Source organism: Schistocerca piceifrons, chromosome X (assembly GCF_021461385.2).
Source record: "Schistocerca piceifrons isolate TAMUIC-IGC-003096 chromosome X, iqSchPice1.1, whole genome shotgun sequence".
NCBI classification, from domain to species: Eukaryota; Metazoa; Arthropoda; class Insecta; order Orthoptera; family Acrididae; genus Schistocerca; species Schistocerca piceifrons.
In genome coordinates this window covers 532,907,377-533,195,734 of record NC_060149.1, presented here as the reverse complement: position 1 = coordinate 533,195,734, position 288,358 = coordinate 532,907,377, and the positions used below count along the sequence as shown (strand labels likewise).

Here is a 288,358-nt window from a genome sequence, read left to right as displayed (position 1 = left end):
CTTTTGAACAAGGGGCAAAGCAGGTAATCCAGTACTGCAACAGGGTTGCTCACTGCTACTCATCTCTAGGTGTCAATTCTGGTGGTCTAATGGTAAAGTGCGCACCTGGAAACCGAGAGGTCGCAGGATCGAATCCCAGTTGGACCACTGAAATCTTCAGTCTGTCTTTAATGTAGCCTTCACCTCTGAATGACATGAAGAGTCACCAGGAACGACACGTGAGTTGGATTCTACATTAAACTGTAGATCCTCTTTCCCCAGTTGGATAACTGGTATGTATTAAGAGCGCGAAAGTAGCCCAAGTGGCGTCAGATTGAGCGACTTGCACTCGGCCATTAAGCCACATCCAAATATCTCGGTGTGCTCACCAGTCCTTGCACACACTCCTCAGTGGGATGTGGTCGGCAATTTGTACTGTAGTAACCGCTTACCAGTTTGGATTAACTTGTCACATAGAGCAGTGTCAAAAGAAATGCGCCACAGTGGAAGTTCAGTAAGACTAACCCCGTTTATCCTGCTGGTGTCTTTGAACAGTGTGACACTGTCCACTATGACATTGCGCCTCAAACCGCGCGGCCACTGCGCGCGGCCCAATAATTGGAAATTTAAAGTCAGTTGAATCCCAGATCCCGGTATTTTTAAAAGCTTCAAGGGTTTTCCGTCGGTATGGAGAAATAAAGCACCTTCCAAATTAATTTCTCGAGCACAATCTTATTCTCGTTTCCATTGGCTCCTTGGATACATGAATTAGCATCTGTTCCTTTTCTTACTAATATAACTTCCTGTTTCATATGAATTTGAATCCTCCTCATCTCCTTGAAGTATCCCATAAGCGTTTCGGAGTTATATATGCACTGAGTCATTTGTACTTTTTTGCTGGTGATGATTTATCTCTAAATCATCCCGTATTTTCTTAATCGTTCAATTCCAATTTTGACCCTGAAATGTATGTTTTTAAGGTTGATGTGATACCTACATTTCTACTTAGGTCAGTTTCTGTACCACTCAGCTCATAACTTATTCCCTGAAACAAGAATGCGAATGCATTACGTGTAAGATGAGATGCTATTGTGGGAGTCTGATCCTTTTTCACGAAGTATCTTCCAAGTATAAGAAGGTCCTGCCTGAAATGGTCAAAGTATCCTGGTGTAGGATCACCTTGCGAATCTCATGATTGTTCTCGAGTGTTCATGATGCAAAAGGTTTGTGTAACGAGTATTCTTGACGAATGATTCATTCATCATACTCGAATGGAGCAGCTATGTTGAGTGATCACATTGTTCTTGCGTGGTTCCAAGCCTAGCGATTTAAGGCATTGACAGTTCTTTGGTGTTAACACATTGTGTTTCAGTTGTAAAGTGAAGTGCTGCCGGTTGTATATGTTGGTTTTATATCATACACCCACGCTGTTTCAAACGAAGACATATCACGACCTCTTCAACACAAAAATCAGCGAGACGGCCGCTCTTGTACACAGTCCCCAACTCAAGACAGTCTATTGTCGCCAAAATTTTATATTCTTCACCTACTGTAGAGAAGAAACCATAGATGTTATGAATCAGTGTGTCATTGAGAAATGAATTCATAGCAATATTGCATTGAACTGTAATTGTGTTAACCAGTAGTATATCCACTGAATGACTTGACTCATAAATTTCTTTCGGATCTTTTTGCAGAATTTGATCCTTTGACAAACCTGCTAACGATCCTACTGAATTTTCCTTTGTAAAGTCTATTATCTGCTTGGACATTCTTATTTCAGTTTTAATTGGGTTGATGTTCACGCGTAATTTGAAACCTGGTACTGCAAAACTTCACCACTTCCCAGATGCAGCTTATGGTTTGATGCAGTGATATTTGGAATTGTGTTGTACGTTCCTAAGCCTATCAGCGCAGTGCTCCAACCCTCTTTGCCCAGTTCAGTTTTTGGGCAGTGATTCACACTTAGTACTGACAATCGGCCATTTAAAGTCAAGCTGTACGACGTCACTCTTCAAGCTCATCTGACGAACTGTGAGATTGTCGTTTTTATATTTCGCTTGTAGTGGCCAGGATGAACATGAGACATAGGTGTCCACAAAGATATGTACTGAATATTTGGTAGTGTTCAGAATTGTAAAATAAATGGTTACTGGTGTAACGGAGTAATTTTTTTAAGGAAACTGCAAATCGGCAAATGAGTCAAAGTAATAAATACTGTTTTGGGTTCTTCTTGTAACATGCACCACCAAGTTTGTTCCAAGTCCTCCCGCAGTGACTAAATTTAGAATTCCAAGTTCATTAGACTTCCTCATACTCTTGGATTAGAGAGCTTTTTGACGAACTTACGCACATCTATATTTGTAAGTGGTCTGTCGGGTAGTATAGTTAATAGTCTTTTTTTAATGAATTATCCAAGCCCCTTGCTGTGATGTTTTAAATCTAGCCCTTTCTCAATAGCCACAGAGTCCATGAATCCATTATGCTTTTTGGTCTCGTCAAGTTACTATTGTGCGTTTTTTACTGTTATGGTGATAATGCTGCACTTTCGGCCTGGGAGCCAACCGCTGAAACCCTGCCAAGGCTGAAATTAAGGATGGAAATAGCCCACCTGATCTGCTTGGAGTGATAGGACTCTATATGTTTCAAACAGTTTTCCTTTTGAGGATATTTTAGCTGCAGCCAATGATAACTGAATACATTTTTAAGCACCCTGACGTACCTTTCTGGTTCTACTTCTTATTCATGTTATTATTAAGTGGACGCCGAGTGGCATTCATAACTCAACTGAAATCTAACCCTATATCCAATTATTTTTTGCATGCATTGCTTTATCTCCTAGGAGTGTGGCGATATGCTTACCAATACCGATATCCGTTCCTGAATGTGTTTCCTTGGCTCATGCGACTAATATTCTATCTCTGTGAGATCCTAGCTATCGTGCATTTCGCTACAGATGCTATTCTTTAAGGTGTAGGTTGTAAGGTTCGTGCATTTCATTTTGGAAAGTGAAAATATTTCCACTGACGAGTTTGGGTGGTATGATTTCTCAAATGCTGTCTTGTGTTTGAAATACATGCAAAATCACCTATAATGAATTTCTGTTTACGTGGACTACCACTTTAATTCGACTGTAACCAGTGTTTAGAAGGTCACTGTCATGTATTTCAACTGGACATATTTTTATCGTCCTACGTAAAGAGCGGTTGTACATGTCGATGATTTGTGGGAGTATATCAGTCCATTTAAAAGAACCAAAAGATCCAAATTTTCCCTTTTATTGTCTGGTTAGACCTGAGAGAAAGTTGAATAGTGATGTATCCCATACCATTCCATTACCACCTTGAAATATCTATTATTGAGCTCATCATCATGATCTGTTTGTAGATCGTGTGGGCTGTGATTGGTTTCTGTCTGTAGCAGTTGCTCAAACACACACGCAAAGGCTTTCCCATCTTTCTTTTCACAGAGAGAGCCCACTCAAATTTCGAGTATGTGTCAATGATCTCTAAAATGTAGTTGAAACCTTAACTCTCCCATAAATATCGTCTATTATATATAAGATCCACCTGCCATAAGCCATCGAAACCTTGCGTTATAACCTCCTACATGGGAAAGTCTTGTGTGCTGGTTTATGGAGTTCTTGAACAACAGTCTCCATTATTATTCGATGATATCTCTTTCTCTAAGCTCAGAAATTATAGACATGATTTCATTAAAATGTACCATATTCCAGCTACAGACAGTGCTGTGAGCAACTGTAATCATGCAACTATTTCTTTGGGATCGTCATAATACATGTATTGGGATGTTCCGTTGTTAATTTTCTTGTTCTTAATGCCACTGCCAAGTACGTCTGCCAACACATGCCTAAAAATGTTTTTGTATTTTGAGCTGTTGGTACATGTCGCTCCTATTCCACTGACTCCCTAATATACCTCCGACACACGTAATATCTTACCTTATATTTCAAAATCTTTCAGTGCATAGCTGTCTAGTTTTGCAGTTTTTAATAATATTAGGTTCAACAAACTTGGTGTTCTTTCGAATTCACTGTCTCTGAGCTGCATTGCATTTTTGGTTAAAGTTATAGAGTGAGTACCCAGCATACATGGTTTATCCTTGACTACTCTGTAAGATCTGTCTGTCTGACTGTTGCTATAAAATTTGATGAACTTACCAATGTCATATGCTTCATCCTCTTTTTTAGCCCTTGAGAGTCATTCGAGAGATTTTGTGACAGGTGTAAACGTGTCTCTGGGTGATTGGTCTGTTTCTAAATGTTCTAGCTTACAGTTCCTCTCAGACAGCCTTGCATCCCTCAGCGACTTTATGTTTTGTCAACATGTTGATGTGTATACTAAGCAGATTTTGGAGTGGTATACAACTCATATCCTATTTCATTTACCTTATTTTCAGTTACATCAAGCTGCGCAGCTAACTCGCTTGTCTTCTTTTCATTTAGATCAACCCTTGCGGTTAATTCGTTGATTAACCTCAGAATGGTATGTGAATAAGTATTTCATTCCTTGACACTTTTATTGAGTGCTTTAAGTCTAGTGATATGATGTTTAATGCTATCGCTGAGCGTCTGAATTTTCACGTCAACGTACAGACGAATGTTCTGCCTCCCCCTCTGAGACTGATTATGGCCGGATGACCTCACGAGCTTGTCCATAAGGTGAAGAATAATGAGGTAAATACCCTGCTGTTTCACTACATATACAGGATAAAGAAAAATGCCATATTCGGTGACCAGCATAGATTCCTCATCCCAATTGAAGACAAAAGCGTATCTAGCAAAAACTAGTCCCACCAGTAAGTTTAATAGGAATATGACTTAAAAAATGAGGCTCTGTAAAAAATGAGGCTCTGGCAATGATGTAACTGCGTGCATCATGGCCAATAACAGGTAGCATGAACTCTGCACTATGCCAGAGCCGTTCCATTACCTCAGAGCGAAGAAGCAATACAGTGGGAAACGAGCATGCAGACTCCCCGATGTTCAAGTTGCGGTTTTTTTTTTTTTTTTTTTTTTTTTTTGAAGCATGAAATTGCTTCCAGATTACACCTTCACAATATGCTATCTTGTGTAATTCTTTCTATTACCGTTACCTTTATTGAAACATTAAGACAGAACATGAACTTGTTATGTACATAAACCATCACTTTGTTCCGTCCTTGTCACAAATGAAGCCAATAGAAAATAATAGTGATACAGTAACATCTTCTGTCTCAAATTAGGTACAAAAGACACAAAAGGTAAGCTACACTAGATTGTACATTACGCTCTGGATAATCATTCTATTCTGTACATTTGTCAACCAAGCTTATATTCGTGCAACCACATACGAGCAACGTTTACTTTATAGAAGATGTTCAAAGAAACCACCTTGCATTTGCAGACAGTCTGCAACTCGTTAAATCATACGTTGCTGGACACTAAGAAACGCACCTGCATCCATCATTGCCAAACTGACATACACACGAAATACTAATTCCTTTAAGTGTCACCACAAATAAAAATCTAGTGAATTAAGGTCCGAGGAATGTGGATACCAGAACACCAGACCCCTACGACCAATCCACTTCTCTGAAAAGGTTTCATGTAAATAGATACAGACATTCATTCCAAAGTTGGGCGGTGAACAAGCATGCTGAAACCACAGTTGTCGCTGAACATCAAGTAGGAACTTTTTCGAATGTGCCAGCAAAGTGTTACAAAGGAACGTACGATATGGGGGTATATCATCTTGTCCAACAATAAGTAATGGCCCAAACATTTCCGAGATTCGTCGTCTATGTTGGCAGAGTACGCCTAGTCCTTCGACGACCTCTGTCATTTACTTGTGGACAGAGATAACCCGTTCCCCAAAAGCATTGCTCCAGGTGACGAATAACATTCTTATGCCAATGATGCCTTTGAGGTTACCGTGCAGCATATGTATGAGCAGCAGCAGCAGCAGCAGCTTGGTTATCGGATGAACCCAACACCAAAAGCATATTTATGTATTCATTGTTTGTGTACTCCACTGGGAAGCCATCCCACATGAACTTGACTGAACCATTTATAATTGTGCACCGTATGTTTAATATGCAATACTAACCCTACCACTTATCTTAGAAGAAAGGTTAAGGAAAGGCAAACCTGCGTTTCTAGCATTTGTAGACTTAGAGAAAGCTTTTGACAATGTTGATTGGAATACTCTGTTTCAAATTCTGAAGGTGGCAGATGTAGAATACAGGGAGCGAAAGGCTATTTACAATTTGTACAGAAAGCAGACGGCAGTCATACGAGTCGAGGGGTATGAAAGGGAAGCAGTGGTTGGGAAGGGAGTGAGACAGGACTGTAGCTTATCCCCGATGTTATTCAATCTGTATATTGAGCAAGCAATAAAGCAAACAAAAGAAAAGTTCGGAGTAGGTATTAAAATCCATGGAGAAGAAATAAAAACTTTGAGGTTCGCCGATGACACTGTAATTCTGTCAGAGACAGCAAAGGACTTGGAAGAGCAGTTGAACGGAATGGACAGTGTCTTGAAAGGAGGGTATAAGATGAACATCAACAAAAGCAAAATGAGGATAATGGAATGTAGTCGAATGAAGTCGGGTGATGCTGAGGGAGTTAGATTAGAAAATGAGACACTTAAAGTAGTAAAGGAGTTTTGCTATTTGGGGAGCAAAATAACTGATGATGGTCGAAGTAGAGAGGATATAAAATGTAGACTGGCAACGGCAAGCAACGCGTTTCCGAAGAAGAGAAATTTGTTAACATCGGCTATAGATTTAAGTGTCAGGAAGTCGTTTCTGAAAGTATTTGTATGGAGTGTAGCCATGTATGGAAGTGAAACATGGACAATAAATAGTTTAAGCAAGAAGAGAATAGAAGCTTTCGAAATGTGGTGCTACCGAAGAATGCTGAAGATTAGATGCGTAGATCACATAACTAATGAGGAGGTATTGAATAGAAATGGGGAGAAGAGGAGCTTGTGGCACAACTTGACTAGAAGAAGGGATCGGTTGGTAGGACATGTTTTGAGACATCTAAGGATCACCAATTTAGTATTGGAGGGCAGCGTTGAGGGTAAAAATCGTAGAGGGAGACCAAGAGATGAATACACTAAGCAGATTCAGAAGGATGTAGGCTGCAGTAGGTACTGGGACACGAAGAAACTTGCCCAGGATAGAGTAGCATGGAGAGCTGCATCAAACCAGTCTCAGGACTGAAGACCACAACAACAACATGTTAATAGCGCCATGCATGCAGTTTAATGGATCCCACTGTCATGTGATAGGCTATTATCGTGTAACAAAATGATATCTTGCTTAGAAACGACGAGAACTGCGATGTCTAAAAAATAAAAAACTAACATGGTGAGTATTCGAACCATAGCTTCATTGGGGATGCATGTTTGAGGTTCCAGCAGTCTACTCAATCAGCAACGGCGTGTATTCCAGCTGATAAGCGTTCCTCTCTACATTGTCATACACACACACACACACACACACACACACACACACACACACACACACACACACACCAGTCATCATCTTTCAAAAATAAAAACATCCCAGTAGTTCTGGCAGTATCGGCCTTCATTCAACTGTTTGATTTCATCAATACCTACAAAGTTACACTGTGAGCAATCCTAAAAATCTCTATATAAAGTAGTATATTCGTCAAATGTCATGTCAGTTCCTACACCTGCCTGGTAAATGCGTTTTAAATTTATATTATCCTGTTAGAAGCAAGAGTAGTGGTTACTTTACCTCTTATCAGTTGTTTTGAGATCCTTTAATATGTCTGGCTCAGATAAAAGATATCAAAACCTCTATGATGTCTGAAACATAAATATTTGCATATTTGATCCTGATTTTCCACTATGATGTCATCCAATATGAACTCTGTATTACGTTTAACTCCTTCAGGAACATAGATCTCATGCACATGATTCATTTATTTCTACAGGTAGCTGGGAAATGTATGCACACAAATAAGAGGGCAATTCCATGCCTACATAAAATATTGTAAACTCATACACAGATCTGCATATTGACATGCAGCACACTTTGAAATATTGGCTTCATCTTCTTCCATGGGATTCTGAGTTTGCCGCAAAAATTCATGTAATTTGGTCCACAATGGTTGGTAGGAATTATAAACGTAAGGTTACCAGCTCAGTTTCTGGCCACGTGAATGTTGTATGCCAAAACTGCTGTACATTAAATTACTGAAGGTCTGTTCCTGCATGTGAGTCGATTCCATTTCGTTAAAAATTTTTATTGTTTGTGGGAAGTTACCAGCATTGATCTTGTGATCATTTAGTATCGCTATAGGTGTTGAATGAGTATTTTGAGTAAACAAGCCTGTAGTAGCTATTACTATTACCTCCATAACGCAATAACATGGATTTTCAAAAATCAAGCTGACTTGAATTCATGATCAGAGAATATGCCAAGGTTAACACATTTACATTCACTTAGACTTTGGGTGAAGGACATGTTGAAAACGGATATATACTCCCATTGAGACAAAACTGAAATGAAATGAGTGTATGCCATCGTTGGCTGGGAGGCCCCATTCGGTGAAGTTCGTCCGCCGTGTGCAAGTCAATGCCACATTGAGCGACTTGCCTGCTGGTGATGAGTATGAAATAATTATGAGGACAACACGAACACCCAGTCCATAAGCGGAGAAAATCTCAAAGCCAGCTGGTAATCGAATCCAGGCAAGCACATTACCACCCACTAAGCAGGTGAACTGCTGTGCTGACATTTCTTTAAGGAGGTACTCCACCACAGCATCTGGAAATATGAAAATAAAATGAGTTAAATCGCTGAACCACAGCATACTATATATATATATATATATATGCAACAATGTTGATAATACTTTCACGATGTTGATTCCTTAGGTGTGGCCTAGTACCCCATGATGTTGACATTACTTCACTGTTCACATATAGCAAAATAAACTCATTACTTGATGACAGAACGTATACTTATTTTGCAAAGCAATGTTGGTAACTTCACGAAAAAAATGTGTATGATCGATGTATTACAGCTGTATTGGAGGGGGAAACGTAGGACTAGGATAGAAGACTGTGTGTGTTGAATAAAGGTGTTACCATAACTCTATGTTGAATCTACATCTAAATCAGTTGTGCTACAGCAATCATACAACTTAAATAACTTTTTAGGTGGGTGATGGTCGAACAGCAATCCTGTTAATGTTAATGTTATCATCTTCAAGCTTCTTTATTCTCTGATTAAGTTCTACCAGCTTTGAATCAATGTAATCTTTTAGTATCGAATCTGAATCTTCTGTTATTGGTAGATGTAGTTTGTATGTTCTTGCGCAGAATACAAGAAAATGAAAAAAATTAATGAAATTTCAAGTGAATATTATAGAATTTAAGTAAAATTATGACAAATGACAAGTATAAATAGGGAGCAGTAAAGTAATAACAGTGTCTTTCGTGTCAGAGCTCTAATGGATGCTGGTGCTGTGCTACATGGATGGCCACATGAAGCTTCCAATGAAGGATCACAGTTCCAGCCTGTGGTGGGCCACATTTTGACCCTCTGATTTTGCAAGGGACTTGGATCCAGACAGCCGTGGGCCACACCATGCCTTCCAGCAGCATGACCGGACCCTGTCCAGGGGCAAGGGGATCACATCCTAGCTGCTGCAGAGTACATCCAACCACCAGCATCTGCCTTCCATCCTAAGAGGGAGAGAGTCTTTGTGGTGTGCGTGCCATTTGATGCCAGCAGCCATCAGCAAACAGTTCACTGCTGGCATAGCATGCCTCTTCCTGGCTGCCATAACTGGGCCACTGGCAACTGGGCTGCATCCTCAGCAAAGCAGAGTGACGAAATTGCTAAGCGAGTGGAATTCGACTTGGGTGGTATGATGGATACCTGTACTGCCTGAGTCAAATGAAAACAAAATGTTTACAGCTGCCTCTTGCCCCACTTCACAGCCCCCACTCCAGCATCCTTGTGCCTCTGGTGACTTTGATAATATGTATGCATTATTGATTCAAAAACATCTGTATTTAGAAAACCAAATGAGTGAGCAATTTTATGTACTAATACTTTAAATGGATTTATTTGAGTTTTTGGTAGATGAATATTAGTCTCCAAGTGCCATATTTGATCTTGGTACAACATATTTCTATTGGATTATTATTAATATCTGAAAAAATGTATGAGCTAACACAATACCTTTTCCATCTAATTGTCTTGGACATTTAAAATTATTATCAGTTTCATATTTATGTAGACTTCTTTTATTCGTAAATAAAATGTCAGATTTACTGATCATGTAACTGAACTGAAAATCAAAGTCCTTTTGCTATAAATTAAATGCTGCCTATGTTACTTGTAATACTACTTCATATGTTCCTCTGTAATGCCATTTTAAAAATATTTTACTTCATTTATATATATATATATATATATATATATATATGTGTGTGTGTGTGTGTGTGTGTGTGATAGCTCTCAAATGAATCTTTTACAATACATCAAGGCATATAGATAAAATTTAAAGTATCTTCACGTAATTCACCAATTATTTTAAGGTTTAGTGTTCACTGAAGTAAAATTAATACCTCTCAGAATCCATTATAACTCACTTGACTGTTTAAATTATGTGAGATATTGAAGTAAAAATTATTCAGATATTTTATTGCTTTACTCTTATCATCTGCACACATTATTTTTACCACCAACAACAGTGAAAGTATCTTTATTAAGGTACATTAAAAATATAATATTGATTGCATTAAAAATTTGTGAAAGAGAAGTGATAGATCAAGACATTTAGATGAAAATTATTTTACAAAATTTGAACCCATATAATATGGAGGTATTTAAAGGAAGTGAAAAATCTTCTATATATTTATAAATGAATGTTGTTTTCATAGTTCATTTTATCATTAAAAAATAATTTCAAAAATCAAGACATTAAAAGAAAAATGTTTTCTAACAAAAAATTATATGTAAATGGAGTCATTATTAGACAACATCAACAACAACAACAACTTAAATATCATGATAATCAAGTGTTAATGATTATTGATGAAAAATAGTCCCTGATTTAAAACTAAATATTTTACTCAAGAATTATAATATAGTCAAACTCATAAAGTGTATAAAAATTGGTGAAGATGACTGAAATGTGTTAGAAGATTTAAACCAATTTAATTTGTGCACATTGAATGGAAATGAAAAACTCTCTATATTTATTAATGCATGAGGTTGATAGAGTTTAATATTATCATCTGAAAAAGACAAAGCTAAAAAATTTTAAAAATGGGTAATAGAAGCTATTTTCCCATCTATAAGAAAATATGATGAATATAAATTACAAAGAGCTAAAAGAACAACTTACAATCGAATCACAAAATAAACCAAAAGCGAAAGAAGAGCTAAAACAACAACTCACTACAGAATCAGAAGAAAAAAAATTGAAGTCTAATAATTAAAAATGATAAACTGCAAAAATCCAAAATAGAACTGAACGATATAATCTAATTCTTACTTCAAAACTATAGTTTCTGTAAAGTTGGTGGAACAACCAAAAGATTAGCTGAATCGAGATTATCTGCTTGTAATGCTGGTGGACATCCAGATAATAAATTTGATTATGTGCATACCTGAGAATCATCAATTATAAAGTCACAGAAGAAAAATTTAATCTTTTTAAAATGTTACCATAAAATAAGACAAAAAGTTGTAAAACATAAAATTTGATGACATTCAACATTATTTAGATTGCTTTGTCAATGACGAAAATTATTAAATGCTAAAGAATTATGAACAAAATAGAGTCGAAACAAAAAATAAGTTATAGAGCATATTCCGACATAGCAAAATATGTACAACCAATTATGATCACTCAAGACCTTACAAGTAAAGTTAATGGCAAGATAATTGGTAAAATTGTGTTAGATAGTCTCAGTAAGGGAGAAATAAAACAAACAATAAAAGAATGGTACTCAGTAATCCTAACAAAGACAAAATAATCAGAAAAGATTTTGAACATCTTTTATATGGTAATAGTTATAAAATAAAACAGAAGAGGCAATAAAAGTAAATACTATACTAGTCTCTCACTTCTGATGTTTATAAGCATCATCGCCATGTAGATGAAATAAATAACTGACACAATTATTAGTCATTTAATTTATGAACATACTTACATCACCATCAGGATAACGAACACACAACACAAGCGAGAGGGCAAAATTATTTGTTGTGAGTCTACCCATTTATATGTAAAATATTTACAAAGTAATTTTATAATTATTTAACCAATTATTACGTGAATTATCAAATCCTAACCACTTAAGATTAACTTTTTGGCCTTCCTTTCTTAACTTTTTCTAAAAGGTATTCATACAAAAATTTATTTGTTTGCAGTTCTTACTCATTAAATGTCCTTCTGCGTATTAAAATGTGTGTGTAACAGGATCTCAAAACATAACATCTTCAAGTTAAAAAATTTCTCTTGACCAATCTGCAGTACAACTTTTTCAATAATTCCTTTCAATTTGTTTACTCTCACTTAAATTTTGCTTAATAATTATCAAAGTGAAATGTAGTAACATAAAAATTAAATTTATCTATATCTTAAGGTTTCATTTTTATTGCTGAATGTTTTGTATCATTACACTCGTCACCCAACTTTTTAACTAAATCAATCCACTTGTAATTACCTTGAAGACAAATTTTTCCGATTATTTTTCTTCAATGTTAGTAAAACAACAAAACAATGGATCTTTTTAACAAAAGATCGATTTAATTCTGAGAAAGATGAGAAATGCTTAATGAAAAATTTCTTCATATTTTCTCGAAAATCTTTGTCATAAAATTGTTTTCCATTATCTTTTTTAAGATTTTTTTTCAAAAGCTGCTGAAACATCTTACCTGTTTAGTCTTTAACTGGAATAGCCTACAAATTTAAAATATGTCAATTACAGTAAATAAATAGTTGTATTCTTCATTAATTTTTGGAAATTCTTTCCAGAATCCATCTCCTCTATTTCTACCTCTCTGTATCTTCTATATCTAAATCAAATGAAATACCATTTCTGCCTTGAAAAACTCGTCTTTTTGGCTTTAATTCACTAAAAAATTTTTCATGAACATTTACAAATATTTTAACAACTTTCGTCTTTTTGTTCTAAATATGATCGTCCTTAAGGACTGAGAATGAAGGCCATTTTTCCATTTATACACACCAAAATAAATTATATTTTTTCTATAGGTTCAGTTTTACTGTATATTTTAATCTTACAGTTAGAAAATCTGATTTATGAACTATTGTTGATTTATTATTACTATTTACTTGAAATATATCATAAGATATCGTTAATGCATTATCAGATTTATTAAATGTTAAATCTCTGTTAATATTTTCACTATTAACAATAATTTTGCCAGTGTAAAATGATACTAAAACTATACATCTGTTTCCCCTTTCCCTCTCAAAAATGAAAATTCGGTTATTACTTTCTTGCATATCTATCTTTCTTGTACATTAACAAATCTTTTGCACAGACTTCTAATTCTCTGTTTAAATTATTAATAGATTTATTACACTATGTATAGTGATACAATTATGATTATGAAGGTGATTAAGTTTTTGATGAAGATGTGTTTTAGTGACAAAATTATTTAATTGTGTTAAAATAGTTGTGTATTCAGCTTTTATAACTAGACTGATTAATTCATATACTCAGTATCTTTCGTTAACTATATCTTTTAACAGTTAGATCATTAACATCTAGTAATCTTCTGTCATTAAAATCAATATATCTCTCAGTTACTCAAAAAATATTACTGAGTTCACAATGAAACTGTGTACCAAATTTTTTTTATTTTTGGATCAAATACTTTTTAAATGCATTGTTGATTTTTTTTAATTCTCCTAGTTTTACCTTTATAGTGGTTTGCATGTTTATTTAATTGCCAAAACTGTCCATCTTTTACATAGGAAATGTCATTAAACTCATCATTATATTGCAGTAGCTTTAGCACAAAGAAAAACAGACGTCCACATGTAACTACATCATAATCTTTTGCTCTTTGAATAATGTAACATAATTCATATTAACTTAAATATTTTAAGCTGTTCTCATATATTGCCACCAGACTAATAAATGGCCATCATTGTACTTGATGTTTGATAGTAACAAATCCAATTTGTACCCATATGCATTAAAGTATATAAATTAACTATTTCAGATTCAAAATTATTTGTATTATTTGGTAGTTAACTGCTTATCAAAACACCATGGAAAAGCTTAATTTTAAATTAGTTAACTAGATTTTCTACTTTTACATTTAATAATGCTCTATTGTATTTCATAATAATTTCTTCGAATTTTTTTTATTCCTTTACCTTTCGTTTCTATTGTTAAGTCTTGTCTTTTTTGTCATTCAAATTCAGCATCAATTTTTGCTCTTCATGAACTGATTTAGTGATAGCTCCTGTTCAGCCAGGTAATGAACCAGTAGTTCTTAATGCTGCTAATAAAATCGCTAAAAAACCTGCCGCAAATTAGATCAGATTAAATTAGATTAATACTTGTTCCATAGATCATGAATACGACACTTCGCAATGATGTGGACCGTGTCAGGTTAATAAAAGATGTCTGTACAGGATATTACATTACACAAAATATTGCATGACACTAATGTTTAAGTTGGTTTTTTTTCCTAATTTATATCTAAAAATTCAGCCAATGAGTAGAAGGAGTTGTCATCTAGAAATTCTTTTAATTTATTTTTAAATGTTAGTTGGCTATCTGTCAGGCTTTTGAAGCTGTTTGGTAGGTGACCAAAGCCTTGTCTGGCAGCATAATTTACCTATTTCTGTGCCAAAGTCAGATTTAACCCTGCATAGTGAACATCATCCCTTCTCCTGGTGCTACAGCTACACATACTGCTATTACTTTTGAACTGGGTTGGATTATTAACAACAAATTTCATAAGTGAATATATATACTCTGAGGTTACTGTGAGGATCCCTAGATCCTTAAATAGATGTCTGCAGGATGACTGTGGGTGGTCTCCAACAATTATTCTGATTACACGTTTTTGAGCAATGAATACTTATCTACTCAACGATGATTTACCCCAGAATATGATGCCATACGAAAGCAGTGAATGAAAGTAGGCATAGTAAGCTAATTTACTGAGATTCTTATCACCAAAATTTGCAGTAACCCTAATAACATACGTAGCTGAACTCAGACGTTTCAGCAGACCATCAATATGTTGCTTCCAGTTTAACCTCTCATCAATGGACACAAGCTAAAAATTTTGAAAATCCTACCTTAGCTACAGACTTCTGTTCAAAGTCTATATTTATTACTGGAGCTGTGCCGTTTACTGTACAGAACTGTATATACTGTGTTTTATCAAAATTTAAAGAGAGTCCGTTTGCTGAGAACCACTTAATAATTTTGTGAAAAACATCATTTACAATTACATCACTTAGTTCTTGGTTTTTGGATGTTATTACTATACTTGTATCATCAGCAAAAAAACTAGCTTTGTATCTTCATCAATGTGGAATGGTAAGTCATTAATGTATATCAAGAACAGTAAAGGACCTAAGACCGAACACTGTGGGACCCTGCACTTGATAGCCCTCCAGTTTGAGGAATCAGCTGTTGTTTTAACATTACATGAACCACTTATTTCAACTTTCTGCATTCTTCCAGTTAAGTATGAATTAAACCATTTGTGCACTGCCCCACTCAAGCCATAAAGATTTAGCTTATCTAAAAGAATTCCATGATTTACACAATCAAATGCCTTTGAGAGATCACAAAAAATACCGATGGGTGATGTCCAGTTATTCAGAGCATGTTTTGTTAACCCTATTCCTTCTATCTCTTTTCTTAATTATTCAATTAGCTTTCTTAGAAATTGAACCTAATGTTATAAACAGATTTCCACCAATTTTTTTACTTATTTCTCCTTCTATTTTGAGCATTAATTCAGAAATTACGAATGCCATACAACTGCTCATTACTGAGTTTAATTTGAATTGATTTAGCTTTAGCTTTTCCACTTGGTAATATGGAATAATAAATGATGAAATTATACATTTATGTACATTAAAATAATAAAATAATTTATAATCTGCAACCATTGTCATCAGTTTCTAATCATAATCCTAATCTTCTTTTTCCATACATTATTTGTCTAACTACTCTTGCAGCTAATATTTCTACAAATGATGCATCATCAATATACTGTGTTTCTTTTGCGATTTTTGAAGCAGCTTATCAGCTTCATGTCTAGATTCCGAATCTTTATGATCTCTGTATCAAATATTATATTCTTTCATACTTTGTCTAACTTATTTATACCTTTATTTTGTCTCCCTAATCATGGACCGCAACAATTAATGCTGGGAAAAAGTATTTCAAATGGCGATTTGTTAATTAATGTCCTCATTAATACTTCTCCATATTATTCGTTTTTCCTAAATGTAGAAAACGAATTGTTCAAGAATCTAATCAAATAAGGTGTAGCTTACGGATTATTAACGATAAAATCATTGAATTTGCTAGTTAAAATTTTTGCTAAACCTACATTTCATTGTGATAGTTACTATTTTCAGCTAATTCTTCGCCATTAATTACAGCTAATCTGTTGATTGAATCTCTAAAATCATTCATTGAAGATATTCAAAAGGTTCTTCTGTAAATTTTTTGATCATTCACACGTTTTTTCACTTTCTGAGTAATCTCTACTTGATTGTCTTAATTTTGGAAGATGTACTTCAACAATTCTTTTTTCATGTTATTGGATTTAATAAATAAATGTATAGATGAAATTTGGTATTTATATAATTTACAGTAATATTTTTGCTAGCTAAAATATTCATTAATCCATTTTAACCTTCACATTCACTGTAACCAATAATTATTTTAACTCTATCATGCTTTATGGAAAGCTACAAATATATTTTCCACATATCAATAGGTGTTTACTGAAAAAATTTTTTGTCTTAATATATTTCAATGTCTTTCACTTATATTTATTTTTTAACATTTTGTTGTTTCAGAGTTTTAGTCTCTTCTCCATATTTATTTAATATGGCTTGTATTTCTGATTCACTAAATGTGTAATAAAATTCTTTAATTCGTGGTTAATATTCAAATTTTTCTAAATATTGGTGAGCATGAACTTAGTTTTAATAAGGAACAATTTTGTTTTTAATGTGTCTGTTTTCTGTATTATCATCTACACTTATTAACATCTAAACTCTCGATTCCTTATTCATTTCTTTCATTTGGATCAATAAATGGTTGAACTTTTTTACATTTCTCGTATTCTGTGCTCAGTAGTTTCTTCTGTTTTTAAATTCTTCTTTTAATATTTCAACTCTTTTTACCTTTTTACCTTGTTTAATAACTTTTGGATCAATTGAGATAAATTTATATCTCACTTTGCCAACATTTAATTATGATAAGAAACATTAGTAATATATTTTTTAACATTTCTGTTTATGTTTAACATGTTTAGCATTTATGTTTATATTTCGTATTTATATTCATGTTTAATATTTATGTTTATATTTAATGACTGAATATTTTATGAATATGATTGATTTAAATCATTTTGCGTGTTTTTACAAAAATTAGTAAGATAAAGAGTTTTACATTTACATTTATTAAATGAAATATCAACTGCATGTATCTTACACTGAGTTAGCGTCGTTATTAGGCCATGAACAACTTATATAATGTCGATACACTTTTTCTAATTTTTCATACTGTTCTAAATAATCAAAGACCTCTCTAAATTTTTTTATGTTCGTGGAAAATACAATAAGCATAGATTTTAATATCTTTTTTAATTCCATTTAGTTATGATTTGTATTGTTAAAAAATTCTGAATCTTATTTCATTATTCCCCTTCATTAATTTTTCTTATCATATCTGTTACAAAAAATCCTAACTGATCCTCATTTCAACAGTTATTACATTTTTCTTTAAAATCATCTTCACCAACAAGCTCATCTAAAACATGATTTAAATTTATGTTGCCTTGTCCAGATATGTTTAAAAATTTTGAGCTTAATTCTAACAAATTGTTGTTTCAGTAACCTAAATATTTCTGAGATAAATAAACCAATCTATTCCTTTATGACGACTTCTAGTAACATATTCTGTAACTATATCCCAATTTCCAAGAATGAAATAATAAATAAAAAAAGATAATTATCTTCATATTCATCCAGTGGTCTAATTTCTTCAATCATTTCCATAAAAGTTCAAATTCTCTCCCCATTTTACACATTTTAAAAAATTCTTGGTATTTTAGTTCTTCTAATCGTTTATAATAAAAATATAAATAATTGATTTTGTCCCAATTAAACCATCCTAGAGGTAAAATATAATAATTGATCGTTACTGTTGTTTTCCCATTTCTGCCGGATCCAATTACCAAACACAGAATTGAATTAGGTGAAGGTATTTCATGTTCATTTCTTTATTCCTTCTCTCAGATTCTTATTTTTGGATGCCATATGTCTTCATTTAATCAGTGATAATTTATTAGTAATAAATGAGTTGAATATTTACATCTAGCAGTAGTTAATCAGTTCTCAAGAAATTATTTACTGTACTTATAAGAAATACATACAAAAATATTAGACTAGTTGGTGTGTGTACAAAATTGTTACTTTCAAATTTTATGCCAATAAACAATAAACCATATTGTGATGGAGAAACAATAGAAATTACTGTTGTTTAATATACTTTAGAAAGTGTAGAAAAATTTATTCATGCAGAGAAACCAAATACGCACATTAAAGCATATGAGAATTTAAATAGAGTCATTACTGAAAGTGATGTTAAATTGTATAGGGACATAAAGGATGGTAATGGGAGAGTGTTAGGATTTAACAATGAAATCACTGCAGCTAATGAAAAACTGTTGCTAAGAACATTCGAAATACTATACCATTTGAGTTAGTTAAGGTAAATTTTATTTTAGATGATGGAAAATTTGTAAAAAATTATGATTACTTTCAATGTGATACTAATATTACTGCTTCGTTTGATCATAAAGTCGAATTTGGGACACCAATAATTTATGAACCAAATTTTTCTTTAATTTTTCCAATTCATAATAAAATTCAGGATTTATAAATAAATATTACGAATATTTTCATTTACTTCAATGGTGCTACAGTAACAGTTACTTAAGAATTGAATTATTAAAATTTAACCGTCACAAATGATCAAGATTGGGAGCTACCAGTTTTATTCTTTTCCTGTCGTTCAGGAAAGTGAAAATAATCTAAATATTCCTGGTAAAGGTGTGAAACTAATGTTCATATTGGTGATGACCCACTACATTAAAATCATGCTCAGTTGTGTATGAGTTTTAAAAATAATTACAGCTGTTGGAACAGATTATAAAACATTTGATGGAAAATCTAATGAAAAATTAATTGATAACTATGTAGCTACGCTACTGATTCTCTCACCATTATCAAAAGAAATAATGTTAAATCTCGAATTAAGCTTCTGTTTGTTTTTTCATCCATTTCATTACATTTAACTTTACCTCTTGCTGATAAAATACACATGGAAGGGCATATATTTAATAATGGTAAATTAAGAACAAAAATGTGAAGTACTATAGCCACTGTAAATTTTTTAAAGATTTTTTAAAGATTATATAGATGTTATATGGGAAGGAGATGTTACTGTAGTTTTTACTACATGTGCGAGTTCAAATGATGTTTTTTCGATGGCCCAGTTATTATGTCTCCAGAGTAATATAAAAGACACAGTACCATAAGAAGTTAAAATTATAGTTCAATATATGTAAATTTGCTTCCCAATTGTTTTACATGAACCTCATTATGACCTTGAACAACAAGAAATTATACTGGATGTATTTTTATGTATATGAGTAAGGTATAACATAATATTAAAACATGTTTGTTGTGTTTCAAAATAATTGTAAAAATTATGACCTGACTGATTCATAATTATATGATCATGATAAACCAAATATGTTATATCTGAAAAATGGAATAAATTTAATATTTCTGCCAGAAATGTAGAACTTAAAACCATCAGATAATTATCTCAAAGCATATAAGACATTTCATGGTTTTAAATGAGCTACACAATTAAAATGAGATGTCGATATAAATCCAAATAGTTTTATAACAAATTTCCCTGTGTATGTAGTAAACAATGCATGTAAAAAAAATATTGATGGAAAACTCCACAATGAAATTATGTACTTGTTGTAATGATAATATACCATCTGAAACACTTATGTACATAATTATTCATGGAAAAACAATTTAACATATGATCTTCAACATAGAATACTTAGTAAGAATTTTTAAACCAACAGAAAAATTTTATCTTTCAGGCAATTTGGTTATTGACTGAAAAACTTTTATAAATGACAGATAAATGCATATAAAAATTTTATATGATTTTGGAAAATTATTTATTGGTAAATTATTTATTGGTATATGATAATGACAATATTATATTTCTTAGTCTTAAAAAAGAGAGAATTTGATTTTCCAATTACTTCTCAAAAGTCTATAATATTTTCATTGTAACCAAAAAATTCAAATTTATATACATTATCTCCATAAGTACCTTTATCATAACAATAGTATTATTATGTTCTATACTTCTCAAACATTCTATAATTCAAGATGGTTTAAAATAAGGTTTGCAAATATTACATTGAACTTGTTTCCCTTTTCATTTATTATTTCTCTCAACAAAAGTATTTTTATAAAATTAAAATTCATTTCATGAATGAGTCATATCTGATTTGATTTGACATCTTAGAAAGACTCCTAATTTAATGGAAAAATTTTAACAATAAAAAATTAATTTATATTGTTGTATTTAACATTTTTCGGTATGTCCATAATGCATAAATTTAACTTTCCCTAATTAATAATTTTTTCTTGATAAATAGAGTCTCTATTTAAAAAGCTGAACAGTATGAAGTATACAAAATTGTTAAACAGAAATAATGAGCTAGAAGCGCACATTTTATATAACATTACTTGTTGTGATTACCTTAATACAAAATATAGCGAAAAAATCTGAATGGAGCTCAATAATGTATTTAAATTTATTTTTCCAAACAGATATTTGAAACTATTAAGTGGAAGGGATTTTCAACTTTTGAAAATGAAAGAATCAAACTGGGTTACAAAGGAAGAAGAAAAACATGATTGTAATGAATACCATGATATTGAGCTTGTAGCTTGAAAATTATTTTCTTGAAATACTTTGAAGTTTTTGTTTTGAAATTTATATTTGCAGTAGATGTAGTGTCCATGTTCTGATACAATTTCAAAGAAAATCAAAATCATGAAATTTCTAGTATTTATTGTGGAAACTGTTTGAAAATTTGAAGAAATGATAGGGAAATGATTAGTCATTAGCAAACAATTTCGAAAAAACTTGTGGAAAGTCTTGAAGGACAGTCAAAGTAGTCGAAAAAATTGTGGAAACATCCCCCCCCCCCTGACACACTTCTAGTGTGTGGCCAGCGGCATCCTGGCATTCGTCCTGGTTCAGTGCCACTGGCTGCAGAATACCGCTACCAGCTGGTAGAGCTCGCAGTGGAGGAGGGCCCCCAGCGTTGGCGCAGTGGGGCACTCCCACTCTGCTCTTCCCATTCAGTGATATGCAGGTGTTGCATGGCGGAAGGCAGTTGGGCGGGCTGCGCTGCCTTCTCAGCCACTTTCCAGTGCCAATTCTTGTACAAACAATGCCTTGCTGGCACCTGAGCTGATTCCTTCTTCCTTGCTCCAACACATGTGCATCTTACAACAGTTACAAACAGAGAGAATTGGTATAACATCTAGGCAAGAGTTCCTTTTTTTTCTTACTAGATCCTCGGGTTGACTTATGAATGAAGAAAAATCACTTAGACGGTCTTCACTTTTGCTCATTTTTCATTGTGTCATACATATATCCCTAACATGATATTCGCTAAAGAGTGTATAATATTCTTTACATTAAATGACTGCAGTAATAAGTAGTTTGCTCCAGTTGATCTTTAGCAACTTGACAGTTGGACATTTAAAAGCAACTACCATCAACACGTTTACTAAAATTAAGGCGAACACTATTTACAAATCATAAATTCAGTGACTCCATGTTTGCTTTTACATTAAGGAGTCATATTTACAACCGTTACATTAAAACCAACAGATTAACCTACTAAAACATCTAAACACCCTCCAATTATCACACCCTGACAACATAGAAGATACATAACCCTTCTTTGTGTATTTTCTGTCTAATTACCTATCGATTGAGAACAAATGGGACATACACAAAAGAAAATTTAGGAGCTTTTTTTACCTCCAATTTCATTAACACATAATTCTACCAGTTGCAGAGAAATGACGCACAACACGTTGGAGAAGGGAAAAACATGTTGTTGACATCCTCCCATGGATTATATCATGCATTAGGTACAGGTAAAGGTAAAATTTAGGATTGGTTCCTTATCGAGAAGCAAACCCCCTTTAACTAACTGTCACCACATCTCGTCTTTACAGGCCATTAGACCTTCTCTCTTCACATGGACTAATTGCCCCATACCAGGTTATATTAGAACAATTATAATTCCAAGCACTAGACCCTTCAAAGACTGATTACTCCCTCCTTCCTAGGACTTACAGTTACACTGATTTAAACACTTACAAACGCATCTTTCGAATTTCCCAAATCTTTTACATGGAAATGTCCACTAAGGATTCCCCTTGATGACAAATCCAAATGCACACGAATATGCAAGTCTGTCAATCACAACTTAACAATGAAGAGCTGAATTATGACGATATCTTCACCATCATTTTCCAACTTTACTCACGCACTGAGACTACTCCTTCGAATATTCTTCTCAGGACACTGATTAACATTGAAATCCATTGTATATCTTCATTTTATTGTCACTCCACTAGCAGTTATTGTCATATTGTTACATCAAGGTCATTTTTAACTTGAGATCGCCTGCATCAACTGTTATTAAAAGTTTACATGCACCTGATAACAAAGAGTGCACACACAGATTCACACACCACATACAAATAATCAAGGACACTTTAGCACATCTGCCGTAAATCTCACTTATAGGGCATTAGAAATTAATTTTATATGTTACCAGTTTAGGTTACCTGATCGCTTTAGAATAATGCTAGGATCTTACCATTCCTTTTACCGTGTTTTATCATCTGTTCAGTTCTACTTTGCTCCTGTGGTTCTTCTCTTATCCATGTTTTTGCAGCATCTGACACACACTCTTACTTTCTCTGGAACATATTACAAAGCATACTCTATTCCTGGAACTCCCTAACAATCTCACAAAAACCTCTCATCTCATCTCCACTAACTGCTCTGGGATCGTTGAGCCGTTAATCCGCGCTCCTATTGGCGCAATCACCATCCTCTCTAACTCCCTCCTTTCTGAGCAGTAACTAAGAGCAAAAAAAAAAAAAACTATACATACTCGAGCACTTACGGCGCTACTAGTACAAATCCTCATCAATAGACGCTCCTTAATTCACATACTTCAGATATCCTCAAAGTGTGTCTATCTCCCATATCAACAGTACTCAAAATTTAACCGCTACCTCTCCACTTATCTTTCTACACCCACTGAACACTCAAAATTAATCCTTTGTTGATTCTTACATAAACCATGTGAGTAGAAGCTGCCAAGCAAGAAAGTGTCCTTTCGTTCTCGGAATACATTTATGTTTGAAATATGGAGCAGACCTCGTGACTTTCAACTGCAAATAGTTTCGACTTCGACAGCGTTTTTGTGAACCAATCTTCTCACAGGGAATGGCCCGACACACATATTAAAAAAACTTGTTAGCAACAAATCTGTGCTTCTTACATAAACGATGACCTTTAATTAACACTTCGTCTCCAGTTTTCAATATTCATCGGTGTATCTTTCCCTTTTGGCTCTTCTGCGAACTTAGAGCCTCTTTCTGAATTGCTTTAATTACTAAGTTGACAAATTCACTCCGTCTTTGCTTGCCTCTTGGAGGAAAATCTACCAACTCTCTAATTCTGTCAGGTGGCGCTCGATTATGCAGCACCACGATGGGATATAGGCCTGTACTTCCATGTGGCGACTCATTAATGATGTCCTGGAAGTCACTCAAAATGGCATCCCAGGTCCTGTGATGTCGATTGCAGTAAATCCGACAGAGTTTACCCAATTCCTTAATAACCTTCGCAGTCAGGTTCGAGGCAGGGTTAGATCTAAATAGCGTCCTAATACGTTTTCTTTTCAATGTGGAATGCCACAGTTTAGACCTGCGTTGTGGTCCATTATCAGCAATCACTTTCTCTATGTGTCTTATTTCTTTCAGGCAGTGTTTAACAAAAGCGGTCCCTACGGATCTCGCTGTAGCTTTCCTTAAGAGTACAAAGGTCACGTACTTGGACACTAGTTCTACTGCAGCAAAAACGTATTGATATCCGTTTATTGTGCACGGCACAGATCCGAACAGATCCGTGGGCGCAAATTTCCTTAACCTGGCCGGTACAATCGGAAAGAGTGGAGCCTCACACGAGACAGTAGAGGACTTTGCTTTCTGACACACTGCTCATGTACAACGCACCTTTTCTACACTCCGCTCTATACTGATAAAGTACACCGATTCCCCGAATTTCCTACTGCACTTTCGGGCTCCCAAGTGACCATAGCATTGATGGTAGCACCAAATCAATTTGTTTACCATTTCTTCTGGTAAACATGTCACCCAGTCTACTTCATCTGCATGTTTTCTGTAGAACAGGATTCCATCTTTTATTTTATAGAATTTTTGGAGTCTCCGCTCCACTTGATCATTTAGCCTTTGTTTTATTATTCACCAATCGGGATCTTTGTCCTGTTTGCCTCCTATTTTAGTCATGACATTCCCTACAAAATTTTCGAAGGCCACACCTCGCATATACAGCAGTTCATTAATATTCTCATCGGGTTCAGCATCATCATTCTGTATTACTCCAATGGGACCTCTGGATACAGCGTCTGCCTCTACATTTTAGGCCCTGGCACACAGTTAATCTGAAATTTAAATTCCTGAAGGAGCATAACCCATCTCATTAATCTCTTATGGGTTAAATTAGCTGTCATAAGGAACTGTATTGCCTTGTGGTCCGTATATATTTTTGTTACTCATCCAAACAGATAGTACCAGAATTTATTGAAACCCCATATTATCGCTAATGCCAGCATTGTGAAACACCCTATTTACGAAAGCGGTTGGTTTAGGTACTTTTTCGCCATGTTCATCCCGTTCTTGGAACAAAGCCACTCCCAGACTGCTCTGGGAACTCTTTGATGACATGCAAAAGGGCTTACTAAGATCTGGGCGTACAAGTAGAGGCACAGACAACAATGCCTCCTTCGAACTTTCAGACTCTCTTTGTGCAACCTCATCCCATTTCCACAAACTCTTCTTTCCGGTTAGGGCACACAACCATGGGATGGCAAGCTCCTTAACCTTAACGAACTTCTTGTAAAAATTAATTAACCCCAAATAGGTTCACAGCTGTTCCTTCGTCTATGACATGGGATATTCTCTAACAGCATTTAATTTCTCAGGATCGGGGTGTATACCTTCTGGTGTCACTATATGTCCTAGAAATTTTATCTCTCCCCTGTCGAGCTCAGACTTTTGGAAATTGATTGTAACACCATACCTACCAAATGCTTGTATTACCTGATCCAGGACTTTGTTGTGATCTTGCCATATCCAATCAGCAATCAATTTGTCGCTGACATAAAGTGTTATCTTCCTCCTCAATTATTCTGGAATGACAGTGCTCAATGCCCGAATAAAAATGGCTGAAGACACATTAAGGCTGAATGGCAATTTGCAAAAGACATAACAACGCCTACACCATAGGAATGGCGTATATTTTCGGCAAGATTCATCGAACTCCACCTGCCAGTAGCTGGTCCTCGTATCCAGTGAACTGAGAACAGTCACCCCATGGAACTTTTACAATAGTTCATCAAGTGTCTCAGGCCGGTTGGTTTCCATGTCGATAATAGTATTCAGCTGCCTCAAATTGAGGACAAGTCTCACTGATCTGTCTTTCTTGGGAACACATGTTATGGGGTTATCATAATAATTTACACCACGTTCAATTACCCCTCGTTCTAACATGGAGTCAATCTCATAAGATACTTTCTCTCTATTGGCACGTGGTACTATCCATGGCTGTGCGAAAACAGCTTATGTGGCTTTACCTGGAACTTATAAGTGAAATTTTTGATAGTGCCAGTGTGCCCTGAGAACACTCTCCTGTTACTCTGCAAAATTGCTTGAACTCTTCATGTACACTATCTGTTTCGATATATTCTATTCTCCGTTCGATAATTTCGTCACTGACTGTTTTCACTCGTGCTAACTCGCACTGTAAGGCAGCCAGCCTTTGATAACCATATTCCCATTGATGGTCGGATTCCACAGTTAAAGGATGCCATCGCGCCTTCATTAACATTTACCGATTCGTCAAAACTCAAGTGTGCTTCCCCCTCATCAATTACTACTGTAGCGAAACCATTGCGTATATTTAGCGTAGCTTGGTATTTTCTCAAGAAATCCAAGCCTAAAATGACTTCGACTGTCAACTTTGACACGCGTATCATCTACCTTTTACATCTGAAATTGATCTGGCTCTGCTGCTTAACCTCGACACACTTTTCTTATAGTGCTCCGCGGAATTTGGTTCTCTGTAGTGGCGAAGTCGACCATCTCCTTTCTCCTCCACATCAACTGCTAACATTCTCCCTCAAAACTGTCACTTGACTGCCTGAGTCTAATACTCAAGGTATGATAACGTTTTTTACAAGTACACCTACAATGGGTAATTAAACACTTCTATTTCTTCGTTTTCTTCCAATAATACCTCTCTCATTTCGCCATAATCTACATACAAAACTACGCTACTATTTACAGGATCACTGCACTCTGGACTCTGACTTGTCAGTCGTCTTGCTTCTCGGGAATCATCGTCACTTCGTGCATTATGACGTGGGTCATCTGATCGTATTTCTTCCTCAGTCGGTGGTGAGGGATGATTATCTCTCGCTCCGTTCCCATAGTAATTCCTCTGGGTACTGATTATGACCATAATCACCTTGCGTTGCAAAGCCGCTACTACGCCCGTTATTAAAATGTCGGTACAGCACGTAAATTTTTCCTTGGTTCCTTAGCCCTCGTTCATAATTATGATGACGCACTTGGTCGTCACTTCTCACTTCGTTAGGTCCATTGTGACCAATCGCTTTCCATAATTCTTACAAAAGTAGCTCGAACGTCACAACATCCTGCATACCTCGACCTGCTGTTGTAATTTCTCTACGCAGTTTCGGTGGTAACCTCGCGAAAGATATCCTGATCAATTTACCATCTGAATATGGTGCATCTAAATACTGATTATCTTTAACCATCTCGCGAAAGTAATGGACAAGGTTCCTTTCCGGACTATTTTGACAGTCTTCTTTCATCAGAATATTTAGTTTTATCTTGTATGCCTCTCGACCAAAACCCGTTCAGAAAGGCCCGAGAGAAATCTTTGTACGTTACACAGTCGCTAATTGCAATCTGTATCCATGCACTCGCCTCATCTCGCAAGTGGTTACACACAAAGAGTATTTTCATGGTGTCTCCCCATGAAGCTGGCAATGTATTTTCAAATTGTCAGAACCTAACACAGGGACGCTGTTGGTTATTGGAGTCTGGAAAGAGCGAGTAACTTAGACAGACACGAAATCCCGCCTACATTCTTCCTCGTTTATGTCTATCGATTCGGTATGTCCTGCTGGGGCAGATGCCTCAGGAGATGTAATATTACATAACTGCTCTCCCAAGTCTCTAACTTCTTCTGATTCAGTACGGCGTCTTTCATCGGCAGTGCCTACTTCAGTGTCGCTCCGTGAAATGGCCACACTGTTCCTTTGCACATTATCGTGTTTCATTAGTTCTGCTAAATCATCCCGATTCCTATGAGTAATATCTTCCTGAGCTTGCTTAAATCATAGTAGTGATTGCACCTATTGGCTGTCACTAATCGCTATTGGCTGTGTCCGATCGGATTCTGCAACTATGCACAATGTGGTTTCCTCGACTGCTCTAGCTAAATCATCTGTCCTACATACAACTTTGTCAGTCTGATTCTATTGTTGCGCCACCTGCTGATAAACTTTTTCCAGTAGTTCCGTCTGTTCACTATAGATTTCATTTATTATGTATTTCATTAGATTTCTGTCAGTGACTGTTCTCCTTAGCCGAAATGTTGTGTTCAAGTGCATCTACTCGAACGTCTATCCGTTCACGAAGGTCAGATACGCGTTTCTGAATTTACCATACCTCACTTTGCATAGCATCAGTTGTCACAAGATTTTCCGCGATTACGGCATCGATTCGGCTGCTAACCTCTTCAGATCGTGCATCGATTGCTTTCTCCTGATCCTCGAACTTCTTGCGAAGCAATTGTTCTTGTACTTTCAAGTATTTCGGCGTGCACTGCATTAAACGCGGTATTTTGCTCGTCAAAACGAGTATTAAATGCGGTACTTTGCTAATAAAGTTTTTATTTTGCTCGTCAAAACGTTTATTAAGTTTACCGTTCTTTTCAATTAGTTTACTCAGAGCTAAACTAAGCCAATCTGGAGTTTTACTGCTGCGATTCCCGCCCTCTTCTCCAGTGGTAGCAGCGCTGGCTACAGCCGAGTAGTGGTCATTTGCCTCCGCCTGCCCTTGCGCGGCCTCACGTAACGGAACGCCCGTTCTGGCTTTGGAGGCCCATTCATTGTCCGGCGGGGCGAGCGGGATACCTGCCCCCACTGCCTCGCAAACATGACCCTCGGAGCCAGGTTCAAGGTTACACGCGCTGGCTTCTGCCTGCTCAGACATTTCGCGCATCTCACCCGAATTTTCTTCCACCATATTTATACAAAATTTCGCCCATGACCTAGTGTTTACACTAATGCCACTTAACCAATTTTAGACCCTTGCAAAAACACTCTGTGGAATACAATGCACTCAGCTATTGCTCTCAAATTATTTCCCGCAATAATTAATCCCTTAGTATAAATTGAATACAAAAATAAAAACTACCTCACAAAATTTCACAGCAGCAGAACGCTGAGTATGGATAGACAACAACACCGAAGAACTTGGACACAGATAAATGCACAAATAAATTCCTGCAAAGGTCAACAATTAGTGAAGCAATGTTTCTGTCTGCTGCTCTAAAAGATGCCTAGAGTTCGCTAAATAATCCTGGCAGGGTCGCCAGATGAATAGTTACCTTCTCCATTGTTATCTCTTTTGTTCTCTCTCTCTCTCTCTCTCTCTCTCTCAATCTATGTTACAGCATGCCAGTTGCATGTGTGCCAAGGCATCTCACCTACACACTGCTTACCTGCTTGGTTCAGTGCTCAGAAGGATTTATTGAAAGAGGACCGTCCCGAAGTTAGTATTAGGTTGAGTAGATAATTATCACACTAAGATTTCGTAATGGATAACACGGGGGAGGCCTCAAACAACCAAGAGGGCAAGTAATTAATTACCACACTCTAACATGATCTATATTCTCTATCCTTGTTAATTTTCATTCCCACCAGATTTTCATGACTTCAATTTGGCACTAACATTGTTTTGTACACAGGATGAGGGTGCTATGATCAGTCATGGGATCCATGAATTAAAGTCATATGACATTTTTATTATTTACCCAGAAACATTACAAATATTATAACCGTTAGTTTTACTCGCCACTTAAGCGATCTCACAACTGCAATTAACAAAGCAAAGACGAATAATTTCTATTTTATTTAGCAGTGAAGGTGCCCATATCATCAGAAATCTATTCAACACTCTTTCACACTGAAAGTGCTTGTACTATCAAACCTCTGGTCTTGTTTTTAACATTGTACACTGGGAAAGGGGAGGGATCTATGTTGCTGCATTGGTAGTCCATCTGCTTGGACAGAGACTGAAATTCACGCCCTGTGTTGTTATTTGGACCGAATCGTTATGAATTAATGAACCCCACATCGGTTCCTCAATGGTCACTCTCTCTATTACTTCTCAGCACCGTTCCATTAGTTAAAAGTATACCAAAGATTCTTGTTGGGAAAATGGGGGGAACAAACATATCTAGTGTACACAAAAAAATTTGCTTAAAAATAAAACGTCTTATAAAATTTGGTACATACAAATTAACAATTTACGGCACACACAAGCATCCTCACTTCAACTATGTTCAAGAATGAACTAGTAACTCACTGGCAGTGCAATTCGACACCAAGTGGGTGATCGACACCAACAGTTAATTTTTTGTACTCACCCCACTGTTCATTCTTGTTTTCAATCTATACTATTATTCACACGTACAACCTATTATTTACCAATTCGTTAGGACATGGAGCCTTGTCTAGGTTGCTGCTTGCAAATGGGGCTCGTCATGAATCAAAAGATCGATGCACAAAATTTATGAATTTGCCAAAAAATTACATCACACTCTTAGAGCCTTAAGTAACTCACACACAACGCATGCATATCCTAGCAGGTTTCACATGTCATCATCGTCTAAATTTATCATCAGCAGTTACGACCACGTATTAAGTTATAGGTGGGCTGAGGCCCCATGTTGCTTTAGCAGGACCAATAAGAAATTTAAAATTGCAAAATGCTACTGCTAAAAATGAAACTAAATGATTTTTGATACTACTACTGCTGGCGTATGCTGAAGGCACTGATTGGTTGCATTACTACAAATGGATAACGTGAGCCCACCCACCCATGCTCACCTCTGGAAAAGAAACCCTAACCGAAAATTCTAATTTTAAAAGGTAAAATTTCTCAAGAAATGAACGGTCGTAATGACATGCTAACTACTTCCCTCCTGAAAAAGAGCGGATTAATAAAAGTATAATAAATTATACGTCATCCCACAAAGAATTTGGCAGCAAAGATCAAGATCGTCCTCGATTCCGTCCACTCAGTTCAACAGCTTCCACCAGAGTGACCATGTCATGGCGGACCTTCCTGGCCGTTATACTCTGAACTGGAGGGGAGGGGAACCTGTTACCAACCTCAAACTACCCCTGGCAAATTGGTGCATCATCGCTGCCTTACCTCAAATTTTTGTTGGCACTAACCAACCTACAGAGTGACCACATCTCTGTCTTGCCACTACTACCAGACGAACTCTTAATGTAAACCCAAAGCTAGTTAACCCAAGGCAGCGTAGAGTGATGAAGGAAAGACAGTGCATGTATGTGATTATGAATTAAATAAACAGGTAGTCCATTTCTTCAATCGAGTTATAACAATTCTTAAAGTTGGCAAAAATGATGAAAGTATCTCAAACATCTATAGCATTCAATATAATGCAGCTGAACAAGCTTGCTATAATGAAATGGAACAAGCTGTTCCCTCTCGCATTGTTAATAGACCTGTTGACTATTTTTCCACATAATCGTCATCCCATTTAGTGTGTACGGTGAGCTATGGCACAAGCTTCTTTATGCTCTCCTCAAAAAACTCTCCCATCAGCTCCTTCCTCTATGCCAGAACCTCTTTCTGCACCTGCTCACGAAATTGGAACTTTATGTCTCGTGTGCGCCTTCAGGAAGCTGAAAAGATGATAATCTAATGGCGCCAAGTCAGAGGAATATAGAGGGGGGAGGGAGGGTTCAAAACATCGCAACCAAATGGGTGCAAGAGTGCCTTGGTGGCCAAGGCTGTGTGACGATGGACAGTTTCATGCTTCAAGCTCACAGTAGGGGAGTAACAGGGGCATCACCCCAAATCCAAAATGGAGGCGATAACGTCATCCAACCTCAAGGAGAGCATCACCCCAAAGGAGGTCACCCCAGGCCAGGACATCACTGCAAAGTACCGCTGTCCAGGATGGTGGCCATGACATCACAGACACACCCCAAGATGGCAGCTATGACATCACAGACACACCACCAAGATGGCGGCGATGATGCAAGTACCACACCCCCTGCCACACACCCCTGGCAGGAAGTTTGAATTTTGGCAGGAAAGTGCCAAGCCCCCCATCCCCCCAGGAAAGTGGTGGGAAGTTCAAATTCCAACAGGATAATCCATCACACCACTGTTATCTCTACTAACCTAAGAAAATCGCGGGACGATAGGTCACTTGAGCTACCTCCACTAACCTATCCCCTTCCCTACCCTCCCCTCCCTTACCCTGGAAAATGGTGGGAAGTTCAAGTTCCATCAGAACAATACAGCGAACCTAAGAAAATATCGGGAAAGAAAGGACACTTGGACTACCTCCACTAACCTAAGTCACCTCATCCTAAGAGCTGGTGGGAAGTTTGAATTTTGGTGTATCTCTACTACTACTGAGAAAATGGCAGGAAAGAAAGGGCACTTGAACTAACCTAACTCACTTCTTCCTAGGAAATGGAGGGGGGAAAGGAACTCAGATTGAACTCTTTATTTCATGCAGTACAGCCATCCAGTGTGTATGCTCAACATAAGCTCCAGACTCCAAGAGACTTAGTACACAGTACTGGCACCAGAGGGCACTGTCATCTGTGACATCATCTGATGACGTGACTACCGTTATTCAAGATGGCAGCATACATTGAGTTCACCACGAGGCCTTGTATATATTGACACCACCAGAGAGCACTACCGTGGAGTTCGAATTAATTTTCGCGAATGCCACGCTCACCTGGACCGATCGCCACGTCCCCTTACTAACCCATGTTGTCAAGCTAACGTACACTAAAGTGTACTAACGTGCACTAAAGTGTACAAATATGCACTAATGTGTGCTAAAGTGCACTAACGTGCACTAACGTGTACTAACGTGCACAGTGCATGACATCATCCAAAATGGTGGGGCGAAATGGCGGGAAAACGACTCTGCCTATGATGGCCATAAGTTTTTATTTTGCAAGCAAACCCCACCTGACCTATTACACATTACTGCCACCAAAGGGTGCTGTCATCCCTCCTGTGACCTAATCTCAGATGCTGATCTCTAGGGGGAAAATGACTCAGGCTGCGCTGGGCTACTGGGCAGTGTAAGGAAGGAGTGCATTTCATTTATTTTGGAACATTTTATTTAGGGATGGAGGATATTTATCACACTGACACAAAACACTTGCCCTGATGTGCTTGGGGTCACAATACACAGTCTGTAGACGCGCAAACAACTTCTAATTTACCGAAATAGTTTCAGTACAGACCTGCAAACTGTTCCTAGATAACGCAGTACACAGACGTGCAGACACGAAATCAAGTCGTAAACTTTTCAAATAACACATAGCACAGCTCACAGGCCTGCTCACAAAATAATGCAACAAAGACATGCACAAGCACAGTGCACCACCCCCTGTCCACTAGAGCGGACAGTACGTTATCGGCAACCCCGCCAAGTGACGCCGCCGTCAGCTGTCATATTACACACAGCTTCCCTCAGACATTAGGCAGTGACATCCCTTTCATACTTGATTTCTGAGAAATTCCTATCCAATACAGGTAATGACGTGATCAGGCAGGAGTGCAACCGCGAGCCGCTGCCGAATGCAGGTGAAAGTTGCATCTATTTTCAGGTATACACCCACTGTTATACAGATGTCACAGATCTCCAAGGCGCAGACCAGAAATGCGTGACACCTGCGAACAGCACTTGCCTTTACCGTTGATGACAGAATGGCTACAAACCTTCACAATCCCATATAAAAGGTTCTCAATCTTATACTCATGTCATGCGACTATGTAAAAAACAAGAACTGAGTCGACCTCGCGGAAATTTTATAGCGTCCCATAAACAGTTAACGCTTGCTTTCCTGATGTCTCAGTTAGTATGCACGAAAATTCTTGCCCTAACAGGAACTGTTTACGAAAACAACGCTCAATAACGTCGAATGCACTCTTCTCAGCACTCCTAACGTGGTACCTACTCCGTCACGTGTTACCCTTCCTGCTCTCAACATACACAAATGTTCTCAGCACAGAAATAGGCGCAACTGCAGGATTTGTAGGGACTGGCTACAACCAGGTTGTAATTTTACTGTAGCCTACAGTAGAGATCTGAGAAGCTAGTGTATATTTTCCTACAACCTTAATCAGTGCATCATCTACTACTACTGTTTGTGTTCCTTCTCAATCAGTCATCTCCTATAACTCACTGGGTATATCACAGAACCTCTGATATAGTCTCGAGACAGAATGTGCTAGAAATGCTATAGAATTATCTACCTGAGGCGGTGTGAGGGTGTCGCAAATACCGCTCACATACCATGTTCCTTAGCCGAATTACTTTCAAAATGCGGTACTATTATCACGAGGTTGCACCGTGGGCTGATAATAAACATTCCTATGATCACCGTCACGGCATTTGTCCAGATAAAACCACCTCATTCAGATGTAATGTCGTTCCTCCATTTGTAAAGCGTGTATAGCTTTTAACATGGATACTTGTGTACACCTGTAGAACCAAGACCGCTTGTGACAGTAACATACAGTAGTTGTTGCGATCGAGTTTTTCGAACATCTGTTCGATTACGTCTCTCTTTCTAGAACACGGTGGTAGGACTCGCAAGGAAAAAACTTATGAGGCATGTCCACCCATGGTTAATTTTGTCTCAATATTATTTCGTATCGTAGGCAATGAGCTATTGACGAAGTATTATAATTAGTAGTTGGGGGTTTGTGTGATAGGTCCGCGTTTGAGCATCAGGTTTATAAAGTATGTGTTTGTGTAAAGGAAATGACTATGTCCAGTCATAAGGCGGTTATGGATTTGACTTAGAGTACCGTGATAGTATATCGAGTCATACGAAAGGTAGTGATATTTATATTTCCCGAGCCACTACCGACAGCAGGGTGCATTTACTATACTTCGCTCATTGTCGAATGATGTTCAATTGAGACCGCAATCGTAAGATGGGTGGCTTTCGTGATCAAGTGGAAATTTGACAAGACTGAGTATGGAGGTGAGTTGGTGCTGGACTGTTATTCCCTGCCATGTAAATTGTTTGGTTGACTGCTTCTACACATTTCGCGCCTTCATTTAGTTGAGACAAGATCGATTGTGGTGTGTGCATCTGGCATGTGGAAGACACGTTTGCCTGTTCTCTAGACATGAGAAAGACCTTAGTTGGCTTGTAAATTACAGCGATGATTTGGAATCTGTAACATCAGCGAGATCGGTTTCGCAGGTGGAAATATCATTTGTCATCTGTTTCTAGTTACTCAATGGTCTAAAGCACGCTCCACCTAGCTAAAGTTTCGTGTTTGTAGAGAAATAATATCCAGTCTATATCTTCGTCGTTATGTTACGTGAGCGACAGGGAGGCTACGGCTGTGTGCTTGATATCGCGAAGTACCGCGAAAATTATATAATATTATCTTAAACCATGCGAAAATACTTGTGTTCTTGTATTCGAGCTATTGTCATCAGTGGGAGAGCAGTGTAATTGAGTAAGAGTCTTTCCGTATTTGACGATATGTATGGCATTTTGCGATGTTTAGTTGTCGCTGCAATATGGCGATCAGAGTAAAATAGTTTATTGCCGCTGAAAGTCTCGTCTGTAGAAAGAAAGAAAAGGTGGGTGGTGCTTCAACAGGGGTGAGGAGCATCGTGACACATAGTTGATGTGAGTGTAGGTATACCATAATTTCTTCATGTGCTGTACAGATATAAAAGATAACTGCACTGTTTGTGTAAAATGTATGTACATTGCATTGTAAAGTTACTGTGGCTTATTTCGTATAAAATGTGTATATATTGCATTGTAAAGTTAGTGTGGTTTATGTTGTGGCATGACTAGAGAGGATGACTGTGTCTTCTATCATGAGGTACATATAGATTCAGCACATCGATAACTGAGAGAGATTTTTTATGTGGAAAATTATGTGCGCTATAGATCATGCGATTCGTTCCAGAAGCGCAGCCATCAAGAGGAGACATTACCTGTACATGGATCGGTGTCAGACCGTAAATATGTTCCTGGCTTCCAATACTTTAACAGTTTACAAGTTGATTTCGTGTCTGCACGTCTGTGTACTGCGTTATTTAGGAACAGTTTGCAGATCTGTACTGAAACTATTTCGGTAAATTAGGAGTTGTTTGCGTGTCTGCAGACTGTGTATTGTGACCCCAGGCACATCGGGGCAAGTGTTTTGTGTCAGTATGATAAATATCCTCCATCCCTAAATAAAATGTTCCAAAATAAATAAAATGCACTCCTTCCTTACTCTCCCCAGCAGCCCAGCGCAGCCTGAGTCATTTCCCCCTACAGATCAGCATCTGGGATAGGTCACAGGAGGGATGACAGCACCCTCTGGTGGCAGTAATGTGTAATAGGTCAGGTGGGGTTTGCTTGCAAAATAAAAACTTATGGCCATCATAGGCAGAGTCGTTTTCCTGGCATTTCGCCCCACCGTTTTGGATGACATCATGCAATATGCACGTTAGTATATGTTAGTACACTTTAGTGCGTGTTAGTGTATTTTAGCCTGACAAAATAGGTTGGTAAGGGGACATGGCGGTCGGTTGGGGATCATGGTGGAGACTTTAACCATTTCCTTCCAAGTTCAGGTGGATGTGGCATACGGTAAAATTAATTCCAAGTCCACGGTAGTGCTCTCTGGTGGTGCCAATATGTACTAGGTCTCATGGTGAACACAATGTATGCTGCCTTCTTGAATAACGGTGGCACGTCATCAGATGACGTCACGGATGACTGTGCCCTCTGGTGCCGGTACTGTGTACTAAATCACTTGGAGTCTGGAGCTTGTGGTGAGCACACACGCTGCATGGCTGTACTACATGAAATAAAGACTTCATTCCGAGTCTGTTTCCCCCTCCAGTTCCTAGGAAGAAGTGAGTTAGGTTAGTATAAGTGCCCTTTCTTTCCCGCCATTTTCTTAGTAGTAGTAGATATACACCAAAATTCAAACTTCCCAAAAGCTCCTAGGATGAGGTGACTTAGGTTAGTGGAGGTAGTCCAAGTGTCCTTTCTTTCCCACCATTTTCTTAGATGTGCTGCATCGTCCAGATGGAATTTGAACTTCCTGTCATTTTCCGGTGGAGGGGTGGGGAGGGTAGGGAAGGGTTTAGGTTAGTGGAGGTAGCCCAAGTGACCTATCTTCCAGCGATTTTTTTAGGTTAGTAGAGATAACCATGGTGTGATGCATTATCCTGTTGGAATTTGAACTTCCTGCCATTTTTCTGGGGTGGGGGGAGAGGGACATGGCACTTCCCCACCAAAATCAAACTTCCCGCTAAGGGGTTGTGGTGGGGGTGTGGCCCTTGCGTCATCAGTGACATCACGGACGTCATCTAGGGTGACCAACTTTGGGTTGATGTCCGGTCTGGAGTGACCTACTTTGGGGCGACGTCCTGGTCTGGGGTCACCTAGTTTGGCTCTACGTCATTGCCGCCATCTTGGTGGTGTGTCTGTGATGTCATAGCTGCCATCTTGGGGTGTGTCTGTGACATCATGGCCGCCATCTTGGATAATGGTACTTTGGGGTGACGTCCTGGTCTGGGGTGACCTACTTTGGGGTGATGCTCTCCTTAGGGTTGGGTGACGTCATCGCGGCCATCTTGGATTTGGAGTGACGCCCCTGTTGCCCCTCTACTGCTCAGTACTCTCATAAACATTCCCCTTCTTTTGCTTTGAACGACCCTTTTGAGTGTTATCTTGCATCTCACAATATCGTTGTGCATTGTCTTCCCTGATAAGGCTGCTCGTTTCATCTTCAGTCACAATAGAGCTCAGAAAGTCCTCACATTCAAGTTGAAGTTGTTGAAGAAACTCAATTTTTCTTGTGTTGTGCTAACAGCTGTTTTGGGAACCATCTTGCTCACGGTTTCCGGTAACCCAGCGTTTTGATGAGTGTCTCGTATATGAGAGTTCTGGTGGGTTGAGGAAAAATCTCAGAAATTTCATTCATTGACTAACTCCAGTCTTCACAAACAGGTACCTCGATTTTTTCACCAACTCATCAGTCCTAATGGAAGGTGTTCCACTCCACTATTCATCATGAGCATTTGTTCTTCCTCCTCTAAGTTCCCTACACCACTTAAACACACTCGTTCTATCGGTAATACCTTCGCTGTAAATCATTTTGATTCGCAAAAAATTTTAGCGGGTGTTATTCCTTCTGTGAGTAGCAAATGGCTCACAGGACATGCCTAGCACTTGGCAGGATTTCTTGCTAACACACATTGCACAGCTCATTGGCTCACAGACAATTTCCACAGACCTAATTGAGATGATAAAGGTGTTCAGTACAAAGGCTGATTAACAACGCTCAAAACCTACAATCGTACGAATAATATTATGTACATAAAGGAAAGAGTAAAAGCTTGTTTGGCCTGGACTGTTTTTCAACGAGCTGTAGTGTGTAACATACAAGATAGAGAATGTATGGCACTATGCAGTCTGAAATTCGTAAATTGTCAATTTATAAAGGCATATAGCAATGTGTAATTGCTGTCAAAATTGTTGGAAGAATAAGTATTGTTTTTGTTTGAACTTTTTTTGATCAGTGCTCTCATATATCCTGTGAGTGGTGCCCACTTTAAATTCTCTCTATACTGTGGAACATGGATGCCTTTTTTAGCTAAGAGGAGTTTTCTTACCATATAAAGACACAATCAAGATGTGGAGAGCATATGCTTATATCCTTCTCAAAGAAGAAAAAGCTGAAAATGTGAGTATATATAACGAATATTTCTTCTTGAGAAAGAGCGAGAGACAGAGAATATAATTCGTACATATTTTTTCAACAGGAATTTAACTCTGGAAAAATTGACTGCAGTTATATCAAAAAAAGTTTTGCATGCAAGATGAAAGCTGAGCTGATCATTTGCGGACCTCTGATAGAGCCGAGCGGAGGCTCTGAATAAGAGGCTCAGACGGTTCTGCGGCCGTGTAGGTTGCAGATTCCTCGACTTTCGCCAAAGGGTGGTTGGGTTTCGGGTTCTGCTAAATAGGTCAGGTGTCCACTATACGCAGGATAAAGCCGGATATGAGCTCAGCCGAAATTTTTGCGAATAACGGTTGGCGGTGGCGTGTTTGTAGCTGTCAGAAGTAGTTTATCTTGTCGCGAAATTGAAGGAGATACTTCCTGTGAGTTAGTATGGGCAGAGGTCATTATTGGCAACCGGAATAAAATAATAATTGGATCCTTTTACCGACCTCCCAATTCAGATGATACAGTTGCTGAAAGGTTCAAAGAAAACTTGTGTTTGCTTTCAAACACGTACCCGACTCATACGATAATAGTTGGTGGTGACTTTAATGTACCCCCGATATGTTGGCGAAAATACATGTTTAATTCCAGAGGTACGTTTAATATATCATCCGAAAATGTGCTAAATGCATTCTCTGAAAATTATTTCGAGTAGTTAGTTCATGAGCCCACGCGAATAGTAAACGGTTGTGAAAACACACTTGAAATCTTAGCAACAAATAATCCTGAGTTAATAACGAGCATAAAAACCGATTCAGGGATTAGTGAACACAGACTTGTCGTAACGAGATTGAATATTGTAATCCCCAAATCCTCCAAAAATAAGCGAAAAATATATCTATTCAAAAAAGCAAATAAAAATTCACTTGACGCCTTCCTAAGAGACAATCTCCACTCATTCCAAATTAATAATGCAAGTGTAGACCAGATGTGGCTTGAATTCAAAGAAAGAGTATCGGCAGCAATTGAGAGATTAATTAACAAACGACGGGGTTGATCCTCTTTGGCACACCAAACGGGTTAGAACACTGTTGCAGAAACAAGGAGACAAACATGCCAAATTTAAACAGACGCAAAATATCCAAGATTGGCGATCTTTTACAGAAGCTCGAAGTTTAGCGCGGACTTCAATGCGAGATGCCTATAACAGTTTCCACAACGAAACTTTGTCTCGAAACCCGGCAGAAAATCCAAAGAGATTCTGGTCGTATGTGAAGTATGTTAGTGGCAAGAAACAATCAATGCCTTCTCTGCGCGATAGCAATGGAGATACTATCGAAGACAGTGCCGCCAAAGCAGAGTTACTAAACACAGCCTTCCGAAATGCCTTTACAAAAGAAGACGAAGTAAATATTCCAGAATTCGCATCTTGAACAGCTGCCAACATGAGTAACGTAGACGTAAATATCCTCGGAGTAGTGAAGCAATGTAAATCACTTAATAAAATCAAGTCTTCTGGTCCAGACTGTATACCAATTAGGTTCCTTACGGAGTATGCTGATGCATTAGTTCCATACTTAACAATCATATACAACCGTTCGCTCGACGAAAGATCAGTACTCAAAGACTGGAAGTTGCACAGGTCACACCAATATTCAAGAAAGGTAGTATGAGTAACCCCCTAAGTTATAGGCCCATATCGTTAACGTCGATATGCAGCAGGACTTTGGAACATGTATCGTGTTCTAAAATTATGAATCACCTCGAAGAAAACGGTCTATTGACACACAGTCAACATGGGTTTAGAAAACATCGTTCCTGTGAAACACAACTAGCTCTTTATTCACATGAAGTGCTGAGTACTATTGACAAGGATTTCAGATCGATTCCGTATTCATGGATTTCCGGAAGGCTTTTGACACTGTACCACGCAAGCTGCCCGTAGTGAAATTGCGTGCTTATGGAATATCGTCTCACTTATGTGACTGGATTTGTGATTTCCTGTCAGAGAGGTCACAGTTCGTAGTATTCTCGTGGAATACGAGATTGGAATAATAGAGAATTGTGAAAGCGGTTCGATGAACCCTCTGCCAGGCACTTGAATGTAATTTGCAGAGTATCCATGTAGATGTAGATGTAGATCCCCTCGGTCCCGAGAGTTCCGGAACTTGTACAGAAGACTGAAATAGACATCAACACAAACATCATTTCTGCCCTTTTTATTGCTCATGAAAACCACACATTGCATGTTGTAACACCATACAGCGAGACCTTCAGAGGTGGTGGTCCACACTGCTGTACACACCGGTACCTCAAATACCCAGCACCACATACTCTTGCATTGATGCATGTCTGTATTCGTTGTGGCATACCATCCACAAGTTCACCAAGGCACTGTTGGTACAGATTGACCCTCTCCTCAATGGCGATTCGGCGTGGATCCCTCAGAGTGGTTGGTGGGTCACATCGTCCGTAAACAGCCCTTTTCAATCTATCCCCGGCATGTTCGATAGGGTTCATGACTGGAGAACATGCTGGCCACTCTAGTCGAGGGATGTCGTTGTCCTGAAGGAAGTAATTCGCAAGATGTGCACGATGGTGGCGCGAATCGTCGTCCATGAAGACGAATGTCTCGCCAATATGCTGCCCATATGGTTGCACTATCGGTCGGAGGATGGCATTCACGTATCATACAACCTTTACAGCGTCTTCCATGATCACTAGTGGAGTACGTCGGTCCCACATAATGCCACCCCAAAACAGCAGGGTACCTCCACCTTGATGCACTAACTGGACAGTGTGTCTTGAAATAATTTATAATTCACACGTCTCATAACAAAAACTTCCTTTCCCTTTCTCCGAATGTCCGTTTATGTGACGTACCGTCACATGGGCCCCCTAGTGAGGGTGTACTTAATGTGGTTTACTACTTTATGTACAGACTCACTACCGTGTTACATCATTATTTAAGTGTTCATTTTTCGATGATTAAGGTAGGTACATTTGTGTTCAAGTCACAGTTTATTGAATGGTTATATTCATACTCTATCGTTCGTATGTTTCAGATATGTTTCGATCTCATTGTTACAGGTGAGTTCATCTACTAGTTCCAACCCTATTTTTCATCAGGAATGTGAACAATCCGGAATCCTACAGACCCCGTACAAATTTGCTTACGCTCCCCCATTTTGGGTCACAGGTGTAAGGAAAAACGGGTCAAAACCCTCGCCCGGAGCCTTCGGATTGTTGACATTCAGTCTCTCTTTATATTATTAATACTGATAATATGTCCATTGAATTAATCAACAAAGAAAAATATATGTCTATATGTACATATAACAAGAAATAGATGTTAAATTGAAATTACGTACACAGTACGTTTGTCTTGAACTATTAAATCATCTTTGCACAAAATGTCTGTCTGTGCTTTCACGTACACATATACATTACAATAAGAAACACTGTAATTAATTTCTGTGTCCTTTGCACATTATGTCTGTTACAAATTTACATTTTAGTCGGTGTTTATTAATACGTCGTCAACCATAAATACATTTCGAAATGTCATCGAAGTAAGAGTTGTCGACGCTGGTGTATTGTTGAACTGTCGGCGGATCGTTGTTGGCGACGACAGAAGCGTGTGCGGCACCCTGCCATTGTTAACCTCCGCTGTGACGTCCGCGCAAACAGCTGACGATCAGTCGACAGGCGCGGCGCATCAGCTGTGCAGTCAGGAACATCTGCCGGCCGCTCGCCTCGCGTAACATGAGAACATTCGACCGCGTATCAGAAGAGAAGTTTGTGGCACAACTTGACCAGAAGAAGGGCTCGGTTGGTAGGACATGTTCTGAGGCATCAAGGGATCACCAATTTAGTATTGGAGGGCAGCGTGGAGGGTAAAAATCGTAGAGGGAGACCAAGAGATGAATACACTAAGCAGATTCAGAAGGATGTAGGTTGCAGTAGGTACTGGGAGATGAAAAAGCTTGCACAGGATAGAGTAGCATGGAGAGCTGCATCAAACCAATCTCAGGACTGAAGACCACAACAACAACAAAAACAACAAATCAGTCATCAGCATTCCCGGCGGGATCAGGGATTTTCTCTGCCTCGTGATGACTGGGTGTTGTGTGATGTCCTTAGGTTAGTTAGGTTTAAGTAGTTCTAAGTTCTAGGGGACTGATGACCATAGCTGTTAAGTTCCATAGCGCTCAGAGCCATTTTTTTTAGTTCATCAGCAAAACAAGACAAATACACATATCGCAAGTGCTGAAAGAAATGTTATTAGTTTTCAAGCACTCCACAGTCATTCGTGTTTACTGTTTTTGAATGCACTGATATAATGTACGAACGTACGAGGTCCAGTTCTTTAAATAAGTTTCTGGCTCGAACTCACACATTTCACCACTCGGATTTAATCATTGTTTTTTGCTAAGTGATCACTACTCAGCACTCCACACTGTCACTGTGGTGAGTGTTCATGCGAGTACCTTGCTGTGACACTTTTCACTTCACTATGCTTGGCGTGTGTCGCTTCTAGCGTGCGTTTGTCGGGCCCGGAATCCCCAGTTCGCTGTGCGCTACCCGTAGTGTCCATTCACAGTCCACTGGGAGTATTCCGTTCACAGAAACATTTTTCCACACTATGAATGTCAGTATTATTTTGCATATTAAACTGTTTCTTGCGGAAGGCATCACCATGTATACTGTTAATTTTATTTATCTTAGTTCACTGTACTCAAACTACAGTTTTTCACTGCTAAATACAGTCAACACTCAGTGTGTTATCACACAGTTTACTGTTCACTTTTTTCATCAGATTCCAATTAGTGATTCAGTTTATCCATATTGCACTAACTAAGCGTCCGGATAGACTCACTTGTAAATTGGAACATATTTTAACACCTATTACTTGAGCTACATACGAAATATGGCTCTCACTTTACACAATCGTATTTCATACGTGACATAAACCAGAGTTCCTTCCAGATATGTCTTATCACTCTGTACTAAGTGATTGATCTAGTTGGCACCTCTTATTTAAAGTGTCGACCAACTGGTCTTTCTGGACTCGTGAGTTCAGTAGGTTTTTTACATATGTTCTTTATATTCATTCAACACTGATTCAGAAACTTTTGCCATTGTTGCGTTTGCAGCTGCCTTGCTTACGCGCGGGTGTACCTGCAAGCGCCTTCAAGCTGGAATCAGTGTGGAAGTTAAGAGATATTATTCTGTTTGAAAATTTTTATTACGCGAATTCTAGCGTTTGTACAGCGATTCGCTGTTAATTTTTTGCGTCCGACGACCATGCACAATGCTTCTTCCCTTTTCAAGGTTTATCCTGTGCAGAGCGTCCTTACGCAGATTCATTTGCTAATTTCTTTTCTGTCACGCACTTGTTTAAGTGCAGTATTCTCCTTCTGTCACAGCTTACTCACACATACACTTAGCAACTACTCTATATCTAACAAGCACAAGTATAAAATCAAATAAACATGAAATAAATCTTACTAACTAGGCATACAACTTACATCTACCTTTACACACTACACATTTTAGACTTAAACCCTTAAGTATCCCTGGATATAAACGGTTTTATTATTTGCCACCGCAGGAATCTCTTAATTTCTCTTCCCGCGGTTTGTCTTTTAGACCACGGCATTGAATAGGAGGCACGGCAGAAAGTTTGGTGAGGTTTTACTTGCATGTCGAACTCATACTCTTTTACTATCCCCGGTTTTTCTGAAAACACTTGTACAAATTGGCTCAAATCAGATTGCTGTGACAGGCTCAGGTACGAAGATTCGGCTACTTTTGATTCAATAAGTTGCTCAATAATAACAGCATTTTCCCGTTCCCAACCGGGTTCCGGTTCGCTGCTGTCTTGATTTACAGCACAGTTGTTGTGATTCAACGCGTTAGGATCCTGTAAAGTTACCCGGACGTTCCGGCAGTAGTTCACATACGCGTCCAGAGTCCTCATTAATGCCAAATCAATTTGTCGGTTTAGATAGGTTAAGGTGCATCTGGCTCGGGAGAGGTCAATTTTGCCCTCAATTCCCTAAGCGCGTCAAGGCCCAGTATGCAAGGTACTGTGAGATTTTTGACCACCAGGAATGTGCACAGTATGGCTTCGTTTTCCAGGGCAATCTCTGCCTGCACCTGATTCTTTATTAGCTGCACCCTGCCCCGTAGGGCACCTACTATCCTACAATTTTCTACTGGCAGGCTCGGTAACTTTTTCACACGATCCACGCACTTGAATAACTGCTCATCAATACAAGAAGCGCTAGCCCCTGTATCCAATATTATTATTACTTCGACCCCATTTATCTTTGCCACAAAGGCAGCCTGCACATGTTCTATTTCTTGTTGGTCCGCAGGTCGCGTATCAACTGTCAGTTCATCTTTCATCTCGCATCCGTCATTGTAGCGGAGCATATTCACCCCCACATTCTGTCTGCCCCCTCTTTCATCTTGCCGACCGTCTGGGGAGGGCCTACAGAGGTCGGCCAGAGTTTGACGACCTGTCGCACCCTGCCGACATGTGATCAGACACATCGGTTATTCGAACATTATCAGTCACAATTGGTGACGTGCACTGCGGTGCGTACACGTGTGACTAATTGCCGGCCTATGTGGCCGTGCGGTTCTAGGCGCTTCAGTCCGGAACCGCGCTACTGCTACGGTCGCAGGTTCAAATCCTGCCTCGGGCATGGATGTGTGTGATGTCCTTAGGTTAGTTAAGTTTAAGTAGTTCTACGTTCTAGGGGACTGATGACCTCAGATGTTAAGTCCCATAGTGCTCAGAGCCATTTTGTGACTAATTGTTCGGAAGCTGAGGTGGAGGCGGTGGCATCGGGATGACATTGATGTGATTAACAGGCACATGACATGACGGCATGTTTTGATGTGCCTGCCAGTTTGCTGGCCCTGCCCGTTGCCACTGCTCATTGTTAGTTCTCATATTTTTATTGCCGAAGTTTGTGTTTCCTCCCCCTTCGCCTCGTCTCTTTCGATTGTAGTTTTCTCCACCTCTTTTTGGTGAAGACGAGTTTGACTGGCCATGCTGGTACGTATTGTATCCAGTGCTGTGCCAGTGACCATCCACAGTGGGCACACTATTCACAGTGTTTCCTTTCTTAGTTAAGTTTTCCCATTGCGAATATGCGTCTCTCTTTGAATACCCGTTCTTATGAGGGCTATTATTGGATTGGCTTTTTCCTTTACCGTTCGCCTGTCCGTTGTTTGTACTCCCCTGATCTCCTTGCCTGGCATCCTCGTGTATTAAATCGAGGGAGTCTGTGGTTGCCATAAACAACTCCAAGTCCGTGTCAAGGACGTGTACGAGTTTCTCTCTTATCGTTATAGGCAGTTTACCCTTCAAAATTTTTAGAACGTCCCTGGCAGGTATGGATTCGTCCCAGTACCTTGTTTTGTTCTGGTATCTTTCAAAATATTTTCTCAATTTACCTGAACGGGGATTGAATGGTTCCGGGTTATACACTTGTTTCCGGAGACGCTCCTGAACAGACCTGGACCAGTATCTGGCAAGAAATTTACTTTCGAATTCAGACAACGACGGACACTGCTCCGCGATTTCCACCGCCCACAGTGCCGCGTCGCCTATGATGAAAGAGATCACAAACTGAACCTTTTGGTGCACGGTCCATCATGCCGGGAGTACATTCCGGAAACTTTTTATAAATATTACCTGATGGACATTCTTTTTCTCATCATTAAACGTCTGGAACTGCCTGTGTTTTAATAGTGATTCCTCGTGCTTCACTTGCGCTACAGTTGGTACCGCTACCTCTCTGTTCGCGGTGACAACGCCTGAACAAGTGACTGGCGGGTACGGTTGCACTTCCTCGCAGTCAGCTTTTTGCACTCGGCATACATTTATCGGCACATTTCTGTAATGTGTTTGGCTATTAGGTGCCGCGGGGATCGATGACCGCTCGGCCCGCTCTAATCGAGCTATCGCCTGTGTTACGCAGTCGTCGACTCGCTGCTCGAGCGAGTTGGAAATTTCATCAACAGTTTTAAAAATATCTTTCACTTGTTTTTCCAACACGCACTGAGCTTTGTCTAATTGATCTACGCGTTCATCCGGTTGCGTGACCTTTTGTGGAAAGTCTTCGTTCTGGTCTACCAACTCAGTCACTTGCTGTTTTACTGCATCGATCTCCTGTGACAAATATGACACTAGCGCCTTGTCACGTTGTTCAAACATTTCGTTCATTTTTGCCAGGAACTGAGCATCACGCTCCTGTTCCCTGCGTTCGCGTTCAAGGTGTTCCTGTCTTTCCTTTTCCTCGCGTTCGAGACGTTCTTCCACTAAAATGTCCTTAAAGTCTAACTGTGCCATCAGCACCGTTAGAAAATCGGTCGTTGGTACAGATACTTGTACAACATCCTCCTTCCCTGTCTCAGTAATCGAGTGGATTTCTTTGCTCAATTGAGCTTGATCCTGATCAGTGCCTAATATTTTGTCCGTTTCAGGTTGCTCAGCTTCCGGTTTTGGAAGCTGAGAACCTGTCATTGTGGATGTGTTCCTCACTGGAAACTCTTGTATATTTTCGTCTGTGTCATAGCCTGACAGATCTTCCCCCTCTAACCGTTTGTCCTTGCGTGTCTTCACCATTTCGACTAGTATTAATCCTGACTGGTAAGACACGATTACACAAAAAATCTATTTTCCCCCAAAAACGACACTACACAAAGCACATACAAAACACTGAAATCAAGAAAAGCAAAGAAGCTACCTACTACTATTACTACTGAAACTAACAGTTACACTTTCGGACTCGTAATATTTCTGTTGCACTGAAAAATTTTACTTCTGCTAAAACATTACTTTGGCAATCAACTGCACTAGCATTTATTTGATTCACACAGCTGATTGTGTGACCTCAAATCCAGAACACTAATCCCTGTTTCGGAATTCTATCAATGATTTACTCACTAGTACTAAGTTATAGTAAATTAATCTGACCAAATTTTCACTATATGCTGACGTTAAAACAAACTGAATAAACACTTCTGACGAATTTTAACTCAAGAAGATAAACACAGTGCATGACCCGCGGATCCTTTCTTCCTTTAGTTTCCAGCCCAGAAGCGCATGCATATACACCCTTACCTTTATTAGTTATTGTTGCTTGTTGTTGTCTTTATCTCAGTCGAGACAATGGTACCCATCTAGTCAGCTACATGTCCATATACAGGGTGTTTCAAAAATGACCAGTATATTTGAAACGGTAATAAAAACTAAACGAGCAGCGATAGAAATACACCGTTTGTTGCAATATGCTTGGGACAACAGTACATTTTCAGGCAGACAAACTTTCGAAATTACAGTAGTTACAATTGTCAACAACAGATGGCGCTGCGGTCTGGGAAACTCTATAGTACGATATTTTCCACATATCCACCATGCGTAGCAATAATATGGCGTAGTCTCTGAATGAAATTACCCGAAACCTTTGACAACGTGTCTGGCGGAATGGCTTCACATGCAGATGAGATGTACTGCTTCAGCTGTTCAATTGTTTCTGGATTCTGGCGGTACACCTGGTCTTTCAAGTGTCCCCACAGAAAGAAGTCACAGGGGTTCATGTCTGGTGAATAGGGAGGTCAATCCACGCCGCCTCCTGTATGTTTCGGATAGCCCAAAGCAATCACACGATCATCGAAATATTCATTCAGGAAATTAAAGACGTCGGGCGTGCGATGTGGCCGGGCACCACCTTGCATAAACCACGAGGTGTTCGCAGTGTCGTCTAAGGCAGTTTGTACCGCCACAAATTCACAAAGAATGTCCACATAGCGTGATGCAGTAATCGTTTCGGATCTGAAAAATGGGCCAATGATTCCTTTGGAAGAAATGGCGGCCCAGACCAGTACTTTTTGAGGATGCAGGGACGATGGGACTGCAACATGGGGCTTTTTGGTTCCCCATATGCGCCAGTTCTGTTTATTGACGAAGCCATCCAGGTAAAAATAAGCTTCGTCAGTAAACCAAATGCTGCCCACATGCATATCGCCGTCATGAATCCTGTGCACTATATCGTTAGCGAATGTCTCTCGTGCAGCAATGGTAGTGGCGCTGAGGGGTTGCCGCGTTTGAATTTTGTATGGATAGAGGTGTAAAATCTGGCGCATGAGATGATACCTGGACGTTGGCGTCATTTGGACCGCAGCTGCAACACGGCAAACGGAAACCCGAGGCCGCTGTTGGATCACCTGCTGCACTAGCTGCGCGTTGCCCTCTGTGGTTGCCGTACGCGGTCGCCCTACCTTTCCAGCACATTCATCCGTCACGTTCCCAGTCCGTTGAAATTTTTCAAACAGATCCTTTATTGTATCGCTTTTCGGTCCTTTGGTTACATTAAACCTCCGTTGAAAACTTCGTCTTGTTGCAACAACACTGTGTTCTAGGCGGTGGAATTCCAACACCAGAAAAATCCTCTGTTCTAAGGAATAAACCATGTTGTCCACAGCACACTTGCACGTTGTGAACAGCACACGCTTACAGCAGAAAGACGACGTACAGAATGGCGCACCCACAGACTGCGTTGTCTTCTATGTCTTTCACATCACTTGCAGCGCCATCTGTTGTAGAAAATTGTAACTACTGTAATTTCGAAAGTTTGTCCGCCTGAAAATGTACTGTTGTCCCAAGCATATTGCAACAAACGGTGTATTTCTATCGCTGCTCGTTTAGTTTTTATTGCCGTTTCAAATATACCGGTCATTTTTGAAACACCCTGTATCTTCACTGGTTGGATCTCGTACAAGATTTGTATTTTGTGGTAGAAAAAAATGGTGCAAATGGCTCTGAGCACTATGGAACCTAACATCTGTGGTCATCAGTCCCCTAGAACTTAGAACTACTTAAATCTAACTAACCTAAGGACATCACATACATCCATGCCCGAGGCAGGATTCAAACCTGCGACCATAGAGGTCAAGCGGTTCCAGACTGAAGCGCCTAGAACCGCACCACCACACCGGCCAGCTGTGGTACATGGAAATAGATTACATGTATGGCATTAATTTCTCATACATATAATTACGTACATAAAAAATTTTCTTTTAAATATAGTTTTCTAGACGGACAACCATATCTCAGTCATTTTCTGTGTACTTAATATTTTTTTTTTCATTTTAATATTGGTACATAAAATTTCAGGCCCCATGTTGGGCGCCACTTATCACGGTATAAGTGTATTTTTTTTATTTTTATAATTATATATTTTGTGATTTTGGTTGTGGTGGCTTTAAATATTGTGGGCTATCATGAGACTTTTAATTAACTTATACCGCAATAACACTCTTAGGGACACCGGCTGCCCCGAAGTACGCACGATATAATATTTTTTAGACACAGCGAGCGACTCACCGCCTTCTAATAAATAGTTTGCGTGAGTGCTTCTATTTAGAAGAGAAAATACGTGTATTCTTACGCAAACTATAAGTATTAATATGGTTCTCAGGGGCTACTGGTTATTCATGTACCAAATTACACAAAGATTAACTGAGATATTGCGGAATGTAATGCTTTTCAATATTTCTTTTTTATTATTTGCAAAGCAAAACTGGAGAGAATCTCGTCTGCCGTTAGGCTGCCAAAATGAAACATACTGAACTCACTCAGTATACTAAATATTAATAAACCAAATCTATTTTGACTCTTTTTTACTTTGAAATTAATGAAAGCTCAAAATTGAGAAGTCTCTCGCATATACATTTAATATTATGACATGATATTATAATTAAATAATCAGTCAGCGTAGTGGCCGACTAAATCCTGCTAGGGGAGATGAACTCCCTGAACTACGAAGTCCCATAAAAACTTCGTTAATTATAATTAATGGTTGCGATCATGAGAGATGACATCTAAGTCAATAATACACACTTTCTAATGACAATTTCTATTATATTTTTCAAAATACAGATAAAACTTACGTTAATTATCAGACAGTACTACAATGGCGGCCTACCGCTAGACGAAATAAAACAGGAGAGTTAGTTCAATCAAAGCATTGTCTCTGAGCTTCATGGCCTATGCTACACAGAGATTATACAAAAAACGGTGTTTTGTTAATTACATCGATATTTGTGTTTTGGTAAAAATAACTTACGTTCTTTACTATTTGTTATACATCGCGCACACGTACACAGTCTTGAAATAATTTATAATTCACACGTCTCATAACAAAAACTTCCTTTCCCATTCTCCAAATGTCCATTTATGTGATGTACCGTCACAAAGAGCATGACAGCTCCTTGACGTTTGTTTCAGTGTCGAGACACTATTATCGTCTGAATGCCTACAGGAATCAATAATTTCCGAGTTGGCAGTTAACGGATGAGCGACACTTCATTCCAGTGCGTGACAAGTTAGAAATTTGAGTTGGTCAGGTACCGTGACACGATGGCTGAAGTGGTTGATTCAACCACTTATGAGAAGCAGTAAATCTGGGCATGAGGCCCAGTCTGGCATAAATTTTCAACTTTCGCCATTGCATTACCACAATGCAATGCATGCCTAGAAGTCACGAATTCTCATCCATCTCTTCCCTTTCTTTCCTTATGCTCTATTTCATATAGATTGTAGATCGTTTACAACTATTGATGGCTTCAACAAGTGTTGGTAGTACAGACCAGATCATTTAAATAATTTCAGAGCTTCGAGAAAGACGTATTATCAATAGTATATGTGCATTGTTCCAGCTGTAAAAGTGTTATTGTTATGATATCATCTTAGTTAAGGAAGTGTGACAATTAATGAAATGAAATGTCGTGTCTCGAGGGCCTCCCGGTAGGTAGACCTGATCGCCTGGTGCAAGTCTTTTGAGGTGACGCCACTTCGGCGACTTGCGCGTCGACGAGGATGAAATGATGATGATGAAGACGACACGAACACCCAGTCCCTGAGTGGAGAAAATCTGCAACCCAGCAGGGAATCGAACCCGGGCCCCCCAGCATGGTAAGCCAGCGCACTGTCGACTCAACTACGGTGGCGAACCCGTGACAATTAATGTGTGGATTTTGGATGTTCAAATGTGTGTGAAATCTTATGGGGTTTAATTGATAAGGTCATCAGTACCTATGCGTACACACTACCGAACCTAAATTATCCAAAGGACAAACACACACATCCATGCCCGAGGGAGGACTCGAAACTCCGCCGGCACCAGCCGTACAGTCCACGACTGCAGCGCCCCAAACCGCTCGGATAATCCCGCGCGGCTGGATTTTATAGCCCAGGAGCTGTGAAATTACATGAACCCGACGCCTCGAAGCTCTGAAGCTCGGAGCACTTACCATAGAGCTCTACACTATATGTTGTTATGACATTTAAGCTATTTACACAAACTGTTAACCTTCAGGTGTTTGCAAAGAGCACTGAAACTTAATACAGTTGGAGAAAATCAAACTACATATAGTGTCACCTATTTATGCAAGCAATGCTAATTTATATGCAAATGATATGGCAACTGCACAAAGCTCAAATATCGAAGCTATTGACACAGAGTCTGACTGGGACACTCAGATGTTTAGGACGGGTGGTCGGGACAGAGCATCGAGTGACATTATACTGAGTGCAATATCCGAAAATTACCTCGAGCAATTAAACAGAGAACTGACTCGTGGAGATAACGTCTTGGATCTACTGATAACAAACAGACCCGAACTTTTCGACTCTGTAAGCGCAGAACAGGGGATCAGTGATCATAAGGCCGTTGCAGCATCCCTGAATATGGAAGTAAATAGGAATATAAAGAAAGGGAGGAAGGTTTATCTGTTTAGCAAGAGTAATAGGAGGCAGATTTCAGACTACCTAACAGATCAAAACGAAAATTTCTGTTCCGACAGTGACAATGTTGAGTGTTTATGGAAAGAGTTCAAGGCAATCGTAAAATGCGTTTTAGGTAGGTACGTGCCGAGTAAGACTGTGAGGGACGAGGAAAACCCACGTGGTTCAACAACAAAGTTAGGAAACTACTGCGAAAGCAAAGAGAGCTTCACTGCAAATTTAAACGCAGCCAAAACCTTTCAGACAAACAGAAGCTAAACGATGTCAAAGTTAGCGTAAGGAGGGCTATGCTTGAAGCGTACAGTGAATTCGAAAGTAAAATTCTGTGTACCGACTCGACAGAAAATCCTAGGAAGTTCTGGTCTTACGTTAAATCAGTAAGTGGATCGAAACAGCATATTTTCCAAAGCTGTTTCACAGAGGAAGGCCGCACTGCAGTTCCCTCTCTAAATCCTCGCATGAACGAAAAAATGACTGACATCGAAATAAGTGTCCAAGGAATAGAAAAGCAACTGAAATCACTCAACAGAGGAAAGTCCACTGGACCTGACGCGATATCAATTCGATTCTACACAGAGTACACGAAAGAACTTGCCCCCCTTCTAACAGCCGTGTGCCGCAAGTCTCTAGAGGAACGGAAGGTTCCAAATGATTGGAAAAGAGCACACGTAGTCCCAGTTTTCAATAAGGGTCGTCGAGCAGATGTGCAAAACTATAGGCCTATTTCTCTGACATCGATATGTTGTAGAATTTTAGAACATGTTTTTTGCTTGCGTATCATGTCATTTCTAGAAACCCAGAATCTACTCTGTCGGAATCAACACGGATTCTGGAAACAGCGAAAGTGTGAGACCCAACTCGCTTTATTTGTTCATGAGACCCAGAAAATATCAGATACAGGCTCCCAGGTAGATGCCATTTGTCTTGACTTCCGGAAGGCGTTCGATACGGTTCCGCACTGTCACCTGATAAACAAAGTAAGAGCCTACGTAATATCAGACCAACTGTGTGGCTGTATTGAAGAGCTTTTAGCAAACAGAACACAGCATGTTGTTCTCAATGGAGAGATGTCTACAGACGTTAAAGTAACCTCTGGCGTGCCACAGGGGAGTGTTATGGGACCATTGCTTTTCACTATGTATATATATATATATATATATATATATATATATATATATATATATATATATGACCTAGTAGATAGTGTCGGAAGTTCCATGCGCCTTTTCGCGGATGATGCTGTAGTATACAGAGAAGTTGCAGCATTAGAAAATTGTAGCAAAATGCAGGAAGATCTGCAGCGGATAGGCACTTGGTGCAGGGAGTGGCAACTGACCCTTAACATAGACAAATGTAATGTAATGCGAATACATAGAGAGAAGGATCCTTTATTGTATGATTATATGATAGCAGAACAAACACTGGTAGCAGTTACTTCTGTAAAATATCTGGGAGTATGCGCACAGAATGATTTGAAGTGGAATGATCATATATAATTAATTGTTGGTAAGGCAGGTGCCAGGTTGAGATTCATTGGGAGAGGCCTTAGAAAATGTAGTCCATCAACAAAGGAGGTGGCTTACAAAACACTCGTCTGACCTATACTTGAGTATTGCTCATCAGTGTGGGATCCATACCAGGTCGGGTAGACAGAGGCAATAGAGAAGATCCAAAGAAGAGCGGCGCGTTTCGTCACAGGGTTATTTCGTAAGCGTCATAGCGTTACGGAGATGTTTAGCAAACTCAAGTGGCAGACTGCAAGAGAGGCGCTCTGCATCGCGGTGTAGCTTGCTGTCCAGGTTTCGAGAGGCTGCGTTTCTGGATGAGGTATCGAATACAGGGTGTTACAAAAAGGTACGGCCACACTTTCAGGAAACATTCCTCACACACAAAGAAAGATAATGTGTTATGTGGACATGTGGCCGGAAACGCTTACTTTCCATGTTAGAGTTCATTTTATTACTTCTCTTCAAATCACATTAATCATGGAATGGAAACACACAGCAACAGAATGTACCAGCGTGACTTCAAACACTTTGTTACAGGAAATGTTCAAAATGTCCTCCGTTAGCGAGGATACATGCATCCACCCTCCGTCGCATGGAAGCCCTGATGCGCTGATGCAGCCCTGGAGAATGGCGTATTGTATCACAGCCGTCCACAATAGGAGCACGAAGAGTCTCTACATTTGGTACCGGGGTCGTGTAGACAAGAGCTTTCAAATGCCCCCATAAATGAAAGTCAAGAGGGTTGAGGTCAGGAGAGCGTGGAGGCCATGGAATTGGTCCGCCTCTACCAATCCATCGGTCACCGAATCTGTTGTTGAGAAGCGTACAACACTTCGACTGAAATGTGCAGGAGCTCCATCGTGCATGAACCACATGTTGTGTCGTACTTGTAAAGGCACATGTTCTAGCAGCACAGGTAGAGTATCCTGTATGAAATCATGATAACGTGCTCCATTGAGCGTAGGTGGAAGAACATGGGACCCAATCAAAACATCACCAACAATGCTTGCCCAAACGTTCACAGAAAATCTGTGTTGATGACGTGATTGTACAACTGCGTGCGGATTCTCGTCAGCCCACACATGTTAATTGTGAAAATTTACAATTTGATCACGATGGAATGAAGCCTCATCCGTAAAGAGAACATTTGCACTGAAATGAGGATTTACACATTGTTGGATGAACCATTCGCAGAAGTGTACACATGGAGGCCAATCAGCTGCTGATAGTGCCTGCACACGCTGTACATGGTACGGAAACAACTGGTTCTGCCATAGCACTCTCCATGCAGTGACCTGGTCAACGTTACCTTGTACAGCAGCAGCTTCTCTGACGCTGACATTAGGGTTATCGTCAACTGCACGAAGAATTGCCTCGTCCATTGCAGGTGTCCTCGTCGTTCTAGGTCTTCCCCAGTCACGAGTCATAGGCTGGAATGTTCCGTGCTCCCTAAGACGCCGATCAATTGCTTCGAACGTCTTCCTGTCGGGACATCTTCGTTCCGGAAATCTGTCTCGATACAAACGTACCGCGCCACGGCTATTGCCCCGTGCTAATCCATACATCAAATGGGCATCTGCCAACTCCGCATTTGTAAACATCGCACTGACTGCAAAACCACGATCGTGATGAACACTAACCTGTTGATGCTACGTACTGATGTGCTCGATGATAGTACTGTAGAGCAATGAGAATATGTCAACACAAGCACCGAAGTCAACATTACCTTCCTTCAATTGGGCCAACTGGCGGTGAATCGAGGAAGTGCAGTACATACTGACGAAAGTAAAATGAGCTCCAACATGGAAATTAAGCATTTCCGGACACATGTCCACATGACATCTTTTCCTTGTTTGTGTGTGAGGAATGTTTCCTGAAAGTTTGATCGTACCTTTTTGTAACACCCTGTATATTGCTTCCCTTACTTATACCTCCCGAGGAGATCACGAATGCAAAATTAGAGATTCGAGTGCACACGGAGGCTTTGCAGCAGACGTTCTTCCCACGAACTATATGCGACTGGAACAGGAAAGAGAGGTAATGACAGTGGCACATAAAGTGACATCCGCCACACACAATTGGGTGGCTTGCGGAGTATAAATGTAGAATGAATGTAGTTTTACACACAGATAATTAATATTAAATATGAAGGGGCCCTCGACGATGAGCACCCCCCCCCCCCACTCTTCTGCACATAAAATGTGTTAAATTTCAAGATCTTGGGGTTCTGAAACTTAGAGGGCAGAACACAACTGCATGAAATTACGGTGGTCTGTTATACGCAGATTAATTAATTGTTAATGAATTTACATATCCTGGGACCGAACCTAGGGCCTGGAGTCCAGGAGGCCTGGTAGTTTGTACCTAAGGCCTGGGAGTTGTGAAGCTTTGCACAATTGCAGCGTTGTTGCGATATTATGATTAAATGATATGATAATTAACACAGTTGCACATGCTAGGAGGTCGAACCGCGAACCTCCACTATACAGACTTTAGTTGTAGTTGTGGAATGGTTTGTGGTATAATATGCCCATGGGGACTCTTAGCTTATATGCATTATTAGAGAGCATTACACTTGTTATGACAGTGGAGGCCATTTGCCTAAAAGTAAAGTAGTTCAGACTCTTAGCTCACTAGCACTATTAGACTGCATAACACTTGTTATAACAGGGGAAGTCAATTCCTAAAAGTGAAAGTAGGTTGGTGAAAGTGACCTTGGTCCACGCCAGAACGACTTGGAAAAACTCAGCGGAGGAGCGCCTCTGAAGATATTCAGCGCAGTCCTGGATGAAACGTCAGGAACAGAAGCATTTCTTGGACCACGACCTCATATCCTGAAAGTTTTACCAGCAGCTATGTCGTCCGGTCATGAAAGCCTTCATTCTGTGATGAAACCAAACAGTCCCACCCTACTTGGAGGATGCTCAATGACAGTGAACCCAAGGCGCTGGACTGTTGCAGATGTTGCAACACCCATTGTGGCCTGGCATTGTGATGGTGAAGGAGTGTGTGCTCCACATATGGATGAATTCTTCGAAGTCATACTTCCAGTTTTCTGAGGGTCTTGCAGTCCCTTGAAGAGTTTATGGTGGTGCCTTTAGGCATGAATTCCAAGTGCAACGCACCTTGAACACCTCAGAACACTGTGACCATGACTTTGCCTACTGATAATATGATCTTGACCTTTTTTAGCGTTGGTGATCCGTTGCAGTTGAACTCCTTTGATACCCCCTCGTTTTGGGGGTCAAAATGGCACACCAACATTTCTTCCATTGCGAACATGAACAGCCCCAATTTGCACATTACTGATACTGATACAAGCATCACCATACACAACTTTCATTTTTCAATGGATTTCAATTGGAGGCACATTTTCTGCAGTTATAATCTAGGGGACAGTACACTGTTTCTCTCACATCGACATAGTTATGCTACACACCGCCGTTTTACATGATACAGTTTGGAGCCCTCTAGTGGCAGATGTTTGCAACTTGTGTCAGCATACTGGAAACTCAGCCAATCCTGAGGATGGAATAAAAAATTTGGAGGCATTACTTTTCAACACGCCCTCCTAACTTTAATGCAATTGACGTTTGCACCTGTGCAGACTTTTATATTGTAAATTTCTTTCTGTGAAGAGCATGTGATGCCAACATGATGGATTTGATACTCAGTAAGCAATTGCATGCATTATCTCCAGGTCTTTTGCTTCTGAAAATGTTTCCTCAGGGTTATTGACACAATTTTCAAATTCTTTTGTTGACAGAATGCAATGAATCTGGCAACATTCTTGATGGTGAATTTATGTGGTGAAAATTGCTAACAGTATTTGGTGTACTTTTTCTCTGCCAAGTTGCGTTATGAAATCACCTAATATGTTTCTTATATCGTTTCTTTCTTACATATCATACTCAAATCAATGTACAGTAGTAGTAGGAATTCAGTTTTTCAGAAACTTTATGCTATCTGTGATTAATTTACTACAGCAATGCATCTAACTTGTTGTATGCGGTCTTTTATATAATATAGCTCAATTAAGTAATATTTTTCAGTAATACTTTATTTTTATTAAACCTACTTAAAAATTGTATGGTTAGCTAAACCTATATAGAAAAAATGCAGACATTTAGCTTTTTAGTTGGGGGAGCAGGAGGGTACTGATTTGGCAGTTCTGCCAAGGGTACAGAATCACCTTCGTTCAGCTCTGGAAATTCTTTATATGTAGAACACATCATAAGAAACAAGAATACACAATATATATTTACAATGAAAAACAAATTTGCTAATGTACCTTCCACAGATCTAATGTGCAATGTTCCCCATGGATGTGGAATAAGTCAAAAAACTGTTACATATTTTTATTTAAAAGGTAATAAATAACTTATCAGAGAACACATAGATGTTCAAACACTGAGCTTCATATGATGATTATCAGACTATTATAGACTTCATTATCAAATAGAAAAGTCATTTTACAGCACTTATTTACAGTAATTACATTACTGTACTGAATTTTTACAGAAATCATAGTGTTCTAATTCTTACATTACTTGATATTGTTAGTGACATAAAGACATCAGTTGATTCTACTAAGAAATTCGTTAAAGGAGTAGATGTTGGCTATCAATAAATCCTTCAGGCTGCTCTTAAACTGAACTTTATTGTTAGATAAATTTTGTGGTTGCTGGCAAGTTATTGAAAATGTGTATTCCTGAGTAATGGACACCATTCTGGACAAAAGTAGGCGAGTTAAAATTTTTGTGAAGATTATTCTTATTTCCAGTATTGTTTCCATGAGCTGAGCTGTCCATTTGAAAAAGAAATCTATATTTTAATGACAAATTTCGTTAAGAAATAATTGTATTGGGAAGCAGTAGTTGGTATCCATAGTTTCGCAGAGAGGCCTTTGCAGGATATTCTTGAGTTCACACCAAAAATAACTCTTATTAAGACTTTTTGACCTGGAAAACTGTAGCTTGGTTTCATGAATTATACCAAAAAATTATCCCATATGACATTATAGAATGAATGGAAGCACAGTATGTTAGCATTTTTATTTTTGTATCACCTATGTATGACAGCATTTGCATTGCAAATAGAAATTTGTCTAGGCACTTCAGCTGTTCTATGGTATGCTCCTACTGGTTGAATTTATTTTAAAGCTGTAATCCTAAGAATTTAAGACTTTCAACTACTTCTCCCTGTTTGTCGTCATGTTTTAGGCATGTAATGGTGGGAAGCCTCTTACAAGTTTTAAGCTGCATGTAGTATGTTTTTTCAGAGTTTGGTGCCAAAAGGCTGGCCAGGAACCATTAATGATGTCCATGAAAATTTCATTAACCAGTCTTTCTAAGACTATACTTGATTTGCTATTTAGTGCAATGTTCGTATTATCTGCAAACAAAACAAACTTGGCATGTGGTAATGCTACAGATGAAAGGTCATCAAAGTAAGGGCCCTAAGATGGAAACTTGTAGAATGCCACATGTAATTTGTTCCCAGTTGGATGATACCTGACAGTTTACTGAGCAAGGTGGCGCAGTGGTTAGCACACTGGATTCGCATTTGGGAAGAAGATGGTTCAAACCTGTGTCCAGACATCTTGATTTAGGTTATTTGTGATTCCTGTAAATCGATTCAGGCAAATGTCAGGATGGTTCCTTCGAAAGGGCATGGCCGACTTCCTTCCCTTTCCTCCCCTAATCTGATGGGACTGATGACCTTGCTGTTTGCTCCCTTCCCTTGGGTCAACCAACCAACCAACCAACCTGATAGCTTATTACATGTCTCTTTCCTAATAACTGGTCCATCAGAGATACAGAATTTCAGCCATTTTGCAGCATCTCCTGTTACACCGTAATACTCTAGTTTACTTAAAAGGATATTGTAATTAGCCTTTGACCATTCACAAAATGTACCAGTCTTTATAGTTTAATGAATTAAGTACATTCACACTGCATGTGTGTAGACAGCCTTTTCAATGACAAAACACTTCAGACATCCAAACTGTGATTTTGACAATATGTTCTTTGCTGTTATAAGGTTATGAAGCCAATTGTAAATTATCTTTTCCAAAATTGTTCAAAATGCTAGAGAAATTGAAACTGGACTGAAATTTGGCGATACAACTTAATTGCCTTTCATAAACAAGAGCCTAACTTCAGCATATTTCGACTAGTCAGAAAATATTCCATTGATAAATGACTGGCTACACAGATAACATAATATGTTGCTAAACTCAGAAGCACGCTCTTTAATTAACTTTCTTGATACTTTACATGAAGCCTTCTACCAATATAAAATGGAAACTTAATTATGTATGGGTATTCAAAAGGAAATAAAAAATATTCCTCACAGAACACAGATTTATAAAATTAATCAAGTCTTGTGAATGAGTTGTAACACATTCCTTACGGCAACATTAAACGAAATCAGATAACTAAAACACACAATCTTAAAAGAAGAAATGTGTTGCTTATGTCAAGAAGACAAAATTCTGTATTTTATCTCAAATTATGATCATGAAATGTAAATTTATTTAAGTCATTGGGATAAAAATGTGTACTCTCAGGAGAAATTTTGTATTTTAATTTGAAAAATAGTTATTTTTTTACATATTCGATCAGGATAAAAATACATAATGTCATTTATTTTACCGTTTTAATCATTCACTTAAAATTGTAGGATGTTTGGTCCCACAGCTATGCAAAACACCGTTTTTCCAAGTTCCCAAAAATGTTTCAGCACCACTGTGCCACCATCGGTGGGCTTCCATTTTATTCAATCTGTAATCTGAACATTTTTCTAAATGATTACAAAATTATGTGGATATTTAGTTCAAACAATAATTCGTTTCTTTTTGTTAACACCATTACACTTGGTACGCATGAATTTTCAGGACCACTTGTCTAATATTTATTATAGGTAGCTTGTCATCTGCAACCGAACGATGTTGATGAGAAATTTTGTTGGGAGTTAACTTCTCATCTAAACATAATTTGGTTGCAGATAACACGCTACCTGTGATAAATAATACACAAGTGGTCCTGAAAAATCATGCACATCAAGTGTAAAAGTATTAACAAAAGGAAATGAATTACTTTTTTAACTAAATATCCATATAATTTTGTAATCATTTAGTAAAGGTGTTTACATTACAGACTAAATAAAACGGAAACCCACTGATGATAGCACAGTGGTGCTGAAACATGTTTGGGAACTTGGAAAAAACGGTGTTGTGCATAACTGGCGGAGTTTACATCCTATAATTTTAACTGTAAACACGGTAAACACAAGGAGCTGCAAATCCAAATGATGGACATTCACTTACACTTATGCCACTAAACTGCAGGTTGGAATATTATATGCCACCAATTGTTCTTATAAAATAAATAAAATAGTATACATGTAATGTACAAAATGTCCATGAAATACAGTATTATTTCACTTGACTTGTCCTATATTCCTACTGCATTACTTGGGCAATATGTAATAAAGAAGCAAATTAGATTAAAACACTTGTTTCTTATTTTAAAGGCTTAATGGTATGCATTAATTCTACTGGTGTGGTGGCAGTCACATTAATATCTCTACAGTTATTTGTAATGACTGGTCTGAGATAGTCTATAACAGCATCTGTTGAACATTAGAACCCTATCTTCCCTGTAACAGTTATGAAATGCTTGTTAAAAAGTTTTGCAATATTGCACACATCTGTTGCCAATGTATTACTTACTGTTAATGGGATCTACTACTCTTCATGTCTGGTTCTACCAGTCCCCTCCACTATATCCTAAACTGTCTTTGGTTGGTTGATTTTGGGAGGGGACCAAACAGTGAGGTCATCGGTCTTATCGGATTGGGAAAGGAATTCGACTGTGTGCTTTCACAGGACCCATCCCGGCATTTACCAGAAGCTATTTAGGGAAATCACGGAAAACCTAAATTAGGATGACCGGACGCGGGTTTGAACAGTCGTCCTCTCGAATGTTAGTCCAGTGTACTAACCACTGCACCACATCACGCGGTAAACTGTCTTTATTTTGTTATCTGAAATTATTATATTATTCTCGTAATGCATTTACTTTGATGTCAATGGACTGTGAGCATCGAGACGTTTTGACGTCTGTGAGGGAAAAGTGTGCCTGATTTCAAAATTTTATGCCAAAGCTGGCACAGATTTACACACTGACTTCTTAAGCTCCTAATACTTCTAGATTTAACGAACATTTATATATGACGCGACATTCATTCATTATTACTTTTGTTTGAAAATTAACCTATGTATGTAAATTAAAGATCGATTCACGCGTGACAGAACAAACCGGGACGGAACGTCAAACTTTTCCAATGGTCATTTCAAATGGCGGCATTCACACAGGTTGCCACCGGAATGGAAGACGACGTCAAAGCCTCTCGCGACTTTGTAGTCGTCTGCTAACAAGGCAAGCTAACCCACCTTCGCCGCGTTCACTCATGTTACAATAATGGATTTCGTATTGGCATATCAGTTAACTATAGGTTGTTTCTAAAGGCTACTTTGAAGGTGCTGGCGGGATATGCCAACTCCACCCTGTTCCTAGGTGGAGATGGATATGAACGTGCAAATATGCGTTGCCTGTGCCACAGATCCTGCTGAGGAAACCAAACAGTTTACAATGTTGGCTGCATTGGGCTGTGCATTAATATCCTTAGGCGGTGACAACAAGTGGAAACAAGTTTTTGTTTATGTTTTGAAATGCAGACGATGTCATGAAACGAAGTTATGTGACAGTGCACATTTTAATATATGGGTTCTATATTGAGAAACCGATAACTTTCGGATGTGTGACAAACAGCATCGTGTGTTGGGTCAGAAGAATACAGTGATTGTAAGACAGTAGAGAAAAGTGCGCATGGACCTGTTCAACATTGAATGCAATTCGTCCCTGTCTTAAGGTAATTTCTGCGTATTTTCTTTTCTTTAGGAAGACGGTCAATAAATATTACCAGCGATGCTGAGTTGAAGCACAGAAGAAAGATGTGGGTGATAAATACTGTTTGTGGCATTGCAAGCTGAAAGCTTTGTGCTTCACGTTAATCTTAGTGTCGGTATTTAGGTTGGTGTCTCTCTTATCTTGTGTGTGATGTAGACGATCCTGTCGACTGCGTTTATCTTTGCCCCACTCGTCTGTGGTCAACATTCATTATGGAAAGTATACAAGTGTTTTTTTTCTGTTAACGTTTGCATTAACATTGCCCAACATGCTGAAAGATTGTGCATGTGAGTGCATCCTATGAAGCAGTATGGTCAGTTTGATGTTGTGTAAGGTATTAACGATAGTAAAGTGAACCAGAATTCATTAGTATAGTTACTTCCTCTTTTGAAAATTGTTTTCTCCTGAAGGTAATTCAAATCAAACAGAAGGCTAAAAGTAAGCCATGGATTACCCAAGGAATAAAGATATCATGGGGTACAGCTCTGATGTTAGCACTGTAATGCATTACAAAGAATACTGCAAAATACTGAAGTGAGTAATCCAGAAATCTCAGCAGCTTTATTATGAGGAAAAGATAGCTACATGTGGCAACAAAATTAAAACTATATGGAATGTAGCGAAGACAGAGACAGGTATGGCCTAAAAGGAAGAGGAAAAGATAGCTCTAAAAATAAATGAGACATTGATAAGAAATGCATGTAGTGTTGCAAGCCTCTTAAACAAGTACTTTGTTTCTGTGACTGACAGTTTGACATTATCAGGTTCAGTAAATAATGCAGTGGAGTATCTGAGACCAGTCTTAAAAAAAAATTCTGTAAAATGGATGTGATACTCACATCTCCCAAAGAAGTAGCATCCATAATAAAATCCTTAAAATCTAAGTATTCTGGTGGTTATGCTAGCATATTAATGAAATTAATCAAAGAATGCTCATACGAGTTGAGTTCCATCTTAAGTTATTTGTGTAATCAATCACTTATCAGCGGAACATTTCCAGGCTGGCTAAAATAGCCTGAAGTTAAATCGCTTTTGCCGCCTTTTTCAATTAAATATTTGAAAAGGTTGTGTTCAAGCATACCCTTAAGCATCTGACTGCAAGTAATATATTGTCCAATTCACAAATTCACATTTTGGTTTCCTTAAGGGGGGGGGGGGGGGTAGGACGTCAAACAGGTCGACTTGGATCTGGAGAGGCACCACAGAACATTTTAATTTTCACTGTCTATACTTTTACAAATAAATTCATAAAACTTTGTCAGCATGACCAGGAAGGATTCAGGAGTCACACTGATAGCAGTAGAAGTTCAAAACAACAAAATAGTTTATGTTTACATGTGAAATTTCATCATTTTTTTTCACTTACTATTGGCTGCATTTGATGCTATAGATACACTTTTCTTCATAAGCAAGAGAGATTCTTCGATGAATTTTGCACAGCATATTAATCATACTTGTGGCTTTATGAAACTCTAGAAATTTCCAAATCTGTTAAAAACTTTGGTACAAATTGAGATAATTAACTATAAAGTTTGGGTTTTTTGTGTAAACGTGAAGTTAAAAATGTAACAGTTCATTCATCTTTTCAGTAATTAAATAAATTCTAGAGTTTTATACACCTGTAAGTTTTGTTTTTTGTTATGTTTTTGAACTTCCACTGCTATGAGTGTGAATCCTGAATCCTTCCTGGTCATGCTGACAAAGTTTTATGAATTTATTTCTAGAAGTGTAGACAGTGGAAATTAAAATGTCCTGTGGTGTCTCTCCTGCTTCAAGTCACCCCTTTGACATCCTACCCCCCTTAAGGGTTCAGGTATAGTGAAGGATATTTGCACATACAGTGAGAATATCCTTAAGTCATTAGATAACAAATTAGAGGCTACTGGCATCTTCTGTAACCTGTCAAAAGTGTTTGACTGTGTGAATCACAGTATTCTCTTAGGCAAATTAGAATATTATGGTTTTACTTGCAGTCTTGTGAAGTGGTTTGAGTCTTACCTAACTAACAGAGAACAAAGGGTGTCACTGTGAATTACCTGTGGATTAGGCAGTCACTCTTCATCTGATCGGAAATTAATTACATGTGGTGTCCCATCTTAGGTCGGTTGCTTTTTCTTGTGTACATTAATGAGCTCTCCTCTGTTACATTGCCAGAAAAAAAGTTGTTTGTGTGTGCATATGATATAAACATTACAGTAAGTAGCAAGCCAAGTCCAGATTTCACATTTAGAAATTGTTGCTAATGAAATTTTCACTGGCATTAATAAATGGTTGAAAGCTAATTCACTGTCATTAACCTTTGAAAAGACCCTCTATATGCAGCTCAAGAGATTTCCTTTTGGCGTGTGCATAACATATGAAGGTAGGCGGATCGAAGAGGTTGACAGTGTTAAATTTCTGAGACTACAATTCGATCATAAATTCAGTTGGGGAGGACATACCACAGAATTGCTAAAGTGCCTAAACAAGTATGTATTTGCAGTGAGACTGATGTCAGATGTACGAGATAAAATATAAAAACCTTGCGTACTTTCATTCTTTTATGTTGGTTGGTTAATTTCGTGGATGAGACCAAATAGCGAGGTCATCGATCCTGTTGGATTAGGGAAGGATTGGGAATGAAATCGGCCATGCCATTTCAAAGGAACCATCCCAATATTTGCCTGAAGTGATTTACGGAAATAACTTAAAACCTAAATCAGGATGGCCAGACGCGAGTTTGAACCATCGTTGTTCTGAATGCGAGTCCAGTGTGCTAACCGCTGCCCCGCCTTGCTCGGTTTCTATTATGTTGTACAGGAACACATTCTGGGCTAATTCATCAAACTGACCAAAAGTTTTTAGCATGCAAAAGTGTGTACTAAGACTCATTTGTGGTGTGATTATATACCAGAGCTCCTACAAACTACCACAGTGTTAATCATATTAATCAGATGTTGCCTCCCTGCTAACCTGCCTGGCATGGCCTCTTCTCCCCCCATACTAATCTTCTATCATTCATTCGTTAGGGCCTATATATGGATGCTAGTTAGTCTATGGGATGATCCACCTGGCAAGCCAAGAACACTAACACACCCGCTTCTAGGACATGGGATGTGAGCCAGCTCCAGATTGAACCGGCCTCACACATTAGCAGTGAGAGCTGGTGATGTGGCCAGCCTGGATGTGATTTTTAGGCTGTTTTCCATGTGCAACTAGGTAAACACTGGACTGGTACCCACTTCCCATCTCAAATACACACTATGCAAACACTTAGAACATGTTATTACCTTTGTACCTGAGATTTACACTAGATTCGGACAGATGGGGTACGTGAATTCATTCTGGAAGGAGATGGGGAGAGTGGTGGTGTCAGGAAGGACATCTGACCACCAAAAGCCATTAACCCTGTCAAATCCAATATAACAATGTAGACCCTGTAGAAAAATGGGAAAAGGTAGAAGAGAGAAAGAAAAGTTGGTCTTTGGAATGTGATTTCCTTCATACCACCAATGTCTGGGAAGCATTAGCTACCAGAATGTCCAAGCTACCCCAAGAAAATGTTGCACTTCCAAATTGTATTTCAGCTCTTATTCTCATTTCCCCTCTCCCCAGTGCTATGATCTTTAATGTGTCATTATCATGTTCTAACATGTACTATGGTTCCCTTTAACCCTTGTTGAAATTCAATTTCTGTTGCCCGGATTCCCATCACAGTATATCTTTACTTATTTATTTATTTGGTCCCAAGAGTCTTATTTTGTTGATTAGATTAGATGCAGTAGACCCAAAAATAGGATGATCCTCATGGGTGTGGAACATGACAGAAAGTATAACATGTAAAACATAAAACATTTGAATATACATTTGTACAATGTACAAAATATGTAGAACAAGTCATGTACACAGAAATAAAGAACTGTGATGTAGAAATATAGTAGGATACTATAATAAGGTATGGTAATAAAATTACATAGCACAGCTCAACAAAAATTATGTAACTTATGGATCAAACTTATACACTACAACTTAGTAACACAGTAATATAAAAAGTAATATGAATTATAGTACTATAACAATAAGTATAATAAATTTTGACACATCTTGGAAACTGTAAGTAACCATAGTTTTCATCCTTATTTTCATGATTTATGGGCTGGTTGATTTAATGGTGCACAACTTTTTTCTCAAAGCTAGTCCACATACACATTCTAAAAATCAAAAAATTACAATAATAATGTACACATTTAGGTCTGCAACCAACTAGATACTCAGCTACATTATAATAACATCTATCAGGAGGAACAAATGCTGGTTGAACTTACTTTAGGCAAAAATACCTAAACCACACCTAGTTTTAGTGTAACCTTCTTACTGGTCTCTAATTCTTTGAAACACCTATGCACAGTGTAACGTATCAGTGAAACAATGCTCAGTATACTGTGCTTGCATGACGTGGATATGTATAGTTAGAAATTCCACAACAGTACAAGTCCATAACACTTTTCATTAATTTTATTGTGGTATTTAGTGTCATCAAACACTCCTGTCATGCTTCACTGAGAAGTTAAGCAAGCTGTTACAGTATACATGCATTCTGACCCCAGAGATGTGATATTGCTAAGGTCTAGGTGCTTGCTGACTGCTGTACAGAAACAGTTCCAGCTCATACATACTCATCTGAAATTCACAATGTGCATATATAGTTATTTACTTCTTACTTTAAATACTGAACTCATTTAAGAGTTTACTAGTTGGCAGTTAATACCATTCACAGGTTTCCAGATTACAAGTAGTTTATTTTTAGCAAAGAAATTATTTTTATTAACCAGGTAGGTTTTGTAAACAAACTTTGTATCATTGCTGCACTGCATCAACAATTTTCTGTATTAGGCAGCTTTAATTTCTAAGTTTCAAAATGTTTTTTCTCACTCTTGTGCTCTCATGCTATTGGAGATGCGATCTAATCCAGTGCCCAGTGCAGCAACATGTATTCAGCTGACTTGCATCCCAGCGATGTGAATCACAGCCTTTACTCAGTAACTGCAACTACGGGTACGAAATATCTGTAGACAGCCAGGAGGAGGAGCCACTAGCTCCGAAAGCTCGCATGTTTCCACATCTTTTATGTGTTTTCTAGTGCTGCTGCTGCTTGATGAGTAGATTTGTAACAATTTATTTTCATTATTTTTCAGATTTCAAAATGTTTTCAGTTAATCTTGTGGTAGCAGACTATTACATGCATCAACCCATTCCTGGGCTGGATTTAGAATATTCAGAATTCAGGGGCTATGCAATAAAAGAAGTACCAATTTTAAGAATATTTGGATCAACAAAAAAGGGTAAATTTGCTATACCATGAATAATAATTATTATGTCATAGAGTCACCTCTAACTTTTTGTGATATTGCTATAAACAGCAATACAGAAAAAATAACAAGTTGTGCATAAAGTGTAGATTATAGTTGGTGAATAACTTTGTAACATTTTTCTGTGACTTGATGGTATTTTTATTTGTCCTTTTTATTAATTATTATACTATATGGGCATAAAAATTTTAGTGTTTAGTTTTCGTATCCAAAGATAAGCATTTTTATTTTAGCTGTAATTCAGTGTGAAAGACAGAAACAAATATTTACACCATTTGATACAGGAATGTCTACCTACCAGTAAAGTACAGTTTCATGTATTTAATCTTCATCTTTCAGATCTTATGAAGCAGTTCCTTCATTACGTGAAAGACATATTTAAGAAACAGGAAAAGTAAACAATAGGACTAATATGAAATGACGGAAAAAAAATTCTCCTAGCTCTGGAGGAAGGAAGATAAAACTGCAAGGAATGAGTTAGAAATGATAGTAGACTAACTACAGAGATTCATATTTGAAAACATTAATACAATCAACAGATCACATTTTAGTGTGTAGCTTTAGCAAACTGACATGGTGCAAGTAAACACACACTAGAAAGGTTGGGAAAGAATAGCATAGACAGAAGTGCCACTGTCAAATAAGCTTTAAAACCACAAGCAATCTTTAAACAGGTAATGAAATAAAGAACATCCTCTGGATATAACACATTGGTGTTGAAACATATTTGAGGGCTTCAAACTGAAGTAGACCTCCCATTTTCTTCATAATGGGTGTTGCAACCATGAGAAGGCGACTCAGTAAAGACCAACCACAGAGTTCCAACTTGAAAGGTCATAACTGATAGGTAATTTTTAATTTCCTAATGTTTTACAACAAAGATTTTTTATTTACCTGTTGAAGAAGGTAATAAAATTAGGCACATTCATCTTCATTGTCACTTCCCTGATTGTCTAGCTCTGACTCGTATTTCTGTTACTTTTCAGTTTTTTTTACAAATAGGTTTTTAACCTCTTTGCTCCTTCCATCATGTAAAATTATCCCTTAAACTTTTCTGTACATCTGTGTCATTGATTGCACTATGCAAATCAGCACACTGGCAGCTATCCAATTTGTGGGAAAACCTGTATTCCAGAACACCCAGTTTCAGTGAGGTGGTAACATTGATCATTCATATGCTGTGATGCCATGACTGGTGTTTGATAATGCACTGCAGGCATTAGAGCCCTGATATTCTAGACAGTACATTGTTTATTTTGTTCATACTGTTGGCTGGACTGGAGCCTTTTAGAAGATACCTCTCCCCTTCAACAAGATCAAGGTTGTTGAAGTGCAGTTAGTTGGAACACACTGTGTGCGTTCAGTTATACTGAAAGTAACAGTGTTCTAAGTTCGTATATAAGGCATGTTAGAATATATCAGTGGCAATGAACAAGAATGGTACATGTAACCATAGGTCTAATATGTCACTAGTGGCTCATGAACCCATTCAGCATCTTAGATAATCTGTGCAATCACATGTTACATAATCAGCCTGATGGCAGTATGTAGATGTCTGTTTATTATCAAGAATGAGTTTGCACGGTGCAGACACTACCGAAATCCTTTATCGTGGAGCAACAATTACTGGAAAAAGTATCATTGATGATTTATCCTTCACATTTTTGAAGCAGCGCATTCAATTTCCACATGACAAACACCCAATAAAACCTTGTTGAAATTACTCCATATCACCTGCATCTCTAAACTTCTTGGTTAATTTTTTCGCACAATTGTGCAGTTTCTGTCATAAGCCATTTTCAAATGCTTATGCCTATAAGCAATTATTGACTGCAGGATCATAAAAAATCTGTGATAGGAAATATTATCATACAGATCTCTCACATGCTGTTTTTGCCGTGAGACTTGTACTTCTGAGAGCAAATATAATATAGATAAAACGTGGTCTCTGTCTACAATTTGTCATGCGAACCTCACCTGATTACCTTGTGTCCTTTTATCGTATCCTTTCATTTAGCAAAGTTGTACCAAAAAGGTGGTTCCTACCTAATTTTATACAGTACCTCATCATTAGTTAGCCAATGTACCCATCGAATGTTCGGCATTATTCTGTAACAGCACATTTTAAAAGCTTCTAGTCTCCTTTTGTATGTACTGTTTGTCTTCCATCTAATGCTACATTCCAGAAAAACATGTACAGAAAAGACATCCTAACACTTAAATATGCATTCATTATAAACATACTTCTCTTTCTCAGAAAGACGTTGCTAGCTATCATTAGCCTGCATTTTATATTTTCCATATTTCTTCTAGCTTCATTTATTTTGTCCCCCAGATTGCAAAACTTGTGTGCAGCTTTTAAAGTCTCATATCCGAAATTAATTCCTCTGACATCACGACTTAATTCATCTACACTACATTACCTTTGTTTTATTTTTATTGGTGTTCATCTTAAAAACTTCTTTTCAAGATCCTATCTATTTGATTTAACCAATCTTCCAAGTCTCTTTCCCTCACTGACAGAATTACTGTGTTATTGGCAAACCCTAAACCTTAATTTCTCCTTAGTTACCTTTACTACCTGCTCAATGTACACATTGGAATACCACTGGAGATAGGCTTCAACCCTGTATTACTCCCTTCTCAACTACTGCCACTCTTTCATATTCATAGACTCTTATAGAAGTTTGGTTTTTGTACAAGTTGTGAATAACCTTTCATTCCATCTATGTTATCCCTGCTATCTTCAAAACTTCAAAGACTGTATTCCAATCCACACTGTTAAAGGCTTTCTCAAAATCTGCAGGCATGGGTTTGTCTTTCTTCAACCTATTTTCTAAGATAAATCTCAGGGACAAACTACCTCATGTGTTCCTACATTTCTTCTGAACCAAAGTTGACCTTCCCCTAGGCTAGTGTGTACCAGCTATTCCGTTCTCCTGTAGATGATTCACCATAGTATTGTGCAACTGGTGCTTATAAAATTTATGGTTTGTTAATACTCACATCTGTCAGCACCTGCCTTCTTTGGTATTACAATTACTACTTTATTTTTTTAAGTCAGAGGATGTTTTGCCTGTCTCATATGTAATGCATAGCAGATGGAAGAGTTTCCTCGTGGTGGGTTCTCCAAAAAATCTTGCTAATTCTGATGAAGTGCCGCCTCCTACATTCACCTTATTTAGTCTTACGTCTTTCAGTGCCCAGTCACATTTGCTCCCAGTATCACAACATCTGTTTCATCTTCACCCACTTCCCCTTCTCTTCCTGCAACATTGCCTTTGGTTTCATTCATTCAGGTAGATTTCTGTATATTTCTTCCATCTTCTTTGCTTAGTACTGGCTTGCCATCACTGCTCTTTATGTTAATGCAGCTGCTTCTCTCATCACCTGTTTTTTTCCCCCTACAGGTGGCATATATCTCCTCTATAAAAGTGTGTGTCATATAATAATCATATTTAAATAGGTAATGCCCCAAGTAGACTTTCATTTAAAAATGGGGAATATGTGTGATAATAGTTTTAATGACCTATAGTTTTCTACCAGTTTTGTCAAAGACATTTGGGAAGGCAGTGTAAAAACAGTTTTATTTGTTTTGGTCATTGTAGTTAGTGTATAAATTCTGCTTCTTTAAAACCATGGATCATTGGTTGGTGAAGAAATTGTTATTTTTGTCAGAAATTGATTAAATAGCTGGGTATAATGTTCCAGAGCAGTATGAAATGGAACAAGTACATCAGGTTGGTAGTAGGGAAGGCCAGTGGTTGACTTAACTTTTTCACTTTATTGGGAGAATTTTAGGAAAGTGTAGTTCATCTATAAAAGAAATCTTCTCAGTTTACAAGCTGCATCAATTCAAACAAAACACTTGAGCTTTCGAGAGCTGTCTCCGCCATTGTTGTCAGGAGTTAAAATGACCGACTGCTGAGACTGGAACAGTGTTCTGCTTATATAAATTTAATGGCAGCGTGTGGAGCCTTCCAGAAAGGGCCGGAGAGATAAGTGCGCAGAAGACAAGTTGGGCAGTTCCTAGCAGCTCCATCCTGCTGTGGAACCGAGTGCCATCGCATGGCGTGAGAGGCTGGTGCCAAGTTTGAAACTGCTGGTCCTGAGTCCCAATGAGTGTCAAGCCTATGCCTATGCTTTTGCTCAATGCTCAGTGCCTGCCCCCATGCCCTACCAAGTGTGTACCCCTGGTCCCTGTTAAAGTTGTTGCTATTTATTCTAATTTTTGCTGCTTCTTTGATAATAGGATTCCAGTATGATGACATTTGAGCCAAAACTCTAGCCTTTTCCAATGATACTTTATACCCATTTTCTGGGCAAATGTTAAGCCATGGCCGACTTCTCAAGTTCCCTTTGTTTGATGTGTCATAAATTCTCTGCTCAGTGTTCAGCAACAGTGCAAATAGTTTGACGTATCTAAATGCTATCACAGTCACAGGGGACAACATACGTGCCAGGAACTTGAAGATCTACGTTACCTTTAATGGGGCGTAGCTTATCTCTTATTTTGGAGGCGGGCTGGAACACTGGTCTCAGTCCATGTCTCTTCAGCACATGTCCCATGTCGGTAGTAGTTGCTCCACTGTGTGGAAGAAATGAAACTTGTTTGGCTCCTTCCACTGATTAATGAGGCATCTTTTGTCAGTGGCACTTGAAAGTTTGTGCAATTTCTCCCTTGCTGCAACCACTTTCTGTGAACATGCAGTTCAAATGCTGAAATTCAGACTCTAGATGGTTGTCATCAGAAATAATCTTTGCCCCATGTACTAACATTTTCAGGACAGCTTTCTTGTGTACAGGGTGGTGAAAATTGTTTGTATTCAAATATCGAAAGCTCAAACGTTTTATTCAAAGTGACATGGCTTGTAAACTGAAAAGATTTTATCGAAGCATGCCACTGCGAAAGACTCGGAGGACACATCTGTAAAGGAGATGGCATATAGGACACTAGTGTGACCTATACTAGAGTACTGCTTGAGTGAATGAGATTCCCACCAGGTCAGAACATAGGAAGACATCAAAGCAGTTGAGAGGCATGCTGCTAGATTTTTTTTGCCACTGGAATTGATCAGTGCACAAGTATTATAAAGATGATTCATGATGGAGGGAAGATGATGATCTTTTCGTTAGGCACTGTTGAGGAAATTTAGAGAACTAACATTTGAGGCCAACTGCAGAATGATTCTACTGTCACCAATACACATTTCACGTAAGGACCATGACGATAAGATAAGAGACATTAGGGCTTGTATGGAGGCTTATAGTTGGCTGTTTTTCCCCTCACTATACTTGTGAGTGCAACAGGAAAGGAAACGACTAGTAGTGGTACGTGGTACCTTCCAACGTGCACCATACGTTGGCTTGCAGAATATGCATGTACATGTAGAAATACAATGAGATGATAAAAAACTAGAAATCTAGGATACCTGCACCAGGCTAATAAAAAATTTTAATTCCATAGGTAATTACATATTGTCAGAAAATAAATAAATGGTATTATAGAAGAAGGGAAAAAGGCATACTGCCTTTAGTAGTACCTTTCTTATAAACCCCTTGGTGTTCAAATTAACTTTCAAATGTATGAATGCCTGATTTTATTCTGTACCCCTATTTTAGAATTTATAACATAATATATTGTCATGTGTGTCATAAATGTTTCTTTGTCTTTCACTTGGAAATTATTTTTTTATACAGGACACAAGACCTGTTTGCATGTGCATGGTGTATTTCCATACATTTATATACCATATGATGGAACAGAGACATGTGGGAAGGAGATGTATAAGATAGCTACAAGTTTAGACAAATTAATCAATGCTTCTCTTGGCCATGCAAATTCTGTCTCTCAACATGTGTATAATATACATCTAGTGTCAGGCATGTAAGTAAATTGACTTGTGCATATCTTTTATTGTTAAGTCACTGGCAGAGGTACTTGTTATTCTGTGCCAGTAATTGAGGTAATCAGTTTAAGCAAAATTAGCATCAATTTTTGGCAAAAGTAGCTTTTTTGTAAATGATTATGCATACAAATTGAAGAGGTTGCTACACTGGAGTTTGCCTGTTTTCTTTTTATGACTCTAGTTAAGCTTTCGGCAAATGTTTCTTCCCATTGAGAAGCAGCATTTACTCACCAGTAAACAGAGTTCTCTGATTTAAGGTATTTTTTGCTATTATCTTTCTCTTCACATCCAACTTGATAACTATAAAATCATTGATTTTGAATCAGTAGCACATAAGCATATTGCAGAGCTCTTTCATGGGTGTTCGTAGCCATACAACCCATACTCAACAACTCTGCATATAAAACTGACAAGATACTTAGAGCAAAAGAATTGAAAATAGCTCGGGTCGTGCTTTACAGGAAGAATCCCTATGTGGTTTAAATATGTTGACAGATTTTGTTCCACAGTCACTATAGTGCAGACACTATAACATGTTAGTTGGCTGCGAGCAGAAACAATCGAGAGCTTTGAACTCCCGAGGGGAAAGGAGCAATGCTGGGCAACAGGGCAGTCACCTTCACCTGTTGGTTCTGCAAAAGTGTAACTGCCAAATGGTCATAGAAATTGCTGATCCCATCTGCTATTATGTGAGTCACACCCAACCCCTTTATGGACCAGCATTAGTCATTTCAAAATAATGCAAGAAAACAATAAGCAACACGCAACTCAAAGCAAAGCAGAGAGAGGTCTTGGAGCAATTGGTAACAGATCTGGCACAATTGCTTCCTGATGTTGGCAGCACTGTAAACAAGATAGTTGAGGCCCAACCTTTGGTGGTGTGTTATGCAACCATATTTAAAAACACTGTCCAGCTAAATTTGGCATATTAAAATGTGCACATAATACCATGGATAAACACACGTTTCTGTGTTTGAAGATGTTTAGCATTTTGACTAAACATTTACTTTCTGCTAAGATATTTTGTGGCTAATGTTGTTTTTCAGTAACTGGTCTTAAATCGCATTTTATGAATTATCAACTTGTATCCCTCCACACTTATCATAACCAATGTTAAAACTGGTCCTGCTGTTATTTATCACCATAGCAGCTACACTGTGATTAGTAACACATATTGTTAGTCAAACTTTATACATATAGATGAAATTATAAGCTGAGATTTGTATTGGACTTGGGACCATTAATGTATTATAAGTATTCTTGTGCCAAATGCTCAAGTGCCATAGGGAATGACTGAACAAGAGGTTCCTTGAGTTGCTCATGTGATGCAATTGCTAGCACAACAGTAATGGCTGCAGCGTGCACTCGCATCAGACTCTCATTGATTATCATGTGCCATTGCCAACATCGCAGCAGTGTGCACAACTCAAGTGCCACAGGCAGTAGGAATCTCTCATTCAGTTTAGCATAATGGGAAGTTTTTCACATCAAAATAAAGATGTGATAGAGAGAAAATAAATAAAAGTACAGTAGCAGAACCAGTAGCAAATTTTCAATTTAACTTCTTAAAACATCATACTGCCTAGTGTGTTTCTTCTTTATGTTACTATTGGTGTTGTAAAAGAGAATGCAGCTAAAAAAATTATAACACAAGCTATAAAACATAGTCATTGCAACTCTGGCACCATGGGATCCACAATCCTTGATGTTGAATTTGTAACAAAGTTAGCCAACATGTGTGATCTTTTAATGTGCATCTTCAGCTTCATCAAATGTGATCAGTACACCACTTTTTCCCGCACAAACTGCATTTCATATACTCTTTGTGAAGAACTGCAAAATAATTCCACGACTCCCTCATCCAGGATTGCTGCACGTCTGCCCAACAAAAAGTAAACAGTTGGACAACTGGAAAAGATATAGATGAAATATTTGAAATTCTGTTTCATTCTGTAAATTTTAAAATATATTATAACATGTGAAATAATGTGTGACTTCCATGGCAATACTAAAGTCATAAAATACGTGGCATGCAGTTTTGATTGTTGCTGAAATAACAGCCAGATTATTTTTCATCTTCACCTACACATTCATCTTTTCTTGTTTTGCCACAGGTTGCCATTGTTAAGTGGATTGAGGCAATGTAGAAGCAAGGTAGATGGTGCCTGGATGCCCTTCCTGACTCCACCACTCCCCCCAGTACAGAATGTATGTACCCCATCTCTTTGCTCCTAGAGTAAATCCCATCATCAAGTGTGAGAACATTTTATAAATATTTGTGTAACATGTATCTGAGATTGAGAGGTGGAACTTGAGTACTGGCCTGGTATTTATGTCGTTGGATGTGGGAAACTTCCTAAAAACCACATGCAAGCTGGCCAATACATCAGTCTCTATTGTCAATCCACGGGGCAGATAAAGCCTGAGCCGGCGCACCTTCCCGTGCCCCAGAAGTGGGTGCTTTAATTGTTGTAACTTGGACTCACAGCAAAACCAAACAAGTTGGTAAAATTTCATTAGACGGTGCAGGCCAATCACCCTAACATACACTGTAAACAATAAGAATAGGAAAATGTATGCAAGCAGTAATAACATGATAACTGAGCGCGAGTGTAGCGTGGCAGGGTTTAAATAAGGCACTTGCCCATGGTGGGCTCTGTCACGGTATTCCTCGTTCATGACACATTCTCACGGATGACAGCACACTGCTAATGCGCACGGCTTTTAAGTTTGTGTGCATTACTTCATTCTTCTTCCCTTGGGGAATAGCTCGGATTTGCGAGATGTCCACAGCACCTTCCTCCATGAGACTCTGACTGAAATGACATGCTGATACTGGGGCATACGGTCAGAATTAGTTGGGCACAGGCAGCGTCACAGTCCGCCATACGGTAGGATGGGTGATGTCGGCACGAGCTCCATGTCCACATCAGGTCCAGGGCCTGGTGGTGGTGGTCCCCTCACAGTTGCCAACAGAGACGGAGGACATGGCGCTGGTGTTGACGACGGCTGCATTGGTACTGGTAGCGGTATTGGAAAAGCTGTGCCAGGTTTGCCTACCAGTGATTAGGCGGCCCATCTTAGTCGTGGCATGGATCCAGTCAAATCAGGTGATCCATCGAGCAGACTGTTGTGGCGATGTCGGTGTCCCAGCTGGGGTTGTTTGGTTGACCATGTGCAGGCACAACTGGTCATAATAGCATGCACAGAGGCCCTCCTCCCTACAGACGTCATAGAGACGGTGGCCGCAACATTGGGAGATGACGACGGGAATCCATTTTGGGTGACAAGCAAACCTGCATGCCCAAACAGCTACCCTGAGCCAGAAATGAGACAACAGCTGCACTTGTTGATGTCACTCACTGGGCCGCAGGAAATGCAAGAGCATCTGGGGTTGTTGCCTGTGGAGCAGTTTGGTGAGGCTGTTGTCGCCGAACTGTGCAAACTGACAGGAAGACAGAAATTGATCCAAGGCAACATCAGACAGGGGCTGAATCATGTACCCTTTCATTTGTGTTTTGAATGTTCTAACTAATCTTTCACCCTCGCCATTGGAATGTGGCTGGAAGGGCGGGGCAAAAATGTGGTGAATTCTGCGGGTGTTGCAGAAATAGAGAAATTCCTGTGACACAAACTGAGGGCCATAATCAGAGACCAACATCGCTGGAAGTCTGTCAGTGGAAAAAGGTTTGCCAATGCTGCCACAGAGGCAGAGGCTGAAGTTGATGGGCAATGAACAACATATGAGAACTGAGAGAATGCGTCAGTTACTACGAGCCAGTATGCATTAAGGAAAGGGCCAGGGAAATTAATGTGGAGACAGTCCCAGGCCTGCAAAGGTTGCAGCCATGGAGACAAAGTTGCCCACAAGGCAGCTTGCTGCGATGCACATTGAGAACGTGCTGTAACCAAATGAGCGTCGCCATCCAAACCAGGCCAAAAAACATGATGGACAGCTAATTCTTTGGTGCATGACACTCTCCAGTAATCCAGATACCATTTTAAATGACTGTCCTGGCCAACATACTACCTGTAATCCAGTACAGGATATTACTGCAGTAATATCCTGCATCAACCAGTAGCAGAGGAAAGGGGCGCGACGATCAATGAACTGTTTCCTGGTGATCACGTGTGTGCAAATAGTCCTGGAAATATACTTCTGCCTGGGGCTAGATAAGCCGGCGCCCAGCCGTTCAGAGGCAGTTCTTGGTGTGTCGAGTGTGGAGAAGATCAGCTGGTCCAGCGGTGTGGCACCCCGACCACAATCCGCAACGATTGTGGTGCGTCGCTTCCAACTGCGTCGCTTCCAACGTGTGAGGCTATCTACCAGCTGCTAACAGCCAACTTCAACTTGGAACAGTTGTACTTGTATGGAGTTGAAGGGAACTCTGATTGTGGGAATTAGTTGTTATTTGCTTTATCCACAGAAGGCATCCTTATCGTTTTTTGGTTTGGAAGAGTGTGTTACTGTTGGTGGTTTATTGTAGTTTCCTTGTTGGCAAAATGAGTTAGTTCTTGCTCTGTAGCTTTAGCAAAAACAATATACTTTAACACTGAAATGCATTTCTGTGCTTACTCTCACTGATGCTACTCAATGGGAAATTTTGGATCTCCTGTCTTTGGTTGCTCCTACTCAATGTCATCTACTAGACAAAGCAATACCAAAATTGAATCTGCATTAATGGATGCTTGTCATGGCAAATATGGTGTTAGGTCAACAGAATTTATTTGTGGAGTGCCCCACCATCAAAGAATAATGGGATCATATTGCTGGCATGATTGACCACTTCACTAGTGCACCCAGGCAAAAGACTTCAGCTCGTAATAAGAGACAACTCGCCCCATAGTAAACTGAGGAATTTTGCTTGGTGTCAAGAGACAGTCAAATAGTTCGGTGAAGATCTTGAAATACAATTTGTTTCACGTAATATTGCAGCATTTTGGTGTGGTAAAGAAAAACCAATTAAGGCTGGGGTAGTAGCTGAACATGCATTAGCTGACACATTATCAAGTGGTGTTCTCACACCAGCTGTTTGCTTTAGTGTAGGAAGTGGCAGGCTATTTTCATTATGTTATGTTTCATACATGGCAGTTTCACTTAGCAAGGCAGGTAATGATGGTGGAAGACTGCCCCCTTTCCCCCATGTTACACAAACAATAGCAAGAAGCTTGTCAAAAAACTGAAACTGCTGCACAATAACTATGAATAAAAGCATAAAATTACATGTAGGAAAATATTATTCAAAACTCACTTGGTTACCAAACGAACCATGCACAAAGCCTATTGTAGCAAGAGCCTGTTATTGTATTTTATTGTATTGTACGTTAACTGGGGGCCTAGAAACGACGGAGAGGCTCCGTCCCCACCGCAGCTGCAGTGGTCTACAACCCCACGATGACTGCCGCAGTCCACTTCACCCCTCCGCTGCCCCACACCGAACCCAGGATTATTGCGCGGTTCGGCCCCCGGTGGACCCCCCGGGGAACGCCTCACACCAGACGAGTGTAACACCTATGTTTGCGTGGTAGAGTAATGGTGGTGTACGCGTACGTGGAGAACTCATTTGCGCAACAATCGCTGACATAGTGTAACTGAGGTAGAATAAGGGGAACCAGCTCACGTCCGCTGAGGCAGATGGAAAACCGCCTAATAACCATTCACAGACTGGCCGGTTCACCGGACCTCGACACAAATCCGCCGGGCGGATTCGTGCCTGGGACCAGGCGCACCTTCCCGCCTGGAAAGCCGTGCGTTAGACTGCACTGCCAACCGGGCGGGTGAGAGCCTATCATAGTGGCACTCCAAAAATCATAAGAAATTTTAGGTATATATTTGGCTTTTATTGGTATAAAAATTAGTATCAGACTCTTGTTAATGACAGGTCCGAAATACATGCACGTAAAATGAAAGTCAAATTGTTGAATTATTCACAAACAAAAAGCAAAGGATTTATCACCATTTAGTTGTGCTACTGCAAGGATGAGTGATGAAAATATCAGTCCTTATAATGTTAAAGAGCAGGTAAAGATGATAAAACCCATCAAGAAGTGTTACTTAATAATATTTGCGATGAAACCACAATTCAGATAAAAGTATGAGCAAGGTGCAAAGAAAGAGAAATAGTTCTTGACAGGCACATTGGAACTAGTAATGTCATACTAACACCTGACACCTGGGACTATGAACTGAAATGATCATGTCCATTCAGTTATGGGTAAAGCAAGTGGTAAATTCATTTTATTATTATGATACTTGAAAATTGCAGTTTCCTATGAAAGACATTTAATACTAAACACTTACTAAACCTATGCTGAAATGCGTCACAACATGAAGAATAGTGACTGCCCAGTTGCAGACTTGCACTACCAAAAACTGTGGAAAAAAAAGTTACTCAGACAGCCTAAAGCCTTGTGTTGCAATAAAAAACAGGAAGCTTTCAGTAAAAAAGAAAGCTGTACAGTCAGTTATGAGAGGGTTGTGGTTTTCATTCCAAAGACTGATTTGAAGTAGCTGTCCAGGCTACAGTAGTGTTGCATGCCCTCGTGAAAAATTACGGTTGCAGTTTCCCCTTGCTCTCAGCCATTCACAGTACCAGCACAGCAAGGCCATTTTGGTTGATGTTACAAGGCCAGGTAAGTCAATCAACCAGACTGTTGCCTCTGCAACTACTGAAAAGGCAGCTTCCCCTCTTCAGGAACCATATGTTTGTCTGGTGTCTCAACACATACCCCTCTATTTTGGTTGCACCTACGGTACAGGGTATTGTATCACTGAGACACACAAGCCGCCTCATCAGTGACAAGGTCGATGGTTCATCAGGGGTGGGGTTTGGGGGTTAGGTGCTTAATATATTACATCTCTTCTGTGGAAGAATGAAACTGTTAGTTATATTGGGTAAGTTAAATCACAGTTGTGTTGGCTTATGTAAATGTGCAAATCTTTGCAAGTGTACTGTGACCATTTTTTAGGCTGAAAATTTCTGTAGGAATCAAAATGGATTCTACAAACAGTAGTCATGTGGAACTCTGTTCACTCTAATCATCCACTATATCAAAAAAGCTGTATATAGCAGTGCCAGCTAATGCTGTATTGGTTGACTTCCAAAAGGCACTTGATAGAGTTCCTTACTACCACTTACAGGAGGAAATCGTGAGATTTTAATTATCACCTTGATCAAATCTAGCTGCTACCATAAAACCTGGTGATCATGTAAGTCATCCTCTGCATATTCACCCTTTGATGTGACACATTTTTCCCAACAATGGATGACTTTGTGATGAACTTGGTTGTAGAAGACTGCAGTTTGGCTGTGCAGGAAATGCTCCACCTCAAAATCCCCTCATTGTTGTTCCAGAAATGCCTGCCACCCAACAGTTTCTTCATCTAAGGAAAGGGGAAAAATTCATTGTATGCCATGTCAGAAGAATATGGGTAGGGCGAGATGGGCATTAGGCAAAATTTGGTAGTCTAAAGAAAATATGTGTGACTGTCCTGTGCGGAATAAGCTGGGCATTATCATGAAACAAAAACACCACCTTGGCTAGGTCCTCACCACACTTTGCCATGACAGCGTCCCATAACATCATCAAGTGATTTCGGTAGTATTCTCTTGTGGTATTTGCTCCTTACAAGCAAAATCAGTACTGCACCAGTGGAGCCCAAAAAACACTCTCAATGAGAATTGGGTCTTTATCTTTTTTAGCAGTGGTGAATCCACATTTCCACTGCTTGCTTTGCTCGTTTGTCTCAGGGTCATGTGGATACACCCAGTACTTGTCCATGGCAATTAGGTGGCCAAAGAGGTTCTCTGGATTGCCCTGACACAGCTACAATATTTCCATCGCTGCCTCAGTTCAGTGGGCTTTTTGAATGTGTTAGAGCAGTCACAGAATTCAGTGGACTTTGTCAAGTTCAAAATGACAATCATTAAATATCTGAGAGTAACTGTTCAAAGAAATTTAAAGTGGAGTGCTTGAAAGAAAATCAGATATTAAACTGTGTTTCATCAGAGAAATCCTAAGAAAACATAATTCACTCGAGGTGAATATAGCTAACAAAACCCCCGTTCAGCTGACTCTGTGAAGTCATGGACCCTTACAAGGCAGGATTAATAAAACAGATAGGGAATATGCACAGAAGAGCAGCACATTCCACTACAACTTTGCTTAACAAAGTGTCACAGAGGTGCTCATCCAACTCCAGTGACAGATGTTACAAAGAGGCATACTGGTAACCCTTTTTGAAAAGGATCCGTTGCTACTCACAGTTAAGAAGACATGTTGAGTTGCAGACAGGCACAACAAAAGATTGTTACACATTGAGCTTTCAGTGAAAGCCTACATCAGAAAAGGAAAGAAAAACACATACTCATTCACACAAGCAAGCATACCTCAGTTACACATGACCGCTACCTCCAGCTGGAGTGGCCAGAGACAGCGGTCATGTGTGTGTGAGGTGGCCTTGCTTGTGTGTGTGTGTTTTTCTTTTTCTTGCCAGAGAAGGCTTTGGCCAGAAGATGAATGTGTAACAGTCTTTTCGTTGTGTGTACTTGCAACTCAGTGTATCATCTTTATGGTGGGTAGCAATGTATCCTTTTCAGAATATTGTTGATTTTCCAACCTGGACTTATCACTGTGTGATATTGGAAAATTTTCGAGATTGTATGTTTCAAGAACATTCAAGCACACGTATCTTCTTCTCAGATATACTCATATGGATGCGTACTGAAAGTAATTCTTCCTGCACGTCATTTATGAATGGAACAGGAAAACGTTTTGGAGAGGAGGGGGGAGGAGATAATTGTGGTACATGAGATGTCCTTTGCCAACACTCCATTAGGTGATTTACATAGTATGCATGCAGTTTTAAAAGTAAAGGATTACATTAGTATGATGAAATATCAAGCACCATTCATTAGTGATATACTAAGTTGGCTGTGTAATATGTATTGCAGATGCAATAAATTTCCAAACAAGTTAAAGCACTCAATAATAAAACAGTGTTATAACAATGGAAAAGGGATAATATAGACAGTTTCAAGGCAATTTTTTATGCCCAGGTTTTCAAAGGTTTTGGGGAAGACTATGTGTAAAAAAGGAACGAGACATCCCATTCTACATAATTTGCAGTTAGACTTACAAATGAATGTGTCCCAGAAACTGCAATTGATTCGTTTTTCTCCCCCCCCCCCCCCCCCCCACTTGAAGTTGTAAATGATGAGTTAAGGACAGTTAGTATCTGTTTTGCTTTAATAAAAACATTTGCTCTAATTTTTTCGTACATGTGAAAATTATGGAACTTGAGCAGCTCATCAATTGTTCCTTTTGTACCTAACAAATAGGCATCAGAACATTGTCCTCCAGTGTCAACAAACAGGGAAGAAATTTTAATTTGACCAAGGTATTGTGTACTGTGTGTGCCACAGAGTTCTGTTTTAAGACCACTGTTATTCTCTTGACATATTTCAGCGATCTTCAAATAAACATGAAAGAGTGTTAAAAAAATTCTGTTTGCAGGTGGCATGAGTGTCATTGTGAATAATGTGAATATAATTTAAATGGTTTAGCAGCTAGGGTTTTCTGTAGTGTCACCTTGTAGCATACAGAACACAAATTGTTACTTAACTCTAACAAAAAACTGTGCATTATATAGTTTCCGAGAAAAAGCCAATTTTTAATATCACTGGATGATCAAGTAATTCATGAAGTTGAAGACTGTAAATTGTACGGACTGAAGATGGATGAGAAGCATCTCAGAATTCTAATGCTGCAGTTCTTGCATATTTTCTCATTCATAGGATTTATAGTTAATAACATGAACCCATTAAAAATGGACTGAAATACTCACTCAGTGAATAATAGGGGGAAAATTGATGTATCCTTGGACAACACTTCCATAACCATTCTACAGAAAAGGGTGAACTATTTTGGAGATTCCATGGGTTCCATGCCCAGTACTACATATATCTCGAGATTCAAGTCTAAGTTGAAAGGCTTTCTTGTAGGACAGTACTTCTCTTATGTTATGCAGTTGTCACTCAGAATAGTTGAGAGCCTTTCCCTGTAAAGTTTTACTTATGAGTATGTACTATCATTGTTATCTTGAGTTTGTATTTTTTTCCATAATTTTCTATCTCTGCTGTCGGATACATTGCATGTGTAATTTTTCACATGGTCCAGTGAAAAATAAAGTAAAATAGGCAAATGGGTTTGGTCTCATGTCAGCTTCTAGTAAAAGTGAAACCGAGCATATACATAGAAGGGCAACACAAATGTTAAAAATCTCATCTGATAGACACTCAAAGAAAGGTGCCTAAAATCACATGAAAGCCTTTTTGAATGATTTCATGGACAATGGGAAGATTACATGTTACCAGCTGTATTTCATTACTATGTTCGTAGTAATCACCTCTGTAAGCTCTTGGCATCTAGTGGTAGTTTGCTACACCAATGGTTTGTTTTGTGAAATATATCTTTTAATTGCCATGAAATGTGTGTTTTGCCCTTCAGGGTCATGAGAAGTGTACATACCATCAAATAGTGTTGATTTTAGGGCCAGAGGGAAGTATGCTTACCACCAAAGTAATTTTCCCATGAGGACCAAGAACTATACTTACCACAAAATAAATATTTATTTTTGTGGACTGCATGTAGCATAAATACCACAAAATTAATTGTTTTACTACACTCATGGAAATATATCTTTCCACCCGTAGACGTGCCTGACATCGTGTGGTAGTACACTATACTAGGATAATGAAAACTGCTACAACAATCAGCTTCCACTTATCGTGAGATCACTATTGTTGTCACATTTGAATTCAGAACACATTTCTTTGTTTCTGCAGTGTATACTATTGTGACTTACTGTGCAATGATACACTGATGGGAACATGCAGAAATGGCCAAATTCTAAAATCCAGCACATAGCAAGTCGGCTTCTGCAAACGTTTAGCATTAGTGAGGGAATTTCAAAACTTGTGTAATGGCTACCCATAATAGCTCACAGAAGGGCAGTGGGTATAATACTTCTCATGATAGTGTTTGGTCCTAAATCACAAAAATAAAATTATAAAAATGAAATGTAGTTATTTGATCTAAATTCTGATATGATACAAAAAAATTAGCTTCACTGAGTCACTACAAAAAATGTGCCCATGAAATGGTTTAACAGTTCAAGAACCAATTTTGAAAACAGAATCTGAAAATATAAATTAGCTTTCTCCATATCACTCGTGTAGAGACCATGAAGGTAAAACTAGATGAATAAAACCCCATACGCAAACATAAAAAAATAATGTGTCCATGCATAAATGGAAAGGCAAGAAACATAAAATAGGAAACATTAAAAATCATCTCTGTAATGCACTTTCTTTATGATTTGCTGTGAAAGAATTTAGATGCATATTATAGGTGTTTAATGTCTTCACTTTGGAATGTCTGGATACAAATGTAAATTATTGTTTCCTTAACCTTCTATTTAGTTAACTATTTGTAACATTCTGTTTCAAATGTGTGTAAAATTGTGTTCTATCTTTCCAGACCATTCTATGGATACCACACAAAAGAGAGCCAGTATTTAAAAATTTACTTCTATAACCCAAATATAATCAGAAAAGCTGTAGAACTACTCCAGGTATGACAGCTTCCAGTATGAATAATATTAAGCAGCTGTTGACATGATAATTAAAAATGCATAATAGATAATTAAGAAATGCTTATTAATGAAACAGCTAAAAAAAGTAAACTATTCAGTGTTATTGATGCCATACTACCAGTTTCTTGAAATACTGCTGAAATGGAGAACATTTTAGATGATAATTGTTTTAAAATTATAGTTATTTTTGTTATATATATTTTTCATATAATGGTTAGTTGGTTGAGTCGGGGGAGGGGACCAAACAGTGAGGTCATTGGTCGCATTGGATTAGGGAAGATGGGAAAAGAAGTCAACAGTGCCCTTTCAAAGGAACTATCCAGGCATTTGCCTGAAGCAATTTAGGGAAATCATGGAAAACCTAAATTAAGATGGCAAGATGCGAGTTTCAGCTGTCATCCTCCCAAATGCGAGTCCAGTGTGCTATCCAGTGTGCCACCTCGCTCAGTTCTGCATAATGTAATACTTGTAATTGACAATATCTTCCAAAATTGCAAACTTTTGACTTTCTCTAGATTATTTCTATTCCTAGATACTTGCACTATCACTGGTCCATTAAGAGCGTCTATGGACTATCATTATGGTGGCGGTGTCAACACAGCTTGACCTAATATCCATCTGATTTGTTCTAGCATATGTGTTGGTCGACTCTGTTTACATGTCATCTGCATGTGATATGATACTGAAAAATCTTACAACAGAACATGAATAGTTAAATGGGTTTAACCACTGACCAAATGATGGAGTTATTGAATAGTGAATGGAAATAAACAAGAACTGTTACATGAAAGCTCAGCTTCCATTCTTATATCTTTCTGTGGAATGCACAAGCATAAAAGCATGTGTGCATACACACAAAAGCTCATTGTCCGGTGGTGTAGTGTGACTGAAGTGAGGGGGTTGTGTTGAGTGGAGGAGATGAAATATGTGAGGAGGAAGAAATGGGGAGGAATGAGCAAACTAGGAGAAGACTGGATGCTGTCAAGAGGAGAAGATATTAGCAGAGTGCTAGGAGAGATGTCATTGTGACTGCGACAGCATTGTTGCGTGTTGCTCGTGATGAAATTGTCATGAGGAAGTGGGCTAGAAGATACAGTAGAGGGAGGTAAACCCTGTTAGAGCAGCGGTATTGCTAAAGATTCATAAATTTGTAAATCTGTGAACTGTGCTAAAATTAGGTAGTCAGAATAAAATAGCTAGAAGGTGATTGAACAAAGGATGTTTCGGAGGGACTAATGTACACAACTGAGAACTGCTGCTGGGAGATGGGGGAGATCTAGATCATAAAGATTGTTAAAGAGCCATTGATTTTTATGGTGTTCAGCCCAGCAGCATGCTCTCTTGTGGGGTGATAAACACACAATTAGGAAGTGTTCCTTCATCCTGTTGGACAACTGGTTCTTGATCATCCCCACATGACCATCTTATCAAAAGTATTTGGACACCCCTATGTAATATAGAATTGATGACTAGGTGTCATGACAGGTGAACCAGCCAATATAAAAGGAGACAGGTAGTTTTGTGTTGTCAGTACTGAAACAGTAACAGCAGAATGGGTTGGCCAGAAGAGCACAGTACCAAGGAATCTGTACTAGCCAGTGGATGTCACTTGCGTTACAAATCCGTCAGGGTCATTTCAGCCCTTTAAAGTTGCCAAATGTTGGTGATGTGATGGTGAAGTGGAAATATAAAGGAAGACCCACCGTTAAATCAAGACCTTGCAGATTGTAGGTGTTGACAGACAGGGGTCATGTAGCACTGCGAAGGATGGTTGTAAAAAATTGCATGAAGTCAATGGAAGGAATCACTATTGAGTTCCAAAGTGCTACCAGCAGTCCAGCTAGCACAATGACTGTATGTAGGGAGTTTAAGTATGGGGTCCACTAATATGTGTCCTAATACTTTTGATCAGATAGTTAATGTAATAAGTAAAGAACAGTTCAGTGCAGTAGGTGCAGCAGAGATGATGTATGATGTGGCTGCTTTTGGAGATGGCACTGATGGTGTAGGATGTTCCTGTGACAGTTCATAAACTCAGATACCATTTTCCAGAGCTGCAGGATTTATGTGCCTATCAATGCCCTCACTATTTAATGAGTGGTTACATTTACTCATTCCACCATCTATAAGTGAATCATAATCTCTTTTCGAAATATAAATCAGTTTCTGCACTGACTGAATTATGGTAGTAAACTGACATTCAAAGGACAGTATGGATAACTATGTTAAAACCACTCTTGTTACTAGTCATAACACTGACAGCAAATTGCAGTGAAGTCATGGTGTACCTCACCATGTGAGCAAGACAGTGCCCGTAATGCATTGTATTGTTTGGTTAACTAAAATTTTTGCTCCCATAAATCAATAAATGGCACTTGTAAGCCCACTATAACACACTACAGTACTGTTATCAGCAAGAAACTAAAGTTAATTTGCTATAAACATGATGATGTTATCTGTTATTAATAAAGAACAGTTCAGCAGTGGCTCCAAAATATAGTAAAAAATATTTTTTGGTAGTCTTTCTCCCTTCAGCTACTAAAGAATTTTCTTTGTTCCCAAGGTTTTCCTAAATTTACTGATCTGTTCCTCTGTGCAAAAAAAGCAGTGGCTATAATATTTTCATCTGTTTCTAGCACATTGCCTGAAAGAGGATGGAACAAACACCATTTCAATCGATGACCAAGCGACGTCATGCACTCATTAAGGAAATCAGTCACATCTACATTTACATACATATTAAGCAAGCCACTGTATGGTGCACAGCGGAAAGGACCTTGTCACACTACTAGTCATTTCCTTTCCTGTTACACTAGCAAACTGAGCAAGGGACAAGGCAAAATGATTGTCTGTATGCCTCCGTAACAGCCCTAATTTCACTCTTATCTTCATGATCCTTAAGCGAAATGTACATTCGCGATAGTAAAACCATTGTGCTGTGAACTTAAAATGCTGACTCTCTAAATTTTCCCAATAATGTTTTGTGAAAAGGACGTTATAGATCTTGAAGAATCTCTATAACACGTGCATGTTGATGAAACCTACCAGTGACAAATCTAGCAGCCTGCCTCTGAATTGCCTCTATGTCTTCCTGTAATCTGACCTGGTGTGAATCCCAAACACTCGAGCAGTATTCAAGAATCTGCCCAACCCAAAGTAGGTGTTTCAATGTTTCCTTAAATTACTCAACATAGATGTGTTAGTGGTAGTTTAGGAAATTGGTAATTTCTTTCCCTTTCTTTGTACGATCTGTAGGTAATTTCCATCTAGTGGTCTTGATGTCAAAGGGGCATTTAATGCCTTCCTACCTGCTTTACATCCACCAATAAACTGTAAACAGTGAAGTAGCTCTGATATTGGAAAATTGTCTGCTCCATTTAGTGCTGCTGATCATTGCTGAAACTCCTCTGTAATATAACATTTTTAATGAGCTCATATTCTTACAAGCCAGAATTGATTGCAGCTACATAATTATGAACTGTTCCATTGCCTCCATTAGTAACAAGTGACCTATTTCTTAAACTACATTGGAATTCATGTGCCCATTTTGGAAGTATTTCTGCTTTTCAGTCAAATACAGCAACCTGCGACAGTTCATTAACATGACGATATTTGTGCATTAGTTGAGTGTCAATCTCAGCTTCATGAAGATTAATTTCATCGTACCATTGTCAATCAGAACTTTATTTGTCTTAATTAATCCTCATTTGTTTCCCATTATCACTCCAGTCCTCTTTAAAATATTATTATGCAATTATTATATTCACAAATTTGAATGATGAGTCTCTTCCCACCTCAAATAGTGCAAAACTGGTTACTGCCAAAAATGTTCCACAAGAAATACATGGCAGTATGAGTAATGGTGGCTCTAAGTTTAACATGTAACAATGTGTTCAGTGAATGATTGCTTGCAACTATTACCATGGAGTTATATTTTCTAACATTTGAGTCTTAGTGGTGATGCTGAAAACTGTTCTGGGTTCTACAGTCATATTTCTTTATAGGCTTCTACACACTCCATACTCATTGAACTTTCCTCGCATAAATTATGAGAAACCCAAGTGACGTCTAATGAATTTGTCATTCATATCACAGAATTATGAGAAACCCAAGTGATATCCAATGAATTTGTCATTAATATCACAGTACACCTTGTGCCAGTGCTATTTGATTCACCAATTGTCTGAGCTGACACACACTAATGAGATGCTGTCCATAAAACCAGCTGCAAATCTTTTTTATTATGTATTAATTATTTCCATACCAAATTTCTTATCTTAAGTTGACAACAGTCAGGGAGTGGTGTTCTGACACCATGCCCATCCATATCGCATCCACATGGCAAGGCGATAGTGATTGACAGTAAGGACCATGACTTACATTATCAAAGAGCTGGTGAACAGTAGAGTGCTATGTAGAAAGTAGTGCTGACTGATTTGTCAATCTTTCATTGTTCTTCAGAGCACTTCATGTTCTGCACGTGAATTTCTTTTCTGCACTCTGAAGAAGAATGAATACTGAAATACTAGCAAACAACACTGATAACTGTAAATGTACATCTTCCATTGGTTATGTCACATTTAGTGTGGATACTTGAGTATTGCTCATCAGTGTGGGATCCGTACCGGATCGGGTTGACGGAGGAGATTGAGGAGATCCAAAGAAGAGCGGCGCGTTTCGTCACAGGGTTATTTGATAAACTCTGCAAGAGAGGCGCTCTGCATCGCGGTGTAGCTTGCTCGCCAGGTTTCTAGAGGGTGCGTTTCTGGATGAGGTATCGAATATATTCCTTCCCCCTACTTATACCTCCCGAGGAGATTACAAATGTAAAATTAGAGAGATTTGAGCGCGTACGGAGGCTTTCAGACAGTCGTTCTTCCCGCGAACCATACGCGACTGGAACAGAAAAGGGAGGTAATGACCGTGGCACGTAAAGTGCCCTCCGCCGCACACCGTTGGGTGGCTTGCGGAGTATAAATGTAGATGTAGATGTATTCTGTTTGTCATTATTCATTATTACAGACTTCCAGCATGCTGGAGTGGCATGGATCAGCAACTTCTGTTAATCAGTAGAATGAAAAACCTTTCAAAGTAGCAAATTTTTACTTTTTATTCGTTCGATGACTCGTTTCTGGGCTGAGACCCATTTTCAAATCATTCTACAGGGCAGAAAACTGAATTTTACACTCATGCATAATACAGTTAATACCAAATTCATAAGCATATGCCAAAGATACAAAACACATTGTTTTAAGCTTACGTAACAAAGTTGAAAATGGCACTTTTTGAAGAGGTCACAAATGTGAAATGAACATTTACAGTGCATGTAGATAACTGGCAGTTTACTCTTGCTACTGTCATAGGGAAACCGTGGGAAGGGGGCACCCCATAATGATGTAGAAAACATTTTTATTTATTAAAATGTTCTCCAACCATCAAGAATACAGCAATTCATATAGTAACTGTACAAGTCCGCAATAAAATTAATACTTTTTTAAATCTTTACCAAAAAGAATCAAATACTTAAAATCCCTGACCAGTAATACACAGCAGCACCACATACAGCGCATATTACAAAATTGTAAGCCATTTTGACATGTAAAAATTATTAAATGTGGAACTGTGCAGAAAACAATAGGAAAACTTGTTAAAATTTTACCAAAAGGAATCAAATACTTAAAATCACTGACAAGTAATACACAGCAGTGCCACAAACAGTGTGTGTTGCAAAATTGCATGCCATGTTGGCATGTAAAAATCATTAAACATGAAACTGTGCAAGTCAACAATAATATTATTGTTTTTAAATCCTGTACCAAAAACAGTCAACTGTTTAAAGCCACTGAACAGTAAAACACAAGAACAGCAGCACTTACAGTGCATGTTACAAAGTTGCATACCACGTAGGCACATAAAAATCATTAATATGAACAGCAACTGTAGTATTAAAAGAAAAAGCTTGTAAATGGTCAGAAGTGATGAAGATGTTTAATCTCCTGTTGTTTTGTTTTCTTTTAATACTAATGTTGCTGTTCATATTAATGAATTTTACATGCCTACATGGCATATAACTTTGTAATACACGCCGTAGGTGGTGCTATTATGTTTTACTGTTCAGTGGTTCTCAATAGTTGACTGTTTTTGGTAAGGGATTTAAAAAGTAATAATTTTATTGTTGATTTGAATGGTTTCACATTTAATGTTTTTTATGTGCCAACTTGGATACAATTTTATAATATGTGGCATGGCTGTGTATTACTGGTCAGGGATTTGAAGTATTTGACTCTTTTTGGTAAAGATTTTAAAAAAGTATTGATTTTATTGTGGGCTTGTACAGTTATTGTGTGAATTACTGTGTTCTTGATGGTCGGAGAACATTTTAATAAATAAAAAGAGCGCCCCCATCCCAAGGTTTCGTTACGACAGTGGAAGGAGTAAATTGCCAGTTAACTGTATGCACTGTACATGTTCATTACACATTTGTGACATCTTCAAAAAGTGCCATTTTCGACTTTGTTATGTATGTTTAAAATGATATGTTCTGTATCTTTGGCATATGCTTAAGAATTTGGTAATAACTGTGTTATGCATGAGTTTAAGTTTGGTTTTATGTTCCGTAGGATGATTTGAAAATGGGTGTCGGCCCGAAACTAGTCATCAAATGAATAAAAAGTGAAAATTTGCATCTTGGACTGGCTTTTTGTTCTACTGGGTATTCATTATCATCTGTCTCTATTTTGTTTACTTTATTATGTATTCCATATGTTACTTTTCTAAATCTTTAGGCCTGTCTTCCTCCATGGCCTTCTGTTCCTTTCAACTTTTGACTTCTCCTTCCTCCTTCACACCATAGTTCAATACACAGAACTACTCTTACATTCTTTGCTTCTGGAGCTCTGCTTATGTTAAAATTATTGCATCTAACTTCACCTCTGTTTTGACATTCTGTGTGATCTTGTGGAAACTTCTCACCTCCAGCATTCTGTGTCTTCCCAGTGTTGCCATCCTAGACCAGTAATCATTCCAGTCATATAGCAGCATCACATCCAGGTGTTTAAGCTTCATGTTCTGACGAAGAAAAAATAATTTTTTTTGCCCATGACCACGAATTTAACACGTCATCTTAATGTTAGTAGTCTTACTTCTTAATCATTGTTTAATCATGTTTATATTTTATTGTATAGTAAAATGTAAACTGTAGCTACAGCATTATTCTTTCTCTCTCATTCATTTTTAACACCATATGACTTAGTCAATGGATTTTTTATTTTATTTTATTTTATTTTTATTCCCTGCTGTTTTGTCACAGTTCTATCATACACAAAATTGATGTGTGTCTGAAACTATTATAATTTTTTTCCCACAGAATGGAGCTGTCCTTAATAAAATTTTCCAACCACATGAGGCACATATTCCATTCATCCTGCAGTTTATGATAGATTACAAACTGCATGGAATGAGTTTTGTATCTGTGTCACAGGTGAAATTCAGAAGAGAGTCATCACTGGATGGTAAGATACTACAAGAGTTGTTTCTTATACTCTAAGTGAGTTGAGTGATATTCAGTCACATTTTATAAAATGACTAATGCTATCTGCTCTCATTTAAAGAGAAAAATAGCAAAGTATTACTGACTTTTAATACTGAAATCTGGGTGCCTGTACAAATGACATAGAAATCTAATGATAGTTATGTCAGTTTTATACACTACATAAATCCCCTTTCAGTTGTTTATAATTGGATAGTGAAATGAAATGTACAAATATAGTTTCTATCCTTCAAAAGGAAGCAGAAATCTTAATTATATATCGTTGATTCTGACACATGGATAAAAAGATTGTTTGGTACTTGTTTCTCCTCACACTTTGTATTCATCACAACTCAATTTTTAGCATGCTTAATTCACTTTATCCCTTGATTTGTATTCTATCACAGTGCCTTGTCTTTGAATCCGTTGTTCTTAATTTATTACAAAACATTAAAATTAATTCTAGTAATTTATTTCCCATATAAAGTAACTGTTTTATTATGTGTTACAAGTATGTCTGAGTTTTTGTGTATAACTGTAAATGTAGATCTTTTCTTTATAATATTATTGGTCATCTTTGACCTGCAAATGTATTGACATCAATATGATTCCATGCATCGTACTTTTATTCTAACTAGTAACAGTTTGTTACCGGTGTTGTAGCAACTGTACACATGCAGTGCATTATGTTGTACAATCTGGAAATTTTATTTATGTTCCATAATTAATAACAACTCATTTGCTTCGTGACCAGTGTTTTATTATTGTTGGCTCTTTTGCTTGCAGTACCTGTACGAGAAGAGGATTGGTTACAAGAAAATGTCAAGAAGCTAAGTACATGCAGAATTGAAGGAGATATACAAGGCTGTCACATTATTGCTCCCAGTCAGAGTGCAGGTAAATGTAGTCCCCAGATCTTATGCTGCACTTCAGTACCACCGATTATTGTGTTCTGGTGTACATGTGTTGTAATTATTGTAACATTGCACACCAACACAATGTTAGAATTCCCACCAAACAACTTTTAATTCGCTTCCACATAAAGGCAATTATAGATGAAAGACATTGTAATAAGAACAAGCACACAAAATCATGGGTTACATAATTGTGCAGCTTATCAGTAAAGTGCTCCTTAGTCACAAAACATTAAAGTGGCCGAGGGTCCAGTGTGCAGGCTTATATGCCACTGTTTGCACATAGTACAGTGCTTCCTCTGCCGTCTGTGCAGAATGAGGTGGCCTTTTTAGGCCAGCCGTGCAGGTTCACGCTGTGTAATTATGCATGCTCACTGTATAGGGTTGCAACACTCACTCCACCTTGCTGGAAAACTATTCACCTTGGAGATGTCTTCATCGGAAGGGGATGACTGCTGGAGCAGGTGTAATGCCGCCACAGGAGAATACGGCCCAAAATGGTGTAGGTGTGGACAGGCAAGGTGCCCACCTCTGCGAGAGACCATAAGGGAGCACCATTGATAGCGGTGCTGTATCTGTGTCCACATTCAGGCACGCACTCAGTGGTGAAGGCAGTAGAGAAGGCAAAAGTAGCAGTGTCAACAGAGGCTGCAGAGACAGTGTCGGGCTGGTGCTAACTAGTCTGCCCAGCAGTGGCAGCACCCAAAGCAAATACAGTCCAGGAGCTGAAGAGGGTGTGGACCATGCCACCGGCATCTGCGTGGATGGCGGAGGCAGCCATGGGTGCAGCGGGGTCTCCAGCATGTGGTCAGTCACACGTAGGCGGAGTTGGTGATAGTGCCAGGACACCAAGCCATCAGAGGTGCACATGACAAAGAGGTGGTGGCCTTTGCAATAATGGACAACTACTGGTATCCACTTAGGGTGCAAGCCAAACCCATGGGCCCAGATGGCAGAGTTTGGATGGAACCACTGCAAGTCATTCACCAGCTGCTGGCTGGACATTGGTCAGAGCAAATGGGTGCTGTACAGGGCTGGCAGCAGTGAAGCAGCTTTGCCAGACTACAGTCATGTAGAAGAAAACATGAAATTCTGTGAGTATGTACGCAGTAGCAAGGGCTTCATTTTCTGTCTGGGAGTAGTGCTGTTCCACCTAATTCGGGGTTTTGAAGCGGTTGCAATAGGGTGTTCAGAACCGTCCACATGTTTGTGTGCAAGAATGGCCCCAAAGCCATACTGGGAGGTATTTGTGGCCGAACCAGATGTTGGCCTGGTTTTAAGGTAAATAAGCAAGATGCCGAGTGTAATTTTTATTTCAACAGGTCAAAATTACACTTGCAGGTGGGGAGACCAGTGAAAAGTAACAGCCTTATGCAAGAGAGCATGAAGGGACTGAGCCATCATGGCCATATCAGGATGAAACTTATGGTAATAGGCAACCTTTCCAAGAAAAGCCTGCAACTCTTTGACATTGGTAGGGTGCAGCAAAGTCACAATGGCATCAACATGCAGCCCTAAAGGCTTGATGCCAATACACACAACTTTGAAACTGAGGTAGACAATAGACTCCTGCAAAAATTACATTTTGTCCAAGTTACATTTCATCTTGCAGCTTATGAACAAGGCACAAAGGTTCTGCAAGTATTTAAGTGTAGAGGAACCGGAGACTGCAGTATCATCCGGGTGGTGATACACCCTGACACGGATGCCACAGGTTGCTCCAAAAATCATTAAAAAATAGCAGGGGCACTAGCTGTGCTGAATGGCAGGTGCTGGCATTGATATAAACTGAATGGGGTTTTTACTACTAGGCCACGTGTGGAATCATTATCCAGATGCAGTTATAAGTAGGCTTATGACAAATCTGTTTTGGAAAAATACTGGCCCCTGGAAAGGAATTTAAGACTTCAACTGTATGGGAGTAAGGGATAGGTATCATTAATACACTTTGAATTCCCAGGTACTTATAATCACCATGGAGCTGAAGGGTACCATTAGGTTTTTTATGATTACCAGTGGAGTAGACTATTCACTAGAGGAGACAGGCATAATAACACCCATGGACATAAGTTGATGAAATTCCACTTTGACTTGATCCCATAAAGCAATGGGGATGGGACAGGCATGAAAAAAGGGGTCACTGTTGGTTTCATTGCAATGTGAGCCTTGAAATTGGTAGCACACCATAAATCATCCAAAAACTGGGAGAAAAATTCATAGCATACTGTGTCCAGTTGTTGGTAGTGAACTTCATCCAGTACCAAATGCACTTCATCAGAAATAGATAATCCACAAATTTTGAAAGCATATAACCAAAATAAGTTTTCAGTGTTGGCATTATCTACCAATAGAACGGTCAAAGGCTGAACAATTGTTTTGTAAACTGCAGAAGTAGAAAACTGTCCCAGTGTTGTTTGTTGTAACTCACCAACTGATGAAAGACAGGGGACAATGCTGGTGATCCAATATCTGCATAAGTTTGAGAATTTAACAAAGTCAGTGCTGCACGAGTGTCTACTTGCATTTGTAGGATCTGTTCCATAATGTGTACATCTGTATAAAGTTTTTTTGGGGCTACCATCACTTGGGAAACACAGTTTACATCCATTTTAATGTCTGATGCATGAGATTGAAAGTTGCACGCAGATGCAGATGCAATTGTCCCCCCCCACCCCCCCTCTTTTATTCACATCACATCACTTTGGGCATGCGGCCTGCTTGTGTTGAACAAAGCAATAAGGGCACAACAGGAGAGGGGCATGGGACCGCTGCTGTGACACTGGCTGCTATTGCTGATGATGATGATGATAAACTCGAGCAGAAATCTGTGACAGAAAGAAAGTCTTACACACCAGGGGTCAGTGACACCAAAATCTTGGAAATGTTGCTGAAAGCATTTTTTGTATGCATCCAAGTCCTCCGCAGTATCATCATGTGGAGGAAACGGTGAAGGTTGCATCAACAGCGGTGAACCCTAGTACTCAGCTACTGTTTAGTACCTCAGAGAGAGCCTGCTGCTGGCTGATGAGAGCTCACTGCTGTGCAACAAGAGACTGAAGAATTTCTTCCACTGGCCATAGCGAGCTGAGGAATGAAACATGAGGACAAGCATACCACACACATCATCAAAATATATTATAACATTACACCAACACAATGTTAGAATTCCCACCAACTAACTTTTAATTCACTTCCACATAAATGCAATTATAGACACACTGAATGACATTGTGATAAGAACAAGCACTCGAAATCATGAGTTACATAGCTGCACAGTTTAAAGGTAAAGTGATCTTTAATCACAAAGCATTGGAGCAGCTGAGGACTTGGTCTGCCATCTTATATTCTGCTGTTTATACATGGCATAGCACTTACTTTGCTGCCTGTGCCGAGTGAGGTGGTCTCCTTAGGCTGGAGATGCAGCAGCATGCTGTTTAATTATGCACATTTACTGTATAGGGTTACAACAATAATGATTTGCTTTAGACAACTATTTCATACCACTTTAATCTCTTCTGCTGAACAGGTCGTTGATATAATAAATTAGGTACTTGAAACTTCCTGGCAGTTTAAAACTGTGTGCCGGTCCAAGACTCAAACTCAAGGCCTTTGCCTTTCACGGGCAAGTGCTCTACCAACTGAGCTACTGTAATATTACATCCTCCACTAGCATTACTTTTCCTCAGCAGTAGTTGCTGATACCATTATTATTTTTCAAAATTTGGACAGGTCAGTATTATCTCAGTCACTTTTCTGAAAACTGTCATTTGATTTTATACACAGTGTGTTATATTTCAAGCTAAAATTTATGAAAATGAATTACTTTATAAAATGTTTTAGTTTAGATGTTATAATCGATAGGTACTAGTTTTGAATGTACAGTTAAAGTTATTTTTATAGAAACATTTTAAATTACGAGCTAGTGGCACACTTAAAATTTCTATTATTACGCAGTATTTTACTGGTTACCGTGTTAAATTCTGGATTCATTTATGAAATAATAATCGAAAGTAATAATGTAACAGAAGCTAATAGATATTCATTTGTTAAGAAAAATTGTAAACCCTTTGGAATATGGTTATTTCCGCAGAGTGTGAGTGTCATAAGCACACTTCTGATGTGATAGGACATATTTTTGTATTTTTGTGCGAACAATGTAATTTCAGCTTTCTCAATGAGAAAAGTCGAAAGACTGTATCATATGCTAAAATGTGACAAAATATATTTATGTAAAAACAAAAATTCTGCAACAACAGTTTTCAAATTTAATTAGTTCAATTTGACAGTGAGAACCTAAAATGTGAGAATTTCAGCTTCAAGGATCAGACCCCTAGAGAAGAACTGGAGCCAATTCAACATGATAAGCTAAGTAAACTAGAAAGTTTATTATAATCTTCACTCCTCTTGAATTTATCATAAAAGACTTTGCTTATTGTAAACAATAGCTGCAAGTAGGAAGGAACGGGTAGATTACACTACCAAAGCACAATTCACGACCTGTCCTCATAGCTTCAATTATGCCAGTACGTCGTCTTCTACCTCCCAACCTTCACAGAAGCTCTCCTGCAAATCATGCAGAACTGGTACTCCTGGAAGAAAGGATGTTGCAGAGACATGGCTTAGCCACAACCTGGGGGATGTTTCCAGAGTGAATTTTTCACTCTGCAGCAGAGTGTGCGCTGATATGAAATTTCTTGTAAGATTAAAACTGTGTGCCAGACCAAGACTCGAACTCGGGACCTTTGCCTTTCGCAGACAAGTGCTCTTCCAACTGAGCTACTCAAGCAAGGCTCACAACCCATCCTCACAGCTTCAATTCCACCAGTACCTCATTTCCTACCTTCCAAACTTCACAGAAGCTTTCCTGCAAACCTTGCAGAACTAGCACTCCTGGAAGAAAGGATATTGTGGAGACATGGCTTAACCACAACCTGTGGGATGTTTCCAGAATGAATTTTTCACTCTGCAGTGGAGTGTGCACTGATATGAAACTTCCTGGCAGATTAAAACTTATTACTTGATGCTAAATAGGCAAGGACTTCACTATACACAGGTAGCGGGGCTGTGTGGATAGCACTGGATAGTTTTTTTTTTTTTTAAAAAAAAGGTCAGATGGTCTTTGGAAAGTGTGAAAAGGGCTTCAGTTTTTGAAGGGTGTACGATGAACACAGGAAGAAGATTGACATAGCACCTATCAGTATTGTAGTTGTAAACTGTCATAGCTGTGTTGGAAAAGAGCCAGGGATCCAAGAGCTAATAGAAAGGACTGAAGCTCAAATTGTTGTAGGTACTGAAAGCTGGGTAAAACTGGAGATAAGTTCAGCCAAAAGTTTTAGAAAGGTCCTAGCCATATTCAGAAAGGATAGATTAAATACAGTTGGTGGTGGAGTGTTTATTGCCGTCAGTTGTAGTTTACCTTGTAGTGAAATTGAAGTAAATAGTTCCTGTGAGTATGAGTAGAGGTTATACTTGACAACCAGAATAAATTGATAATTGGTTCCTTTTACTGACCTCTCCTCGCCCCCCCCCCCCCCACCCCCCCAACTCGTATTATACAGTTGCTGAACAGTTCAAAGAAAACTTGAATCTTATCACAAGTAGGTCACCCATACATTTATAATTGTTGATGTCTTCAATCTACTCTTGATTTGTTGGCAAAAATATGTATTCAGACAGGATAGTAGGTGTAAAATATCCTCAGAAATTGTACTAAATGCTTTCTCCACCGCAGGAGCACACTCAAAGTGTAAATTTTTGTGAAAACATACTTGAACTCTTAGCAGCAAATAATCCTGATCAAATAGGGAGCATCATGACAGATATAGGCATTAATGACCAACAACTTAAGTTGTTGTAGCTAGACTGGAGACCATAACATCCAAACCCACCAAAAATAAATATGAAGGGTATCTATTTAAAAAAGCAGATAAAAATTCACTTGACACCTTCCTAAGAGACGGTCTCCACTCCTTCCCATCTGACTTTGTAAGCTTAAACCTGATGTGATTTAAATTCAAAGAAATAGTATCAAGGATAATTGAGAGTTATATACTAAATAAATTAATAAGAGATGGTACTGATCCCCTGTGGTACATAAAATGGGTTATAACACTGTTGCAGAAGCAGCGAATAAAGCATGCCAAATTTAAAAGAATGCAAAATCCCAAGATTGGCGAATTTTTACAGAAGCTCGAAATTTACTATGAACTTCAATGCAATATTCTTTTAATAGTTTCTGCACTCGAGCACTCTCTCTAAATCTTAAAAAAAACATACACACAAAGAGATTCTGGTTGTATAAAGTACACCAGCAGCAAGATGCAATCAATACCTTCACTATGCGATAACAATGGTGATGTTATTTATGACAGTGCCATTAAAACAGAGTTACTAAACAAGTTTCCTGAAACTCCTTCACCAAAGAAGATGAAGTAAATATTCCAGAATTCGAATCAAGAACAACTGCCAACATGAGTAACTTAGAAATAGATATCCTTGGCGTAGCGAAGCAGCCTAAAACACTTAATAAAGGCAAGGCATCTGGTTCAGATTGTATACCAGTTAGTTTCTGTTCAGAGTATGCTGATACAGTAGCTCCATACCATACTTAGCAATCACATACAACCACTCACTCGTAGAAAGATCCGCACCCAAAGACTGGAAAGTTGCACAAGTGACACCAGTTTTCTGATTGGCTGGACATGGCCCACCACAATGTCAAGCGTAACTTACTTAGACAATGAATGGCTCTCATTCAATTTCAGAGTGATGGACATTTAAATGCTTCTATAAAAATATAAATTCACGATGCATATAACTGCCATTGTCAGACATCAGCAAAAGATCTTACTGAGAATGCTAGAAAATTCCATTCTTCACGTAAAATCACAAAGCAGGTTGAAGGCTTTGTTACAGTCACTCGTAGATCAGTCTGATGTGGCAGTAGAAAACAGCAAAAGGAAAGCTGAAGTTTTAAATATAATGTTTAATAAATCAGTCACCCAGCGGGATCGTACAGACAGACCATCGTTTGGCTGCTGCACAAACTTGTGTATGGAGGACATAGAAATAGGCATCCCGAGTGCTGAAAAACAACTGAAAGAGTTGGAAACAAACAAGTCGCCAAGTCCAGACGGAATACCAGTTTGGTTTCACAGAGAGTACTCTTTCACCATTGGACCCTTACTTATATTGCATTTATTCAGAATCTCTCGCCCAATAGAAAGTCCCAAGCGACTGTAAAAAAAGTGCTGGTGACTCCTGTATAATGGAATGCTAAAAGGATGGCCTGAGGAATTTACAGACCAATGTCATTGACATCCATTTTGTGCAGAATTCTTGAGTTTATTTTGAATATAATAAATTTCTGTGAAAGACAAAATCTTTTATCTACAAATCAACATGGATTTAGAAATCACGACTGGTGTGTGAAATTCAGTTCGCCTCTTTTTCACACAAAATCCTGTGAAACATGGATGAAGGGCAACAGGTAGATTACTTATTCGTAGATTTCTGGAAAGTATTGGACACAATGCCACTCTATAAGCTGCTGATAAAAGACCAAGCTTATGGAATAGGTTCTCAGATAAGTGAATGGGTCAATGACTTTTCAAGTAATAGAACCCAGTACATTGTCTTGGATCATGAATGTTCATCGGAGACAAAGGTATTGTCAGGTGTGTCCCAGGAAAGTGTGAAGGACTACTGCTGTTCTCTGCATCCATAAACAATCTGACATACAACTTAAAGTGTCAGCTTTGAGTGACTTTAGAAGGATAGGTTATCTGTTTGATAGGATTTGTGTTTGTTGTGATTAGTGGCAACTTGCTCTAAATGTAGTGAAATGTAAGTTAATATAGATGAGTGAGAAAAATAATCCTGTAATGTCTGAATACAGTATTAGTGGTGTGCTGCTTGACATAGCCGCATCAGTTAAATATCTAGGCATAACTTTTCAAAGTGACTTGAAATGGAATGAGCCCATAAGGTGAGTAGTAGGGAAGGCAGTGGTCGACTTCTGTTTATTGGGACTATTATAGGAAATTGTAGCTCCCCTATAAAAGACACAGCATGCAGAACACTTGCACAGCCTATGCTTGAGTACTGCGCAAGTGTTTGTGTTCTCTGTCAGATTAGATTAAAGGAAGGCATTAAAGTGATTCTGAGGTGTGCTGCTAGATTAGCTACTGGTGGGTTTGAAAAGCACACAGGTGTCACAGAATTGCTCCATGAACTGTAATACTAATCTGTGGAGTGGAGAAGATGTTCTTGTCATGAAAAACTATCGAGAAAGTTTAGAGAGCCGGCATTTCTGACAGGTTGCTGAAATATCCTGCTGTCACCAACAGATCTCACCTAAAGACTGTGAAGATAAGACAAGAGAAGTTAGACTTCTACTGATGCATATAGACAGTTGTTTCCCCCTCACTCCATTTGCAACACACACACACACACACACACACACACACACACACACACACACACAGAGAGAGAGAGAGAGAGAGAGAGAGAGAGAGAGAGAACTGAATGTTGTGAAGCACATATCTGCTGAGAGCAAAAAGACATTAAAGTCTTTTCAGCTTTTCTTTCGTTGCATGTTGCAGCAACCTTTTAAGAAGACGACACAAACTTAAGTCGGAGAGACAAAAGAAATACATGAATATGCTAGTACATCTGCAGAACTGTAGCTATAAATGGGTCAGCTGTTGATTACAAATCAGTAAACAGACATACCTTAGCATCATAAGCAATAAGTTTACAATGAAAACAATCAGAAAATAATATGCTCCCAGCTAAATCCACTCAGTTGAATTAGAAGAAAAGTTCGGGAGTCCCTGTTAATCAAGCAATCTAAACACTTTGTGATTTATGGATCACCTACTTCAAACTTCAGAATCTTCCTCAACAAAACAAAACTGTCTCGTGTGCCAATTTACAAGAAAAATCTAATAATAATACTATCTGGAAACTTAAAGAGCATTCTACAGGTAAGATTGGCATATAACATGTCCATCCTCCTTTCAACTCTTTTGCAGCTTTGAATTCCCAACAAAAATTTCTTGGCAATAAACGCCAATTGACGTTTCCTTACCAGATGAGTTCACTGCAAAAGGGTTATTAGTAGGAACAGGATAAAAATGGTTTTACTTATGGCCAAATTCAGTGTTATTTTAAGCCAGCTGCGGTGCTATATTTTGTGAATATCGGCACTGTATTTTCAGTATCGGTGCTATTTTTTGCCAATAGCATTGTTATTTTTTCCAAATTTGGTGCTATTTTTCCCAATTTCTGTGTTTTTTCCCAACCTAGTGTTCTTTCTTCCTATTTTGGTATTTTCTTCCCAATTTTGGTGCTTTTTACTATTTTCAATATTTTTGCTAATATAGCTGCTACGTGGTACTTTTGACTTCATGTCATAGTTATGTGGGAAAGGAACTGTCATTTTGAGATTACACACAAACCTCAGTCTTGCCAAAATAAGAAGTCAAAATACAGTTCTGTCATTCAGTAACTATCAGTTATGAATACTGGTATATTGCTGTCCTCAGATATCTGACATTTCTTTTACAGGAAAATGACAAATTTCGCAATATTTTGTAAAATTTGCGTTTCATGATATTCTTCAAAAAATGTTGAACTCGTGTTATTTCACCAAAAACTGCCAGTTTCACATTATTTCTTGTGCTGTTTTCACGAAATTTTCTTGTCCACAGTTATCCAACTACGAAGCAATGGCTTTAGAATTAGAAGGTATTAAGAAAAGAATAGGAAGCGCACAAATATGCAAGAACTTAAATAACTAATCTTTTTGTACTAGATTTATTCAGTTGATTCTTGTAGACACTCGGTGATGGAAAGTGTACAATGCTTGCAGCTTAGGTGATAAGTGTAATACATTCATACAGACTTTTATTACATTTTATAAAAATTGATCTCTGCTATGGTACATTAAATGCAACATTTTGTAGAATCTGGGTGCAGTTATTTTAATGATTATAATATTGCCCACAGTTATCAGCAGTTAGAGATTAAAATCTATTTACTTCATATTCTTTCACCATTACACATTTCATGGTGTAATATTTTATGGACAGGCACAAAGAATATTTTCAACCCAAAGTGAGCCACCAAGGCTATCTTTGATATTATTTCACAAATTACACGTGGGCTTCTGTTTATCAAACTGGCATTGCAGTTTACCTACCCACTTACTACTTAAGCACGTTAGGAAGTAATATGGCCTTACATGGCCCATAAAGCTCAAAGTGAACAAAAAGTAGGTAAGAAAAAAGTCAATAAAATAGAGGTTACCTAGTAACAGCAAACAGTGCAAAACACAAATCACATTATTTCAGATATCATGTGCCCCTGTCAACAGAGCTTCACAAACTGCAGATTACTAGGTTGAATGAGTGCTCAATAAATGGCATACATCGTGTTACAATAAACACATTGACACCAGATTAGTATGTCCAAATGAAACTAATCATCATCACATCATTAATATAAAGATATGTAACAATATAAAACATGTAAATCCTAATTAACAAGGATGATAATGGGCTTGTACCTTTGGTAGAGGAGCACAATGACACAAGTTGGAAACCTATTCACAGCAAAGCAAGGTATAACATGTCATAACCTGCAATCAGTTTCCGCTTCTAATTCCTGTGACACTCCCCACCCCACAGTTCTGTCGTTACTATCTATACTGATGACTTTTGTCTCTTCACTTTTATTAAATTTGGTGTGACTGGAGTATAACATTACCTATTGTGTCATGAAATATTGCCTGCTGTGGACACTACATGTCCAGTATGATTCATGCATGGTTCATTTATTAAACAGACCAGCGATCCATCAATCCTGGACTAAATGCCATTTGGGAAGAAGAGAAACAAAGGCGAAGAGATGAAAACAAACCATCACAAATGACTCCGCAGTCATCTCAGAATCGTCCAGAACAGTTTCCAACAGAAAGTGAAGTCTTTTACAAGGAAAAATTGAAGGAAAAATTGGCTCAATTTTTCTCTCAGGTTTGGATAGCATATATTGTTTATATTCTGTTGCATAACATTTACAGACATTTAGGAGAGAATTGTTTGAACTGAGCTTAAAATATTATGACTCTTTATGTACTGAAAACATTTGTAGTGAGATCAGAGTGCTGAGATTTTAAGATACATAACAGGTTGAATATTCAAAACATGCATGTGTGTTTGTATGTGTACGAATGTTGAGTGACTTAGGTAGGTAGGGGAGGGAGAGAGACTATCTTATATTGAAAGTATTCAGGTAAATAGCCACCTGGAGTCAACAGATGTTCCTTCTCTAGATTGTCGCACAGATGACAAAATGGTAGATATATAAATAGATGACAGAGGGATGCAAAACCAGTTAAAGTCGCTCAAAAGAGGAAAGGCCGCTGACCCTGATGGAATACCAGTTCGATTTTACACAGAGTACATGAAGGAACTTGCCCCCCCTTCTTGCAGCAGTGTATTGTAGGTCTCTAGAAAAGCATAGCATTCCAAAAGATTGGAAAAGGGCACAGGTCATCACCGTTTTCAAGAAGGGACATCGAACAGATGTGCAGAACTGTAGACCTATATCTCTAACGTCAATCAGTTGTATAATTTTGGAACACGTTTTATGTTAGAGTATAATGACTTTTCTGGAGACTAGAAATCTACTCTGTAGGAATCAGCATGGGATTTGAAAAAAACGATCATGTGAAACCCAGCTCACGATATTCGTCCACGAAACTCGGAGGGCCATAGACACAGGTTCCCAGGTAGATGCCATGTTTCTTGACTTCTGCAAGGCATTTGATACAGTTCCCCACAGTCGTTTAATGAACAAAGTAAGAGCATATGGACTATCAGACCAATTGTGTGATTGGATTGAAGAGTTCCTAGATAACAGAACACAGCATGTCATTCTCAATGGAGAGAAGTCTTCCAAAGTAAGAGGGATTTCAGGTGTGCTGCAGGGGTGTATCGGAGGACCGTTGCTATTCACAATATATATAAATGACCTTATGGAAAAATATCGGAAGTTCACTGAGGCTTTTTGCGGATGATGCTGTGGTATATCGAGAGGTTGTAACAGTGGAGAATTGTACTGAAATGCAGGAGGATCTGTAGCGAATTGACGCATGGTGCAGGGAATGGCAATTGAATCTCAATGTAGACAAGTGTAATGTGCTGTGAATACATAGAATGAAAGATCCCTTATCATTTAACTACAATATAGCAGGTCAGCAACTGGAAGCAGTTAATCCTGTAAATTATCTGGGAGTACGCATTAGGAGTGATTTAAAATGGAATGATCATATAAAGTTGATTGTTGGTAAAGCAGATGCCAGACTGAGATTCATTGGAAGAATCATAAGAAAATGCAATCCGAAAACAAAGGAAGTAGGTTACAGTACACTTGTTCACCCACTGCTTAAATACTGCTCACCGGTGTAGGATGTGTACCAGATAGGGTTGATAGAACAGATAGAGAAGATCCAATGGAGAGCAGCGCGTTTCGTTACAGGATCATTTAGTAATCACCAAAGCGTTACGGAGATGATAGATAAACTCCAGTGGAAGATTCTGCAAGAGAGATGCTCGGTAGCTCGGTACGGGCTTTTGTTGAAGTTTCAAGATCATACCTTTACCGAGGAGTCAGGCAGTATATTGCTCCCTCCTACGTATATCTCGCGAATAGACCATGAGGATAAAATCAGAGAGATTAGAGCCCACACAGAGGCATACCAACTATTTTTCTTTCCACGAACAATACGAGACTGGAATAGGAGGGAGAACCGGTAGAGGTACTCAAGGTACCCTCCTCCACACCGTGTCAGGTGGCTTGCGGGGTATGGATGTAGATGTAGATGTAGATGTCGATGACCCTCTACGACTGTCGGTGGTCTCTGTCAGTCAACAGTTGAGGTTGGCCTGTATGCTATTGTGCCGTACATGTCCCTTCACATTTCCACTTCACTATCACATCAGAAACAGTGGAACTAGGGATGTTCAGGTGTGTGCATATCTCGCGTACAGACATATGACGCAAGTGACACTCAATCACATGACCACGTTCGAAGTCCGTGAGTTCTGCGGAGTGCCCCACTCTGCTCTCTCATGGTGTCTAATGACTACTGAGGTTGCTGATATGGAGTACATGGCAGTAGGTGGCAGCACAATGCACCTAATATGAAAAATGTATGTTTTTGGGGGTGTCCGGATACTTTTGATCACATAGTGTATCTTAAGAACTATGAGCACTTGTTCATCCGCAGTATGTCTATTGCAAGGTGCAGACTGCACTAATGAGACATAAGTAGCAAGATACTCCCACAGGTGTTCTCCACACCACTGTCAATGGTCTGTCATGAAATAGATAGACACACAGATATGAGGTCAGTTCTATGTCTGGCTACATTCCAGTCAACACCTAGTCCACAGCAAGCATCAAGAAAAGTACTGTGTCAAGCTACAACAGAGCTAGAGACAACCAGTTTGACTCTTCAAGTCAGTCTGCAAGTCCTTGCATGTATTTGTGAACTTTGTCCTTGGACAGTGCTATGACAAAGAATTTTTGGATTAAATAGTGTTTTGACTTGTATTACCATCAACAACCTATCTCATCACAAGTGTAGGACTGGTTCTATCAATGTCTGTAACTGTACCTATGGTCTGACCCACAGTCACACCAAAAAAGAAGTTGTATAACAAAAGATAAGTGTTCCTTTGACTGTAAATATATTGCAATTCTTGTGTTTTACACATACAGCAATCATGACATTTATCTCCTGTTCAGAACACAGTTCATTTGTGACAACCCATCACAACACTGGGACTCTTAACAGGTTGCATTAATAGATGAAAGAGACAAGATCAGACAAACAGAAGCACTTGTAGTCACGAGACTGTTTAGTCAGCACTAGTGCATTATGTAGATGCTCAGCAAACTCCAGTGGTAGTCACTAAAAAGGAAGCATTGTGCACTACAGAAAGGTTTGCTATCTGCACATGATCACAGATGCTATTTTCACCATCCATAAGAAAATTCACCTACACATCCTCCAGAATTTGGCTAAAAACAGTCTGAAGGACACTCCACAGAAATGAGAGTGCTTTTTTAGCACCAGAGGTCGCTTGATTTCAGTTCTGATGAAAATATTTGGGACCCCTTTGAGCAATGTGTGTATATCTCGAACTCAGTTGTGACAAACTGTCGTGAGTTGTGGGCGGTGGCTGAACCTTCATGGACTTTTTTTTTTTTTTTTTTTAAGTAGGGGGTGCGAAGTGTCATCAGTCTGCCAAACGGTTAGATGCAGCCCACCATGATTTCCTCTCCTCTGCGAATCTTTTCATTTCAAAGTAGTACTCTCACCCATTGATCTCAATTATTAGTTGTATACAGTGTGCCCCATGAGGAATGGTCAGAATTCAGGAATATGTCAGGAATGATTGGTCGACGTAAAAAAGTCAAGTAAATATGGGTTCTAAAATACGTACCTTAAGAGCTACAAGCACTTCTCATTACTGTGAAAGACATCTCTTCTACTGCAAGCTCTTTACCTTCCATATTTTGGCAGGAGATAGTATGGAACAAAACAAGAAAAAAGTCCACTAAACATGGGCTCTAAAATTTATACCTTAATAGCTATGAGCTTTTGTTCAATAGAAGAGATGTGTTTCACTGTAGCAAAGATGAATGAACACTCGTAACTCTTAAGGTATGCATTTTACTGCCAATGTTTACTCGACATTTTTTGCTTGTTTTGGTCCATACTACCTCCTCCCAAAATGTAGAAAGCAAAGAACTTGCAGTAGAAGAGCTGTATTTCACAATATTGAGGATGAACAGATGCCTGTAGCTCTTACGGTATGCATTTTAGAGTTTGTGTTTACTGGACTTTTTTTTCTTGTTTTGGTGTAAGGAATCTGTTCCCAAATCTTTAAAATGTCATTCGGAAACATCCTGTATATACCTCTCTGTTCTTGATGGTAAAATGTGCCACCATATGCAGCTGATCATTGACACTCCAGACTTCTAGAAGTTTATATCTACTTGGTAACTGAGGAGTTATGTCTGCTTCCATCCAAGGGGAATGTTTTGTATTGAACAACTTTTCATAGTTTTGGTGTTGTCTGTGTCAGTTGAGAAAATGGTCTCTATATGTTCCTCAAAAGTTAACCCAGTGTTGCAGCTTGTCTTGAAATAAGAAAATGAGAATTATATTTTTACTTACACTTAACATTCATTTTGGATTCCAAGAATGCCATATTGGAGTCTTGGTGTAGATTTCCCACATCAAGGTTGTTCCCCATGCATGGCTATTTTTTGGGCACTCTGTGTACCACTGGAAGGAAGCAAGCAAGCTTAGGGCTTAAAATATTGTTGACGCTGAAGTCATGAGAGATGGGACACAAACGCAACAAAATCGACCATGGGCTTCATGAACCACCAATTCTGGTTTCTGCATTAAGCAATTTAGAGAAAGAACGAAGTACTGATGTGAGGATGGCCAGGTGGGTGTTTGAATTGCAGTCCTTCTGAATGGGAGTCCAATGTCTTACCATTGCACCATCTCGCTTGCTCTCTATGTACCCAATCCTCGAGAGTGATAAAACTTAGTAATATTAACAATAGGTTGTACTTATTAGAAAAGAAGATGTTGCAAAAATGAATGGTATGTCAAAGTAAGCATTGAAATTATGGACTTTGGATTTCTTCTGTTGGAAAAAGTGTCAGAAAAATGAAAATGAAGTGTTTTGTTGTAGTGATGAAAAGACCAGAATACACAGGAGATGTATCCATTGCAAACACTGTACTTGATATAATATAAAAGAGTGAAGTCTAAACAAGATAATGACAGTAAGTTTCATAAGGTACTAAAGCCAGTTACCTAATGTTCCAGAAACTTTCTAATGTCTTGAGAGAGCATGTCTGTGTAGCTTTTTAGAAAAGCACTTTTGCTATCAATTGTTTGCTGCTTTTATAATATGCAAAAAACAAGTAATTGGAGATACACTTTTGTAGTTGCTATGAACCATCATGCATGCTTTAGCTGAAGTCACAAGCAGTTAATAAACTGCGTAACACATGACTGAGAATTTTTAGCTTTATTCCAGTGCTTGCAGAAAATGAGTACAAACTCCACTTCCAACTGCAAAAATAAAGAAAGAGATTATTTTTACCCAAATTTGTTTTGCCACAGTTGAGGTAAGACCTGATTTTACATTACATCTAAGTTCTCAGAATGTATTAACAAATACTTGCTGACAACACCACAATTGTGATGAAATGTGTTTGTGTAAAAACACAAAACATATATTCTTGTAATAAGTCAGGTCTTGTTGAGCTAACACAAGGAGGAAAGGATATTTTTATTTTTATGTTCCCATTTCATACCATTTTTGCTCTTCTCACTCCATTTCTCAATTTGCCACGTTTTATGAGGTTCATTTGTAAAATAAAGAAAATTTGCACATATACCTTGTACAATGTGTCAGTGGTAGCGGAACAATCATTTTCTGTGCTCAGTATGATGTATAGATATTTTTTTTTTTGTGTGTGTGTGTGTGTGTGTGTGTGTGTGTGTGTGTGTGTGTGTGTGTGTGTGGTTCATGTGGCAAATCTGTTTATGTGATGTTCCGAAAAACTTGTGCCAATTAACAAGAAAATTGCAATTGTTGAGGCCTGTGAAAGTGAGATATGTGATTTCATTTTTGAAGGCATAAGGTGATAGACACTGCAACATTAAGCATGGATTTGTAATAGTAAATGTGGTCAGTTTCTGGTGGTGGTGTTTAATATTTAAGAACAGTCAAACCAATGCCCGTGTCAGTGAGAAATTTTAGTAACTTTCCATCATCATGGATGCTTTGGGAAATAACAATGGACTGCAAAATGAAACAAAATCAGCAGTGTCCAAAACTGAAGAAGGATCTTGCTCGCAGTCATTGTGTGAATTCTGTTTATCTTTAGGATGCCGTCATGCCCCTCTTAAACCCAAAATTGCTCTGGGACAACCTACCAATGGGCAACTAAGAAATGTGTTGAATGCTGTGAAATGATTAACTTCAATATGTGCTCTTTTTTCATTGTTCTTGCCCATGATTGAAGCCCTATGTAAAGGAAATGTATAATGTTTTATAATTTCGTAAATTTGTGTCCAACAAGATAAGCATAATCAAGAAAATGATAGCATGTCGCTGGAACAGGATATTGATAGGTGACAGAAGATGGTAAAGTTTAATTGCAGTACATTTTTCATACAGTGTCTGATCAGAAATATCTGGACACTCCTATGTAATGCAGAATTGACCACAAGATGTCATGAGATGCAGCGGTCAGGAGAGCTTAGTGACTTCGAACATGGGCTAGTCATTGGATGTCACGTGAGTAACAGATCCATCAGAAATATTTCAGCCCTTCCAAAGCTGTGCAAGTCTACTGTTAGTGATGTGATTGTGAAGTGAAAACCTGAGGGAACAACCATGATCGTCGATCATTGTGGACAGTAGTTGTAAAAAAAATTGCATGAAATAAGCAGAAGAAATCAAAGATGAGTTCCAAAGTGCTGTAAGCAGTCCAGCTAGCACAATGAATGTGCTTAGAGAGCTACAAAGAATGGGGTACAATGGTCTAGTAGCTTCACATAAGCCATACATTTCTGTAATCAGTGCTAAGTGACACTTGACGTGGTGTAAAGGGCAACACCACTGGAGTGTCGATGCCTGGAAACAAGTGATTTTGAATAATGAATTGGGTTATACTCTGTCTCTCTCTGATGGAAGGGTTTGGATTTGGTGAATGCGTGAAGAATGTTACTTGTCATCACGTGTAGTGTGAGCAATGAAGTACAGAGGAGATGGTGTTTCACAGTACTAGGATGTTTTTGTGTACTGCTTTTATTAGAGGATCAGTTCGGAAGCAATGATTATATCAGCATAACAATGCACCCAGGCATAAATCAGCATCTGTGAGTCAATGGTTTGTGGAAATAAAATTCCTGAAATGGATTGGAAATGGACTGGCCAGCTCAGAGAACTGAACAGATTTTAATGGAAGCCACTTGAAACGAGTGAGAATATCAGTTTCACTCTAGACCCCAGTGCCCAACATTGCTAACTTGTCTGGTTTCAGCTTGTGAGGAAGAATGGACTGCCATTCCTCCACAGACATTCAGACATCCCATTGAAAGTATCCCCAACAGAGTTCAAGCCATCAGAAAAGCAAATGGTGGACACACCCCATATTAATGTCCACTATTAGTTGTCCAAATACTATTGATCATATAGTGTATGTCACTCCCCAAAGTTTGCAATTAAAAAAGATACATGCAAACATAAAAAAAAGTTTTGCATCACCTCGGTTCTGAGAGTTCCAGAACCTATACAGAAAATTGAAATAAAGATCAATGTAAACATCATTTCCACCCTTTTTATTGCTCATGAAAACCACACATTGCATGCTGTACCACCATACAGCGAGATCTTCAGAGGTGGTGGTCCAGATTGCTGTACACACTGGTACCTCTAATACACAGCAGCACGTTCTCTTGCAATGATGCATGCCTGTGTTCATCGTGGCATACTATCTGCAAGTTCACCAAGGCACTGTTGGCCCAGATTGTCCCACTCCCCAATGGCGATTCGGTGTAGATCCCTCAGGGTGGTTGGTGGGTCACATTGTCCATAAACAGCACCTTTAAATCTATCCCAGGCATGTTCGATAGGGTTCATGCCTGGAGAACATGCTGGCCACTCTAGTCGGGCGATGTCATTATGCTGAAGGAAGTCATTCACAAGATGTGCATGATGGGGCCATGGATTGTCATCTATGAAAACAAATGCCTCGCAAATATGCTGCAGATATGGTTGCACTATCGGTCGGATGATGGCATTCACGTATCGTACAGCAGTTACAGCACCTTCCATAAGCACCAGCGGTATACGTCGGCTACACATAATGCCACCCCAAAACAGCAAGGAACCTCTACCTTAATGCACTAGCTGGGCAGTGTGTCTAAGGCATTCAGCCTGGCTGGGTTGCCTTCAGACACGTCTCCGACGATTGTCTGGTTGAACGCTTATGCAACACTCATTGGTGAAGAGAATGTGATGCCAATCCTGAGCAGCCCATTCGGCATGTTGTTGGGCCCATCTGTACTGCACTGCATGGTGTCGTGATTGCAAAGATGTTACCTTGCCATGGATATCGGGAGTGAAGTTGCGTATCACACAGGCTATTGCGCACAGTTTGAGTTGTAACATGATGTCTGTGGCTGCATGAAAAGCATTATTCAACATGGTGGCATTGCTGTCAAGGTTCCTCTGAGCCGTAATCTGTAGGTAGCAGTCATCCACTGCAGTAGTAGCTCTTGGGTGGTTTCAGCAAGGCATGTCATCAACAGTTCCTGTCTCTGTGTATCTCCTCCATGTCCGAACAACATCACTTTGGTTCACTCCGAGACGCCTGAACACTTCCCTTGTTGAGAGCCCTTCGTGGCACAAAGTAATAATGTGGACAAAATTAAACTGCAGTATTGAGTGTCTATGCATGGTTGAACTACAGACAACACGAGCCGTGTTCCTCCTTCCTGGTGGAATGGCTGGAGCTGGTTGTCTGTAGGACCCCCTCCATCTAATAGACACTGCTCATGCTTGGTTATTTACATCTTTGGTCGGGTTTAGTGACATCTCGGAACAGTCAAAGGGACTGTGTCTGTGATACAATATCCACAGTCAATGTCTATCTTCAGGAGTTCTGGGAACCGGAGTGATGCAAAACTTTTTTTGATGTGTATTTCCATAAAGAAAAACTGCTAAACAAGAAAATCTCTTCCGCAAAAGAAATAGGGGATATGGCTAGCCTAGCTGCTAATCCTACTTGGCAGCAACATGACGTTCTCTCTGTGAGCTTTATTGTCAGTTGGCTTCATGCCTCGTGGATATGGTAAGAATACTGGAAGAGTCCTTAATCGCATCTGACAGCCTACAATTTGTCTCCAGTACATCTCAGGTGTGTTCTGTAGAATCCAAATGCAACTTTACTGGGAAGTCTATGAGAATGGACAAGCTGCGCCTCTAGAAACCTAAAAACATGGTAACAGTGTTTCATCTCTGTACTTCTGGATATTAACACTGTACCTCCGCCCAACAAACCGAGCAAGGTGGTGCAGTGGTTAGCACCCTGGTCTCGCATTCGAGAGGACGATGGTTCAATCCCACGTCTGGCCGTCCTGATTTAGGTTTTCCGTGATTTCCCTAAATCACTCCAGGAAAATGCCGTGATGGTACCTTTGAAAGGGCACGGCCGACTTCCTTCTCCATCCTTCCCTAATCCGATGAGACCGATGACCTCGCTGTTTGGTCTCCTCCCCCAAACAACCCAACCCAACCCAACCCAACAACAATGATATGAAGCTCTATATACCCATCCTGCATGATGCCTACCCATACCGAGACTCTGCAAAATGGCTCATTCAACTTTTAGTTGAACATTTTCTGGCCTATTATGAATTTTTGGCAGAAATTTTAAGTGAAGCGAAGAGGGCCAGTCAACACACAAAAGTGCGTACAAAACTGAGACATTGTAGGCCTGAATGCACCGGTTTTGATTAGTATTGGACACTACAAGTACATTTTCCTGTACATGTACACATTTCCAGTCGTGGGGAAATCTTGATGGCTATTTACAGTGATTGCTCAGATTTTCACTTCCCACTTTTCCCAGTTACATATCACTTTTGGGCACTAGTGATGTCTGTGGATTTCACTAGAGCAATTAACTTTAGATTAATGAAGCTAACACACTGAAGGTGTAATACAACAATTTTCTCTCTTGATTAGCTCGTTTTTGAGTAAGAATGCTTGAAATAGATTTTATTCTGTAACAACTGTTGATAACAGAAATTAGGTACTACCGGGTGGCTATAATTAAACTTTCCCTATTTAACAGGTTATAACACAGAAACTGATTACTATATGACTACCAGACTTGGTAGCATTAATGTCTAGAGTAAGGAGTGCATGATTTCCATGTGTCACAGTACCACCGTCCAGCTCCAACTATGACCACCAGGTATCATGATCAGTCATCATGATTCATAGTCTCACACACCTGACTAGGTGCAGTGCACTTGTTGACATGTCAACATGAGTTTGGACAAAAGTAGCAGGGTATTATTGGTGAAGCTGTATTATCAAAACAACAGTAATGCTGCAGCTGCACTTCGAGACCGTCGTCAGCTGAAAGGACTATGGAAGGGTCCTCTGTCTCCACCTGCTGTGCAGAGCATGATGATGAAGTTCGAATCAACTGGAGAACTGGGCATCACTCCGGGAAGATGCCAACGACTGGTTGCACCACAGGTAGTCGATGAAATCACTTTTGCTATGGAAGACAGCACTGCACGCAATTCCCAATCATCAGGCAGTGCGCATGCTGTGTCTTGACAGTTGAACATCCCATAGTCCACTGTATGGAAGGTGCTTTGAACCATTCTCAAATGGTATGGATACGAGATCCATATCGTACAGCAGCTTGCACCACAGGATGCACAACAATATGTTGACTTCACTCTCCTCTTTCTTGCAAGGATTGAAGTTGACGAGGGCTGTCCCTGGACCATCCTATGGACAGACGAAGCTCATTTTTCTCTGTCGGGTAAGGTGAACACACAGGATTGCCAAGTGTGGTGATCTTCACCTCCAGTCACTGTGCATGAAGCTCCTCTGTGTGGTGAATGTGTCACCATATGGTGTGGCTTTACAGCTACGTTCATTCTTTTTTGAACAGGTTGGCACTCAAGGACCAAAGACGTGCAGTGTGACTGTCCAGTGTTACTGTGATATGTTTCACCAGCACGTAATACCCACCCTACAGGAGAGAGACGCATTGAACTTAACAGTTTTCGTGCAAGATGTGCCTCCACTGGACATTGCTTGTGAAGTTTACCTGCTTCTCCTAAACACATTTGGTAATGATAGAATTATCAGCCAATCGTTTGTAAATGCTTGTGTGGCATGATCGCCTGATCTGACTCTGTGTGATTTCTAGTTGTGGGGCTGCCTGAAGAACAGGGTTTATCAGGGGAACATTCACACATGTGCTGACCTAAAATTCAAGAGAGGTAGCCAGCATACCTATGGACATGCTTTGTTCTGCTGTGCAGAGGGCAACCCTGCGCTTTCAGACTCTTCTGGACACTGATGGGCACCATATGAGCCCCTTTTGTAGCAGTAATGGTACCAGTATGTAATGGTATGGTGTACCACAGCAGCACATTAAAAGTGTTTCAATTGAATTGATTCTGCATTATTTCTCTTCCCCATGTCCGTGATATTAATGCTACCAAGTTTCCGTGTTATAACGTGTTAAATAGGGAAAGTTTAATTATAACCATCCAGTATATTGGAAATGTGCATAATAAGTTTATGAGTAATAATGCCCCTAAAAATTATCTCATTTCATTCGACTAACTTTCTTCGAGCTTATAACCTGTACAACATTCTTGTGGAATCACCTTATGCTTGCAGATACATGTCCTTTTGGTGTGATATGACACACACACAAACCATAAAATTCCATTTCAGTGTTAGTTCAGTACAAACACTGGACTTCTGTTCTGGAATTTAGTCCCTGACTTGTGATGCAGGTACTGATTTTCATAGTTTACTGAACACACGTCAGTTCTTGTAACAAGAACACACCCAATTCCTTCGACTTTCATTATCCAACTGAGTTAGTGCTCCGTCTCTAATGCCGTCAGTCAGATGTTAAACTGTAAACTTCCTTAGTTTCTACAGATGTTTCTCATAAGAATCACTGAGGCAAAGTCTAATTAATGTATATTATATTGTGCTTTGGCATGATAACTGCTTACACTTGCCTTTTGTTTTTTAATACATTTTTGCCAAAGAAATGTTATCAATTCTGCAAAATTTAAAATCGCTTTCTTAAATAATGTATCTAGTTGAAGAACTATCTTTGACTCTCTGTCCATTCCTTGAATACATTAGTGAAGGATGCATCAAGCAATGCCTTTAATATGAAATAGTGTGCTGCATGTGTCTAAACATGGAAATCAGTTCTGCTATTGACATGCAGTCTGTTACACAATACTATTCCATAGTGGCAAGTGGTTTTAAAAAGAATACTAAGAAAAGCTACAAACATTTTTTTTTATTGTCAGGTGTGTGCAAAAGTCCTAACAATAGTTAAGTCATCATTTAACTTTTCCCATTTTTATGGTGTTTACAATTTCTTCTGACTGTCCGCTTAGGAGGGTTTTACTGTACACGCTGCACACAGTACTCTGTTGTCAAAGATATTTTACAACTCTGTGGAAGAAAGTCAGTTGCCTGTTTTAGCAATTTGTGGGTAATGAACACCATGTCCATGCCATTCCAAAAGGCATGCCTCCTGGCTTGTGACAGATGATGAGCACTAGAGTTGGTCAGCAGATCTGGCTGACTGGTGAGTAAGTTGGAGTGTTCAACTTACACATTTTCTTAGGTTGTCTCTGGTACTACTGCATAAGGCAACAATCAAGTTTAAGGCAAACTGCTGGAAATGGAGTAGGCAGTCAGTTGTATGGAGTAGAGTTAGCCAATGGATGTGGAGTTACCAACGAGTATGCTCCAAACAGGCAATTCCTGTACTGTCAGATGGAGATATAAGGAAATGGAGGAAGTGCCCATTGACAAAAAAAGAGTGAACAGACTGTGTATTGTGGTGTATTTTACATGCCATGTAGAGAAGCATTTCCTCTGAGAATACTATTGGGTTTGTAATTGGGGCAATAAATTATCTTTAGTTACCACAAAACAGTGGGGCTCAGTGACTAAGTGGGCAAATCCCAGGCTGTGAGTCCAAAGGTCTAAATGGTAGGGTTTGACTCACAGTTTGACCTATATTTTTTCCTGTTACTTATTGCTTTTTTCACCTCTGTCAGTGATTTTGTGATGAAGACAACTTGACCTATTTGTGGAAAAATGAAGAACAAGTGTGTAGCAGTTGTTTGAAGAAACAGTTAACCAAAATGCTGTTTTTCTTCCTTGTATGGAAATGACAATTATTTATGAGTAACCATGAGTTTAATGCTAACTTCCTGATTTCAAAACCAAATAAAACCCATTTTATGAGTCATATTTTTATTATTATTGATTATTAATGTAGACACATATCTAAAGTTTTGTTTTACACAGTTTTGAAATTCATATTAGGCAGGTGCCACCCTCATAGCCCATAGACTGAATAAGCTGATTTCTGGTGATTGCTGCTCTCTGGTTTTTTGAAGAAACTGGGGTCACAGTCACAGTGATAGTAAATTCAGACTCTTATGTGAAAATGCAGGAGGAATTTTTTTCCACGACTTGATGAATTGGTCTTAGGGGACATTTGGTCCCAACAGGATGGAGCACCAGAGCTCACACTTCAAGGGCATAAATGGTTGTTTTGAGGAAACACAGCCCGGAGCAGCTTATCTCAGTAAGGGATGATTTGGAGTGGTCATCCTGCTCCCCTAATTTGGCCCCAACGGTCTCTCTCTCTCTCTCTCTCTCTCTCTCTCTCTCTCTCTCTCTCTCTCTCTCTCTCTCTCTCTCTCTTTCTCTTTCTTTCTGATATCTTGTGTTTATGTCAACCATTCAAGGACCCTCCAAGAACTGAAGGCCAACATGCAGACAGAAACTGCCAACAACCTGCTGCTATGCTGGTAAGGATCATGAGAAACGTCAGAAATTGGCTTATTCAGCGTATAGGCAATGGAGGGCATCACCTACCTGATACGATTTTCAAAACTATGTGAAACAAAACTTTATATACGTACCTACATTATTTAAATACAAAAATTCTGCTTCATACAATGGGTTTTATTGCTTTTTGAAATCGGGAATTTATGATGCTGCACCCTGTATAATTGACCAGAACCAATTTTTTTTTTTCTTATTACATATAGAAATATGTATTGCACTGTTAACTATTTCTTTCTGTTTCTCATGTCGAAACTAATAAAATTCCTCTTGCTGTAAATTCAATCATGATCTTCAAACTTTTTAATTCACTCTTATAAAACAAAATCTGCTTACCCATACAAAAAGTGAGTTTTACACAAAATTCACTTTTATGAATTTGTACCTGGTATTTGCAAGCTATAAATTATAGAGACTTTTCCTGTTCTCTATGCTACTAATCCCTCTAAACCACAAATAAACACAAAAATTTCTGAATATCTTTGCATCCTAATGTACCAAGAACTTCTGGTGGAAACAGAAAGCAGACAGCTAGATATACCAATTTGAACTTCTGGCACTTCCTGTCCATCCAGAGGGAGTTGGAGACTTGACTCAATTGTTCAAAACATCCACCTCTGGAAAAACTGGTTCATGACCAACACTAGTGAGCACCTCATGGAGCTCCATCTTCATTGTCTGAGTTTGGATTTGGTGAACCTGGGGAGGAATGACCCTCTAGGACACCTGTCATACTTCTGTTGCATAAACCGTAGCCTGACAAGCAAGGCCTTCTCTGGGTATACCCTATTTTCTTACCTAATTATGACACTTGGAGTCTGTTGGTGGTAATACGAAGGCATCCTGAAAAGTAATGCCTCCGAATTTTTCATGTGAAAACTCGTAAAGCTTTTAAAATACAACAAATGTTATTAACAATCTACATCGTCTATCTCATGCCTACATATTTATTTCTCGACGTATTCACCCTGGCAATGAACACAGTTCTCCTAACAAGAGACAAGTTTGTCGATACTGTCTCTGTAGAATGTTTGACTTTGTTGGCAGAGGCACAACCTCATCTCTGCTTGCACTACTTCAGCAGTGTCAAAGTGGAGTCCTCCAAGATGTTCTTTAAGTTTGAAAACACACTTCCATGTTACAATTCAGAGCCCTCTTGTGGCAGAAGGTTGCAAAAGTGTAGACGTGAGGAATAAAGATGTAGAATGTTACTAATATTTGTTTTATTTAAAATGTTTTAAGCTTTTTCACATAAAAAAGTTGGAGACATTATTTTTCAACATGACCTCGTAAAAACCCTCACAGTGGACTGGATGAAGCAATATTGAGCACCCACATCCAACCCAACAAGACAACTTCTGATTTCAGTCCTCATGAGCCCACACAAACAAAAATAAGACTGGCAAGTAGTAATGGAACACAAGTAAAATCACAGAATGTGTTTTATTTCAAAGAGATATGGAGGAAGTGTTGAGAAACTGTTACCCTTTCATATTCAGAAATTGCGTGGTGGCAGGAAACCCAAAATCAATGAACTGAGACTCCTCATACAGGAAAAACCTGTCAGTTACACAGTTAACTTGCATCCAGTCTTGTCTTACTGGTCTAATGCTTAACTTTTGTCATGTCCTGGAGAAATTTTATCTATGTTTGGAAGCTGTTGATTGATGGGAACCACAACTTATCATTTCACACTCCCTCCTCATTTAAAATTCAGGCTTTAAGACTATAGACACAGCCTTTTAAAGTGCCTTCCAGATCAGTATTGATTAATAAAAGAAAAGATAAAGCTCTTGAATTTTTCCAGAGAGTCATGTCATCATCGTATATTGGTTGACCGGATGCATGACCACTAAATGCATAAATTGGTTATCACACTTCACAAAGAGAGCTAGATTATTTTTGTCCTTGATCCACTAACTTTGCTCTTTTGGCAAGCTATCACTGCAGCATAGTTGTAGTGTTGTGAACTACATTCTTAAATATCCATTCCCTCCTTTACCAGTTAACTAAATATGTCATTCATGAGGCTTATGGTGACTTTCTGGTATATTTCAATGAAACCAAAAAAAAACTCAGAAAGATGTATTGGCTTAATTTCAAAATCTGTGTCCACATCTCATAATTGGTCATCCACTCACAATGCATCTTATGAGTAGTCGAACAAAAGCTCATAGTATTTGGATTTCCATGTCTAGCTGAGTATACTCACAAATGAGGAGCTCATTGTGTATAAATGAGGGCAGTGAAGGTGTGGTACCTTTTTAATTTTCTGTGTGGATGAGGTGTTCTTTAATGACAGGACTGAAATTTGCAAGCTTCAATAGACCAACAATGTTTCCTCCATTGGAGATGTCATTGTCTTCCCGAATCTGCTCTCCATGTCTGTACAAAGCCAAACTTTTCCATTGCAAGTTATTTTATGCAGTGAACAGCTCTTTTTTAGTAGATAGCACTATTTTTCCTTTGCGTCTTTGATCCATTTCTGAAGTTCTATGTCAGTCAGTCCTTTATTTTCAATAAGATTTCTGTCGAAGCACTTCCATTGTGTGAAATTCTCATGATGATTTTTCATGTTTTCTTGGTGGCCCACTTTTTTGGGTACTGTAAATCTGTCCTCCTGCTCCAAATCGGACAATGGGATGCAACTTGGAGGACAGAAGAAAACACACACAAAAATGCCTATTTATTTTACAGAGAATAAACCAACCAGAAATGCATCACTTCTTCAACACTATGATTGTACAATTTCCTTTTGAACCAACATCTGTTCATTTAGCAATTATTTGTCAGATGAAATGGTCCTACAGAGTTTTTAAAGTACATCCAACCATACTTAGCATTTGTCAGGCAAATCTACTACTGCTCTTGTCTCTTAGACAAACATCAAGAGTCTTAATAACATACAGAAAGTTCTTGTTGAAAATTGCAAATTATTTAGGAATAAAGGAGACCACTCACCAAAAGGCAGAAGCACTGCGTCATCAATAGGAACATAAACAAAAGGTATGGAGCTTGGCTAGCTTTTGGACAGCACTTCTTTTTTTAGCTGTAAGAAAAACCTGCACACAAACGCGGGCGCGCGCGCCCACTCACACACACACTTTCTCCCAGTGTAGGTCGGCATTGAGAAAATATTTTCGCATTCGGACGAGAAAGTTGGTGATTTAAATTTTGTGAGAAGATCCCCCCACAGCAAGAAACACCTTTGTTTTAATGATGGCCATCCAAAATCCTGTATCAGGTCCATGACACTCCCTCCCCTTTTTCTCGCTAATATTAAACATGCTGCCCTTCTTTGATCTTCCTTGATGTACTCTGTTGATCCTACCTGGTAAGGACCTAGTAATTACCTAATCAGCATATCATGACAGTAGCATATGCTAATATTAATGCAACTGTGCACAAAAACAGTAATACATAAAATAAAGGAAATGCAGCCTCCTACATACAGCAGGATGATGTGTGGCATACAGAAACAGTAGCTTTTGAGCTCTTGCTGTTTCTATGATGAAAGCACATATTCACACACGCAACCACAGAGATAACCAAACACTCATACCTCTGGGCACGATGAGACTTCAAAATTTGCACATAAAATATTCACACTAGTTATTAAGGAGCCCTACAGTGTAATATGTAATCAAAACTGTGGGAGTGCTTAGCATTTTTTGCCTTCCCGGAGCATTACCAGATTTGAAAATGAAGGGAACTGCAAGAAAAATTCGTAAGACCAACTGTTGATCAATCCATAACTTTTAAAATTGTAATCTAACACTTTTGTACTGTGCTACTGATCCACACAACATGCACAAACCTATGTGCACTACAAAACTGTCTCTAAAGTACAAAAGTGAAGGGATTTTCTCATATGCAAACTCAATTCACAGATTCTCCACCTCCAAAATGGTAACAGTGCTGACATGCAACCAAGGAGGTCATTTAGGATGTGTGTGGGGGAGAGCCTAGACATCTTACAGCTCAATGAAATTAAGGTTCAAACCCCAAGGATGGATTATTGAGTCCCCTTGGCTAATAAAGTCCTAGGCTAATTTTAGAATTGATGAGATGTGGGAAGACCTATACCTCAGATTATTTTTTTTTAATTAATTTTATGAGGTTTTAAATTGACACCTAGCTTTTGTTAGTGTATACAGTGATTGTGTTAACAAAATATGTCTAAAATAATTGCTATCCTTAGGGCACCACGGACATCAGGACCATAACAATGATGCCTGGATTCCATTTTGTGTCTGGCAACATCCTGTTTGCATGTCTTAAAAACTGAGTCACCATCCCTGTGTAATGAGTGAGAGTTTGAGCTCAGAAAGAGGATAAGATGTTAGTGTTATCCATCAAAGAGCTTTGGTGTAAGGTTTCATTGGGAAGAGATGGGACTGTTATAATGACTGAGTGTTGAGAAATGAGAGAGGTGTTTTCTAATTCTTTACTAAAATTTCTTTTTATAACCAAACCACTACTCTGTGTTAGCTAAGTGATCCTCCACTGTATAAAAAGTATTTTTCAATAGGTACTTTTTAACTGTCTTTTTACGTAAGTTTGGCTTAATAATCTCTCTAACCACTGTAAGCAAATTATTAAACAATTTTATTCCTTGGTAGCAATTGTCGCCCAGTAAAATAGACCATTTTTAAATTTTTTATCTCACTATTTTGTAATAGTTTTTATTGTGTCATTTGTCATAGTGTTTATCTGTGTTAAGTATTATTGGTCTTTGTGTGGCATTTTTGATCAGTGTTGTATTTTAAATTCTATCCATTGTGTTTTTTGGTTATTCCTGTTCAGTTTTTAGAGCTTGTTGTGTTAATTTATTTGAACCACACTCCTCTTAGGTAATTTATTTGGTGTAAGTGCAATACTGATCGAGCAGCTTAACACCCTAAAGCAGCAGCAACAGCAACTGTGTATCAGCATCAAATGTCTGTTGAACCTTTACATTTTTCTTACACATTTTGTATACATTTCATTTCTTCAGTATCTCTTGCTGTTTGTCTGCTTTTATCCACTAATTTCTTTTATGCCAATATTTTTTATGTATCTTAATGGAACTTATATGAGGAAAAATCCATTCAGTTCTTGGGTTCTATTGATGGGCAGTGTGTTACACAAGCAGTGGTCATGATGTAAACAATATTGTGAGTTATATTTGTTTCTTAATTTTGTAGACTGACAGTGAAAAAGAGGAATCTGGAAAAACACTTGAAGAAAAAACCTATGTTTACCCTGCAGAAACACCTGATGGTTTGAACCTACTGAATGCATCATTCATTGTAAACCATACAGACCCATCTTTATTGCCAGCAAATACTGGAGTCTTGATGCATGGCAGTCAAGGAAGGCCTTCTCCCAACAGTACTAACATTTTTAAAGATGCCATGTTAGTCAATATGCCTTCATCTGGCAGTGCTGAATCTTCTACCAGCACATCAGATATTTTGTGTAAGTAATCAACTTTGCTGTGATACTATGTAGTTATTTAAGAAATAAGCGATGGAACTTATCACTTAGTTGAGACATCAAGTTGTTGAAGGCACATAAATATGACTAAAAATGTTGATAAACTTTTGTACAATGCCCTCTTCCAAAGTTATCACACACACACACACACACACACACACACACACACACACACACACACACACACCTCTGCATGGCTACATAGTCCCAGCCAGCTAAATTGTACCAGAATTGCTGCTTCACTGGGGTGAGGGGTTCTATCCAGTGGAGTGGGTGAGAGATGAAAGGAAGTGGAGACAAGGAAGTAGAGCTGGAGAGAAGAGTGGCTTACAGCTAGTAAGGAGAAACTTTTGGTATCCTGAATAATAGGCTTGCAGTACCAGTGACTTCATTCTGGTGCGAGCAGGGAATGTTGCATGTGGCGCACGATAACATGGGTTTGTAGACTGTAAGGGATAAGATAGAACATAGGAAAAGGAAGAGAGTGTGGCAGCATGCCCATGAAATCCACTACCACAGCACTTTTATTCAGCTCCAGCAGTGGCAAAGCGAAGCAAGCTTGCCACTGTAACCCACAGCCAGCTCCCCGGCCGGCAAATATTAACATGTTGGGCAGCTGTCAGCAGGGTCTCATCCACTTGCACCGTCTCTGCCATATACAAATTTTTCAAGTCATACCAGCTCCATGCCAGCGCACATTCAGTTGTCAGTGATAGGACTTTGTACTTGGACAGTTAATAGTAGTGTTAATATTTCTGTAACCTTGTCACTATTTGGCATGCAATTATCACCTGATGTAATTTTGTGTATGTAGTGGTTGTCAATAAAGAGTATGGGTACAGCAGAGAGGACTATAGGAATGCAGATTGAAAGAAGTTGGGGAGGGGGGGTGGGGGGTGGGGGGGAGGTGGTGTACTGGGAAAGGGTTACAGGTTGATGTGTGACAGAGGCTGGTGGAGATCGAGACCGGTAAACTGTGTGCTCCAAGGACAATTCCCATCTACATAATCTGGAGACGTTGTTATTGGGAATGAGGGTGGGAGTCAATCCTATTCCCTGGGTTTGCTACCGCTCCCTCCCAGCTCTTAGCCATCCTTCCCTCCAACCCTCCCTCGCTCTCCACACTTCCTTTTTTCCTTTACCTGCCCTACCATATAACACCTTTTATCCTTGCTGAACTGCAGTACTGATACAACATACAATATATATGTATGTATGTGTATTGTTATTCTGTAGGTAGCTGTGAAGAAGGACCTCTTCTGAAATATTTGCAACATTTTTATTTTAGTTGTGTGTCTTTTGTAATATCAGTACCTCAGGTCCACATTGTGTTCTTATTTTCTCATTCCGTTATTTATATTCCACCAAGGACTTCCTAAGAAATAATTTATCCAGTGTGACAATCCCTATTTGATTAGACATTTTAGATGTCATGTAGCTCATTTTTCATGGATCAGGAAATGCAACTAAAGACAAGCGATAAATGATAGAATGCCAATGGCATGGAGCCAGCTAAGTGTATCACTTTTAGTTTATCGTGAAGTGCCTGTGACAAAGTGGTCACTTCTGATACATTATTGGGACATACTGTTCTCTCAGTACCATCAGCTTTGGCCTTGAGATAGGGACACTTTCCAGTTGCTTTGATAGCTTCAAGAGTTTTAACTTGAAGACTACTTTCGTGAAATATGGGAGCGTATGGCTTTGAATGTAATCGCGTGTTGACTGTGTCACCGACATGCTGTTCCCTCATACATTCAGTTACATAAAGAAAACATAGTGTCTCGATAAATTTGTCTTTGGTTTTCCGTACAATGAGCACTCATCCTGTTGGAAAATGGCTCACCACCATGCAGCACATTTCTGCCTTATTCATATCCTCATCTCGATAAGAAGTCGAAGTTGCTAAATTTCCAGTATACATCATCATTAACTGTTTAGAATGGAACAGCTGGTATCCATGGAATGCATACAGCTTTACTGCAGTCAGTGCTACCATACCCCAGTATGTGGCTATATATTTGATCTTGAATGTGATGTATGTCACATCTTCCAAACAAGATACTTCAAGCCAAGGTACCTCTTTGTTGTGTGTGGCTTACTGTATGATCAAAAACATGTGTCAGTCTCTCCTTCCATTAGTCTGTAAATAATTGTCTAGGTTATGCAGATATGTATTCATATTTATATTCCGATTTTGCCCATGTCTTGGCTGTGAGATATCAATGCGCACTGCTCTCACAGCAGGTTGTACTTTGAGTGACATGCTTTCTTTTGATGTAGCTACTAAGGGCATGCTGAAAAGCAATGCTTCCAAATTTTTTATTCTGTTCTCAGTATTGGTTGAGGTGTTACATGTCATTCATATAACTTGGTCGACTTTCTTGCTTCAGTGATGGAAGTTGCACCCGTCTGCCACTAGAGGGCTACGAATTGTAGCATGTAATATGCCAGTGTGTAACGTATCTATGTTAGTGTGTGACAAACAATGTTCTGTAATTGGGTTTCTAATCACAGAAAATGTGCATCCAATTCGAAATCATAGAAAAATGAAAGTTGTATACAGTGATGACTCCAGACCACAAATGAGAGCTGCAACATATGAAACAATCTAATTTCTTGGGTCCACTGTCATCAATTATCCTCCATACCATCCCTACTGGCCCCATCAAATTTTAATCTGTTTTCAGACCTTGAAGAACACCTTCAAGGACTTTGATAGTGATGAGGCGGTGCAAGAAGAGGTGAGGTAATGGCTCTGTCAACAAAGTCAAACATTCTACAGTGACGGTAACAATGAGCAGGTCTCTCGGTGGGAGAAATGTGTTCATTGTCAGGGTGACTATGTCGAGAAATGAACATATAGACATGTAGATTAAAGATGTAGAATACCAATGAAGTTTGTTGTATTTAAAAAGCTTTAAGAGTTTTCACATAAAAAATTCTGAGGCATTACTTTTGAGGCATGCTCTCGTACTCCATGTTCAACTGCAGTGAGCTGCATTGCTTCCTGGTTGGGTCTGACCATAACAGTGGGATGTTTCTTATCTACCTTGTTCTTTTCTTGACCCTCTTTTACCTGCAAGCTTAAAAATTTGTGAGAATAGTCTCACTCTCCCCTCACAAACCTGTGCAGCCAGTACACCCCGTTTTTTCACAATTTGTCAGTTATTTTTCTCTCTCTGTTTGAATTATAGGAGACTCTCCTGGGACTCTTCAAACGATTTTGCATTGTAATTTCTCAAGCATTTTCTGGTTATCCTTTTCTGATTTTTCACACAAAGCTGATGATAATTTTGCAAGGATACCCTTTTGGGCAGATTATTAGATATATTTGACATCCCCTCATTTGCATCACCACTCTCCATAAGTGTGACTGAATTTTTGGAATATACAGGGCGAGTCTGGATGAAAGGTAAATGCTTGGAGGGGTAATAGTATTGATGATTCTGAAGAAAAAAATAATAAAAAACTTCAATTAAACATATGCTCTTTTGTTAACAGTATCCAATATATAGCTGTTTGAAAACCACCATTTTTTACTGACCATTTCAGTACGCACTTCTCACTTGTCGTTTATTGCTCACATAAAGGAATCATACGAATGAGAGCTCAGGTCAGCAACACAGCTGCTGTCTGCAAGAGCAGTGAAATGCATCACAGTTGTCAATGGACTTTTTGAACATCTTTCCTGGGGAAATGTACACAGTTAAACAAAATGTTATATCGCAGTGTTTCATATACTAGCACCTGTATTTGACCTGTTCGTCATTGTCTTCATTAGTTTCCTCAGAAATGGTTAAGAACAGTATATATGTTCGTATGTCCTTTTTTTTCCCAGAATCACTAATACTATAACCCCTCAAAGCATGTACCTTTGCTCCTGACTCACCCTGTATTCTGTATGCTCTACCTCAAAATTATGCAATAAACTAATCAAACAACTACTTGATCAGGTAACTAAAAACCAACATCGACAAAGCAGGCATGTGAAAACGTCCAGTGCTGATCACATCTACATCTACATCCGTACTCCAAAGCCACCTACATTGAAAGCCACCCTTCTATTCCAGTCTCGTATTGTTCATGGAAAGAAGGATTGTCGGTATGCCTCTGTGTGAGCTCTAATCTCTCTGATTTTATCCTCATGGTCTCTTCGCGAGATATACGTAGGAGGGAGCAATATACTGCTTTACTCCTCGGTGAAGTTACGTTCTCGAAACTTCAACAAAAGCCTGTACCGAGCTACTGAGCGTCTCTCCTGCAGAGTCTTCCACTGGAATTTATCTATCATCTCCGTAACACTTTCGCGATTACTAAATGATCCTGTAACGAAGCGCACTGCTCTCCGTTGGATCTTCTCTATCTCTTCTATCAACCCTCTCTGGAACGGATCCCACACTGCTGAGCAGTATTCAAGCAGTGGGCGAACAAGCGTACTGTAACCTACTGCCTTTGTTTTCGGATTGCATTTCCTTAGGATTCTTCCAATGAATCTCAGTCTGGCATCTGCTTTACCAACAATCAACTTTATATGATCATTCCATTTTAAATCACTCCTAATGCGTACTCCCAGATAATTTATGGAATTAACTGCTTCCAGTTGCTGACTTGCTATATTGTAGCTTAACGATAAGGGATCTTTCTTTCTATGTATTCACAGCACATTACACCTGTCTACATTGATATTCAATTGCCATTCCCTGCACCATGCGTCAATTCGCTGCAGATCCTCCTGCATTTCAGTACAATTCTCCACTGTTACAACCTCTCGATATACCACAGCATCATCCGCAAAAAGCCTCAGTGAACTTCCGATGTCATCCACAAGGTCATTTATGTATATTGTGAATAGCAACGGTCCTACAACACACCCCTGCGGCACACCTGAAATCACTCTTACTTTGGAAAACTTCTCTGCATTGAGAATGACATGCTGCATTCTGTTATCTAGGAACTCTTCAATCCAATCACACAATTGGTCTGATAGTCCATATGCTCTTACTTTGTTCATTAAACGACTGTGGGGAACTGTATCGAACGCCTTGCAGAAGTCAAGAAACACGGCATCTACCTGGGAACCCGTGTCTATGGCCCTCTGAGTCTCATGGACGAATAGCGTGAGCTGGGTTTCACATGTTCATTTTTTTCGATTCCCATGCTGATTCCTACAGAGTAGATTTCTAGTCTCACTAGGGATTCCATCTGATCTGTGGTAGTAATCAAAGGCACCAGGACATCAGTGGACTATGTGAACATTATTGTGCACCACTTGCATCCCTTCACACTTGATGTCTTCTCTGGTGGTGATGACATATTACAGGAGGATAAGTGTCCATATCACAGGGCAAGAATCATGCTAAAGTGCTTTGAGAAGATCATAGTGAACTCACATTGATGTCTTGGCCACCAAATTCACCTGATCTTAAACCGATCGAACACATCTCACACACCATTAGGTGTCAGCACTGTGTCCAGAAACCACCAACCCATAATTTACAGGAATAGCGTGATTTATGCATATACATCTGGTGCCACACACCTCCGGAGACTGTCCAAGGACATGCCGAATCCATGCCGTGGAACTGTGTTACGTTCAAAATGTCGACCATTACACTGATAAGCAGGTTATTGTAATATTTTGGCTCACCAGTGTAGGTGGCACATATAAAAAAATTAAAGTGACCTTTGGAGAAAAGAATAGTACCTGTGTGAATATCGACAGCTCAAATGGCAAGTCAGTACTATGCAAAGAAGAGAAGACTGAAAGTTTGAAGGAATATATGGAAGGGATATGTATACATGGTAAATGAACTTAAAGAATGTGAGATATTATAATGAAAGAAGATCTTGACAGAGCACTGAAAGATCTAATTCAAAACAAGGCACCTAGAGTAGACAATATTCCCATAGAATTATGGACATATTTCATCTACATCTATCTACATCTATACTCCGCGAGCCACCTTACGGTGTGTGGCGGAGGGTACTTATTGTACCACTATCTGATCCCCCCTTCCCTGTTCCATTCACGAATTGTGCGTGGGAAGAACGACTGCTTGTAAGTCTCCGTATTTGCTCTAATTTCTCGGATCTTTTCGTTGTGATCATTACGCGAGATATATGTGGGCGGTAGTAATATGTTGCCCATCTCTTCCCGGAATGTGCTCTCTCGTAATTTCGATAATAAACCTCTCCGTATTGCGTAACACCTTTCTTGAAGTGTCCACCACTGGAGCTTGTTCAGCATCTCCGTAACGCTCTCGCGCTGACTAAATGTCCCCATGACGAATCGCGCTGCTTTTCGCTGGATCATGTCTATCTCTTCTATTAATCCAACCTGGTAAGGGTCCCATACTGATGAGCAATACTCAAGAATCGGACGAACAAGCGTTTTGTAAGCTACTTCTTTCGTCGATGAGTCACATTTTCTTAGAATTCTTCCTATAAATCTCAACCTGGCGCCTGCTTTTCCCACTATTTGTTTTATGTGATCATTCCACTTCAGATCGCTCCGGATAGTAACTCCTAAGTATTTTACGGTCGTTACCGCTTCCAATGATTTACCACCTATGGCATAATCGTACTGGAATGGATTTCTGCCCCTATGTATGCGCATTATATTACATTTATCTACGTTTAGGGAAAGCTGCCAGCTGTCGCACCATGCATTAATCCTCTGCAGGTCCTCCTGGAGTACGTACGAGTCTTCTGATGTTGCTACTTTCTTGTAGACAACCGTGTCATCTGCAAATAGCCTCACGGAGCTACCGATGTTGTCAACTAAGTCATTTATGTATATTGTAAACAATAAAGGTCCTATCACGCTTCCCTGCGGTACTCCCGAGATTACCTCTACATCTGCAGATTTTGAACCGTTAAGAATGACATGTTGTGTTCTTTCTTCTAGGAAATCCTGAATCCAATCACAAACCTGGTCCGATATTCCGTAAGCTCGTATTTTTTTCACTAAACGTAAGTGCGGAACCGTATCAAATGCCTTCCTGAAGTCCAGGAATACGGCATCAATCTGCTCGCCAGTGTCTACGGCACTGTGAATTTCTTGGGCAAATAGGGCGAACTGAGTTTCACATGATCTCTGTTTGCGGAATCCATGTTGGTTATGATGAAGGAGATTTGTATTATCTAAGAACGTCATAATACGAGAACACAAAACATGTTCCATTATTCTACAACAGATTGACGTAAGCGAAATAGGCCTATAATTATTCGCATCTGATTTATGACCCTTCTTGAAAATGGGAACGACCTGCGCTTTCTTCCAGTCGCTAGGTACTTTACGTTCTTCCAGCGATCTACGATAAATTGCTGATAGAAAGGGGGCAAGTTCTTTAGCATAATCACTGTAGAATCTTAAGGGTATCTCGTCTGGTCCGGATGCTTTTCCGCTACTAAGTGATAGCAGTTGTTTTTCAATTCCGATATCGTTTATTTCAATATTTTCCATTTTGGCGTCCATGCGACGGCTGAAGTCAGGGACCGTGTTACGATTTTCCGCAGTGAAACAGTTTCGGAACACTGAATTCAGTATTTCTGCCTTTCTTCGGTCGTCCTCTGTTTCGGTGCCATCGTGGTCAACGAGTGACTGAATAGGGGATTTAGATCCGCTTACCGATTTTACATATGACCAAAACTTTTTAGGGTTCTTGTTTAGATTGTTTGCCAATGTTTTATGTTCGAATTCGTTGAATGCTTCTCTCATTGCTCTCTTTACGCTCTTTTTCGCTTCGTTCAGCTTTTCCTTATCAGCTATGATTCGACTACTCTTAAACCAATGATGAAGCTTTCTTTGTTTCCGTAGTACCTTTCGTACATGATTGTTATACCACGGTGGATCTTTCCCCTCGCTTTGGACCTTAGTCGGTACGAACTTATCTAAGGCGTACTGGACGATGTTTCTGAATTTTTTCCATTTTTGTTCCACATCCTCTTCCTCAGAAATGAACGTTTGATGGTGGTCACTCAGATATTCTGCGATTTGTGCCCTATCACTCTTGTTAAGCAAATATATTTTCCTTCCTTTCTTGGCATTTCTTATTACACTTGTAGTCATTGATGCAACCACTGACTTATGATCACTGATACCCTCTTCTACATTCACGGAGTCGAAAAGTTCCGGTCTATTTGTTGCTATGAGGTCTAAAACGTTAGCTTCACGAGTTGGTTCTCTAACTATCTGCTCGAAGTAATTCTCGGACAAGGCAGTCAGGATAATGTCACAAGAGTCTCTGTCCCTGGCTCCAGTTCTGATTGTGTAACTATCCCATTCTATACCTGGTAGATTGAAGTCTCCCCCTATTACAATAGTATGATCACGAAACTTCTTCACGACGTTCTGCAGGTTCTCTCTGAGGCGCTCAACTACTACGGTTGCTGATGCAGGTGGTCTATAGAAGCATCCGACTATCATATCTGACCCACCTTTGATACTTAACCCAGATTATTTCACATTCGCATTCGCTAATAACTTCACTGGATATTATTGAATTCTTTACTGCTATAAATACTCCTCCACCATTGGCGTTTATCCTATCCTTGCGGTATATATTCCATTCTGTGTCTAGGATTTCGTTACTGTTCACTTCCGGTTTTAACCAACTTTCCGTTCCTAATACTATATGCGCACTATTTCCTTCAATAAGAGAGAGCCATGAAGAATTGTTCTACCTGACATGTAAGATATATGTAACACAAAATATCCTCAGACTTAAAGAAGTATGTAATAATTCCAACTCCAAAAAAGGTAGGTGCTGATGTGTGTGAACAGTACCAAATCATCAGTTTAAGAAGTCCAAGTTGCAAAAGACGAACATGAATTATTTACAGAAGACTGGAAAAAGCTGACAGAATCTGACCTTGGGAAAGATCAGTTTAGGTTCTAGAGAAATGTAGGAACACACTAGGCAATATTATCTTAGAAAGATAAATAGAAGCCATGTAAACCTATGTTTGTAGTATTTGTAGATTTAGCAAAAGAGTTTTACTTCTTCAGTGGAATACATGTGTCGAAATTCTGAATGTAGTGAGGATAACGTATGGGAATGAAAGGTTGATATACAACTTGTACAGAAACCAGATTGCAGTTATGAGAGTCAAAGGATGTGAAGGAAAATCGGTAGTTGGGAAGGTATTGAGACGGGGTTGTAGCATATTCCCGAATTTATTCAAACTCTGTATTTCCCATCCCATCATCTCATTCTGTTTATTTGTGGTAGGTCCTTATGCATTCTCCAAAGTTAATTACCATGTTGGAACTTGTGTCAATCAGATTTTCTATTATTCAAGCTTATTCTTTAATTTTCTTATTGCATTGATGGCTTTATTGATGCTGTATCTTATTTTCTGCTTTATACCAAATGCAAACAAATTTAAAGACTAAAAAGAATTCTCAATTTTTAATATTGTTACTGTTTATTCTTCTTAATTTCCAATTTTTCAATTTAAAATTTGTATATATATTCACTGACTTGTCATTTTGACTAAGCTTTAGTTTTCTTCTGTTTTACTCAGTGTCTTCTCAAGACATAGATTTGGCTGTGCTCTTAGGAGATCTGGCAGCTGAAAGAAAAGTTGATGATGATAGCATTCTTGGTTCACAAAAAATTGATGAAGAGTCTGATGGAGAAGAAGAAGATGATGATGTACTTAGTCGATCAATGATGGAGAAAGTTGAATTTGGAACAGATGAAGATACTGGTAAGTATTTTGTTATGTACTGTCATTTAGTTTACTACTGTTCTGTGTTCTCAAAAGATTTAATAGAGTTAATTAAAATAACTGATAGATGTATTATGAGACATTTAGTTTCATTATTTCCATAATTTCTAAGATTTGTATTGTGTGTGTGTGTGTGTGTGTGTGTGTGTGTGTGTGTGTGTGTGTGTGTTTTGTGGGTTCACGCGTGAGGCAGCATGCACATTTTCATTCTCTCTTCATCTTATATTTTAATTACATAAAGCTTTTGTTGAATATTTTCAGGAATAAAGGCCAGTAAAAGTAGTGTACAGGACTCGAAACCAGAATTAGAAAATGAAGGAATACGGCTGGATTATTCTGCAGTTACAAAGCAAGAGAAAGACAAAATAATTGATAATAACAAAACAGATTTTATTTTTGACAAGTATGTATTTTTTAATCATAGTACATCATTTAGTGTCCTTCGCAGTGAAGAACATTTGTCATAGTAATTGTAGATGTAAGTTACTAGACATTTCCTCTACACAGGCTCCAGCAGACATTAGACATTAGGGTGAAATTTGGTGTGTATGTAGAAATGAGAAGCATTCTGTATGGGAGAGGATTCATTATTGACACAAGCCTGTGAGTCACATGGCACCTGATCCCAAACTTGTGAGCAGCTGCATTGTATTGTTTGTTCCACAACTTGTGCTCAGTGTGCAAATTTAGGGACAAAAGGAAACTTCTCAGGCTAAGTACACTGAAACTTAAATGCAGTTCTAGTATAGCAATTTATCACTGCACAAACTCTCTTGAATTGATAATTTGGTTGTGCTTGAACATCACAGAAGCTTATCAATCACAAGAACACCTTAATAGCGATTTGAATCACTTCACTTTTTTGGACTGCTAGTGGTAGCCAACACTTAATACCAAAAGCAGTTTTATTACATAAACACAGGCCAAACCACAGATGATGACGTACTCCTTCTTGGATAGAGAGCACTTCTCTGTTTGTATACACTGCAGGATTTTCTTAAGTCTCCAAACATTTTGCTGACAAAAGTTACTAAAATTTTCAATAATTTGTAAACATTAAATTAAAAATACTGGCAGGAGATTGAAAATGAGCTTCTTTTGACATACTTGTTCCTGGTGCATTGTTTCATTGTGCTGGCACTACTTAGTGAAGTCCTCTATTTTCGTGTCGTTCTTCAAAAGGAGTGCTTGTTACACATCTTCTCCTCTATGTCTTAGTTGGTGTGAAACTTTACTGGCTTCTGTCATATTCAGATTTACCATGTGGTAAAACTCAATATACACATGTTGTATCATAATTAACAGCAAACACTGGAATGTGAAAATACAAAGTAATATAAGTACAAACATTGTAGTAAACATGAGGTTGCAAATGAGCCTTTTACAAGATAACTGTGAATGTATGGTTGCAAGTCGCTGCTGACTTCTGTTTGAAGTATTGCCATACTCAATACAAATGTATTTTAAATGTAAACTTTTCAATTACGTTCTCATCTAATTGGGCTCAAATTTCATTGATGGCCTACGTAACAAGAAATAAAATTCTGTTGCAGCACATTGCATGTTACAGTTTACACTCATACATGTTAGAGTAGGCGTTCTGTGTGTCATCCATGCATTAGGATAAATACGGCACTCTTTTTTGCATTGAATTACAAATTCTTTCACCCACCCACAGATCATCTCATAAAGCTTGAGAAGACTGTGTAATTCAGTGCTTTGACATATAATGCATCTATATGTTCTAAAATGAATATGTCAAACAGTGCATGTATTTTGACCTGGAATTTTCCATGTGGGGTCATCTCAGAAGTGAAGTGTGCTGCAGTCCTGTTGATACAGCAATAGAATCATGTATAAACAAGGTAAATGGAGGGTGAGAAAGAAAATTGCTGTCAAACTTGGAATAAATCGGTGAAAAACAATCGGGAGAAGGCCCTGCAGTGTAGTGAACCATAAACAAAGTGTTATATGCAAATTTGGAAATAACTATGTACCCATCTACATGCACAGAAATCAGTACTAGAGAAGATGTAGGGGAAAAATATTGGTCAAAATATGTGGTGCAGATAAAGAAACAAGTGAACTAGTACATAGAGTAGAAAACAGATGACATTTTGAACAAGGTAGATGACAACAAAGACTGACAAGGTTACATGTTATAATGTCATTAGGATTATTTTTCTTTTTTTAAAGACACTCATAGTTAAAAATAAAGAAATATAACTCTGGGAAGCCTAGTTAACAACATTTTTTGAATGCTATATTGCTCTTTTTTTAGAGACCACCACATTTATATCGTATCTGTAGTATTGCACAGCACATGAAGAACTATGTTTTCATAAAAAAAGGTACAGTTGCATCAACTGACAATAAAACTAAATAAAACCAAGGACCTCAACAAAAAATAACAATGTCCTGCAGGGATGCATCAGTTAGGTGTGTGGTAGACTAAATACTATCTACCTAGACGATCAAACTTGTGCAGTAGACTTCATCCCGGTCTGGGCGTTAGAAAATGTTGAGTGTGATATCATTATTTTCAAAGTGTGGCACCTGTAAATTTGAATGGATGTTAGTAATTGAATTGCCTGTTTCATGAAGATGTGTGCTTAGAGCCGACCTTGAGCCTGAGTTGTTCCTATGTTCTCTAAAGCAGACCTCAAAGCTTCCCATTTGGTCCATATATCTGGAATCATCCGTGATTCAATACACACTTGCTGACTAAAAGTTTTCCCGCTTTGTCTCCTTCCTGTGCTTAAATTTTAGACCATTATTCGTTGGTACAAAGACCAGCCTTATTAGAACTATTACCATTATAAGGTATCCTTGTATATTTACTATCACTATAAGGTGTGTTACGTGTTGGGACTAGCATAATTGGAGCACTAGATGATGCAGAGGTGCCCACATTATTACGCTATATTCATTTCCTGCAACACATTTCTGTTAATGCTGTTGATAAAGTCTCCATCATATCCATTAGAATATGCTATAAAGTGGATTATCCTAAATTTGTAGTCGTGAGCTTCATGCGACAAAGGGACACTGTGTAATCTATGAAGCAGTGCCCTGAAGGCTACCTTCTTGTACTACAAAGGGTGGTTAGAGGAGCTGTGAATTACTAGCTTCGAAGTAGTTGTCTTTCTTTAAATATCATAGCTGATTGTATTACCGTTAATCCTGATGGACAAATGCAAAAAGGGAAGAAAACTGTCAATACTCTCTTCCATGGTGAGTTGGATATTATCATGTATTTTATTCAACTCCTCCCAGAAAATCAGTGCAATCCTGAAAGGAACCCTTGTGTAATAAAATATCATCCACATACCTAGCCCAAAAGACTATCGTACTGGAATGACTATTGAAGTTAACCATCATATTCTGTTGGCTAGGCAGTATGAAAGTGTTGAGCCCATTGCCCCGCAAATTTAATGTAATTAAAACTTAAAACCAGCTGCAGCAGCTGAAGTACATCGTCAGTCTCGTCAGGTGATCTTCTACTGTGTTCCTTAAGATTCTCACTAACTTTGTGCTTTACCTGGTCTGTCGGGATACTTGTATACATATTTCGTATGTCGAAGGAAACAAATGAAGTTCCTTCAGGGCTACTAAGTCAGATACTTTACTAATAAGTTCATTCCTATTCGCTATGCTGTGCTTTAGTGGATATTTAAAAAAATTTATCCTAATATTTGGCTGATAACAGGATCACTTGTTTCATTAATAATTGGGCAGAGAAGCATATCTTCTTTGTGATTCTTAAGAACTTCCCAAAATCTAGGGGTAGATGAGCTCATCTGAATTATGGTGTTCTTTTTATAGGGACCTGCAAAAACTTTTGTGTTCTTTAGTGTTCTTCAATATGTGTCAGATGCTTAGATGTTAGGTTGAACCTAGACCTGTCTGTGTAGTTCTTCACATACTGTTTTCTGATATAAGTGGTGCTGGCTTTGATTTATCCTCATGCACTACAAGAGCACCTAGTATCCTCGAGTGTTTTTTATTAATCTATTTTATGGTATTATCTTCTAAAGACCTTGTCGATTAGGGGCGGCCAAGATTTCATCTCATGGGCCGTGCCTGGGCCTGAGTGCCAAAGCACTCACTGTACATTTTGGATGACAGATGACAGTTTATTTCCAGTTATTGCATGCAGAGAAAATATATTCTCTGCTAGAATTGAACTGAAGAACTTTTACTTGGTACCTCTACTAGTTTCCTCCTAAAGTGAAAGGCTACTGGGATTGCCCAATTTCCAATGTCGATTCATAAATAGAGACAGATTGGCTCACTCTAAATTCTGTACTTTTCTTGAGGTAATTGATTTATTACATTTCCCCAATGTGATCTGTGTAATGATAACACATTAAGGAAATTGAACTAAAATCCTACTTATATTAAGTAATGGATGACTTTACATGCAGGAGAAATTTGTGCAGAGTTGATTTCCTTTTTTGCTTCTAGATTTTACTGTTCTGAAGACCCAGGAGCACTTATGCCCTTATCATACCAAACCCAAATTCGACACATCTTACTTTTAAGTGGGATGGAACCAAAATGGGGGGGGGGGGGGGGGGGGGTAGCCCAATAAAAACTGTGATATCACTTTAAAAGTGTCAATCTACTGTCTATGCATCATAGCAAATTTCCTTGTATGGTGCATCTGTAAGTACTACATCACAAATAATAAAAACCACTTAAAAATGCTGCCAGTGGCAACAAGTAAAAGCACACTCGCTACTTAAGCGAAGAAGATTGGCAATCCAAGTACTCTATTACTGGTTAGGTTGCTTTTGACTTAGATAAAATTTTTGTTATGACATAATTATTAGTTTGTTGCTTCTGAAATGAGAACTTGATGAATATTACATTTGTCAAAACACAGCAACTAGGGAGCCACCAGGGGAGCTAATGTACATAAGTAGAAAATAACATTGCTACCTTATTTACAATGAAATACTTACAGGTATGAACAAAAAAGCTGCACTGTGCAAAAAATAAAGCCAGTAGAGTTTATATTTTTAAATTAACTAAAATATTGTGCTCTATAGTGCTGTTTCAACTGGAGACTACAGTTTTCTCAATTCTCCCTGACAGATGATATCCAGATCCCCTGATATTCATCATGTTCCACATGGGAGGGCTAATTGTAGCTGCAGTTTTTTGGATATAAAAACAAATGTTCCTTTAGGGTGGTCCTCATATGTATTTACACACATAAATGTGCAAATTTTTAGGCAAAACCAGTTATGCCATCATTTAGTTTCTCCTGTCACCTTTAGTGTATTCTTAATGTTGTTGTTGCTGTGTGCCTCTTCATTGATTGAAGATTTCCATTTCTGTGACAGTTTTACTAAAAATTTGCAAGGCAGATTTTATTGTTGAACCTGTCCAGAATGTGGATAGAAAAGAACTTTACCATTTAAAATGTGTGAAATATACATCAAAATGATTATACCATTTACAGCTGTAATACTGTTGTGCAGAGTTCAAGCTATCACTTGCAGCCTCTATTTTGTTTGTTATATTCATAAGTAGACTTTCTCATACAAGGCTACTTTTAATTGTTTCAGCTCTGATAGTGGAGTGGACAGACTAAAAATTACTGAGTGTGTGGAGGCAAAAATGGATGTTGACTCTATTAGTAGCGATGTCATCCCAGAATTCACAAAAACAAGTGAAACCTCTAACAATGTTGTTTGCACTGCCAAGGATAATGACAAGAGTCTGGTAAAGAAGAATGGGCTTGAAACCCAAATGAAGCTACGCCCTCGAGCTGCTAGATCATCTCAAAAGATGCAGAAAATGAATGAAACATCTTGTAGTCATATTGACAGAATAAGAAAAGATCAGAAAGAAAGTGAGAAAAAGAATAGCTCTCAAACACATTGTAAACACTGTAATTTGGGTGGATCTTGCAGTGAAAGAAGCAGGAAGAAAAATAGCAACTCACCATGTCAAGGAAGTATTAAAATTAAGCCATGTTATGTTAAATTAGAACCATTGCAGAATGTTATACAAGCTTTGGGAAGAACAAAAACACTGGAAGCACAACTTTCAGGAAATGTAAAAACAAGTGATTTAAATGCTGTTACTTCAGAGAAATTATGTAAATCCAAGAAGAGAAAGTGCAGTAGCAAAAAGTGGAAAGTCCCTTCCCTTGATGGAAATAATGACTCTGACGATTCTTATGGTTCAGTTGAAAGTGATGTTAGTATGCAAGAATATACAGCCACTTGGAATGAGAGAGATGTAAAGCAGATGCAGAAGAAGAAGAAAAGACGACGAAAGATAAAAGCCTTGAAAGCATTTCCTACAACAGAGACCATTGAATTGCAACAGAAGACTTTATCTGTCGCTGATAAAATGTTTGAATCTCAAATTAAAACTAAAAATGAAATGTCTTGTATATCATCTGTTGTTACGTCAAAGGAAACATGCGTAACAGCTAATGTCAAGTCATCTGCCGTGGTTACCGAAGAACGTGATGATGCTCCTCAGCTCCCAAAGAAAACCAAGGGAAAACAATGTGAAGATCAGTCTAGTCCTGGTAAATCTCAGAAGAGGGGCTCATATAAAGCTTTAAATATACTTTTGCAGAAATCTCCAAAGAAGGAATTTCATTCCATAAACCTTCAAAGAACATCTCAAGAAGTGCAGACAGCTGTAGATCACTGTGAAAGTAAAAATAATATTTCATACACAAACAAAAACAAAATGGCAATTGATGCACCTGAAGACTCATCAAATGCTACTGGAAATCTTTTACGGTTGAACTGTGACTTCAAACAGAAAGAAAAACTCAAAGATGCCACTACAGCTGGTGAGTGAAAGATTTCATCTATCCACATTGCATAAATTATCAAAAGAATATAGTCCGTAGTGACAGCTGAAAGTGATTATTGTATATGTTCTCTAAACTGAGATGCTTTGTTGTCATGCTAAGACAAAAATTATTTCATTTTATAGTAACTCCTGATGTCAGTCCATGGCTTATTATTATTATTATTATTATTATTATTATTATTATTACTGGTTTGGCCTATGGAGGACCACATGAAATAAATAACACGTCTTTTCTCTTTGCTTTCCTTCCAGCAGTTTTTTCATTCTTTCTCTAAGCTGTTCTTTTCTCTCTTCTGTCCATATTGCTCCTGTCTTTTCCTTTATTTTCCCATGGAAGCTGTTGAAACTTTTAATTTTGCTCCAAACTTTTCTCTTTTTCTTATTTCTTCCACCTTTATTTCCATTTCCCTCAGGTCTGCTTTAACTTCTTGGATCTACATCGTTGATGTTCTTGGTTTTCTGTCAAAAAAGTTAAAAATTCTTTTTGTTTTTCTTTTCTCGTCTAACCTTTTTAGGTGTCCATAGAATACAATTAGTCTCTTTCTTATTGTGTCTAATAGTCATATTATTCTTTCATAAACTTCTTTGTTACTTCTAAATTTTCATTTTGAATTATATTTTGGGCATGTATTACATTTGCAACGTGGCTGCTGAGTTAGATATACGGCTTGAGAGTGCTCTTGAAACTTTAATGAAAGTCACGGAAGTGAATAGTTATCTGAAACAGGACATTAAGGCTGGCATACACTAAGCAGTGAATCTCATTAGAACATGTTTTGTATCAGTGAAAGAGGTGCTAAATGACAATATAAAGAGAAATAGCACACCACAGAGTGAGGTTAGGGAATGCCAAATGAACGTAAAACATAAGGAAGAGGAGAGCCACCATGCAGGACAAGTGCCACCACCTCTTGGCAGAATGTTCAAAACTACAAGCAGCAGCCAGCACCAAGTGACAACAGCTGAACTGGAGCTGAATAGAAACCACACACTTGCGCTGAGAGCCAGTTGGACCAATCTAACGAATGAGGCTCTGCAGCCGTCAGCTGCGGGAGGAATGTGGGGAACCGTAAGACTGCATCAGTACACTCCTGGCATACTGGGGCCAGACAGGCAAGGTATCTCACTTAAAAACTACAGCCTAGCAATGGTGACCCATGAAAACCATAACACACTGATAACCAAAGAAATTGAGGATAAAATGGCGGAAAGAATAAGCCATGATAGAAGAAATCTCAAATAATATTTTGAACAATAAAAGAAGAAATAAAAAACCAATGCTGTGAGCAGGAACCCAACCAAATTCAAAGTGAACAGAGGAGAAACCATGAAATGGGAAAATCCAGAACCAGTGGAAGAGAGGAAATGAGAAAGGAGAAGAAAAAATCATAACATGAAGATCAAGAGGAGGGATCAGCTGCTGTACTATTCAGAAATAGCAAGGAGACCAAGAAACAGAGAACAGGAAATAAAGGGAAGAAAGTCAGTGGAGCTAAAACAGGCTGAACTAAAAATGTGGCTCTATGTGGGTAAACTACACCAAAATCTGAGACAGGAAGATGTAACAAAGTTTCTCAGGGAAAACGGAACCTCAGGAGAAATCTTCTATGACTAGCTTCAAACTAAAGGCACAAATAAAGCATTCAGAATAAGATTATCTATCCAACACAACCACGTGGAGTGGCCACACAGTTTGAGGTGCCATGTCACAGATTGGACGGTGTCCCTCCCGCCAGAGGTTCGAGTCCTCCCTCAGGCGTGGGTGTGTATTGTTCTTAGCTTAAGTTAGTTTAAGTAGTGTGTAAGTCTAGGGACCACTGACCTCAGCAGTTGTGTCCCTTAGGGATTCACACACATTTGAACATTCATCCAACCCAGAGAAGACAGCACCCGATTTCTGGTCGGAGGTATATTTTCTATCAACAAACGCACAACTCACACAGCAACAGTAATGACAAAGATTACACCTGAATAAAGACATGGAACATAGAAGGACTGAAGTCCATCATCGCCATGACGCTGATGCTCATCTACCAAGAGAACGACATATTGTTCTGCACAGAAACATTCAGCACAAAAGACATAAGTATCAGGAAATTCTACAGAATTCACTCTGTAGCCAAGAAAGGAGACAGAGAACACCCCACAGGGAGGCTAAAGTGTTTTATAAAACTGCATTTGCAACTGTAATCGATCATACAGATAATACCCTTACAGTAGTCACTGCTAAAATTAATATAATAGGCACATACTTCACACCCAATAGCGAACCAAAGAGTATTATCAAAAAGCTAGGAAAGGCACTAGAGAATATAGAAGATAGCAGGCCAACTATTCTAGAAGGTGATCTAAATTGTTGCATAGACAAATGGAACTCAAAACTACAAATGGTCACAGATTTTCTCATGAACTACCAACTGAGACTGTTAAATCAGGAGGAGGAATACACATATATGGCACCAAATGGGAGGAGTCCAATGGACTTGGTCTTCACAAATGCTCATGGTCATGCGACGGGTGACAGTAGTAAAAGTCTGAATCAAGAAACACCTTCCAATAGTTACTATAGTCAAATTAAGCAAATGAACACAGGGACATGAAGGTAAAAACCTTAAACCACAAGTTTCAAGCCACGTAGATTAAGAAAGCTCCGCTAGTGAACAAAGCAGAGCTACCAGCAGTAATCCACATGATGAGGCAGGGAAAATTAGACCAAACATCAGCTGCTCTGAATGACTTAATCACACACGCCAGCACTAAAGTAATTAAATTCAGATGCACCACAAAGCCATGGTTCAATGAAGAATGTTATGTCATGAAACAAAGGATACAGTGAAGAACATTGAATGTACAAATGCCTGCTGAAAGAAAAGAAGATTATGTATGACCTCCTCACTGAACAGAAATTAATTGCTGGAACACAAATGAATTGATCAAATGACTTTATTTGTTGGGAGACCCCATCTGGGTTTGTTTGGATGCTTAGTGCAAGTTTGTTTATTTAGCGCCACTTTGGCAACTGCACATTGATGATAAAATGATTATGAGGACAACACACACATGCAGTCTCAATCAGAAAAAAATACCCGACCCAGCTGGTAATCAAACCTGGAGCTCTGTGATCAAGAGTCAACAACACTAACCACAAGACCACGATCTGCTGATGCTGAGACAGAAATGAAATGTTACATACTCCTAAGGTCCTTTAAGAAGCTCAAATTGACCTCCCTTGTAAACATGGAGCAATGAAAGCTACACTTCAGAAACCACCCTGCGGATAAAATGTCAAACGGCTTCACACTGCACATTGCAAGCAAACAAGTCATGGACCTAATTGCAGCCAAAGAAGTCAACCATCTTATAAGGAACAGAAAGAATACTAAGGCGGCATGGCCGAATGGGATATACAGGGAACACCTGAAGGATACAATCTAAGACCTGCCAGAACACCTGGCATTCCCATTCAATTAATGTCTCAAGAACAACTCACTTCCACACTCCAGACACTTACAACTGTGCTCTAGAAAGGCAAAGACTGGAAAGAGGACCCAGACTCCTGTAGAAGAATTGCTGTATGAGGTGTTATGTTTAAAGTTTAAACTCTTCTCTAAACTCCTATTAGACCACAGTGAACAAAGACTGTGTGCTAATATCCCAGTGAATCAATATGGTTTCACTCCAGGTAGATCAACAGTGAGCACTGTTCGAGAAGTCATTCAAGAAGTAGCAATGACTCTAGCACAACCCCCTACACCAGTGTACATGTTCTTTATAGACTACTCTAAAGCATTCAGCGGTATCGACAGGAAGAGCCTCATCCAGCAGCTAGAGAATATACTAGGTAATTGAAGCGGCAAACTAGAAATAAGCAAATTAATTCTAGTTGCAAATCATGTAGAAATATACAGTGGCATATTAATGTCAAAAGATATCATCCAAAAAAGAGGAGCCCTACAAGGAGATCCAATGAGTCCAGTACTCTTTAACATAGTGACATTGGACATATCATAGGCACAAGAAATGTAAAACTCCTTATGTATGCAGATGACATGGTCATCCTCTGCAGGAGCCTAGAAGATCTACAAGCCACCAAGGAGACCAACAGATAGTGGGCACTAGAAAACTTGATGGAAAGCTCAAAGACAAAAACAATGAAATTTGAAGAAGGAGGAAAAATATCACAGGTAGACCATCTCGTGTGGTGGGTCAACATTAGAATTCATGTCCAGCTTTAAATATTTGGGAGTAACATTGCAAACAACTGGAACCACTTTCTCTCTGCATGTGCAAGAGTGAGTCTTAGCTGCAACAAAAGCCATTTACGGCATCCCTAAGATGCAAAATGTATCCCAGCCAACTGCAATAACATTATTCTAGCTCAAAGTTATGCCTGCTGTGACATAAAGAATTCAACTAATATGGACCTATCTGCCAGTGAAAAAACTAGAGAATGTTAAAGCTCTTTCACTCTCAAAATTTGCAAGAAATAGCTACACCTAGATAATAGTGCAGGGAACTTCCTTCGTAAAAGATATTGGACAATACATTGTCAATCACCCAGAGATGCAAACATTCAAAACCATTATCAGTGGGAGAAGAAAGCCAGGGAGATACTGAAGGGAACCGTGGAAACAGGAATGGTTAATTCACATACCTGGTAAGGACCTAACTTCCAACTTGGCCACCTGTCCACACATTTTGCCACCCATGGCTTCCACTGGAAGATATACTAGAAAGAATAATATCACAACACCAAGGAGGACTGCATTTCTAAACTTTGCAACAAGTCATGCCCCAGATACCATGTAGTGAAGTGTGAGAACAGGACTGAACCACTAAGCACATTAACAAAAGATTGATGAAAGCCTAACTCAATCATAACTGTACATATGAATTGTGTTTAATAAAGTTATTATATTTTGGTCCCAAGATTTTCCTGGCTATTTTCCTTTCTTTCTTTTCTATTTTACATAACTGTTTGGCTGCATTTAACAAAAGGCATTCTGACATAATGACAGTGCCGAAGTTTTGCATTAATGGTTAAAGATTTCTGGTTACTGGCCTACAAGTTTTTTGTTGTTTGAAAAGCCACAGCCATTTTCCTTGCTCTTGCCAAGTTAGATTCTTCGTCGAAAGCATTTAGTTGTATTATTTCACCTATGTATTTAAATTTTATGCCTGGATGCATGCACTGATTCGGTTGGGAAGGGTTCTACAATCCCACTGTATTCTCTCCTGAGGCAAGCTGGCCCACGACTGTTGTAACTGGTCCTTGATATCCTGGATAATGACAATGGGACAGAGTTGACATCCAAGCTGGTCCCACACACATTCTTTCAGGGACAGATCTGGGGATCTTGCTGGCATAGAAGTACCTCAACACCATGCAGATAGTTCATAGAGACATGTGCCATGTGTGGACAAGCATTGTCCTGTTGAAAAAATGGCACCATGTTACTGTTGAATGAGAGGTAGTTCATGAGGATGTCCATGAGATACAGTTTTACTCTCAGCATTCTCACAGTCACTACCAGCGGTGACCTGATGTCATACCCAGTGACTCCTCACACCATGATGCAAGCAGTAAAACCTTTGTGCCTTTCCCAAATGTTGGAAGACCATACCTTCTACCCAGGTTGCTGCCATACACATTGACAATAGTCATCTGGACTTTGCAGAACCATTATCCATTGCTAAACACAGTGTGATGCCGTTCATTGGCAGTCTATACTTCCTGGTCGTGGTACCACTCCAAATACAGCCATTTGTGCTGTGGTGTTAATAGTATCCTATGATTTGACGGTAATTCCCTAGTCTGGCTGGTTCTAGTCTCCAGCCAATGATTCGGGATGACACAATGTTTCAAGGAGTCTGTGTGGTGCAGATGTGAAGGGATTATCACGTACTTGGTGCACAATACGGTGATCCTCCATCATGGTGGTCAGAAATGGTTGAATAGAATCTTGACAATGAGTATACTTGCTTTCATGTTCCCATGCATTCCAATATTGGCTCATTGCCACATCTGAATGCTTGAAAAATCTAGGCATTGCGTGATTCAACCAGCTGGCCAAGTTAAGACCCACAAAGAGGCCCCTTTCAAACTCTTTTAGATACTGATAACATTGTCTCACATACGTGCATTGCATCTCTGTGTCCTTCACAATGCTCAATTAACATCTGACACTGTTCAGGTTACTTATATACCCTTCCAAGCCTGGTAATAACACTAATGCACTCTGATGGCCACTCTACCTGTCATAGAGCATTGCAGCTCTAATCATTTACGTCCTGTCAATGGTGTGTACATGTGCAAAGTTACATTGACAGCCAACCATATCTCGTGGGTGCTTCACTTTTTGTCAGGTAGTATAAACAAAAGTCATGATTGTTCATCAACCTACAAATAAATAAAAGTCCCAACTGTGGTTAACTTGTGAAAAACTGTAATGCTCAACCAGCATTTACAACTGGAAGTATTACATACTCTCAGAAATGCACTTGAGAAATTGGCAAAGTTCACAAAACCACCGCATAAACGTAGAATCTAAAGTCTGATTCAGAAGCAAAATTTTTGCAAGTACATAGATACAAATAATTCTAAGCTCCATCAAAAACAACAGAAACGTGCAGTTAATCCACTGAGTGGAGCAACGGAACTCCTGCTTCTGGTGTGGTTGAAAACTTGAGTCCCCTCTCTGGCATTAAGCTGGATCATATATCCATGAGGTGGACTACCGGGCCCATAATCCTCTTCTTCCTCCTCGCATTTATCCTATCTAGTGTGGTGTATACATTTCCAGGATTTGGCAGATTTTAATTTATTTAACTTAGTGGCCAGGTGCCCTTCCTGATGCCATGGTCATCAAGGTAATCTGAGGGAGGGAAGCATGTATACCATCTCTGTGAATCATGTAAACTTTGTTCTGTGTGTTACTGTATTTTAACTATTTGTCTATCATATTCTCTGGGTTGAAATTTGGTAAGCAGCCCAGCATTTGCCTAAAACAGCATGGGAAATGCTAAAAAGCACTCTCAGGCTGGCCAGTATATCAGTCTACAGTCATTAATCTGCCATGCTTATTCACTCTGATGTGGGTCACCTTTGCTTCTTGCAAGCTGGCATGCTGCGCAGTAAGCTTTTTGAGCAGGCAGGTGTATCTGTCTGCTTTGATTAATTAAATGGTCTTTTAATTAAATTTAATTAAAAATATTTTCTTGTCGCAGTATGATGTTGCCAGCAAAAGTGGACACATCAGAAGGTTTGTCTCACCAAGCTGTTTAATGTGACACCTTGATTGCTACTGTGTCACCCTTGGTTAAATAGTTATTAATGTTCCAAGATTAGTCTGTTATTATATTCTTCACCCTAATAAACTCAATAAAGGTATGTTGCCAATACATATGTGGTTTTGGAAAGTTTAGTGTATTGCACTCCTTAAAATTATCTGTTGTGCTTCTACATATCTTCCATGATTGCCGTGGTACAATCAGATAAGTAACATGCTTCGAATACTGGCAACACATGTGTTCAAATGACTAATATGGTGGAAGTTCTGGGCACATCAAAATTTGACATTATCACTTGGCCACCTGTCACTGGCCCACTTGGGACATGTTGACTCTGCTTTGCTCTGCAGCTGTAAATGGCTTTGTCATGCCCTCTATAGTACCTGGTGCTCCATGCACTCGTGAGTAGGGACACTGTTCTGCATATCCTCTGATTTGATTCATTTGTGCCACTGTATGTACTGCAATCCTTACCAGTGTTAGAATATATGAAGGCACTTACCAAAACTTAATGGAAAATGTCTTTAGCAGTGTAGAGCCCATGATAGTAGCTATGGTCAATCTGTCTTCTGTGATGACAGCTACAGATAAGCAGTTTACTATTGTGCATCATTATTAATGGTAATATATTCTTGTTTTAAAATACTGAACAATTATTTTGAAATACTGTACTGTGAAACATAATTTTACTAATTTCAGGAAAGTCAGAAGATGAATGCAAGAAGCAGTACTATATTACCACTGGCAATGAACGTTCTGGGTAAGTTTTGTGTGTTTCAATTTATTTATTAGTGCTCTTAGTGAAGTAATCATTTGAGAACTACTCTAGCTGTCTTCATCAGGTGTAGGCATCAACTTGGCTGCAAATACCAAAACTTGGTGGAGTCATCATGTTTACAAAGAAGACCTGGGATTTTTTGTGATATTTTTACTGGAACAGGCAGCTTTCTTATGCAGAATGAATTTTTCACTCATCGCTAGAGTTAGTGCTAGTGGTTAGCTCAATAGATACCGATTTGGGAGGATGATGGTTCAAATCTGCATCTGACCATCCACATTTAGGTTTTCCGCAATTTCTCTAAATCACTCCAGGCAAATACCAGGATGGTTCCCTTGAAAGTACACAACCGATTTCCTTCCCATCCATGAAACAGTCTGAGTTTTTACTCCATCTCTAATTACGTCAGTGTGTATGGGATGTTAAACCCTAGTCTTTGTCCTTTTAGGAGATTTGTCTTCACAGTTTTAGAGAAAAATAAATGGGTTTGAAATGTCTGCAGCTGCTGCAAGTGAAACTATATGCTATGCACATACTGTTACTGTCTCTCTGAATCGATTTCCGTATCACTTGAGTGGCACGACATTACGTCCTTCTCCCATTTAGCTGGCATCTCTTAGAGGCAGTAGTACCCCGGGTGAAACATGGACTGATGACAAAGGGGCTCAAGACAGGTCCTGTCAATAGCTGCGTTACAGTTTTTAGTGCACATTTGGTCTTTTGGTAACTTGTTGCTTCGGTGGGGATGGGTCTTGCACAGCTGGGGGCAGTGGTTGAACCTCCATAGGTTCCACATAGTCTGTTACCCACCCTGTTGGTCACAGCACAGTGGGCATGCAGTGGAAGCAGAGGTTTTACCCATGTCTTGTCGGGTGGAGGTGAAGAGCTTTCATGGGTAATGTGTTGAAGCCTCGAAATTGGCAGTCTGGACCTGGGCTGGCTTAGAAATATAGCTGACAGTGGTTGCAGTCTCAGGTGTCTGCTTGGGACCCAACAAGGTTGTCGGGGGCATAGAGTTATTCATTTGTCACAGCAAGAGTTTATTTTGATATCACACATGTTGCTTTTATCTGGATGTTATTTCAGACAATTGATGCCCGTATGCTCAGTGATGACCTCTTTGAGTCCACACCAGAGTGTGTCCGTATCTGCGAGCCCAGGCCAAACAGCCTGTATAGCAGTGTGGGCATGGCTGCAAGGACTGAGCTCATGGGCTCAGGTGCAGGGGCTGAAAAAGGTGAGGTGCCTGTGGTCGTGCAGTATCTTGGTTATACTACAACCATGTATGGCAGTGAATCAATACGTAACAAGGAAACATGTCAAGGTTTCCTCAGAAGTTGCTATTATCATTTTGTTCATTTTGACGAATCTCTCAGCTTCCACATTTGACACAGGATGAAAAGGAGTGATTTTCAGATATATTATGCCATTCCTTTGGCAAATGAAACAGAATTTGGCTGATGTAAGGTGTGGGCCATTGTCAGATGTGGTAGTGTGTGCCGTTCCATCTATGGCTAAGATTGGCTTTAGTGCTCAAATTGTTGCTGCTAATGTTGCTGGTGACATGTGCAAAGCTAGATAGAACATCAACCATAAGTAACCACATAGTCCCCTTGAACTTGCCTTGAGGTCAACATTCTCATGGCTGATCAGAAGTAGACTATGTAGAGAAACATCACACTGAATCCATCTGTGTATGTTTGCATGTTTCACGGGATTGGACTGGATGTTTTATGTTGGTGTTAATGCTTGGCCAATATACATGACACCTTCCCGATATCTTCATCCTTTCTGCCTCAACATCCCCCAATGTGCCTCGTCTAGTAGTCTGAGGATTGGTATCAGTAATTACCTATCCAAAGATCATTTTAGACTGTTATAGGATTCATCAGCTTAATACAGGGAAAACATAAGTCTGATATACAACCATATGAATATACATGTGTGTTTCATAACAAGAGGACAGGAGAGTGGTTGGCTGTGTCTTTATGAAAAGAACCATCCTGGCATTTGCCTGAAGTGATGTAAGATAACCACAGAACCCTAAATCAGGATGGTTAGAGAAAGTATGAGCGTGCATCCTCCTGACGTATAGTTCTCTTCTGTTTGTGTATACTTTTAACAAGTTATCTTAGTAATGTAAAAAAAAGTTATGCAGTGTTCATTTAACCTAATAACATAAAAAATGTTGACTGCACACAACTCCATACACTTACCACTGACTGTAGAACCACACCTGTGCTGCCATACCTCTATTAAATCTCCATGCCTTCCCACCTGCCTGTTTGAAAAAGTGAGTCGGTATCCCCTCATGATAAATGAGATGTAAAATTCAGAAAAATTGTGAGGCATTAGTTTTTGCACTAGCAGGAACCTCTTTTTAATCATTATTATTAATGCCTATTTTGGATTCTCTGAATAATCTTTAACTGTGTAGTACAAAATATTTAAGAAGTATGCTTTGACTGCATGTTCAAATAAATGTATTTCAGTTATGTCTTTTATTTCCCTGAACAAATTATTATACAGTTTTAATCCCTGGTAAAAAATAGTGTTCACACTTTTTTTTTTTTTTGGCAAATTTAAGTCCAAACTGGCTCATGTTCCATTGCTATATTATTGACATACTCAGCAATTAGTTTTCTGGTGTGCACAACATACTGATAGATAAACTCACTTGGCACAGTAAGGAATGCCACTTTTTAAAATATTTCCTTACATTGAGCCATTAATAATTTTTGCTGTTATCCTTGCAGTCCTTCTCTGCAGTTTGAAAGTTCATTTATGTTTTGTACTTTTGATCCCCATAACAGAATCCCATAGCTAAGAATTGAGTGAACATAAGAACAGTAGGTTACCACAAGGGACTGACTGTTACACACTGATGATACGACTCTAAAGGCATAACATGCTGAAAACATTCTCTTTACCAGTATCTTTGTGTGTTCATTGTATCCCAGTTGACAATAAATAATGACCCCTAAAACCTTTATGTTTGCTACACAGTCTACAGATTTATCATTTATGCTTAAAGTGACAGTTACTTTCCCTCTTCAAGCTGAAATTTATGCCATTTGTCATTTGTCTCCTCAACTAATAGTTCTAGTGTATTATCGTCGACAATAATATTTTTTGTAATCAGTACAAATAATTTTTTCTCCCTATCCTGTGTTGCCTGTTAAGCCATAACTATATATTTAGAATATACGAGGGCCGTTCAGAAAGTAACCTCTGGTTGATTTAAAAAAATACACCAAGTTAAATAAAAATATTTTAATATATACATCTTACAACTACATCTTTGCACTATTTTTCTACATAGTCTCCATAGCGATTGAGGCACTTATCGTATCTCTTCACAAGCTTTGAAATTCCTTCTGCATAAAAATCACCTGCTTGTGCCTGGAGCCAGCCTGTGACCGCATCTTTGAGCTCTTCGTCGTCATCAAACCGCTGTGACCCGAGCCATTTCTTCAAATGCATGAAGAGGTGATAATCACTTGGCGCCAGGTCTGGGCTGTAAGGTGGATGGTTGATAACGTCCCACTTGAAGGACTCAAGAAGGGCCGTTGTTCTGCGAGCAGAGTGAGGACGGGCGTTACCGTGCAAAAAAACGATACCGGAAGTCAGCATACCACGGCGTTTGTTCTGTATAGCCCGTCGTAACTTTTTTATTGTTTCACAGTACACGTCTTGATTAATGGTCGTACCACGTTCCATGAATTCAACCAACAACACCCCTTTGGCATCCCAAAACACCGTTGCCATCAGTTTTCTGGCAGAAAAATCTTGCGAGGCTTTTCTTGGTTTAGTAGGCGAATTTGAATGTGCCCACATCTTTGATTGTTCTTTTGTCTCAGGGTTCACGTACTTAATACAGGTTTCGTCACCGGTCACGATTCTGTTTAACAATGGTTCTCCTTCGTCCTCATAACGTGACAGAAAGTCTAATGCTGAGGCCATTCTTTAAGTTTTGTGGTGGTCGGTAAGAATTTTGGGCACCCATCGTGCACAGAACTTACGGTAACCCAATCTTGCTGTCACTATCTCGTACAAGAAGTCTTAGAAATCTGTGTAAAACCAGTAGACAACTCCAACATTGAGAAACGTCGATTTTCAGGAACTTTTGCATCAACTGTCTGAACGAGTTCGTCAGTCACCAATGATGGTCTACCACTCCTCTCTTCATCATGAACGTTTTCTCGTCCACTTTTAAATAAACGTACCCATTCACGGACAACTCCTTCACTCATAACTCTTGGTCCGTACACGGCACAAAGCTCACGATGAATAGCTGCTGCAGAATATCCTTTGGCTGTAAAAAACCTTATGACAGCACGCACTTCACATTTGGCGGGGTTTTCTATTGCAGCACACATTTCAAACTGCCACAAAAACTAAACTAGCGCAGGTACGACGTTCACTCGACCACGGCTTGATGCCGACTGACCTGTTGAGTGCGTGAACGCACAGATGGCGTCGCTACTCCCCCCACAACCCGCACTGTGACCAATCGGAGGTTACTTTCTGAACCGCCCTCGTAATTGGTCTGAGTATACTCTCCTGAGGAACATCTGTACTAGTATGTTTGGGGTCTGTTAATTGTTTCATTAAAATTTGGGATCATATGAAGTGTAGGTCTGTCTACCTTTTGCACCTTATTTACAAATTACAAATAGAACCACTAATTAGCTATTCCTCTTACACCTAGAGCCTTTCGTTTAGTAATATTTTATGGTCAGCACTCTAAAAAAAATATGGACAGATCTAGAAATATACTTGTAACACAATCATCCCAGTCAAGACCTTCAAGTATCACTTTTTAACGTCTGTTATGGCAGACATTTTACTTCTGCTACCGCAGAAGCCAAACTGTGCTTCGCTAAGAATGTTGTGTTTATTTAGGTCACTTGTTAATCTGTCTTTCATTATTGATTATATTATTTTGAAGTATGATGAGAATAAGGAAACTGGGCTGTAGTTTACAGTATTTTCTGCATTACCTTTCTTTAGTAGGGACACAAGTTCTCTGTGCTTTAAATACTATGGAAAAATATGTGAACTAAAATCCTCGTTTGTTATGCGTGTTAATGGAGTTTTTATGCTGTCTGTGCATGCCTGCAAACAGAGAATGGCTCCTCATCTAAGTCTGCTGACTTCTCATTTTTTAATTTTTGTGTTGTCTTCATGGCTTCTTACTCTGTTATGGGATTCATAATCATTGTGCTGGCTACACAATTCACTTGTGGTGATACACCTGTCTCTGCAACACTCAAAAAATAAGCATTTACAAAATTTGTTTGTTCTTGTGGATTTTCTATTAACCTGCTCCCATCTTACTTTTTCTGCTTTCTTGTTCTGTGATGTGTCATACCATTCTACTTTAATTTTTTTGCATTTTATATAATTATAATTAAATGATTTTCTTACAGTAAGCAGTACTCTCCTGTATATCTTTTTGTAACTGTGAAAATAATTTAGGAACAGTTGCTTATTAAACTCATGATCAGGATTCATTAGTAGGTGTGAGAGGACATTTACAATTGAGTAGTGGACCAGTAATGGGTGTCAGAATGGTAATTGCTCTAAAACAATGCCCATCACTGTATTGTACCATCTTACCTGGTAGGTTCACTTAAGGGAAAAACAACAAAATTAGTGGCTTGTGATCTGTGAACAGGTGGAATTTTTTTCTGTACAGGGAAATATGGAATTTTTTTAATACTGTAAATAATATCCAGTGCTCCTTTTTCTGTGTGACTATAATTCACTTGTGCCACCATAAATGTTTAACATATGTATACAATTATAAAATCTTCTCAGGTGATAAACTGAGTTATGTTATCATATTGTCACAGGGTTTCAATGAGTTCCGATCCCATCATCTTCAGGTGAAGTTTAAGGATGCTGTTTTGCCACCACTCAGCTGATCACCTGAGAAGATTTTATCATGAGGAATACACTGAGAAAACCTACAATCACAGGTTTGCAATTGGCTGTTCTGTTCTGCCATGGGACTTATGGGAGTGAACAGATCTTGTCAAACACAAATTGTGGCACATCTATCACCAGCGATAGATATTTTTCTGGTGTAAATGTGGCTGGACTCAGAGCAGACTTCAAACACCAGTTTCAAGGACATTTTGACAAGTGGTGGAATGCTGAAATTTGACTTCCTTTTTTTGGAGTTGATTGAGGGGGTGTGATATCTGCACAGAGTTCAGTTTAAGTTTTCCATAATAATTTATCTTGCACAAGAAGGACTGGACCCGGAAATTTTTGGCTGTGTGGATACTATCAGCCAGTTCAACTCGGACATTTATTCAGTGGCCGAGGTACTGAATGCATGGCCTCTTTACAAAAGCATATAAATTTCTAAACAAAATACTATTATATTTGATGTTGACTGAATCTTGTATTTAAAAACCAAAGCCAAGAAAGGTAACTATACCATAAATGTTTGATTCAGCTGGTGAAGATACTACAAAAAATGTTACTGGTCCACATCAGGGCTTAACAAGTAACTGATTTTGAGTGGGTGCACTGGCTCCTGCTTCGGCTCTTGCTCACAAGTGGATTCAAAGTCATTGCAGTTGGAGCTGAGTGGTCAGCAAAGTAAATTCAAGCACACGCTGTAGTTGCAACAGCACAGGAAAAACACAAATTGTCAAGTGGGGGATGATCAATTTGAAAGTGGTGCCACATAATAGCAGCAATGGTGAGTTGTCATTGTGTGACACTGAGAATGTCTTTGCTTTTCAATCCACAGTAAAAGATATCTTATCCATTCACAGGAAAAGATTGGTTTGCAAAATACTTACTGTGTCACAAGACATTGAATACATTGAGAAAGTTCAGTTTGCAAAGACATTGTATGTGTCAAATAATATGGAGTTGGAAAATGTAAGGATTCAAGGTTTTAAAACTGAAAAGAAAGATCTTTGAGGAGCAGGAAAAAAGCAAAGAAATATGAAGTGGTTTTGCTGTTTGTGTGAGCTACAAAATTTCACTACTTTTAGAAAAATCCTTGTACCATTCTACGGGTGGTAATTTCATAAATGAAAACTTGGTAGTTGCAGCTGAACATTTATGGCCTATTCGGGCCATCATCAAACATGACAATCGTACGTCACATACAGGATATGGCCGATAACATTCAAAGTCAGCTTGCAAATCTTTGTGAAGAGTTTGTTACACACTCTTTAGTACGCAGTTAAAGAGTCAGATATCAAGGGCACTGCCCAACTCCCCTTGTTTTTCCGAGGCATGAACTTGAAGCCGGAAAAAAATCTCTTGTACTTAGCAGCAATGAAGACTGTGACATCTGGAGCTAAAAAGTATGGAAAATATAGGTTTGTTGTGGATTTTATTAGTTTAAGTGTCAGCAGATGGAACGCCAGCAATATTGGGAAATAAATCAGTATTCATAGTGCAACTGAATGAGAAAATGAAAAAACTAACAGTACGCAATGAAATCAGGAGTGTTCACTGTGTTATCCACCAGAAGAATTTATGTATAAATAATGTTATTTTGAAAAAGTAATGAGTGGTGTTAATGCAGCTAGTGATATATGGGAGCATGCACTTCAACACTGCCAGTTCAAGATTCTTGATGACATTGACAGTTCAGAAGTCTGCTGTATTACAGTGAGATATGTTGATTTAGTCACTGCCCATGAATGCCGTGTGTGATCAAGAACAGCCGGTGGTATAACCAGCCATCTGAACAATTTAAACACTTCACTGATTATGCAGTTTCAGATGACTGAGTTAAGTGAAGTGTACAACCACATCTGAAATTTAAGATAAAATGGGTTGCTGCTGGGCCAGGTTTATTTTTTCTATAATGGACTAATGACTTGTGACTTCTTTCCAGCAACCCCTGGAATAGCAGCTACCACAAGTTACACTGCCTGCTAGACAGGTACTGTCACATTTTCTGAATTGGTTTCCATATCACTGGGGTGTCAGGATATTAGACCTATTTTATCCCAAAAGACAGCAACTGGAACTTCCTTGCTGGCAAAAAGGCTTAACTTTGACTGGGGCTCTCTCTCCTCTTTTCCTCTGCTGCATACTTGTTATCTTTTTGTCTTGCAATCAACAACTGCAAATTAATAAGGAGTAACAATTTGTCATTAAAACACACATCCTTCACAAACTGACTTGGAAGCCACTGGCATATGTCAAAACAAACATTTCTCTTAACATTTAAGCCTACCTCCAACATGATTTTGAGGACAGTTAAATTTATTGGAATAATCTATTATGAAGTTCCAAAAGACCACATTCTTGTAAATAGGTGTCGCCTGACCTTATAAGTTGTTCTTCCTCCATGACAACACCCCAGCTGATTCTGGTAGTTTTATCAATCAAACTTTGCCTCACCCTCACTCCCCACTCCCACCCCCTTTTTTCAGATTCTTTTGATGTGGCACCCAAGGACCCTTTTCTCTTTCCTCAGCTGAAGAAACTATTGCATGACTGGAATTTCATGAATGATGACAATGTGATTTTTGAGATGTAACATTTCCTAAACAGCCAAAATGCAGATTTCTCCAACCAAGGTCTGTAAATGTTCTTTTTTTGTAGACCCAATGAGAATTACATCATCAAGGAAGCTAGCATATTGAAGTATACCACAAATAACCATATAGCCCATTGACTATAACTTGCCAGTGCCTAGTTCCTGAAGTCAGTCTAGTTCAGTTTTGAAGTCTTCTTTTTATGAAAAAATAATAAACCTAGGCCAGCAAAAAAACAAGGTATATATTCCATATTTTTGAGGTATCTAAAAGCTCCACCTGGACCAAAATGGATTTTGCAGACGCTTGGTGTATTTCTCTTTTTAGAATGTTAAGAGACTACATGATCTACCAGTTAATTAATTCATATATCTGAACACTTGTAGACAAGCAGTAGGCATCTGCGACATCAGGATCAATGATTCCACTTGGCTTTAAATGAATACTTCATTGCCCCTGATATATTTCACAGTCCTGTTTCAATTCCTCAAAAGCCAGAAACAGTGGCAACGCTAGCGTGTGGTTGATTGGTTGTGATCGATGATATCTTTGCTGTTGTAGTACTTGTGTGGTGGCCAGTTGCTGATCTTGACAGTACTGATACTGTTGTGAATTCTGCTGTTGTTACACATTCATTTGTTCTCATTGTTGTTGCTGTGTTATTACTATTTACTGCTATTGGTTCGCAATTAATTTCGATAATGCTTGCTCCATTTTGTTATTTTTTGTGTGAATGGTGATACACATTTTATTTCAAAATTACCCAAACTCTGACCTTGGACAACAACAGAATGGCACTGAGAAGAAACTAGAAGTGCTAGTACACTAGTTAGTTAGGTCCTTGTTCCACCGGTCAGATATGCGATAAGTGTTATGATGTGGAATGTGTCAACAGAACAAACATAGAACACATACATACAACTCAATAAAAAATAATACTTATATGGCTCCATGATGGCCAGTGTTTTTAGTGACTGTTTATATCTACTCAGGTATTCTTGTATAGTATAGATGGAGTTGTTAAGGAGAAAGCTCTTTAATCTACATTTGAATAAACTTCTTCTATCTGTCAGACATTTTAGTAGCATATTTCACTCCTTTTTGTTCCAAAGTTAGATTCATTAAAGGGTTATGCAGATCATTTTCCTTCTAGTTTTGTAATTGTGTATATCTTTTACTCTCAGAATTAGATGGCTTGTTGATAGTGAATTCCATAAGTGAATAAATGATCATATTGGTAACATAAACACAGATATTCATTACATGTGTACAAAGTGTGCCACACACCCACGTGTGTTATGAAAAATGGCATACCCGCACAAGGGTGAACAGGAGATGCTGTATTTGTGACAGACAAAACTGGGGGGGGGGGGGGGGGGGGGTGAACTGTGTTTTTTCAAAGTTTAAAGCTTGCCTGTTTGTGCAAAACTATTAAGTAACTTTCCCAAAAACATCATTCACTATTTTCTCTGTTGATGCTTCTTTGCTCAGCTTTACAGCAATGCTTGTATCATCTGCAAACAGGACTAATCTTGCTTTCTGATTCAAATAAAATGGCAGATCATTAACATAAAGCAAAAGCAGTAGTGGGTCAACAATCGAACCCTGTGGGACTCCCATTGTAATTTTTTTCCCATGCAGATGATGTGGCATCCCTCTTTGTATTACTCCAACAACCTAAGGTAGCTTTCACCATTCTGTTTCTTAAATAAGAACTACACCAGGCATTTGCTGCATTGCGTACTCCGTAAAAACTTAACCTCTCTAATAGAATATTATGACTGACACAGTCAAATACCTTTGATAAGTCACAGAAGATCACAATTGGTGTTGTTCTATTATTCGAAGATTTTTTTTATGTGCTCAGTAAATTATAAATAGCTGACTCGGTGGAATATGGCCCTTTTGAAACCCAAACTGTGATTGACGAAGTATCCCATTACTACTCTGGTGGGTGACAACGCTAGAGTATTATGTAAGCAGCAACACTGGGCAGTAGTTATTGACATCTGTGGAGTCTCTCTTTATATACGGAGGCATAACAATGGCATATTTCAATCTTTCAGGGAAATCACTCTGAGTTAATGACGTATTACATAGTGACTAAGAACATTAAATATTATAGGTTTACAACTTTTTAGTGTCTTATTTAGGTATTATCCACCCCATATGAACTTTAATTTTTAGAGCTGTGCCGATCTTCCTTATTTCCGATGGGGATGTGAGATCAAGTTCTAATTCACTAAATGTCCTGTGTATTGCTTCTTCAGTATATTATTTTGCTTTCTCTTCTAAACTATTTGCATCCATTTTCTTGCCCCTTTTTTTAAAAGTAATTATTAAAAATATCTGATACACATGATCTTTCTTCTACAATGCTCTCATCCTCTTTAATAGAAATAATATTATCCGATATGGCATCTTTCTCTGACTCTCTTTTAACAATATTCCATATTGATTTTATTTTTTTATCTAACCCATCAATTTCTGACAAGGTGTTTATACTCTTGGATTTTTCTACAACTTTTCTTAATATGTTACATTACTGTTTATAATAAGAAAGTATTTCTGGATCATTATGTGTTCTGGATACTTTGTAGAAGTCCTTTTTTCATTGTGAAGAGATCTGATACCTGTAGTTATCCAAGGTTTCTTTAATGACTTGCCATTATTACATTTAATTATCTTTTCATGAAAGATAACAGCTTATCATAAGGTGGAAGTGTTGAGCAAGTGTTTGCTATATAAACATGTGCGGAATACTGTAGCTCAGCTTACAAACTCCTCATCATGAACCTGGCTTACCAAACATGGCACTGCAACACTTGGAAAAACCATCTAGGTATGAGTAGTTAGTCATTCTATCACACACATTGGTCAATGCTCAGCCCACGCCATGCGCACTAGTTGTGCTGCTTCTCTTCTAGTGATTTACATGTTGCAGTTGTGGTAGCAAATCTGAAATTTGGCTGTTAGCTAGGAATATGGGCAGGGGCCAGAATTGAAGGGGGAAAAATGATGTCTTTTTAAAACCATTACTTAAGCTAGGCTATATTCATTATACCAAAATAATTGGCCACCTCAGTACAGCAGCTTGCATAGACAAGCTCCCATGGCAGATACTCGGAAACTACATTCTCTTCACAGGAGACTGGCAGTTGGCTGAGTTTGTACAATATCTTGAAGTGCCTATATGTATCACCATTTCATGGCACAAAATACAGAAGGTGTACTGCCAACTAAAAAAATATTTAGTTATATTTACTACAGTTTGGGCTCCATGGCACTTCCCTATCTTCACAGATATCCCTCACTAAAGCACATAACCTGCATAATGTAAATGTTAGCAACAACAATAATAATTCAATCTAGATTCTTAGCAGTTTACAGCTTATCCATAGCTGAGGACTGCAAAATTTTCTGTCATGAAAAAACTCTGTGCTCTTCTGTTTTTTAAGCATCACTGGAAATCAAAGAGCTATGCGGTTGGTAGGATACAGAAATTCCTGTCCACCCCCTCCCCATTCCCCCTCCCTCCTCCTGTCCTTGCTGCCCAACTCAGATGAGTAATTGTGTCCCATGAAGTGGTGTCTTAAATCTTAGACATTATTTTGATGCACAGTTACTACATGTTATTTCAGCATGCAGTCAATGTTCCTCATGCCAAAACTATGTAAATGTACGCAATTAACCAAGCTTTGCATTTGAGTGCTATCTAGTTACTATGTACAGTATAATTAAATTAATTTCCCTTTTCAGGGCTGGTGTAGTTTCAGTTGCAGTAAGTGATCAGGAGACATCAGATAATATAATACATGCTGAGGAAGATGACAAGATGTCAGTATACAGTTGGAAGTTATCACTTACAGATGACTCAGATTGTTCATTGTCATCAGAAAAATTGCCTGAACTTCTGGACAGCAATTGCTCAGGAATTCACAGTTTTTACGAAACTACATTCTTGAGTGATACCGAAGCTTTGGATGAAAATTATGATTTGCAAGTGGACAAAAGTGCGCCGTATCTCAACATCAACCCTGACAGAGAAGATGAAACTGGACTGCCTTCAAGTGGGGAGGCAGAACAACCTCTAAACGCTGAACCTGATGTAAAGTTAAACGGGTACAAAAGTGGAGAGGCTTCACCAGATCAGGATTTTTCTTCACAACCAACTAAAAGAGAGAAAACTGATGTGAATTTAACCATTTTTAAGAATGCCACAGGTTCACAAATGGGAACTGTGACCTCAAGAAGAGGAATTCGGAGAAGGTTGTATGATAAAATGGAAAATCAGCCAATTTCCGATTCAGCTCACACTAGTGTGAAAAGTACAGGCATTGAAATCCTTCCTACTATTGCAGAAAATGCTGAGTGTGAATTTGCTTCTAATATCGGAATATGTAGAAAAGAGATGCCTCAGAATCCTTCTGAATGTAGAAGGCTTTCCTCTGATGGGTCATTGATCTCATGTTCACCATTGCAGTTAGGTGCTATTGTTGAAAGCCCAACACAGGAGAAAATACCGTCACTTTTAAATCCTGAAAATACGATGTCTCCAGATGAAGTAACACTTACACAGCTACTGCAACACTCAACAGCAAGAAGGAAATACTGGAGGCAAAGTAGTAGAAATTCTGAACGTCCCAATGTTCGACGACAGGTGAGTTTTCAAGTCTTCATATTTCTGTCAGTATTTTATTTTCAGCTATCCTGAACATATTTCATTATCTTTTTTGTTGGTATACACACTTACTGATACAATCATTTATGAAAATAAGTGAATAATGTAGCATCTTCCTCTTCAAATTTAAAGGACAGTAATCAGTCACAAAAATCTGTAATTTATTGCAGATCAAGAATTTGACAATAACATAGTCATCATCATATAGGCACCAACATGTGTTACCACTTTTCCATTTTTGATACACCTCTTCATGATAACATGCCTTGTACATTATATACTAAAGTTTAACTCGTAGTAAAAAAGTGCAGTAGTTGGTGGTGTTATGGTCTGCAATACTTTTTGGATGGTACTCTTCATGCTAGTCTACCAGGTGCAAGCCTATTCATCTTCGCAGAACAGCTGTAGCCTACATCCATTTGAACCTGATCACTATATTAGAGGCATAGTATCACACTCCAAGTTTAACCCCCCTCCCCTCGCCCCCCCCCCCTCTCTCTCTCTCTCTCTCTCTCTCTCTCTCTCTCTCTCTCTCTCTCTCTCTCTATTGTCCACACCCCACTTCCATACGAGGCAACATTGCAGACAAATACCTTCATAGAAGACTTCCAAAATTTTAAATTTATTTTCAGTGTAAAGAACATACCTTCTTCATAAATTTTTTCTTGCTGCTGCCATTTTGCTCTGTATGACCTCATCACATCATTCATCATCAGTTAATTTACTCCCCAACTAGCAGGATTCATCTACTACTTTGAGTGTCTCAGTTCCTAATCTAATTCTCTCAGCATTGCCTGATTTGCTTCAGTTTCTTTCCATTACCCTTGTTTTACTTGTATTGACATTCATCTTATAACCTCTTTTCAATACTGTATCTATTCCAGTCAACTGTTCCTCCCAATCCTGTACCATCTCTGACAGAATTACAGTGCCACAGACGAACCTTAAAGTGGTTATTTCTTCCCCCTCAAATTTAATTCCTTTTCCAAATTTTTCCTGTTTTTTTCTTTTTTAAGTCAGTGTACAGACTGAATAACATCAGGGGTAGGCCACAAGCCCGTCTCACTCCTTATATCTGTTGTTTCCTTGTCACGTTCTTTGACTCATAACTACAGTCTGGTTTCTGTACAAGTTGTAAATAACGTTTCACTCTGTACACTTTTATCACTGTTGCATTCAGAATTTCAAAGGGTATACTGCAGTTAAGATTTTCAAAAGCTTTCTTTACATCTACAGATGATATAAATGTAGGTTTGCCTTCTCCTAAGATAAGTAGTAATGTCAGTATTGCATCATGAGTTCCTACATTTCTTGAGAACCAAACTGATATTCTTCTAGGCTGGCTTCTAACAATTTTTCCATTCTTCTGTAGATAATTTGTGTCAGTATTCAGCAACCACAATTTCTTAGACTGTTAGTTTGATAATATTTAGCTGCCTTTTGTGATGGAGTTATTACATTCTTCTTGATGTCTAAAGGTATTTCACCTGCCTCGTATATCTTGCACGACAGGTGGAATAGTTTTGCCATGGCTATCTGCCAAGGATCTCAATAATTCAGATGGAATAGCATTTAATCCAGTGGTCTTATTTTGACTAACATCTTTCAGTGCTCTGTCAATTTGCAGACAAATAATGTATCTAGTATTTAAAAGTTGAAACACTTCTATTGCCAGGAAATGGAACATTTTCCATAAAATTTAGTGCATGTAAAATAGTATTACATGGCCAAAATGTAGGAAATCCCAATGGTGAGACAGCTGTGTCTGAAGCATGGGGCAGATAGCCTACTCATTTCAAAAGTTTTGTGTAGCTGGTTTCAGGAATGATGAATAGCATGCTACATAACATTTAATATTGTTTTCTTTATTTAATATAAGGCACTTCAGTGTGTCTATAACAATTTATTGATATGTATCCCTTTGTTATGAAATGAAAATACTACTAGAGACATTAAGCTCGTGAAGCTAGTTGAACTGTGAGTTTTCTATATATCCATTTACATTTTTTTACTCCAAACAACTGTGCACTATATGCCAGATAATGTCGGTTTCAAAGCCCTCAACCCTCCTTGCCCACTGTCCTATCCAAAGATCAGAGGTTCCATCCCCAGTTGATTCTAGGATTATTTTTTGTCACTTATCACTTCTTTCACCTTTGACAGTAATTTTCTAATGCACAAAACACGAAGTTGCTCGATGGTTCAAAGTCCACACTAAACTATAGGTCTTTTTACAGCTGACTGGTAAGTCAGTTTAAAAGTTGGATGTGGGCAAACGCACACCACCTGCAACATTAATGTGCCTAGTGAAGCACAGCAGTATTCATGTCAGCCTTCAAATTAAGGATAGATAGCTTTACTTGCTCAATATTCTAGCAAACAGAATGGAAACAAATTGTATGTTGTTATGTATTTAATTTTTTTCAACTGTGTGGGGCGTCATGAAAGATAAGTAAGATTTTCTTAGTGTCATTGCTGAAAGCAGAGTCTCAAAATGTTGGAAGCATGGAAGCAGTCTCTTTAATGTCTGCAGCTTTGTTGTAGATTTTTCCACAGTATAAATCAAATATTTCTTCTTTGGACAATTTTAGTCAGTTAGTATCTCTAGCAGGGATCTTGTATCCATAAGAGAACTAGAAAATGGTCCATTAGACCATTGTAAATAGTTACCTTCTCAAATAAACCAGGCATCCTTTGAATTCTTGTTGAGAGTTACAGTTCTTCACTTTCTCCATTCACCTTGTCATTCTGATTGCTACTGCCCTAAAATTTTTCTTCAGTGCTGACATACATATTTATTATAACAAGTGCAGTAATATCAAATTGGAAAAATTGGAAAATACTTGACTGTTATTTCTGTGTAGATCTGATTTCGGCTCCATAAAGTAAGCAGTTTTTCTCACTCACTCACTCTCCTTCAACAAGACCATATACCATTACATTCTCTCTCTTGTGTAAGTCAGCTCCATATCTAATGGCATTATTGTTGAACTGGTCTAAGAAAACGTGAAGTAACAGAAGAAAACATGATCAGGGCATAACATGACTCACATAATAAAATTAAAACAGTTAACTTTGTCTTGTATGCACACTTTTATTTGTACGTACGTTCCTTTGACAAATCCACTGTAAAACGAACATAAGTGCAAGTAAAAAGTACACACAAAACATAAAATTCTGACAAGCTTCAACATCATGGAAACCGGGAAACTAAAACAAGCAGAGTGACTGTAAGAATGAAAAATATAGTAATGGAAATGACAGCATGATTGTCCAAGAGCTTCATCAGTCACTGTCAGAAGATAAGTGATTCACGAATTATATACATCACATTCAATAAATATTTCAATACATCATTTTATAGACCAAAAAGAGATCAGTGGCTGAATGTTGATGTGCAGGAATGCTTCACGTGAGAAGAAAAAGTTAATGTTTTAGCTATAAATGAGAACACTTCATAAATTACCCTAAAATTATTATATAAAAGTATATGACACAAATTAATATGACACTGTACATCCAGATGTGTAGAACAATAAATATCAGGTTTATGTAAATAAGCTTTTTTTATCTATAGCACAATGTTGCACTCACCTTTCGGTTGGTTTTATACGAATATGAAGATGGTTTCTCTTCCTTCGGACATGTCCAAAAGAACAGCTACCATTGGTGATCTTGCAGCTCTTGAAGAATGAAATTACAGTGAAATTCAGACCATTAGCTGCTTACAGGCATTGATAAACATCAACAGGGACAGTTGAAAATGTGTGCGCCGACTGGGACTCGAACCCAGTATCTCCTGCTTACATGGCAAATGCTCTGTCCAACTGAGCCATTGAGGACAAAGAGGGTAGTGCAACTGCAGGGACTTGTCTCTGGCATGTTCCCTGTGAAATGTGCATGTACTCACATTGCTCAAACTCTTACGGTAATTGGTGAATTGACTGTTGCGAGTAATGAGTGTAGTGGGCAGGGGCACTACAAATGTAGTGTGTGGACAGTAAATTGGAAGTGCGGGTCTCACGGGGAACATGCCAGAGATAAGTCCCTGCAGTCGCACTATCCTCCGTGTCCTCGATGGCTCATTCAGATACAGCATCTGCCATGTGAACAGGAGATCCCGGGTTCGAGTCCTGGTCACAGCACACATTTTCAACTATCCCCATTGATATTTCTCAACGCCTGTAAGCAGCTAATGGTCTGAATTTCACTGTAATTTCATTTTGGTTGGTTGGTTGGTTGGTTGATTTGGATGAAGGGGACCAAACTATGAGGTCATTGGTCCACACTCACCTTTTCAAGCAATAGAATTTGAGAACCTTACCATATCTTTTAAGATAACCATGAAAAGTTCTATAACTTTGGGACTCAAAAAGTTAATGAAATAACATGAATGCCCTTAAAAGCTGAAAAGGAAGTAAAAAAAGATTTGCGACTATGTTCTTAGTGTACAATGATAAACTAAAGGTTAAACCACATAAAAATAAAATGGTGTAGTAGGTGGGTGCCAGGAGTTGCCGTATTAAAACTCGTCCAAATGATTTATTTGCTTCCACTACCCACTACCCAGTGTAACGCGCTGTGTCGGCCGGCCTTGTACGCCAGCGGAGTGTGTCGTCGTCAGAATGCCGCGGTTGACTCGGCGGTCTGCGTCCCTGCCAACTCAGTGCTGCTCAGTGTGAGCTGAAGGTGGCCAGCTGCGTCCTTCTTCTCGCCGGCCTGGCTGAGATCGCAATGACCAACAAGCACCTGCTATCAGGTGTCTGCGGCCCTCGCGTCGGAAGTCTCTGGCGTGTGTCGGTAGTCGAGACGACTGCCTGCGGTAGCGAGCCAAAGACTGGCCTGCCGCTGGCTGACTGCGGACCCCGCCTCAGCCTCAGAGGGTCGAACCAATGACCCGCCGTGGACTGAGATGCTGGTGCCCCATCTGTTGCTTCGTGTAGCCCGGTCGTGTGACATGCACCGCCGTCCAGGAGAGCTGCCACACTTGAATGAATATCGTTAGAAAATGGGACATATTTATACTCATATGTGTGCCTCTGTTTTGCTAATACGCCGCTTCGTGTCACGTACGCACCTTACCCTGGTTGCGCCAGTGGCCCTCTTGTGCCTGTGACTTGCACCATGGAGACTGCTGTGTGCACCCTCTCCGGCAGTTCTACACCTCTGTGGCCTCTATTTGCCTTCGCAACGGCTGGTATGCGTAACTTATTGCAATCCGACCCGCACCTGGCTCCAAATATCGCACAAAACTAACTTTGCCTATCCTAAACGGTGGTGCCGCTACAATGGTGTCAAAATTGATGTTCGACCATATAAGTAAAAATAACAATCACAAATTGTATTAAACTGTTCTTAATTCTGATTATAGCTATAATGAACAGGGTGAAGGTAACCACTCTCTTTATAGTTGTGACACAGAATGGTTAACAGGTACATAAACACGAATTAAAGCACGGTTTGTGGTTTTGTTAGAAAGGAGTTTTTCCAGGACCTTAGCAATAATGTCAATCTTGTTTATGTACCTATCAGCCCTTCAACACCTCATCTATATGGTGAGTGGTTACCTTTACTCCTCCTTTTTCACCCAGTACTTTCTAGTGTCCAGTAATAGTGATAAGTGACTCTGTAGTTTCTGTATGCACCATTCAGACTTATGGCATATGTGATATTTTTGTTGTTATTTCATTGTCTTGAGACTGTTTCAAGAAAGCTGTCATATCTCAAAGAGTGATTATTTTTGATGCTATAGATATGTTTTGAATTTTTGTACCATGTATTTACCAATGTGCCAGAGGAATTACCCAATAGAAAAATAAGCGCCATCCAAACTAATGTTATGGAAAATAATATGTGGGGTGTTTCAGGATCTTTTGAGCAAACATTGAGGGATGAAAGACCAAACAGAGACAATCTTTTTTGTTAAGAAACAGATATGTTTTGGTTTGCTGTGTATTAATTATGCATGTGGTCATGATGCACACCACCACCACCACCACCACCACCTAGCAACCTGCTGCACAGTTCCTAATGAGGTTATCGTTCTGTTAAGCTGTACCAGTCCTGTTGCTCAGCTTTGTGTTGTCGCAATTCCTTGGTGCTTGCAAACAGGGAAATTGCATCCTTAGCATGCTGGTGGTGGTAGGTATGACATGAGAACGCCAGATTTTGAGGGTGAAGTGATCTGTAGATTTAGCAATGTGCCTTCAAGCAGCATACGTGCTGTAGCCCATGTTATGGAAACAGGTCACATATCTGTTTGGAGAGTATTGCAGGAGTACATCCTACATGTGCCGTCTTCAAAGGGTGCAAGTTTTAGGACCAGCTGATTACTCATATTGTATGCAGTTTGTACAGAGATTTGCACACCAAAGCCTTCACACATGTTTTATATACAGGTGAGGCCTTCTTTACATGTGATGGAAATTTTAACAGCAATAACAGCCACATCTGGGACTATGAGAACCCACACTGGTTGCTGTGAGATTGCACCAATGTAGGTTCTCCATAGACATGTGGGCTGGAATTGTTCATAATCCTCTTCAAGGGCCTGTAGTACTGCCACGTAGGTTAAATGGAGCAGCTTGCTTACAGTTCCTGCAGCCCACACTTCCATAACTGCTGGCAGTCTTACACTTGCTGTACACAGAGGCCTGTTGTTCCAGCATGATGGAGCCACAACGCACTTGTTTTGATGCACGAGCATAGCCAACTGTCAATTTTTGAGAACATTGAATAGGATGAGGAGGACCTGTCACATGGTCAGTGCATTCACTTTACTTGATGCCCCTTTATTACTTTTTTGGGGGACATGTCAAGAGTATGATATACTTTACTCCAACTGCCACTATGCTTTAGCTTATAGCCTGAGTTACTGATGCATTGAACCAACTCTGACAGAATCCTGATGTGCTCTCCATAGTTGGATAGGCATTGATACGAAGGTGTGCAGCACTTATTGAGGCAAGGGGTGTTTTGTTTGAACCATTCATGTAAATTACTATCAGGTCACCTAATAATAATAAACAGTAATTTTTGTGCAGCTGCAGTTATTCATTAATATAACCTTAAGGATATGTTTGAAACGAAATGTTCCTTAAACACCCTGTATTTAAATTTATGTCACTTTTTCCCGATGACCATAATAATGACATTATAGAATATTAGGTTGCTTGTCAAGAGTTTGAGTATTCTTGAGGACTGGAAGTTGACAAACATTCCAGATTAGAAATGGATATTGAAGTAATGAAACCATTTAATTTGTGTTAACATGCCAATCAACTACATAAGTATACCCATGTTGTTGTTGTTGTTGTTGTGGTCTTCAGTCCTGAGACTGGTTTGATGCAGCTCTCCATGCTACTCTATCCTGTGCAAGCTTTTTCATCTCCCAGTACCTACTGCAACCTACATCCTTCTGAATCTGCTTAGTGTATTCATCTCTTGGTCTCCCTCTACGATTTTTACCCTCCACGCTGCCCTCCAATACTAAATTGGTGATCCCTTGATGCCTCAGAACATGTCCTACCAACCGATCAATACCCATACTACTTTGTTATTTATAGATTATTCATAAGAAACTTGTAATAGGTAGTAGACTTCACAAAATGTTTCTAATTGATAGAGATATATGACAGCACATACGCAAGTAAAAAATATGTATTACACCTCAAGAGTGGACACGTAAAACACTGGTAGCTTAAAATTATACAGGGAAAGTGTTAACATCAGCTAGTTGAATAATTGATAAGGAGATTGTGTAAAAGAAAGGCAGTAATAAGCCATTTGTATCAGACATTTCGTATTCATTTATTGAAATAATTTTTCTCAAATTGTTAATTATCTCGTATTAGCCTGTATGATGGTCTTTTTTCTAGTGTTGCAGACTAGCACTGGCATAAATTGCCCACATTTTGTCTTTAAAGGAAATAAGGTGAAATACAGAATCAGTGTTATCCAAAAAGAGGAACTTCCTGTTGAAATATTTGATACCTAGTACATATATGTAGACTTAGCATATGATGGTATTACATTGTAGTCACCAGTTGCAGATTTTGATACGATATCTTCTACATGTCACACATTCCTTTTTGTCATGTGTTAGAGGGAAGTAATCTATATTATAAAGCCCAGGGAATTAACAATAGCTGCAGAGGAGAGAATTATTAAGTAATTTAAAAATCACCCGCACAAAAGTTCACTGAGCAAAGAGGGAGAGTGATTAAGACACTAGGCTCCTGTTGAAGAGAAGCAGGGTTCAAACCTCCATCCTGCCTTCCTCATTTGTATTTATCATGATTTCCCTAAATGATTTTAGGTGGATGCTGGAATGATCCCACAACCAATTTCCTTCTCAGCCTTAGCCAAACTGAACTGTTACATCATCTATAACAACACTGATGTAAACAGAGCATTAAATGCCAGTCTAACTTACATCCTTGGACATGCATGACAATACACGACTTCATCTCATAATTTTCCAGTGTTTTAGAGCTGTTGCATTGATAAATATACTATAAAATTTTGAACAGATGTCCTTATTTAATTTTATAAAACAGGAAATCCGTATTTTCAGCAGTAATAAAATTCATTCTTTTTCCTGCAGAATAGTGAAAGTCCTTCACTCCACAGAATGCTGCTAGAGACTTCAATTGGTACACAAGAAGTATCACCAAAACTGTCATCAGAAACTAGATCACCAGGACAGATTGTTGGTATAACCCCAAGCAGCTCTTGTGGTTTTGAAATGACCTATGCAAACTTACAAGATGTACGAGCAGTGGCACAGGTAAGTGCTTTGAAAAAGCACCTGTTTTTAGGACTTTCTATGTTCATCTGACTTGCTAGTATGAATAAAGTGTTTACTGTATAAACACAGATACCATGGCCTTCCAAATGGGGAACAGAATACTACTCAACAATTTTCCATTTTCCTAATTTCGGGCTGTACTAATTCAGCATAGTTCCTTCTTTTAATTTTCATGCCATTGTGTTGCTGTTGCTCCATATATCTATCCTGAATGCATAAATTCATTCTTGATAGACAGACATAAAAATACCAGCTTTGTTGTATTTCTGTGATTACATTAAAACACACTAAGAAAATTGTATAACACTTCACTCTCTCCAAAATGTTGTTTGCATTTTTCTTCATTATATCACAAATTTACTGTGCTTATTTAACATGTAATTTCTAAAGTACAGGTTTTATGAGACTGGAAGGTCAGCATGAGCTTATGACAAACCATGAAAACTTTTCTTGAAAAAGAAGTGTGGAGAAACATCCAGAAATTAAGTGTTATATTAATTGGGCATAAGCTGCTTCTCTCTTAGGTGGACAAAAAGTAGATTTATGCCTTTATAAATGAAAATTCAAGCATGGAAGATAAAATATTTTCTAAAAGAATAAATTGTTTAACAGCTCCATAAACTATATACACCAGTCAGTTGCACATATGAAAGAATAGCAATGTGTATTGTAGCAACCTCAGAATAAATAGGATGTCTTCTACTGGAAAACCTGGATCAGGAAGCCCTTAGGTGATGGTTTCACCTGATATTTAATGTGTAAAATGTGGGATTATAATGGCAATGTGAAAATTCTTAGCCTTGTAGTGAAAAACTATAATTCTTAGGACAAAAGTGACAACATTCTTCACTGCAGTGTCCGCCTGATTGTTAGTGAGCATTGTCTAACACCCTCCCCCCTTCCTCCCCCTTCCTCTTCCTATTGAGTAGATTCTGTCCTTCAGGTATTATTCTGAATGGTCTGAGAAACACATATCTACAGCTGCACAAATTTTTAATTTCAACTTAACATTTTATCTAGCCTCATATTTCTTAACTGTGGGAACTAGTGGAACTCAGAGGGAGCCAAGTCTGGCAAATAGGTTGATTGTTCCAATATTTCCTCATTTTTACTGCTGCCAAAGCACCTTTCTTTGCCTTCATTGAAGATAATTGTTTTGTTTTGCAAACAATTCTTCTTCTCATGTAGTTGGTCTGAAATACTTGCATAGTAATTGCCATCCCACAAAACAATGACCTCTTTTCATGCAAATTCAATCTGATGTCACAATTTATGGTGCAAGTCCACCAGGTTCCACCCAGTTCTTTGAATGCTGTTTTATTTCTTTTATGGCTTTGGAAACCCATATCTTATCCAGAGTAATAAATCAGTGCATAAAATCAGTTGTAGTCTTTGAAGAAAAAAAAACTCTCAGTATTGATGAGTAATTTATTTTCTCATTTGCTTTCAACAAATGTAGCTTCCATGTAGCTAAACACTTTCTTGCAGCTACCGTCCTTGTAAAATATACTGCACGCTTTCTTCTGATATGTCTTTGTTATCATCTGTAACATACACCTTTGATTGTCAGTTACCTTTAATATCATATTTTGCACATTCTCAAAGTTTTACTCAGTGACTGCAGTTTTAGGACATCCTTCATGTTGATCATCTTCAAATGAAATATGGCCAAGCTGTAATTCAGTCACCCAATTCATAACCTCTGAAAATGAAAGAGTGGGCTATATAAATATTCTTGCAGCAATTTGAAGGTGCAGCAATCAAAAACTCATAATTATTACAGTCGAATGTGGCAAGCAGTAAACATATCAGGCATACAGACTTGAATCAATGCTGATGACTTGTGTGAAGACGATATTTTGTACAAAGTCATGGCCAAGATAGCTATCATTAATAGTGCAGCAGGTGAGCATATCGTATGCTCTTCTCCAGTGTCATTAAATATATAATTGAAAGAAGGGGTTAAATCTGAAATTGGAGGAAAAGTTCATGTGCTTTGAGACAAATGTTTATAAAGAGTCATGTGTATAGCTGCAGAAATACTATCAGTAGAGGCTGGAAACAATGTAAACAAAATTAGGAATAACATGTGGGAACACAATGCCATCATCTAAATTGTGCCCTCAACCATTGGAAATTGTATGCTAAGTTTCATTTGTTTCCTCATCGTAAAGAAAAAGAAAGCCTGAATGAAAAGGAGAATTTTTTGTCCCATGTATTGACTTTGGATTCACCAGCGCAACCTAGAATCGAATTTTAAGTGAATGTGAAGTGATATACAAAAGCAAAGCAATGGCAATAAAGGGTGAAAGATGCCTGATTGGTGGAAAGTTGTGTGGCAGTCTTTTACAGCACTTTTTACCACTATTGGCTCATTGTGGGTGATAAATGTGGCCTATATTATTCACGTTTTAAGTTATGTAAACACAGTCGGTTATAACAAATTATAGCAGCAGTCATTCAACAGCATCATCTGCTTGTCTGACAGGGCAAGACTACATTCTTCTATAGAAGAGGTTATGTAGAAGTCTCTGAAAATAAGTTCCTCTTCTGTATATGAGAAGAAAATAATAAATTATCTTTTACTCTAAAAAAAGATATTATCTAGGACAATGATATGTCTAATTTATCATATTTATTAAATCTTATAAAACCATTTTTATGCATGATGTAAAGCATTAGCAGTTGAATAAGATATTTGTTTTACATTCTGGAGGACAGAGGTCAGATCTTCATTCTGTCATACAAAGTTAGGTTTCTTAGAATAGGACACAGCTAATTTTCTTCCCATCTTTTCCAAATGCAAGCTTTTGTTCAATCCATACTAAGTCATTGTGGAACTTTTAACTCAAAACCTCCTCCATTTAATTTTGTGTTTATCGTAGATTCCTATTTGTAATGTAAGATGCACTTAAAATCTGTAAGTAGCAAGCTATATTACATGTGTGTTTTTTATTACTTTTTCCTCCTAGTGTGACAACCTTACACTGATTGCATTGGAAGTACATATTACAACCAGAGGGGATTTGAAACCAGATCCAACTACTGATCCAATAGAAGCAGTCTTTTACACTGTAGTTTATAGTGAATGTGATGGATCTAATGAAGGAAGCAGTCAGCAACAAAAACAAGGTATGAAATTCTCATATATCATTTTCACAGTTCACAACATACATAGCTGTATTATTGCATTATACATGTATTGAATGCCACAACAGAAAGAAATCTCTGTTATGTAACATTTCTACAGTCCTTCAACATGCTTGCTTTCGAATTCTTAAATGTAGTATACTGTGTATTGTTTGCTAGTACCTGCCAAAAAAGGAACATGTTTAGATAATATTGAAATCATCCCTATAATCCCTTAAACATACCAGTAGCTCCTGTAAAACTCCAAAACTGAGTTCCTTACTCTTGATTCTTACCCATGCAAATGAGATTGCTATGAAATCGGCTCTGCCACTCCTCGTTCCTCTCAGTGTCGTGTTCTTCAGTCTCATCACTGAAAAAGTGTATGCAGTTAAGAGGAAAGTAACCTGTGAGAGTATATACACTGAAGCGCCAAAGAAAATGGTATAGGCATGCGTATTCAAATATAGAGATATGTAAACAGGCAGAATATGGTGCTGCGGTCGACAATGCCTATACAAGAAAACAAGTGTCTGGCACAGTTGTTAGATTGGTTACTGCTGTTACAATGGCAGGTTATCAAAATTTAAGTGTGTTTCAATGTGGAGTTATAGCCGATGCGTGAGTGAAGAAACATTCTATCTCCGAGGTAGCAATGAAGTGGGGATTTTCCCATACATCCATTTCATGAGTTGGTTGGTTTGGGGGAAGAGACCAAACAGCGAGGTCATCGGTCTCATCGGGTTAGAGAAGGACGGAGAAGGAAGTCGGCCGTGCCCTTTCAAAGGAACCATCCCGGCATTTGCCTGGAGTGATTTAGGGAAATCACGGAAAACCTAAATCAGGACGGCCGGACGCGGGATTGAACCGTCGTCCTCCCGAATGCGAGTCCAGTGGGCCATTTCATGAGTGTACCGTAATATCAGGAACATCGTAAAACATCAAATCTCACCAAGTGTCAGCGTGCAAACCATTCAATGAAACATCATCGGTATTGGCTTTCGGAGCCGAAGGCCCACTCGTGTACCTGGGATGACTGCACAACATAAAGCTTTACACCTCTCCTGGGCCTGTCAACACTGACATTGGACTGTTGATGACTGAAAACATGTTGCCTGGTCAGACGAGTCTCATTTTAAATTTTACCGAGCAGATGGACGTGTACGGGTATGGAGACAACCTCATGAATCCGTGGACCCTGCATGTCAGCAGCGGACTGTTCAAGCTGGTGGAGTCTCTGTAATGGTGTGGGACATGTGCAGTTAGAGTGATATGAGATGCCTGACAGGTGATACGTATTTAAGCATCCTGTCTGATCACATGCATCCATTTGTGTCCATTGTGCATTCTGATGGACTTGGGCAATTCCAGCAGGACTATGCACACCCCAGATGCTCAGAATTGCTAGAGTGTTCCTGGAACACTCTTCTGAGTTTAAACACTTCCGCTGGCCATCAAACTCCACAGACATGAACATTATTGAACAAATCTGGGATGCCTTGCAAAGTGCTGTTCAGCAAAGATCTCCACCCCCCTCATACTCTTACGGATGTATGGTGTCAGTACCCTCCAGCACTACTTCAGGCATTAGTTGAGTACATGCCACATCGTGTTGTGGCACTTCTGCTTGCTCACAGAGGCCCTACACGATATTAGGCAGGTGTACCAGTTTCTTTGGCTTTTCAGTGTATGGTGTCTGTCAACTAACATGTTAGCAGCTTTTGCCAGTCTGCATTGACATGACTATCATCAACCTCTAAATTAAAACAAATGACCAAATATATACAGACATACTGTCTTCTATTTCTGGACATACTCTTTAACACAGTAGTAGCTCCTCAGCTGACCTGGTTTTCTTCCCAGCATCAGTGCTTCTTAACCCTAGGACGCCCAAGCCTTTTTTTCTAACTTGGATGCCTGGGGGTGGAGGGGGGGGGGGGGGGTTGGCGAGCCCACAGGTATTAAATAAGTTTACTGACGAAAAATTACAACTTTCAAAATGGTTTATGTATTTTAACTAAGGCATTGGTTTATAAATGTTGTTAATTGTTATAAATATTGGATTGAGTGAATAAAAAATTGACATATTACAATACAAAATACAGATATGTTCATATACAATAGACTACTCTGAGTCCTCAACTGCAAGGCAAGAGACACACTTCACAATTTTTTCTGAATGTGTATTACACACATGTTTATGACACTGTCCACAATACTGTTTTGGTTTACTTAGATTGTTGTACTTCTGCTTCTTTGTTTTAGCTTCTCTTACACAAATATGCCACCGACCTTTCCCTGCAGGTGGCTGACATGCTTCTGTTGTCATTTCTTTGATTTTCTTTTGTAGAATAGTCTCCATTGATTGAAAAATTTGGTTAGATAACCCTCTTGCATTGGCACTTCTTTCTTCTACCTACAATTTCACTAGTTCCATCCCAGCTTTGCAGAAGATAAAGTTTCCATGTGTTGCGTTTCTTTTCATTCCATCTTGGATGTTGCTGGATGAATATGGTGGTTCCATTGATAGCACAAATGTCAATCAGAGTGTAAAATACAGATAGAGGCCATCTCTTTGTTCCCCTCTTGCAGGTGTACATACACGCCATTTGATCAATGGTATCAATTCCACCTTTAGTGGAATTATAATATGCATTTATCTTGGTTTTATTCTTCTCTGCTCCAACAGTGCCTTTATCTTGGTACGTTGGTGACATCATCACTAAGTTTTTACTTGGTTTCGTCTTTGCTATGTAGGACACCAAAGTTACTGGAGGCCTACCTGTTGATGGGTCTGTGAACAAGAACATTGATGAATATAGCTCTCGATTTGATATGTTCTTCATTATGTCTAGAATATGCTTCCTGTTTGACTGGAGAGTTCCTACTGTAGTAACTTTGTAGTCTTAGTATAACTCTTCCGCCAAATCCTTCAATGTGTAATATCTGTCTGTAGTAATATTTCGACCAGAATTTTTCACAGGTGCTACCAGACGTTTGATGACAGCTGCTGAACCCCGTTCTTCTTTCGACAAATTCTGAACATTAGCTGCATAGGGTTCCATATTCAAGATGTATCTGTCAACTGCATCGGACATCATGCGTATAAGGATGCCATATTTGCCCGGTTTATCCTTCATAAATACTTTGAAGGGACAGCACCCTCTAAACAAGCTGAGCATCTCATCAATGGTGAGGTGGACCCCTGGTTTATACAGTAGTGGAAACCTATCATTCACTTTGTTGAAAACATCACGGATTGCTGTGAACTTGTTGGCTTCCCTTCTTAGCTGGCGGGTACTTTTGTCATCAAACCTTATGATTGCAATAAGTTCCTTGAAACATTCTCTTGCTATAATACCCTTGTAAACTGGCTGACCCATTAGGTCTGACCAAAGATCATGTACACTGACAGAATTGTCCCTATTTGCCACCATAAGTATCAGGATTCCTATAAAGGCATACAATTAGTCAAAGTAACATTTCACGTAACTGCCTCTTCATTTGAATGTTTTACTATAACATCCATGATGTCAGGCGTAAGAAGTAACTTCAAGGCTTCTCCAGGTGAATGGCAAACACCAGCTGGAATTACTCCTGCCTGCTCTCTTACTATATTAGCAACAGACCTCCAAGGAATTCTAGGCTGTGTGGTTATGTACCTTCTTCCAGACTTGGCCACAATAACACCCTGATGGTCACTGCCTGAAGCTGCACTATCTTCATCCTCTCTAACATCCACATCACTTTCCCGATCTGAATCATACTCCATAACACCATCCTCATATTCACTTTCACTCCCCGAGTCAGAATCTTAATCTAAAATTTCATTCAGAACTCTTTCGAAAGACGAGTCACATATTCTTTTAGTCATTTATAAGTCTGGGTGTGAACAGTAGGGAACTGCACTAACTCACTGCAAGTTTATAAGATAAATAACAGCTGACTGACATCAACAATCACTTCCTCTGAAAGTAAACTGATTGTTGTGAATATCAAGAACACCAACCAACAAGAAACTAACTTGCATTGTTGTAGAGATGAGAAATACGAAATCCTATTAAGGGAAATTTCCTATAGCATGGAAGCCTAAGGGACGGGCGGGGGGGGGGGGGGGGGGGGGGGGGGGTTGGACCCATAATAAGTTTATTTATTTTTTCTTTCAAAGCAGGAATATTCTATAAAATATATTGACACTAATGTTTCATAAAAAGCCAACAAACAATAACTCAAAGGGAATATGTAGTATGAAAGTTACTTGGGCAAAAGCAGGGGACATAAAAAAAATTGTGGGTTCAACGACCCCCTCCCCCCATTACGCGTCCTATGGTTAACTCTGGAAATGGAACGGACTCTCCAATAAGTACCAGCATCCGGCAGAGCAAGAGGGTGCAGTAGTCATAGTACTATTCAAATTTGCAAGCATCTGTTTTCAACTAAACCATCTGAGCCAAATGCTGGGATGGCTTCTAAATAATAATAATAATAATAATAACAACAACAATTGTTATAATTTTGAGTGGCCCAATGGCCTGCTGCAAGTCCTGCAATTGGATGCAACTTCAGCAATTTGTGTGTCTCTTACGTATACCAGGGTAAGATTGCTTGGGAAAGGAACCTACAGTTAAACATGGAATCTGAAGCATGTGTCATTCCTGGTGAATCATCACATCATTGAGAGGTGAAGGCTAGGTTAAACACAGAATTAAAAATTCCCATAGTTCGACCAGGATTCAATCTTTCAACCTCTTGGCTTTCAGGCGCACATTTTACCCTAGACTACTGGGTCTGCCTCTTACCTCTTTGAAAACTGGAGATGTGCTTACTACAGACTGTATTGAACACAGTGTCATTATCACTTACATCTCTGTGCTGAATACATTGCATTGGGGCCACCAGCAGGTGCTAAGGTTTCGAAAGCAGACTGCCCCTTCATTTCCTGAATATTGCCATGAGCTGTGCTGCATGCAATATAGAATAGCAGCTAGTGTCACTGGCTGGCATGCTGTGGGTTGCCAGCAAATATCTGTTATGTAGTATTTATAATTTTAGAAGGTTCTAAAAATTTCTTATGTTTGCATGTTACAGAATATTCAGTGTTTGTATAAATAACAGCACTCTTAATCCAGGTAAGAGTTCTGTTCTGTCTTTACATTGGAATCCATGATAAATGTGCTTTCAGTGCTAAGTGTTGTACTTCATTGATGACTCTGCTTTTGGTTTTGGGCTTGATTGTGGTTGTGACATGACATTGTTTGGTGGCTTTAGTGAGGCGTTGTAAAAGCCGTCGCCTTTGTGAGCAGGAACCATAAAGCAGTACATGATTCCCAAGGTACAAACAGGTATACTTAGGAGACCAATGAATTTCAAAACCTCAGGAGACCAATGAATTTCAAAACAGCAGTCACTTATCTGCACGTCAGGTGTACATGAGTACCTTCCAGAGATGCTTGTCAGGACCTGAAAGCAATGGTTGAAAGGATGTGAATGAGTGACCACAAATACTGCAGGTGGGGTGACATGATGCATATGGTGTATGTGTGCTTTTACTCTGATGGCACATCTCAGTTGTGGGTCAAGAACAACAAAGAGAAGCCCGATTGCTGGGACAAATTCCAAGCCAAACTGAAGAAAACATTTGGAGACAATCAGCAGCAAGTCCACTTAGCAGAAGAATAATTGAAGAATAGGGCTTGATGTTATGGCGAAACAACACAGTTTTACATACAGAGTGTTTTGCCCTGTGTCTCGCTGCCAATTCAAATATGGCAGGAGCCAAAGAAATTTCACGTTCAATCAAAGGAGTCCCAAGATATATCTCCCAAGCTTTTCTAGTGATGGGTGTCACAACAGCAGAGGTAGTCAGCAAGTGGTGCCAGCCCATCAAGGAAATGCTACAGAAAAGTGTTGGATGAAAGATGTATGACCAACTCCTGAATGTGCCTGTTGTGGTGGACCACCATGACCTCTTCTCTCTCATACATCAGGTAATAAGAGAAGAGGCACAGTGACTCATGGGCTTCTTTTTCTGTAATGTCCAATGCTTATCACTGCCATCAAAAGACTGCTATGTTCTGTCATGTGAAAGGGATTGTGTTGAAGGTTGTAAATGGTAAATACGTCCAGCTGACAGGAACATGCATTGCAAGAATAACTATCAGTGATAGAGCACAGCCCTTTGAATTTGTTGTTTTAACAATGTAGGCATAACATTATTCTCAGATGGTACTTCTTGCAGGCATCATAGTCATAGACTGTGGGAGATCAGAGCTCCAGATTAACAAACTATTCCAACAAACAAAAATAACAGAGAAAGCTACGGTCAGTTGTTTGCCATTGAAGATGATGCATCCCATATCATCAGTGAAACAAGTTCATCATCACTTTAGATGCTGTGTTAAAATGTGAAGCTTTCGTTGATTGCAGAAAGCTACTCAGGCTCATAAAAGAAATCTACATACCAGCAACAATCATAAGCATTCCATTTGGTGAAGGGGAACTGTGGATCATTGTAACAACCGGCTACAACAACACTGTACCAACACTGGAGATCATCCACTAATTAGCCAACACTTGTGCAGTGTGTCATTGGCTAAATTATGCTTAATTTGGGAGGAAGTGGAGAAGATACTGCAGGATGACATCAGTGAACCATCAGAGAGCCCTTGGCTCTCTTTTGTGGTCCCTATGAAGGAGGAGGATGGCATATGACATTCATGCATCAGCTGCTGCCAACTGAACAAAATCATGAAAAAAAAGATGTCTATCCATTGCCATGCATTGATGACGCCATAGACTGCTTGAGAGGAGGAAAGTATTTCTTAACTACAGACATGCATAGAAGCTAATGGCAAATGATGGTTGATCAGGCTGACTGGGAAAATACTATCGCCATAACTTTTGACGGCCTCTATGTGTTTAAAGTTACGGCGTTTGGGCTGTGTAATCCTCCAGACACCTACGAACATATGATGGGCTGCCTGCTTCAAGAACTTAGATGGACAACATGTCTTTGCTGTCTGGATGACAGTGTCATTTTTTGAAGGCATTTGAAGTATGCCTGAGACACCTGACAACCGTATTTAAGTTTTTCAGACTGCAGGTCTCTGCCTGAATCCAAAAAAGTGCTTCTACATTGCTCAAGAAGTAAAAGTCTTGGAACATCTAGTTAATGGTGATGGAATCTGCCCCAATTCAAAGAAAATAAGAGCAGTCACTGATTTTTTGACTCCTCAGCATGTTTGTGATGTGACAAGTTTTCTCGCACTGTGCTCGTACTACCAGCGATTCACAAAGGACTTCTGTACCAAGTCACATCCATTGCAAGCAATACTACAGGGAGATACCAAATTTTCCTGGAAAGAGGTGCAAGGAAGGTCCTTCCATGTTCATAAGGAGCTGCTAATATCTTCTCCAGTTGTGTGATTGTATGATGAGAATGCTGGGACAGAACTTCACACCAATGCTAATGGTTATGGGATAGGTGCAGTTGTAGTGCAGATTCAGGAAGGTGCTGAAAAGGTTGATAGCTTATGCTTACAGGCTACTCTCCAATTATGAGATGAATTACTCTAGATCCAAGTAAGAGTGGCTTACAATTGTTTGGTCCATCAACAAGTTCCAACCTTCCACCTGTATTTATTTGCCAAACCATTCACTGGTATGAGGGACCCCTGTTCTCAATGTTGGCTAATTGGCCTGATCAATCTGCTGGGTAATGCGGTTAGATGAGCCTTTAGGCTTCAGGTGTACAACTTCACATTGATATACAAAAAGGTATGTAAACACAAGGATACTGACTGCCCTTAAAGGAATCCTATGGCTGAACACAGAAGCATGGATGAAATCTGTCACTGCTGCATTAAACAACATTGCTGCTGAACAGAGGGAAGATCCAGCACTATTGTGACCCAAAGAAGCCTTGAAGAAAGAGAAACTAACCAAAGGAGAAGTCTAATTAATAAACAGAGAACTGTATAAGAGGAACTGTGATCCAATGGGACAGAAATGGTTGCTTGCCATTCCAATTCATCCAGAGCTAGTTTTTCCTGAATAATTTCCACACTGCTCCAACATGTGACCAAACGTAATTCGCAAATATTCTAGACAGAACCAGACACAGGTACTACTGGCCACATCTCTACCAATCCATTTGATTGTGAATGTCTATGTCATAAATGAGAAGAGAACAGGAATCCCATTACAGCTGGTAGCATAAATTGGTTCCTGTCCTTTATTCCATAATGATCTTCAGAGGGATCACCCAAAAGATTTGTAATATCACTACCTAGCCTGTCATTTTCTCTGGTGACTTCCCCACAGGGAACAACTGGAATCAGCAAGATTCATGAGAAAGTACCTGATAAAAAGCTTGGTTCACAGTAGGGCTGCGACAAGGGGCCCCTTAGGTAGGTCAGTGGTGCACCATACAGAAGCAGCAGTTACTCAGACAGCAGAGTACATGTGGAGTGCACATGGGCAGCTTTTTTTTTTTTTTAGACCAAGTGAAATTTAAGGTCCTCTGATGAACGGCCACCAGTCAGTACACAGAGAGAAAAAGCAGATCGATTATGAAGAAGAAACAGTTTGAATGTCAAGATTTTAACAGTAAATTGTCAAAGCACTTATAACAAGTTCCCTGAATTTGCCGTCTTCCAAAAAATCTGTTGGACTCAAATTATACTTGAAACCAAGAGCTAGAAGAAACCCATAGTGGAAATCTTTGAAATGTTTAGTGAGACAAGGAAAGTATATCAAAAAGACAGCTTAGACATCATAGAAGGGGGAGTCTTCATTTGCAGTTGGCAGAAATAATATGTCTATCATGGTTGAAATTGATTATGATTGCAAAGTTATCTGGAAATGCTAAAGTGGCATAGATGAATTCATTGCTGTAACAATTGTAAAATCATTCAAAGAATGTCTACGCTCAGTAGTGCAAATGTACCCTGATCTAACAGTATCAGTTGGAACCAATGTTAGCCTACTGATTACAGGCTTGAGATGTCTGTGGAATCATTGCAAGTGGTACATACAGCCTTGTGAAGAAGTTCTGAATGCTTTATCCAAAAACTGTCATGAGCAATTAATGCAATGACCCACATGCAATGAAAATATTTTAGACCTCATAACTACAAACAGGTCTGACCTTAATGACAGTGTCAATATAGAGACAGGGATTAGCAATCACAATGTAATCATAGCCATGATGATAGCTAAAGCTAATGAATAGATCAATAAGGTTAGGAGAGTTTTTAAGTTAGAAAGACCAGATGAGCAGTTGTTAGCATCCCACTTAGATAATGCATGGATATAAGTTAGTTCCAATATGATAGACATAGAGTAATTACACGCAAGCCCACCCAGCTAGCCACTCCGTCTAATGCGCTGCTTCTCGAACTGGAAGGTGTGCTGGTGCCCGGTGGATTAGTGTCGAGGTCTGGTGTGCCAGCCAGCCTGTGGATGGCTTTTAAGGTGGTTTTCCATCTGCCTCGGCGAAAGCAGTCTGGTTCCCCTTATTCTGCCTCAGTTACACTATGTCAGCGACTGCTGCTCAAACACTTTCTCCACGTATGCATACACCATAATTACTCTACCATGCAAATTTGGGGTGACACTCATCTGGTGTGAGATGTTCCGGGGGGGTAGGGGTAGGGGGGGGGGCTGTCATTGCTCTGGGGGCCAAACTGCACAATAACCCTGGGTTCGGTGTGGGGCGATGGTGGGATGGGTGGACTGCAGTGGCCTGTTGTGGGGTTGTGAACCACTGAGAGCTACGGCAGGACAAAGCCTCTCCTATGTTTCTAGGTCCCCAGTTTAATACACAATACGCAAATTCACAACTGTAGGCAGATCTAAACCTGATTGTGAATCACACTCAGGAGAAGTATGTGTCAAGTAAGCCTGTTAAGGACAGGAAAGACCCATCATAGTTTATAATAAATTTTAGAAAATGTTGAGAAAACAGAGATTCTAGCACTATGGTTTCAAAAAATAATGTACAAATTTGTAGAAATTCATATGTCTATTAAAAGATTGATGCACGAAGTCTATGACAACCTCCACCACCATACCTTAGTGAAAGAGCTTCCCAAGAATCCCAGAAAATTCTGCTCCTAAGTAAAATACCAAAGTGGGCTGAAGGTTTGTATCCAGTCACTCATAGGTCAGTCACATGTGACAATAGAAAGGCAAGATGAAGTCTTAAATTTCATGTTTTAAAAATTGTTAGCAGTGGAGAATTATGTGGAAATACCACTGTTTGACAGACACACAAACTCCCAGATAGAGAACGTACAAATTGGCATCCCTGGTGGTAAAAAGGACCTGAAAGAGTTGAAAACTAGTAGGTTGCCAGGTCCAGATGGAAATGAATTGGCCTTTACAGAAAGTACTCTTTGGCATTTGGCCCATATTTCGCTTGCATTTGTTCAAATATCTCACTCAGTTAAAAGTTGCAAGCGACTTTAAAAACGCACGGGTGACTCCCATCTATAGGAATGCTAAAAGAATGAACCCACAAACAGTTTGCTACAGAATTCTTGAACATATTCTAAGTTCAAATGACTTAAATTTCCTTGAGAAAGAAAAAGCATCTGCCCACGACCCAACATGGATTTAAAAAGTATCGCTCTTGCAAAATTCAGTTAGTCCTTAGTCTTGCACACTATTGGTGAAGAGCAACAGACAGGTTCCATATTTCTAAATTTGCGGAAGTTGTGTGACATAATGTCATAAGACACTGTTGACAAACATTCAAGCATACAGAATGGGTTATAACCCATTACATTGTCCTGTAAAAAGAGTGTTCATCAGAGACAAAGGTATCATCAGGAGTGCCCCGGGAAAGTGTGACAGAACCACTATTGCTCTCTGTATACATAAACGATCTGTCAGATAGTGTGGGTAGCGATCTGTGATTGTTTTGTTGATGATGTTTTAGTGTACAGGAAAGTGCCACCTTTGAATGACTACAGGAGGATACAAGTTGACTTGGGTAGAATTTCTGCTTTTTCTGATGAGTGGCAGTTTGCTCTAAAAAAAGGCAAAATGTAAGTTAACACAGAATAATGGGAAAAACAATTCTGTAATGTTCATCGCAAAGTGATGTGAAATGGATTGAGCACATAAGATCAGTTGTAATGAAGGTAGATGGTCGACTTTGATGTATCAGGCGAATAGCTCATCTAGAAAGGAGACCACACACAAAACACTTGTGTGACCCATTCTTGAGCACTGCTCAAGTATTTACAGTCCCCACCAGGTCACATTAAAGAGAGACATCAAAGCAGTTCAGAGGCATGTTTTTAGATGTGTTACCAAGAGGTTCAATCAACACATGAAAGTTACAGAAATTTCTCAATGAACTGAAATTGATGTTCCTGGAGGGAAGATGATGATCTTTTCTTGAAACAGTGTTGAGATAGGTTAGAGAACCTGCATTTGCAGCAGGCTGCAGAATGATCCCACTGCCACTAACATACATTTCATATAAGGACCTCAAACACAAGATAAGAGAACTCAGGGCTCATACAGAATCATATAGATAGTCATATTTCCCTTGATCCATTTGTGAATGGAACAGGAAAGGCATAACTAGCAGTAGCATGAGGTACCCCCTGCCATGCACGTATGGTGGCTTGCAGATATGTATTTAAATGTAGATGTAATTGTAGCATCCATACACCATACAGTGGCTTGCAGATATGTATTTAAATGTAGATGTAAATGTAGCATCTCTGAGAGCTCCAGTACAAGACAGGCCTAGAAGCCATGAGCTTCCACTTCCGTCAGTCTCCATGCATCATCATTTGACCAACAGGATGTCTTCTCGGTTGACTGTCGTTAATGTGGCTTGATTCCGTACAACCTGGTAAACAGAACCTGTACTCCACTTATAATATCCTGCCACTCCTTGAGATGTGGAGAGTGGAGATGATATTATTTGTAGGGTACATCATTCGGCTTTCAGCTGCCTCGACTCCAGGGGTCACGGCTATCACTTCACGTGGAGATGGCCATTGGACCTTCTCAGGAAATAAATATTGGTTCAGCTGTTGAATCTGTGATTCATATATGATTACTAAAGCTTCCAGGTATCAGTTTTTGAATACAATTCTTACATCTTATTTATGGAACTTGATTCTGATTTTGAACCTTTCCTTGATTGTTTGTTGTTTTGTAAGACGAGTATATCTTTGTTCATTACTCCTGTTTTGGGCTCACATTACTTGTAGTTACTTCTTTCTCTCTCACATGTATTCTTGGCCATCAACTTAGTCCCTATTTTGGTGCACAGCCATGTTAGTGTCAGGCTACAACACAAAAGTAGAAAGATGCTAAAACACTGAATCCACAAAGTCATGTTAGTCCATCAGGGAAAGTAAGTTTATTGAATCATGACAGCAGAAGCTATTGCTGCTACAATAAGTTGGTTTCATTTTCCATCAATCCTTTGTACGATTAATGGTAATGATTTGGAATGAGTCATTTTACATTCACAAATTACAAAAGTAGAAATTATTCTGATAGTAGAAAGAGTTGCCAGGAAGAAACTTTTTTCAATTTGTTTTCAAATATCACTATGCTGTCTGTCAGACAGTTTATATCATTGATCAAAAATTTTGGTGACAGCATTGTGCACCTCCTTTTGGTGCTAAAGGCAATGTTAATGTGGAGTAATGAATGTCATTTAGTCTTCTGGCATTGTGATTATGTACATCATTGTTCCTTTTGAACTGCACTGGATTACTTACAAAAAATTTCTTGAAGGAATAAATGTATTTTGGAGCAATACTAAAAATGCATATCTCCTTAAGTAGATGTCTACAAGATGATCACATGTCATCACCATGTATTATTCTGACAGCACATTTTTGAGCAATGAGCACTTCCTTTTTAAAGCTGAGTTACCGCAGAACAATATTCCATATGGCATTAAGAATGAAAATATGCAAATTATGTCCACTTATTGATTTGTCTCTCCCGAATATTTACAATGATTTGAAGTCCAAATGTGGCTGAACTAAGTTGTTTTAGGATTCCAAAGTTCAAATTTTCATCCATTTGGGCACCTAAAAAGTTTGAAGTTTCCACCCTAGTTATAATTTACTCACCATGTGTCACACTTTTCATTGGTTTAGTACCTCTAGATGTGCAGGATGGAATATATTGTGTCTTTTTCAAATTGAGAGTGATTACATACTTTTTCTCCTGTTGCTGTATGCATCTACATCTACATCTAGATCTATATACATACTCATCAAGCCACTGTACAGTCCACGGTGGAGGTTGTGGAGGTTACCCTGTACCACTACTAGTCATTCCCTTTCCTGTTCCACTCGCAAATAGAGTGAGGGAAAAATGACTATATGCCTCCGTACCAGCCCTAATCTCTCTAATCGTATCTTATATGTTGCCAGCAGTAGAACTGTTCTGCAGTCAACCTCAAATGCTAGTTCTCTAAATTTTCTCAGTAGTGACACTCAAAAAAAAAATGTCACCTTCCCTTTAGTGATTCCCATCTGAGTGCTCGAAGCATCTCCATAATACTTGCATGTTGCATGAATCTACCTGTAACAAATCTTGCAGCCCACTTCTGATCTGCTTCGATGTCTTCCTTTAATTTGACCCGGTGTAGATCTCAAACACTCGAACAGTGCATAACAGTGAGTCGCACTATTGTCCTGTATGCGGTGTCCTTTACAGATGAACCATACTTTCCTAAAATTCTCCCAATAAACCAAAGTCAACCATTCACCTTTGCTACTAGAGTCCTTACATGCTCATTCCATTTCATATTGCTTTGCAACATAACACCTCAATATTTAATCGACATGACTGTGTCAAGCAGCACACTACTAATGCCGTAGCTCAACATTATGAGTTTGTTTTTCCTACTCATCTGCATTAACTTACATTTTTCTACATTTAGAAATAGCTGCCATTCATCGCACCATCTAGAAATTTTGTCTAAATCATGTTGCATCCTCCAACAGCCACTCAATGACGACACTTTCATGTACACCAGAGTATCATCAGCAAACGGCAACAGACTACTGCTTGCCCTGTCCACCAGATCATTTATGTATATAGAAAATGAAGTGGTCCTGATGATAACCTCATCTCTGATGGACACTCGCCATCAAGGACAACGTACTGGGCTTTGCTGAAATCGAGGAATATGGAATCCACCTGTAGGCCTTTATCCATAGTCCACAAGATATGTTGTGAGAGAAGGGCAAGCCAACTTTCATACAGGTGTGCTTTCTAAAATTATGTTGATTTGTAGACAGAAGCATTACCCTCTCAAGGAAATTTATTGTATTCGAACTGAGAATATGTTCAAGGAATCTGCAGCAAACCAATGTTAATGACATTTGTCTGTAATTTTGCAGGTCTTTTCTTTTATCCTTATTAAATACAAGAGTCACTTGTGCTTTTCTCACTTGGGACTTTGCTCTCGGCGAGAGATTGGCGATAAACGCAAGCTAAGTAAGGTGCAAATGCTGTAGGGTACTCTTTGTAAAACTGTATTGGGATTCCGTCAAGGCCTGATGACTTAATTGCTTTCAATTCTTTCAGTTGTTTCTCTATGCCGGTGATGATTATTTTATATACCGGAGTCTGTGTAATGCTCAAATGATGGTATGTTTGTACAAGTCTCATGTGCAGACAATTTCTTAAATGTGAATTTAAAACTTTGGCTTAACTTTAGGTATCGTCTACTGCCACACCAGCCTTAGAGCCTTAGAGCCACGTAACAGTTTTATGTAGGACCAGAATTTTCTTGGGTTCTTGGCAAGATCTTTTGATGAGCTATTATGGCGGTGTTGTTGTAAGCTTCACACATAGGTCTTTTTGCAGATGCACGAATTTCTATTAACTTTCACCTGTCATCATTTGCGCATTCTCTTTTGAACCAAGAATGCAACAGCCTTCGCTTCCCCAGTATTTTTCAAATTTCGTTGTTACACCATGGTGAATCTTTTCTGTCATTAATATTTGGCATATAATTCTCCAGAGTATGATTTACAATCTATTTAAAATTTGCCCATAATTCCTGTGTCCATCATATTGGAACTAAATGATGTCAGTTCAATGTCTAAGTAGGATGCTAACAACTGCATATCTGCCCTTTGTAACAGAAATACTCTTCTAGCCTTCTTGACTGATTTATTAACTTTAGTAACCAAAGTTACTATGATGACATCATGGTCACTAATCCCTGTCTCTATACTGATGCCATCGATTATGTCAGACTGTTCATAACTACAAGGTCTAAATTTCCATTGCATGTGGGCTGTCGAACTAGCTGTGCAAGACAGTTTTCAGAAAATGTGTTAAAAATAATTTTGCAACACTGACTGTTCCCCCTGCAATGACACCAAAAACGTCCCAGTCTATACTTGGTAGGTTAAAGTTACATCCAACTAATATTGCATGATCTGGGTATTTCCGCACTTTTGACCATACTCTTTCTTACAGTGGCTCTAAAACCATCACAGCAGAATCAAGTGGTGAGTAAAATCGTCCAACAATTAACTTAATTTCACCTAGACTAATTATACGTGACCAGATAACTTTCCTGTAACACTCAAATTCAACCTGAATAGAGACAATATTTTTGTCACCTGCAATGAACACATCCCCACCTATGGCATCTAATCTGTCTTTTTGATGTACATTCCACAAATTGCTAAATATCTCACAACTTTCTGCTTCAGGTTTCAACCAGCTGTCAGCTCTATGTTTGGATTGTTTACAATACTAATGCAGTTTTCAGAAAATGTGTGTGGGACTGCGACTGCTGTGCTCGGATGCGAGCTGAGTTGGCATCCCTTCGCTCCCAGCTTCAGGCAGTGTTGACTTCGGTCACACAGTCTGAGGCTGTTGCCTATGGGCATCACTTTGGAGGTCCGGATGGGGGTTTGTCGGGGACGGCCAGCTCATCCCACGCATCCCCTGATCAGACTACGGCTGTGGCTGCCCGGGATACTGCCCACAGTGAGGCTAACTCCTCACCCGTGGTAGAGTGGGAGGTCGTCTTGAGGTGTGGCAGGGGGCGAAAGACATTCCGGAGAGCTGAACGGAAGACCTCTCCAGCTTGTCTGACGAACCGGTTTCAGGCTCTGTCTCCGGCTGATACTGATCTTCAGCCGGACATGGCTGCTTGTCCTGGTTGAGAGGTTGCCCCTCAGTCTGCAAGATCTGGGCGGTCGCAGAGGGTGGGCTTACTGGTAGTTGGGAGATCCAACGTCAGGTGCTTAATGGGGCCCCTTGGGGATATGGCTGCAAGGCAGAGGAAGAAAACCAATGTGCACTCCATGAGCATACTGTGGGGGGGGGGGGGGGGGGGGGGAGAGTCATTCCAGATGTGGAAAGGGTCCTTCCAGATACCATGAAGGGTACAGGGTGCACCCATCTGCAGGTGGTGGTCGCTCATGTCGGCACCAATGATGTGTGTCGCTATGGATCGGAGGAAATCCTCTCTGACTTCTGGCGGCTATCTGATTTGGTGAAGACTGCCAGTCTTGCTAGCGGGATGAAAGCAGAGCTCACCATCTGCAGCATCGTCGACAGGACTGACTGCGGACCTTTGGTACAGAGCCGAGTGGAGGGTCTGAATCAGAGGCTGAGATGGTTCTGTGACTGTGTGAGCTGCAGATTCCTCGACTTGTGCCATAGGGTGGTGGGGTTTCGGGTTCTGCAGGATAGAGGCAGTTTTTTTAGGTTAGATGGCGTCAGGCAAGTACAGAAAGGGCAACAGCCTCAAAGGGTGCGAGGCAAAGTCAGGACATGCGGGGACCAAGCAGCAATCGGTATTGTAATTGTAAACTGTCAAAGCTGTGCTAGTAAAGTACTGGAACTTCAAGTGCTGATAGAAAGCACCAAAGCTGAAATCATTATAGGTATGGAAAGCTGGCTGAAGCCAGAGATAAATTCTGCCAAAATTTTTACAAAGGCACAGACGGTGTTTAGAAAGGATAGATTGCATGCAACTGGTGGTGGCATGTTTGTCGCTGTTAGTAGTAGTTTATCCTGTAGTGAAATAGAAGTGGATCGTTCCTGTGAATTATTGTAGGTGGAGGTTATACTCAACAACTGAGATAGGTTAATAATTTGCTCCTTTTACTGACCTCCCGACTCAGCAGCATTAGTGGCAGAACAACTGAGAGAAAATCTGGAATACATTTCACATAAATTTCCTCAGCATGTTATAGTCTTAGGTGGAGATTTCAATTTACCAGATATAAACTGGGACACTCAGATGTTTAGGACGGGTGGTAGGGACAGAGCATCGAGTGACATTATACTGAGTGCGCTATCCGAAAATTACCTCAAGCAATTAAACAGAGAACTGACACGTGGAGATAACATCTTAGACCTACTGATATCAAACAGATCCGAACTTTTCGACTCTGTAAGCATAGAACAGGGAATCAGCGATCATAAGGCCATTGCAGCATCCCTAAATATGGAAGTAGATAGGAATATAAAAAAAGGGAGGAAGGTTTATCTGTTTAGCAAGAGCAATAGGAGGCAGATTTCACACTACCTAACAGATCAAAATGAAAATTTCTGTTCCGACACTGACAACGTTGAGTGTTTATGGAAAAAGTTCAAGGCAATCGTAAAATGCGTTGTAGATAGGTATGTGCCGAGTAAAACTGTGAGGGATGGGAAAAACCCACCATGGTTCAACAACAAAGTTAGGAAACTACTGCAAAAGCAAAGAGAGCTTCACTGCAAGTTTAAACGCAGCCAAAACCTCTCAGACAAACAGAAGCTAAATTATGTCAAAGTTAGCGTAAGGAGGGCTATGCATGAAGCGTTCAGTGAATTCGAAAGTAAAATTCTATGTACTGACTAGACAGAAAATCCTAGGAAGTTCTGGTCTTATGTTAAATCAGTAAGTGGATCGAAACAGCATATCCAGACACTCAGGGATGATGATGGCATTGAAACAGAGGATGACACGTGTAAAGCTAAAATACTAAACACCTTTTTCCAAAGCTGTTTCACAGAAGAAGACCGGACTTCAGTTCTCTAAATTCTCACATGAACGAAAAAATGGCTGACATCGAAATAAGTGTCCAAGGAATAGAAAAGCAACTGAAGTCACTCAACAGAGGAAATTCCACTGCACCTGACGGGATAGCAATTCGATTCTACACAGAGACGCGAAAGAACTTGCCTCTCCTTCTAACAGCCGTGTACTGCAAGTCTCTAGAGGAACAGAAGGTTCCAAATGATTGGAAAAGAGCACACGTAGTCCCAGTTTTCAAGAAGGGTTGTTGAGCAGATGCGCAAAACTATAAGCGTATATCTCTGACATCGATCTGTTGTAGAATTTTAGAACATGTTTTTTGCTCACGTATCATGTCATTTCTGGAAACCCAGAATCTACTCTGTAGGAATCAACATGGATTCCGGAAACAGCGATCGTCTGAGAGCCAACTCGCTTTATTTGTACATGAGACCCAGAAAATATTAGATACAGGCTTCCAGGTAGATGCCATTTTTCTTGACTTCCGGAAGGCGTTCGATACAGTTCTGCACTGTCACCTGATAAACAAAGTAAGAGCCTAGGGAATATCAGACCAGCTGTGTGGCTGGATTGAAGAGTTTTTAGCAAACAGAACACAGCATGTTGTTCTCAATGGAGAGATGTCTACAGACGTTAAAGTAACCTCTGGCGTGCCACAGGGGAGTGTTATGGGACCATTGCTTTTCACAATTTAAATATAAATGACCTAGTAGATAGTGTTGGAAGTTCCATGCGGCTTTTCACGGATGATGCTGTAGTATACAGAGAAGTTACAGCATTAGAAAATTGCAGTGAAATGCAGGAAGATCTGCAGCAGATAGGCACTTGGTACAGGGAGTGGCAACTGACCCTTAACCTAGACAAATGTAATGTATTGCGAATACATAGAAAGGAGGATCCTGTATTGTATGATTATATGGTAACGGAACAAACACCGGTAGCAGTTACTTCTGTAAAATATCTGGGAGTATGCGTACGGAACGATTTGAAGTGGAATGATCATATAAAATTAAGTGTTGTTAAGGCGGGTGCCAGGTTGAGATTCATTGGGAGAGTCCTTAGAAAATGTAGTCCATCAAGAAAAGGAGGTGGCTTACAAAACACTCGTTCGGCCTATACTTGAGTATTGCTCATCAGTGTGGGATCCGTACCAGGTCGGGTTGACAGAGGAGATAGAGAAGATCCAAAGAAGAGCGAGTTTCGTCACAGGGTTATTTGGTAAGCGTGATAACGTTACGGAGATGTTTAGCAAACTAAAGTGGCAGACTTTGAAGGGGGGCACTCTGCATCGTGGTGTAGCTTGCTGTCCAGGTTTTGAGAGGGTGCGTTTCTGGATGAGGTATAGAATATATTGCTTCCCCCTACTTATACCTACCGAGGAGATCACGAATGTAAAATTAGAGAGATTCGAGCGCGCACAGAGTCTTTCTGGCAGTCGTTCTTCCCGTGAACCATACGCGACTAGAACAGGAAAGGGAGGTAATGACAGTGGCACGTAAAGTGCCCTCCGCCACACACTGTTGGGTGGCGTGTGGAGTATAAATGTAGATGTAGATCCCTAAAAAGACTAATTCTGCTTGTATATTAGGTGGAAGGTCATTTACATATATAAGAAACAATATTGGACCTAAGATTGAGCATTGTGGACCCCCACGTGTGATTTCTTTCCAGTCAGAAGAATATCCTCTACCTCTTCTTCTTAGGTCTTCAGCCATCAGGTTGGTTACCAGCAGTTCTCCATGCATGTCTGTCTCCAGTCTTCCTCTTGGGAGCGGTATAGGTGATGCAGCTGGTATCCTCCTTGCTTAGATTGTTTAAATTATTATCTGTAACTTTTTGCAATCTTTTGGTCAGAAATGACATTATCCGTTGGTTGTATGTAATTCCATAAAACTTCAGTTTATCCAGGGCAATATTGGGATTCACACAGTCAAGTGCTTGTAAAATTTGGTGAGTGGTTGTGTAAGTGGCATTCTCAGTTGAGCAATTCTTCTGAATTGTAAATTGTCGTCCACTAAGCATATTATTGTTGCTCAGGTGGGATACAATTGTAGAGTACACATCCTCAAAAGCAACAGCAAATTCAGAGAGAGCTCAAATTACTACAGAAACAACAGAGCAACCTGCTGAAATTAATAATAAAGCAGAATAATGTTTCACCATTAACATCAGCAATGTGTTGTCAGCAGCTACATTCCACTGTTTGACGATTTCAAGGAAGCTTGGAATACATACCGCCAGTAGTGTCTGCTGTTTTGCAAGGCTAGTAATATTTCTTATACTCATGTTCAGAATGCTTCATTATTGTGTTCCAGTGTTTAAGTTTATGAACTGGTTTTCAAATATTGACAACTTATACAACCTAACATCTTCTTGTTTGGCATGTTGTGCAATTTGTTGTCCACTCGTTTTAAATGCAGGCACATGTAGTGACTACTGTACCAAGTTTCAGCCAGTGCCAGAAGAAAGCAAGCCTGTCACATAAATCCTGGTTGCCCGATCCACAAGGTCTTGGTCAACAGTGCAATTTTCTTTGCTGACACTGCAATAAGTCTTATGCCAAATCATTAATTTGAGGTGTGATGCTGCATCCAGCTCGCAGGTATGAAGTTTGGGCTAGCACTCTTTACAGAGTTTGAACCTAGTCTAAGCAAGGTTCTTCACATAGTGCAGACTTTTGAAAGTGCATCAGTGACAAAATGTGTTTTTGACATTGACTTGTTAGTTCCACAATGTGCATCTGTCATCCCTACAGTCAGTAGGTGACGGGATGTCATCACATGCAGACTCCACACCACCAACACACAAAGGGGCAACAGTGACATAAGTAAAACTGTGACATCATGTAGATATAGCTTCTAGTAGAAGTACTAACAGTTGTAAAAGTACTAACAGTTGTCTTAGTGATAGGTCACAAAACATAGCACAAGTAAGAAAACCCTGCACTGTGTGTTAATGCAGAAACAGCCAGCACACTTACCCAGAGGACTCCGCCATGTGTTTTACTATCGAAGAACATGGGCATGTGACGGCCATCCATCAGAGTCACCCAGTGCTTTCACCAAAGTGCAGCACCACACTACCATCAGTTGATACCAGAATGTCTTTCAAACTGATGAATAGAGAATAGGAAGGAATGAAAAGCAACAAAATGTTTCTGTATTCAAAGAGAACTGTGTATTACTATAAATTAAGATGCATGAAAACTATGTGAATTTATTTTCTCCATGTCTCCACTCTATGAAAGTATAACAACATACCTAAAAAAGAGAATTTTTTGGTTGACAATGTTCGGTTGAAATATCACGCTGCGAAATAAACAATGACCGGCTTCAATTGTAAAACACTATCACGTTTTATAGTATCCCAGTCATGACATAATTCTACTGTACAGCTTAAATTTCATGTTGAATCTAACTCTTGTTGTATAAGTGTAATAGTTTTATAGTTTCTGAAATCATTTAATTTATTATAAGTGACAGTTATAACATTATTTATCTTAGCAGCTGATCTTTTTGTACAGGGATTATTGCTGTGAATAAATTTCCTGTGGATTCAGAGAGTGAAACATTCAGAAGTCATCTTTTCAAATCAACAGCTGTTAATTGCAGTGCCTGCATTGTGCCAAATGAGAAAATCCTTCTGCAGGAACTTATAACCTTGGTGAAAACATGGGATCCAGACATTTTGGCAGGATATGAGGTAAAAACATAGTGCATCTCTTTGATTATAAAATATATTGAAAGTTAGCTGTTTACTTGTTACTCTGCTTCAACAGAAGTATTTGTTGTGATTTAAATTATTTTGGGACAAATAATAGTTTAGAAGTGATTATAAATGTAAAGGCAAATAATTTCAGAACATTTATTTGTATGATCTTCTATTTATTTTCATAATTGGGATATTTTGGCACCAGCTTATCTAGTCAGTGGGAATCAGTTGCCAGTTGCCTAACATTTAAGGAAATTCATGGTATACAAGAATAAATATTGAATGCATTTGGTATGCCCAATCATTATTTTTTCTTCAGGAGGATCATAAATAATTTAAGGAGTAAAGGTAACAACTCACCAAATAGTTGAGGTGCTGAGTTCTTGATAGCCACATAAACAAGACTGAGAACATTGCAAGCTTTCATATGAATTTTTCTTCAGAGCTGTACAGTAAACATACAGATGTACAACTTAAACATTGCCATCACAAGAGCTCTGCTGGGGTGAGGGGTTGTTTCATGGAGTGGGTGAGAGGTAAAAGGAGACAAGGTGCACTTACACCCTTCTCTCCACAGTCTCCATCTTCCTCTGTTTCCCTGTCAATCCATGTCTCCATGACAATGTACAATGAACATTACTCCCTGTGTGTGTGTGTGTGTGTGTGTGTGTGTGTGTGTGTGTGTGTGTGTGTGTGTGTGCACAAGTGCGTGCATCCAGTCTATAGTTCTGAAGAAGGGTTCATTCAAAAACTAGCAATATTTCAGTCTTATTTAAGAGCCTATCGACAACTCTGCACTTCAACTATTCAGTGAGTTGTTAGATACATTTCATCAATCATCAAGTAAAACTGAAGTGATGTCAGGTGTTCCACAGGGAACCGTCCTGGGACCTCTGCTGTTCCTGATCTATATAAATGACCTGGGTGACAATCTGAGCAGTTCTCTTAGGTTGTTCGCAGATGATGCTGTAATTTACCATCTAGTAAGGTCATCCAGAGACCAGTATCAGTTGCAAAGCGATTTAGAAAAGATTGCTGTATGGTGTGGCAGGTGGCAGTTGACGCTAAATAAAAAAAAAAAAGTGTGAGGTTATCCACATGAGTTCCAAAATAAATCCGTTGGAATTCGATTACTCGATAAATAGTACAATTCTCAAGGCTGTCAATTCGACTAAGTACCTGGGTGTTAAAATTACAAACAACTTCAGTTGGAAAGACCACATAGATAATATTGTGGGGCAGGTGAGCCAAAGGTTGCATTTCATTGGCAGTACACTTAGAAGATGCAACATGTCCACTAAAGAGACAGCTTACACTACACTCGTTCGTCCTCTGTTAGAATATTGCTGCGCGGTGTGGGATCCTTACCAGGTGGGATTGACGGAGGACATCGAAAGGGTGCAAAAAAGGGCAGCTCGTTTTGTATTATCACGTAATAGGGGAGAGAGTGTGGCAGATATGATACGTGAGTTGGGATGGAAGTCATTAAAGCAAAGACGTTTTTCGTCACGGCGAGATCTGTTTACGAAATTTCAGTCACCAACTTTCTCTTCCGAATGCGAAAATATTTTGTTGAGCCCAACCTACATAGGTAGGAATGATCATCAAAATAAAATAAGAGAAATCAGAGCTCGAACAGAAAGGCTTAGGTGTTCGTTTTTTCCGCGCGCTGTTCAGGAGTGGAATGGTAGGGAGATAGTATGATTGTGGTTCGATGAACCCTCTGCCAAGCATTTAAATGTGAATTGCAGAGGGTTCGATGAACCCTCTGCCAAGCACTTAAATGTGAATTGCAGAGTAATCATGTAGATGTAGATGTAGATGAAAGACTTTCCATTACTCTGTTACTGTAAAGAATTGCTTTGATTAGATAGTTTTGATGCATATAAAGCTTAAAATTACAGAAAATAATAATTTATATTCACATTTTAATTGTTTCTGTACAAACACTGTTTACATATGAGGGCCTTGCACAAATATGGTATTTATATCAATTATTTTTTTATGTTGGTACATATTGTTTAATAGCGTAAGTCAGGTATGAAAGACATTTCAAAAAATCTATTTGTTTATGAAATTTCTTAAAACAATCAGATTGTGTAATTTTTCACTCAAATGAATACACTGTAATACTGTACTTTAAAAAAAAAAAATTCTTTGCTTTGTACAATTTATCACCAGCAGAAACTAATCAAAAGGTAGTGAAAATTTATTAACAGTCCGTTTCTTCACTTTAGGCAAATGTCTGTCTGTGTGATTTTTTAAAAATCATATCTTCTTTTGTTTCCTTTTTTAATGCCTTAATCTCTGCCAGTGATAGACGTAAATGTAATGTACGTGAATTTATACATATCTGTAACGTTTCTAATACAGGTAAATTATTAAACTTTATGCTTCTTTTTGTAGATACTGATATATGTATACAATTATACAATTACTTAATACTTAATTATTCATGGCAGATAATAACAATAAACTCAATTACATAAGGTTTTTCTACCAAACTTTTGACGCGGGTATTGTCAATTTATACATCTTTGTACACTCACTAAACCAAGATGATGCGTTGTCAGACTCACCAGGTGACAATAATGCTATCGAAACTGCTCTCAGAATAAAGTAAAGTGATATGTTCATACTTCTGACAATGTTGTAGTTACCTTGCTTATCCTTGTTAGAGCACTAAACTTCTAAGTCTGAGGACTGGCTGGAATGTAAAAATTCAGACCTTCATAATTATTATTTTATAATTAACTTGGCGTGTACATGTACATTTTATGGGCCAGGGTATGGACTGTTCAAATATATACCATTACTGTAGAAGTGTTCTGCCAGTTCTGTCAGCCACTTCATCAATACCTCTTGAATTTCAGCACTGTCTGCAAAAGTCTTTCTGACAAAATATTTCTGTGAAAAGATCAAATGAAAAGTGCTTGATATGAGTTGTGACCTGTGTGTTGCATGGAGAAACTTGAACTCCTAGCATATTGCAACAGTCCATGTGTGCCACCTCCACCATGTGGATGGGCAAATTTGTGATCTAAACAAATTCCTGACAGCAACATTCATTACCATTCATTTTGAATAACCTGATCCACTTTCCTGTGCACAGAATACAACATTCCTGTAGCTGCCAAAAATTGCATTAAGATACAAATGATAGTACCACACCCATGGATATATCACCTATATTATTCACATGATTAAAGGTACTGGCATATTGGTCTCTCAGATGAATAAAATGTAAACAGTGACACTTACATTTCTGGTGGTGTATGTTGACGAAAATTTCAGTGGACAAACCTTGTAAACTGTTTTTGTGGAAAACTCGGCAGTTTCTTACATCAGCTTAGCTCTCAAAGATACTTCCTAGCCAAACATTGAAAATCGTATATTATGGACTGATTTATCCCTTACTTAATTATGGGAACAAACTATGGGGCTGTGGAGCTGATGCCCACTTAAAAAGAATACTGCTGTTACAGAAATAAGCATGAAGGCCTATACATTTGATAGATCACAGAGATTCATGCCATGACGTGTTCGTGAACCACAAATACTTTGCAATATATTCTTTATACATATTTAAATTAATTGCATTTTTATGAGTCAACCTGTGGAAGTTATTAAGTGCAGTGATGTACGTGATCACAATAACAGGACAAAATACTATTATTTCTCGATAAGAACAGCTTGAAAAATGACAGATATAAGCCCATACATCATTGGTTTGATTTGGTTTAACAAACTACTAAACTCTCGAAGGACATGTACAGAGACTAGTTTTAACACAAAATTAAAATTTTTTCTGATAGAAAAATGTTTATATTCATTCAGTGAATTTTAAGACACCGACTGTAACATAAAACAGTAACATAATAAATGTATAAAACAGATGTAAGATGCAACAGTTGCTGTATATAATATAATTTGTAAGTATAATTATTGTCATACTATTATTTCTGAAATTTGCAAAAGTCATCATTGTGATGACTCAAGGCAAAGAAAATGTAAATAAATTAATACTTTTGGATTAAAAGAGGCCACTGATCATTGAGTTGTTGACAGACACACACAAAAGAAAAAAACTTACTAGCTTTCCGAGTTATTCTATGATGAGTTGCAAAGGATAACTCCAAAAACTTGCAAGTTTCTTTCTTTTGTGTGTGCCTATTGACAATTCAATGCTTCTGTTTATTGCTGAGTGGTCTTCATTAACCGAAAAGTATTTATATTCTGCAAGAACTTTCCTACAACATAAAGAAATAAATATTTTGCAGTCCACCCTAATGATGTATAGTATATGCCTATCCTGACATATTTGTTACTACTGTTGTATTTTCAACTCGCACTGATGCAAGCTACACACACACACACACACACACACACACACACACACACACACACACCAATAAATGTAGCAGTGGCAGATATGATCATGTAACAATAGAACTAAAATACCCCATTTTGACCTCTTGATAGGTACTCATTGCAATATTCCATAAATTTCTTGTCTATTTAGTTCATATACAGTATAACACAAGTTTAATTATTTACAGTACCACAGTAGCTATCTTTAGAAACTGTACAAAAATGTGAAAATGTCCTTTTAGTGTATAATGTTACATAATATCACGAAGCAGCACTACTACTCCAAGTAAAACTTTATATGCTCTTTTATAATGAACATGCCTGCTTTTAAGGGCCACCTTTTATTTCACACACAAGTTACTCATTTTTCTTTACTGTGGTCAGTGAATCATGATATTTTCAACTAATTTTATGTTGAAAAAAGAAATAAATACTTCTTTGAAAGCTTCCCATTATTTTTCAGGTAGAAATGTTGTCTTGGGGTTACGTGTTCAAACGAGCATTTACACTCGAGATGAACTTATGCCCAGAAATCTCACGTGTACCAACTGCAGTCAAGGAGAGTAAACTGAGGGACAATGACACAGATGGGGACATGGTTGAATTTTCAGCTGAGATAAAGATCGTTGGTCGTATTGTCTTGAATATATGGAGACTATTTAGGCACGAGGTATGTAATACCTTGTAACTCTCTTTAAAAGAGAGCATGAATAAGTCATATTACATTAGTGTCATTTGTGATTTCAGTGTGGACTGTATAACTTCACTATAAATAATAATATTTGTTCATCCTGTGACCCTTTAGACAGTGATATGGATTGCATGGAAAGATATGTACAGGATGTTTGTTTTAACTTGAAACAACTAAATAACTCCAAAAATACACATCACATAAAAAAATCCCAGATGAAAAGCTAATATTTTCAAAGGGGCCATATGTTTGTGCTAAAACTGGCCACACCTAAGCCCCTCTCCCCCAAGGAGATCAACTTTTTATTTTCAAATGGGAACCCTCATTTTTATTGCAGATTCAGATTCTATGCAAAAAATATACCTAGCTAGGGTTTACCCAAAACATTTATCCATTCATGGTAGGTGGCACTGTAATTGACAAAATTCAGTTTTTCCAATTATTGCAATTAAGAACCGATGTATTTGATTCTACATTACATTTGCGATAAAAATGTAAACTTCTTTGTTCTAAAAAGTTGATTTTATGTTAAAAATTAAATTTAGTTTTGCAAATTAGATTTTGCAGTAAAACTACAGGGTTATTACAAATGATTGAAGTGATTTCACAGCTCTACAATAACTTTATTATTTGAGATATTTTCACAATGCTTTGCACACACATACAAAAACTCAAAAAGTTTTTTTAGGCATTCACAAATGTTCGATATGTGCCCCTTTAGTGATTCGGCAGACATCAAATCGATAATCAAGTTCCTCCCACACTCGGCGCTCCCCATCAATGAGTTCGAAACCATCGTTGATGCGAGCTCGCAGTTCTGGCACGTTTCTTTCACATAACCCCACAGAAAGAAATCGCATGGGGTTAAGTCGGGAGAGCGTGGAGGCCATGACATGAATTGCTGATCATGATTTCCACCACGACCGATCCATCGGTTTTCCAATCTCCTGTTTAAGAAATGCCGAACATCATGATGGAAGTGCGGTGGAGCACCATCCTGTTGAAAGATGAAGTCGGCGCTGTCGGTCTCCAGTTGTGGCATGAGCCAATTTTCCAGCATGTCCAGATACACGTGTCCTGTAATGTTTTTTTCGCAGAAGAAAAAGGGGCCGTAAACTTTAAACTGTGAGATTGCACAAAACACGTTAACTTTAGGTGAATTGCGAATTTGCTGCACGAATGCGTGAGGATTCTCTACCGCCCAGATTCGCACATTGTGTCTGTTCACTTCACCATTAAGAAAAAATGTTGCTTCATCACTGAAAACAAGTTTCGCACTGAACGCATCCTCTTCCATGAGCTGTTGCAACCGCGCCGAAAATTCAAAGCGTTTGTCTTTGTCATCGGGTGTCAAGGCTTGTAGCAATTGTAAACGGTAAGGCTTCTGCTTTAGCCTTTCCCGTAAGGTTTTCCAAACCGTCGGCTGTGGTACGTTTAGCTCTCTGCTTGCTTTATTCGTCGACTTCTGCAGGCTACGCGTGAAACTTGCCCGCACGCGTTGAACCGTTTCTTCGCTCACTGCAGGCCAACCCGTTGATTTCCCCTTACAGAGGCATCCAGAAGCTTTAAACTGCGCATACCATCACCGAATGGAGTTAGCAGTTGGTGGATCTTTGTTAGACTTCGTCCTGAAGTGTCGTTGCACTGTTATGACTGACAGATGTGAGTGCATTTCAAGCACGACATACGCTTTCTCGGCTCCTGTCGCCATTTTGTCTCACTGCGCTCTCGAGCGCTTTGGCGGCAGAAACCTGAAGTGCGGCTTCAGCTGAACAAAACTTTATGAGTTTTTCTACGTATCTGTAGTGTGTCGTGACCATATGTCAATGAATGGAGCTACAGTGAATTTATGAAATCGCTTCAATCATTTGTAATAGCCCTGTATTATGGTTAGACATTTAAGTGTCTTGTTAATAAAGTAGTTTTAGTGTGATCGAGGAATGACAACATGGTTGTAATAGTTTTCTATTCCCATCGTGATGCTTGGATTTTGTGATTCCCTTGCCTCTCACCCTTTCAGATAGTTAATATTTCTGCATAATATATTTTGTCCTTAACATAACCTCACAAGAAAAATTCTGGAGACGTAAGCTGCCAACATGAGTAACGTAGACATAAATATCCTCGGAGTAGTGAAGCAACTTAAATCACTTAATAAAAGCAAGTCTTCTGGTCCAGACTGTATACCGATTAGGTTCCTTTTGGAGTATGCTGATGCATTAGCTCCATACTTAACACTCACATACAACCGTTCGCTCGACAAAAGATCCGTACCCAAAGACTGGAAAGTTGACAGATCACACCAGTATTCAAGAAAGGTAGTAGGAGTAATACATTAAATTACAGGTCCATATCATTAATGTCAATATGCAGCAGGATTTTGGAACATATATCGTGTTCAAACACTATGAGTTGCCTCGAAGAAAACGGTCTATTGACACACAGTCAACAGGGGTTTAGAAAACATCGTTCATGTGAAACTCAGCTAGCTCTTTTATTCACATGATGTGTTGAGTGCTATTGACAAGGGATTTCAGATCGATTCTGTATTTCTGGATTTCCAGAAGGCTTTTGATACTGTACCACACAAGTAGCTTGTAGTGAAATTGCGTGCTTATGGAATATCATCTCAGTTATGTGACTATTGTTGATTTCCTGTCAGAAAGGTCACAGTTCTTAGTAATTGATGGAAAGTCAACTAGTAAAACAGAAGTGATTTCTGGCATTCCACAAGGTAGTGTTATAGGCCCTTTGCTGTTCCTTATCTATATAAACGATTTGGGAAACAATCTGAGCAACCATTTAGGTTGTTTGCAGATGACGCTGTCATTTATCGACTAATAAAGTCATCAGAAGATCAGAAGAAATTGCAAAATGATTTAGAAAAGATATCTGAATAGTGCAAAAATTGGCAGTTGACCCTAAATAACAAAAATGGTTCAAATGGCTCTGAGTACTATGGGACTTAACTTCTGAGGTCATCAGTCCCCTAGAACTTAGAACTGCTTAAACCTAACTAACCTAAGGACATCACACACATCCATGCCCAAGGCAGGATTCGAACCTGTGACCGTAGCGGTCGCGCGGTTCCAGACTGTAACGCCTAGAACCGCTCGGCCAAATAATGAAAATTGTCAAGTCATCCACATGAGTGCTAAAAGGAATTTGTTAAACTTCAGTTACATGATAAATCATTCTAATCCAAAAGCTGTAAATTCAACTAAATACCTAGGTACTACAATTAAGAACAACTTAAACTGGAAGGAACACACAGAAAATGTTGTGGGGAAGGCTAACCAAAGACTGCGTTTTATTGGCAGGACACTTAGAAAATGTAACAGATCTACTAAGGAGACTACCTACACTATGCTTGTCCGTCCTCTTTTTAGAATACTGCTGTGCGGTGTGTGATCCTTACCAGATAGGACTGACAGAGTGAATCAAAAAAGTTCAAAGAAGGGCAGCACATTTTGTATTATGACAAAATATGGGGGAGAGTGTCACAGAAATGATACAAAATTTGGGCCGGACATCATTAAAGGAAATACGTTTTTTGTTGCGACGGAATCTTCTCATGAAATACCAATCACCAACTTTCTCCTCCAAATGTGAAAATATTTTGTTGAAACTGACCTACATAGCAAGAAACGATCACTACGATAAAATGAGGGAAATCAGAGCTCGTACGGAAAGATATAGGTGTGCGTTCTTTCCGTGCACTGTACGAGATTGAAATGATAGAGAATTGTGAAAGTGGTTCAGTGAACCCTCTGCCAGGCACATAAACGTGAGTTGCAGAGCATCCATATAGCTGTAGATGTAGATGTAAGGTCAGGTGATGTGGCAGGTTACTTTAATGGAGCGCTTCTTCCAATCAAGCAACTATTGAAATTGTGATTTAATGCAGCTTCAGCTATTGCAGAGTTATGTATCAGACAACCATCATATTGAAACAACATGCTTTGTCGCACTACATGGAGGCATCTTCCAACAGAATTGGTATCTCTTCTTGCAATAACTTATAACATCTTTCTCCATTCGATGTGCCTTCCAATAATAAGGGGCTGATTCTTTTGTCACCTATGGTACCGCACCAAACTTTAACAGACCAAAGACACTAATGATCAACTTCATGGATCCAGGTCGGGATTTCCACACTCCCTTAATGCATGTAATGATGATTAACTTTGCCATGGTTTGTAAAAGTTGACTCGTCTGTGAACATCACTCAACAAAAGATTTGTGGATCTCATTGTAGTTGCCTGAGCGCCCAATTACAACACCCCCATTCGATTCTAAAAATCATTCCCATGAAGTTCTTGACTTATGGAGATACGATAGTGAGGGCATTTGTGTTTTAGGATCGCCCAAACGCTTGTGTGAGCAAGCCCTGAATGGTGAGATATTTCTCAGGTACTCACATGTAGAGTATAAGCCACTGCAGCTAGTACTGCAATTTCATCATTGCTATTGCCCATAACAGTTGCTCCACAAGTTCTTTTATTAGACTTCAAACTTCTGTAGGTAGCAAATTGTTTTGCAACGCAATAAATAGTTATACAATATTTTGACCTATCAGCAAAATGTTCAGCATAAAGAGTAACAGCGACATCCAAATTTCTTGCAGCCTCACCATAAATTAAAATTATTTTGATTTTCTCTTCTACAGATAAAACCTCTGTTATTTCTAATGTGCCAGTAAAGGCTTCAGAGGGGAGTGGTGGGAAGTTGTTTGGTGTTCATGCTTACAGAGTCTCTAACGTCATGTTGGTATCCACCGCATGCTGCAACACTGAGCAATGGGGAATGGATGTAAGAGTTCACTCAGTATATGTTTATCTATGGCAGGTGCATATGTCAGTGTTTTCCTTACAGTGGTTGTGGTCTGCATTCCGTTGGTAGTTGCCAGTGCAGGTATTATGGTGATTGGGTAGAAGAACACACAGAGATCAGAAACCCTGATGGTAGCATTTGAAGGGACGCCCCAAAATCGAGCATCCCAGTGGCCTGGGTACTCATTGAAATCAAATCTGAATGGAACTGGAAACTAAATTGTGTTAAAAGTAGTGTATTTGCCAAAGTTTAAATGTCTAACTATAAAAGTTTATTTGTACAATAAAATTTGCAAAACTTAATTAACAAATCATCAGCTGTTTAGAACAAAAAAAATGTAATGTAGAATCAAATGCATCGGTTCTTAATTGCAGTAACTGGAAAAATCGAATTTTGTCAATCACAGCGCCATCCACCATGAATGGCTATATGTTTTGGTTAAACCTCAGGTATTTTTGGTATAGAATCCAAATCTACATTAACAATGGTGAGTTCCCTTTGAAAATGAAAAGTTGGGCTGGGCATGTTGGGGGGAGGGGGGGGGGGGGGGGCAGTTTTAGCACAAACAGATATCCCCTTTACAAATATTAACTTTTCGTATGGAATATTTTTTCATGTGATGCATATTTTTGGAGATATTTAGTTGTTCCAAGGTAAAATAAACACACTGTATAGTACGCAGAAAAGACACATTAATTGTGTACAAAAAAATTAAAGAACTTATGCTCTACTGAACACTGACACAATTATTGTTGCTCTTTGCTGAGCTCACATCAACAAGTGTCTCCATGAAAACCATTTGTACTTTTTATTTCATAATTGTGAACTTGGCTGTTTAATGCTAAAAATTCCCTTTATGTGTGTGCTGCCTATCATAGCCTGTTATCCATATGTTATGATGTTCTACAGAAATGCAAGTTTTGCAAAATAACAATTTAAAGTAGAAAATGAGCAATGGAGATAATGAAAGAGATTACCAATAAAGAGTCATGCAGGGACATTTGTAAGGAATTTTTACTCGTCCTAGAGATATATACGAGTGCCCCTCCTAAGAGTTGGTAGCGCATTTTCTCTTGTGTTTCATCAAATATTTGCAATTTCATTTTTGTAATGTGTGGCTGGAGTCAGCCCAGACACATACTGCTCATCATCTCTTTCAGGTGACACACAGTGTCAGCAGAAAGTGTCATTGTTTCCCATTGCAAACAAAATTATCTTTAAAATGGGATTTTACATGGCCATTCACTTAAGTGGTCTTGAATTAATGTAGTGTGATATCCATTTTAGCCAAGAGTTTAGGATGAGTAAAACACGAAGAATAACCAATACTCCCACAGTGACTGGGCAGTGCTGTTGCGTTGCAGTAGTACTCAGTGTGCGCCAGGGCAGTACTGTCACTGCTTGATTACTGGTTAATTGGTTACCTTACTATATGGTAGGAAAGTGTTACATATAATGTCTTGGTTTTCCTTTTTTTGTTTATCAGCTGCTGCTTCATATTCCTCACGTGTGATACCCTGATGTTGTTGTGCCTCGTGGTGCGCATGATCTGACCAGTTTGCCTGCACACAGCAAGACTTTCTGATGTTTGTCTTTATGCTTTCCAAACCCTACCTTGGCCAGAAAGGTCACCAGATTTCTCCCCAGTTGAGAACATTTGGAGCATTATGGGCAGGGCCCTTCAGCCAGCTCAGGATTTTGCCGATCTAACATGTCAGTTGGACAGAATTTAGCATGACATCCCTCAGGAGGACATCCAACAACTCTATTAATCAATTCCAAGTTGACAACTGCTTGCATAAGGGCCAGAGGTGGACCAACATATTATTGACATGCTCAATTTGTGAAGTTCTTTCTCTTGAATAAATCGACCTATTTTTTTCTGAAATTGTAATCATTTGTTTGTCTGTACATTTACATCACATCTACCAATTTACATCCAATTTGAATGTGTGGTGCATCGCGTCTCCCCCCCCTTCCCCACCGCTCCACCCCCCACCTCCATCCCCTGACCCAGGAGGTCTCATCTGAGATGTAGAAGAGCCTCTAATGCAAACTACTGAATGCACTGGGTGCAAGTCATAGTTCATGTTTGCACAAATGGTGCTTGCCTTAACAGTTAGTCTCACATGCATGGTGGTGGCGTGGTTCACTATTTGTGGCATTATACTCAAAACTGATCACAGTCCTCTGGTTTGAAACCAAATGAAAGTCTTAAACCAAATGCTCAGATGGTTCTGTGCGAATATCAGATGCAGATTATTTTGATCTCAACAGTCACGTGGAAAATAGGAAGTCTCACCCAATAGGTCAGTGTACTCCACATTAAGGAAGCAGCTCTTCAGGTGGCAGAGTACATGTGATTTGCTCATTAGATTGATTTCTTTCTTTCCTTCTTAGAGGAAATCCACCTTTGTTTTGATGATACCTTAGTTGCGGAAAGGAACATGTCAGGCATGTTCATCACAGAGGACAGCATTTATCTTTACAAATCAGAAAAAGAAAATGTATATTTGCTATGACTTAACAGCAGGAGCATCCATTGTAAGTTGCAAGAATTAATGTCTCTTACTGAAGTTAATTATGTGCTAGTAGTACCATGACCGGAAAGTTTCCTGAAACCTAAAGTGGATAGCAGTGATATCATAAATTCCAAGAGGAATGTACACTCCTGGAAATGGAAAAAAGAACACATTGACACTGGTGTGTCAGACCCACCATACTTGCTCCGGACACTGCGAGAGGGCTGTACAAGCAATGATCACACGCACGGCACAGCGGACACACCAGGAACCGCGGTGTTGGCCGTCGAATGGCGCTAGCTGCGCAGCATTTGTGCACCGCCGCTGTCAGTGTCAGCCTGTTTGCCGTGGCATACGGAGCTCCATCGCAGTCTTTAACACTGGTAGCATGCCGCGACAGGGTGGACGTGAACCGTATGTGCAGTTGACGGACTTTGAGCAAGGGCGTATAGTGGGCATGCGGGAGGCCGGGTGGACGTACCGCCGAATTGCTCAACACGTGGGGCGTGAGGTCTCCACAGTACATCGATGTTGTCGCCAGTGGTCGGCGGAAGGTGCACGTGCCCGTCGACCTGGGACCGGACCGCAGCGACGCACGGATGCACGCCAAGACCATAGGATCCTACGCAGTCCCGTAGGGGACCGCACCACCACTTCCCAGCAAATTAGGGACACTGTTGCTCCTGGGGTATCGGCGAGGACCATTCGCAACCGTCTCCATGAAGCTGGGCTACGGTCCCGCACACCGTTAGGCCGTCTTCCGCTCACGCCCCAACATCGTGCAGCCCGCCTCCAGTGGTGTCGCGACAGGCGTGAATGGAGGGACGAATGGAGACGTGTCGTCTTCAGCGATGAGAGTCGCTTCTGCCTTGGTGCCAATGATGGTCGTATGCGTGTTTGGCGCCGTGCAGGTGAGCGCCACAATCAGGACTGCATACGACTGAGGCACACAGGGCCAACACCCGGCATCATGGTGTGGGGAGCGATCTCCTACACTGGCCGTACACCACTGGTGATCGTCGAGGGGACACTGAATAGTGCACGGTACATCCAAACCGTCATCGAACCCATCGTTCTACCATTCCTAGACCGGCAAGGGAACTTGCTGTTCCAACAGGACAATGCACGTCCGCATGTATCCTGTGCCACCCAACGTGCTCTAGAAGGTGTAAGTCAACTACCCTGGCCAGCAAGATCTCCGGATCTGTCCCCCATTGAGTATGTTTGGGACTGGATGAAGCGTCGTCTCACGCGGTCTGCACGTCCAGCACGAACGCTGGTCCAACTGAGGCGCCAGGTGGAAATGGCATGGCAAGCCGTTCCACAGGACTACATCCAGCATCTCTACGACCATCTCCATGGGAGAATAGCAGCCTGCATTGCTGCGAAAGGTGGATATACACTGTACTAGTGCCGACATTGTGCATGCTCTGTTGCCTGTGTCTATGTGCCTGTGGTTCTGTCAGTGTGATCATGTGATGTATCTGACCCCAGGAATGTGTCAATAAAGTTTCCCCTTCCTGGGACAATGAATTCACGGTGTTCTTATTTCAATTTCCAGGAGTGTATATTGCAAAGATAGGTACAATGTCAACAGTGCTGGCTTAATGTATATATATTATAATGTATACTTGCAAGAAAAGATTAGACACTGGTGTATTTTAGCCATTGGTGACTCAGCACCTGTAATGAGGTTACCAATACTACAACTACTAATATAAATTAATCAGGGTGAAGGTAAGCATCAAAGGTGGGTCAAATGTGCTAATTGGATGCTTTTATAAACCACTTGCCTCAGGCACTGTAGTGACAGCACTTCAGAGAATACTTTGTGGAATATCATGGTTAAATTCCTCAATCATGTTCTTGTAATAGGAGAAGACTTCAGTTTGTCAGATATGGAATATGAAATTCATGAGATTAAAGCTGATGTCTCAAACTGATTTATGTTGTATTATTCTGAATGTGTAGTCTCAGAATTATGAGTAGTTAGGTAAATAAATGACTCATTTAGTTAAATAAATCAGCTCAGGTCACCAGGTAACTAATATATATGAACTTTTTAAATCCGTTAATGTAGAGGAGGGACTTAATAATAAAAAGGATACAGCATCATTGATTACAGGTGTTAAAAGGAATGTTAAGAAAGATTAGAAAATATTTTTGTTTATCAAGTTTAGCAGCAAACAGATAGCAGATTATCTGAGCAGTCAACTTCAAAAACTTATCTCTGGAGATGATGATGATGTTTAGCACAAATGGATAATGTACAATATGGTTCAGATGTGTATGAGATGAGCAAAGTTGTGAGGTATGAAAAAGACCCACTGTGGATCAATAGCCATGTTAGAAAGTTGCTACAAAAGCAGAGAGAACTTCATCACTGATTTAAGGAAATTCAAAGTTTATTGACAAACAGAAGTTGAGCAACACCAAATTGAACTCAAAGAGGGTAATACGAGAAGCAATCAGTGGATTTGAAAATAAAGTTTTGCTGACTGATCTGTTGAAACATGCTGTCTAGTATTGGTCTTATGTAAAGTCAGTGAACAATTCAAGATCACCTGTTCATTTTCTCAGTGACCAGACTGTCACCCCAAAGAAGACTGACAAACTGCCAAAATACTCAACTCAATCTTCTGTAATTGTTTCATGGGTGAAGATTGTAATACATTTCCTCCTTTCAACCACTGCAAGAGCATCAAAATTGGGGAATAGTAAATCAACTAAAATTATTCAAAATAGGAAAGTTGTCTGGGCCTCAAGAGATACCTTTACAATCTGTATCATTGCTCCTCTTTTAACAGCAGTTCATCTTAAGTCACCTTTACTATTTTCAAGAAGGATCATTGGATGGAAATACATAATTGTGGTATCAGTTATGTTGTAGTGTTATGCAACACATTTCTCACATATTATTATGACTTTTTTGGAAAAGAAAAATCTCCTTTATGATAATCAAATTGGTTCTACTGAGATCTTGCAAAATTCAGCTCACTCTGTCTGACCATGAGATCCAGAGCACCAGTGGACAGTTTCTCATACTTGCTTAGTGGACATAAAACAGGCTTACTAAATACCAAATCAGCTTTGTGATTGGCTTCAGGACTTCCTAACACATAGAAATTAACAGAGAGTGCTTACTAGTAAAAAAATCATCAGATGTAAAACTGTCTTCTGGAATACCTCAGATGACTGTTGTAAGGCCATTATTCTTCAAATTATATACAAGGTGATTTTGCCAAAGGGGAGAAAACGTCAGAAAATGATCGCTCAGAGGATAAGGAGCAAAAAAGATCATTTGGACATACGGCTGGAAATGCATGGTGTCTGTGCTATAAGGTATTTATTAATTCATCATTTCTGTACAGTACAATGCACTGTATGACATGCTATGATGACATCACAATTAGTACATGTGTTTGAAGTGGCCCCCATGAGCCTCTAAGCATGTGCTTGCACGATGCAGCAGTGACTGATGCACACATTCAAATGTGGCATCCTGCAACCAAATGGCGTCACAGCCAGCATGAATGGATTTTCAGATGTCTGCATGTCCGGGATGGGTGCCACATATGCAATTTGTTCCAGGTGCCCCACAGGTAGAAATTTAAATAATTGAGGTCCAGTGAGCTAAACGCACGTAATATTGTAAGATGGTAGAAGATGTTTCAAATTTGAATCTCCCATCTTGATCAGTGAAGTGTTCCTCATGTTAATTGCAATGTGTTTGCCACTTGATTCCCATGTTATTGCCCATGGAAGAGAATAAAATCTGTGGATTGATCAGTTCATCATTTACCTCTCTGTATCTGGTGAAGAACAATGCCAGATACAGTGGACTTCATTTTGGAGAAGTGGTTAGTGACAAGCATGTGGCTCCATGAATGAAAGCACAACAATGAAAATATGACACAGGTGATGGACAGGTTTTGTGAAACATTTGGTAAGGAGCAACCAACTCATCAGACTTTGAATAGTTGGTAGGTGAAAGCCTTTTGCCTGAGAACAAAGCCTGCTGCAGAACTTGGAATTCCAAAGAGTTCAGTGTAATTCCACATAACAATGAACTTAGGCCTGTGGCATTCTGGCCAGTGGCCAGCAAATAACTAATGGACAATGGTGCTGCATATATGGACATTTTGGACAAATAACTGTGTTAGTTACAATGAAATAATTGCATGTGTAAAAGGACTTTCTGGCCACCCTGTAGTAGCCACATTACCCTTTGTACCACCAAAGGCACATCTTCAGCAGAGGAGGCAGAGTCACCTGCAGAAAGTGCAGATATGCCTCACCTGTGAGGCATTGTGATAGGATGACTGGTCCCACAAGATGATCACCAATGATTACCACCCACACATTGATGGTGTGCCATCACCATACCATGGGGATTCTCCATTGTCCCACTTGGATGTTATGAAGGTTGATGATACTGCCCCTTGTAAAAGTAGCCTCATCTGGGAGTATGAAGAATTACAGGAATCCTAGCACCGTGGTGGCCTGTGCGATAAACCAGTGACAAAATCGAGGAGGCAAGTCTATATGTAATAAGTCCTGCACACATCGTAACTGATACAGATAGTGACAGCTGTCATGGTAAATGTTCGACATGGTCATCTGGCTTACCCCTTCCTGGTGGGCCACCTGCCTGATGCCGATACTGGTTTCATATTCTATTCTACAGTGTTCAACACCAGTTCCTCCAAGGCCTGTATATGTGCATGGTGTACCTGCCTCTTTTAGTTAGCCATCCCAAAAAAAGTTTGTATCACACAAACAACAAAACATTGTTGCAATTGCTGTCGGTAGGAATACTGTTCCTGGTACAGTCGTGCTGCCACCCGTCCATTGTCATTTGACTGTTCTTATGTAAAGACCATGTTGGTCTGTTCCTAGTTAGTATACTGGGTCATTGTGTCTCAGCATTGCAGTGAAATGGATGGCCCCTCCTACCAATGTGTGAGTGGACTGCCGTCATGGACAACATTATTGCCCTCTTGAGTGAGAAGCTAAAACACTAGTGCAGACAGAACATTATGGGTTGCCTGGTGTGTTCTCACATGTGCTTTGAATCATTGGACACTGTCAAAGACCTTTTATCTCCATTTTCAAGTTAGTGGCCATATGTCCGTATGGCCTGTTTTGCTCTGTATCCCCCCTGGAATCATCTCTTGCAGTTGCTCCCCATTGAACAACCTCCCCCATCGTAAATGATCCAGTAGATAATATCAAAAGTTTCATGATGATTTTCATGGCCAATATTGTTTCACATGGAAAGATTTGTGTGCCATAAGACTGCAACAAAATGCAGGAAGACAAGATCTGCAGAGGATCGACAGTTGTTGCAGGGACTGGCAGTTGACCCTGAACATAAATAAATATAGTATACTGCACATAAATAAGTTGATATGGCCATAATTATTCATTTACACCATGAACAATAAGTTATTGGCAACAGTAGCATTTATAAAATATCTAGGATCAACCTAAACTGGAATAACTCCATAAAACTGGTTGAAGGAAAGGCAGGTGCCAGGCTGAGATTCATTGGAAGAATCTTAAGGAAATGTAGTTCAGCCACATATGAAATGGCTTCCAAAATACTTATTTGATCAATTCTTGGATACTTTTCAGTAATTTGGTTCCCTTACAACATACTATTATGCTTTGAACACAAGTGATTTCTCTTTATTATTATTATTATTATTAAATACCAGTGCCTTTCATGTGAAACCACTGATGCTATTGCAAGTGAGAGACATCTAGTGCTACAGTGAGGTACTTCTATGAATGTAATGTATTGTACCAGTCACTTCCAGTGTTTAAAGCAAGATTCGGTGGAGAGATTGTACTACGTGACTGTAGTATATTGTGACTTTTTTTCTTTTTTTTAATATAGTGATCATGTTGAGGAGATCATTGACAGTGAAAGTGGATATATCGTAAGTTATGGTAACATAAATTTGAGTTTATGCTGCTGCTGTTATGAGTGGTTCCAGAATGAAACCACTGGAACAGTTGTTATTTATAAATATCAGCTTGTAGTCTTGCGGTAGCATTCTTGTTTCCCACGCTTGGGGTGCCGGATTCGATTCCTGTCGGGGTCAGGATTTTCTCTGCCTTGTGATGACTGGATGTTGTTGTGTTGTCTTCATCATCATCATTCATCCCCATTACATTCAGAGGAAGGCAATGGCAAACTACCTCCCCTAGGGCCTTGCCTAGTACAGTGGTGTGGTTCTCCCGATCGTCCCCTACTCTCCTTAGAGTATGGGACCTCATCATCATCAATTTGTTTTAGCCATTATGAGTTCATGGAAGGTTCGAGATGTGGGATAATGTCTAAGAAAAATGCGGTATTGCTTTCAAATATATGTCACAAAAAAGGTTGGTGGTTCTAAACTGTAAGTCCCACGGGCTCTGAAGTTAAACCACAATTTTAAAACAAGTGATTGTTTACTTTTTGTCAATTTCTTCTTGTTTTTGTTACTTACTATGATGATAAAGGTCAATATTGTGAAAACTTTTAAAATTACTTTTTTATGTTGGTGTGACCCAAAGGTTAATAGAGGAGATAGAGAGGAAGAGGAAGAAGAAGAAGAAGAAAAAGAAAAAGAAAAGAGAAAAAAAGGAGCTAAGCGTTTCATCATGGGTTCACTTAACAACTGTGAGAGGCTCATCAAACTCCAGTCACAGATTCTACAATAGAGGTGTTGTGCATCACAAAGAGGATAAAATTCTACTCCTTTTCCAAGAAAAATCAGGCAATATGTTACTCCATCCCACATACTTCTCACAAAATGACTACTATGAGAAAACAAATTACAGCTCATACAGAGGTCTACCAACAGTCAGTCTTCCCATCCATGCATGGTTTGTGAATCGAATAGTAAATTTGGGAAGGGGGTTAAGGAAATTATAGTGGTAGCAGAACTGTCTCTTAGACACTATAAGATGGCACTGTTAATAGATGTAGGTTTGTGATTCCTTTGAAGAATGGTCCCCTATATCTGCCTGTCTATACAGCTTTTCATCTTCCCGATTTCTCAATAGCTGCCTATTCCGTGTTATTTTGAGATCATAATATCTTTGTTCTACTATCTATCTGCTGTACTGTTCAGATGTTTGGTACAATTGCCAGCCGGTTGTATTTTTTACTGTTCTGCACATGGCCAAGGTACACTGTTACCTCAAACTCTCTAGAATTTTAATAGATGTTTTTGGTAAGACTACTTTTGAAGGCTGCACGTACAAAATGTTTCTGTAGTATTTATGTTTATCATTAATGTTAACAGCAGAACTAAATCTTGTAAATTTTATCTATAATTTTTAATACATAGTATTATGCAACCACTTTGGTTGACTGTGTTTGATATAATATGAAAACCATTTTTGAAGTGTATATTATAATTTGGGAAGTTTTATTTTTCACTTTGTTGACATATTACTGCTTTTCTTCACTGTCAGCCATTAGTGAAAGTTGTGATATAGTGGCAAATGTGCTGTCTGAGAGTCTTTAGCTTATCCCACTACTTGGAGGTGACTTCAGAAATTCCTGATTAAAAGTACAAAAATTTAAGCTCTTACCTTCAGATAGATCATATGCTGAAAAAAGTTAATTATATATATTTTATTCTATGATTTGGATTCTATTATCTAAATATAGACTTTTATAGCTGTTATGTTTTTGTGCTTTCTTTCTACTCACAGTAGTAGTATTTTAACACTGAGTGACATGACAGCAATAAGTAATTTAAATCTGAATGACAGGAAAAGTGTACTGTTAAATAGTTCTTACTTTTTTGTGGTATATGTGGAACTCATTTTACTGTTGTTTTTAAATGTGCCTGATGCCTTCATTGTATTTGTACCTCATTTGAGTAATCTACTTATTCTCCACATTGATTTATTGATTCCAAAAATATTCTTCTGCATTTTGTCAGGTTTCTGTGATGAGCTACTCGTTTGAAAACATGATGTACCATATTTTGCACCAGAGAATCCCGTACCACTCATTTAAGGATCTGACACTTTGGTGGAACCACAGGACACACATTTATCGGCAAGTTGTTATTTCCTGTGTACATTTAATTATATGTGCAATTGATCATACATATATATATTGAATGTATAGTTTCTTCATTATTATCACCAAAATATAGGCAATCTCTTGGAAAGTGCACATCTGTGAATTCAAAATATTCTGCTGTGTAACATTCAGTAGTGTGTTTCTACATTTCGTGCATTGTAACATATTCGGATACTTTTTGGCGTATTGTCCACACGGTAATTGAGACATTACTGCTCAAGCCGGTCCCATTCTTCGATGGCACCTCTCTTGAAGTTACCTAGTTTTTGAGTGAGATTCTGTGACAAGCACCAGACTTACGAATGTTGAATGAGATTCATGTGTGCAGATACTGCCAGCCATTCCATTTTGTTAATTCCTGCCTCCTGGAAGAAGGTGCCCAGGACATATGGACACAATGTGCTTTTGCATTATCATCTTGAAAGACAAACCCATCAGTGAAATGTTGTTGTGCTGGAGAATAGGTTGAGAGCTCCTATCCCAATACTCCACTCCTCTCAGTTGCCCTCAGCAGCAATTAGGATGTCTGACATCCATATATGATACCTGCCCAAACATGACTGACTCATATTTCTTCTGAACCTGTGGGACTGCCTGCCTGAGATGTGCCTCAGTACCTGTCTGCCCCAGACTCTAATACAATGATTGTCAGCCGTCGAACCCTGCACCCATCAGTGAGTAGAACTCAGTGCCACAAGCACGATTCCATTCCACATGTTCCCTTGCCCAATTTGTTCACAGACCACCATGCTTGTACTGTTATTTGTAATGAATGAGTGGCGGCCAAATTAATCTTGTAGAAATGGACATGTACTGTGTTGGTCAGCACAGCCCTCCTAGTTGCCTCCAAAAAGGAAACACATGGTTATGTTGCACTCTCCTAGGTACTTATGAGTCACAATTTGTAATTAGTGGTCATCAGCTGCTGGTTTTGTCCACAGACAACCATTTCGAGGCAGATCTTCGACGTTTTCTACCTTACAACAGTGGTTGAATATTTAAATGGTGCTTTGGTGTAGACCAATTTGATAGCCAGCTTCACATTATGACAACCATTCTTGCCATAAAGTAACAGTGTGCACATGCTCTAAGCTTGAATGCTTGATAACAGACCGAACAGTGTACACGTGCCACATTGTACCATTCACAGACGAAGACACATTGACACTTCTGAATTACACTGAAAAATAGTGTTTACTTTTACATCCATAACTCAGGTGGCTGTAGACAGTGGTTTCATATGGTCAAAAGGGTATTGAGAAAATAGCTTCTGATCAAATCAACTACTGTATGGAAAATTGTGAGGAAGGTGCAAAACTTTGTTTGAGCAGTATAGTTGACAGCCACAGGTATATACTGTTTCATGCAGAGCAGTAATTGAATCTCTGGTCCAGAAAAGCTCTCTTAGCTGAGGAGGGCTCTGCAGATTGCAATGATAATGTATTATTGACATAATTTGAGACACCAACACAGCAAATAGTGAGAAGACCTGGTGCCAATCTACAATTTCCAAAACACATCTCTTTTTAGTGAGTACATTTCTCTCTTTCCCAGAGGTAAAGTCACAGGTCAGTGAAATGTTCCCCTCCGTTCTTCTTGTGATGTGAAATTCATAGTGAACATTTACTCCTCAGTGTGTGTCTGTCCTCTAACCACATCTATGGTATTCGACATGCCACACGTGCCTCCTCCTTCATGCCAAGTAGTGAGCACCTCAGGGAGCCCAATTTTTGTTGACTAGGTATGATTTTGGCGAAATTGGTGTTCTTAAACTGTAGACTAAGGAGTATCACCAGTTCTACGGTGGAATTTCATGAGTCATAAGCAGTGAGGAACTTTGCCTAACCTCCTGAATCATGAGGTTAATATAACTTCTGTACAAAAAACTCAACTTCAAGGTGTGCTACATGCCAAGAACGTTGATGGTTGTTTGGGCAATACAGTCATTATTGGACAATCTCTGGGGCACGTACGATATACCAGTTGTATAAGGCTTACCCAAGCAAGGGGAGCCCTGTCTAGGTGGACAATTACCTCGCTAACTGCTCCTGGGTTACCAGTGGATTGCACAGCAACTTCAGATGTTGGCCTGGTGGGCATTATTAAAACCCAAACAACAAAGACAGCACATGTTACTAGTCTGCCTGAGAAGTCTGTACTGCCAGTAGCAGACCAAGTCCTGTAGTAAATAATATATAGCTTGTCAAATGTGTGGAAGATACTTTTTAGAAATTTTCACCTTACTTCATTCATAAAGCATTGGAAAGATTTAGAGGGAAACTTAAACCATCAAGAGGCTGCGTAACGTCACACTCCTGGCTGAAACATTGCACTCTACTGTAGTAAACAAGCTGTTACAAGCCAAATCACCTGGCTAGTATACCATAAACAGTGAACTGCACACTGGTCTAAATTACAATAAAGCTTTTGCAAGCTGCAAAGGTGTCATTAATGTTAATATCAGAGAATTGCAACAGGAATGGGAAGGTGAAGGTGTCACCAAATGACAGGAAATCTTTATGAGCATAAATTGTGAGCTCAAAACTACAGCAGCTTTTATTCTTCCAGTCACTGCATTAAAATTGACCAAGTATATAGCAGTAGGCTTTATTCACTTTAAAGGTAAGCCCAGTGTACATATCAGAAATACCATGGTGTATAAAGAAGAGACAATGTATGAAAGAAGTGGCACAGCTGACCACATATCAGGTGCTCAGTGCACTGTTCTACATGTGTGTGTTAATTACTCATGAAACTATCCAATTCAGAAACAGAGAGAAGTCACACACCTAAGCAATGAAGCAGTCTGTACCAAAGACAAGTGTTAGCATCTGGAGATTGATACCTGATCAGAGCATAACAACCTGCACCTGCAAAGACAGCTGCAAAGCTGAGCCACTGACCAGACAGTCTTACCAGTCTCCCCAAAACCTAAGCATGGTCAAAGAAAAACAGTCCAAAAGATCTGCTACAGAACAGTTAAATTGTGCAATCTCAGTCATACCTGATGGATCAGATAATGATCATTTATTCAGTAGTATGAACAGTGTGTCTAAGGCTACGGCCTAAGTGCAGCATGGCCGGGTGTGTACATAACGCTCTTTGATGTTAGAACATAAGCCAACACTGTAGTGTCCTGAGTAGCTGTTCTTTGTTCATCAGTGTATAGTAGCATTCTCCAGAGATCAGGCAAACAATGGTGAAAGAAGGTCAAACTTCCTGACAGATTAAAACTGTGTGCCAGACTGAGACTCAAACTCCGAACCTTTTGCTTTCACAGACAAGTGCTCTACTGACTGACCTACCCAAGCACAACTAAACACCTGTCCTCACAGATTTACTTCCACTAGTACGTCATCTCCTACCTTCTAAACTTCACAGCAGCTCTCCTGTGAATCTCGCAAGACTAGCACTCCTGGAAGAAAGGATATTTTGGACACATGGCTTACCCACAGCCACGCACAGTTTCATCACCTCCAGGCTGTGACTAAGCCACATCTCTGCAATATCCTTTCTTGCAGGAGTGCTAGTCTTGCAAGGTTCACTGAAAAGCTCCTGTGCAGTTTGGTAGGTAAGAGACGAGTTACTGGCGGAAGTAAACCTGTGAGGACAGGTCGTGAGTTGTGTTTGGGTAGCTCAGTTAGCAGAGCACTTGGCTGCAAAAGGTAAAGGTACTGAATTCAAGTCTCAGTCTGCCCCACAGTTTTAATCTGCCAGGAAGTTGCATATCAGCACACACTCTGCTGCAGAATGAAGAAATTTCTTTCTGGATTAAAGAATGTATTTCAGTCAAACCCTGTCTTGTGCTCAAAAAGAAAATAAAAAGAAAGAGAGAGAGAGAGAGAACTGAATGCGCATTTGGAATTTTGTGTGCTAAATGGCACACATTAGGAAAACCTTTAGAGACAAATCTGCAAAATGTATGTTGTATAATCAAAACAGTTTGTCTTTTACATTACATGATTAGCTAATGTTACTGTATGATCGTAAACAGCACAGAAACTGTAAGGCAATAAATGTGTGAGACATGTTTCTGAATTACTTGTGTCAGAATTGAATGACATAATAAAAATGTTTACTTACCATCAGTATTAAGTTTCATTACTATTTAACTCCTTATCCTTCTTCCAATTGACCTATTTCTATACAGAGAATGACTAGGTTGCCAAAAGTGTTGGCCTTTCTTGTACCATTGTTATAATTTCTTCTAAGGACATAGCTCACTGCTCGCTGCATGCTCGAGGAACACAAACTGGATTGTGGTGTGTGAGCATGCTCCACTGGACATTGTTATTGCTGATTGCACACTCCTTCCAAAACACTTGGTGCCAAGTCACTTGTGTGTTCTCAAACAAGTTTGTGTTACACACTGCATAGGAAACACCATTCAATGCTGTCCACCCTGCTCCACTCAGACCACAGTTTAAGAGAACCAACAAGTCCCTCAAATAGCCTCCCCCTCTCTTCTTGAACCCTCCACAAACTCCTCACTTCAGAAGAATGAAAGGAGGAAAGAAAGAGAAAGGTGTTGCCAGTAAGGTGGCTTTCATACAACTGTGGAACATTAGTAGGTTCACACATGTGGAACAACTACAACTCCTAACACAGGGAAGATCGGTGTGCATTTGTCTGACAGTTTTAAATGTTGTGATGCTCCCGTGCTATTTGGTTACAGACCCCACAAGAAGAACAATCTTAGCTGGGAGAGAGACTGAGGAGTAGTGCCAGTTTTTGTAAACTCTGTCAACCACACTTTGTCTCTACCCCTCACCACTGGTTTACAAGCAGTCACTGTGTCAGTGTGTGTGTATCACAAGTTGAGAAAATGTTTCCTCTTCCTACCCCTACATGAAGTTTTAGACCAAGAGCTTCTCACAACTCGCGTAGTTCCCCAAACCATTCTTCCTGTGTAAGGATTTTAATGCACTTGGTGTGAAGTTGTGTTCAGTGATTACCTGCCACAGGGGTAGTGTGAGTTAGAGCCTCATAGTATCTCTCCATACATGGATGTTAAACAGGGGACAGATCACAGTTTTCAGCACTGCAACAGGTTTACTTGGTCCTATCAATTTCCCAGTATTCTGTCCAGCCCTCACACACTGCTCAGTGCTAAGTGTTCAATGATTTCCACTCTATAGTGGCCACTTCCCAATTTGGATACACCTGCCAGGAAGAGCAGTACTTGAAACAAAGCTGTGACAACTGATGCTGAGTGAGGCAAACTGGATGCTGCACATCCAATTTGCTGTGACTGGACAGCATCACAGCACTAAGGAGAGGGTGGATCGTAGTAGCAACGTGATCCACCATACCACTGAAGCATTCATACCGCAGTCTTCAGGCCAGCTACAAAGACCTCCTTTCTCCAGTAGAGTGAGGGCAAAATGTCATTGAACTATTTGAGATGGCAAGGAGATATTGAGGTAACAGTTCCTGAACATCATAAATGGACGTACTAAAAATACAGTTGGATGGGAATCCATCAGGACAATTTCTGGACAAGGAACATGATGTTTAGTTGCTGCTGGAATGCAAAATGGGATTTTCCAGGCATATTGCAGAGAGTGACAGAACATTTTGCTAGAGTAACTGCCACCACCAGTCAGGATTTAGCTTTCTACAACCATAGAATTTTTGCTGAGAGGAGTGGTTCGTTCTTCGGTTCTACGAGTGATGAAGTGTATAACTGCCCCTTCTCCATGTGGGAGCTGGTTTAAATCATGTCTGTTACTTGGAACACCTCATCTGGTCACACATATACCTACTAGGTGATTACTACACAGGAAAGCATTTTTCATATCTGCTTCCAGGAGGATCAGGCTATCAAAGGTGGAGTGATACCACCAAAACCAAGACTGAAAGTGACTTAACAAAGCTTTATCCATTCCAAGCTCCAGACGGGATGGCAGTAGACCATCTGCTCCAAGAAATGAACTTTTGCGTGTTCTGGCTCATCACAGGGAGAAATAAAGAAATCCTCCCCATCCTTCTTAACTTAATCTGGGCATCAGTACAGTTTTTTGACTCATGGAGAGAATTCATTTTTATTTCCCTCATGGAACCTGAGAAGTACCATACATACTGAAGTAGCTATCATAGTGATGCCCTTACCAGCTGTGTAGAAAAAATCTTGGAGTGAATGGTCTTCTGCCGCCTTGTTTGGATTGTAGTAATTGTCTAGTAGGTATATGTGTTGACATCAAGATGGCCTATGATACTACTTGGAGTATAATATGTTTGGACAGTTTCATGAGTGGGTCTTGTAAGTTTGTTATCCCATCTTTATGTGGTTTTTCCTCTCCACGTGTTAAGTATCTAGTTGGCAACATCCTGTATGACTGCTCTGAACATAGAACATTGTCTCTGAAGACAGTATGACTGTCTTTGCAATAGCTCTTAAAAGTAAAATGGCAACAGTAAGAAATCCTGTACTGTGTTCACAGTTTTTGGATGGTGTCTCCACGTTTCCTTTGTCCTCCAGCCTTCCAAGAGCGAAATGTCAGTTGCAGCTGACAGTTAGAAGCTTGAAGGAATGGACGAAGAAGAAAGATTCTCAATTTTCAATTGAGAAGTGAGCGTGCATCCTTTTTAACCATTCACCTTTTGCTTTTTACCCTTCCTGAACTGATGGAGGAGGACACTGTTCTTAATTTTAAAGAAATGGTGTTAACCTCATTGCCATATGTTAGGGACCAAAGGGCAACAAATATTTTGAAATGTGTTATTCATAGTTAATGGGGAGCCCAAACCTGTCTGTTACAGTTTGTCTTGATTGTGGCTGCATGGTGTATAGGTCTGCAAAGCCCTCCTGTTCTCCTATTTAAAATACTCAGACATTGTGCCCCTTGAGGGAATTAGGCTGGCCATTAGGGCTTTGAGAACGAGCTCTGTTCTTAGACTCCTCGCTGAGGCTGGTAAGCTGCCACTTGCCATCAGGTGGTGACTTCTCATGGTGCGACAAACCTATAAAACAATGTCCACACTACAGACACCTGTTTGCCATAACATTGCTCATCCACCAATGAAATGACTCTTCAGTAAGTCTCCTGCAAACAATATGACCTTTTGGGATCCACGTGAAGGACTACAGTTTAATGCTGGGCGTGGCTTATTTCAAAGTTATGTGCCAATGTTGGAGCAGATCTCCACCTTGCCTCCTAAAGAAGCACAGAGTATTTTGAGATTTAATAAACTTTAAGAAGGAATACCTTCCAGATTTAACTTTTAAGTTCATGATTTTTAACATTTTAGGTGGACATAACAATACTTCATTCGAGGAAACTCCTTTGCTTGTGAAATCGTTTCCCTCAAAATGACTTCTGGATTCACTTTACCAGTCAGTACATGCTCTGTAGCACATGACTAAATGTAATTGTGAGGGCAGTGGAGCAGTTGAGGCAAAAGTTTCTCATCTGTTCCAATTCCGTCAGTGCCCTACAAGCACTGCAGGAAAGATGAGAGGATACAAACGATATAGCACAAACTACTGTTCCTTCAACAGCAAGGGAAGCATGTAACATTCTGCTGGATACAGTGCCACATGGGAAGGTCATTCCCCTGCAGACAGGTATGCAAAGTTTACAGTCATTCCCAGAAACTGTTGTCCTTCTGTTCGGTAATGTTGAAACCATTTTTCTGCACTTCTTTTGCAACCTGCTTTCTTCTCTTTGCTCAGATCATGCATAATCCATCTGGTAATAACTTTTCTGTTCTTTAAATTTTCAGTTATGATTCTGCGAACTGAAGTGTTTTTCATCAGTCCTCTCTCAAAATGTCATTAACAAAAACCTTAGAGGTATAATCTGTTGCAGTTGATGGCCTTCTACTTCTTGGGTTGCCCTCAGTGCTTACCCAACCTTCACGGAAATGAGCAGTCCACCTTGATACTGTGCTGCAATCCACTACACTATTCCTGCACACCCCTCTCAAAGCTTTGTAAATTTTGGTTGGATCTTTCCACATAGCAATTCGATTTTGATGTAGGAACACTGGTCACTATGTGTAATCCAATATGACTCAGTTTCAAACTGAATTACTCACAACACAGTTATGCGAACCAGCAAAGACCTATATTACTATCACGCCCAAATTCTCACTCAAAGCTGATAATTTAAACTTGACCAAGGTACCTTAATGCTCGCACATGTGAATTAGAGACAACTATGGTGTAGGCACCTCTGTTACCATGCCAAATGAAATATTGTGAATTGTGATTTATTAGTCCCATAACATACACTTACAAATCATGTGATTATGGTACAGGAGACACGTCAAAAATTACAAACTAGAATCTAATATTAATTTTTAAAACTATATTTAGTCTATTTAGCAATATCGATATTTTGTTATTTTCCAGTATAGGTAAATATCTTTCTTGATAATGGACAATTTGCTTTTTTTCACAATACAATGCTAATTTGCAGTTAGATTCTGCTCAAATTATCAGTTCATCTTCCATGAACTCTTCTAATGGGTAATAACCTTCGTGTATAAGAATTTCATGTAATTTCTTTTTTAGTATTCCTAGTTCCATGTTTAGAATGTTTTTGCCTTTAAGTTTTTTGTAGACTTTCATGCCCATATATTGTGGGGTCTGAGCATATAATTTCAATCTGTGGGCAGGAAGCATAAAATTATCTTAATTCCTTGAACTGTATGGATGATCAAATTGGTTTTTAATGAAAATTCCAGTTTGTTGTGTAAAAATATCATTAGCTTGTATATGTATAGGGAGGGGACAGTCAAAATTTTTAGTTTTTGTAATAATGGACAACATGATTCTCTTTGCTGTGCAGTGCACATATTTCTGATAATTTTCTTCTGTAGCTTCAGTACACGAGATATATTATTAGAGCTCCCCCAGAAAATAATACCATATCTTGTTACTGATTCAAAGTAACTTAGATATGCTACTTTGTGAGTGGACATGTTAGTAGCACTTGATAATATATGCATGGAATATGCAAAGCTACCCAGTTTGCTGCACAAGTACTCAGTATGTGTGTTGCAGTTTAAATTCTTATCGAGGTGTAGACCTAGAAATTTGGCAGAATGCACTTCTGTTAATTCTTCACTTTCATGATTTATACTAATTTCCTAGTTGTTTGACTGTTTGGTTCTGAATTGAATCAAGTTTGTTTTTGATATGTTAAACTTGAGACCATTTAACTGGAACCATGACTCTAGCCTGTCTAATGCACCAGTGACTCTATCAGGAATCATTTCTGTTTCTTCACTTTCTATCAAGACAGACGTGTCATCAGCAAACAGAACGGATGGTGAATTTATGTTTAATGGTAAGTCGTTGACATACAATAGAAAGAGAATTGGACCGAGGATTGAACCTTGCGGGACACCCTGTGTTGTTGTTTTCCAGTCTGAATGGTATTTTACACCATTTGAAGAGATGATTGTTCTTTGTTTTCCATTCCATAAATAAGATGTAAGCCATTGAAGTACTGCACCCTTAATCCCATATTTTTCTAGTTTGTGGATTAGCAAGGAATGATTTACAGAATCGAAAGCCTTTGTCAGGTCACAGAAAATTCCGGCTGCTTTACTGTTTTTGTCTGGAGCTGTGCTAATTTTTTCTGTGAAATTATTTATGGCATCTGTTGTATTTTTCCCTTGCTTGAACCCAAACTGATTGCACAAAATAATCCCCTGTGATACAATAAAGTTTTGGATTTGGATAGCAGCTACTTTCTCGAAAATTTTTGACAGCAGTGGAAGGAGGGAGATAGGACAATAATTCCCCATATCTTCTCTTGACGCTTTCTTGAAAAGTGGTTTTATTTCTGCGTATTTTAATGATTCTGGAAAACAACCTTCTTCGAATGATTTGTTAATTAATTCAGCTAGTGGAGGACTTACTATTTTGTACACTAATTTAATTACTTTCGGAGGTATCCCATCCCAACCCACTGAATTTTTATTTCTTAGTGATAATATAATGTCTTCTATTTCTTTCATTGTAATATTTCTAAATTTCATGGGAGATATATTTTTTCGATCAAGCCCATATGGACATACATTTTTATTGTAATTTGTAACATTGACATTTGATTTTGTCACATTGATAAAGAATTCATTAAAGTGTTCCGATATTTGAGCAGGATTTACAATGGTGGTGTTTTCATGCTTTATTTTACAAATTTCATGGCTGATGACTTTAACGCCCAATTCTGATATAACAACAGACCACACTGCTTTTGATTTATTCTAATGATTTGAGATTAGTTTGCTGTTAAACATTTGTTTTGCTGCCTTTACATCATTTTTGAAAACATTTTTATAATGCTTCACATATTGAATAAAAGCTAGATCTTTGTTATATTTCAGCTCTTTGTGCAGCTGCTGTTTCCTAGCACTAGAAATTTTTATTCCTTCTGTTATCCAAGTTAGTTTACTTGTCACTTTGGTGTTGGCATACTTAGGTGGAAAGGTTTCGTTGAATACAAGAAGGAAGCTGTTTAGGAATTTTTGAAAGTTTTCATTAATTGACTTGTTATTGTTACATTGCCAGTCTGTCTGTTTTAATCTGTCCTGGAATACATTTAAATTTTCTCAGCTGAAATTTCTTTTAAAGTACTTCAGCTTATTTTTAGGTGAGGTTTCTGTGTTTGTTTTTGCCAGTTCAATAAACAGTGCTTTATGTCAGACATTCCTATATCCAAGCAAAATTTATTAACGTCTTCAAACACATAATTTTCAGAATGTTATCAATGCTGGTTGCTGACCGGGCATTTTCTCTGGTGTATTCTAAGAAGTTTAGTTTGAAGCCAGATTTTTTTAATTAGAGCAGTGAATTTGTCAGCTTCATGGCATTCACTTAAGACTTTTTTCTTTTTTTCTTTAATTAGGCTTTCGAGCATATTTTCTAATATAATGTGCCATCTCATGTGACTGGGATGTTTTCAAACCTACTATTGCCCATTGTTCTGACAGTCAAGTAAAGCATAGACAGAATGTACCATCACACATGATTGTGGCCATATTGTGATTACTCAACACAAGGGAAACTCTTTCTCTGAGATTATACAGGTGTTGGACGTGTAAGGTGTGATTAGGTCAAGGGCATATAGTGAGTAAGGCATACCACAATTTATAAAAAAACTTCTGCATCTATGATCAACCACCATGTGCAACAAAATATTGGTGACCTTTGAATATTGTGATTTGTAATTGTGTATAGTGAGCCACAGTGTAGAAAATATCTCTCAAATTCAGCGATAGACACCAACAATATCATAGAGCAGCAATACCATCGAGCATTGCCTTCTCACTCTAATGTGCGAAAATTTGTGTCCCACACCAATCTCTGTTCTCACTGTATGTCATATAGCACAGACATTAATAGGGGCACATGAGAACTGCCATTTGATTCTTGAATCTTGGAAAGAGATCACCTAAACTACTGAACTGTGTGCCATAACAGTGGCAGGAACCTGTTCAGGCAGATGATGGGGATATTGTTGCAATTGGAATTTTTACATGGCATATAATTATGCTCTTGTTATAACCCCCATCATGTGACACCAGCTAACAGCATACATACCTACTATTCAGGCAATGGAAAATGTAGGATGGAATCTGACAATAGTATGAAAAGGATAGTTGCTCTCACCATATGGCGGAGAGTAGAGCATGCAGTGCAGTTTGTAAGGCAACAAGTGGTACACAGAAAAGAAGAAAAAGAAGGATGGACAATGAGTATAGTAACATCTTAGAAAACAGTAACAAAGGAAAACAGCACTGGGTTATGGGATGGAAGAAAAGCTTTTAGGCAAAATCAAGCAATTAAAAATCCAGGATGGAATGTGATAATATTATGAAAAGGATGGTTCCTACTCACTGTGACCCGGCATCTCTACTATATGGTGAGTTGCAACTATCCTTTCCATAATATTGTCACATTTCATCGTGGGCTTTCCATTGTATGGTTTTGCCTAACAGCTTTTCTTCCATCCCATAATCCAGTGCTGTTTTCCTTTGTTACAATTTTCTAACACATTACAATAGTCATTGTCCGTCCTTCTTACTTTTCTCTCCTGTATTTCACTTGTTGCCTTACAAACTGTACTGCACACTCTACTCTATCTGCACCTCAGCATCTCCGCTATATGGTGAGTAGCTACTGTCCTTTTCATAATATCTACCATTCAGATAGATAAATAAATAAATACATAGGTAAATATACTTTTCATTCTCTAACTCTATAGTGAGGAGGTCCTCAAAGATGTAGAACATGTCTTAAAAACATAAATACATATGTACAGAAAAACAGATATAGTAGTGATCATACCTCAGATCCTGAGTGAAATGTTTCTCAAGGATAATATGTACCCTTTTGCTCACCTACAGCACCCCCATGGCAACATGTATTTTTATCAAGTCAATGCATAAGCTCATCAGTCCAAAATGGCGTCAGAATAATTTGAGAAACACTCCATGGCCATGAATGTGTTTGTGAGAGTCCCCATGTCATTTGAAATCAGTCTTATTGATAACATCTGGAATGCTGTTGAGTGAGATATGCCCACCTTGGACCCAGCTCCAACCATTCTCAATGAGATGTGGGTGGCAATTGAACAGTTATGGATTGGGATGATTCTCCAACATCATCTTGTGTATTTTGGTGTTAGTGTCGTGATACAAAATTATAGTAATCAGGGTGCAAGTGAGTACTGAACAGTACTCGATATGTGCTTCTAATTCAATTGATCATTAGTTTGTAAGTATATGCTGTTATTCTGTCATATTGTTTTGCCCCTTCGCTTTTTCAGTGATCTTTTGTTAAGTTGTCTGGTTACAAATTGCATCATTTCCATTTAATTACTGTTGCTACATTTGGGACTTGGCTCATAAATGAAAAAAATGTTTATTTGGTCAACATATCTCTAAAACTGTATAACAAGCATTATCTATTTCAAAAAAATCTTTTGTTAGCAAACAATGTCTAATCAACTTTAATTTGTATTTCATTGTCTTTCAATGTTCTGCAGGCAAATAATCAAAACTTCAGTGTATTTACTTAATATTAATACATTAGGCTATCTAAGAAGTTCGTTACCTTTCTCTACATTACATGTCTTTCAACCACTAGTTCCATAAAAGTTCAGCCTTATTTTTGCCCTGTTTACTCTGTCATTCTTGTACAAAAAGTAGCAAGACATTTCTAACAAATAAACATTTGTGTGCAGGTGGATGACAGTAGAACATTATGTGACCAGAGTCGGTGGGATAGTAAAAATGCTGGATCAGCTTGATCTCATTGGTCGGACATGTGAGCTGGCAAGATTGTTTGGGATACAGTTTTATGAAGTTCTTTCTCGAGGCTCACAGGTAAAGCTTTGAATTAAAATATTTTGAACCAATGCTCCTTAACAACCACGTGTGAAATTATATCATAATCACCTGAAAAAATTTAGTTCTATTTAGTTTAAGAATTGTAAAATGTCCCAAGTCTTCAAATCAGTATTTAATGCCTTTTATGTGTCATTTTAGTAAACTTAACCATTAGTAGTAATTATTGCAGTAAGTTGTGTTAATACTGAAAGTAAATGACTAAACAGGAGTCAGAATGGTTATAGAGAATGATATAATATATAATTGTACAACATCTATGTACAAAGTAGAAATGTGTTTCTAAAGAGGTATCCAATTTTTAAGTGGATAAAATTGCCTCTGTAAGTTCATAACCACTGAAAAGGAAAGGAAATTCCAATAAAAATGAAAATTTTTTAATGTAAGATGGAGATACTTGATGTAGAAATTTATAATGTGAGTAAATGTTAACACCACTCATGGATTAGGCCATAGGCCTTTTTGAACTGACCGACTGCTGCTTACAAGGCAGTACGAGGAGTGATCTATGATTCTGAACATGTGATCAGCATGTCGCCAATCCCTCCAGCTGTTATTGCAAGTAGATGAATCCTGATAATGCCTCTAGTTCTGTATTCAAGCCGCCTTCAAGGACTGAGTCACCCCCTACAGATCCTTTCTACCTCAGAAAACATCCAGGGAAGTACTGGGAATCAAACCTGAGTCCTTCAGTGAGTCAAAAACATACTTAATGGGACAGTGAGGATGGTTGTGTTGAGACGTCTAAATGATACCAGTTTAGAATGATATCCATGTTTCGTATTGAATTTGTGCTGTGAGCATATTCTGTAGTTTGTAAAGACTCTTTGTGTATGCTAATTTCTTCTTTCTTACTGTGCTGATTCATGAACGAAACCAATGATTAACCAAATAGAAGTTGACCGTGGATTGGATTGGAAATTCTCCTACAGATCACACTTCTTACACTGATGTACATTTTGAGAACTATTTAGGCTCAAATGGACAATCAGGTTTGGTCACTGTGTGTCTGATTTGTATTCTAGGTTATTGTATAGAAGCACACATTGGGTAAAAAAGAGAAAATGGAGGTGCCTTTGATTCTAGAGGTATTTTTTGCCAGAAAATTGAACAAGTAGTTGGAATATTTATAAAAGTGTGTGTAAGGAAAACACCATGAATGGTGACAGAAGACAGAATAAGCCTCAGCTTCAGATGGTTTGACTGGTCATAGCTTACATTTCAATAGAAAGGGAAGAGCTAACTGTCTGAGTTGATAGCAAAAGTTTTGGGAAGTACATTTTTTTTAGAGTAAACTCAGAATTCCAGTTATCAGAGGTGAAAGAAATGAGAATAACTGAAAAATCTGAAACCAGGTAATTACATAGACAGGAATAAATGCTCTCACATATCACACTTTATTTAATACGCCAAATTATTAAAAGTTTAAAAAAATAGGAAATTATGTGCTTAGATGAATACTACCCGACAAATCACACAGGTATTGCTTCCTGAAAACATATATAAGAGATTCTGAGGACATTATTTCCAACCTCTTTTCTCCTACTCTATCCTTCCTCATGTTATTCCAAATGTAGAATTGATGTCCTGTCAGATCCTTTTGAAGTAGAGAATGGTTGCCCTCAAGTTAATGAAGATAGTGTTTTATGTATAACTATTTTAGTAACCATAAATAGTATAACAATTAGCTTCATTAAATGTTCCTTATTGGTCGATGTTTATTTTTTGTAATTTTAAGTTCTTTTTTTACAACCTCCAAACTATCATAGAACAGATGACATTAGAGGGGCCAAAAAAACTGCTTATAATGCTGGCTTAAAATTTTCAACTGAAAAAATTGTATGTCCTCATTCTAATTGTAAATATCATTCTTTAATCTTCTAGATCATTTCATTTTTTTAAAAATGCATACTTACCAAATGCCCACACTTGGATGCCTGAAATTCATGGACGCATAATAAGGAGAGTTGGAGCCAACGTCTGCCATGCCATTTCCCCCAAACATTAGCTTCTAGGGAAGGGTTTTGATAAAAAGATGCCAGCTTGTGTCATTTATGAGTGTACTAATTGTTCCGATTATAGTCTAAACTGTGAAAAATCACATTTTTTCATAATTGGACTTGTTTTAGCAATATTTTCCTTTATGTCATGAATTTCAGTTGTATTGATTTCTTTTACTGTAATGATTTTATTTGTGTCATTCAACTTTTGATCTCCTATCATTCCAATTCTAAAAGCTCTCTGGATGAATGCTATGAGAAGGGAAGATTGGAAACTGACCAAACATAGCAAAATGTGTCCTCACTATCTTTCAGAAGAGGACATAGACCAAGCATCATTTTCATCAGTCAGTATTAAGGAAAATGCTGCCTTATGAAAGCAGCCTTGTCAATGATATACTTCTCTTCTTGTTTGTTCAAAACTTACAACAAAAACAAAGTTACATTAACAAGGCTAAATGCATCGTATTACTGCATTTAAAACCAGAAAAAAGTCTGAAAATGTTCTCCTGGCACTGTGTTTCTCACGACAGTGATGTAAGATTTAATATTTAAAGGCAGTGTTTTGGGGTATTTAATATGGCGACAGCAACTGCAGAGCAATGTAGAGTGTAAGTTTGTAGTGTCGCCTCCCCTTATTTTATGTCCATGCTGAAAACAGTCACTCATAGTACTCAGTAATTTTAATTGTGTTAGTCACAAGATATGGGAAACAGATGAAATTTGTCTAATTTGTCTGCTCCACTATTATGGAGTCTTTGTATTGCCCCCAGCGTCAACATTGTTACATAATGAACAAACCTGTTTGATCATATTAGCTGATTATTCATGATGCGGTCCAGCATAAGGGAATGGCCACAAGAACACTTTGACCTTGAGGCTAGGGAACTGCTACTTTCCATCAGACAACTCCCCCTCTTGGTGTGATAAGCATTTAAAATGTATCCTCAATCCCAAGCACATGCAATACCATACTATTACTCACCCACCTGCAATAACCATTTGTGAGTCTGTTAGTATTAATGTAAAGCACTACCTTCTAGAAGTTGCTGTTGCTAATCATTTACAAATTTGTTATATTGATGTATTATGCCAAAGTTGCATCACCTTGACCTCTTGAGAAGCCCAGACTTATTTTTGACCTGATATTTTCTAAAATGAAGGTTCTCATAGTGTAGCTTTTAAATCATCTGTTGATAATACACTATCTAACCAGAAGCATCTGGAAAATAATGTGGCTTGTGTCCATACTTCTCATTTTTGATGGCTTGGACTCTGCTAGGAACACTTCCAGTAAGATGTATGAATTCTTGTGGGAGAATGTCAGCCCATTCTTCCACAAGAGCCAAAACAAAAAATGGTAGTGATGTTGGACACTGTGATCTGGGGCAAAGTCAGTGCTCTAACTCATCCCAAAGGTGTTGTCTTGGGTTCAGCTCCAGACTCTTGTGCCAGCGCATTTCAGGAATATTAGTGTCTACAAACCATTGCCTCACAGACATTTCGTGAACTTGAGTGGAAATCTCATGAGGGAAGACAACATTCTTTATGTGGAACATTGTTGAGAAAATTTAGAGGATCAGTATTTAAGCTGCCTGCAGAACAATTCTTCTGCCACCAATGAGACCACAAAGATAAAATAAGAGAAATTAAGGTTCATACAGAGGCATAGAGACAGTGGTTCTTCCATCACTCTATTTGGAACAGGGAAGGAAATCAATGACCAATAGTAGCACAAGGTACCCTCCGCCATGCACCATGCGGTGGCTTGCAGAGCATGTATGTAACTGTGGATGTAGATGTAAGTGTCAATACTGTTGTCACAGGATGCATTGAGAAGCTGTTACAAACTCTTATTGTCTCCAAGCTTTTGTTCTGCTATATGCAGTACATACTGCTGTAAAATATGTTCATATCCTTCTGCTTTTAGCATTTTCTTAAGTGCAATAAATGGACTACAGCATAAATATGAAAAACACCACCACTTCTGTATCATGATGGCAAGTAACATTCTCCAGGCATTCATCAAACCCAAACTTATCCATCGGGTTTTCTCAGGGTATAGTGTCATTCAGCACTCCAAATCAGTCAATACCTGTCATGGCTGTCCATTGGTATCATTCTTACCACCTCAAGTGTCACCTAGCATAGACCACAGAAAAGTATGAGGAGTACCTTGACCATTCTACCTCATTCTCTTCAACTCCCTATGCACATTGATTGTGTTAGCTGTACTGCTGATATCACTTTGGAATTCACCGATCATTTGAAGTCACTGAGCTTTCTTGACCAACCCATTGTGCTGTTAGAGCTTCACTATTGACAATTCCTCACCTCTTTTCATGTTGGTGGGTCCACCTCTCACGACATCTAGTGCTCAATTTTTCATTGTGTAGGGGTTGTCTGAACCCTTGTGATCAGATAGTGTATATTTGACAAGCATTGCAGTTTTATTAAAGTGAATACTGATGGGATTATGCCAGAGGCCTCTCATGGCTGCTCATTCAAGATTTTATATTAGTTCCACTTGCCATACTTATGCAGGAAAATGCCCAGTTACTTGTGGTCTGAAATGCCTTCTTTGAGGAATGAGAGATAACACTGCCTCCTCGACCTCCATATTTGCCTAAAGGCTCATCCATCAAACATTTCTGGGATGTGGTTGACCTGCAGCTAGTTTTTCAAAGACCTCCAGCAATAATTGTTAATGCCTCATAGTTGCAGCATTAGAAAATTGCCGCGAAATGCAGGAAGATCTGCAGCGGATAGGCACTTGGTGCAGGGAGTGGCAACTGACCCTTAACATGGACAAATGTAATGTATTGCGAATACATAGAAAGAAGGATCCTTTAGTGTATGATTATATGATAGCAGAACAAACACTGGTAGCAGTTACTTCTGTAAAATATCTAGGAGTATGCGTACGGAATGATTTGAAGTGGAATGATCATATAAAATTAATTGTTGGTAAGGCGGGTGCCAGGTTGAGATTCATTGGGAGAGCCCTTAGAAAATGTAGTCCATCAACAAAAGAGGTGGGTTACAAAACACTCGTTCGACCTATACTTGAGTATTGCTCATCAGTGTGGGATCCGAACCAGGTCGGGTTGACAGAGGAGATAGAGAAGATCCAAAGAAGAGTGGGTTTCGTCACAGGGTTATTTGGTAAGCGTGATAACGTTACGGAGATGTTTAGCAAACTAAAGTGGCAGACTTTGAAAGGGGGCGCTCTGCATCGTGGTGTAGCTTGCTGTCCAGGTTTTGAGAGGGTGCGTTTCTGGATGAGGTATAGAATATATTGCTTCCCCCTACTTATACCTACCGAGGAAATCACGAATGTAAAATTAGAGAAATTCGAGTGCGCACAGAGGCTTTCCAGCAGTCGTTCTTCCCGCGAACCATACGCGACTGGAATAGGAAAGGGAGGTAATGACAGTGGCATGTAAAGTGCCCTCCGCCACACACCGTTGGGTGGCTTGCAGAGTAGAAATGTAGATGTAGATGTAGATGTAGATGTAGACTTAGTTGCAAATCCATGGAATGTACTCAGACCTTCTTCAGTTGCATGCTGTTATGTTTAGAACTGAATTCTCAAAAGTTAAACATCATAAACAATCTATTGTCTTAACCATTTGTACTGTCAAGTATCTTATCTGTGGCACGAACTTCATTTCATTCACGTAAATGCTTTGTAGGTGTTACACTTTTTTCAAATGCTGGAGTTTTCATATGACACATTGTCTGCTATTCAGTCACAGAATCTGAAGTTTCAGTTTTTTAAAATATTTAAATCCAAGAAGTAGCTACTTTTCAGATTTTGGCACAACAACAAAGTCACAACATGATTTGGGTAACCTCTGTCCAGAACTTAATAAGGCACCATAGCCCAGCTACAGTTACATTATTCATTAGTTATGGAATAATTTCCTTAAAGAACTCAGAGATTATCTTATCAGAATACAGAATTTTATCCGGACATAAGTCCCAGTATGCCCTCCAGAGGCCTCTTTGAACAACTTGTTATTTTGACAACTTTGTCTCAGTATAGATACTCATTGTTGCCCTACATTGTTACCAATATATTTCTTTTCTCAAACAACAAGAACATGAAGTATGATTAAAATACCAGGATTAAAAATAATCTTTCCAGAGGTTTGAAGAATTTGAGATTGCTTTAGATAAGAATCAAGTACAGTGAGAAATTTAGCAGAGCTTAAGAATGATGAATTAAACTTTTCCTTCAATTTTGTTTGGGCACAATATAATTTACAATAAAATTTTAATATTATGACATGTCATTACTTTAATTGACAATAATGCAATAAAAGCAAGTTTTGGACTTTATACATATTTGTTAGTTTGTGCGCAGCATTGTGGTGAAGCTGCTCTGTTAGCACATGGACAAATAATTGTGTTCAGAAGCTGGTGTTATAACTTTCTAATATTAGAAACTGGTTGCTGTAGTACCCTGTCACAGTGGAGTGGAACAATTTTCAATCTCATGCAACATGAAAAACAAACAGAATTTTGTGCTTCACACACATCGTTTAGAATTATATGCAAAAACTCCGTAGTATGTGGGCATGAAAATATATGAAAATTAATAGGCAAAACCCGGTTAATATGAAGATAGGTAATCCAAAAATTAGGCTGCAGTAGATTCTGTAGGAGAAATACTAATGTAGAATAATTCATTGAGGATCAAATGATAATTTGGGCAAGTATGTAACAAAACTGTATTATTATTCATTATCATTACTAGCATCAGTTGTTCGATTTTTGTGGTAAAGTTTTGCTACAGAGTTTTTGGCATGTCTCCTGTGCCTGAAATGTATATGTTATCAGACAAATAATTCACAATGCCTTTGCCTTCCTCCTACCTTTGAGCTGACTGACCCAGCCAGATATAAGAGCATCTAAAGTATAACATGAGCTACAAATGGCATTTCAACATTTGAAATTAACAAATGATTGCCAGAGATGAAATAAACTATAACTTAAAGCAAAAAATCCTAGGACCATCAGAGGGATGAATCCTGGACTTTCTTTGATGCTAATGTCAGGAGGCTAAGGCAAAAGTAAGCTGCTGTTGTACCCACAGTGTTTGGCTGATTGCCAGGGTTGCTGGGATGTGGTGGAAAGAAGTGAATTTCAGTTTTAGTTATTTGTGTTCAGAGAGATTGAATACCACAAAAATACATATTCAATGTGAGAAATAGAAATTGTGGCTAGGACTTACATTCAGAGGACACAACTCCCAATAGTGCTCATAGACACACTTAAAACAGGAAATGATTTAAGTTTCTCTCATCGTCACAACAGATGGGTCCCTCTCACCCAGGAGTCCAGTTGACCTGCCCTTTCTGTCAACTTTCCCCAACCCATCCCCCTATCCTCCCTTGAGGAAGGAACTAATAATTCTGAAAGTCAGGATAATTTTTTGTTATTTTATGTATGCATAACTGCAGTACTAAGAATTTTTCCTACTGAAGGTAAGGACTGGGTGGTAATTCTATCTCTTAATTTTGTATATGGAATCTGTATGTCAGAACATCAACATGTATTTCTGTTTTGATGTATGGGAGTCACTCCATTTATTCCCAACTTGCACCCAGCTAACTGTAGGTGTAAAGAATTCAAGGTGATATACTGTATCAGATACACGTGTGTTGCTAATCTGTGAAGTACTCATCACACCAAACACAGGTGTAATAGAATAGGTGAGATGGACTGAACTTCCAAAAGAATATGCTCACAAAAAAAAAAAAAAAAAAAAAAAAAAAAAAAAAAAAATAGAAAGAGTCAGAAATGTTTAGTGAAGCTGTATGTGCTGCCTACAAAAAAATCTCAGAAACAGAAGAATGTAAACAAAATTAGTTTTTAAAAACAAACCTTTGCCATAGAGGAGAAAATTAATGATCTGTTGCAATACACAAAAATTTATCATTGGCTACTTTCTGTAGTAATACAGAAGATCCATATTGATACAGAGTGTAATGACCTTATCTACCACAACCTACACTTTCAATGAAACCTGACATTGTCAAATTGTAGCACGCAGTATGTTTAAAAATACTTTTTATTCACAAATGTCTTAATCACAATTGTTGACAGTTAACTAGTTTCAACTCTAATTAGTCATCCTTTGTACTTTGTCACTGCACATCACCAAAAGGAATAACAAGAAAACAAGAGCCCACTTGCATATCACAGCTACTAGCAGCTACATTGAACCATTGTCAGTTAACTCTTCTTTTTCGTTTTATCATCCTTTACTGGCAAAATTCTGTCTCTTTAACTATTAGGTTTCTTTTCTTTATATAATTTTATATGCTCCCCAGGTACAATAGTGAACAATTATGTTCACTTTGTTTTATCAGATATTTGATTCTCATTGACATCTGCATCATACTCTGCAAGCCACCATTAAGCCACCTAATGGTGTGTGTGTTATAGGGTACTTTCAGTACCACAAACTGATTTCCCCTTTCCTGATCCTCTCACAAATGGCGCATGGGAAGAATGATTGTTGGTAGGCCTTTGTATTAGCTCTAATTTCTCGAATTTGCTTGCTGTGGTAGTTTCATGAGATGTATGTGGGAGGAAGTAATATGTTGTCTGACTCCTCCCAGAAAGTGCTGTCTCGAAATTTCAGTAGTAAATGTCTCTGTGATGCACAATGCCTCACTTGTAGTGTCTGCCACTGGAGTTTGTTGAGCATGTCTGTACTGCTCTTAGACCAACTAAACGACCTTGTGATGTAACATACTGCTCTTCATTGGATCATCTCTATCCCTTCTATCAGTCCTACCTATTAAAGGTTCCAGATTGATGAACAATACTCAACAATCAGTGAAACAAACCCTTTGTAAGCCACTTCCTTCATGGATGAGTTACATTTCCTTAAGATTCTTCCTATGAATCTCAGTCTGGGATCTGCTTTTACGAGTATCAAAGTTTGTTTTGGTATTCTAAATTGTGATTGGTTATATTTCACAAAATGGAAAAATAATGATTATGTTATAGATTTTTAAACATAATCATTTTTTTTTAAATTGTTCTTTTTGCACATGTAAGCCACACATGCTCAAACGCCCTCTGTGAACATACCTGCTCCATTTTAAAGTACAACACATGAGCAAGCACAGCAGTTGATTTTAAATAGTCACAATTTGCTCTAGATGACAACCTGATGTCTTGAATGTATCCACCACATTTGAATGTGGTACCACCACAACTATACACTAAAGTAATGGACAATTTGATGTGTTACTTCCATAACATCATACTGGGTCTATTTGTATTGTAAATTTTAATATTTGTAAATATTTATATTTAATAATTGTATTTATGTTTAATAATTGTTTTCCTCTTATTTCTTTTCTTAATTTTTGTCCACCAAATGCAATCAAGACATTTTTCTAATAAAAAAGTAATCTTTATTCCATTCCTATGTAAAAATTAAATGATTTGATTCAGTTATGTAATTCTTTTTCCAGTTTAGAGTCGAGTCTATGATGTTGCGTTTGGCAAAACCATACAACTTTGTACCAGTCTCCCCGAGTGTTCAACAAAGAGCAAAAATGAGAGCACCTGAATGTTTACCTCTTATTATGGAGCCCATGTCAAGGTGATGACAGACATTTTTTGTGAATGTATAGTTGTACGTTCAGTGTTTAGAATAAGGTGACATCATCATATTTATTTCTGTTGCAGGTTCTACACAGACCCTGTTATAGTGTTGGACTTTCAAAGCTTATACCCATCAATGATGATTGCATACAATTACTGTTTCTCTACATGCTTGGGGAGGATTGAAGAACTTGGACAGTAAGTTAATTCATTCATAACTTTTAGACAGTTTTCTACCCTGTATAGGTATTATATAGTTGCATTAAATTTTATTTTTTTAATTCTGTACATAACAGCCATTCAGTTACTGAATTTTGTCCATGCTATTTTCCCAATCCATTTCACCAATGCTGCTTTGTTTCATTGATTGTATTTGACTAAATATTAATTGTAGGGAAAGTGGAAATAAATTTTATGAGGACACAGAGCTCTTGTTGCAGTTGTGTGAAACTTGTTTAATTTTCATTGTTGCTCGGCCCCTTGGGCATGGGTGTGTGTGTTGTTCTCAGCATAAGTTAGTTGAAATAGTGTGTAAGTCTAGGGACCAATGACCTCAGTAGTTTGGTCCCTTAGGAATTCACACACATTTGAATTTTTTTTTTTTTCATTGTTGCCAATCAAAACAGTGCACATTGCCTTATCTTATAGCTTTATTTCATATAGAGGCTGTATTAATGGCATGTTCTTCTTTCATTCAGAACTGGACCATTCAGATTTGGGTGCACAAAATTAAGAGTAAATCCACATCTCTTAAAAAGTTTAGAGAAGGATATAAACGTGTCTCCCTCTGGTATTGCATTTGTTAAGGAGAATATCCGCAAAGGCATTCTACCTCGTATGCTGGAGGAAATACTGGAAACAAGATTAATGGTAGGTGAATTAGTACAGAGCAGTGACAGACTATGCATGTAATTGTTGCCTTAGATCCTTCATTAACTGGCATAATATTTTATGAATGTATCAGGATACCATGAATACAAATTTGAACTTTTTTTACAGGTTTGTTGTCACTTTTTCAGTAATCTATCGAACAATGATTTGAAATGATAAGTATTACACTTAAAAGAAATGGGACTCATTCAATAGTTATAGCCTTATGCTCCTTAAAAATTTGTGTTATGTGTAATATTTTGTCACAACAATTTTTTTACATAATTTTTCTAATCCAAACTTAGGTGAAAAAGTCTATGAAGGATAATGCAACCAACAGAGTACTGCAAAGAGTGCTACATTCAAGACAACTTGGACTTAAACTGATAGCAAATGTCACTTATGGTTATACTTCAGCCAACTTCTCTGGCAGGATGCCATGCATAGAGGTAATGTTAAATAATTATACTTTTGCAAAAATAAAGACTTAACAGTTTTGCTAAGTTTGTGTTGCATACATCTATTTTCAGTTTGTAAAAAAAATCTGTGTACCTTACATTTTGGATTAGAAGCTCTGCTTTAGAACTGATAACCACAATGTGGAGCACTCTAAAATTTAGCTATAATCAGAATGCTTCTTATGGAATTGGTTTGCTCCTCTTTTTCTCTGCTCTGTTCATTTAACTTTACAACAAGTTTGAGGACCCTGCAGTTATAAGCAGAACTCAGACCATCAAATGGTTAGGCATTCTTCTTATGTGAAATATAATTTCAGGACTGCAATAATTTTATATTTCTTACATGTTAAAGGGATTAATTGGGATTTTTTCATTCTCATCCATAAATATTGACCCCTTGTGGCACAAATGACTTTTTTTTTTTGTTTTTATGGTAATTCTAAAGGGAATCATAATGCAAAATATTTTCTAGCATTTTGCTACATGGTATGGAAAATCTTTGTTTTTTATGTTGTTTCTTCATTTATGTCATTTGTGAGAACAATATTAGTAATCTATGAATGATTATAATATTTTAATTTCTAGTGTAGGATATATCAGCTTTTGTATCAGCAGTTTGACTTTGCAAAAATAATGAATGTAGTCTTGATTGTTGTCTATTCATCGATGTAGTCACATTTGCTCTCATACCACTTTCCATCCTGTTTTCAACAGGTTGGTGACAGTGTGGTGAGCAAGGGAAGAGAGACCTTAGAAAGAGCTATAAAACTGGTTGAAGCCAGAGAAGAATGGAATGTGAAGGTTGTTTATGGAGATACAGACTCATTGTTCGTGCTGGTACCAGGAAGAACTAGACAGGAGGCTTTTAAAATTGGATCAGAAATAGCAAAAGCTGTTACAATGGACAATCCGAAGCCAGTGAAATTAAAATTGGAGAAAGTATATCAACCATGTATTTTACAGGTATGTGTTTTAATATAACATAAAACATGGTTATTCTCCTTTCCCTTTTGATTCAAGGGAACAGGGAAATGTCACAAAGGGCCAGGTCGAGTGGATAGGGTGAGAGTGAAACCTCAACCCTATTTTTACATGGGTTCTCAACTGTTTTGGTTCATTGTTTTCTTCCCATATTTCCATCTTGAGTTCTTTAAAAGGTAATGCAATTTGATATCTGAACTTGATATCTATGTGTTTATTCTATGATATCCACAATGGTAAAATCAGCAAAAATGTGAAGTAGCATTTACAAAAACAAGCAGAGTGACCTAAGTGACACTTGCCCACAGGTTGGTCAACTAATACAGAACAGTATGTAGTAGCGACAGCAACCAGAACAACACATCAGTACTGCCTGTCTACCCATAGGAAAAATATTTTCATTGGCAGACCCTTTGTAGCTGCAGTTGCTTGGATGTAACCCACAAAATAAAACTTATAGGTATGATCAGGACTAAACTAATGACGTATTTTTAATCAAGAAGCAATAAAATAAATTCTAGTAACACAGATTAAATTTCCAGAAAGACAGCTCTTCTTGAAATGATACAAGCAACTCTTTTGAGGTAGACTTACTCTTCTTTTTTTTTTTTTTTAAGGTAACACTGTTTTTGTAATTTTAGTGGCATTTCATCACTGGAATTCATTTTTCCCTCATAAAACTCAATAATTATTCGGGCCCCACAAAGCAAATCATGTTAAGTAAGGATCCAGAGATCTTGAAGTCCAGTGACATAACTACTATTGCTATGTCTCTTCATGGCTTTGATATGGTGACTAAAGGACCATACCCAGTCCTGTAACCACTCGAATCTTATCCAATATTAGAAAATCAAGAAATTTTCTCAGTCTAACACAGTAATTGTTATTAGCATAATGATTTTTTGTGTTTTGCGTGTTATATATTTCAACTTTCAAACTGATCTGTGGAGTTTCTCCATTTACAAGGCCTTTAAAGTGGTTATGTTGTGTTTATTTCATTCAAATAGATATATTAGACTACTTTGTCATCAGAAATGCAAGGAAAATGATTTCTGCCTGTCTCATCTGTCACAGATTTTGTGGCCAGTGTTTTCTTGGGGGGAGGGTTCTGTTTGCAAATGCTAAAATAGTAAAAATAATAAGTGGAAACTGGATAGAATGCTGTATTGTCCTTCTTGTCAAATGAATGAAAACACACATGAATACAGGCTTGGTTTTCTCAGAAAACCAGTGTAACCTAAAGTAGTAAGCATTACGTGTTGATCTTGACAATGACTAACTCTACATTTCTTCTGTCTAGATGTTAGGCATGCAGTTGACTGTTGCATTCATTGTAATATGCTTGTATCTTGAACAGAGGCTGGTATAGAACTTTTTTCCTTGTCTTGCCATTAATCTTCTTCTACTGACTAAAGAAGATATTTTACTTCATTCTTGTTTTCTTTATTTGTATATGCAGAACTAAAGTCTCTTCTGAAAATGACTACTCTAATGAAGTTCATTGAAGTCATTAAGTAAAAACTCTTTACTATGGTACTGAAAGGTTGGAAAACCATTTGATGTGCACCTCAAGACAACTCCACACATTTTATTTATCACCAGAACTGTCAACACAGAAACAGGCAGTTCACCACAGAGAATGGTAAACCACACACACACACACACACACACACACACACACACACACACACACACTACTCTCTCTCTCTCTCTCTCTCTCTCTCTCTCTCTCTCTCTGTTTCAAAACCTTCAAAAAAACTGCAACAGACACTGTAAACCTCCTTGTTATCCACATCTAACAGCAAACAAGTATGTAGCAGTCCATTCCATGGCCTGTTGTGTCACAACTGTTCCAGAGTTTACAGACTATTTTTAAACAGAGTGGGCAGAATACAGTTTATTTCACCCACCAACATCTATACAATACTGTATTAAAGCAACAAAAACAAAAGTATATGCTCCTCCTCTTCACTTGATTTGCTGTTTCCTCTGATGTTTGTATCAAGTGGTGTATGATCCAATACTTGGGACGAGAAGCCAGAACACCAAACACTGAAGTCTAAAAAATATGAAATATCTTTTTGTGTGGGGAAACTCTGCATTGCAGTATATTTTCAGCATAAGAAACAAACAGCTGCTGGACAGTACTGGTCTCTCTCTCTCTCTCTCTCTCTCTCTCTCTCTCTCTCTCGCTCTCTCTCTCTGTGTGTGTGTGTGTGTGTGTGTGTGTGTGTGTGTGTGTGTGTGTGTCTGTCTTTCTCCTTTTCATTTTTTTAAAGCATGTGTGAAATGTTAGTCATAACTAACACACCGAGTCTATTGGAAACCCTTGAGAGCGATAAATATCTTGCACACAATTCTCACTTGAGTTTGTAATGTTTCAACTCAGCATAAAGCTTTCCCTGTTCTAAATTTAACATCATCCCCTCACCTTTTTCTGCACATTTGTCGCACTGTCTGTCTCAATCTGTTCTTGAGTTTTGTATTGTATTTATTGTATTTCAATTTATCAGGGCATTCTGAAATCTTTCATAATCCACAGTTATGTGTTGCTCTTCAAGTTTGTTTGTATAAAATTCTCTCTTTTTTTTCGTAACTTTGAATTGAATTGAATTGAATTGAATTTTATTTGATCCTGTAAGATTACATCATGTACAGTAAATGTACGTGTAATATAGGACATGTCAAAGTATTAAAATTCTTTATCAATTACTAATAACGCTTATGCAGTCACATGTATTTTCATAACATTACTAGTCGTGCGGTGTGTTCCTGCTGCAAACTCACTGTTGCATGAAACATTGCAATTCCAAAACCATTCATATCTCATAAGGCTTCCAGATTTTTTGTTCTGCTAGGTAATACTCTGTCAATATCAATGACTCAAGAAGAAACTTGATTTCCTCCTCATCAGTTGATTTGGCATCACGGTCTCTTGTGAAATTTTGTGCAATGTGGTGTACGTAAATGTTGGTTCTCAATGTAATCATTCTAATGATTACATCATTCATAAATAGCGAGAAACATTCCACAGCAGGTTTTGTAGTTTTTGTGACAGTTTTCACAACAGGGAGGTGAATTACAAGAACTACACATTGAGTTCTAATGTTGCGACTGGGACAGTTTTTCATCGACATTGGTAATCTTATCCTTTCCAACAAAGAAACCTTGTGTACTTTGATTATCTGCTGCACTTACGTGCAGTTCTCAGTTGTTTTCATCCTCCATTTTTGTGTGGCTATGATGAGAGAGAACATCACAACTGTCTGTTTCCTCTCCTTCCTCTCCCTCTCCTTCAGAAGATTCATCCAATGCTTCTTACAGAAGCTTCCAAAATCTTTCTTGTTCTTCTTCATAAGGATCCATTGCTGAATTAACCACACAGTGTGACAACAAACAAGCAACTGCTACAAGGTACAGTTGTAAGCTTTCCCAATGGACAATAACATTAAGAGTAGCACAGAGCGTTGACATCATATCAGGGCTTATTGTTGCATATCTCCTTGGAAATCAGGCTTCCATTGCAGATTCTTTTTTACTCAAGGCTAACACATAACTTTCTAGAAAGGTATCAAAGATCATGAAGGTACACACATATCCATTACATAATAAACCATTGCTAAGAATGACTGGGGTGTTGTGAATGCCCTGTACAACCACTAAAGGGTGAAGCAGCTAATTGCTTATTTACAAGTCTTTGATTTAGTGGTAGTAAAATTTTAACTTATAATCTATTTTTTCTCTCATGTACATCCTACCTTCATCCATCTTCATCCTTTCCCTCTCTCATTCATTCACTTATTTGTGGTTTAGTTTTAATGTTCTCTGCTACCTCACAGTCGCACAATTAAAGATAATTTTTAACTGTGTGAGTTTTTGCGTTACTCCTTTTTGATGTAATATCACCTCTAGTTATTTGCCAGCATACCATCATATTGTCTGATGATGCTTTTTTAAGATTAAAAACAGTTGACTAGAGTTTGTGTTTTCATTCATACGTGTAAATTGTTCTACAACATAATGACTGAAGAATCATTTAATATGAAACATGTTTAAACTGAGAAACTAAAGTCGTAAATCAGGTTCCTGTGACTATTTTCATTTTTTCTAGATTTGTATGCATATTTGAGTTGTACCACAATTTCAGGTAACCACAACCCTTTTTCTTTTGAAAACTGGGTGAAAACTGTTACTTCAAGCATTCCATTATATATTGTGTGTGTTTTAGTTGTAACCATAAAATGCAAGTACAGTATGCAGATATAATTCACCATTTCTTGTGAAATTGGTGATTGTTAAATGTTAGGAATTTTCTTCCAATTTTTGTTATATCTCACCTCTTAGAAGTATTTTATTTTATTGAGCTGAAATGTGCTGAATTTATTACATTTTCATATGATTAGTGGTAGTTGGTCCACACTTGCTTGATATTTACTTTTAACATTGCTAGAAATTTTTGTGACTTTTGTCTTCATCCCATATTACTAACAAGAATTTAATATTTTTATAGACAAAGAAAAGATATGTTGGATATATGTACGAATCTCCTGACCAAGAAGTACCTGTTTACGATGCAAAGGGCATTGAGACAGTGCGTAGGGATGGCTGTCCAATTGTTGCAAAGGTAAGGCAATGTTTTTAGCTGATATTCAAGGCATGATCTTAACATAGTTGTCAACTCGTAGCGATTTTATTGCTCTTTTCAAATCTATTCAGATGTGTAGTTGATCCGCACTTCTGTGGGGGCAAAGCAGATGGCTATTAGTCTGAGATGAGGTGCCATAAAATGCATTATTGGTGACACTATACTCGTGCATAAAATTCTACTGTTGTGTCAAGAAGACACTGCTAATGAAGTAAATGTTGCCCCATTTAGTGCATGTGTAGGCTTCTGGTGATATGGCCAATATCTTCAAATGATTGATGTATGGTGTATGTGCTTCATGGAACCTACTGTGTGAATAAAGTAAAAAGAAATTTTATTTTTCAGAGTCATTGTTCATTTAATATTTCACAGAAAGAATGTGTGGTAATACAACATCTCAGTAATACATCATAGCTTGTTAACTGAGTATGCATTAAGAGAAAACACATTTTTAAACAATAATTAATTGTGTGTCCCTTTATAACAGTATATATAGAGAAGATGTAGGATATTGTTTATGAACTCCAGAGTATCATACTTCCATGTTAATATTCCCCAAATCCAGATTAAAATATAACATATCTGACAAAACAGTTCTTTTGCTTCAGCCGTTCATAATATTCACTGTGCCATAGCAGATAAATCAAATGCGTGTTTGTTTCAAAGATGGCCAGTGTATAGAATACCGTACTTGTATACTCAAATAATTCATGAGTTATCACATGAGACACTGTCGCCAATAGTGCAGAACTTGTAGAACCTTCAATCAATATGAAAATCATATGTGGCTCAGCTGCTACATATGACTATAGAATCTGTCTTCATGTTATTTCTTTTAATATTATGTTAATAGTTTCTAATGCCAGTCTGTAACAAATGCACATACAAATCACAGAAACATCATCCTGCATTATTAATTTGAGAACATATGTACAATTTCTTTGTCAAATTGTCCACAACCATTCATTGAGAATTCTCCATTTACTGTTATATTCAACCACATTGTTTTTGATATCCTGTCTTTTTAGTAACATTGTTACGTGTAGGTTTCTCACCTCAGCATTATCCATTATGTATCACTGCAGAGTTACCTAACATTCTCTGAATTGTGTGTTGATTAAAGCATTTCTGCATTTTTAAGTAACCCACTCCATATCTCCTACAGACGCAAAATTTTATCCAGTTAAAATTAATTTGTGATTGACATTTCAGTTAGTTGAGTCGTAGGAGCTAGCTGCCAGCCAATCACAGATGTTTCTCAGGCTTCATGTGCTAGCTTTGTTGCTTTATCTGTGAGCATGAGCAGCAGAACATTGCCAGGTGACGTGACCTGCTAACTTTGACACTATGAAAATACTTTTATGCTAATAAGGAGATGGTATATCTGCTACTGAAGTTAGACTTTTGATAAACTTTTTAGTTTCCACCCAAAAATACTGAAAAGAAAAGTGTCAGATTCACAGTATTTATCACAGAATCATAAATAAATTACTTGGCTAAAAGCTTTGATTCTTTTGCAATTTTTTGTCTCACATTGTAGCTTGCCTTTAGTGATCATAGTTATTATGATGTTTTGAAATTAAGAAACACACAGCAGTTAATTCTGAGAGCTTGTAGGGAAAAATGTGGTCCCTTTATCTTCAGAGGACTTTAGATCTTATGTTACTGTGCCTGAAATGCAGTCGCCATACTGAAATTGTTTCTAAGGGTGGAAAGCAGCCATATCTCCCTACAGAGTGGGGTAAACATAATGAGCTTACTGTCATTTTTATCTAAGAAAACAATGTTCTACTCTTGGTGTGGCCATAAAATTAATAGCTCTCATTTTGGTATAATACTTTTATCAATATAATAAGCTATTTTGTTTCCACATGCACATACTGGGTTATAGCTGTTAATCGATGTATTAAAATGCTATGGGGATTTGTCTCAGCTGAAGGCATACAGAATTGGAATCTCGTGAGTCATTCTGTAGCTGCTGCTGATATCAAAAAGCTGTCAAGAACATGAGAAAATCTTCAGTAATAATTACGGACAACGCCTCGTATCATTTGTCTATCCTTTAGTAAGGAAACAGACCTTATCAACTGGCTACAACAAAAAACCACTCGCACACCAGGTGACTGCAGAAAGAGTGAATTACTACATCCTGTGGCACAGTATAAACCACCTTTACCTCTGTGTAGATGAACTGGCAAAAAAAAAAAAAAAAAGGGGGGGGGGGGGGGAGAGAGACCATAAGGTCCTCAGTCTGTCATCATATTGTCACGTAGAAGAAGGTGTAGTTAGATGAATGACGAACACTAACTTCACTTAACGACAGCTTATTCAGCACCGGCACATACAAGAGTGCAGATCAGACTGCCTCCGGCCAGAGCGCATACAGTACATATACAGCTACAGAACATTCCTGTACAATGATTCTTGACATTTGTGGATACTTCTAGAATGTACTTGAACCGAATATAGAAATTAAAATTGTATAGTCCAGGTGAGTTTTGAACTCACGACCCTCCATGCAACAGTTTAGTATCATAACCACTACACCACAGCGCAACTCAGCTTCTTCTGTGACATTGCTCTCTCCTTAAGAGAACAGCGTGTCTGTGTTATGTCCTCCTAGTCCGGGAACGAGTCATCAGTCCTGCATACTCCGACTCCTGATGACTGATTCTCGCCCTGATGGTGATCTTCTTAGAACTTCTTTTGCTGCTTTGCTCTTCATTATCTTTCCACTTGTTGCCTGTCACTGGAGCTTCGAATTTCCCCTGGGTTGCAGGATCCTTATTCCCTTCATTTGAAGGACGTGGACCGTATCTCTGATCTTTTGTCGTCTTGTGTCGGGGTTGAAATCTTCAACTTCATAAGTAACATCTGACAACTGTCGTACAACCTTATAAGGTCCAAAGTAGCGCCTGAGGAGCTCCTCAGAGAGACCAGCCTTCCAAACAGGAGTAAAGATCCAGACGAGGTCACCAGGCTGGTAGCCAAGAGGGTGGTGGCTTGCGTTATACCTTCGGCAATTGTTTTCTTGACCCTGCAGCATGCAGAGTCGAGCTAACTGCCAAGCTTCCTCAGCTCTGCTTAACACCTTGCTGATGTAGTCGTTGTCCATGTCATCAGGATGTAATGGAAACACAGTGTCCATTGTCGTAGTTGCTTCACACCCATGCACCAGGAAAAATGGCGTAAATCCTATGGTGTCGTGTTTGGCAGTGTCGTAGGCAAACATCACAAAAGGTAGCACCTCATCCCAGTTGCTCTGCTCAACATTGACGAACATTGATAGCATGTCGGCCAAGGTCTTATTAAGGCATTCAGTAAGCCCGTTAGTTTGCAGATGGTAGGCAGTCGTCATGTGATGAATAATGTTGCACTGACGGTTTATCTCTGTCACAAGATTCGATTGAAAAACTTTCCGTCGATCCGTAATTAATGACCATGGGGCACCGTGTCTTAATACAATGTCTTCCACGATGCATTTGGCTACCTCGAATGCTTCGGCTGTTTTCACAGCTTTTGTAATGGCATAGCATGCCAGATAATCAGTGTAAACAATAATCCATCATTTGCCAATAGCAAACATTGGAAATTGTGTGAGGAGGTCAATCCCAACACGCTGGAAAGGCGTTTCGGCTGGTGGAATTGTTATGAGTCAGCCAGGTGGTTTCTGAGGAGCTGCCTTTCTCCTCTGGCACTCTTGACAGTACGACACATAGTAACGGACACTCCTATATAAACCTGGTCAGAAAAATCTCTTGCAGATCCTATCATATGTCTTAATAAATCCTAAATGTCTGGCCTCAGCTGTGTCATGGAATTTCTGTAGAACATCTAAGCACATGTGTTTAGGAATCACTGGTAGCCATCTCTTTCGAAACAGATCAAAGTTTTTCTTGCAAAGTAATCCATTAACTACCTTAAATTGTCCTTTCACATCCTCTCACCGATTGAAGGCAAGCATAATTTGAGATATCTTGGCATCCTTCTCTTGCTCAGCAGAGAGACCCTGGAGTGCAGCGAGACAGTCACTATCTTCATCAAAGTCTTGATGGTCTTGTACAGGGTTTCTTGAGAGACAGTCGGCATCTTGGTGTTTTGTTCCACTTTTGTACACTATGGTAATGTCATACTCTTGAAGACGTAGTGCCCACCTGGCCACTTATACCCACACGAATGACTCACCTTCCTGTAGGTTTTACATATTTCCCATTAGCCACCTTCAGCAGAGATGTTTTGTTGTCGATGCATACTGTTTTCTGCAACTGGCAATGGTACTTCTCTGAAATGACTGAATATGATGCTTCAGAGGCCACAAGAGCTTGGGCTGGTTGATCATCCATAAGGATATCGACATAGTTTCCTTTCATTTTTGTAGTGACCGACGGCGGAGGATTTTTCTCTTTGGCGGCCTCACCTCCAAGGAAGGTCGCACCCTTTAGTTTCCAGGTTGGGGCGGCTAGATGATCGACTGGAGCATCTAAATGGCAGTGGAGACCTTGATCGGCATGTTGGGGAGTGGCCTCTCCAGGGGCTAGCTTGTCCATCTTTGTCGTCCCAGAGTTGGTATCAGCTAAGATTGGTCTGCTGTCTTCTGGTGCAGGGGTCATCAAATATCCGCTGCCTTTCTTGACAATAGCGCACCACGTGTCCCGGTCGTCTGCAGTGGATACATACTAGTTGGTTATCCTGGGCCCTCCATACATCAGTCTTCCTCGGTGCCCAGACAGGTTCCTCATGTGGCATTGTAGGAATGTAACTTCGCCTGGGTCTCGACTTTTTCACCATTTTAAAGGGAAATGAAGAACAAGAGATTGGGTTCAATGTCTGTTCCACTTTCTCCCTTATAACCTCTTGAAGCATCTCGATTTTTTGCTCACCGTGCAATCCAAGTGCCTCCTGAACTTCCTCGCTTACTATCTGATGAACAACACTTGTGAAATCAGTTCCTTCCTCCATCAAAGACATCGATACGACATTTGGAAGCTGTTGAAACTTCTTGCATGTAATTCTTTTTTGATGCATTGTCTCGGTATACTGGCACCATTTTCTGAAGTCGTCTGGTGTTGAAACCTCCTTCAGGAGTAGGGCTTGATACATGTTCTCAGCAACACCCTTCATGAGATGTGCAACCTTATCTTCCTCCTTCATTCTGGGATCCACTATTTTACACAGCTCCAAGACGTCTTGATTGTAGGATGCTGTAGTTTCTCCTGGACGCTGTGCCCTGCACTTTAATTTATCTTCAGCCTTGTACTTCTGCAGTTGTGTGTCGCCGAAATACTTGCGCATATCCACCTGGAATACTTCCCAGCTTGTGAACTTCTCCTCGTTGTTCTCATACCACTGCTTGGCAGTGCCCTCCAAGTAGAAAAATATGTTAGCCAAATACACGGTGTCATCCCATTTGTTAAATTTGGCTATACGCTCATATACCTTCAGCCACTTGTTTGGATCTTGGCCATCGTCGCCAGAGAACCCGCAAGGATATCTCATGTGGTGGCACACAGTTGCTGTCATTGTAACATCCTCTTGTTCTTCTTCTGTCTCCAATAGATTGTGATCTGTTGAATATGGCTCAAACTTGGGTTTCTTGCCCGTAAACGGCGGCTCAGTCATGGCCTGATGGTAGCCACTGTGTCATCGATAATGTGCACTATCACAAGTTCCGATACCCAGCGCCTCCGCCAGAATAATGTCACATAGAAAAAGGTGTAATTAGATGAATGATGAACACTAACTTCACATAACGAAGGTTTATTCAGCACTTGCACATACAAGAGCGCTGATCTAACTGCCTCCAGACAGAACACATATGGTATATATACAGCGACAGAACATTCCAGTACAATTATTCTTGACTTTTGTGGATACTTCTAGAATGTACTCAAACCGAATATAGAAATTAAAATTGTACAGTCCAGGTGACTTTTGAACTCACAATCCTCCGTGCAACAGTTTAGTATCATAACCACTACACCACACTGCTACTCAGCTTCTTCTGTGACAGTATCACTGCCGTTTCAATTCTGTTGAACTCATGTGGGCTCAAGTTAAGGGATATGTGGCAACATACAAAAAAACGTACATGAAAAGACTGACGGAGGATGCTGTAAACAAAACTTAGTCATCAGACTGGCATAATGTTGTAAGATACACTAATGAATGAATAATAATGAGAGCCTGATAAAATTAATGTATAGTGGAAAATAATGGAGAACAACTTATTATTTCATTAAATTCTGACAACAGTTCAAGTGACTACACAGACATTAGTGAAGGTAGTTCATATATAATGGGCATACTTCCATTGGTAGTATAGCGTGTTACCAAAAATTCAATTGAACCTTCCTGGCCGATTAAAACTGTGTGCCAGACTGAGACTTGAACTAGGGAACTTTGTCTTTCACGGGCAAGTGCTCTACCATCTGAGCTACCCAAGGACAATTCTACCAGTACCTCGTCTCCTACCTTCCAAACTGTGAGGACAGGACGTTAGTCATGCTTGGGTAACTCAGATGGTAGAGCACTTGCCCGCAAAATGCAAAGTTCCCAAGTTCGAGTCTCGGTCCGGCATGCAGTTTTAATCTGCCAGGAAGTTTCATATCAGGGTACACTCCACTGCAAAGTGAAAATCTCATTCTAAAAATTCAGTTCTTTTCACTCTTTATAATTTTCTCCTCTTATTTAGATAATTTGTTACATTTGTGTGACTGAATGCTCATGTTATTGCTGCTGTTTATCTCTAATGTGTGATTTCGGCATCGCATCATCATCACTGCAGCAGCAGTGACCCCCACTACCTACAAAGACATTGGCAACAGATGGTAAGCAGATGACTTGTTTCTTTTTTTGGTGCGCATGCAGCTATCCATCGCATGAGCATGTGGTATATTGTGTACAAGCCAACAACTCTGCTCCTCACTGCCGCCATCTGTCAATCACAAAGTAATTTTAATCCGAGTATAGAAAACACTGGACACACACACACACACACACACACACACACACACTGAGAGATAATTTCATAACTGGTTATCGGTTAATGAAGTAAAGTCAGTCACGATGAAAAGTCATCAAATGAAATTGAAGTTACATCTGAGGGTCTCATATGACGTAGTCTAGTTCCTGCATTGTTCCTAATATATATAAATGATTTAAGAGACACTTTGAGCATCCCTCATATATTATTTGCCAATAAAGCTGTTGTTTACCACCTAGTAAAGTTATCAGAATATGAAAACAAATTGTAAACTGATTTAGACAAGCTATCTGTATGGTGTAAAAAGTGACAATTGTCTCTGAATATAAGTGTGAGGTCCTCTGCATGAATACTAAAAACAATCCATTAAATTTCACTCACACAATAAGTCACACAAACTTAAAGGCTGTCGATTCAACTAAATATGTAGCAATTACAGTTAGGGATAAGTTAAATTGGAGCCATCACATAGAAAGTGTTGTGGCAACGGCAAACCAAAGAAAGTGTTTTATTTGCAGCTCATGTAGAAGATGCAACAAACCTACTAGACTCCCTATGTTATAATTGTCCATCGTCTTCTGGAGTATTGCTGGACTGAATGGGATGTTTGCCAGATAGGATTGACAGAGGACATTTAAAAAGTTCAAAGAAGAGAAGCTCATTTTGTATTATTGAGAAAATGCCGTGTCACGAATATGATTCACAAATTGGGGTGGCAATCATTAAATCAAAGACATTTTTCATAACGGCCAGATCTTTTCCCGAAATTTCAATCACCACCTCCGAAAGTGAAAATAATTTGTTGACTCATGCCTACATAGGCAGGAACGACCACCATTATAAAATAAGAGAAATCAAAGTTCGTAGTGAAAGATTTGAGTGCTCATTTTTCCCAAGTACTATTCAAAAATGTAACAGTTGATAAATAGATTGAAAGTGGTTCTGTGAACCCTCTGCCCAGCAATTATATGTGAATTGCAAAGCAGTCCATCAGTTATATTCATCACCAATATGCAAAGGAAAAACTCATTTGAGTTAAAATTAATATAAATAAAAATAGTGCTTGCCATCAGGCAGTATAATTGTACTATGAAGTACATTAGTTGTACTTTGTTTTTGTGACCTCACATCTCATAAACTGGTGGGGGGAGAGAGGCATGTCTATAGATATAGAATTTTTTCAGAGAGAGTTGTTGTTGATGTGGGTCATTGCAACATTGCTTACTTTATTTTTGTGAATTTCTTCCAAAAGTTCATTGGCAGCAGTGGGAAAACATAGCCAATGGCTATTGTTATTGTGAATTTGCATTATCAACTGAGTTTAAATAATAAATATTGTGATATGAAGACGTGTTTTGACTTACTAGTTGGCACATGGAATGTATTATAATGGAATTAAACTTCTGGAATTGACTGCAGTCAGTTAATGCATCATTGATTATTGGTGAAATCCAAAGTTGGATTTCTGGCATCAGTAGAATGGTGGCTCAGAATTCAATTTTTTATTGATCCCCCCCTGTCTCTCTCATCCCCCCCCCCCCCCTCTCTCTCTCTCCTCTCTCTCTCTCTCTCTCTCTCTCTCTCTCTCTCTCTCTCTCTCTCATTGTAACACTCCCCCTCCTATCACATCTAATCTATCTCTTTGATAAATGTTCTGCGCCTCATTAAATATTTCAGAGCTTTCTACTTGGGATTTCATCCAGCTCGCAGTTCCAAGAATAATTTGAGTGTGACAAATTTCCTGGAGAGCGGTAAATTCAGGAAATTTGTTATGAATGTTTCCGTGGTTTACTATTAATGTTTCTATAGTAGAAGTGTCTTTACTTCACATTTGATCTTATTTCGCTCTCTGCCTATCAACTGGCAAACATTCATCAGGAGACCTCAAACTACTGCCTAGCCTAAAAAAGCCCCATGTGCACTCCGTGAGTACTCTGCTACCCAAGTAGTTACTCCAGTGCCTGGTGCATCCCTGACCTATCAAGGGAATTTCTACATTCTCCACCCCATAACACAGGTCCAGAAATGTGCAGCTGAGACCCTCTTAAAATCAAAAGAGCTTCTGGTTGAGACCCTCCACCCGGTTCCAAACCAAAGGACCTCAAACAGTTCTGAGTATGATACTGAAAATTGTGATCTCTCCTTGCATGCCACAAGTGAGGCCAACAGCCTTCATCACTTCTGCCAGATTTTCATATAAACTAAGGATGCTTCAAAAACCAACCCACAGGCCTCATTGGTGCCAACATGAACTGCAGCTTGTATTTGACTGCACCCTGAGGAGTAGCTGCAGACAGAGTCTCCTCCACATCTACAATGATGCCCACAACAGATGCATTGAGCACACATTGGACTTCTTTCCATCCCTGAATGCTATTTCCCTAAGAGGCTTCATAACACACCTAACATTTGAGCTCTCAGTAACTACCAAAACCCTCTCCATATGTGCCTGCTCAGACTTTCCTGAAGGCGTAGCCACTTGCCCACTCACAGGGTGAACGGGTGAGTCCTGACAACCAGCTTCCTCATTGACTCTTCACCTCGAGTGACACAAACACCTTACAATCTGCCACTCCTCTGTCGTGACCATGGGTAACCCGTGTTGGGTATACTGTAAGATGTCTTGGCAGCAGAACCCTTGGTAAAAACAAGTGACACCTGAGTTGTTGCTTGTGATGTGCCAGATTCTCTGCTACTGCCACACCCTGAGACAGCAGCCTGAAGATGGCTGACTATGCCGACACCATCTTCAGCTGTTCACGAACAGTGGTCAGCTCGTCCTGCATCTGCACACAGTGTGCAACCTCCCTAACCATCCTACTACTACTAATTTAAGAACTGAACTATGAAAGTACACAGAAGAAGTTAACTATTCTCCTGGTGTGTCACAAACGGAGGCTACCATCTGACTGAGCTGTCTCCAGCGGTCCCTGATTGTTTGAAACAAATGAAAACACACATTTACAGTATTGTGTCAAGTTGTTTGCTAGCAACTCATCCTGAAGCTGGCTGTAAGGTTATCATCTGAAATATTGGGAGAAGAAATAATACTATCAAAGATGCATGCACAAAAGATGGAATAGTCTATCCTCTGGGAAAACTTAAATAAATAAATTTTTTTTCCATCTCTTTCTGTGACCAACAAATAGGTTCACGCTATCTTCAACCACCTCATGCCCACACTTTGAGAAGCCCTGTTGTTAGCAAATCCTGTTTTTATTTCACTGTATTCAATTATCTTAATGAAACAATGCAGGAGACAGGAAGGAAACTGCTACCCAATGTATGTGCAGGAAATCTTTCATGTTCACAAAATTGTAATGCACTCTTATGTTGGAATTGGGTCATTTTGTTGTATGTTCCAACTGATAGCCACCGTTATTAATGTCAGTACTATTAGAGAAATAATTTAATGTTCATCTTTAAAATATGGACATGTTAAGGTACTGTAATGTAACTGATCAGTACTTTTAACTTATGTGATCTGTGTCATATGGCAGTTACGTAGATTTATCTTTGTCTGTCATATATTGTAACTGCAGACTATATTTCCAGGTACTGAAGCAGTCACTCTGTATTCTGTTTGAGAGTCGTGACACAAATATGGTGAAGCGATACGTAGAGCGACAGTTCACTAAGCTCTTGCAAGGCCGTTTTAATCTCCAAGACATGATATTTGCACGTGAGTACAGGGGCATAAGTGGTTATCGGCCAGGTGCATGTGTTCCAGCTTTGGAGCTTGTAAGGTTAGTTTAAATATTTTTTTTCTATTTGAACTTGTATTTTGGGAGCTTCACAGTTGTTGCAATAGTATAGGTGCACTTGTGCATGGCAAAAGAACAGATAACTATTGTGAATCAAATATTAATACCAACTTGCCAAATGACTTGATTTAATAGGCAAATCTACTCTTGATTATTGTGCAATTTTCTTATTCTTGCAACATTTGTACTTGAATCAAGCTATAGTGTCATATTTAGCTACAATGTATATAACTGTATTGTGTACCAATCCAAATGCTTTATGTTGTTACGAGTGTGGCTGATATTAACGATGTAATATGAGTGTAATACTTGGAAAAGATAATGCAACTAGTTTAATCAGGTTGAGAATATTTATATTGTCTGTTGACATGTCATTTCATTTCTTATCTTTTTTGTAGACAATACTGTTGTTCCAGGATTTTATGACCAAACTCAAAGCTGTAAAAATTTTATGTATGATTCTAATGATATTTGAAAATAGTGATATGGGAGAAAGATGAAATACTGAGTGAGATAACGCACTGATTAAGGTAGTGGACACACATTAAACATGAATGGGGCTCAGATCATCATCTAGTTATCCAAATCAAAATTTTGTGCGATTTCCTTAAATCAGTTAAGGCAAATGCAAGGGTGGTTCCTTTGAGAAGGATACAAAGCCATATTTGTCCCCATATCCTTGTCCAGACTAAGATCATTGTTGGTGGGACATTAAACATTAAATTTCCTTCTTCCTTCCCTCTTTTTAAAGGAGACAAAATGTTTCCAATCAATATCTCATTTTAACGCTCATGACGTAGAATTTTTGTAACTTACCTTCCGTTTTTGTAAGATGCTCCACATGCATTATCTGTCATTCAGATATTCTCATTCTGAAAATAGGCTGCAGCGTAGTACAGAAAAATGAAACACACAAGATTAATATTCATTGATATCATAGATGGAGGAAATATTGATTGGCTTGCAATTTTCATATATTACATTGTAAGTGTTATTGAAAAGTATTTTTGGGTGGAGGAAAAAATGGGGGGGGGGGGGGGGGCAGGATGTGAAAGAGAGCAATGATTACTATATCTGTACCATTCCCTCAGGTGAAGTATTTAATGAAAATAACCTCAGTTAGTACAGCTGGTCCTCACTGCATGTCTGTTTCTCTAATCTGTTATTCCCAAGCTGTACATGTTTCAGTAATTGCTAGTAGACTCATCGGGTCAATCCAATACACAAAATTGGTAAATAATTTGTCTCCACCTACAGCCTCTCCATCCTTCCTAAAAAGAGTAGTGGTTAACAAAATTAGACCCAGTAAGTTAGAGACCAATGTGGTGTTTGATATAAATGCTTCTGTGATAGATTTATCAACATGACTGCCCCACGTCCGCTCATTCTGGTATCAGATGATTACTGGGGATCTTTCTTGGCGGTAAAAGGTAGCAGAGATGATGGGCTTGCCACCCATCCACTCCTAGTGCCAGGTGACATAGTTCCATTGATCTACAGTCCAGTCGTGATGATCCTATACCCACTCTAATCATAACTGATGATTATGATGATACAACCTAGGTAAATGAAGAGTTTATTTACTGCTGAGCACCATGTTCAATATGTGCACTGAATTGTGTGCCTGCATCACGTATACCACAGATTGCCACCCATCCTGCTGTACGGAGGTCTGTTCTGAGGCATGGGTGTACAACATCTTGTCAGATACTCGCACTTTCACTCACTTTCTGTAGAGCTCTCTACAGTAGCACTCAAACAAATGACCAGTTGTGCTGTTTCCTAAATGCTCATTCCAAGGTGATGGGACATAACAGTCTGCCCTTTGTCAGAAAGGTTATGTCAGTGTATTTCCACATTTAGGACCATATCATCGTTACAATGATTCCCCATTCTTCTCTGCTCTGCTTATATCCTTGTACTTTCCTTACTGTGTCATGTGCCACTACACCTTTAGGTGGCATTCAGTTTCATGGTGGGCAGTGGTTATAATGTTTCAGCTCATCAGTGTATTTCACTTCATTGTCAGAAACATGTGAATGGGATAGAGAATATTTGGGAACAGTCCAAGTGGAGCGAATGTAACAGTCTTTTTGAAAGCGGGGAGAGTAATGCGAGAACCAACTGTTTGATGCCGTCTATAAAACCAGGCTTTCAGAAGTGCATGCACAGTAAGTGCCATACTGAACAGTATTGTCATGATAACTCCACCTTGTGATGTAGGACTTACATGATTTTCCTTTCTTTCATAATCTGGATCACAGATCCCATCATCTTCATGTGACAGTAGCTTTCAATACAACGAGGAGCTGTAATCATTTTGTGTTTCACAGCTATAACATGTACACATGATGATCTGTGTGCTGCAGAGATCCACATCATTTTCAATCATCAAAATATTTTATACTTGATTATTTGATGCAGAAGAGCACAGTATGTAATGGGCTAACAGATACATACTGGTTTGGCAAATAAATACTTTTAATTGCAGCTCATATTGTACAAAACAATGTCTTATATCTATACATATAAGTTGTGGAATATCCAACATACAAAATTTTCCATCACCTTCAACTACCTCAGTAACAGTTGAAGTATGTAATTTGTCCACTTTCTGTATAGGAAGCACAGTGTGCATTGCCTGTTGTGCGCAACAAGCATCTTGGCCAGATTGATTAATATATGGTATTTTAGACCAACCGTGCCCACAGACAAAAAGAGGCCTTCTGTGTCATTACAATAAAAATGGTCCACAGTGGGTAGTCAAGTTCGATATTCATTATCTGTTGACAGCTAGTATCTGTTCTGTGCTTAAAGCCTCACAATCACTTCTTATCGGCTGAGGCTGTAGGACAGCCCTTTCCAGACAACCCTCCATAGAAACAACCCGTTTGTGTATATTTAACAATTTATTTCATACTTTTGATTTAGCAGAACTTTAAATGAGGGACACTAATGTGTACCATGGAAGTCAGTGAGGTTTGCATATATGATGGTAGGGTTAAGAAACTAAATAAACTAAAATTGCACCAAGCCTACACTGAGATGCAACTTTATTACGGTTGAAAAGCGTACAGGTTGATTAAACCTTCATAGCTGAAGATTTTTTGTGATTCATAATGAAGGTACTAGACTTCCTACATTGGGATACAGTATGAGTCCCATACATAGCCCCTGTATTGGAGATAGTTAGCCTCCTCTTACTATCTGCTAGCAGTTTCTTAAGATGCAAACATGTGTATAGAACTAAATCAATGCCACAGTCCTCTTTGCTTTTACAGCCCTGTTCATGAAGCAGACATTACACAGCAGTCATCAAGTAACAAATTAATTTTCCATTTGAACAAAGGAACACTTAGAACAGTATAGTTTAACATACTTTCTGTTCTTAAACAGAGGTAGAGTGAGAGCCCTATTTGAAAGAACATAAACCACAGACTAAATTTATGCATAACAGGATATGGCAAGTTGAGCATTCCACCTAGTATTTTTCAGAATGTTTATAATAGCATTTTCTCTGAGTACCACAAGTATAGTGTTGTTTACAGTGGTCCTAAAGACAATTTCTCTCTCTGTCATTGTTCACCCAGTGTATTCTTAGAATTCACCTGCCCTGCAGTTTCTTGTTGTTTTATGCCAAGCTGTGGCATTACTGGAATATGTGAGTTCTCCAAGTGGCGAGAAATTTCTTGTGCACTTTGGTTCCTACAGTGTGTTACAAGCAATTCAACACATGTACTCACCAGAGAAATTAGTCCATAGTATACAGAATGCTATGGAAAATGAGGCAGCATCCTGCTGAGTGTCAAAATGTGGATATCAAGGAAAAATGAAATAGCACCCTGGTGGGAAAACACTGTTGCTTACTTGAATATCCCTATACTTTCTTTTTTGTTGTGGATAACAGAAAGAGTAATGACTGAAAGAAAGAGAAAGTGCCAGGAAGTGACAAAAAACAACTTGCTGCCAGTTTTTTCCACCATTGTTGCAGAATTGAAGTAGTCCTCACTCATAACCTTATCAGTATTGTCTTTCTACATATTTCTGTCTTCTCCAGGAGATATCCCACTTGAGGGACAGCACAGTCATTGCACCACATTTTGACATCCAGTAATTTATCTGCCGACAATAGGGAATCCTTTGACCTGATGAGTAATGTACCCGTAGTTTAGGTGATGCTGAGATGAGTGTCAAACAAGTATGTAATTGTGAGACCTGAATTTCTCCCAGCATATATTGAGTTCAAATAACTTACAGGAATGTAGTCAGGTAATGACGTCAACAACTACAGAAATTTTGATAGGTTCGCACCCTGTCAGTTTCAAGGCAAAACTGCAGAAATTAAGTGCTGTGCAGGGGAATTTGAAACCTTGATTTGCGGTGCAATTCTGGAAAGATCTCTCTCTCTCTCTCTCTCTCTCTCTCTCTCTCTCTCTCTCTCTCTCTCTCTCTCTTCAACACTATAGCCACCACACAACCAAAGATGACCGATGTCAGAAGGTATCAAAAGTGAAAATTAATAACCAAAAGCGAGGTAGCATTAACTCTGTCCCCTCTGTTTTTTGACAAGGTGGGAAGCAAAATTCCATACAGAATTTAAGCAAAAACCTCCATTTCTATTTATAAGGTTACTATCTAATTTAATTTCAAATGGAATGGGAAATGTGTTTTTCAACCACCATCTAAGCTAACGGTCATTTCATGTTCCGTATAGGATAATCTTCGTTCTCATCAGATGGGTGTCTGTTGTATTCCTTGAAGTTATGGCTCGTCATAAATTGGTCATACTACTAGGACCAAGGGATACCTGTTTACTGAGCTTAAGATTCACACACAGGTGAGGAAATCTGCTATTGCAGAACATTGTCCTAGTAGTAGTCATCCTATGGAATATTCTGGCATGCACTTCCAGCTGTTGGGATAGTGTTATTAACAAAGCAGTTGAAATTGCATTAGCAAGTAACCTTATAAGTAGAGATGGAGGTTTTTGCTTAAATTCTGAATGTAATCCTGCTCACTTTCATGTCAAAAATGAAGGGACAGAGTTAATGATACCTCACCTGTTGGTTATTACTTTTTGCTATCAATAACTTTAGATGTTGGTCATATTTGGTTGTGTTGTGACATTAGCGTGTGTGGGGGGAGGAGGGGAAAGGGGGGGAGGGGCATTAGTGTGCGTGAGCTGCAGTTTTGCCTTGAAAATGACAGGGGGTGCACGTGTCAAAATATCAGTGATTGCCGACATCAACCAGCTGCATTCCCATAAGTTATCTGAACAAGTATGTAATTTTAATGTCGCAGAATAGTTCCTTCTTATTTTGAATTGGCAGAGATTTTAATGGGTTTAAGGGTGGCTGGCTCATCTTGTATGTAATATAGAGGTGGAAAAAATTATATCAAGGACAGAGCAGGGGTCTAACCATAAAAATTTTTTGTAACAATGATAGGTTAGAAATGTACCATTTTGAAGCAAGAGCCAGCAGCTAACTAAGAATGAGTGCTCAGAAGTTTCTCCAGTAAATGAAACAGGTTGAGTGTGCCCTACACTGTGGTTTCATCCAGTGAAGCTGCTGTTGTAATTAGGGAGCAAAAGAATGTTTTAAATTTTGATTCTCTTCTTGTGTTCTTCAGTATCTTGGCTTACAGTTACTGGTCTACTTCTTAGAATAAAAGTTCATTCAATTTCATGAAAGTGCTGTTTCTGTTGTGCAATTTACTACCTTGATAAGTTAGTGACTTGTGGTTCTCATTGCACAGCCAATAAAATCAAACTTTACCCAGTGAACACCACATGAAAGTGTCATTTATTCTGACAAGTCTAGACTATAAATGTAAAGTTTCCTTGCTTTGTCTGTTCAGTTTAAACAGTCAGCTTGAGGTAATTTATCTAGTATCTTATGCTCTTTAGCATAACAGCTCTTGGCTGGGGCAATTAAGACAAATGCACATACTTTCAAAAACTTGGAGTGGGTTAGCTACCATTTTATGGCCATAGCTCCACAGCTGTGCATTTATTATACGACTGCTTAAGTTTGCTCCATTCAGTATCACCTACTTGACTCTGACTGAAGTATCATCCAAGTGTAGCTACTATATTAATTTATCACCTGTTGAGATATATCTACTTGAATGATAAGTTTTATGTACATTTAGCATTTTTTTTATGTTTGTCCTACTACAAAAATAAATGCGTGCTGTAGAACTCACTGTTTAGTGCTCAAAACTAAATCCACCCAACCATTGCAATGATTTTGTTATTGTGATTCTGAGTTATCTACTTTCATTGTATTATGATAACAATTCCTATAACATTGTGAAATGGTCCCGTGGTGAATAAATAAATAAATATTTAGTTGAAACATGCTTTCTCTATGCTAATTAATTGCATCTGTTTGCAGATCCTGGTTAAAGACAGATAAATGTGCTGAACCAAGGGTTGGTGAGAGAGTGCCTTATGTCATTGTCAATGGTCCTCCAGGCTTACCACTGATACGGCTTGTTAGGTCTCCTTATTCAGTGCTTAATGATCCTGGAGAGAAAATCAACGTGGTGTATTACATAACTCGTGTTATTATACCTCCTCTTGACAGATGTTTTTCTCTTCTTGAAACTGATATTGAATCATGGTGAGTTTTTTAATATACCAGTTGTTTGACTCTGTTCAGTAGTAAGTACTAGAGTATGTTAATAAGTATCTGCACTCAAATTTATAACTTATTACAGTAGTACAAAATTTAGAGTGACATTATTTTTCCATACCATCACCCTACTTCTCAATGCTTTGTGTTTATTGATGCACAGGCTTTTTGGTTGAGCAGCAAGAGATGTGTGCACTGTTTCTTTTGCCTTTTGATGGAAGACATATCAGTGTCCTCTCAACACATCTTTGAATCAGTGAAAAAATAGCAATCAGATGGAGCGAGACTAAGACTGAGGCCAGATGCTCCAACACCACAGAATGTTGCAGATTTTAAAGAGTTTACATAGTGTAGGCAGCTGAAAGAGATGTGCCCAAAAACACGTTCCACCTGAAAGTCAACCTCAGCATTTGGTTTGAATTGCAGGCTTCAACTTTTTGCTGAGCACATCACTATAATGTGAAGAATCTATGTTGCATCTCCAGTGATGATTCATTTCAGGAAGTATTCATGTTAGGGTGGCAGTCTAGACACTGTTAAATCTCAACCATATGCCCTCATGCATTTTACTGAGTTCTTTTGGGATATAATCTTATCATCCAGTGTGGCTGTAGCCTTACAGCCATTAATGAAGGTCTCTCCTGGAGATCTCTGGGATGTTGTCTTTCAACAGTGTAATGTGAGACCTCATATTGCCCATGCTGTTCTGACGAAGCTTGATTCATAGGGTGATTGGCTGTTGACTAGCCTCCACATTCTCCAGGTTTATAACCTATTGAAAACATCTGGTTAGGAGCTGCTGAAAGACTGGTGTGCCACCCCAGCCACTATGATTGATGGTCTCTGGTATAAAGTTGAAGCAGCATGGAATGACATACCCTTATCTGTCATCTGAGCCCAGTTTGCATCTGTGTCCAGCTGGCTTAAATCTGTTGCTGCTGCCAAAGGTGGCAGTTCTGTGTACAGAGTTTTGTACTGTGTATACCCTCTAATCACCACAGTATACTATACTGTGCACACTCAGTAGGCAATTTTCCGACGTAAAGTCAAGCACTGACACGCCAATCGGCAATGATAGAGCACAGATGGCTGTGACAAGACAACAGCCAATTGCACACTGACCAACCCCTCTCTAGGACGACAACACAACTGCAGTGGCCTATATGTGAAGAGAACATAAGCACCGCATCTAACTGGTCACAGCCCACTCCTACAGCAGCATCAAGATTAGGCACTTCAAGACCAGCGACATAGGAATTATATATACTGAAGAATGTTGTTTATTTTGCATGTCGGCCTTTGCTTGCAACACATCTGTATTTCTCAGTCTCAGAGTTAAGTATCATCATTTATCTTATTGTAATAAAAACTCATTAATGCAATTTGTTTGAATGTTGTCTAGACTCCCCATATTCAACGACTAGGCAAGATTCAACCAGCAAACTTTCAATTTTTGCTATCCTGCCTGCTCTTTCAATTTTAATGGCCAGCTGAGTAGTTTGTGTTGCAAAGTTGTGTCCTTTGTGGAAAACCAGAATACTCTTAGTTTAAGATACTGTGATATCAGTGTCTGAATTTTAGATATTTTAATGACTTTTTCTCAAAGAATTTTTAGTGCAACTATATGTCACATTTTCATTAATTTCTTTCATAGTTAGGTAATTTAGAACTATGAGATATTTCTCACCTTTTAGTATTTTGAAATCTTGATGTTATGAATGTCATAAATATTTTGAGTAACTTGTTAATAACCATACTTTCCTCTTAATACTGTCTGTCAAATTAGTTTACATTATAGCAGTATTATGAAAAGGACAGTTACTACTCACCATATAACAGAGATGCAGAGTCACAGATAGGCACAACAAAAAGACTGTTGGAAAGTGAGCTTTCAGCCAACAATGCCTTTGTCAAAAATAGACAACATAAACACACACACTCAACCAAACACAACTCACAAACACATAACCACAGTCCCTAGCAGCTGAAGCCAGTCAGAAACTGTGGTTGTGTGTGTGTGTGTGTGTGAGTTGTGTTTGCTTGAGAGAGAGAGAGAGAGAGAGAGAGAGAGAGAGAGAGAGAGTGTGTGTGTGTGTGTGTGTGTGTGTGTGTGTGTGTGTGTGTGTGTGTGTGTGTGTGTGTGTTTCAACAAAGATGTTGTTGGGCAAAAGTTCACTTTCTGACAGTCTTTTTGTTGTGCCTGTCTGCAACTCAGCATCTCCGCTAAATAGTGAATAGCAACTGTCCTTTTCATAATATTGTTACCTTCCACCCTGGATTTTTCATTGTTTAGTGTTACAGATATTTCAGAATCTTCTGAAGTTAGTATCCCAAGATAAAATGTTTGACTAGCAGACATGGAATTTTCTATTATTGTTTTATAATGTGGGTAGAATGTGAATTTTAAATACCATTTTATGCTCAGTGAATCAGTTTAGTGGGGATTTTGTGTGTGTGCATGGGGGTAAGGGGGGCGGCAGGGGGGAGGGGAGATGTGAGGCATTATTATTGTTGCTAGTTTGTTACATAGCTCAGCTATGGGTTCAATCTTGTTTACATGCCTTTTTGCCGTGATATGTTGCAACTATATAATGAGGGGCTGTGTTATCTTGTTCCACCATTCGTGTTATATACGTCACATCATCATTCACCATGATTGATGCCTCTTTAAAGCATAAGCAGTGTTAAATGCTTACACACATATATGACGATAAAGGAAATGCCTGAACAAGATGTTACTACATAATACAGGATTTTGTAGTGCATCTTCATGCACATTTTACCATACTTCATGCAAATATGTACGTAGGTGATTCGTTGTTTGTAAGAGTCATTAACAGTGCAGAGCATTCCATCACACAACACCCTAAATGTTCTGTATGACTGATAAGTAGGTCTATTGGCCAAATCTTCAGTGCTTAACAGTGTAGCAGTGCAGCAATTGTGTGCTAAAATGTAGGGGGCAGGGGTGGAAGAGCCATTTTTCTGGTACTCAGGACAGTGATGGCTCTTCCATCTGGGCATTGTGGACTTGTAGATGGCTTGGAAGAAAGGAATGACATTGTGGACAGCTGTAAAACAAATGCTGAACATAAACAGTTCTTTATTAATTCATTCAACTTGAACAGTTTAATGTCAGTTCATAATGTTCCGGCATTATAGCTGCAGGCAAGGTAGACGCAGCATACGGTTAACAAGTGCTGCTTGGGTGGTGGCATACTGACATGGCATAGCCACGAGCTGAGTTGACTGCGGTAGATGGGGCGCCACATGAGACTGTCTGCGAGGTGGCCGATGGCAGTGACAGACATTGCAGGTGGCAGTGACAGACATTGCAGCTGGTTACAGTCCTGCCTAGAGTCAGATTCTGAACCGATGGCTGAAGGGCAATGGTGGGAGGCTGGCGTTCTCTGATGGTATGCTGCTGGTAGGTCATCTGTTCGTGTCCCGGCCATTGGGCGACAGCAAGTATGTCGGCAAGCTGTCTCATTGAAACTGTGGTGGAGTGTTGGCCATCAGGGGCGCGGGCAGTCAGGCAGTAGTCCCTGGTTCACGCCACGTTGGCAGCAGTCATGGGGGCAACACAGTTATGGTGAAGACTCCGAGGATGCGGCTGATACAGATGGACGCAACTTCATTGTTGAGCTGATTGACCTTGATGGCTGGTCAGGGAAGGGTTTAAATACAGCTGCTCATGCTGACTGTGGAAACGTCTGGAACAGGGTCAATGACCATTGTCCACCTATTGACACGCAGCAGTGTGTCAAACTGGAGAAACTTCCTAGAGGCTGGCCAGCATCCCAGGTCATTGGTAACGGGAGTGATGGTCTCTGCTGAGTTGCTGTATCAGTTGGGATATTGTTCAAAAATGGTTGATGCCTGGATCGCAGCATTGTGTGCTGTGCACTGGCTTTGTCTATTCTGTTACCACTCCTTCTCCTCAAGAAAAATTTGGCTCCCAAATTTCTGTTGATACCTGTCTGCTACATAAGTACTGATTCAGTTTTAAGTATTTATGCTTTTGTATCCTCTACTTCTCCTACAGTGATACACGGTCCTTTACACTATTTATAGTATCTCACAACTATTGGGTCTTTATGTTCTCATTTAAAGTGTGTTCACTTCAACTCTCACCTTTAATCCTGTTAACATCTACATTATTTCACATCTGAGATGGTAGGAATAGGAATCAGAAAGGCATTTTAACTCTCTTACAACACTGCTAGAAAAAAATTAGTACACCCTTTTAGAGGTTTTCATTTCAGCCAACATTTATTGTTGCAACAGTGCGTATGAACTATATGAAATGATTACATTTACAGATCAGTAGCACAAACGATTCTGAGGTACCAGGTATTGATCCATGCTGAAACACCCATATTAGCACATGGTGTAGCCTCCACAGGCAGCAGCACAGGCACTGACTGTGGCATCCAGTCGATTGTACAGATGGCGAATACTGTCCTGGGTATGTTATGCCAGGCCTACTCGACCTGTTCACATAGTTCTGTAAGAGTTGTTGTTTGACAAGGCACTCGAGTCACTTCTCATTACATCATATCCCATAGGTGCTTGATTGGAGGCAAATCTGGAGATGCTGGCGAGGGAAGTTACTGTAGTCTTGCAGAGCATGTTGAGTTTCACAGGCAGTGTGTAGGCGAGCATTATCCTGTTGGAATAACACATCACCTTCCTCGTGCAAGAACAGCAAAACAACAGGTCTAACAACTTTCTGCACATACCAAGCACTGGTTTGTGCCGTCTCCAGAAACACAAAAGGTGATCGAGAGTTGTAGTTTATTGCACCACAGACCATGAGGCTCAATGTGTCTTAGACGAATACACTCTATGAAACAGCTCTCACCAGATCTACATCGTATGCACAAATGACGATCAATTGCATGCAGACAGAATTTGCTTTCATCACTGAAGACCACATTCCATTTTCCAAGTGATCCTCTGATGGCTCTAGTCGTGCTGTGCACGTTGATGCTGTGGCGCAAATGGAAGATGGGCTAGAGGTGTGCATGCCCATAGTCCCGCTGCTAATAACCGGTCTGCAACAGTTCATGTTGACATGTAGAAGCTGACAAGCCCTCTTATCTGTCCTGTGGTAGCTGTTAGTTGTACCACTGCTGCCCTTACAGGATGACAATCCTAGTGGGTGTCTGTGCTGCATAGACATCCAGAACCTCGTCTATGGGTGTGAGAATGTTCACGTGACCGCTGGTACCAGTATAATTGCACAACTGACACAGCACATCCAACTTAGGTGGCAATTCTCTGAAAGGACTATCCTGCCACTCAGAAGGCTGCAATTTGTCCCTTTGATACTTGCTCATTTGGTTGTAGGAAGCATGAGTGCATCTCTGTGGCATGGTTGCCTGCCTGCTTCAGGCATTTGCAGTGAGCATTTCCTATTAAAGTAGAGATGTAGATGGCACTCTGGTAGCTGTGCCACTACACTATCTGTTGGCAGATGACATTGAAAGCATTATCAGTGTATCTACTGTCCCCCAGGTGGCATATGTCATCATTGGATCTAAATCGACATTGTCTTTCTGTGTATACCTTTTTTTTTACAGTGAACTTGCATTTACACACTATTCAACCTCTGACATCTAAACACAAGGCACTCCTTGGCCGTACACTTTTTTCGTTAATCTACATTCATAATATTTTGTTATTTTGATGGGGTCAGTGGCAGCATTACTGTTGTCCATTTTCCAGTTGTATTCATGAGGAAGAGCTCTATAACTGAAATAAATCAATCCTTTTTATCTTCCTAACATGTACACACTTTCCCAGCCATTATTGAATTTCTTGACCTGGAAACTGCTACTTCTCCCCCAAGTAGCCCCACAGTCATCCTCATGAAGTTTGGTGCATCTCGTTCCAGTGGCTCCCATCCCCCTCCGCCACCCCAAAGAAAAATTCCTGGCAGTACTGGAAATTGAACCCGGTTCCTACATATAGCAGCCAGACTCATTGATTAGTAAGCTACAAAATCAGACTGTTAGATGTAAATATTCTTGCATAGATTTGAGTATTCCTTGGTTTTAATCAGGATGATCACATCTGACTGGCACAATATTTCACCAGCACATCTTGGCGACATGATCAGGTGCTATTGATGTAGTGATCTGTCACAAGAGCTGTCCTCCCTTTATACCTGCCCTCTATCCCCACCAGCTATGTCAATGAAATATTGTGCCAGTCAGATATGATCAACCAGCTGAAAACATGGAAAAATTCAAATAAACATCAGTGCAGAAATAATGTGAGACTTTACAGACTTGTCTAGTTTTTACAACTAACCCATAAGTTTTCTAGATTTTCGTGATCCGCATGCCTAATAAAATGTTGTACATGAAGGCTGCAATGTTTTTCAGATTTGACTGTTATTAAATGTTATTAATTTTCATTTTCTGTCCATCAACAGGTATAGAACAATGCCAAGGAAAACTAGTCTTTAATTTTCATTTTCTGTTAGTAGTATTTACCTTTTTAATTTTGATTTTGTGTGTATCAACAGGTATAGTACAATGCCGAGGAAATGTAGTGTTTACCTTCCAACAAAAATGTCTGACATAAGCAAAAAGAGCACCATTTCCCAATATTTTTCTACTGTCAACTGTGCTGTTTGTGATGAAGACACACAAACTGGACTTTGCTCAAAGTGCCAGAAACAGCCTCAAACATCTGCTCTAGTTCTGGCTGATAAAATTAGAGTCTGGGAAAGGAATAGTTATGCAGTTAATCAGGTAAAAGAATTAAAATTTTAATCTTAACATTTCTCGCTGCATCTTATTGCAAGTTTTGATTCCATATTAGTTTGAGAATGCTTTCAGTGATTATTAAATGAGAAAAATTAAAAAACACACACACACACACATACACATATTGGGGATAAATGTTTACACCTGCACAGGTGGTTTGGGCTATCAGTTGTACAGCTCTGATTCATACATCTCTGAGCTATCACATAGTTATACAGGGTGTTACAAAAAGGTACGGCCAAACTTTCAGGAAACATTCCTCACACACAAAGAAAGAAAATATGTTATGTGGACATGTGTCCGGAAACGCTTACTTTCCATGTTAGAGCTCATTTTATTACTTCTCTTCAAATCACATTAATCATGGAATGGAAACACACAGCAACAGAATGTACCAGCGTGACTTCAAACACTTTGTTACAGAAAATGTTCAAAATGTCCTCCGTTAGCGAGGATACATGCATCCACCCTCCGTCGCATGGAATCCCTGATGCGCTGATGCAGCCCTGGAGAATGGCGTATTGTATCACAGCCGTCCACAATACAAGCACGAAGAGTCTCTACATTTGGTACCAGGGTTGCGTACACAAGAGCTTTCAAATGCCCCCATAAATAAAAGTCAAGAGGGTTGAGGTCAGGAGAGCATGGAGGCCATGGAATTGGTCCGCCTCTACCAATCCATCGGTCACCAAATCTGTTGTTGAGAAGCGTACGAATACTTCAACTGAAATGTGCAGGAGCTCCATTGCGCATGAACCACATGTTGTGTCGTACTTGTAAAGGCACATGTTCTAGCAGTACAGGTAAAGTATCCTGTATGAAATCATGATAACGTGCTCCATTGAGCATAGGTGGAAGAACATGGGGCCCAATCAAGACATCACCAACAATGCCTGCCCAAACGTTCACAGAAAATCTGTGTTGATGACGTGATTACACAATTGTGTGAGGATTCTCGTCAGACCACACATGTTGATTGTGAAAATTTACAATTTTATCACGTTGGAATGAAGCCTCATCCGTAAAGAGAACATTTGCACTGAAATGAGGATTGACACATTGTTGGATGAACCATTCACAGAAGTGTACCCGTGGAGGCCAATCAGCTGCTGATAGTGCCTGCACACACTGTACATGGTACGGAAACAACTGGTTCTCCCATAGCACTCTCCATACAGTGACGTGGTCAACGTTACCTTGTACAGCAACAACTTCTCTGATGCTGACATTAGGGTTATTGTCAACTGCACGAAGAATTGCCTCGTCCATTGCAGGTGTCCTCGTCATTCTAGGTCTTCCCCAGTCACGAGTCATAGGCTGGAATGTTCCGTGCTCCCTAAGACACCGATCAATTGCTTTGAACATCTTTCTGTCGGGTCACCTTCGTTCTGGATATCTGTCTCAATACAAACGTACCGCGCCACAGCAATTGCCCCGTGCTAATCCATACATCAAATGGGCATCTGCCAACTCCACATTTGTAAAAAATTACACTGACTGCAAAACCACGTTCGTGATGAACACTAACCTGTTGATGCTACGTACTGATGTGCTTGATGCTAGCACTGTAGAGCAATAAGTCACATGTCAACACAAGCACCGAAGTCAACATTACCTTCCTTCAATTGGGCCAACTGGTGGTGAATCGAGGAAGTACAGTACATACTGACGAAACTAAAATGAGCTCTAACATGGAAATTAAGTGTTTCCGGACACATGTCCACATAACATCTTTTCTTTATTTGTGTGTGAGGAATGTTTCCTGAAAGTTTGGCCGTACCTTTTTGTAACACCCTGTATAACATGCCTTTTCAGGAGCACACCATACACCAAAATACAATGTGATCTTCAACAATGTTGCACAATAAAGTTTTGTGTAAAATAAAATTGACTTTTAAAGGCTTAAAATGTGCAAGCCTACATAAAGAAAATTTTGTCCCCTACTAAATTTTCTGATAGTGTTAGGCCTTCAAGGGTGTATAAGAGTATACACAGTCACTTTCAATAACAATATTTGCCTAAAATGTGTGACTTGTGGAAGGAATTGCTTTACTTAAATCAATTTCTCATTATAAAAATTGTGATGGTGTTGAATTGCCTATAACAGATGTTAATTGTATTGTTTCTGAGTATATACTTTATTTGACAAATGAAACCAATTTATTGAGGCTTATTTTATAATGGAACATGTGTATTCAAGTATGTTGTGGATACAAGAAGACTGAGTTTCAAGTGGCATGCCCCAATTTTATGGTAGCAAGAAAGGCACAGATGAGCATACTGAAAGCAAAAAGAATGCTTATTGTTCTTTTCAAATGTAAATATGTTATGTGCAAGAAATTTGTACATACCAGACAGACAGTAAATGCAACTATGTATGTCCAGGTACTCAGTTGTTTGAAAAAAAATTGTACGTATTTACCCAGGAATCTAGAATGTCTGAATCCTTCTTTCCTGTCTTTTTAGTATGACTATGAGAAAGATGCAGTACATTTTATCTTTTGCCCCACCCTCCAAAGGTATGGGGTGGTCAAAAGGGTGTGCCTTAAGTGTAAGTGTAAGTGCTGAGCCCCCACCTCACATCTCCATTCCATAGCAACACCCTGTGTCTTTGTTTCTCTGTATAATAGAATTGTCGCCAACTTCATCAACCACCCTGCCCACCATTGAGAAACCACTGAAGAGTGAATTGGTTATCTGCCTTTTCTTCATAAGAAATATCTTTTTTGCCTGATAATCTTTGGATAGAGGAGCTAATGACCTCACAGTTTGGTCCCTTAAAATTCCACTTATCATCTGTCCAATATCTCCAGTAAAAACTTCCAGTGCTGCTCCAGAGAATAACAAGAATGTTGGACATGATATACACACACCTTCGAGGGGACTACTTTCAAAATTGCTAAATCTATCTTAATATTATTTTAATTTTTAAAAAAATTCAGAAGTTTTCTCGTTACATTTTAAACATATACTGAACTTTTTAAGAAAGTAAATTCCTTCATTTCTGAAAAATTATTTTCTTCTTCCTGAAGTGCTCAGCTTCATGTTACATTGCATCAGTGTGTCATCACAAACCACTTATAAAATGCAACACAGACATAACAGCTGTTAATGACTGAAAAAAATCCTGCCTATGCTTTCTTTCATTTTTGAGAAAAGAGAAATTCCTTAAAGCATATTTTGGCCTAAAGTGTACACACACCAGTATGTTTGTTGATCCATTGGGATACGAGACAGCGACCAGTCAAATATTTACCAAGCAAAATAGCTAAACAGCTGTATGTTTTGAGAAGTTATTTGATTTAGACAACCAGTTACGGAATCTCATTAATGCTATCTTCTGGGCCCTGCATATTACAAACAAGTATGCATGTAGTGTGTATCAAGGTATACCACAGTTGCACGGTCTCATCTTATCACCTGGTATGGTACATTCAGTCTCTGTTGATCCAGTGTGGATATGGAACAGTGGTTGGTCAAATATTTGCCGAGGAAAAAATTGACCAGTTGCTGTCCCATATCCACAGTGGATCAACAGAGATTGAATGTACCGTACCAAGTGATGAGATGAGCCCATCCAACTGTGGTATACCTTGATACACACTACATGCATATTTCTTTGTAATATGCAGGGCCCAGAAGATGTCATTAATGAGATTCCGTAACTGGTTGTCTAAGTCAAATAACTTCTCAAAACATATGGCTGTCTGACAATTGCCCTTGGTAAATATTTGACTCGCCACTGTTCCATATCCACAGTGGATCAGCAGACACTGAATGTACCATACCAGGCAGTGGGACGAACTGGTGCAACTGTGGCATACCTTGATATACACTACATGCACAGTATACTCTTTTTAATATGCAGGGGCCTGAAGATGACATTAATGATATGCGGAAACTGGGTGTTTAACTAAAATAACTTCTCAAAATGTACAGCTGTTTGGCGATATTCCTCGGTAAATATTTGACTGACTGCTGTCCCATAACGACAGTGGGTCAATGTAGCATACCAGGTGATGGGACAAGCCGGTGCAACTGTCATATACCTTGATGTACACTACATGTATACTCAGTTTTAATAGGGGCCTGAAGATGGCATTAATAAGATGCTAAAACTGGTTGTCTAAATAAAATAATTTCTCAAAACATACGGCAGTTTGGCAATTTCACTTGGTAAACACCAGTATCTGATTTCATGAAACAACTCAAGATTTATTTTATTTGCCATGTTATGGCGATATGTTCACTTTCAGCAAAGAAAGTGCATTTTTAATGTATGAGTGTCACTCCATCTCTGGATGGAATTCATGTGCCTACAATTCATCTTAACTTAGAATTTTGGATGACTGTTGTGACATGACAGAATCAAACTACCATACACTTGTTGATAGAACTCCAAATGCTAATCTTTCTGTTACTGGAGGAGATTGTATGGCTTCTATTGACTTAAAATCTTTCTGACACAACAAAATTAGAAGTGATCACCAGTAATCCAATCAAATGAGTGCAGTGAATGTACTGGCAGCCCAGTGCATGTCCTGTTCATTCATTCACTCACATCACATGAATGCAGTAATAATGGCTGTTTGGTACTGAGCAACTCTTTTTCTTCAAAAACATTCTTGTGTGTCTGAATTCAGTGAAATACCATGTACACACAATCATAAGAATCCTAAAATGCACTGATTCACATTCAAAGCCACTTTGTAATTGCAGAGCATGACAGTGGAAGCAGTTCCAGTACTTACAACAAAGTCACTTATTGTTGAGACTTGAAGCAACAGATAAATATTTATCTTGAAAGTGTGACAGTATATCACAACAGTCATTCTCAAAAATTTCCAAATGATACTTATATCAGTGAACTGACAAGGAAGTAAAAAGTTGGCTTATATCAGGGAAGCCACACAAACAATGTTCTGTATGTGTGTAGACATGCTTGCAGAGGAAAACAAAGTTTCTTCATCTTGAAAACTAACAAAAAGATTGTCTCCAGATTTTTAAAGTATTTTTACTTTATGACTACGAACACCAATTGCCCACTTCACAAAATTGATGTTTTCAGGTCGTGACCAAGTGAAATGGTACAGTAGTAAATCAATGGAATCATATTTAGAAGAATGATGGGTCATGGTATCCTGACTTAGGTTTTCCATGGTTACCTTAAATTGTTTAAAATAAATGCCAGGATAGTTCCTTTGCAACAGCTTGTCCAAATTGCTTCTTCATCCTTCTCAATCTGATTGTTTACCATTTGGCTATCTGAGCACAACTCACAGCCAGACCCAAACTTCCATATGCCGTGTGTCTACGACTTGAACTCGTACATCCATTATGTATATTCCCGTATAGGTCAGACGTTATACTTAAAAGTCGCTTGCCCGGTATCGGCATATAACCACAATATTGCAGTGCCTGTGTTATTCTGATTATGATGCAAAGTTCCTTTGGACATCAGAATAACACAGGCACTGCAATATCGTATTTATCTGTCAATACCAGGCAAGCAACTTTCAAGTACAACTCTACGGGAATATACATAATGGATGTACAACTTCAGGTCGTAGACGCATGGTTGACGACATATGGAAGTTTAGGTGTGGCTGTGAGTCATGCACAGATAGTCAAATGGTAAGACGACTGCTCACGATAAGCGGGAAATCCGGATTCGAGTCCCAGCCGGCACAAATTTTCATTGTCATCATTCCATTCTACAGCTGATGGTAGTTCTTATTCACAATTGCAAATTCATTTCATGTGTTTCATAACAGCTGTGGTCACTGCAGTACCTATTCCTTTAGCCGTGCATGCAAGTCCAAAGGAACTTAGCATCGTAATCAGAATAACACAGGCACTCAATATCGTAATAAACCCTAGTTTTCCTTACTTTCCTTTTTTTTTTTACTGCTTTTGTTATTAAATTGAATTCAAATAAAAAACTTTTAGTTGTCATTTTAAAAAAGGTGTAAGAAAGTTCAAGTTCCAGTAAGAAGTCATCAGTGGTTGAAAATAATGAATATAGTGTTCATTCTGCAGTGCAGCCTTGCTGTATCTACACTAAGTGCCCAAAGCTGAAGGAAGACAATGAATGCAACTGAAGTAATCCAAAAGAGAAAATTAAGGAAAAACAACTTCTGCTTGATGGAACAAGGTAGAGTGCAGGACTGAGAAATGAAGTATGGAGACAGCAAATAACAGTTGAGATAGAATGAAGAAGTAGATCAGTAGAAAAAGTAAAATACGATCCCAGGACATGTACGCAATTGCAGCAGGCATGGTCTATGCAAATAACAAGTCCCACCATGACCCTGCAGACATCACCACTTGTCATTAGCATAAAGAACAGAACTGCAATGAGGCTGATCCTGGTGACCTTGCCTCTGCCTTTATATCTATCAGTGATGGAAGCACTGTCAATTATATGGAGCAAATGAGTAGATTAATCTCTGCAGCTGCTAGTGTCTCACATTCAGCAGAATGTACTGATACTCATGTACTGAAATTAACTTTCTTGGCAGATTAAAACTGTATGACAGTCTTATTCTTACCCATTGGTGGTACTCCAACAACATAAACAGGAAAAGTATGAAGCTCTCAGCTCATCTGTGAGGCGTGCTCATGTTGTATGTCATGTAGTAGACTGTTGTCCACAAAAGTAAAAGATTCAGGTTCAACATTATTTCATATCAGAAGGGTTCTGAGCCAGAAGTATATGGGAAAAACATTTTAGTCAGGTGCCAACTGTAATAAGTAATGGATAATAATAAAAACGCAACAGGGCTACTGATGAGCCTCTGAATAGCAAATTACTGTTGAATCTGAGAATAGTTGTCAGTGGTGAAGATTTATCTATGGTAGAGAGAGGTCAGAAGTAAAATGAGTAAAAGAAAAGGATGAAGGAATGTAAACAATGATGAAAACATCAATTAAAGTTTCAAAAACTGGGGAAATTGTGTGTGCCTGTGGAGACACACACACAAGAGAGAGAAGGATCTATTGTCTCAAAATTTTTGTGATACATGATAACATAAATTTACAGTATTGTAATGTGGGAGATATTGTGTCACAAGTTGTTACATCTTTCATTAAAGAGCGTTTTTTCCCTATAGCACCTCCTAATGAATTGCATTAAACATGGTACTTTTAAAATATTGTAACCTGTTTAGATGAGGAATTCCTCTACTTTATGCCTGTTGGTAGAGATGTCATTACCATACACCTTACATTATATAATTCACATTAACTATTCCCACTGCTTGCAGACGAAATATTAAGACATTTTACTCCTCGCAGAAAGTTATAATATCACATATTTTGTCATACTACAACACTTTTTCTCAACTTGCCACTATCATCAGTCAGGATTCAGCATTCTACCACCAACCATTGATTACTGAGTGAAATGATTGGAACTTCACTTAAGCCAATAGGGAGGTCTGTAATTGCTGTTTCTCATTGTGGGAAGTGGTACATTGTTTGCATGTGTGGCATATAATAATAGGCCTGATGGTCTGGTAGTAAAGCTTCTTGCTGGAAACCAAAAGGCAGCAGGACTGAAACCCATTGGAACGACGAAAGGTTTTTCAGTCTGCCTTTAAAATAGCCTTCACCTCCCAGTGATGTGAGGATTCACTGTGAATGACACAAAGTCCAGATTCCACCCTAAAGTGTAGACCCCCTTTATCTGATAGGATTACTAAGGTAGGCTAGGACATGCAAGTCACTGAAGCAGTGTCCAATTGAAAGACATGCACCAGGCCATTGAACCACACAATATTATTGTTGTTATATATGACACCTAAATGGAAATGATTCTTAAACCCTCCTAGACCTCTTTAACTATATGAAAAAAATAACTTCCTGACTCCTCCACCATCAGCAGCAGGAGAAAGACCTTGTAGCAGATGATCAGTGACTATCGTGTCTTGGTCTTAGACTTCAGGCAGCTCCTTAGTCTTTTTCTGTGTGTGGTCAGCATACATAAGGCCACTGGTGATAACATGACTCTCCTGGAGTCCACTACAACACAGGCTTTCCTATGCATCATTAACTAATTGTGTTTTCTGCAATCTTGAGAAGGTCTGTGATACTGTGTGTAGGTAGGATAACTTCCTGTTGCTTTACACTCCTTCCTTTTGTCATATTATTTTAGATATCAGGTTGGTAATATCCTGTTAGATTGTTTTAAATGAGAAACAGCAGTCCTTTAATGTTGCATTTTAAATGTGACCTGTTTTTAACTGCTGTAAATATGTATACATGGTAAGAAATCTCATTCATTATTTCCTGTTCATGGGAAATAATTCAGTCTTTTACTCTTCTGCCAGCCTCGCTGTGATCACATGACAGTAGTATCTAACAGCTAAGAAGGTAGAACAGAGGACAGAAAACAATCAGTTATAAATTTTTGACTGAAAATCTATTTTTGTTCTTGCCGATAATTCACATCATACTTTTAATCTTCCACATATTAGAATGAGGCTCATCATTTAAAATTTCAAAATGTAAATGAGATTTCTGATCCCCATTTTTAGTGATAAATTGAACTGGGTCCTGCATCTGCAGAATCTGAAAACATGATTCCTCAAAGCTCTCAATATGTTAAAAATTTGATAGACAGAAAACATAGAAAGAGGGTAAGACTTGTCTGCTCCACTTTTATGGAGCCTTGGTGTGGCCTCAGGTTGACAGTGGTTACACAGTATATTGATCTGGACCCGTTATGATCTCTTCCCTGAGGGAATCAGGCTAGCTTTAGGGGCATTCAGGACCAGCCACATTTCCAGGTTCTGTGTCAAGGCTGAGTAGCTGCTGCTTCTCATCAGGCAACACCTGTTCAGAATCCAGGCACATGCATATCATACTGTTGGCTATTCACTCATTTGTAATAAACTTTGATTCAAATGTTTCAATAGTGATTTTTATAGTTAGTTCCGTGCTTTTCATTTTTAGAATGTTACCCATGATTCAATCAGGAAAACCATATTGATCTAGTCATGCAAATTCCTCTTTCAGAATTTTTCTGAGATCTACTTTATAATAAAACATTGATATATTATCATATATAATGAACAGTTTCTGAAAATTTGTTGAGGGTCCATTGTACCCATAGGTGAACACACAGTTTTTGCATTTATTTTTCCATAATATTTATTGGATACTCTGTCGGCACTTGGAGCAACATAGACATATTAAAAACTTGAATACATAGCATTGTGCAACATCAACACTGTGTATTCAAGTTTTTAATACTTTTCCTTAGTTAACTGCTGCAGAAATGCAAAAAAGAATATTAACAATGTTATATTGATTACTTAATGAGCATTACTTTTTTGCAGATTTGTCAGTCTTGTTGTGGACACCGCGGCCCTGTATCTTGCTTATCTCTGGACTGTCCAGTTTTATTTAGGAGGTATAGAGCTGCAAGAGACCTTGGTCAAGTGCCTTATGTGCATCAACTACAAGAAAAATTTTTTTCATTTTAAGCAGTCTTAAGAGCAGACACATTTTTTGTAAATCAGTGCCTGATACTTATTTACCTTGTGATAAGAAACCAAATTCACACATGAAAGTGAAAATAATGAGCTTTATAGCTGTATGTTGCATCAGTACTAATCTAAACACTTGTCTCTGGGAATTATTGTTCTCCTCTCCTGTCTCGTTCTCAGTGCTTTTGATCTCTTGATTTTTAAAACTTTTGCTGTGCACTGTTATCTTCTTTATCTATTGCTCCCATTTCTTTCATTCTTTCTTTGCTTCTACCTGCTTTTTAAGTGCTAATCTTTGTGTTTTATTCTTTACCTTTTTACCATTTTCAGATTATTTTTATCTCTCTCTCTCTCTCTCTCTCTCTCTCTGTGTGTGTGTGTGTGTGTGTGTGTGTGTGTGTGTTTTCCATCAGTTGAGTGAGATATGGTATCTCTTGTTGCATAGTTTTACATCAAGTATTGGCTGTGATAATATGGTGATATTTTAAGAAAATAATTCTTGTATTTCAGATATATATATATATTAAATTAATTTTACAAAAATAAGTGCCCACATATGTTGTTTTCACCACTTGTCATCCCTTTCCTGTGTTCAGAAATCTTTTGTTGGATTTTCAAGTAGTCATAAATCATTCTAAGAAAAGAAATACAACTCATAAACAGACCTCTCTTTCAGTAGACCACTTCACTTTGAAATGTTGCAGGAAAGTTCTGGTAGAATGTAAATACTTTTGGATTAAAAGAGACAACTCACTGGACAGCATAAACATTGAGTTGTTGATAGTCCAACACAAAAAGAGAGAAAACTTGCTAGCTTTTGGAGTAGTCCTTTTCTTTTTCAAGCTAGAGTAAAACTCTCTCTCTCTCTCTCTCTCTCTCTCTCTCTCCCTCCCTCCCTCCCTCTCTCCCTCCCTCCCTCCTCCCCCCCCCCCCCCACACACACACACACACCTATGCCCCTACATGCTGCTGGCTAGACAAACAGGGCCAGCACCGCATTTTTGGCAGGTGGATTAGGTTGTGGTGGGGCTAGTGTCGGGTGGAGAAGGTAGAGGGACAGGGAGGTGGGAGGCAGGCAGAAGGATTGGGGTGGGTGGCTAGCAGCTCAGAGTGTAGCAGCTGGTTTGCCAGCTAGGATACGGGAGGAAGGAGTGGCAGATACACAAGCTAGGCGTATGATGCACAGTTGTCAGAACCAGTGGGGAGTGCCACATGCTGAAGGTGAGGTGTGGATATGAATTTGGAGAGGGTGACAGGACAGAGGAAGGGGACTCTGTTGGGTGAAGGGTGCAGGGGCTGTGGGTTACTGGAGATTGAGGCGAGGAAGATTATGGGAGTGGAGGATGTGTTGTGAGGGTAACTTCATGTGTGTAGTTCAGAGAAGCTGGTGGTGGAGGGAGGCCCAGATATAGTGGGGGGGGGGGGGGGGGCAGCAAACTGGGATATCTGCTCTGCACGGCAATTTCAGGGGGTGCCAAATTCACATTCTTGAAGAAGAAAAGCCTTGTTTCACAAAGTGCCTGGCATCCAGCACACATTGTTCTAGCAGTTATCCATATGACTTTGAAATGCATTCCTCTTGGTTTTTGAACACATTGAAGTTGAATTCTGATTGAATCATCGGTCGATTCTTGAGTGTATGCATATTGTATATGATGTGTCTACCAGGAAATCCCCATTGCATATAGAAATAAAAAAAGACTTTCGAGCAGACAAAAGGGAATGGGGCTATACAAGCTGAGCCAAATAAAGCCAAATGGGTGAATGCCAATCGCTGTTTGTTTATGGGGTTGACTGGGTGTGCGAATGATAGACATTGTTATAATTATTAGCAAAATCCATAGATTCAGACTACCAGAGTGGAAATAAATGACTAACAGGAATAACAGGTAAGAAAGATTACATATTAATCTTCTCGGTGAACCCAAGAAAATGGAACTTTGACAGAAAATTTTTGCCAGATCGCCACAATACTAAAGGCCAGTTGTATAGTCTCTGGTTAGCAGCTGCTTAAGTTGTATTCTTGGAATAGTGCAGGAAACATGTTGTACAAACATGTAAAGGTGCCTGACCAGAGAATAAATGCAGGATAACTGAACTGGTGATTTTGGCACAGTTAGTGAAATTAACTGGAGAATAAGTTTCGACAATGGCAGCAGTAGTTACAGAATTAGTAATGACAAGTTTGTTTGTTAGAACAAGGAAAGAGAAGAAATGGGGACATCACATGAACTAAATGGAAACAGGTGACAATTCCAAATTTATATAAAAATTTTGTTCTACTACTTTTCAATCTCATGTTTGAAAAACAGGAGCATATGAATGAAATGTGAAACTATTTCCCAACATAAAACTTTTTGCTAGTAGTACGCCTAATAGGCATTTGATATTGGTACTCTGTGAACTATATTCTGTCATGTTATTTATGTAAATGAGGTAGATAAAAATGACCATTTATGTCAAAGCTGTCTCACTTAATTGGTGTGTGTTACAATTGCTGCAATATCAGAAAGGCCTATTTTATTTTGCCGGCCGCGGTGGTCTCGCGGTTCTAGGCGTGCAGTCCGGAACCGTGCGACCGCTACGGTCGCAGGTTCGAATCCTGCCTCAGGCATGGATGTGTGTGATTTCCTTAGGTTAGTTAGGTTTAAGTAGTTCTAAGTTCTAGGGGACTGATGACCATAGCAGTTGAGTCCCATAGTGCTCAGAGCCACTTGAACCTATTTCATTTTATCTAGCAGACAATGACAAAATAGTTTTAATTAAACCAAGAAACCACACCAGTCTTGGGTACTATTCATATCAAGGCGTTCGATACAGTTCCGCACTGTCACCTGATAAACAAAGTAAGAGCCTACGGAATATCAGACCAGCTGTGTGGCTGGATTGAAGAGTTTTTAGCAAACAGAACACAGCATGTTGTTATCAATGGAGAGACGTCTACAGACGTTAAAGTAACCTCTGACATGCCACAGGGGAGTGTTATGGGACCATTGCTTTTCACAATATATATAAATGACCTAGTAGATAGTGTCGGAAGTTCCATGCGGCTTTTCGCGGATGATGCTGTAGTATACAGAGAAGTTGCAGCATTAGAAAATTGTAGCGAAATGCAGGAAGATCTGCAGTGGATAGGCACATGGTGCAGGGAGTGGCAACTGACCCTTAACATAGACAAATGTAATGTATTGCGAATACATAGAAAGAAGGATCCTTTATTGTATGATTATATGATAGCGGAACAAACACTGGTAGCAGTTACTTCTGTAAAATATCTGGGAGTATGTGTGCGGAACGATTTGAAGTGGAATGATCATATAAAATTAATTGTTGGTAAGGCGGGTACCAGGTTGAGATTCATTGGGAGAGTGCTTAGAAAATGTAGTCCATCAACAAAGGAGGTGGCTTACAAAACACTCGTTCGACCTATACTTGAGTATTGCTCATCAGTGTGGGATCCGTACCAGATCGGTCTGACGGAGGAGATAGAGAAGATCCAAAGAAGAGCGGCGCATTCCGTCACAGGGTTATTTGGTAACCGTGATAGTGTTACGGAGATGTTTAATAAACTCAAGTGGCAGACTCTGCAAGAGAGGCGCTCTGCATCGCGGTGTAGCTTGCTCGCCAGGTTTCGGGAGGGTGCGTTTCTGGATGAGGTATCGAATATATTGCTTCCCCCTACTTATACCTCCCGAGGAGATCACGAATGTAAAATTAGAGAGATTAGAGCGCACACGGAGGCTTTCAGACAGTCGTTCTTCCCGCGAACCATACGCGACTGGAACAGGAAAGGGAGGTAATGACAGTGGCACGTAAAGTGCCCTCCGCCACACACTGTTGGGTGGCTTGCGGAGTATAAATGTAGATGTAGATCAACAGTTTTTTCAGTATTAGACAATGAGATTTTGATTTTTCATGTAGCAAAACGTTTGACGAACTTTGATGAGGTAATAGATTCTTTTGCAGAAAGGAAAGCACACTGTGTATAGCTGCAGAAAGATTAGAGAGAAAACAATGCTGGGACATAAGAATTGAAAAATGTGTACTGTCTTGCTTGTCTCTTGTCTTTACTGGTTTTATGTTTCCTATATTTAATTATATGTCACACAAAAGAGAAAGTTATTAGTTAATAAGCAATAAAGAGTGCAGATTTTCCAAAGAGTTCTTATTCTTTCAGTTACAAACTCTCCCATCCAGTTTTAATTGTGGTAATTTTTTAAGGGGATAGGATGTCAAATCAGCTGACTGGGAGCACGAGAGGCATCATAGGACATTTTAATTTCCACTGTCTTGAATATAGGTTTGATGGCTTCCATTACAAAATATACACATTTGAATTCCAGAGAGCAAAATACAGTGACATGTGATAGAAGAATGCTGCGTGAAGAAATATGGAACTGCACTTTGGCACACTTAAGACGAAATAACATGTCTTACACTTCCTCGAAGATACATGTTTCATATATCAAACTCTTCAGAAAGATACACGCTACAAAATGAACATATCTCAAACGTTCTGGAAAGGGGGGGGGGCACTATCAAGTTTTTGCCCTGGTTCAGAAATAGGGAATATTGCAAATCCAGGGCTGGCTGGAGGGAATGCTCCAGATGGCCTGGGTTGTGAAGCAGCCATGGAAATTGAGCATGTTGTGCTCAGCTGCATGTTCTGCCACCAGCTGGTCAACTTTGTTCTTGGCAACAGTCTGGCAGTGACCATTCATCCTGGTGGGCAGCTGGTTGGTAGTCATACTGACATAAAGAGTTGTGCAGTGTTTGCAGCAGAGTTGGTATATGATATGGCTGCTTGCCCCTTCTCTGGATCCCCCGCCTTTTCAGATTCCACCACTCCTTATCCCTCACAAACCTAGTACTGCAGAAACACCTCTCCATGGCTCAGGCCTCCCAGAACTACATCTACTCCCTCTGCAAGATACTGTTACTGTGCAATCCCTAGTACATGCACCACATCTCCAAAATTGAAATCTTTGCACACCAACACCTGAAGGAACATTCCAGACTCTACCTCTAGAAATTATCTAACATGTTGATATCCTACTCCCATCTAAGAGCACCACTATCCATCACACTTATCCTACTCACAGAGAACCCCCTCATCAATCCCCCATGGCACACAGAACCTGCCTACCTGACGTCTTCAGTTTACCACATCCTCCAAAACTCCCTCCCAAAGTCCCATATAACCTAGAACTCAAAATACTGTTTTAATCTTTCCATCAAAAACCTCAGTCTCACAGAAGTTTCAGTCCTATCCAAAGGTCTCGCCTTCAGCTCCACACCAAAGTTTAACCATGTTGGACTTGTCTAAGACCTACTCTCCTCCTTCCAATTCCCACAGTGCAAACACTTCTTTGCCACCAATCCCTCCAACCAAAGCCAACCTAATTCCAACATTGAACCTTGCCCCTCTCAGTTCATACCACCGTTTAATCATGACCCTCCCATCCTCCCACCTAATCATTCCGTGGTCACCTTCCAGGAATTCCTTACCTCCAGTTTGGCCTCATCATCCATTCCCAGATTCCTTCTTAAGAACACTAACTTTTCAGCAGAAGAAAGGCCAGTCACATTAAGCCATGTCTGCATTTTGACAGCTCCCATCCCTTCCACATAAAATGCCTCCCGCACAGTCTCGCTACTGATGGACGATGTATCTCCAGTGATGAAAACTCTCTTTGTCTTGTATGCTAAAGGTCTCATGAAGGCCTTCACAGAGAGGTACTACCCCCCAAACCTTCTCCATGAACAGATTTCTTGCGCCATATCCTCACACACTTCCAATCCTCCCACCACCCCAAGAATCAGCTGCAAAGCAGTGCCCCTTGCCACCCAATATCGCTCTGGACTGGAACAACTGAACCATATCCTTGATCAGGGCTATGATTCTCTCTCATCATGCCGACAGTAATTTTTGTATTGTTGAAGTACATCAGATCATTGCCCATTTCACCTGATGGACCATTCCTACGTATCAAATTTAACACTGTTTTTTTTCTGACAGTAACAATGTAATTGCACAGTAATAGCACATAAGAGTGACAAAACTTTTGCAAAGTGTGGTACAGTCAGGCACCAGGCAGGAAGGTCATGTTCACTTTTTCACATTTGTTCTAATTTTTCTGACAGTCACATCAAAATTGAGTCAGGATTTCCCTGAGGGCACTAAGAAGGGAAATAAAGGTCACGGGGAAAAAACAGTCTTTAAAGATAACAACAAATGTCCATGAAGTCATACAACTTCATTGTATATAAAACAAACTTAAGTTACCAATGTCTTAAGCACAGTCATGATACATTTGCAGTTATACTTGGAGTACAACTTCTAAAGTCCATCAGCTACAAAACCTGTTGTTGTAAGCTTAAATGCAGGCTCCATAAGCATGACAAAGCTCCCAGGTAGACATAAAACAAAAACAACTTTATTTTAACAAACATAAAAGTACCAGCAGGGAAATGCACTTATTGAAGCACAAAAAATGTGAATATGTTCCTCTTTATTTAAAAGAGTCTGGTTGAAAAGGGAGGTACAAGCTGCTTCATTCTACCTTTCTCATCACCTTCAAAACTTTTCCCAAATATTTTGGCATGCAAACATATTCACACTTTTTTAACATGCAACTCACCTCAAACTCCCACAAGTTTCCCTAAATGTAACTCACTCACACCTACTAGTCCACCACAGTAAGTCACTCATACCCATTCACTCCCAGGTGCCCTTTCTCACTTTTTCCTTGATTTCCCTAAATCGTTTCAGGCAAATGTCGGGATGGTTCCTTTGAAAGGGCACGGCCAATTTCCTTCCCCATCCTTCCCTAACCCGAGCTTGTGCTCCGTCTCTAATGACCTCGTTGTCGACAGGACGTTAAAGAAACACTAACCTAACCTTTCTCACTTACTCATTCAGCCTAACTCATTTCATTATCTCTTTGTGACACACTGTCATTTTCTCCTGTGTTACAGCCACAGCCCCCTTTGTTCTGTCCTACTGCTTGTCTCCTCTCACTATCACTGTCTCCATCATGCTGTCTCTTACAACTAATATCTCATTCCTTCCTTCCTACTGCTGTTGTCTCTTCTCACTGTCACTATTTCTCTCTTCCTCATTGTCATCTTCATATACTCTATCTCTCATTATCACTGGCTCTCACCCACTCCCACTCTGTCTTTCTCTTTACCAACTGGATATCTTCAACTTGGTGCGACATTAGGGTGGTTTTCTTTTTTTAGTAAAAAAATGTTGAAAACCCAAACAAATGGCTGACATGCTAAGCTAAAGCTACTACTAAGCTTCCCAGAGTGCTCTCTCTCTCTCTCTATCTCTCTGCCTTTTTTTTTCAGGGGGAGGGGGAGTGGCTGGGAGGAGCCATGTGTGCACTATCTTGTGTGTGAGTTTGATTTGTAAGATAGAGCACTGTAATTATCTACGTACATGTCTGCTGTGCTGTCCATCTCCTTTATTTATTGTGCATATAACAATGAACTGGATGATGGATAATTTGTATAATGGATAGTGGCATTAATATAGAAGATGACTTAGGTAGTTAAATTACAACCATTAATATCTAACTGTGCTTTGGCCATTTCCATTTTTATTTTTTACATGATCATGCCCAACAGACTGTGCGCTGCTACAAGTTCCCTTCTCCGTTTTCTATCCATTGCTGCCATCTGCCATTCACCCACATCTATTGCTGACTGTTGCAGGCCAATTCTTAACCTCCTCTTTGGCCTTCTTGGGGGTCTCCTACCTGTCGGGTGGAAATCTCAGAGCTTCCATGGCCATCTGTCATCTTCCATCTGAGCAACATGTCCAGCCTACAGTGGTCACTTGCTTCTGATGATTTCTGCTTCATTGGCATCTCGACAAAGTACATGCGACAGCCAGAAAAGTGGGTCATGCCTGAATTCCAAAGTGTAGGCTGCACCTGAATGTATGCAACCAACATAGCATATCTGTGTTGCACATCGTCGCAACCTTCCACAGTACAG

At 39.0% G+C, this 288,358-nt stretch overlaps 1 protein-coding gene across 1 annotated transcript; it reads left to right on the top strand.

Annotated features, from left to right (window-relative positions):
• The first annotated feature begins 62,857 nt into the window (after positions 1 to 62,857).
• LOC124722902 (DNA polymerase zeta catalytic subunit) lies at positions 62,858 to 280,897 on the top strand. The gene is made up of 29 exons (XM_047248042.1): positions 62,858 to 63,040; positions 68,253 to 68,399; positions 74,127 to 74,313; positions 85,877 to 85,970; positions 93,358 to 93,502; positions 94,306 to 94,416; positions 105,282 to 105,469; positions 124,387 to 124,660; positions 134,210 to 134,395; positions 134,678 to 134,819; positions 139,993 to 141,242; positions 149,255 to 149,315; positions 161,618 to 162,518; positions 171,145 to 171,327; positions 174,321 to 174,480; positions 196,050 to 196,228; positions 201,072 to 201,278; positions 216,601 to 216,719; positions 229,949 to 230,090; positions 239,611 to 239,741; positions 239,828 to 239,941; positions 240,442 to 240,613; positions 240,919 to 241,062; positions 241,786 to 242,034; positions 246,563 to 246,676; positions 257,235 to 257,425; positions 263,842 to 264,069; positions 270,617 to 270,845; positions 280,202 to 280,897. Exons 2-29 carry the CDS (start codon positions 68,261 to 68,263, stop codon positions 280,346 to 280,348), a joined length of 6,387 nt encoding a protein of 2,128 aa, XP_047103998.1. The 5' UTR covers positions 62,858 to 63,040; positions 68,253 to 68,260; the 3' UTR covers positions 280,349 to 280,897.
• Positions 280,898 to 288,358: the final 7,461 nt, after the last annotated feature.

Coding starts and splice junctions, on each gene's coding strand:
- LOC124722902 (XM_047248042.1), top strand. CDS start 68,261: ATGTTTTCAGTTAATCTTGTGGTAGCAGACTATTACATGCATCAACCC. Junction 93,503..94,305: donor AAGAGAGTCATCACTGGATG/GTAAGATACTAC, acceptor TTTTGCTTGCAG/TACCTGTACGAGAAGAGGAT. Junction 241,063..241,785: donor GCAGGATGCCATGCATAGAG/GTAATGTTAAAT, acceptor TGTTTTCAACAG/GTTGGTGACAGTGTGGTGAG.